The 288358-nt window shown below is 35.6% G+C and overlaps 10 protein-coding genes and 1 long non-coding RNA gene across 15 annotated transcripts in view; 3 read left to right on the forward strand and 8 right to left on the reverse strand.

The window, feature by feature from the left end:
• The window catches only part of MKP-4 (MAPK Phosphatase 4), a 23271-nt gene extending 21652 nt beyond the window's left edge, over positions 1-1619 (reverse strand). Inside the window, exons 1-2 of the mRNA XM_071598373.1 lie at positions 1492-1619; positions 1251-1409 (exon numbers count right to left, since the gene is read on the reverse strand). Coding sequence (XP_071454474.1) covers positions 1251-1377 — 127 coding nt within the window. The 5' untranslated portion in view covers positions 1378-1409; positions 1492-1619. The remainder of the gene's footprint in view (positions 1-1250; positions 1410-1491) is intronic.
• Positions 1620-4661: 3042 nt separating this feature from the next.
• LOC139699976 (glycine N-acyltransferase-like) lies at positions 4662-24207 on the reverse strand. The gene is made up of 5 exons (XM_071598385.1): positions 24115-24207; positions 10474-10643; positions 8668-8781; positions 7943-8184; positions 4662-6100 (listed from the first exon to the last, which is right to left on the reverse strand). The coding sequence occupies exons 2-5, from the start codon at positions 10585-10587 to the stop codon at positions 5713-5715; spliced, it is 858 nt and encodes a 285-aa protein (XP_071454486.1). The 5' UTR covers positions 10588-10643; positions 24115-24207; the 3' UTR covers positions 4662-5712.
• Positions 24208-36783: 12576 nt separating this feature from the next.
• Positions 36784-44120, reverse strand: LOC139699982 (uncharacterized). The gene is made up of 3 exons (XR_011703649.1): positions 43961-44120; positions 39984-40177; positions 36784-36866 (listed from the first exon to the last, which is right to left on the reverse strand). It is a non-coding gene; the product is annotated as an uncharacterized lncRNA (long non-coding RNA).
• Positions 44121-49164: 5044 nt separating this feature from the next.
• Positions 49165-73043, reverse strand: LOC139696633 (nose resistant to fluoxetine protein 6-like). The gene is made up of 7 exons (XM_071595445.1): positions 72968-73043; positions 68443-68616; positions 60488-60747; positions 55864-56072; positions 49854-49951; positions 49557-49750; positions 49165-49278 (listed from the first exon to the last, which is right to left on the reverse strand). The coding sequence occupies exons 1-7, from the start codon at positions 73041-73043 to the stop codon at positions 49165-49167; spliced, it is 1125 nt and encodes a 374-aa protein (XP_071451546.1).
• Positions 73044-73719: 676 nt separating this feature from the next.
• ecd (ecdysoneless cell cycle regulator) lies at positions 73720-127786 on the reverse strand. Its single transcript, XM_071595458.1, has 13 exons — positions 127531-127786; positions 127122-127239; positions 98329-98416; positions 94845-95005; positions 93439-93580; positions 92223-92402; positions 90447-90593; positions 89267-89477; positions 88736-88907; positions 82866-82996; positions 80307-80408; positions 78237-78361; positions 73720-76416 (listed from the first exon to the last, which is right to left on the reverse strand). The coding sequence occupies exons 1-13, from the start codon at positions 127784-127786 to the stop codon at positions 76180-76182; spliced, it is 2070 nt and encodes a 689-aa protein (XP_071451559.1). The 3' UTR covers positions 73720-76179.
• LOC139687870 (NFU1 iron-sulfur cluster scaffold homolog, mitochondrial-like) lies at positions 100204-102273 on the forward strand. Its single transcript, XM_071585207.1, has 7 exons — positions 100204-100329; positions 100420-100606; positions 100678-100812; positions 100910-101021; positions 101333-101436; positions 101533-101649; positions 102030-102273. The coding sequence occupies exons 1-7, from the start codon at positions 100244-100246 to the stop codon at positions 102126-102128; spliced, it is 840 nt and encodes a 279-aa protein (XP_071441308.1). The 5' UTR covers positions 100204-100243; the 3' UTR covers positions 102129-102273.
• A 70-nt stretch (positions 127787-127856) lies between the features above and the next one.
• oxt (Xylosyltransferase oxt) lies at positions 127857-160692 on the forward strand. Its single transcript, XM_071585219.1, has 19 exons — positions 127857-128201; positions 128361-128492; positions 131168-131292; positions 132628-132830; positions 132992-133148; positions 135798-135940; positions 136685-136902; positions 140122-140387; positions 140605-140745; positions 141630-141810; positions 142868-143044; positions 147210-147315; positions 149313-149542; positions 152516-152665; positions 153703-154017; positions 155350-155510; positions 156910-157095; positions 157282-157467; positions 159759-160692. The coding sequence occupies exons 1-19, from the start codon at positions 128016-128018 to the stop codon at positions 159763-159765; spliced, it is 3270 nt and encodes a 1089-aa protein (XP_071441320.1). The 5' UTR covers positions 127857-128015; the 3' UTR covers positions 159766-160692.
• Positions 160693-164113: 3421 nt separating this feature from the next.
• On the reverse strand, positions 164114-165672 carry Xrcc2 (X-ray repair cross complementing 2). The gene is made up of 2 exons (XM_071598407.1): positions 164856-165672; positions 164114-164613 (listed from the first exon to the last, which is right to left on the reverse strand). The coding sequence occupies exons 1-2, from the start codon at positions 165534-165536 to the stop codon at positions 164389-164391; spliced, it is 906 nt and encodes a 301-aa protein (XP_071454508.1). The 5' UTR covers positions 165537-165672; the 3' UTR covers positions 164114-164388.
• Positions 165673-170851: 5179 nt separating this feature from the next.
• On the reverse strand, positions 170852-197126 carry LOC139699995 (sec1 family domain-containing protein 2-like). Of its 3 annotated transcripts, none has more exons than XM_071598435.1 (11): positions 196710-197126; positions 193362-193625; positions 193032-193193; positions 188530-188700; positions 187013-187221; positions 185490-185778; positions 182463-182615; positions 179683-179869; positions 176950-177028; positions 173561-173734; positions 170852-171358 (listed from the first exon to the last, which is right to left on the reverse strand). In XM_071598435.1, the coding sequence occupies exons 1-11, from the start codon at positions 196884-196886 to the stop codon at positions 171127-171129; spliced, it is 2097 nt and encodes a 698-aa protein (XP_071454536.1). In that variant the 5' UTR covers positions 196887-197126; the 3' UTR covers positions 170852-171126. The 3 variants fall into 3 exon arrangements, with proteins under 3 accessions (XP_071454536.1, XP_071454528.1, XP_071454521.1); XM_071598427.1 differs by having other exon boundaries at positions 188530-188703; XM_071598420.1 differs by having other exon boundaries at positions 188530-188715.
• A 13887-nt stretch (positions 197127-211013) lies between these two features.
• LOC139687891 (FK506-binding protein 15-like) lies at positions 211014-287282 on the reverse strand. Of its 2 annotated transcripts, XM_071585235.1 has the most exons (14): positions 287131-287282; positions 286493-286735; positions 282801-282945; positions 278157-278255; positions 261512-261736; positions 259992-260192; positions 259213-259366; positions 254987-255339; positions 246426-246635; positions 236746-236922; positions 234970-235218; positions 230589-230726; positions 229764-230150; positions 211014-217281 (listed from the first exon to the last, which is right to left on the reverse strand). In XM_071585235.1, exons 1-14 carry the CDS (start codon positions 287190-287192, stop codon positions 217201-217203), a joined length of 2724 nt encoding a protein of 907 aa, XP_071441336.1. In that variant the 5' UTR covers positions 287193-287282; the 3' UTR covers positions 211014-217200. The 2 variants fall into 2 exon arrangements, with proteins under 2 accessions (XP_071441336.1, XP_071441329.1); XM_071585228.1 differs by lacking the exons at positions 278157-278255; positions 282801-282945; positions 286493-286735; positions 287131-287282 and adding an exon at positions 271245-272630.
• Positions 287283-287465: 183 nt separating this feature from the next.
• The window catches only part of Ctr1A (Copper transporter 1A), a 42312-nt gene continuing 41419 nt past the window's right edge, over positions 287466-288358 (forward strand). For both annotated transcript variants that reach the window (XM_071585324.1, XM_071585332.1), the window contains exon 1: positions 287466-287698. The gene's annotated coding sequence lies outside the window, so the exon portion shown is untranslated. The remainder of the gene's footprint in view (positions 287699-288358) is intronic.

Genomic DNA, 288358 nt, shown 5'->3' on the forward strand with positions numbered 1-288358 from the left:
GAGACAAAATTGGCATTTTAGATGGAATCAAGGGACATAGAAAATATGCTGAGCATGAGAGAGAATGAGTTAAGCATCCTATACACCTTGCAAGTTGTATTTGTAAAGGAGATATTAGGTCAACATCCTTACACTTCAACTCATATTGAGTCAAAAACAAGGTTAACACATCAAAAAATTGTTATACTTTACAGTTGCATTTTTTGGGTAGAAAATTGTGTATAATGTGTACCATTCAGAAAATTAAAGTGCAATGGCCAGGAAAAGTAAACAGATAATTTTGAATTCAAATTTCTTGTTTCTTTAGGTGCCAAGGTATGTAAGCAGTTATAGAGCACAAACCAAAATTCCTAAATATGGGGACAAAGCATAATTTTCTACTACACAGAACTGATAGTGGTTGACAGCTGTAGCTCGACATAAGGTTTATTCTTTTCAAATGACAGATCAAAATCTAATAATAGCAAAGAATTAGATAATCTAGGAAAAATGGGAACAACAGCAATATATCAAGAAGAATACCAAGGGGGAGTGATTGGGGTAGGGTGGTGCTTCCTTAGTAATGTCACTTTACGTCTGGAAGAAGTTTACTTTAAATCAGTGTCCACAGTTGATTATTTCAGATATTTACCACGTCCCGATCTTTTGTTTCACATGATCAAATTCTATCCTCGAACACATTTATGGTACAGACATGTACATCATCCTTTAGGGAGCCAGATGTCAGAATGAAGAACAAATATTAAATCACTAAAAAAAAGATGCTAAACGGTACACTTGAGACTAGAAACGCCATAAACTGCTACACACATTGCCAGACTCAAATGGCACTTCAGCACCTTCAAATGTCCTTTGAAGATATATACAAAATAGTGACAACCCTTCTTCCAAGGAAAATTCAACTGTGTTCTGCACTAATGTTTTTAAACAGCTCATATATGAAAGATAATTGGACCTATATAAAATCACTGGCTATGCAAATAATTATGGTCACCATATTTCTTACAGGGTGTGTCATGGCATTTGAGTTTCTAATGTCTTATGCTTCAGTAGATTTCTAAAGTTAAGGTTTGACTAGATTCACCCACTCTGCCTTTCGTTTTAACTAGATTTAGTTTTTTTCATGAGTTAATAAACCTTTGACGGTGAATTCTCCTATATCATACTACAAAGATAGGGTATAATCATTACGAATAAACTAGGATATAAAAATGTTACCTCAGCTGTCAATTACGACTATGATTACTCACCTAATAATAAACCAGGTTCAATTAAGTCCAAGTTCGTAGGTCCAGCATCAAAATCCTCGCGTTCCAAGTTCACGGGTTTCCTTTTCTTTTTTGAAGATCCCCTTTCCTTCTTTTTTGCTTGATCCATCTCATCTGCCCGTCACATAACTATTCTACTAACTATTGTAATTTAAGCGTTTGAAGTCAAAATAAATTCAAAAAGCATTACACCTTTATATGCTACGATGACATTTGAACTAACCAGAGTCGTAGTTGCATTTCTTAAGCTGTGACAGTGAATCACTTTAACACAAAAATTTAAAGTGAATTCATCTTTTACGTTATCCTTCCCTTCCGAACATAATTAATCAACATTTAAACACCAAAGGATAAAATTCACGGCAGGGCTAACAAAAACTCTGTTATGAAATTCTTTTATCGATCCAGTTTAGCGCGTTCTTGCGAATTTCACTTCTCTTTTCTTTAGCTTTCGGCTCAATTTTCAAAGATGCGAGAGAAGTATAGCGGCATACCTTGCAGAATTTCCAGCAATTTTAAATGTCTTTCTTCCGATTTCTTTCTCCCCTATACCGTATATAATAAAGAAGTTACTCTAGCATTGCAAAGATTCAACTTGCTGTATTTTAAAGAGGTCTAAATGTAACTTTTTCAACTATAGCGTTTTTGTAAACTCCCGTTTAAAGAATATTTTTTGTAACTAAAAGCATTTCTTTGGTGTCCTAATGACTAGTGTATCCGTTTGGTACGTTCATTAGGAATATTTAATATCAAATCATCGCGAAATTGAATGGATGGTTTATTCAAAGGACTGCGCGAAGCGGAGCAACTTAGAGGTGTGAAACACGCACCGAAGGCAATAGTTCAAGTATAAATAGCTTATGCTGTTCTGAAATACTTTGCAATTCAATAATGGTCAGAAAAACTGGATCATGTTTGAAAAAAATTGAATTGCGAACATGGAACAGCGGTATATAGCACATGGAAAGAAATTTACATTTGAGCAAAAGTGTTCAAATACATAGCTCGCTGTAAAAATGAAACGATCCATTAGCATTTAGTTTCTATATTGGAACGTTGGTTACTGCAATAAACCATTTTTTAAACCGAACAGCAATTGTGTCTCATCCGAGTTTGTTTTGCTGCCGAAAATAGTATATCAAAGTCTATCAACTTCATTGAATCCCCTGATGTATATATGTGAAGAAAGTATTGATGCAATGATGTAATCTCAATGATTATATACTCTATATGATACAGAGGTTCTGATTTGGATACACAAATCCTTGCCAGAAAGTTATAAAAATTAAGCACAGAGAAAAACCAACTGTCCAAAAAACAATGCCAGCTACGGAATTGTCAAACTTTGGTTCTCAAGAGACATTAACTTTGGCCAGGGAAAAGCCGGCGACAAAACCAAAGAGTCTCTGCTGAAGAACAAAAAAATATCCATCATACAGTAGATATAAATACCTGGTATTTGTTTCAAAATTTAAAAAATGTTTTTGTCGCTATTACCATATGAAAATGATCCCCAAAAACCTGTGTGCTACAAATCACAACCATTTACCATGATACAAAATTGCATGGGAGATTCTAAATGGGAATGTATTTTTAAATACAGATGCATTTACTTTAAGAGTCACCATAAATATTTCTTTTCGAGTTTTTCGGATGGTAAAAGGTGCTTCTCATCATAGAGGTTACTATTACCCATAGAAATTTGCTGTATTGAAAGAATGGCACAAGTAGTTAAAGGGGATAAAGTGAGTAGTCCTTTGTTAATACCAATGTTGGAGGGAAGACAATTTGTACAAGGCTTAGTTTTTTCATATATTTTTACTAACACCGGTCATATATATGGATGACAGAATTTTGTTGGTAAAACCATACCTTCAATTAATTCAAGTCTAGCACATAGAGAAATGTTATTGTAGAGTTCAGTGGACCATATTTGAATTTGGTCTTTGATTGCTTATTAAAGAATCAGAATTAGCATTGGGTTAGCTTTTTGAGTTATGCCTTTTAATATATTAAATATCAACAAAGAAGAGAATGATCTCATCCCATGGATGAGACTTGATCAGAAATAAAAAAGAGATGAGAAAAACATGTACTTTTGATAAAGTAAGGAAAATTTGTCATCTTTCCTCATTGAAAATCATGAAACCTTGCTCCTCCACAGGGTGGCTTTTGAACATATAAGATAAGATGTAATTTTAATTTGCTACATATACATTAAATCTACGAGTATAGAAGGGGTTCCAGTTTAATTGCTTGGGTATTCATTATTTATTCAAATTTATTGAATTGATCCACTTATTCTATGAGAGAGTTCATAATTTAAGAAGGAAAAGAAGAATTAAATAAAGAAACAAAAAATACCTGGGCAATGTGTTTTTTACTGTTATCTTTCATGGACATGCAATGTAAATGTCCAGCATTAGATCATTATTCTGGCTATATGTCCAGAATTGGACCATTTTTAAAATAAAGATATTGCAAATTTCATAACACAATGTCCATAATACATAAAATATGGTTTTATCCTAAAAAAATCTCTGTTACTCCTGAAAGTAGGGAACCTAGAGGACAACTGTAGCTGTTCCATTGCATATACATTGTCAGGTAATCTGTGTATCCATTGTCGGTGGATATACCTTGTATATTCAATGGATGAAGTTTTGCTCGTAGGAAAGCAACATTAATTTTTAAATTTTAGCTCACTGGCTGAAAATGAGGTAATGAGGAAGAATAATGTTTGGTTATGAATTTGGAGTCAATCAAAATGGTTTGCAGGGAAATGGGAGGGTTTAAATTAAATATTTTTTTTTTAAATTCCATTATAAACTTCAGCAGTCAGAATTATCCACAACATTGGAACCATTTGATGTAGGCAGGAGAGTGATTACCATTTTACAGTTCCTGTTAAGAATACTCCATTTTTCATAGGGCTTATTAGAGGCAATGGCCACTCCAACTCTTAAAAGTATGCTTAACCTCATACAAAGTAAGGTTAATTCTGATATACTCCAAGTTGCTCTACAAGAGTTTTCAAAACTGTTTTTCAGGTACTTATAAGTAGTTGTCATGGCCTACTTTGACCCAACATTATTTGCCTCAGAAACTAAATATGCTACAATCAATAAATATGATGTGTGATCCTAGTTAATAAAATCATATGCAGGACTAGAGATTAGTCTATGGTAATTAGAATATAAAAAGTTTTCATTTAGAGAGCACTGAATATACCAATTTACTCGTTGCATGGTAGTAGCTGCCTTCATTGAAGCCAAACCTTCTCCATAGGAATTTTTTGAAGAGTGCACAAGTGCCTCAGAATTGAATAGGTAATTATTGTTAATATAATAAAGTATGTACTTACTAGAAATCATGAAATTTATTCATCAAGTATAAAAAATGTAATATTTACAACCTTTGCACATTGATTTATTTATATGTAATAAGGCTTTCTGTATTACAATCTCTGCAATTAATAGCCATTTAGACTTGTCATTAAATAAAAATGGTAAACTGCTAGTTAATAGTATTCAGTTGTTGAATAAACTCAACCTTAGGTGGCACAGAAAGAGGAAGTGACCCCCAGACCCTGTTCATGTGTGGATCCCTTACGTCATTAATGAACTTTCAGCATGAGGAGATGAGTTTGCTAATATTTGCCAATGTCAATATTTGGTTTAATTACTGTGGTAGTCTCAAGTACAATGGCTCACTTGGAATCAACATTCTTCTGGCATAATACAAAAGAATACCAATTAAAATCTGGAGAATGATATTTTAGTACATATGTGAAAAGTAAATAAGCTTCCTGATTTCAGACTGTGGATGACAGTTTTTCAAAGTTAATCTTATGCAATCATACAAGCTCATAGTATTCTATATATTCAAAGCTCATAAATTTCATGTTATATAGTGAATTGAACAAGTAAAACTATTATCTAGGGATGCAGTAAGTACTCCGGGAAGAAGAAACTTATTTAAAAACTTAATGACAACTTCCTGAAAGAAGGTCTGATGGAAAATGGCTCAAGTTTTGCATTGAAATAATCACAATCTTACTAAACATGTAAGTGGAATTTTAATGTACTCATTAAATATGCCACTCAATGATGCACAATGAATGTATACCTGTCTCTTAAGACTATGGAAAAGATTGATTGCTTTGATTCATTTCTGAGTGAAATTGTGTTAATCATGGGGTGATTTGCGTAGTTTAATTAAGGATGCTTTGTAAAGTGGTAAATACCCAACAAGGGGAAATACCAATAATTGCAGCAACTTTTTGTGTTGGGCTCTTTGCCCACAGATGGCAATAGCTAAGGTGTATCTGTTTGTTTGGCACTGCTGTCCCTGGTGACTTATGGGTTATCAGCCACTACCCAGTGAACTACTTTCCAGCTATGAAGATCACAGTGAAAAAGAATGGGTTAACTAAAAGCAATTTTTATTCCATCCTCATGAACTCAACTTCCTCCAATTGTTTAAATCCCATGTTCACAAAAAGCGATTGTGCAGCATGATTATCTGGACGAGCACTTAAATAAGAATTAATTCCTTTATTTCCAAGAGATTTGACTAATTGTTGAACGACTATTGAACCATAGCCTTTCATTCGATATTCTTCAATTGTATGAAGCATTCCAACCCCATAAAAAGTATTCATTACCCAAGACACTAATTTGGAGTCCTTTGTGAAAATTCCAACAGTATCGAAGATATTAATCATCTGGGTCACAATATTAATTGTGTCTTCTTTAGCATATGGCCAGTGGTAGACCACTGTTGCTGCATGACTTGGTTCCAGTTTAGATAGGTACATGTCTTCTGGACATCTGTAAATTACAAAACAGGCATCTTTACATAAATTAAAAAACTGTCAAAAGAAAACTATGCACTAAATATGACTAAGTACTGAAATATGATAAACTAAGGCCAAAAAGCAACCTGATTTTGAACAGCAAGAAAGCTTGTTTCAAGCAATTTCACTTTAAAATGTCCGCCTCCACCTACATTTCTGATCAAAGCCCATAATGAAACTATTCAGCATTGCCCTTAAAGTGAATTCTTGGACCTACACCTTAATGAGGATCTTGACTGGTCCCTTCTTGAGAGCAAAATTATTAGTAAAATGTGAAATGGCATTTATATTGTAAGAAAATTTGCCCCAATCATTTCCACTGAAATCATAAAAATTGTCTTCTATGTAATGATTCACTTTAACCATGGGATATATGGGATAATTTTCTGGGTAAACTCAGGTGTTGCCATTGAAACATTCTCTTTTCAAAAAAATTAGTGAAGACCATGATGAAAGTATCCATCAGATCACCTGGGATACCAATATTAAAATCCTTTGTGTACTCCCTCAACTTTGTATATATATTTTAGTGTTGCATTTTTGGAAAAAATAATCCTCCTTTGTCCCCAAGCTATTCAACTATGGATACATTAGCACTACACTCATTAGAAGTAATATTCATATTAACCACAACAGTTTGACTACTGCTAAGAATGGGCTAATCCTATTGCTACGTAATTCTACTTCCCCCATCTATAAGAAGTTACCTCAAGAGTTTAAGTTGATTTAATCTCCATTGCTTTTAAGTATAAATGAAAATCCTGGTCAAGTCAAATGATTTTTATACTCTGAAATTGTTGCATTGTTATACACACTTAGCGGATGACTCCGTTAAAAGTTATTGTCACAGCTTCTCCCTCATACTCTTGGAATTTACAAATGAAAAAACTATGGCAGAAAAAGTCGTTATAACCTAAATAAATTTTTTCAGACAAATTTTAGGCACCATACATACATGTTGTACATGCCTTAGTTGTTTTTTATTAGTTGTGAATGTGTACAGGGTGCGGCATTAAAATCCGGACAAGCACTTCTCCGAAGTATTATACTTAGCTACAATATCGCAAACAGTTGATCTGGGGGACCAGAAGAAGTGAACAATTTCAAAATATAATGCCCAGCGTGAACACTTTCGATAATAGAGGCTGTTCATTTGTACTCTGCACTTGTGCGTAAAATCTCGGTCATTTTGAGGTTATGACTGTTTACAAGATGCCTATAGCCTTCAAGAACGCCAATCGCGACCTCCAGTAGAACTATGATATGGCAGGAAATTCAAATTGAAATTTTTCTGGATTCAAGCACCGCACCCTGTATACCAAACAATAATGCAACAATTTCAGAGTGTAAAAATCATTCGCCTTGACTGGGATTCAAACCCAAATTCCTCAATATCGAGTGGAGTGCTTTAGCCAGTTAAGCTATCGAGGCATCCTCTGTGGTGCGTCATGCACGACTACCAATGCCTGTGACATTGTATGTACGTTATTTCGTCACAACATCTTGTTACTTCAAAAGCCCTAAAATTTCAGAGTTTAAGAGGACGCCTCAATAAATTGAACCATAGCTTAACTGGCTAAAGAACTCGGCCGGACATCGAGGGATCTGGGTTCGAATCCCAGTCAAGGTGAATGATTTTTACACTCTGAAATTGTTGCATTGAAATGCACATTAGCGGATGACTCCGTTAAAAGTTTCTGTTGCAGCATTTCCCGCAGTTTCTTTGGAATTTACCAAACGATAACTTCCATGCAACATGTTCTGACCAGCTGAGTATTAAATTATCATTATTAAATAGCTAGAAAAATTTACTCACTGAACATCAATTTGTTTTGCAGTCTCTGCTGGTAGCCAAAATGAGTTAAAATTATTCTTTTTAATCTTCTTGCAAGACACAATCATTGCTTCAGTGATGGATTGGCAAAGTTGCTTTGGTATACAGCTGAGTAATACTGGACCTTCATGCCAATTAATAATACTGTCTCCACACAGAGCAGATGCTATATCTGGGTCAGGGCCATTTAAAGAATATACTGTAACTATTTTCTCTTCATTGATCTGGAAAGATTATTGCTATATGTACTAACTATATGTAAGAAAGAGTTGTTATTTGGGCGAATTGGTGACATAGTACTAAAATGTTCTCTAAAAAATCCAAAACCTTAAGAACAACAATCATGGGAATCAGAGAAGATTAAATAATGAAATATAATTATAATTGATTTATGTTTCTAGAAAAAAAACAATATTAGAATTCTTGTCCTTTTATCTTGTTATAATGTTCAAAATGTGCCCCCAAAAATATAAATGAAGGTACTGATAAGAGGAGAAAATCATTGAGAAGGAAAACAAGAAACTAACCAAAGGACTGTATTGAGCACATAAAAAAAATTTGTTGTAACTATAAAAAATTTAAATAAATGTCAGGCTGTAAGGATAAGTGTATTTTGCAGTGTGTGTGTATTTATAAGTAAATAATTAGAACTGAACTGAATATTTTATATTAGTTGTCGCATAAATTAATGAATAACATGTACAAACCTTTAATATTGCAATTATTGACTCCACACCATTACTTAATTTACGTAACACTGTGGTTCTTACTTCAGGATTATGTGACTGCCACAAAAAACTGGACTTGATGAAATTATGTATCTATAAAATGAAAATGTTCATGCGATTATGATGTGAAAAAAAATTTTTTAAAAGGACTTTTTTCCAGAAAAACTTTACCTAATTTAAAATACAGATATATCTTTATTGTTACATAAATACATTACATCTAAACCTAATAAAAAATATATTCCATATAAATCATAAACATATTTATCAACCCTATCAGTTTAATAGGTGATGGTGGAGTTCACTCATCACCAAGCCCAATGGCAAATTAGATTTAACATACTGATAGCATTGACCATTTAGAAAATTTTATTTACAGTTCAGTAAATAACGGACTCCTTAACACGTTTTTGTATGAAAAAACTTTATCTGCAGAACTGAGCAGGAGGTTATACAAGAGAAGATAAGTTTCTTGATTAACATTCACTTAATGAAAAAACATTATAATTTTTACATTAAATATTACTGATTTTTACCACCATCATATTTTATATCCTAGTGCTATTATTCAGAGATATATATTTTGTTTTAGAGTTCACTGTTTCATAATTTTTAAAAATATTTTGTAAACTTATTACTTTTCATTTAAACTATTTTTCTCTTCTTTAATCTGAAGGAATTTTATCAAGCTGCTCCATAAAATATTCCATTAATTTAGGAAATGACTTTTAGGCATCAGTACAGAATTTTACCATGGTACAGCACACTGCTGATGACCAGATCAAATGCACTGTGGGTAGCATAATATCAGTTTGATTTGCCTCCTTGATATATTAACCTTGGCTATGCTACTGAAGCAAACATTAACAAAACACATGGTTATAGGAGTAAAAGGAGAGGATACCAGGATGGAAAATCGAATAGAAAAAATGCTAATCAATGCAAGTGTGTACAAGTTTCAACTAGCAAAAATGGAAAGGAAAACAAGGTTATATTGAAGAAAGTACACAAGAGGGAAAACATGATATTAATACTGCATCGAATCCAGAGGCACATATGTTTTTCACAGAAAACAAACAAAGATATATAGACAACAGCTGTGGAAAGAGCAATGGATTTCTGAATTACTTACTCACATAATCCACAAACAATACAATCAATACACAATCAAATGTTGAATGATTTCTCCCACTGAAAATAGTTTATTGGGGAAGATGCTTTGGTTTGACATAATTAGATTATGTTATAAATGAGGAATGAGATGATGATCCACAGCATGGTAAATAATCATAGACGAAAAAAATGAAAAACAAGTAAAATGATATGGCTATCTCCCTGAATGCAGGAAGACAAAATACCACTGAAGGTTTGGAACTGGCTGCCCTCAGATAGGAAAAAGAGGATAGAAGAAAGGAGAGGACAGAAAGATTGAAATAGAAATGTCTAGAAGAGAACTACTTCCTAGAAATTTGAATGAGAAGGAAACAGTGTTTAGGTAGCAAGATGCATCAAATCTTATGCTAAAAATACTCATTTCTAAATATTAGTAACCACGTTTTCTTTCTCCTATCTCATCAAACATATGCTCTATATTCAGTGCCTAAATGACTATTCCTTTTTAAACACTTCATGCTACTAAAAATATATTGAAAAATTTAGATGTTATAAATGAACCATTTGAAAGGGATAATCATTGATTAATTTGACAGGAGCAAAATAAAATTAATGCACATTAAAATTTTAATGGTAAATATCCTGAAAAGTCATACCAATGTATGCTTATACCTGTAAAGATGCTGGCCAGCTATTTGATAGGATTTTGAGAACTGATTCAACTTCTTCATGTTGAATTGAAGACCATCTTTCATTGATGATGGATTCCTTCCTTGATTCAGCCATGCTTTGTGGTTCTGCTAACGCACTATAAATAGGTTTAAAATGACTATGTAGCAGACCTGAAATTAATTGAATTTGGTATAAACCATTAAATTGACAGTAACAAACTGAGATATTGCAATATTCACAATTTGGAATGAGAATTTATGCATGGGAATGTGTCAATTAGGAGACAGTATGTCAAGAAACAGTATATTTGAACAATTATAAACAAAATGTCTGTGATAAAATCCATACAAATTAACAATATCATGCACTTGACTTGAGTACAGTATTTTACATTAAGATTCCATCCAAATCACAGAGTTAAAAAAAAATTCAAAAACTAATAAAAGAAAGAAACAAAGGATATAATTTGAAAATAGCATATGGTCCCTTGGAGGACCTATCAAAGATAATAAAAAGTTTATAAACTTAATATTTGCATCAGTAGTCTTTGTACTGCAAATGATATTACCATTATTGATAGGCTTACATTTAATAGTTTATTACCAGCCTAAACGTATTCTCAGCATTAGAGAAGTCAACATCTTCCTAAGAAGCAACAATTTTAAAGTTTAAAAATCATTTTGGGCAGGATTGCAGTCAAGCCAAATGATTTTTTTCACTTTGAAATTGTTACCTCGTACTGTGAATTAACAAATGACTCCATTGAAAATTTCTATTGCCACATCTCGCACAATTTCTTTGAATGATTCCTCCAATGAGTTTGCTGCATGCTGAATTTTATATATTAGATGAAGTACACATGTTACATTGCCGAGTAAAGCTATAAATGTGAGAATTTCATACTCTGAAATTTAATACATGTAAGCATATTCATTCAATAATACCAAGACAATTCAGTCGCCACTAATAATATTACATTAATATAAATATCTGCAGACAAATCATGAAAATGGAGAATTAGAACATAAAAGTCATGCCTTAGTTTTGCTATTTAAATAAGTTAAGTAGTTTCCATATGTTTGCAGCATATCTTAAAAACTTACTTTGGATCTATTGAGTGTCGTTGCAAGTTATATGCGCAATATGCAACCAGGCTGATGAGCAGTAACCAAGTTTAGACCTCACAAAACTATGATCCAGAAGTTTAATAGAATTATAATTGGTAAAATACTTTGCAACCATGGAAGAAAATCTTGGGTTAACCATGTTAAACAAAATTTAACAGAAGAACTATTAAATGAAAGATGATATAAAAAATATAAAATTCTCCTACCTAATAGTCATCAAATCATTGGATTACAAAATATCTCTTCCAGGCACATGGATGGAAAATATTGAAAATACCATTAAGATAAATCAAGGAAGGCTGATAAAAACTGCCATCCAGGAGTAGATTACAATAAGAATTATTAGATGCTTTGATTCTTTCATAATCATTACAACACGAAACAAATTTTGAGTATCTTGACAACAACAAACCCAGAACCTCAAAATTTGTCAATCCTAGAACATTAGTTTAACATCAGGTACTAACATAATTTAGACAAGCAACCATCCATTCCACAAACATCAAATGGAGGAAGGTCTTAAATAGCTGCAGGCACATAGTGCAATATGAGCAGTGGCTGTTACAACCAGCCACACTAATTGTAATAACATCACTTGTCCAAAATGTCCCAACAGCAATAAATAGTTCACTACAAATTGTTGCCATCTGCAAACTTGCTATAAAATGCATTGTACGTATACTGCACACATTTGTATATTCCAATACTCTTTTCTAATGTTTATCATATTTTTTCTGCCATTATATTGTGAATTTATTTAGATTTGGCAACATCATGAAACTGTCAAGAATTACAATAATTTCAAGAGTAGCTAATTTATGGTTAACTTCTCTTAAAAAATGCACCCTTGCTTTGTTTTGATATTTCACTATAATAAATTTGGTGCTAACACTTTTTCTGTGGAAAAGTGATTTATTTAGTTAATCATAATAATTACTGCCTAAAGGCCTACCACTAGAATGGCTTAATGATTATTCATCTTTCAAGACAAATCTTGGAAACCATAATTCTGGTAATTGTGGCCCTTTTGACTACATAAAAATTTGTCACACCTTTTGTGCATATACTTACATTCCTTGCAAAAACAAAGTGCAGTAGAGGCTTTAGAGTTTTATAAGGCCAGTCTCATATTGGGGGTTTTTGGAATATATTTCAGAACAGTTTATCATCCTAAAAGATAATTTACAAACTAATTACACGAAACTATGTTAATATAAAATGAACGTTCCTACGGTCGTGAAGCAATGAAAAACAATATAGCTAAGACCGTAAACTTGATTGGCACTAGGTTTGTAAAGGGGAAGGTGGTAAAAACACAAAGTTACAAATAAGAGGAAAATCATACACAAATAAGCAAAATTAATAAAAAATTAAACTAACAACCACTCGGTCACTAGGGTGTGTTAAGGAATAACAGTCACTCCCGTGAATTGCATTCATGCACACACTCAGGCTTTGCAAGGAAATCTCCTATGCTAGGGACACATACTCACATAGGAATAAAAAACAATACGAATCAAAAAGAAAAAAGCCCAAATTCATGTTCGCGCTCACTCGGGTGAGTTTGACTTTTGTGAATTGCACTCACTCACTCGTTCAGGGTTTACAAGGATTCCTCATATGCCAGTGACCCACCAATCAAACAGATGACTGCGAAATTATAAAACAGAAGTACAAACGTTTTCGCTCATTTACTCAATCACTCGCATGCGTTCAAAAACAGGGAACTCTGCGATTCTCAAGTACTCACTCGTTCAGGGTTTAAAAAGATGCCAGGGACATGTCTATCACTTAAAAACAAATAAAACAGATGGGCACAAGTTCTCACTTGTTCCCTCGATCACTCAGGTATGTTCAGAAACAGGGACCTTTGCCAATCACTCGTACTCACAGTCACAGGGTTTACAAGGATTTCTCCTATGGCATTGACCCATCAAGCACCAAATAAAAGAAAGGTCTTATGTAAATGCACAATCACTCAATCACTCGGGTGTAATAGACCTTTGTGAATCGCACACACTCACTCATTCAAGGTTTGCAAGGATTCCTCCAATGCCAGGGAACCGTAAATCACCCAGAAATATAAAACAAAGCAGATAGGACTTAAGTACACCCGTAAAAACTTTGTTTTCACTCCCCCCCCCTTCCCCCTTTATAAATCTAGGGACAATCAAGTTTACAGTCTGGGCTATTTCGTTTTTCACTCAAAACTATGAAAAAGCAGATCTAGTGTGGCGAAATGTCATTAGCAAGAGGGTATCAAACTGTAGTCCCCCACCTCACTACCATCTCATCCTTCGCCTACCATCACGTTTCAATCCTCCTTCCCTATCAAATATTTCCTTTGTGAACATATGTGATTATATCATCTAACTTATTGTATATCCTGTCGATTTCTTCCTACTTCTGTTTGCTGGGTGGCATGTAGACATGAGCAATTATCAAGATTGTTGGTTAAGCTTTTACTTCTACTAATGATATTCTACCACTCACCTCTCTATCTTTGCCAAACTTCTTCTTACCTTTTTGTTCAGTAATAATGCTATGCCTTCGGAGGATCTTTTCCACTTCGCGACGTATTACTCTATAACTATCACTTCACTAATTTCCGCTATCCTTCCATCTCACCTCATACACCCCCAAAACTATATTTCTTCTAGCCATGCCTCATTTTATATTCTCTAATTTCCCCGGTCCTCAGCATCGTCTTAACATTGAAAGTCCCTATTCTAACCTATTAGCTCCTCTTTTGTGTTTTCTGCGATACTACTTCCGCGTTGAAAGGATTTCGTGAAATGACGACCGAGGAAGCCTCGCCTCTCCTGCTGTCTGGCAAGACACATGGCCGATTTGGTCGAGTCCCGTAGTTGCCAGGGCACATTATCCAAATAGCGCCCATCATAACGGCGTTGGGATTAAAAATTGAGGCGGTTTCCCTTAATATCGTTTTTAGCATGACCTCATCCCCTAAATGGCCGCCCCACGGGGGCGACTGACGCCTTGGCAGTATAATGAACAGGCTGCGTGCAGACTATCTTTCGTCTAGCCCCTGCCCTTCGACTTATGTGACCCTAACAGCAGCCATTATCATTACTCCCGCTAGCACAGGTAGAGGGGTCATCGGAACACAAAAGCTCTTCCGCCACGGGAAGGTTGTAGTCCATGGGGAGGGATAACAATATTTTCAATCATTATTATTAAACTGAACTCTCCTTCTTCTACGGAAACGAAATATCCATTTTAATGAGTAAAGCTTTTTAGGGATACATTTTTACTGTAAAAAATTAGATTTACTGCTTCGAGCATAGAGTTCGTATTTGTTATTGAAATCAAAAATGGGAAAATCATTTTTAATTCAGAGTCAGATCTAAACATATACTTAAATACGAAAGACCAAGGTTAAGTTAATACGCTGTTAATTATCATACTGATGCACACCAATTCGAATTTCAAGGAAGCGCGACTGAGACATGACTACCGCCTGGATCGTCATTGCTTAGGAGCACGTATCTCCTGAGGAAGAGATAAGTGAAGTCAAACTCCGACGAAGGGAAGGCGTTCGACTATTTCTGCTTTCCTAAATTCGCCAACGGAGAAGATACGTAGAGGGGAAAACAGAGGGAGGGGACTCACACATGTCTTTGGAAGAAGCGAAAAACGACTGGAGGAGACTGTCTTTCGAGAGGGAGCTCAAGTAAGCCAGTCTGTCGGAGTTGTTGCCCAGTTATCACATTCATGGAAACGAGTCCCATCCATCCAGAATAACGAGAGGGTTAGCGGCCTGGGGTCTTCTAACAGCACCGCCGAAGAGCCGCCCTTGCTTCCATGCCCCACCGCTCAGTGGGAAATATCAGCGTTCATCTTATAACCCCTCGTTTGGCCCACATCTTCCCGCCGTGAAAGAAAAAGGCGATGCCGTATAAGAAACGCGTCAGACAAGGATCCGCCGTCCTGGGCATCTTGAATTACTGCAAAGTGATAGTAAAATGAGCTCTAGGGAGTCCAAACGTGTGACCTTTGACTACCATTATAACGAGGACTATTGAATCACTGTTGATCATACGAGCTGGTGCAAACTAATAAAAAAACTAAGGTTTAACATCCTCCTATTTCTTTAAAGACGGTTACGCATTTTATCTGTTTCTGAAATTTCATTTTAAAATTTGAAACCATCGTTGTTACAAAATCTTTGGCTACGGAGAACTCAGAAACCGACAAATCTAGTGCTACTTAACCATGACCTCTTGTTTTGAAAATCTAAATCATGAAAAGTGCATCAAAATGAAGACGGAGGAAAGGAATATTTGGCCTTCTCACATGCGTATGCTAAATAACCTGTATTTGGATTCAATTTTTCAAACCTTATAGAAAGGAAGGAGAGAGAGTAAACGGTGACATAGCATTATCTTGGAACTTGTCTAGCGATCTGATCGTACCAGGTGAAATGTGTATACACGTACTACATCCTGAAATAAACGTTAAAATCCTCTCGGATTAAATAGGTGCCTTGCCTAAGAATTTTTAAGGATAGTAAATGTTTTCTGGACTCCCTAACGGTATTGAGAAAAAACTCTCGCGAGTAACAAATATATTGATACCCTTCCTAAATAAACTAATTACATTCTACTGCTCTGCTACTATCCATTCGCAGATTGAGCGACACGATTAGTCTGCTTACATCCAGAAAGTTATGAAATTATATCTCGTTACAGTGCTTCATTCGTATCAGGTTATCACAGCGGGATGATAACCAAAAGACAAACGTGATTGGAAATATAGTGCCTTCTTTGAATGCATAAGGTATTTCTGAGGAAAAATGATCGGTTTTTTTATTACTGATAATTTCTCTGCATGAATTAATTTTTTCAGTTACAACTTTTAACGTGGATTAATTCTCTATCTGTTCAGGGTCGCACCCAAAAGTGGTAGGACTGATTTTTTTACAAGAATTTTATTGACGATATACTTACATCGACTTAATAATCTTCAAAGTATGCTCCTTGAGCTGCCACACATTAAGTATAACGTTGTTCCCATTCCCCGTACGCCCGCTGGAAATATTCTTTGGGGATGCCGTTGATGAACCTCGTTGAAGCCTCTTGAAAGGGCTTTATCGAGTCAAAACGTCATCCCTTGAGCTGTCTTTTCGTCAGGGGAAGAAGAAGAAGTCCAGTGGTGCCAGATCGGGAGAATAGGGCGGGTGCGGCAACGCTGTATTTGGCCAGGAGCTGTCTGACGACGAGCGCGCCATGGCAGAATTTTCGGCACCATCTTGGCGCACACCTTGCGCATGGCCAAATCCTGTGAAATAATGCGTTGGACGTTGGATGCAGGCAGACCCAACTGGTCTGCAATTTCTTCACTGGTTAAGCGTCGGTCTGTGTTCAGCAGTGTCCTCACTCTGTCCACATTCGTGTCGGTTCTTGCCGTCGACGGCCGTCCGGAGCAATGGTCGTCTTCAACGAGCTCCCTACCCTCTTTAAACAACTTGTGCCTCTCAAATACTGTGGAACGGCTTAAGGCAGTGTCCCCATAAGCCTGCTTGATCATATCGAGGGGCTCAGTGGCCGTCTTCCCGAGTTTCGCACAAAACTTCACGGAAGAACGTTGCTCTAAATTCAGATTCATTTTGTTTTTCGACGCGGACAAAAAACTTGCTTCACTAAAAACGGTGTCCACACTCAACGACAGCCCGCAGGCGACTGAGGTTGGTGTCGGTCTGTTGCTAAGAGCCCCCTCCACCTTACCCTCCCAGGCAGACCCCCCTCCACCGCTCCGTTCGCGCCAGAGATAATCAGTCCTACCACTTTTGGGTGCGACCCTGTATTCATCTTCGAAATAATGAATTTCTAGGTAAAACAAACTCACTTCATCCTTTACATTTTATTATTTACTCTCTCCACCATTCGTCATCGGAAGATTGAATTTCAATTTCCATTACTAATTGATATCGTCTGGCAACATGAACGTCTCAAAAGATTGCCAGAGCCAATTCTAAATGTCTTGATGAAACTCTCGAAATTTCCAGAGACATCTCGATATTATCAATTAGCTACTGATTTGGGTTTCCAACCTTTTCCAGAAGAAAAAGGAGGGGAGGGGAGGGAGATATGGTGACGAGGGGAGGCAAAGACGACGAGATGAAAATCCAAGGATGGTTCAAGGGGTCATTGAAACTTGCCAAAGTGACCGCAATGAAAGTAACATTCACTCATCCACATCTGAGGGGGGAGGAAATATACCCTCATTCCTTTATTGCGAAATTGGACCCAAACGTACTATTGATGGTCGTCCGGACAACCGATTAATGAAAAATTTTCTCAAAAGTAAAACATGCTCTATGCTCACCCGACAAACGATTAATTGACTTACAACTGCAAGCTCATCACTTCCCTTGAAAACTCCGACTTCTGCCGACACACGGATTCTGTGGAAGACAGCTGTGCTTGGTTTTCGCATCTACTCATGTGATGCAAAAGAGATACCAGTAAAACCATTTGCATCCAGGCTTTATGAACTAACTGAAGTGAAGGACATGTGCAAGGGGCATCTGTTATCGATCAATGAAAATACAAAAAATCTGCCGAGGGCTGGCGTTCCTGACAAATGAGCGATATGTACGCGATAACGCAGTTAGCTATCTAAGTTATCTCTGGGCCTCGTAATTCATTCCCGATCTCCATTGTCTCATCCCCCTTCCACGTCACGAGCCAACCCAAGGCGATTCTGCCTCTGATACACCGTGACCACCTCGATACTCAGTGTATTTTTTGAATATCGAGGGGGTTATGGGTTCTCCACTTCACACGACGATCCTATGAAGCGTTCCTCGCCTCTTGATGCTTGCATAATCGAATTACGAAAAAACTTATTACGAATTTGTGACGAAAAAGTTCGTGACTTTTGCACCACCATGATAATGCACCTGCTCATATTGTTCACGCCTTGTTCGTGAATTTTTGACCAAAATCAGCACTGTAATTATGTCCTGGCCTCCATATTCGCCATACATGACCCCATGCGACTTTTTCCTGTTCACAAAAATAAAAGGAACCTTAAAGGGTCGTCGCTTTATATGCATAGATGAGGTTTAAACGCATCACTGAGGAAGCTAGAAGATCGAGATCCAGAAGTCATTCGAGGATTGGGAAAAGCGCTGGCATAAGTGTATAGCATCAATCAAGCGGCTATTTCAAAGGGAATATGGACAAATAATATTATTTCCAAATAACTCAAATTCCCGTTATTCATCGAACACTCCTCGTATGATGCTTCAAAAAATAATAAAGCATTCTTTTAACCCGTTTTATTATCTAATAATAAGTTTCTTCGGATTGAGGTTAGCATTTCTTGATAACTATTATTAGGTAATCTACCGGTTAATGTAGATTTTGAATGGACACAACTACCAAATAAATAGTTGATGACTTTTAACAAAACACAATCCAGCAACCTACTCTACATCAAGTCCCTCTTCATCTCTGAGTACTTTCTTCCTCCCTTCATTCCGTCTAACATCCCTATCCTGTTCCTTCCCTTTCCTCTTTTGCCCAAAATTCTCCCCTCTATCACAGTCTTCAACATCCCACTGCCGGTCAACACCCCCTTCATCCACTTTTCCTGCCTCCATAGGATTGCTCCCAAAAAACCCCTCTCTTCGCCCACCACACCAAGTACTTCCTCATTTGTTTTCTTCTCGGCCCATTTCACCTTCTCCATTCTTCTCCACACCCACATTTCAAAAGCCTCCAGTCTACGTCTATCCTCCTGCTTCAATGACCACGTTTCCGCGCCGTACATAGCTACGCTCCATATCAAAGTTTTTACGAGTCTTTTCTTAACATCCTTACTCAACGTCCCTGTCATCAACTCCCTCCTCCTTATGAAATCCTCTTTGCCTGGCGCAATTCTTCTCCTTACGTCCCTACTACTTTGACCGTGTTGGTCCAAAACGCTTCCGAGATACGTAAACAGTGTTACCTGCTCTAGTTTTTGCCCTCCTATTTTAATGTTTAGCTTAGCCCTTTTCTTTCTAGAAAATCGCATAACCTTTGTTTTATTAATATTGATTCTCATCCCATACCTGTCGCACTGAATTTCCAATTCACTCAGCAATGCTTGCAACCCCTTGGCTGACTGACAAACTAAAGTCTGGTCATCCGCGAACCTAACTGATTTTACGAATTCCCCGCCCACTTTCATTCCTACCTCCAGTTCTTCCCATGCCTCTTTAATCATTCCCTCTACATAAAGGTTGAACAGCAACGGTGATAATGGGCAACCCTGCCTAACACCTCTTCCTAGCACTGCCCATCCGGACTCTCCGCTCTCCACTCGCACCTGAGCAGTCAGACACGTACAGGTTGCGGATTAATCTCCTTTCCATCAAATCTATTCCTATTTTCTGCAATAAACTCGTCAGTTTTTCCCAATTCGCGCTATCAAACTCCTTTTTTAAATCTTTGAAACAGGCAAAAACGTCCTGATTGTATTCTATATTCCTCTCGATTAGTGATCTTATTACTGCAATGGCATTCCGTGTGCCTCTCCCCTTCCCAAACCCAAACTGATCATTTCCCAAGTAATCATTTGCCCTACTCTCTATCCTTTTGTTCATGATCCTTAGAACAACTTTAGCTGCGTGGGGCATCAAACTCACCTCCTCACATGATGTAGTCGTCACATGATGTAGTCGTCACATGATGTAGCCTTTACCTTTTTCGGAATAGGAACAAACACTAATTTCACAAAGACTTCCGGCCAGATTCCTGTCTCATAGATACCACGAATCAGTCCATATAGAATCTTCCTCCCACATTTTCCTAAACTTTTTAGTAGTTCCGCAGGAATGCTGTCTACCGCCTTTTCATCTCCCTTAATGCCATTTCTATCTCATCGTCGACTATGCCTGAGCCTAAGCTATCTTCCTCTACGTCATGTTCCTTTTCTATGTCTAACCTTGTTGGCCTAAGTGCTTTACCATACAGTTCTATATATTCCTTCCATCTCTCTTGGATCTTTCCTGCGTCAAATATTATCTTACCCGAATTATCTCTAACTGTTAGCAGATATCTTGCTTTCTTACTTCCCGATAAAGATTTAAGTTTGCTGTACAGCGCACCAATTTCACCCTTCCTCTGCAGACTTTACATATCCTCGCACTGCGTCTTCTACCACCCTTCTTTTGCTTTATTTGTTGCCCGCCTCAATTAATTGTTTAACTCTTTGTACTTCATTTTGCCTAACTCTGTGTTTACATTCTTCCATTTTCTCCTCTCATCCATCTTGGTAATCATATCATCCGTGATCCATGGTTTCCTAGTCCTTTTCGCGTTAACGGTTACAATAGTGTCTTTTGCGGCTTTAGATAACCCTTTCTTGATTATTTCCCATTTTTCTTCGATAGTACTCAACTCTTGACCCTCAGCCATAATTTTCTCTACAGCCTGCTGATACTCCTTCCTAGTCACTCCATTCAATGCTTCGACATTCCATTTTCTAACTCGCCGCCCCTGCCTTATCTTTTTGAAGAGGAGTCTACAATTCATAATAACTAAATTGTGGTCAGAGTCCACATCCGCTCCCGGGAAGCTGTGCGAATTTATCACACTATTCCTAAACCTGTGTCTAACCAGAATATAACATAGCTGATACCTTTCTGAGTCACCTGGCATTTCCCATGTATACCTGCGCCTTTTGTGGTGTCTAAACTAGGGGTTGGAGATGACTAACCCCTGTCTCCTGCAGAACTCAACTGCTTTCTCCCCGCGGTCATTCCTCGTGCCTAAACCGTAGTCCCCCACCTCATCACCATCTCTTCCTTCGCCTACCGTCGCATTCCAATCCCCCATCACTATCAAATGTTTCCCTGCAGGAACACACGCGACCATGTCCTCTAAGTGATCGTATATCCTATCGAATTCTTTCTCCTCATGTCTGCTCGGTGGCATGTATATCTGAACAATGACCAAGGTCTGATTTTATGTCTACCAGTAATATTCTATCCGTAGCTCTTCTATGTTTACTACGCTTCTTCCTACCTCTGTATTTAATATTATGGCAACCTCTCGTTGGTTCTCGTCTCCGCCACTGTATATATTACCCCAGTAATCCCCACTATCCTTCCATCTCACCTCGCATGAAACTAAAATATCTACATTTCCTATTGAAATCTCTCACTAAATATTTTCTAATTTTCCTGTCGTGAACATTGTCCTGACATTCCAAGTTCCTATTTTAACTAAATGTGTCTTCTTCTGCGTCTTCTGTCTTGCTGCTGTCAGTTTTCCTTTGCAAAGGTTTTGTGAGATGACGAACGCGGAAGCCTTGCTTCTCCCGCTGTCGGGCAAGACACACTGGACGATGATTGGGCCGAGTCCCTTATTTGCCAGGACTCTATACTGTCCATCGTTATATCCTTGGGGATGATAATTGAGGTGGTTTCCCGTTGCCTTCCTCAATAGTGTTTTCAATGTGACACCATCACTCAATGGCCGCCTCACTGGGGTCAGACCCCAGTCAGTTCCTCGGTGAGGCGGCGGTCTTTGCAGCCGCCTTACTGAGGAACAGACGCTGCGTGGACTACCTTTGGTCTGGCTCCTAATCTTCGACTTATGCGGCATGGGTCCTACCAAGAGCAATTATCATTGCTGCCGCCAGCACAACAGCTCTAGGGGTCATTGGAATGCACACGCCCTTCCACCACGTCAAGGTTGTAGTCCATGGAGGGATATAAAAATCATAGACACAGTAATCCACCCGAAGGTCGGTTTGGTAGGTGATGATAGAGTTCACAGAGTACTAAGCCCGACGGCGTGTGAAATTCACACATGAGGTTTGGGCCAGTTCCTTTCCTTCTGCCGGTTATGGTTTCCCAGGAAGATCTGGTTCCCGAAAAATCACATAGGTTGGGTGGATCTGCAAGTGCCCAGAGACTAGCCCGGGAATCGAACCCGGTACCCTCCGGTCATTAGTCCAACGCACTACCCCCTGGAATACCACGACCCACGGAGGGATATATATAGGAAATAAAAAAACCATAGACATAGTAATCAACCCAAAGGTCGGTTTGGTAGGTGATGGTAGAGTTCACCCAGTACTAAGCCCCATAGGGCGTGTGAAATTCGCACATCAGGGTAGGGGGGCCAGTGCCTTTCCTCGTGCCGGTTATGGTCCCACAGGAAGATCTGGCACCCAAAAAATTGCGGGGCAAGGGTGGACTGGCAAGTACCCAGAGAGGCTTGCCCGGGAATGAACCCGGGCCCTCCGATTAGGAGTCCAACGCTCTACCCCTGGACTACCGCGACCAAAATATGAGATAGAGAAGAATAAATAAAAATAAATAGTTATCATTTGAAGAAATCTGCCACTAATTTTTACTCGCCTACCCCTCCATCGTTTTTTACATTGAAAACACACGAGTTGGATGATTTATTTCATTTTTCAAACACTCTTTAGAAATGCAATTTTCCGTTTTAATCATTTTGACCCTTGCTGTGAATGATTGGCATAACCCGAAAGAGTCGATTTACGTTGCCAAGATATTGGAAAGAGAGAATATGCCTATTGTTCTATTTAGCGCCGAATAGAAGTTATGCGATAACTTAAACTATTTTTCAGCGCTTTGTCCCCACTGTAAACCCTCGTGCAAAGAAAGCTCGGTTGGCGTGCCGGAAGAGTTGTGATTGGGATTGGGAATATGGTGGCATTTTTTTAGTTTAGATAATTACTCTTTTTTCGATGCACCCCGAATTTCAACCTCCTGCTCTTTCTTGAGAGGGACAATAGTAATGCGATTCGAAAGCCAATTCGAAAGAGGGGAATAAAAATCAGAGTGATGGAAAAATCCTCGTGGAGAAGAAATCTGCGAAATTACAAGAAATGAAGTATGTCGATCAATTGAATATGTAGACGAGATGGAAGGGGCGCACAAATTGGAAGAGTCACTACGTCACTACATCAGTCGGTGAATCATTATTGTTGTCATAAGGTGAAACTGTTGGTCATCTGAAGCAGCGATCCAAGGTGATCTACGTATTATATCTATAATTTCAATCACTGCTCCCAGGATTGATTTCCCACATTTCAGAAGTTGTCACAAATGAAAAGTTTATCGATATTCCGAAATAGTCAATCTACTGACCGCAATTCCTGTTAGTTTCTAATACCAGCAAAAAACTTTATGCGGGATTGGATATTTATACATAGGCTGGGCTTCCTCAATCGCCAAGTTCCCCGAACTGCCTCCATTAGAAGATGGAAACAATTCAAGTTGCGCTTTCACAGCTTTCGGTGAATTCGGGTACGTTTGACTCTTTTGGCAGTTCCATGTCCACATCCTGTCCCACAAAATCTAAACTTCCATTGGTTCCTCTTTAATCAAATCAGTGCCCCCAAAGATCTCAAAATCAATACCTCTCGTCATCCATTTTTGTTGTGAAGGTATCACTGTTAGCAGAAAATAACACTACGCTGGCGCTTACAAGATATAGGCGTCTGATAAGGTAGTACTTACTGAAGGTCTCTGTTTAATGATCACGTTGATTATACCGCGAAAACTGGCTGAACACTGATCCGAGGGAGTTAGAGCTTTCAATAGTGTTTATACTTCAACATGTCTCCAAGGCAAATGTGCTACAGAGCGCGAGGGACAAGAGAAGGCGAATCGGCCAGCCCACTCTCTTTTGTAACTGAATCAAATGCAGAAAGATGGCAGTGAGCAATGAGAGCTACATACGTTCACCCTTGAGTTCTTTGGCTGTTCTCATTCCCGACCTACTTCTTTAAACAGTGCCACGAGTGCGATGGATAAAAAGAGAAATCCTCACACTACGAATATAACACGTAACCATTACATAATATCGCAACATTGAATTGTTGGAGCTACTCCAGCGATTGGAGTCTAGGTTGAACTAATGGCAAAGATAACCCCGAAAGGTGCTATGCCATTGGACAGAACTTAACGAAGGAAATGTATGGCCGCCAACGAACATTTAGCAAAGACAGTAACTTCCATAATCTTAATTTATATAGAGAATTTGGGTGACTCATTATAATATTTCAGTTCGTCTCAGTTTAACTCGGTAGTGTAATTGTCCGAGAAATAGGAAAGTTAACGAAGCTTCAGTAACGGCTAGCTTCATCTATCTGAAAGTTTGCTAGAAGACGGTAAACACAATCAATACCTACGAGTACCGTGCTACATAAGGGCTGTATTTGAATGCAAATGGTCCTTTCTTTCATAGAATGACAAAATATGGGCCACAGATAACCAACTCCTTACGAGGTCGTTCCGTTCAAATGTGAATGCCGTGAAGACATTTTCGCCAACACGTATATTCAAATAGATGCCTAGGCTAATTCAAGGAATTATCACAACAGTAAGAAAGAATTTAAGATAGCTTAAAACCTCGAAAAATCATATATGAACATGTGTAAAGCTGAAGCGCTTGTAATATTCAGCTACTGTAGACTGAGTAAATATTCAGGAATGGAAAATATAACTTACGCAAAGATTTAAAGCTTTCCTCTTGCTACGGTAACTTCTTGCCTTATCACGTCACTCCCCGTCAGCCGATGCGCCAGTAACTGAGATGGTGAGAGCGACTACGGCAGATAGAAACTGAGGAATAATGAATAACACCTTGAGCTGGGTTCATATAAGCGGCGGCGACGGTTCCACCAATCACAGGAAGAGAAGTAATCTGACGCGCACACTGCCGTGGGACTGGTTGGCCCCTCAATGGGCTCGGCCACCCATCACGGTCGTGGGCATGAGCTACACGTAGGTAAAATAAACAGCTCATGTGATAGTGTTCACACACCCGATGGTGATTCCACGCCAGTTGTGTTGATGCGGACAGATGCCCATCGTCGAGTTCGCATGCAGCCACTCTTCGCCGCGCCCTTCAATGCAGTCTCTCTTCGGAAACATTCAATAAAACTTACATCTTCAAACTGGCTAAAATGTATTTAAGAAAAGAATTCGCCTTATTAATTGCATTAAATATCGGATGAACGTGAAAGGCAACATCAATGAGCACGCAGTGTAATATGAGGCCGAACAAATATATGGTGCTAACAAACTTCTGCTGTAGTTACAGGTATGTACCGTTAAAATGACCGAATTTCAAATTATCTTCAAAAGAACACCATAAAATACAGAAATTATGAGCTGAGTGGTGATGACATTCACGGAAAATGTACAAGACAGTGAATACAAGTATAGTGACGGACGTTGAGATGGCATAAAATACTAAAATACATAAAAAAAAGGTCACTCAAGATTTTGCCTTTCTCAATATTTTGGTGACACAACCACCATTTTCAATGTAAGAATGAAGACTAAGTGCACGGGTTTAAATAAATAGGCACAAGGGGAGGGATAGAGCAGGGGAGTGGGCTGCGAACAGCAGGAGAGAGAATGAATGGAAAGTGAGAGGGTCACCACTAGTGGGCAAGATTCAAGCCTGGCTCCAAGCATGCTCCCAGGAGTCAAATAATAATGTAGCCTCCACAATTTGTAAGTGCTGTATCTCTCAAAAACCTCAAATGAAACAAAATGCTGGCAAGACATATAAAAATGTAATGTATGTACCTCAACGACCATCAGATCTAGCACGATCAACTTTTAATCTGAACTCCATTTTTACTTCTTAGGATCTAAATGCAACAACTAGTGGACCATCGTAACATTATCATTTGTCCGGAAGGCAAAATAATTAGCCTAACATCAAACTTTCTCCCTCTCTCCCCCTCTCTGTCTCTCTATGGTGACCGCAAGAAGGGTAACCAGAGTCAAACTAAATCCTTCATGCCATACTGTTAACATCCCTTTTTCTTTGCTCTCCAGTATCATTTTACTAATATCCTCCTTATCTGTTGGCCTCCAACTCTGCTATGACAGCTTGTGCACTTTTCTCCACATGGTCTCTTTTTTACTCTTGATTCACAAATTAGACATTTGTGAGTCCAGAATCTGAATTTGGGCACTGTCCTTCTCCTCTAGCACTACTTAACACACTTGCACATTTCTCCACATTCTCCAAGCATTTCAAATGGTCATGGTTTCAAAATTGTCCTCTTCATATTTCTTCATTCTCACTATCATGACCCTTTTGGACTTCAATGCACTTTCAACTTCAGTAGAATGCAATCGACTGAGTTTAGTTACAATCTGTAAAAGAGTAAAACTCTAACAAAATAATGTTGTCCCACATTTAAAAAATATTACAAGATCAGTAGAAAAAAATATTTTATCTAAGTTAATATTTTGGTATCAATCAGAGCTTCCCAAGGTGCACAGGCAACTAACTACCAGTTGATAGATTTTCCATATATCCGTTCAATATGGATGCCTGCCTTTCCACAAAATTAATAGTAGAAGTAATGCACAATATTCATTCTCTCATCCAAAGGATTGCCAAATTGTAGTATGCCATCTCTAATGTGCATAAGGAATTGCAAACAAACTTTGCAAAGTAAACCAACAAAGTCTCATTCAAAAAGCAGTAGGACTTATTTTCTCTCAGATAGATGGACGGACGGGCAGCAGTTTGCGAAATCTCCATTTGTGACCTCATTACGCTCTGTCATGAACCAGTTTTTGGAATAGCACTATACCATCAAATTTTGCTTGAAACTGAGCAAATCCAGGAAAGAGACTCATTACATGCTCAAGGAAACTTATGGCAATAATGCTATTGGTAGATCCGGTGTTTTTGATGGGCACAAGTTCTGGCCACCCCCAGTGGAGGTGGGGTAATGTCCTTGCCTGCCAACCCAAGGTCGTGGGTTCGATTCTCGCATAGGTGGATTTTCCTCCCCCTAGGGCTTGGGTGTATGTAATTGTCTTCAATATAATGTTGAAAGGATAGGTGGAAGAAGAAACTATAATTCTCAATGTCGCCCAATTAAGTCGAGAAATAAATAAAATAAAGTTGCTTCGGGATGGTAGAGAAGGTGTTGAAGACGCCGAATGTTGAGGTTGCCCTTCAACCTGAAAAGGTGATGAAAATCTTGCAAGACTGAAGGCTTTCTTGGACAGGAATTGCAAATTAAGTGTTCGCATAGTTTCTGATGAACTTGGCATTCCTTAGAGCGATGAGCGTTGACTTGTGACAGAAAACATGGGCATGAGATTGGTGTGTCTGAAGTTGGTGCCGCAAGTGCTCTCTGAGTTACACACTACCTGCCCTGGCACAAAGTGGTCAACTGCCCCAACTACCCTAGAGCCCTGACAGTGCCTCAACAGACTTCTTCCTCTTACCCTGCCTCAAATGTGTGCTGAAAGGACGTCACCACGGCTCAGTGAAAGCAGCACAACAGGCTGTGATGAGGGAGCCTCGCAGCATTTCAGTTGCCACCTTCCAGAAGGTAACGAGGTATGGAAAACCCACTGGCAGCAGTGTATGGATGCACAATGGTGATACTTCGGAGACTTTTGAGTGAATGTGTCAAGTAGTAGTAGTTTTAGGGGAGGGGACCGACAGCTGAGGTCATTTGTGCCGTTAGGGATGGACAGGAAAGGATGAAGGCATTAGCCTCCTCTTAACGAAAGGCACCAAGGGGTCCGCAGCTTAACATCCCATCTGACTGATGGCATACGCACTGAAAGTGCCCTCCTTAAGGCACCTGAGGTAGGATTGGGATACCACGCGCTGCCAGGATTCGAACCCAGGCCCTCTCATTCAACTCAGACTCCAAGTATAATTTTATCTTTATAGAAACATAATGGAATTCTGAAGTACTCTGTGAGATTTAAAGGGTATCCAAACCATTTTTTTATCTACATGCCATGTGGTATACATGTGAATGTATCATTCCATTATGAAAAACTGATGAATTATACATGGATTACAAGTATATTCCATAATGTGTGTTGTCTCAGACATAAATAATCTGGAAGCTAATTGTAGCAGAAGCTCCCCCAAAATGCTAAGTCATAATACGGTTTACGTATACTCGCTCAAGGATTCTAATGTCAAATGGATTATACAGAGACAGCCATACTGTGATGTACATTAAACATTCAATTGTGTATTCTGTCTCTCTTGATAGAGAGAGAGAGACTGTTCACTGGTGGGCTTTTATGCATTGTATCCATGCCTGCTTCTTACTTTTGTCCTCAAAGGGTTGATATTGAACACATTTTGTGAGAATGAAATTCCAGTACAACATTATGTTCTCTAAAGGTTTTGGAAACAATTTTGTCACATATAATCTATTTTGTTTTACAGAGACACTGGTAATAAACTACTAAAGATAGTATTACTCCTTTCTCATAATAATGTTATTTTATTTGAAATTGAATGATGCAAATATCAATGGCATACATGGTAGAGAAACAAATAAGTGAAGATAAAGTTCAAAAACTCAACATGAAGGCAAAAATTATATCTGGTCCAAGGTACATCAAAGATGGTAATTAGTCATAGTTCTTGTCTGCTTGGGGTATAGCATGTGACAGATTATGATGGGAGCTCTGCTTTTTACTCCCTTAAAAACTTCGATTCAAAGGATATTTTTCAGAAAATATGAATGCACAATTAGTTTTAGGTATAGATTAGGATCTGTCAAATAAAAGTGTTTTCATTTGTAGATTCAAATTCCTGGCAAACGGCAATAATGCAAGCTACTATGATGTGTACATAATGAAATAGTTAACATGATTCCAAAATGGAACTTTTATTAATGAAAAATTGTTCATTCCTCTGTTGACGTCATTCACTTTTTAATGCAGATTCCACAGAATTATCTGAAATATAAAATACCTACCATGATTGCAGTCTGTTTTTCCAAAATACATATGGTATTATATTCAAGAAACATTTCAAATGAAATATTTAACAACAAGAATAATATTTGATTAATTCAAAATAATATTTTGAGTAGACTTTACGTTTCATCTTGAATCCGCTCCAAATCAATTCCGACAGATTTCTGAATGGTTGTTCAATTATCAGGTAAATGAAGATTCCCAACAAATAGGTAAAGATGACATCTAGAATTGAATTGGAAACCTGTACAGGAGACCAAATAGATGAAGATGTAATATTAGTATCCAGACTTATTGGTTGAGTATATTTAAATAAAATGCTTATTTATACAAAATTCAGGTTGTATGTACAGTCACGTGAAAACTGGAGCAGTACCACTCTTTCTAAAAATGATTTAACACTCAAATAGTTGGTATTCCATGATGACCAGGAATAATAATTATATTCAATCTTCCTATCAGCTTAAAGCCATCATATGCTTTAAAAACATAGGTTTCACTGGTGAATTCAGAGGGTGTGGTATATAGTAAATAGATTTTCTCATTTTGGAGGCAACAACCAAATATAATGCAAACATATTCAACTCTAATCTTACATCAGCTAGTCAGAGACACACCTGTGAAGGTGCAGTCGGAACTAAGTGTAATTTGTTTGCCACAAAACTTTAACCTTCCCCATCAAATAAAGGTCAGGGCATGGCATGTGGATTGAGAGATAGTTGGGGCTAATACTTTGTGGACAGTTGACTCTACAGTGCAGCAAAATTAGTCGACAATAAAAATCTATTCTGGCGAAATGCAAAGATATATTCAATTCTACCTTGGCCTAAATATTTATCATTATTTTCAAGAAGCCTATGTCACATTCTGAAACATGCACCTTAGTAGCAATTTTGATCCGCAACATGTGATGAAATATATATGAAATGCCTCATAGATCAGTTAGAGTGATAGTTAAAGGATGAAGTAATTCAGATGAAAATACAAATGTTATATACATAATATGATGGCAGATTTTAGAGCTAAAATTCTTAGGATCAAACAACAAGTCTCCTTCCTTTAAAATTAGATCCATGGCTCATAGGGCAGTGATGGTTGCAGTAATTTGATTACCTACTGCTGAGAAAATCTGTATAAAAATGCAGGAAAGCCTGAACAAGCCCATTACAGTCAAGTAGAACAGCATATGTGACTAACACCAAGATTTATTTCTCTAATTTTTGTATTTGGTAGTGTACCATTTACGGTAGGTTTTGGATTGACAAAAACTAAACACCCCTATGGTTCTAAGCCTCGAGTAACAACACACCCTGACACTCCACCATGTAGTGAATCCTACATCAATTCTATATGCAGTAAAAATTGGGTTTAGGGGATTTAAAATGGTTAAATATTCCACTGACAGTGAAATACAAGGCATGCTAACAAAGAGGGAACTATGTTCTTGGAAAGTTTAACTTTATTGAAGAGCTATTTGAGAAGAGAATGCATACAAATATTTAGATATACAGTAATTATAGTAGGAGGAATAGACACTTGAAAACTCGTATTTTCATTTAGTTTAATTTAACTCTGATGTTTGTGTATCTAGTACGTTATTATGTAATTTTTTAAGATACAAATAAGCCTAAGCTTTATTTTACATTTAGTTTAACATAACTCAGTTGAGAGTCAAGTACATAATTATTCAAGATAAAAATTCTAAGCCTACTTCTGATCGTGAAAGACTTTGTGTGATAAAAGTTGAAAATTAGTTACTTTTGTTATGTGTTTAAAATAAAACCATTGAATCTGTCTTGGCAGCTAAATCTATAAAATGTACACTAATTTCACTTACATAATATGAAAAGCTGAGGTAAATTGGCTGCTGTTCCAACAACAAAAACCAGACATTAATGACAAGATTTGCCATCAGAGAGGAATAAGTAAACTTTCCAAGGATAATAAAGTACTTATTTCCCAAAAAATTATGAAGGAACCCTGAAAAAATGATCATTGCTATTAAAATAAATATTTTTTGGACATTCAATGTAATACATATTTTTGTGAATTAAAATGTAATAAATAGCATATTTCATTTGTTGGTATGTTGCTATTCAACTTTTGCCACTGTGAACATAATAACTCTATTTGGATTTGTTTTTAAATGGCCAAATCATAACAATTACATGCCAGCCATGCTCAAGGCAATGCATGCATGGATGTGGCTGATATGGCATATACCTTTGATTTTCATGGTATTGATTCCTCTACCACCATTCATTCATCACATGACATGATGAATACTGTAAATTTTATTGAGTAGTTAAAGTAACAGTGTGAGGTTTCATTTATGAAAATAAGTACCTTCAAATGAGTACAGTACATTATGGTATTTCTAATGACATTTAGAATGGCTTTTTATCTTCTGTAATTAAATTCAAGACATAGAGAAATTAAAAATGAAAATTTCAAAAAAACATTTTGCTGGGATAATCATTGACGTGGCCATAAATACCAGAATGAAAGGTCAATTGTTAAAAATCAAGTACTCAAGAAGTGGTCTTTGACAAAATATGTTGGCACTTCTGAGGCATGACCTCAGAAGAGTAACTACATGTATACCTCCCTCCTCCAAATATTGATGACCTGGGACGCAAAGATAAATTAGCTGCCCAAAAACATGTACTGGAGTCACTGTCTGTCAAGCATAGAGGATTACTGGAAAAACTACACAAAGACAGAGAAAATTCTCTTTTCATAGATTATCATTGATAATAGATTAAACCAGATTCTTTTGTAATTAGCCTGTTTCATTAACTTGATCAACATATTATTTATTTCTCTTGGTGATTGTAGTAGCTTCTTCCATAAATCAACCATAAAGCCCAAGACTATACTCACAAATGTAAAAATGATGTTTTGAATCTTGACTCTTACATGATGAAACTTTAATAGACATTATTGGATACAAGAAACAAGCAAACTACATCCGTGACTTACAGGAAAATTTGCCAGCAAATAAAAACCCCTTAATGGATCATGAAACTGTCATTTTGTCTCGAGCCTTATAAAGTTTTTTAAAATTGGATTTTGGTTTTAATTTTCCTCTTTATATTTAGAGTTTAATTTTCTAATTCTGATACTTTATTTCAAATAATGCGAAAAATATGGCCATTGGCATTTTAGAGCAAGGAGGGCATTTTCAGAGTTCCAGCAGTGCATGAATAGCTCTAGGTAAATGAATAAGAATCAATTGAGTCTCAAGGAAGGATAAATAAATATCTTGCAAAGGTTTGTTTAATAAAATTATGAATGCCCTAAGGCAATATTTCTGAAATATACATTGATGTTGCTAAACTGCATTTTCTCAGCCTTTTAGATTCAATGAAATTTTCAACAATTTGAAGTAACTTTTCATGAATCAACACAATTATGCTTAAGAGAAATCTTTGGTGCCCTTTTTGACATAATGCAATAAGAAGTAAATTTTTCTGTCTTCTTTGACCTGGCCATGAAGAGAAGTATTTTGCTTGAATCAACTAATATCCTGAGAGGTTGTGTAACATTTTCTTCACAATTAATAAACTTGCAAAATTACTTCTGCCCATTCACATTGCATTCTTTTGCAAAGCATTCTCATTTATATAGCAACTAAGAAATCATTTCCGTCAACACTTTGGGATAGCAAGGTTATCTTCACTGGCATAACTGAGCTATGAAAATTAAATGCAGTATAAACTTCATGCCCCACTGAAATATGGGGGTGACATGATTGATATTTACATTAAAAGGGAGCAGAGAATTAAGCTGTCTCAAACAGAATAAAAACCTATTTAAGAAGTTCTTATAATTTTCTAAAATACTTTATATAATCTTGATTTATTTTACTTTAAATATGGAGATATTTTATAAACAACATGTTTTATTATGTCAAATTGCTAACATAGGCTGAGTTATTAATTTGATATGCGCTATGCAAGGCTTGAGGATTCCTCAAGTTGAAAGGGGGAATAAAACAAAGGTTGAGCATCTTTTTTTCTTCGTCATGCTATGCCACTATGCACATAACTACGATGTATACAACATATAAATGCATAACAATGGTATAATTATACTACAAGCATTACATTTCAAAAAGTTGAAATGCACCTACAATGTATTTTAATTATTTCTAAATTAAAATATTAAACCTGCAATAATTTTTCAATCATCAAAAATTGGTTGAATTGAATTATTTTGTGCTGCTAATTTTTATTTGGAACAAAAAAAATAGTGGAGCTCACCTTCAGCTTGTGTCGAAATATTGAGGATTAAAATACTAACACCTACTCCCCATAAAAACCTATTAGTACTGGCAAATATTGCAGATTCGAGTAGGCTGTAGGAATATTCTTTGTTGTGAAATAATGTAGAATAGTAAAGAGGACCAAAGCAGCATATAAAGCTGAATATCAATGATGAATGAGATAAAATCTGAAAAAAGAATCACAATAAATTATTATCATGAGCAGTGATGGAGTAACACTAAAAATTGTATTTGTTCCACCCCAATTTCCCCACTGTAAATTTGTACTTAATCACTATACAGTTATTTACATCCTCAAATGGTACAATCTGTATTTCCTCTCTTTGATGCATTTTCAAGGGCAGAAAAAGCAAACCCACTATATTTCTCTATTCTGAAGGTCAATCCAAACTGAATCACTTGAATACTATCAACCCTGTACTTGATGGACTCTTAGCCAATCAAAAATTAGCTCTAATCTGATTTTCAAATCATAAAAATCCACTTTTACCCTCCATGCAGCTAAAAATATTCTCAGACCAAGCTCCCTTTGAAACCACTTCCAGTTTTCATCCTTGGCCAATATAGAGCATTGCTCAAACCCCCAATGAGAGAATTCCCCAAAGTGTACTCAACAGGAAGCCCATGAGAGTCATACTAATTGGCCGTTGACCGACAGCTGAGAGCAAAGAAGACCATGAGGAAAAGATAAACATGCATGCATGTCTTTCATGCTACATCCCCTCTCTCAGCTCTCAGGCTACCTTCTCTCAAGCCAGACCTCACAACTGCCATCAAAGAGACACCGCCTGGCACAGAGGAGTGGGACAGAGTTTTTAACAAGATGCATACAAACCACCAGCTGTTGATGAAAGACTTGACCCAAACATTACTGTCCAAAATCTGTTAGGCTAAAGTTCCCTTCAAACTTCCCTTGTTTACAACCCCATGGCATTTAATGCCCAGTACGTAGATCACAATAAAAACGATGAATTTTATAGGAATTTCATGATTGCCCTGGCAATAATATCATTATTGTTCTTTTGTGATATTTTATTTTATTTATTTATTTTATTTATTTAGTAAAAAATTGTGCACATACAGCAGGATTGCCAATTTACAGTGACACATATGACAGGAACATATAAGGACACAAACATACAAACATCAACAAGACTATACTATTGAGGGAGGTGTGAGAGATGTGTCAGAGAAAGGTTTATAAATGTGTTGGCTGGGAGTAAGAGGGGGTCAATACTTTCGGGAAGGGAATTCAGTAAAGCGGGGAGACGGAAGAAAAGGGACCGTTTGGTGAGGGACAATCTGGGAACGGGTTGGTGGAATAAAGAGTGATCGCGGGTAACTCGGGGGGGAACTCTGAAATTGATAAGGGAAATTAGTTCAGGACAGTCGTTAATGGAGTTAAGGGTGTTATGCATGAGTTTTAAATCGGATTTTAGACGTAGAGAGGAGAGATTACAAATCGAGAGCGAGGAAAGAAGTGATTCAGTGGGCGAGTCCCGAAGATGGGGGACTCTGTACTTGACAATTTTACTGAAAAAATTAGTTATCGTGTTAAGGGTATTAAGGTTAGATAGGGCAGACATTGACCATATAGGGGAGCAGTAGGTAATTAATGGTAAGATAATGGTTGAGAAATATGCGGTTAGAGATTGTGCATCTTTTATTTCTGTGTAGCGGTAAAGTAGACCTAGAAGAGACATGGCTTTGCATTTAACTGCTTTGATATGACCTGAGAAATTTAGTTTGCGATCAGTTAATACACCAAGATCCTTGACAGAAGCAACAGGATTCAGAGGAACTGAATTAATTGTATAGTTAAAGGTAAGAGGAGATTTTTTTAGGGAGAGAACTAGAGTATTGCATTTATTTGAGTTTAAATTTAGCATCCATGTGCTGCACCATTCTGAAATTTTATTTAAAGCTTCCTGAAGGTGGTAGCAATCCGTGGGGGAATTAATTTCCTTAAAAATTTTGCAGTCGTCGGCATATAGTAACGTGTGGGCTAGGGAGGTCGGGACTAGGGAAGCTAAGTCATCAATGTACAGATTAAAAAGATATGGTCCGAGAATACTACCTTGAGGAACTCCAGATGTCACAGAGGACCAAGGAGATGAGGCGCCAGATAGTATTACTCGCTGATTTCTATTCGAAAGAAAGCTGGTCAGTAATTTGAGAAAGTTTCCATGAACGTTAAAACGCTGACTGAGTTTATTAATGAGGAGGTTATGATTGAGGGAGTCGAAGGCTTTTGAGAAATCCAAGAAGATGGCATCTAATTGAGTCTTACTTGTTATCGCACTAACAGCGTGGTGTTGAAAAAGTGCTAAATTGGTCAAGCATGACCTGCCTGGAAGGAAACCATGTTGGTTGCTAGACAGAAAAGGGGAAGTAAAATAATAAAGTCTGTTGAGAATAATCCTCTCGCAAACAGAAGAAAGAATAGGTAGTAAAGAGATAGGGCGATAGTTAGATATTTCATTTTTAATTCCAGTTTTAAGAATAGGGATAACATTAGCGGATTTCCATTGGGGGGGGAAAGTACTGAGGGAAAAGCAGCGATTTAATAAGAGGCTTAAGGGAAGAGAGAGGGAGGAAGCGCAGTTGCGTACAAATATAGGACTTATGCCATCAGGGCCAGGGGAGCGACGGAGGGGGATCTTACAAAGGAATTTAAAAACCTCCCGGGAATCGGTTTGGGAATATCAAGTACAAATAAATGATGAGGCAATGAACTAACTAATGAAATGAATTTTATGCATGGTATTATCTTTTTAATAATATTACTGTTATTTGCCTTAATGCTAATTAAGCATGTGACAAATGCAACCTGGGAGTGGGAGGAGATGGCATTATTAACTTATTAATATTATTTCTACTCAGGAAATAATATGAAGAGAAATCATGCTCGTAATTCAATGTGCCTGTATTAGCAAAATAATATGCTCATATCAATGGCAATTCATTATGAATACTATTTAATCTTAACTTCCAAAATAGCAATGTGAAACACAAAATGGAGAATTTAAAGTGCTGGCAACTACCAAATGTTAAAATTACCTTTGAAAACTTGTATTTCTTTAATTTCATCTGGTAGTAGAGAAATCCAGCAACAAGTCCAACAATATAGGCTCCTGCTCTGCAATATGTTGGCCAGTACAAGATTTCTGCATGTGCCCTTACTAATGGATGAATATTCTTGCTGCAAAAGTTCAATAAACTGTATGAAACTCTAAATTGTCTTTAGTTTAAAATAGATTCCAAAAATTACCTATAGCATCATCAATTTAATTCATGAATACACATGTGAATATGATTTTTCACTTGTAAAGCCATATTTATGGTACAATGAGTTCTCTTGCTTCTTGAAAGAGTATAACCCCTATTTTATGTGAACTAAAACATTAATGGCATTCCAGCTGATTGGGATGATGCACCTTATGGCATGATGTTGTCTAGTCTGCCTTTTCAATGGCTGCGATTGCTGTCATTGAAAAAATCATGCCCCAGATCAAAATCCAAAATGATGACTCAGTGGTGTATTAGCTACTGAGAGCCAGTCATCTGTCCACATAGTGGAAGAGGTCACCATGGTCTTCCTACAGGATTTGGACTTTGAAGGCATGTTCCAGAAACCCGTTGAACCAAAATCAACAGTTTAAAGAATTTTCTATATGACTTAGAGACCAAATTAACTTCTAAAAATAGACACAATCTGTTTCGTACATAAAACGTCATGAATGCAAATCTACAGTAAGGTCATGGTTGCCTTGACACAGGAACATTTTATTTTATCTCTTAAGTTTGGTGGGCCGTACAAATTAGTAATGGTAATTATATTATGTTTATTACAAGAAAGGCTAAATTCCAATGAATAACAAAATAAACATACAAGTTAAAGAATCACCATCAAAAAAGTTGAAAAAATAATGCATTAGTATCTTTATAAATTCTTATTTGAGTGTACACAACAACAGGTCCAATACTTAAACTGTGTGAAAGTATCAGAATACATGACAACCACTGAGTTCATACTATAGCAAGAGGACATAACCCTAAGTGTGGGAGTATGCATTTCGGGAGTGATTTTAACTTGAGAGAGTACTTTTGTATGACCTCATTGTACAGCAGCGTATTATCATATTTTCCAGTCCCTTAAATTTTACTTTTTATGATGATTTTATAAGATTTAGTTAAATATTTTAAATTGTGATTTAATTGCACAGTAAACTGTGAACAAATAAATGCATTTCCATTATACAGAAAATTTAAGGAACCAGGATATTTCAGAAACTACTTGCACGTGAGATATATTTACTGGACCAACCTTCTTACACTAAAACTGGTGAATAAAAAACTGACCAGAATACCCTCTCATTATTCTACTCTCATATAAACTCATGATGAAAGTTGATATGAGATTCAGCTACTGATATGGTTTGAAATGAGGACTGCTTGTGTTAAAATATTTACTCTCCTTTTATCAACTTGATTTCATCAATTTGATTTCATCAATTATTTCTTTTAATGTAATTGTGAGAAGTGAGTCCCTTAAATGTTTAAATTTTATATTTTATTTGACATTATTAATATAATTATACTTTTTTACAATTCACATTTTTCAAAGAATTATTTTTTCAATTGTAACCCCGAATTAAAGTTGTCACAAAGGAGATATGACAGGTTATTTCTATAACAGCAAGAAACACTGTAGCAGGATGGGGAAATGTCATTTTAGTTTTGATTGATTGAATCTGCTGCATGTATTCTTCCTAATTGCTTTATCTCACAAATGTTTTTATAGGATGTACCAAGGACCACAGTGGATACACAGTAAGTTGATATGAGCCATGAATAATTATTTACCTAAATAAAGTGTACACAAATATTGCATATTATATATAATCTGCTTCTAGGTAATTCTTTTCCTGCAATAACAGTAGATTGGTTTTTTGGCTATAATGATTTGTAATCTCAGGTGAAAAATTATATCTAAAATAATTATCTCCATGGATTGTGTTCGATTGACATTAATTAAGTACATCAGTAGCATTAGAATGATGCAAGGAGAATCAGTAATAGTAGTAATTAGAGCAGGTGGTTAACAGCTAAGGTCATTAACACCTGTGGGGATGAGAAGGAAATCTGGTGGAGAGAGGGTTTTCTGGGAGTGGGGGGAAGAAGGGTGGAGAGAAACCCAGCATCAGCATCAGCATTGCCCTGCTCTTGATCAAAGGAGCCAAGGGGTCAAATAGCTCAACATTCAATCAGGTGGACCACGTTCTCCACTTGCAGTACTCTCCATATGGCGAATAAGTAGGGATCTGGTTACCTCTGAAAACTACCTCCATCATTAGGATTTGAAACCAAGCCTTCAGATTGTGAAGCCAGTGCAACAGACAATACACTAATCCAATCCCCCATCATTTAATGAGTGTATATAAATTGCATTATGAAAAATTACTATCAGTGTTGTTTAATTAAAGTTAAAAATCTACCAATTAAATTTTGGTTTCACATAATATTTTGTGCAAGAAAGTCTTGTACAATAGTTTTTGTTTTGTATAATTGAGTAATGATATTTTTGTGTTAATCAAAATGGTACCACATGGAAACATTACAGAGAGATACATTTGCACATCAGCTGTTAGTTAGGAATTGGCACTTTTGCAGATGCTTCACATGCAAGATTTTTTTCAACATCTCTGGTGGATTATCTGCCCCCATTACCCATTTAACCCTCCCTCCTGGCTTTTCAAACTATTTCCTGCATATCAAACCACCAGATTTTACACGATATTGACAACTTAGGTAGGGATTCTAGAGTCATGACCTCAGGGTTAGCCAGAAAATTGACAAATTGGGTAGGTAAGTATTATACACCAGGCTATGTCATTTATCTTAACAATATATATTCCAAATCGAAGTCATTTAGTTGTCCAAATAGTATGCGTTACAAATAAGAAAATCACTGAGCTGAATTAACACAAATGATAAGAAGTCAAAAGTACACATACATCATGATGCCCTTTCATTCCCTTAGACTGAAAGTGTTTGCAAAGCCAGTGGGTGGGTAGATTTAGTACTCCCAAAATTCATACTTCTGGTGCCAAGGATTAATTCCCAATCCAATATGCTATCTGATATCAACACTCACTTAAAGTGTCAAGAGAATGTCAAACCAGAGGAACTAAGAATTCATATAACTGCTTGACTCCAAATTGATCATTCAATGAATTTTAATGAAAACTTTTAATTCTACCTGAAATACAACTGAGTTAATATCTGGGATAAACTAATACAAATTTTGTTTACTTACTCGATTATTGCTAGCAGAACTGGATGAACTCCAGTATTTAAGGACACTGCAAATGGTACTGCAATTGACACAAAAGCTAACACTGCAAATATGTATTTAGCCAGTGAAGGATACTTAACCACCAGGAGAATCACAGGAATTGAGATAATGTACAGTTGCATGTCTGCACCCAAGTACCAAGCATTGACTAAACACTTCATAGAAGAGAAGAAAAATAAATGAGTTTGTTCCTCTGCAATCAAAATGAACACTTAATATATAAAAGATAAGAGAGATATTAAGCAATACTAATGTCAAATTTTATAAACTGTAAGATTGACATTTAAACGCAATAGTTCATGTAGAATATGGCTGCGTAGATTTTCGCGGCGGTGGCTTGAAGAATTCTGCATGTCCGGGTTTTCACCGCGTTGTTGTTTGAAGCCGACAACTTCGGCGAAACTGTTGTCGGCTTCAAACAACAACGCGGTGAAAACCCGGACATGCAGAATTCTTCAGTTCATGTAGAAATTAAAATACCTCACTTCTTAACCATGAGACACTTGCTTTTATGCAACCCTAAGTTTTATTTATAAACCTAAGTGGTTTTATTTGAGGAAGGGTGGATCTCAGCACATAGGGCCTGAAAGCCAGTCAATTTCAAATCAGAGGATATTTTTCATCATCAAGAGGAAGCTATGTATCCACCTTCTCACACATAAAATCTTGTACTTGCATCCCAATGCATACTCAGTATTAGGTAGTGGTGGTCTAACAATCAAGGCAGGATTTTAATAGAAAGAGGGAGTAATCACTCTGGCACCTGACCTAACTGAACATTATTTATCTTCATGTTTTTTGAGGTAGATTTTAGATGAGCACAGACTGGACACCACTACTTTTCTAAGCCTCTCCCAACAATACACAACCGATCAACTTACTCTATAAAAAACCCCTCTTCAATTCTGCCCTCTATTATGCATTATAGTCTTCTGTTTAAGGTATGTTTTGGATGGATATTAAAATTTCTACATTTCTTAGCTTCACCTAAGAGGACACAACCCAACACTCTGCACTCAGTTATACTTGTAGTATTCTTCAATTCTGCATACTTTCTACCTCTATTCATCCTGTTCAAAATGCCCATTATTTTCCCCCTATACCTCACCTGCATAACGCTCTACCCTCTATCATAGTCTTCAACATTCCATCTGCAAGTAAAATGCTCTGCATTTACCTTTCATGCCTCCTTTGGATTTTCTATCTAACCCTATTCATTCCATCCAACATGACTATTCTTTTTCTTACCTCTAAAGAATTTTTCAACATTCCATCACCAATCAAAATGCTCTACATTTACCCTCCAGTTTTCTATGGATTTCTTCCAACAATCAGCACCCACCATTTCCAGTATTTCTTTTTTGTTTTCCTTTCCATACATTTTACTTCCTCCATACATTTCCACACTAATATCTCAAAAGCCTCCTGTCTATGTCTATCATTTTGCTTCCATGACTAAATTTCTGTGCAGTACAAAACCACATTCCATTTAAAGTTTAACAAATATTTTCTTATCATTCTTAATTCAACCTCTCTGTCATCAACTCCCTTCTTGTGAAAAAAATCTCCTTTGCCTACGCAATTCTTTTTCTAATGCCCCTGCTACGTTGACCATGTCAGTCAAAAAAACTTCCAAGAGAGGTCAACCGCTCTCTTTGCTCTAGTTTTTGCCCTCCAATTTCAATGTTTAATTTCTAATTCCCTAAAAAGCTCATAACCTTTATTTTGGGTATATTAGCTCTTTCTATATCGATCAAACTCATTTCTTACTCACAAATGACTGTAACCCCTAGGCAGATCAGCAAACTAAAGCTTGGTCAACCACTAATATAACATTTAATGAAGTCACAATCAACTTTCATTGCATTCTCCTCTTCTCATACCGCCTTTACTATTTCCTCCACAAATACTTGAAAATGATGGGTAATAAAGGACACAGCTGTCATGCCCCTTTTCCACACACAGCCCATCCAAACTCTCCAGTCACCACAGGCAACAAAGCAGTCTGAGACATCTCTGAACAGTAGTTGATCAGTCAGCTATCCCTCCAGTCAATTCCTCTCTTCTATTATGCATTTATTTAATTATAGCCCATTTACTCTATGTCATGTCTTCTAAAAATCCATTCAATAGAAAAATACATCCTGATTGTATTCTATGTCCCTCTCTATTAAAGACCTGATTATTGCTTATCCTATATGCTATTCTATTACACAGGGATCGTGGATTCAATTCCCACCTAGGGGGAATGGGAGTTTCCCCCACCTAGGGCTTGGATGTTTGGAATTGTCTTCAATGTTGTGCTTAGGGGTTAGGTGGAAGAAGGGACTATATAGTCCCAATCTTGCCCCAATTAAAGACGTTCAATAAATAATTATTGTTATGGCATCACACATACCTCTCCTCCTCCAGAACCAAAAATGATCATTCCCTTAGCAGTCATTTGCCCTCCTCTCCTTTTTTGACTAATGATTCTAAGTTCCACGATAACTGAAAGTGTTGTTAAACTTATTGTTCTATAGTTCTCACATGTCTGCTCTCTCTTTTTTTGGGATGGAGAGTAATACTGATCTGACCCAAATTTCCAGCTAAATTACTCCTTCATACATGCTATAAATCAGCCCATGAAAACTCTTCCTTCCATGTAATCCATGTGGATGCCATATATTCTGACAAATTGATTCGATTTCATTTCCCCTAAGGCATTTCCTATCTTGGATTCAAGGATTCCTGGATGCAAGCTATCCTCATCGATGTCATATTCTCTTTCTATGTCCAAGATTGCTGGTCATATAGAGCCTCTAAGCATTACTTCCACCTCTTTTGCATCTGTCCTGAGTCAATTGATAATTTTCCACCATATCTTTGATAAAGTGCACAGATTTTTCCTTCTTACTTCCTGATAGTGTTTGCACTTTACTTTACAGGGCACCTATTTCACTGGTCCTCTATAAACACCCCATATTTCTGAACTGTATCTTCCACAATGCCTATCTTAACCTATTTGTTTTCCACCTCAGTCTATCATTTATCTCTTAGTACTACCTTCTGCCTGATTCTGTATTTACATTCTTCCATTTCCTTCTCCTATCTATTTCCCTAATCATCTCATTCATAATGTTTCCTTTTTCTTTTCTGATTAACTGCACCTCAAGTTTCATTTACAGCTTTGGATATCCCCTGTTGATATGGCTCCATTTTTCTTATACTGTACCTTTCTCCATGTCCTCATTCATAAACTTTTCCTGGCCTCCTGGTACTTAGTTTTCATCCTGGTTAATGCTTCTGCATGACATTTCTTAATCCATATTCCTTGTATTATCCTCGTGAATCTGATGTTACACTTCATTATTGCATTCTTAATTATGACTTCAAACCATGTCTGTCCACTAGAAACTGCAAATTAATTACCTTGTTATTGAATCTGAGCCAAACCATATGCATGGTCTAATAGATATCTATCTCTGTGTATCCCTAGGCATTTTGCATGAGTAGTTACATCTATTGTGGAATTCAAATCAATTGTTTGCTAAGGTTTAATATTTGAGGTAGCTTCTTATTCCCTTCCTCAAGTGTTCTTATTGGACAGCAGCACCTAAATGGCTTCCTCATAGGGGTCAGGTGCCTTTGCATCACACTGAGGGATATACCATGCAGACTAATGGATACTCATTTTGATACCCTATGTGATATTGATGGGATGGCCAAAATAGTTATATGCATGCATAAGCAATTTTTAATCAAATGACTGCCACATTCACAACAAGCTGTTTAACTTTAAAATACCAGTTTATATAAATCTGAATGATAAATAGGCAGTGTTAGTGGCTTCCCAGGTGGCTGCCCTATTTAAGGCAATAATACTGACACTATCCCATGACATGTTACATAATCATGACATAATTGACAGATATTACTTCTAATTCCACTAAACTCACCATATCATCCACACCTTCAAAGTTACTAAAATAGAGTATATTAGGAATCCAATTTTCACTGCATGGCCGTTGTACAAGGTGCCTAGCATACAGCCACAGAGGATGGTTCTTCATGCAATCTATCATGACAATTTCAGTCACAATAGCAAATATAGCAACAGGTGTCAACCTATAAAATATTCAACATAAGAACTCAAATTTAAATTTTTGAAAAATTAATAAAAGAAATAAAATAAGATTACCAAAAATTATATTTCTTAAAATTGAAGGAAATTGAAAGTTTTTTTCTGAAAGAAAGCAAAGGACTTCCAAACACTGAACGCAGAGTTTACTAATAGTACATAGAGACAGCTAGTAAAGTCATTCTGGACACTGGCTACATGCCACCTGAGAATGAGTCTAATGACATCACTGCATTTGGAACTAATAGATGTGCTTCGGGTTGAATAATATTAGCATGAGGAACATAAGGAACAAGGAAGACAAAAGTAGCATGCATGTGGATCATAATAGCAAGATTATTGGTTTAGGTTCTTGTATACGCATCAGGAAAAGATATAGTAAATGCATATAATGTGTCTGTGTCTATAGCATGTAGTTCTTAATACAGATGTTTAAAAATTGTAACTTGTTCCCATCTATAAGTTTGTGGAAAAGAATGACCATAACAATTAAACTAATTAATTCATTAATTATACTATTAACATTTTTGAAAGAGGCCATTTAGTAAATATGGGGCAAAATTTTCAGACACAAGCAGGAATGTGAAAACAATAGTGCCTATGTATGTGAGAATATGGCAATTGGGAGTTGTGAGATGGCATTTCCTTTTAGGATTTTACACTGAGATAAAATCAACTGGCAGCCGTGAGCCTTGGTCTGAAACTCACCTAAAAGACTGAACTTTCGTTTTCTAATTATCACCCACCATTGAAATTGTGGAAAAAGTTCATTTCAACATGATTCCACAACTCATTTTGGTAAAATGATGAATTTGAAGAACCTTATCTCTAATATTTATGAGGGGGTATCATAAACTTTTAATTATTACTAAAAATTAATTGAGATAGAAATGTGATTTTTATTTGTTATTCTTAAACTTCTCTATGTAGTCACCATCCAGAGTTTTCTCCCAGAAATATTTCCCCTAGTGTTTCTTGACCTTTCATTGTAGAACTCTGCATATTGTGTAGAAAGCCATTGTTCCACCCCTTGACTGATGTCATTTATGCTGTCAAATCAAGGACCCTGAAATGGTTTTTTGAGATCTCGCAATGAGAAAGAGACACTTGGGGTGTGATTAGGAGAATAGGATGGATGTGGTAAAATTTCAAAGCCAGATATATTTGATTTCAGTTCATGACTCATTTGCTTCTGAAAAAGAGTCAATATTCATAAAACCCAGCGTGCTGACACCTTTGACATGTGCAGTCCTTCTTGAATAATTTTTCATACCCTGCCATGGCTAAGTTCAGTTTCATTCATGATCGTTTGGATGGTTGTTCTTTGGTCTGATAGGATAAAGTCCACTTTCTTCACTGTGGCAGCATCTTCCATGAATGATGGTCTTCCACTTCTTGGAGTGTTTTGAGTGGGAGAGGAGGCCAGTTTGGAAATTCCTTTCCCACCTCACAACTATGTCATATGACGAGCTGTCATTTCCATAAACAGCCATTATTTTCATCATGGATTTTCCAGGCACTGTAACCTTTCAAATGAAGGAACTCAATCATATGGCGAGCCACTACTTTCTCTATACCGCGAGATACTCCAATCTATAGCTTCCTCAAACAAAAAAATTAACATCGATAGCAGCAATTCATAACATTATGTACATAGGTATCACTTTAAATGCAGAATAAATTTCATTCAGATGTCTCAGTTCTTAGTAATAATTACTTAAAAACGATACCCTCATGATTATTACTTAATAACATATCATGGGTGAAGTTTGCCAATTTTTGCCACAAGCAACTCATTGATTTCTCAATCAATATATTCCACGGTTATCAACCCAAAGGTGATTTCAATAGGGAAGGTAGAGCTATCTCACCTAGTACGAAGCCCACTGGAGGGTGAAATTCACATCTCAGGGTAGAAGGCCAGTCCCTTTCCATGTACCACATATGGTTTCACAGAAAGATCTGGTATTCAACACATCACATAGCCTGAGTGAAGCTGAGGGTGCCCAGAGGCATCCCCAGGAATGAAACTAAGGTCCCGCATTAGTGACCCAGTGCTCTATGCTCCTACTATTTACTATTATTATTCCTGTTCTTTATTACTTTGATAAAAATCCCATAAGATAATAATTTTAAAATGATGTGATTTTTCAATCATGAAGTGAATAGCAAGATTATTTGCAAAGCATATAGCAAAACAAATTCGCCATATTGTCAACCATCTTAAGGCAAGAACTTACTCTACTAGGATTTCCAGCCAAACTATCTTGCAGACAGTTTATCCCAAAATACCATTAAAAAAATTATTTAAAAAACCAATTTAATTTTTTTTTCAAGGACAAATTGGAAGTCATACAAAGTTGATGTTGGATTCAAAATTTCATTTCAGCTGCATACTTAGCTAATATAACTAATATTCAAATTGATACTATTAATAATACGTATTCCAATTCCCACATGACATAATTTATTTTATCCCAGAAAATGAAAAGCTCTTTGACCACCATATCATTACACAGTTAACCTTTTAAAATTCCAGCGAATGGAAACTATTTCCAGACATGCATATAGTATGTATTTTACAACATTATTCTCACCTCATATAGCGCTTGAACATATGCTTCAGAAAAGAAAATTTCCCTTGCTGCCTTAGCATACTATACATGTGAAGGAAGGCACTGATGGCAAAGAATGTATCCACAGCCATTTCACCACTTCTGAGAAACATAATGCTAAGTTTGTTCCTATTCTGCAAGTAGAAAGTGACAGAATACAAACATATTCCTTAAAATTAAAATATTTCTCACTTTAAGTGATTGTGAGCTAAGCAAAAAATTTGACTGGATTGAACATTCAGCCCCAAGAGTAAGCTCTGGCAATGCATCATGCTCCAGCCTCAAGAGGATACTAGATTAATCCCTTTCCCAATTATTAGGAAGAGTTGTGAACATGTTTCATTGCTGTTCTGATGGATTTTTTTTATTCAACAATGAACCCCTGTGAGAGTTAACAAGGCTGCTAAAGTTCTCAAATTGACCATCCTTCCCTAAGTCCAAGGAGCAACAGCTCTTGATAACAATTCTAAAAGATTTTCACCACGATTTTTATGATGTCACGATTAAAATTCACATTTTACCAGTGGGTATATGAATATTTTTAAAATGAACTGCAGGCTATCATTAAAGTGGAATAAAAATCTCATTTAAATATTTCCTACTTCTGTGTTCATCAGATTCCTTCTTATTTTTTTCCTGGCAAGATCTATGAAATTAAGGTTAGCAAAAGATGGATTTTGAGTGATTTAAAAGGCATCTGCTGGACTGATTTCAAAAATTTCTACACTTTTCTCCTTGATCAAAGGGATTTTTACGAAATCAATATGCAAAAAATGGCATTTTAAATTAATTTAAGAGAGACTTCAAGTTTATTTTCAAAATATTTCTGTTTAAAAAACTAATTTCATACACACCCAGTGGACAACAGAAAAAAAACTATAAACCTTCATCACGCTGACATGTCCCAGTAATGCCTTTATCTTTTCCCCTCCTTCCTTTCTTTTGGTACATTTATTTAATTCAGCTTCTAGATCATCTCTTCACAACAGCCAGCAGCAGTCTGATATCATGCTGACATTCTATCTTCCGTGATACCACTGTAATAATTCCTTTATGTCCAGGTAGGATCATTCTTCATCTTCTTCCGCACTGTTTGCCACAAGATTCTCAAAAAAAAATAAATAAACCTTTAAATTCACTGAATAACCCAGTTCTTTGAACTTTTTATCATATTTCCCATCATTTCTTAGTAGTAGTGATTCAAGGTAAATTAATTTTCAGGTGCATCAACAACTGAGGTTGTGGATCTGATATCTGAATCACTATTCCTTTATGGTTGGAATCATTACACATCCCCGAGAACTCTTTCACCACTTTGAAGGTATCCCATGGGTTTATTCCAACATATTTGTCATATTATTTTCAACATCTTTGTCCTTCATGAGTTTCCAAAAGCCTGGCCAACAAAAATGGCTTTATTCAACTTAGCCTCTGATAATCTCGAAACATTGCTCACAGGTACTTGAAACATTCTTCATCCTTTAGTAAAGCTTTCAAAAACTGTTCCAGAGTTCTGATCAGACTTTAAGAGGAGGTAGGAGGACAATATTTGGTTTAACCAACTTCCTCAAATGACATTTTTATCAACTGTGTTTTCAGGTAGTCCTTCTATTCCATTGCTTTTTAATCCAAGTTTGAGCCTTTTTTCCATTGCCATGTTCACATTTAAAGCATGGATGTTTTGAGTATCCTGCCTGTTGCCCAAGCAGCATGGACAGTATTTCAAGATCATCACATTTCATCCAACTCCAATCCTAGCAGTTGAGCTTGATGAGAAATAAGGCTATATTTTAATTGTTAAAAGAGTTAAGAAATACTTCACTCATTTCCATCCTTTATACATCTACACAGCAGGCACACACACCACCTTCATAGCAATGCCAAAGATTCAAAGTACAATGATATATGAACATATGTTTTTGAAGGAATCAGTGAAGCAGTAAGTAAAATCTAGGTATTCTGCGAAATTGACATAATGGGGAAAAATATTTTAAGCCAACTTTCATGTTTTCCAAATTGAATAGTTCTCATGGTAATGGTAATCGAAAAAATGTTTTGATTTTTTTTTAAATTCACTCAAAGCGAAAAACGAACATTACATTTTGAACAGTTCAGGTTGCCACAGCAACAATTTTTTAGATGGTAACTTCAAAAATTGTTTAACATACACTATCTTATATGATTTACTCATAAAAAAAGAATATAAATAAGGTCAAATAAGTAATATTTACATAAAAAATTGCCAATATATATGAAACTTCAAAGAAAAGTCAATAAAAATCAGTTCCTCATTTCCAAGATACTGTGGGATTTTATGTAAAATCTGGGCCCAGAAACATAAATTTGAGGTTCTTACTGCATTGATTCAAATGAAGATCTGAGTGTGGACGGAAAACATTATGTAAATTCAAGTGTTCACACTACTCCAGGCAGCAGCTCCTTCAAGTTCCTCCAAATGCACAAGCTTTCCGAGCAAGTTACTTATGAAAGACAACTGTTGGCCAATTATTAACACTCTAACCTGTATAATGCATTCCCAAATAAATTGGGATAAATAATCTGATGTTTCACACACATGTGTCATTGCCACAGTTTGCATTACTTTTCTCGTTCCTCTTCACAAACTTGTGTACAGGGTCTCATTGTTATTACATTCATTTTACCACAATGTAAAAGTTGTTCCACTGCATTGATATATTTTAAATTGAAAATAATTATGTTAGTTAGAAATTTGAAATATCATAAGTCTTTTAGCAAAATAGATTTATTTTCATGCATGCCATATATGATTTATCTTACCAATATCATGAAGTCAGGATTTATTAAATATGTGAAATTAGTTAACAACATCCGGTGGAATGCCATAATAAATATGGCCGAGATGACACGTAACCCATAGAGAACTCTCATGCCATCAGACTTTGAGGGCTCATGTACCAGTTCATCATAGTTTTTTTTCAATGAAAAACTGAGGAAAGTATTTGCAAGAAGCCCTTAAAAATAAAAAAAATCAGTCATTTAAATAAAAGGGACATTTTTCAATCATTAATTACTTGTGCATAATTTTCAATTCCCAAAGATAATTTGGTGGCTTACCTGGTCTCTTGCATCCACTAGTAGTACCATTTTGCTGGATATACCAATCATATATTGTGCTTGCCATGCAGATGAAGCAGAGGCAAGCAATGATGAAGCTGTTGGATAATGGAGTATGTTCAAGTACACTGATATTATTAGTGTTATGATTCGCAAGATGACATTATTTTATTATAGTAGGTAAAATAAAATATTTATATAATTCAAATCAAACTATAAAAATGTGCAAACTACACCTTGAACAAATCGGGATCATTCCTTGCCATTAACATTTTAATAGTTCAAGGATATGAGTCAACAAAATCAATAACATGAGTATGGTCTAGGAAGATGCTGTGGATGAATAATCCTACCATCAAATTCTCCATCATTGTAACTTATCAACCCAAGGATTGGCTTGTACCAGCTTTTCGAGATATATTGTGATATTCCTACCGTTTCATTCTTTTATACTTCTGACATCTTCCATCACTGGTTCTCATGATTTAACCTTGGCATTCCTATGTAATTCTTCACCTCTATGCCTCTCAGGTGTATACATGCTTTCATATGCCTCATTTTTGTGTCTCGTGACACTCACTTCCCTGTTCAAATATATTAGCCACAATAAAAGTCATTCATAGACTACATATTAGTACAGAAACAAAAATAGAGAAGAATACTGTTCATGAAAGAAAACCCAAGTGTGTTCCTAGGTAGAGATAATAGGCTACTGGTTAGCCATTTCAGATTTAACAAATTGAAAGTATTGAGAATTCATGGGAGAAGAAGTTGTGGGAATTGAAAAGAAAGAGTTTGCAGAGCACCTCTATAGGATAAAAGGGAACTATTATTTTCACCAAAAGGCGGGTCCTGTTGGCTGAGAGGGGTACTTGGGCTACATCTTAATTTTAGACATCTAGGATGCCTTCCATGAAGATGCCAGGGGTTCATGATGACATCTGAACTATTTTCCCTAGACAGAATAACTCCCTCAAGCATTTCTCTTGTAATGGAGCCACCCCCTAGAAATTCCCCACTCTCAATTATGTGGGGATCAGGATGGTGTGGTGGCTAATATCCTTGCTTCCCACCCAGAGGGCCCTGGTTCGAATCCCTGTTGCAGCAGATATTTTTCATTGGTATCCCGATCCCTACTTGAGGTGCTTTGTGGAGGGCACTTTGAGTGAGAACACTGTCCATCTGATGGGATGTTAAGCCCCAGACTATCTGGCACCTTTCATTAAGAGTAGACTAATGCCAAAGCTGGGTTTCTCCCCACCCTTCATCCTTTCATGTCCATCCCTAATGGCACAAATTACCTCAGCTGTCCGTCACCTCCCCTAAAACTCAACTCAACTACTCAATATTATGTATTATTAGCAAACATTTTCCCACTTCACCAGGTATATTCTGTTCTGAAGAAGCAGTTGGGCACTCATTAGCTTCACTGTGCACTGGGGTTGAGTCAGGGAGGCACTGGTCAAGTCAATTTCAAATGAAAGGGGAGGCACCAAATACATGCTTATTTAAAGGGAGCAATCTGGAAGGGAATAAAGAGTATAATTAATGGTTTCTGGCGTAACTTTATGGAACCGATTCATTATAAATAAATGAAAGGACTAACTTTGTAGTTCCACACGAAAACGATTTATTCACACGACCCAGGTTTCGAAGTAAAACTTCATCATCAGGTGAGCTCTCTACATTTGCAGCCCTTCTTATATATACAGCCAGGGCGGGGGTGGGGTGGAGATAATCAGGAAGGTTTGGGAGGGGTAAAGTCAGGATTGGTTTGCGTGCCGGAGGGGAGGGCAGTTTGGCGTCCCCTCCGCGATGTTGGTGGAATGTGGAGCGGGAGGGAGAAGTCTACATTGTAGAGCTCTCGTGAGTCAGCGGATTAGAGAGGGTTAGATGAAGGGGAGGGGGGGGTGTCATCAGCCACCGTGAGGATTGGGACTTTAAGGAGGGGAGAGTGGGAGGCATACAGAAATTCGTTAACAATATTTTCATTTAAACAAACACTATTTAAAATTTCTAAATGTTCTAAGGCGTCTAATCTATACCTTTGCTTTCAACATGTAAAATTTCGAAATCAAAATCACTTTTATGGTTATTATCAATCAAATGCTTTGCGAATTGAGAGTTCATCTTTTTATTTCTTGCACATGCTTGATGCTCCTTCACTCGTTCTTGGAATTTCCTCCCTGTCTGTCCGATGTATATTGCCCCGCAATCGCACTTTAGCTTATATACTCCACTCTTTCCTTATATGGGATTCTGTCCTTTGTGTGGGAGAGCAGGCCCCTGAGGCTTGATTTGTTATAATGGGCTATCTTAATTCTACATTTTGGAAGTTTCTGACATACTTTTTGTGAAAAATCGTCTAAATAAAGGATTCTGCGCCACTTGGCTGCGGGGTCCTGTGGCGGTTCAGTACTGTAAATATCTTTCAATGCCATTTTATTAAGTTTTTTGCGGTATAGTTTCTCTACTAGCTCCTCATCGTAGCCGTTGTTTCTTGCAATCAATTTAATCGTGTTAAGTTCTTTTTTGACGTTGTTTTGCGACATTGGGACGTTCACCAACCGGTGTATCATTGAATGGAAGGCGGAGAATTTTTGCGAGAAGCAATGTCTTGACTTGAAATGGATAACTTGATCTGTGTATGAGTTTTTCCGAAAGATAGAGAAATCAAGCCGGTTGTTTAATTTTGAAATTTTTAAATCAAGAAAATTCAGTGTATTATTTTCTTCTACTTCACAGGTGAATTTTAGGTTTTCGTTCAAAGAATTTAAATGTGTAAGAAATAGCTGAATTTGCCTTTTGGAGCCTCTCCACACACAAAACACATCGTCCACATATCGATACCAACACAACACATTATTTGTTAGTTCGTTACACGAGGAGAACAAGTTCTTTTCGAAATGGTTCATGTAAATGTCGGCCAGAATCGGTGATAGAGGGCAACCCATAGCTAGGCCATTGGGCTGTTTGAAATATTTTCCGTTGAATTTAAAATAATTTTGCGAAGCACATGTCTGTAGCAGTTGGATTAGTTCACAGATAACTGGGTAAGGCACAGAATTCTGGATAAGTTTGGTTTCTGCAATGTCTATAGCTTCTTTAGGCGGCACACTGGTGAAGAGGTTGGATACATCGAAGGACACTAGGAAGCACTTGTTGGGGATAGTCACTTTGGAAACACGGTTGATGAAGTCAATGTAATTACGCACACCGTATTTTGCTTCAAATTTTGAATGCTCTCTAAATATGTCGTTTACTCTTCTCGCTAACAGGTGGTTGGGGGCTGTTACGTTAGAAATCACGGGTCTAATCGGAAATCCCGGTTTGTGAATCTTGGGTAACCCAAAGAACCGGGGTGCTGAAGGATTCATTTGGGTTAGCTTTTCTACATCATGCCACTTAAATAATATTGAACATGATTTTAACGAATTTTTGCACTCTTGTTGAAACTTGGTGGTTGGGTCTGATTTCAGTTCTTGAATCTTGTGCTCTTCGATAAATGTATTGCATTTCTCAAAATAATCGTCCTTTTTCATTATCACCACCGCGTTGCCTTTATCTGCTTTTTGAATAATCAGCTTTTCTAATTTAAGGCTGCTCTTGATAGAATTAACTGCGTCAAACTCCGGAAATTGTCTTTTAGTTTTAAAAACTTTTTGTAGTTGACCTCTCATTTCCTGAGCGACAATATGTTTTACCCCTATATTTTCTCTTTGGAGGGCTATTTCGCAGTCTACGGCAAAGTTTTTTACGTCCTTCATCGAGACTGGAATTTTTGGAACGTACTTTAACCCTTTTTCAAGCAAGCTTATTTCATTGGCTTAAAATTGTGCTCTGATAGGTTGATGACTTTTTGTCCAAAGTGATTATTTGCACCGACAGGTGATCCAGACGATTTATCATTAGAAACGGATTTGCTATCCTCCATGAGGGTCACTAATTTCCGATCAATGGTGGTTCTTTTTTCAAAGGCAATTTCACTACTCTCTCCCTCCCGCTCCACATTCCACCAACATCGCGGAGGGGACGCCAAACTGCCCTCCCCTCCGGCACGCAAACCAATCCTGACTTTACCCCTCCCAAACCTTCCTGATTATCTCCACCCCACCCCCGCCCTGGCTGTATATATAAGAAGGGCTGCAAATGTAGAGAGCTCACCTGATGATGAAGTTTTACTTCGAAACCTGGGTCGTGTGAATAAATCGTTTTCGTGTGGAACTACAAAGTTAGTCCTTTCATTTATTTATAGGGAATAAAGAGGATAGAGAGGGCCAGGGAGAGTGGAAGGGAGGGAGGCCATTTCCCACTCTTTCACCCACAGGCAAGTGAGATCGTTTACACCCAATTACATATTGCTCAGAAAAGTGTGCTCTTTTCAATGAACAGCTATGCAGACTTGGGCCCACCCAAGAAAAAATGAGTCAATGTGAATATCATTTGACTTAGATGTAGCGCTCAAATTAATACTCTGCCCAGCTTTTATTTACCCATCCACATGATAATTAGTGGGCTCTTGAAATAGTTCAATGAGCTAAATGGAATCAAATTCAATTTTATAAGTTGATGAAGACTCTCCTTATACCTGCATATTTTTATATTTTCGCCGCATCTTTTATTTATCGTAAAACCTTTCTTTCTCATCAATGAGTCATAAATAGAAATTTTCAGAGACCGATGTTTCAAATTAACTTCTCGCAGACATACATTCATGTTACTTGAAGAGAGTGATGCCTCCAATGAAGATGATAAAATTATCAATTGTTATTCTGCCCTGTAAACTGATCTCATCAGGCAAGGGAATCGGTGAAAAATCTGGAGAACTAAGTTTGCTAATATTCTTCCCATTTTGCAGGAGGCGAAAAATATCTGACAATGGAAGAAGCCCCTAAATCCATTTCAAGCCCATGGCAATATTTTCTCTCTATTTAAAAGCAGTCATTCATACCTCTGAGAGTAGAATAAACTAATGAGTACTACTCCTAGTTTTTTCAGAGACAAGAGGATGAATCCTCTTTACTGAATCTGACTTCCTTGAAGTGCGTACAATTCTGCCCAACAGTATTCAAATGGGACATGAAATCTGAGAATAGCTGAAAGACTACTGGCCATGATTAGAACAGTTGTTCTCTAATTTCTGTTGCAATGCTATCATGTGCATTAGATTCCTCCATTTACTTTGATTTTTACATTTCACAATTAATGAGAATGAGCCAATCAGGGGTCATGACAAACAATTATGACAGTCTTTGGAAGATGAGAACTTCCTTGACAAATGAGAACTTTGCCAGATTTTACAGATTTCATAAATACCTAGCTCTCTATATATGAAATAATCATGCTCCTCAAAGTAAAATCATTTTTTAAATAGTACATTCCAAATAAGTACGAGATTAGAAGTAAAATCTACCAACTGTGCAAATCAGCTGGCTACAGGAAAAAGGTAGACAAAATGCAATTAAAGGAATAGCAACCGCATAAGCAAATATTAACAATTTGATGAGAAGAGTAAAAGGAAAAGGGTATCATGGATGATTTTTTCCTCACCTGAGCTACATACATATATAAGGCCAACAAAGAGCAAAATATAAAGCTACAAAATGGCAGAATGACTTCATAAATCAACCCTTCAAAAAGACAGAACAATGTGGGATAAATAAGTTAATAGCCATATTATATTATTTGTGTTTCCCTGTGGTATATTATTTTAGAAAATGTTTTTCAAGGATAGATGAACTTTCAGTTTCAACAAATGTCTAAAGTGGTAATTTTAAATGCTCTGACAATTCCTAAGACAAGAGTAAAAATATGGAAACCCACATCTATGTCAATGGTGAGATTCAATCCAGGGAAATTTGAGTCAACAGGTGAATTCTTATCAAAAGAAGCCAATTGAGTCGGTAAATACTTTGCTTTGAATTTGCATTTGCTCAAGCCAGAAAAATACATTTGTTTTCAAGTCCCCTTAAGCCATGGGCAAAGTCATGCATAACATATTTAAACTTACAAGAAAATATCTCCATGCATAGATCTTGTTTCCTTCTGCTGAGTTGAACAGTCTATGTCCTTTATAGTTGCAGATATAAGCAAATTTTTCCTGGTATTTAAATCAGCAAGCACTTTGTTCATAGCTATCCTAAGATCAATGTGACAGCAAGTAGATGGAATGCATAGTGCCCAAAAAATTTTCTGCTGATCCATCCACAAATGATTCCCCTATAAAATGACAAGGGATATGTATTATAATGCAGAATTTTCAAAGTTTAAAATCATTCACCTTGCACACGACTAAAAAGGGATATTTACCTATGTGGTAAAAAAATTTAATTAGCTAAAAGCACATCAATGAAATGAAATTCATGTTGCAACAGAAATATGAATTACATGAATATGGTTAAAACTAAAAATCTATGTAAAAATACATAAGGTTCAGATAAAGTCAGAAAGATATAATCAGACACAACTGATTAAAAATGTACAGGTATATTTTTTTAAATGAGTTCACTAAGCATCGTTTTTTCATTACCAAATTTCCTGTGCATTCTTAATTCTCCATGTATGAATGTTAAATTCAGCTGGCTTTGGTGGCAGCGGAGTACCATCCTCACCTGCCAACTCAGAGGTCGTGGGTTTGATTCCTGCCTACGTGGGTTTTCCTCCATCTAGGTTTGGATGTTTGTCTACATAATATGTCTTCTACCACCTAACCCCTACATAATAGTCTTCAACGTATTATGTAGGGGTTAGGTGGTAGAAGGGACTATAAAGTCTCAATCTCGCCCCAATAAAGTCATTAAATAAATTCATTAATTAAAAATGGCATGTCAGTGGTGGATCATAGGCATCAACAAACATTAACTCATTGGTCTGCAAATTTTATAAAGTTAATATATGTGTGTATGAAATCACAGTTCAGGAATCCTAGTATGATTTGTGGACAAACGAATTGCCCATACAAAATATACTTTGAAGCACATTCCTGAGATACTCATATACGAGTAGGAACCCTTTCTGTCATCCTCTTTCAGGGTAGGCACAGCCAAAAAAGCCTTGTTTTAAGTTTCAAAAGGGGACTCTCATTCACCAATTTCCTCTTTATTGCCCTATCCTAGCACATTTCTTTCACCCTTTTCATCACATTCATTCATGCTCATCTGTTCCTAAAACGTATCATATTTCTTACCTCAAGAATATTTTTGACCCCATACATTCATGGCTTTCTTGGGCTACCCCTTCCTCTCAAACCACTTAATATTTTCTCATTATCTATTCAGTGACTGTACTCTCATCCTCATTCTTACAACATGACCAAACCAGCATAGCTTCTGTCATACATGTCTCTTATTAGTGTATCCAATTCATATCTTTCAGGACTGACTAAGTCTTCAACATATCTCTCATATTTCCACTACAAACACTCCTCAATCACCCCATGCCCACTGCATATGGTTAACATTTATACATGTCCTGAAACACCCAAGTGTCACTTCCATTGAGAGATATGGGGAGAACCAAACTTTTATACAGTACCATTTTTTTATGCCCTAAGCCAACTTTCATGTTTTTATTATAGTCACCACATCCTATGAATAACCTATCTGCTGGCATATTCAGGTCTTTTAATGTTTTCATCTATTCAATCTGTCACAAATATTCAGCCAAAATATGCAAAATCATTAACTTATTCTATAATTTTCCGTTTAGATTCACTATGCAGTTATCCTTCACATTCTCTCTAGCAACCAAAATTATCTTCAATTTTTATGCATTTAAACTCAGTTTAATAAATTGAGAATTTAATTATCTAATTTTAATAGTCTAAATTTCATCTCAATACTGTTACTTCATTGAAGCCTAAAACGCACCCATTATCCTTAAACGCGTTTGATTCAAGCACCCACCTCTTACACACCCATCAACAATCTGAATACTCATGGTGGCATTACATTACATTCTTGTTTCATCCTCTGCTTCATTCCAAACCAGTTTTCAAAGGTTTCATTCAATTTTACACATCATATATTGATTTTATAGCATTAGAATCTGCTTATACCCAGCTTATTCCCTCTAACCCCAAAGTGACTTTCTTCTATTTCCTCTTTCACATGGCCTCTTCTAACTCGACAAATGCACAATAGACTTTCATTCACACATCAATGCATATCTTAATGATTTGTGGAAGAGTATACAGATAACCTAAAAAACCACTTTCAGGCATAACACCACAATACACTGCCCAGATTTGTATATTGTTGCCTTCCATACATTTACTAATTACTCTTAACTAGAGGAGAGTATCCATTGTTGCACCACAAGACAAAGAAAGAATGTGCATATAATACAGCATTCCACTTCTTTGTTTCAAAGAGAACCCCTTCATACTGGCATAATATTTTACAATCATTAACCAGGAGGCATGAAAGATAGCAACTCATATCAGATGTTTAAATGTTTTTTGATAAAGAGTTGTTTTTAATGACTTAAATGAGTATTTTTTGTCAAGGATGCTTAGTCATGACAAGCTGTAACCATTTATTTGTTATTATAGCCATGTATGTATACATTTTTTTGTTTTATTATATGGCATATCTTATATTTTGCCATAATAAAATAATAAGGTGAAATAATAAATAAATGAATAAGGGGAATGACAGGAAAAAGGTTTCCTGCTGTCTCTGTCTCAGTATGCCATCAGGCTTCAGGACATAGGAGTACAACTTTGGAGACCACTTCATAATGTTCCGGAGGCATAACTGAGATGGCCAAAAAAATGTGGAGGAGGTAACCTGGTTTGGGGTAGTTCTAAGTTATGAAGGATCTCATGGAAGACGCTGGGCCAACCCCAGATTAGGTTTTTGGATGAGAATGTCCCAAAGAAATAATATCCCTTTGCTGAGTGTCTTTTTCTCAATTATTAAGTGATTCCCAGAGTTTTACATGATTTCCAGGGAATATTTCAGTTTTCCATGGAATTCCACAATGTTACTGAAATGATTTTAGTTCTCTTTTGGAGAATATTAAATAAAAATTCTTCAGTGAAAATTATATCCGAAAAAAGTAAGACTAAGGTTCACTTATGATCAGCATCTCTCTACTGTGGATAAAATAATGTCCTATAAGTTACCTCCAGTAGTAATCGAGAAAAGTAAAAATCCACAATGATTTCAATTCACTATGCAAAAACGCTGCCCTATAGACTGCATGAGTAATTTCATTGCAAGGATAACTGGAAAGAATTCATTGCTGGCTAAGCATGATTTTACCAAGGCCTAAACTGAGGGTGATTTGGTTGAAGTATTTCAATGTTTATGGTTGCATTAAGGGTAGGGTGGTCAAAAGCTGAGGAGAAACAGGATACAAGAAGTTTGCTGATCACTAGGCCAATGAGAGTACTGGATTGGGTGAACAACGGAGTAGGTTCACCGTTGATAACATTTAAGTGAAAGGACCAAACCACATTTGTATAATTTTAACAATGTGATTACTGATTACAATTGGTTTAAAGAATGCAGGTTTTATTCATAAGCCTAATTACTGCAATCAACCTGGAAGTTGGTTTAAAAGGTGTGGTGAGAGCACACATAATACTAACAACAAGACCAATGGAAATTCACATTCTTTTGTGGCCCCTTCCTCAATTACCTAATGCTTTCCCCTCAATCACATTCTTCAACATCCCATCACTTATAAATACTCTATCCTCACCTTTCCTGCCTCATTTGATTTCTCCCAAACAACCCTCATCCTCCCCCACCATCCCTAGTACTTCATTTGTTTCCCTTTTCCCCATTTTACTTTTTCCATCCTTCTCCACGCCCACATCTCAAGTAAACAACTCTAACAACCTACTGTCAAACTCTGCTTCAACAACCATGTTTCCATTCCTAATTACATTTAAAAGTTTTTTCTTAAGATCCTTACGCAACGTCCTTGTTGTCAATTCCTTCCTCCTGGTAAAAGTTTCTTTGCCTAAGGGACCATCTTGTTGCAAAACAATTCCAAGATAAGTAAACTGTTATAAGTACCAGCTCTTAAGTTTTACTCTCCAATGTTAACATTTAACCTAACCCTCCACCTTCTTGAAAAACTCATAATCTTAGTCATTAATTCTCATCCCATACCAATAAAACTGATTTTCTCAAAAATGATTGTAATCCCTTGGTTGACTGGCTAACTAGAGCTTAATCACCAATAAATCTAATTGATTTTATGGTTTCCCCACCAACTTTCACTCCTGTCTCCAACATTTCCCATACCTACCTTATCATTACCTCCACTTATACATGGATAAGAAACTGTGATAGTGGTCATATCACCACCTCAAACCCCTGCCTAGCACTTCCCATCCCAACTCTTGATATATAATATCAGATCTGCACATGTCTCAGCAGTCTGAGACATGCACAGATTTTAGATAAGTTCACTATCCAACCAATCTAATCCTATTTTCTGCAATCCACTCATTATTTCTACCTAATTTACTCTTTTGAACACCTTAAAATCCATGAAACAAACAAATACATCCTGCTTGTTCCCTATGTTCAATTCTATTGGTGAGTCTAGTGAGTCCATTATATTGAACTGTGAAATAGTGATCTCTAAAAATTATTTTTATCCTGATAAAACATTACCATTATTGTCAGCTGCGATGAGTTCTGGAATTTCTGCTTCTGGTCTTCATTGGAGGAACATTTATCACAAGCACTACGGGGCTTTGCTTCATTGGTGGATTCTCCTTCATATATTTCCAAAGGTACAACACAGTACTGCCCTTGGAAAGTAACGGCTTTCTTAGAAGTCCTTTCTACATCAGTGCAATCATAGTAGTTTCCAGCATGATGTGAAACACTTGTGATAATGCCTCTTGGGAATTTTCCTCCAGAGTCATACACTGTAAATTTTTTGAATAGCAAATAAGTAAAAATAAAATATCATCATGGCATGAAATTTATTATGGAAGCTTGTCAATGCAGTGATTATTCCTGGATGGTCAATAACTTTCCAATGATCAATAACCATGTCATATTCAACTATATATAATAATGGCAAGATATGTTAAAAGATAGGTAGAGTCCTCCGTGTTAACCTGGTCAATGATGCTACATGAAGATGGAATTAAAAGTGAACAGGACGATAGGTTGAAAGGTAAACTAAGCTATTCATCATAGACAGTGACTGGTTTTGGTTTGGACAAGTCCAAAATTAGAATGCTGCCCATCGAGGGGAGTATATTTCATTGCCACATCAGCAAATCTAAACATGCCAATTCAGGCCGAGAGGCAACCTCCCCAGCTCTACCCTTCTCTCACACTTTCCACTCTGAAAGCTGCTGGCACATGCCACCCCTCTCAGTATGGTGTATGTTACTTCGAACCTATATTGGTTCGAATCTAAGATGCCTGTGAATGCAAGACACACCCAATTTTTAACACCCTAAAACCAAAAAAAGGTAACAGCCAATTCTAACATGCAGCATAGTTTGAGTTTAAAGGGGCATATTTGGGCAAAGGGGCATTGGTAAAGACCTGGCGTGGGTCAGCGAGAATTGTACACCATGAAGTTCAAAAGGCTAGTTATATTGTTCATGGAAGAAAATAGGACCAGAAGAGTAGCTGCAAGATTTGGTGTGAATGAGGGTAGTTTAAGACTATGGTGTCAGAAAAAGACCTCTATTTTTGCATGCAAGTCTTCGCAAAAGAAGTTCACTGGGCCAAAAAAATGGAAGATTCCCTGAAGTAGACGTAGCAGTGTTGGAATTTTTCGACGAGGCAGAAAGGCAGGCTTTTTTTAAGCTATGACCTAAAGCGAAAGGAAGCCAACAACAAAGCAAGATCTTTGGGCATCCCTCGCACACAATATCAGGCCAGTCGAGGATGGGCAGAACGATTCATGCGACGAACAGGGCCAGAATTGCAGTGGCAAAGATCGATTTGTCAGTAGCTTCTGGCAGACTTCAAACACAAATTGGTGTCTTACCAAAAACATGCATTTGATCTTCGAAAGGAAGGGAATTTCATGCTGGGGCAGATGGCTAATGCAGACGAGACTGTAATTTACTGAGATATGTCACCAAATTACATGCTTGAGAGAAAAGGGGCCAAAAATGTTCTTCTGAAGACAGCAGGGTATGAAAAACTACAAGTGATGGTGATGTTGGCTGCTACATCTGATAGTCGCAAGTTGCCACCATTTCTTATCTTAAAAAGAAAAACAATCCCGAAAGGAAAGGTGTTCCCAAAAGATGTCATCTTTCAGGCTCAAGAAAAACACTGGATGACGGAGGAATTTTAATTATTGATTGGTTAAACACCATGTGAGGTCGCAGACCAGGAACCTGCTTGAATCAGCCCTCTGTGCTTGAACTGGACTTTTTCTGGGGCCATCTTACCAATACCGTGCAAGATAAAATTAGAAAGATGAAGTCAGAACTTGTATCCATTCCTGTGGTAATTACATCACATGACATAAGTGATGCAAGTAAATACCACCACAATTTAAACACCCTATCAGGAGTAAATAATCAGTATGTGAAACAATATTTTCCTGTGAAATTCATATAAATAATAATTACTCACACAGAAAAGTAATATCTATTTACATTTATAAAATATAAATGCAAACATTTTGATTTTCACTACACCCTCAAATATCCAAAGATAAGTTTTTTTTTAATTGTGATATTCAAAGGTGGTCAATGTGAAACATAAAATACTATATGAATATCTAAGTTTGATAAGATTGCCTAGATGGCTATGAGCCTTATTGTTGAGGCAAATTATTGCCGTGATAGCCAAGTATTCTACCAATGAGATAGTATTCAAGATGACCACTGTTAGTACTATTGATATGAGCATGCTAATCTCCTCAGTGTGTCCATTGAGTTTCAAACCAAAACACCCAGGAATAAAAATAATTTATATCTAACTTATCCATCTAGATTCTCAAACTTAATGTCAAACAGTGCTAAGAACTGAAAAATAATAACTCTTTTGCTTCAAACATTTACGGCAAAGAGTGATAGTCAGAGAGAGAGTAAAATTTTCTTTACAGGGACATGGGCATACTGGGAAAGAATGTGGATATGATTTTGCATGAAAGTAGAAACCATATATAAGAGAAAATGATCTGGGAAGCAGTGCAAGCAGCTGGCCATTAAGGTCTTGGTTTCAAGCCTGGACAAAAACCAATGAGAATCAATCCTGAAGTAGATACTATGCACACACAACTTTCAGCCCAAAATAATGAGTTTGTAACTTTTAGCTTTAATGATAAGTATAAGAAAGCAAATGAGCTATCGATATTTCCAGAAAAATCTCCAAATATTGGATGAAGAGGATCACAAAATTAGTATGTACTAAAATGTATAGTGCTCATTATTTTGGGATTTTAAGATCAACTGGAAAAAATTCTTCACATCCATGAAAAAATGAATCAAACAGCAGTTTCTATTTGAAAGAGCTGAAGAAGACTTTGAAAGTGAAGAAGAATTATTGGAGCATAGTTTCAACACATGATAACAACAATCTTTAGCTTAAGCAGGATTGTTGTTCAAGAAAAAGCAATATCATTTACATTAAGTTCTGGCATTGAGGTCTTTCAATTCTCTTTATCTTCAATTGGCTTTAGTGATTCCTTAAATACCAAGGAACTCTCCCCAAAAAAATTTGGGTGGAATTAAATAGATTGTCATAAATGTAAATAAAAGTCCAGCTGATTTAAAACTTCTCCAGGAAATGTAAATTCCAGTGATATTTTCCAGATGGACCAAACTGGTATATTTATGACCCCTCACCAAACTTAATGAGCTAAATGGGAAAGAAATACCAAATGGGTGATTGCGGCAAGCAGGGTTCCTCAGCTTTAATTCAGATGGGAGCAGTAACTGATCAAAGCTTCAAGAGTGGGTGATCAGGAAATCTATTAGCCCTCAAGTGTTTTGGAGCATTGCTAATGATGAATGAATGACCACAACTTAAATCCACTGGTGTTGAGAAATGTTGAGGTTTGGTTCATTTTATCATTAACAAACAGTCGTTTGCACCAATTAGACCAAGGGATCATCACCCTGATGAAGACAGCTGATTGGATCAGATTAGTATGACCTTCAGTCCAAGAGGTGGAAGAGAATGACACCTTTAAGCTAGTGTCCTAGAAGCTGAAGGGAAAGACTCGGAAGTTTATTTCAAAGAAGGATATTAAAATTGCCTTAAGGAACTCAGGGCCCTTTCAAAAGATCAGCCTGCAAAGGGCAAGGAGTTTCCAGTGAAGAGGAGGCTTGAGGTTTCGCAAACTCTTATGCCAAAGGGGTTAAAGGAGGCACAGATCTTTTGAATTTTCATTGGTAATCAAGTAGCCATTCAAGTAGTCTTTACAATTCTCATTACAGTAATAGTTAATGAAATAGTTTTTGCAGAAGTCATATATGATCACAGTTAATGACCTCAAGCATTGGACTTTGGTCAAACATTAGTCATAAATATATGTAATGGGTCGCATTTCTTTTCAATGTATTAAGGGTGTGCATCCTATGAATTAGCAGAAGAATATTTTAAGTTCTTTAAAACCCACTGTCTTTTAAAGTTACCATAATATGTCAAATCTTAATATGTCAAATCTTAATATCTGTGCCCATAAAATAAATGTAGATAACTGCTATAATAATTCCTATAGATTTATCACAAGTATTGTTAGTAATTGAGTGGATGGAGATGATAATATGAATGAACAAGGAAAAAAAATTGAAATATAAACTATAAATGTACTCGTATGAAAATAACACATGCATAAGCACATAAGTGTGCAAACATTTGATATTAATCTTGATTAAAGGATGGATTCGAATAAATTAAGAAAATGAATGCAGTGAATAAATCCCATCAAAAAAATGAAAAAGATTCATGGGGCAAATTAAAATAAAGTCAGGGCGAACTTCTCAATAGAAACTTTTACCGCAGGGAAATTTGATTTCCGTTAAAGGAAATTAAACACCTGTAGCAATAATAATAATTTGAAACATTCCCAGTGGGGAGCTGAGGGAAACTCTCTGCATATTTGAATAAAGGGTGGTTCCTACAAAGAGCTTATTTCTGCAGTTGAATGAATCTATTAATTAGCGTAAACAGCAGATAAATACAATGATTAACAAGAGGGTGGAAGACTTGCTTGACATCCTGTAGTTACGAGGGTCATCCGGAAAGTAGTACCCGTTCGTGCCGCATGAAGTGCTGACGACGCGAGTAGCCGCTGGACGAGGTCAGATAGCTTCAGTGGCTTGTCTGCCTTCTCTGAGCCAAGTTGCGTGACGCTAGCATTGCCTGTGTTGTTTCTGTGATTGTTTACAATGTTTAAAAAAATTGAGAACGCCGCCAGTTGTGAAGTGAGGGCAGTGATTAAATTCCTCAATGCAAGAAACGTTCGCCCATGTGATATTCATCGCCAATTAAAGGAGGTGTATGGAGACAATGTAATGGACGAGTCGTCTGTTCGGCGGTGGTGTCGCAACTTCAACATGGGGAGGGGGAACACACACAACGATGAGCGTTCGGAGAGACCGTCTGTCATTACAGACCAACTGGTGAGCTCAGTTGACGAATTCGTGAGGAACGATCGGCGCGTCACAATTGATGACATCTGTGAGCATTTTCCCAATGTTTCTCGAACAATTGTTCATGAAATTGTTAAACACCATCTGCATTATGCAAAAATTTGTGCAAGATGGGTCCCTCGCGTATCTCAATGAGCTGGCGGCGAAGGACTATGCAGCAGGAATACAGAAACTTGTCACACGTTATGACAAATGCCTTAATTTGCTTGGAGATTATGTTGAGAAGTAGTTTAAAGTATCCTCTTTCAAATAAAATTTTTTATGTTTGTTAATATTTACTTTTGTGTCTTTATTTCACGAACGGGTACTACTTTCCGGATGACCCTCGTATATGCAGGTCAAGGCATATTTCCAATTGAATCATTTACTATGGTCAACCATGGCAGTATAAACATTCACATTAAATCTGTGAAAACTGATGAAATAATCATTGAGTTTGAAAAAGAGGCTATTTGGATGAAAATTTTTGAAAGTCATCCTGTGATGCAATTTAAGTATTTGATGGTCCCATTTTTAGTAGCATACATAAATAAGGTGTCTGATGTATTTTTATAACTTTTTGTGAAACCAAGTGAATTCATCATTGAATTTTTTATACCATAAACATGTAATAGCAAGTTAGAAAACATTAAATCATGCATGGATAAAGGAAGTATACATATGCTGTATGAGTTGAGATGGAGAGAATTCAATGATTGCTGGAGTTGAACTTAAAATTAAACCACTTAGCTTTCCCACATTTTTATGTGGAAAAGCTAAGTGGTTTAATTTTAAGTACAATATGAAGAATGACGCGACGCCAGAAACTGTTTTATTTATTGATTACTGGAGTAGTTAACAGCAATTCATAGTGGAGTCAATTTGGTGGATAAGGTTAGCAAATATTGAGATGTTGAGTACAAGAAGTTCATTGATATAGGTAAAGAGAACCAATTTAGTGGTTATCCACATGTACATGCTTATGTGTAGTTAGGACAGGGAAGAAAAGACTGTCTTATGAACAATTGGAAAATTTGAAGATATAATTTACCATATGGATACCTGGAAGGAAACAATTGATAGTAAATGGGTACCAGGAATATAGCAGTTTACAGAGGGAGAAACAGTCAGGAAGGAGGGATATGAGGTTACAGTTTAGGAAAGATCATGAAAAATGAGAAGTGCATTTTTGAAAAAGAAAGTTTCATATTAACAAATATCTGGTTTGAACACCAAAATGAGCATAGGCACAATAGGAAAATGCAGGAATAAGCTAGGGTGAACCAGCTAGATTACAAGTTTAGACATTAAGAAAAAAATGATCAACTTATACAGCTTTCCAGGGGCAGATTGAGACAATAAGTTAATTGCAATGAAACGCAGTTTAATTTTGAAAATGATTACAAGTTGTAGAGAATTGCGAAATTGGAATATTGAAGCTTTGTCAGCAGTAAAAAGAAAGGAAATACTCAGAAAAATGTTTTAAACATTGAGAAACATAAAGACTAAAAGAATGAAAAGGCAGGGATCATTATAAAGATGACTTGTAGGATGGAAGGGAGGAAAAAATGGAAAAATGTTTTAAAAAAGAGCTTAATAGTAAATTTGGTTGAGAAACCAATAGGGGTTGAGGAGATGTGTTGTAAATAGCAGTATGCAGAGAAATTCCAGGGATAGGGGAAGTAGTAGTTCTATTTATGCAAATGAAGAGAGGAAAATCGTCAGGATGTAAAAAAGAAAAAAAATTATAAAAATCATTAGAATTAAGTTAGGAAAGTTGAATGGAGTGGGAAGAGATTCAGGGTAGGCATAAAGAATGCCTTGAAAAACCATATTGTAAAGAGGTTAGGCAAGCCAGCTTAGAAATAAGCAATTTATAGCAGATGAGGATATCTTTGGTCTATGAGTAATAGACAGATGAAAAAATGGATATAGTAAATGCATCCAAACAATCCCATAGAAATCAACTAAGAGTTTAGGGAAAATGGAAGAAAGAGATAATTTCAACAACTACTTGGCATTTATGATGCACAAATTTGGCTGGAGGGCTTTATTATATTAATTTTGATCCCTATCCCAAAAATGAAAAGATGCAGCAGTGTCCTACTGGGTTTTAATTCACATGCAGCAAAATTATTTTTGAGAATCATTAGTATAAGGTTACATAATGTCGAAAACAACTATCAATGTAGTGATCAAGTTGAGTTTATAAAGAAGGGGGAACACTTTATACATTGTTACACTGCAGCAACGAGAAAGTTAATAGGAATGAAAACAGAATCAGGATGTCTTTGAGGGCAACAAAGCAGACCAGAGAGAGCTAATGGCAGTACAAATATTGGAATGGACTGAAGGGATAGGCAGCCTCTTTAACATCTGTAAATGAACCAGATGGAACAGGAACAGTTAGCAAAGAGAGAAATAATATGGGGATATGGTGGACAGGGTCACCAATTATTGTCAGAGCGTTTTAACTGACATCTACATAAGATGATAAGAGTTTCATGAAACGGGGACTTGAGTTGAGAATTATGGAGGGCAGCAACGAAATTATGAGTTGGGTTTGAAGATGATCAAGCCATGGCAAGACTATTACAGGATGACAGCTATGGTTGAGTGCTTTATAAGACTAATACAAGAAGTATGGAGTAAGAATTACTACAAAAAGAGCAATGGGATTCCTAAAAATTAGGATGGCTAAGTTAAACATTTCAGCAAAATATCTAGATATATTAAAATAATCATCCAGATGAGAAAAAAACTAGAGCAAGTGGTACAGTTCATGTACTTAGGCAGTAGTTTGGAGTAAAATTGGTTCTGTAATGAGAAGTATATCGACCAAATTAGTCTTGAAAGAATGTGAAATTGTGACAGGTATAATAAGTAAATATAGCATTATTAAATATTTTAATATGAAGCAGAGCATTGTATCAATCCAAAAAAGGAAGTCTTAAGAAGTGAACACCAACAAAAGAGAAATATATAATTTATAAAGTCCCTTACTCTTAACAGCCCAAGGGACAGATTGGCGAAGACTGATCAGGACATCATGAGCATGTTGTCTGCAAATAGAGCTGCTCTCCTTCTCGAGTTGAAAAAGAACTGTTTCATACATGTCCGGAGGAGTTCCATTGCTGCTTTCTTCCAATGATATCTGTACACCAATCAGAAAATACACTATGGGAATGAAAATGTTCATGTCAACTTATTCAAGTACTTATGATTTAAGGGCCACTTTTCCGAGTTACAAACGGCTGTCTACTAAATTAACAACCTATATATGATGACAAAATTTACAAATCATTAAGTTGAGCAATTAGCTACATTAGAGACATTTTTCATTGGCCTCGAGGGTTGAGGAAGAAAAGTTTCAACACATGAGCACAATAAATCGTTGTGGAGAAATGGCATGTAAGACCTGCTATTAAACAAAAAGTTCAAGGAGGCAGTGAAATGATATTCAATTCATGAAGAAATCAGGACGACCATTTCACGTTAAGCTACATGAATAATTCATCAAGTCGGAGAACAAATACAAACAAAAACAAGTGGTCGACAAAAAATATACAATAGCAACCGCAGCAGTGGAGAGATTCGCGTAGTCATGGATTATTAATGAAAGACTTTTATTTTTTAACTTGGAAGCAGATAATTTCTCTTACGGTACCATTCAATATGTTCGCGATGATCGCCCAGTACCGGCAAATATAAATCTTCCTTAACTAACACGGGAAGGAAACAAAGGAAAAGCAAGGCAGGGATGACATGATGAAGTTTAATTGATACGCATTATCTGCATTACCTTTGTACATTATTTACAACACGGGAATTTGAGGGGAAAGATTTTTATCATTTGGAAAATTTTAAAAATATTTAGCACGTTTGCTCTATCTGAGGCTAACTACATCTTACATGCGCTATTTTCAAATAATCTAAGAATTGTTATTCTGAGGCTCTAAAAGGTATGCAGGTATGTTGAATTTATTTGCCTTTTAATAATGGTCAAAACGCTTAGAATCAAGGAAAAGCACGCCATTGAGGCTTCCGATGCTATCGATTTCTTTGTCCATGATGTTGAGAACAAAGTGCTTATCACTTCACTATGGACACAATTATGCGAACGATATGAACTGATTTATATATTTCTTTGGACACACTTCTGAAATCCATATTGAATACCACGCAGTATTCATTCAAGCAACAGTTGTTCATGTTATGTGAACTTTAATTTCTGGGAATCAGGCAAGGACAGGAAACAGCGGTTCGGTGGCCCTATCGGTGTTCTTTCTGAGAACCATAATTCGTGGAGAATGCGAAATCATGTTTCAGTTAGTAGTGATGATTGTGCCCCTAATATTAGTGTCACGATCTCCCCAAATCAAGATGCCGCGTGTGCGCCCGTAAAGGCGGTCATACGAATTCGTAGACGTAGTCAAACGGTAATAAGGTGTATCCCAATGTTCTGTTTTAGGTGATAATCGCTTTAGTAAATTAAGATGTGTATCCATTCAGTTCCTTTCATTTACATACAATTTCTAAGGAGTAAATACCAGCTTGAGCTGCTATTGAATGACCTTGGAGTTGAAGTGTTTGTTCTTGCTAAATATTGTTCATTTGCCGACGAAATGTCTACTTGTGCCTTAGAAGGTTTCCATTTGGTTCCCCATCATTACCGGCAGCAGTTCAAATGTAGTGGCGATTCATGGAATTGCCGACCTGAGATTAATACGATTCGTTTAACTATTGATTGTTCAGTCGGGAAGCTTTGTGGGTGCTCGGCTGCTTAATTGAAAATAAGTCACCAAACTTTTTCTGTTTCATCCATCAACCGGCCTCCTTGAGGAAATTTTGATGATTTTTTGCCGGTGTTAAACTATGCTATTATATATTCATTATTCAGACGTGCAGATGGCAAAATAATGCTCTGGGATTTGAACATTAATGTCTTGGAAGACTTCCTAATTGAAGTTTGATTTTCTTAACTTGCTCATCCCTTCTGGGATCCCTGGTCTACATGTTGTCAATGTGGATCCCATTGGAGCAACCCCTAATTGTCAGTCTTTTTTGGATTAATTTTTCTCTGACCTACCAATCTTAAACCTATTGTGCAAGACCATCAATACTGGCCTATCAATTTGGTTCGAATATATCTATTAGTTTAGGAAATTTCACCTTTAAATCTTCCTAGCCCTAACTTACATACTAAGAGAATTTTTTGTAGTGATTCACCGTCGGAATTCTCAATGACCTTGGCACAATAATAATGGGATGATACCTTGATACAAAATTCAATAACTTTTATGTTTCTGCAATGTACTTCAATTCTGTTTTTCCAGTTAGAAAGGTCAAGCAAAGAAATTCAGGTAATAAATTTAAGAGTATTTGCCTGAGCTCATAAAAATGTACAAACATATCTGTGAACCCCACTTTCAGTGTAAATGTCATGATCCACATCTATTTAAAAGCCCTATTTTGTGATACTATGAAGTCTAACATAGAAAATTATATTGAGCTCTAATAATCTAATTAAATCAACATGAAATATTCTATGCTTAACCAGAACCTTTCATCAGCAATTCAACCCAGCTCCAATAAATTTTAGTGGCACCAGTAGGAAGGAACCTGTAAGAATTGCAAACATGTTTAATACTCATTTCTTTATAAATATAAAATTCCCTCAAATAAACCCTTACCTAATGCTACCCTAAACCACATACTTAATTCTATGTTCCTCTTCCCAACCAATCCTTTTGAGATAATGAAAACTTCCAATTCTTTTGAAAAAAAATTTCTGAAGGGCTTGATAGCACCCATATGCCTGTGTTAAAAACGACATTTCATTTCATTGCATGACCCTTGGCTGGTATAGTCTTTTTCTCCCGGTCATTTCTCATTTCCTCTAAAATGTTCTATAATGTGATCTCATTTCATAAAAAGGCTCTTATAAGATTGCTGGTAACCATAGAACAATACCTTTGTAACAGTATGTTCAAAATTAACCGGAAAACTTATTCCACATTTATTTGAATCATTAGCCGACGAATATGGTTTTAAGACTGGAAAATCTACTTATTCAGCATCCTTTGAACAGATAATCTTATTCCTCATGGCCTAAATGAAAAACTTCTTACTGCTGAAATACTGTCTTAGAATTGAACAAGGTACTTGATCTCACTGATCATGATATTTAATAATAAATGTCAAAGCTCTTAGTATCTCCAGTGTACCGTGAAAATGGACCTTGTCCTAAACGAGTTACTCTAGAGTAAATTTAAAGGTATCCACAATCCCAATTCTATTATTCTGTATATATGAATTAACCCTTTCACTGCTGTGAATGTACCCTTTCACCCTGTCTGTGGTGCGCTATCATACTTTGACATTTTATAAAAATTATGCTAGACAAAATAAATTTAAAAAATTTTTGCATTAAATACACAAAGAATCTAGATTCTTTACATTATGTTATAATATCTGGAGTAATAAATGTTACAGAGACACAATACCCCCCATTTTTTGCTCCTGTGAGTAGAATTCCAGCAAGTAAACCGCAGCTAAAGGGTTGATTATCATGATGAAACTGAAAAATGCAGTTTTTTAAACAAATGATTAAAAGTCAGCGAGTAACTCAGAGTCAGTCAGAGGTAGCATGTTGGCCACTGGATGAGACACCTTTGCAGTTGCCTCACTGAGGAACATATGCTGCATGGACTACCTTTCATCTGACTCGAACCTTTTGACCTATCTCAAGAGTGACCCTTTCATCTGACTTGAACCCCTGACTTGACTTATCTGTCAAGAATGACCCTATAAGGAATAATTGTCATTGCTTCCACCAGCACAGCTCTAGGAGTATTCAGAACATACAAGTCCTTCCACCATGTCAAGGTGATTGTCCACAGGGAGGGATTTTGTGAATGTATGGTGAAATAACATTCTAGCTGAAGACACTGGGAGAGTTCAATTTTACTTATAATATAATAACACTGGAGTTTAATATTCAAATAAAACCTTCAACATGTGTTATCTACGAAGATAATAAAAATAATTTAATTAGGTTAATTTGTTAATATGATCAGAATAATATTTTTTGGGTTGATTCATTCTAATATGCAGTTTTAGGAAATAATCACCAACATGCATGGAGATCTAAAAATAGTAACAATAAATGACTATATTTTTTATTGATTAATACCAAAAACAATCACCTCTACACTATTAACACTAGAATCACCAGAAAGAATTTTGACCATTTTTGAAATAATAATAATGTTTAAGTAGTCCTTTCTCTCCTAATGCTAACTCATGAACATATATCATATTTTAACCTTTAATAAATTCTATTCTAATCCATGCCTAATTTTCTTCTCGTTTCATTAGTTTTAAAAATATGTAATTACAGACACACCTAATAGCCTTGTGAGAGGTCATTTTCACAAGTCATAAAATCTCATCAATCAATCAAATTAACAATTCTTTTTTTTCTCTCTCTTTTTTCCATGGCCCCTCCAAACCACTCTTGGCTTGCCATCAGCTATGTCCCAGGAGCCAGTCAATGGAGTTGACACAACACCAAGCATGCCCAAGGCTGGAATTAAACCCATAACACTTGGGTTTGCAGGTGAGCACAATGTCCACTCAACCCAACTACTCAGCTGGCTAAAAGTTCACCCATAAATTTAAAAATTCAAGCCAATTTTTCATACACTTTACACAGATTAAAAGGTTGTAGACATGAATGTGAAAATACAGAGAGCTATTGAGATCCAACTTGAACCTGTAGACTAGTTTATAGCTTCTCCCGCCAAAAGAATGTGTTAACTAGTTCTTTGAATCATTGAAGAACTTTGAAACCACAACTAATTCTCACCTCTGCATCAATTTAACTTAAGACAAAATAGGGACTAATTTATATCTATGTACAGAGGGTGCATTTATTGTACCCAGAACAAATTTTGTTCTGATTTCCAGTATAGAAAATTCCCAACATTTTCTGTTCTCTTTCCGTGTCAACATGCAAGTTTGCTTACTTTTCATTACAGTCTTCTAACTCATGTATATTTTTTTCACCTAACAAAATTTAGGAATAATCTTAACATTCAAGTGTTTTTTCATCCACTTCTTTCATATTCAGTATTGTAGGCCCCCCAGGATATCTGGCAAGTGATGTAAGTGAAACATCTACCAAATTAATTCTTTGAATGATAAGTAATTAGCATGGTTTAAAATCTTATATTTACAAAGGAACTATCAGGATTCTACACAATAAGAACACGGATGTGACTTTATTCAATTGCGAGAAAATTTTATTTAAATGAATAACACTGTTTGTTACAGTCTGAAAATTAGCTGGCAGAGCATCAAAAGATAAACTTTTAAAACAAAAAGGTACAAGAATATAATAATTGAGAACATTTACAGCAATTTCTGACTAAATTTCATCACTACAAATTCCAAATCAACAGAGATAAATGGTTGAGCATTTTTTGTTAAGCAGTCTCGAAAATTCAACTTCACCTCTCTGGACCCTGTTGTGATTACGTTCCAAGGGTTAACAATGCCACAAAGTCTCACGCCTTTTCTTCTGCTTACAAAATGGATGGAACACATTGCTTTGCCCATTGGGACATTAACTGCTACAGAAGCAGCAAGTTTTTAAATGTCTCCACATAAATGCCCCAATATAGAAGCAAGGATATGTTTATATTACATATTCTCTTCACATTAAAATAATATGACAGCTCTATTAAAATTTGTTTTATTTTAAAACCATTGCAGGTTTTGACATTTTTACACACAAGCAACCAAAAAGCTACTTTTCCTTTGCATTCTTTGACATTAAACTGGCATGGCGTTGAATGCAAGCAGGTAGTAGAGTTGAATGCTTAAATCAAATGGAATTAAATTAATGGAGATCACATAATGATAAACATTCATCACAGATCAATATGTCGCATCCATGATGCTATAGCTAATGTACTATTTAAAGTTAGCATTATTGCAAATTCAAATAAAAACTGATACAACTAAATTCATTTTCTGAGGCTATCATAATCAATATTATAAATTGAGCAATGAAAATCAGTTTGCATAAATTGTACTCAGTAAGCCACCTCATCACACTGAATAACACATGCGTGGTGGGCATTAGAGGCGAGGCAAATGGGAAATTAAGTCAATGCAAATCACTGGAAACCAAAAATTCTTGGTGCCCTAACTGCAGATGGACTATTCTAAGATGAAGGAATCTTGCAGCAGATTTTTGCCTACAGGACTCTAGGATCAACAGCCACAATTAGAACAACACTAAATTAGGATATCAACATATCTCTGCCACCATAATGGTAATTGGGAGACATCAAGAGATTTTTGGTCAACATTTAGTAAGTTCCTTTCCTCATCTTGAGTTGTTACAAATAACAATTAAAGTTGATAAAATGGCCTAAGGTTATATATAAAAGACAACTAATCAAATAATCCATCTTTTCTGCCACCCCAATTTACACTAGCTAATTTCATTAAAGTGGCAGGCATTTCTGTAATTTGCTATAATAAGATATCTTATCAATGGGACCTGGCAGTAGACACAAACAAGTCAGCTTGTTATTATAGTTTTGTGCTTGTTATGATAAGCTGTCATAGGAGAAAAGGCCATTAAGGAAATGTACCAATAGATAGATAAAAAATGGTGAAAGTATTGGCCACATTCATGAATGAATACATTTAAAAATTCACAAATAAGTTTGTTTGTAGAGCAAAACATAATCTTAATGTTTGAAAATACCATTAAGTTTATATGAAATCATGTAGCAGCACCTACTCCTAAATTAATACACACATTAATTCAGAAATGCATAGTTATGTTTCCCTTCTCCAATCACTTGCAATTAAAACTATAAAAGAGAGAACTTTCCAACAGAGATATTTCAGTGAAATTTTTCACATCTTAATTTCCACCAATTATGTGATTAGCTATATGAGACCCACAGGAAAATATATTTAATAAAACAAATATGTCATGCTATAAAAATCACCTCAAAAACATTAAATTTGATACAAACATTTAGAAGATACACACTAATGATGTATTCCAAGGGGAAATTATGCTACTTAACAAATATATAATGTATGATACTTGTCGTATTTTGCATATCTCACAGCCTTTTTATGATAATATTAGGCTAATTAGATAAATGTATAAAGAAATAATGAAATAATTATAAATGGCTCTAATAGATTTCACAGCATACCAAGCAATATATTAATGAATAATTCAAATCAATCCCAAAAAGCTTCACGATTATAAGACAATGCTAATCATAAATAAGAGAACTTTATATATAAATATATAGCAGCTGGGAAAATATATTTTGCTTTAAGTTCATAGTCATGCCATAAATTATAGGCTGCAATAGACATTGCACTTTAATTTTGGAGTTGACAAGATGAGAAATTATACAAAATACCATTGCTTTACCTTCCAAGGTAAATTTCACTGATGGTATTCTAAAAACTCACACAACTTTTACTCAAGGGATATTTTTTTTCTCATCAAACAACTACAGCACCAACAACCATTTGCTTACTGAGACCAGGTTTTCTGGAAGGAATTTTGGTGAAAATTTCAAAAATGAAATTTACTGCAATGGGTTCCTAAGCCCTCTTTCTAACAATAAAAAGTGGCTTTTTGTTGCAAATACATGCCTGTGAATCTAATTATGATGCATACACTTTTGTCCTTCACTGCTGTTCCCTTTCAATTTCTTTCAAGTTTGGCCTCACTCCCAGAGGTCCAAGGAGGGCAGTGGCAGGGCCAGGCCTACCTCCTTGAATGCGTATTGATTCTAGCACTCCATGCAGCGCAGAAACGTCAACATCCACCGGGTGGAAGTCCTCTACATCCTCAAAGTCATCATCAGCTTCCTTCAAAGGATTTCCATTCACCTCCTCCTTGCTAGAATTGCCCTCTTTTACACCCTGAGGGAATGCAACAATGAAATTTTACACTAGGATGTCACAGATGGATATGAATTTGAATAATATTAAATAATGGGAAAGAAGGACAGGGGGAAATAATACACCAAATCATCATCCTGTTCCTTGCTTTACACTGTTTCACGTCAGATTTGTTCTCTTTACAGTTATTTATTGGAGTTTCATGCAATAAGAAAGTGCATGGACCTTCATACACAAAGTTTTTCCATTGACCCATCATACAGCATTGGTTAGATTGTCTTTTTTAAATACTTTAATAACATGTAATTAATTAGATTTATAGTGTTTGTACAAAAATCTTGCTGGTGACAAAAAAATGCCTTTTTTTTCATTGACTTTTTCACTGACTTTAAATTAATTAGGATACACGTACATATGGTTAGAAATTAAACGTAGTGGAAATTTACCAGGAATTCTTAAAATGCCATGGGATGAGCTACTTTCCCCGAGGACTTTAATTTATCATGTAATAATTCAGCAATTGAATGAATATCATTATCATCATATTCATCTGGATGAACTCTGTTATTAGTCTCCATTTTTGGATGAAGAGGATTCCAATCCCATGTTGGCAGATTGGCTTTCGGTCCAGAACTTTCTAAGCACAGATGCCTTTACTACATTGGAATCAAACATTGATAGCAACTTCTTTAATTCATTTCAATTCAAATAAAGGGCTCTAACATTTTGCCTCCGCATAGCATATATGCCTTTCAATTGATGTGAAATAATATGCATGTAAAGTTTCTGCAGAAGAGTTGTCCCTTCTAAAAGTCACATACAAGTAATAACATTAACTTTGAATACTTCTCAATCAATCCTCCCATGTATTTATGGTGGGTGCCCCCTTATCGCTTTGGGGTCAACTGCTTGGATCCTGGCAAAATAGTCCATTAGTACAGTGGAACATCGTAAACTGACCATAATTTGTTCCGTGATCTTTCTCATAAAGCAAAACACTCATTTAGTGAAATAATTTTTCCCTTATGCTCTTATTTTTAATGTAAAATATGATAATGCAGTCCATGCCCAAAAAAAAACTATGCATAAGGTTTATTGCAAGAAAATTACACATGCATTGTTTAGGAATGCGAATCATCATCTTTTCTTCTATTGCTGAATAAACCAACGCGGTATAGAAACTCAATTTTTAAGACAAAAAAGAATCAAAATCACTAGTTTGTTATTTATGATACATTACTAATTCTTTTTTCACAGGAAAACTGCCAGGAGACACTTTTTTGCTGACTGCTCAAAATTTTGTGAAAATGCGACTCGGCATTATAATTAAATGAATTTCTAGCCCCACCCTCATTAGGGCAATGCTTCATACCCATGGTGAAAAGTTTCCCATCACCTCCACATTTTATTTAGCCTGCTCTTCTGGCCTTTGCACTCTGGTGCTTTGTCTGCTGGGTTACCATCGTCAGGGTTGTTGATTTTCAACAGCAAATGTTTATAGATATTTTCATAAATCAATTGGAACCAACCTTCACAAAACCTATTTAGTACTGACAAAGAGGTTTATCATTGATTAAAACTAGCAACATGATCACTCGTAAACTTTCTGCCATATTTCACATGTTTTAAACAGATTTATTTAAATACAGGTACACCGCACTGCATACGAAGAGAAGCTCTTGAATTAATCTTTCCAGAAGCTCTCATGCATATTGACTATAATATTTCTCGTTCGACTTAGTTTCCCATAAATATTAATCATATAACTAAGGGCGATTTATAAATACTAAATAAGTTTAATCCATTGAAAATCAAGAAAAATTAATGATTTCCACACTTACACTCTTTGCTAGTTTTTTTTTCCTGGGAGGAGCTTTGATAAAGCTCTCAGCCAAAGTGGTATCCATTAGTTCCTTGTCCATTTGCTCCATGTATTCCTGAATTTTATTCTTATGCCCTCCATTTTCTAAAAGAGAGAAAACAGCACTTTTAATCTAGAAACTATCTAAAAAATGATGGGTGAATTTTTAACTTTCAGGCGTTAAAACTCAAGTACATACAGGCTTTCTTTAACCCATTCATTGTGAGTATACTTTCTAGGTATTCTAATCAAGTACTTTTCAACAAATGATGTCATTTAGAAAATTGCTGATATATGATGCCAATTATCTAAAAAAAGAACATCACTCATATTGCAAACAAGTTATTTCCATAATTAATAAAAGAAATCTATAAGCAGATCGACATGCACACAAATGAAAACCCATATTCCCTGGAGCATCAAATTATCTCCTGTTTCCCATTTTGCAAAATACATGTACATTTTACGGTACCTATCACATGCACATGTTACTTTTGGACTTCATAAAGTAGAATAAAAACTAAAAATTTATCGATTACAAGATATTCTCATTGCACCACATTCCAACTTTGCATGTTTTCCATTACATGTGGGTCTGTAGAATGGAATTTTAACTTGGAAATGAAATTATCCTAGGTCCTACTCAATAGGTGACAACCTTCAAGTAATGGAAGGGCTCCCACATTTTGATGAACCCTAGAACTAGTCAGGTAGGGGCAATGATTATTGCTCCTGACAAGGTCCCCAATGCCACAAGGGTCATAGGGGAGATATCAGATGAAAGGTAGTCCATGCTGCATCTGTCATTAAGTTAGGTGACTGCAAAGACATCTTACTTCAGTGGGGTAGCCATTTGAGTGAATAAACCATGTTAAAAACACTATTGAGGAAGCCAAAGGGAAACAACCTGAATTATTTTACCTAAGGCAAAAATATGAATAGCAATAAATGCATAATGAATCCAGGCAACTATAGGACTGGGCCCATAGGGCTAGGAAACCCAGAGGGTATTAGGAAATCTGGCTTTGGAACTGTACAATGAAATTAGCATAGCTAAACACATTTCAATTATATCTTTCCTATACGTTTTTGACCCTACTAATTACTAGGCAATAATTTTAAACCTCTACTCACTCACCAACCCAGCATAATATTTCTATTTATATAGATGCCAATTCAGAAATTAGAAAAAGTTCATAAAAACTATGCCTATGACATTTATTTCTACAACTATAAGATATAAATATAAGAACCAGCATTGAACCTTATATTATCAGCTGTGATACTACAGAAGAATGCTGAAGGTAAAACATATAGAATGAAACAGTAATGAAGAAATCTTTCAAAGACAATATAAAGAAATGATCTATGAAAGATACTGATACAAAAGAGAAAGCTATCATAGTCTGTCACATCCTAAGGCACAACTGTTTACCATGGATCACAAAGAAGAAGATATAGGAAGTAAAGAATATTGGAAACCTATGAAGTTTGCATTATCACACCACAGCAAGAAATGAGAAAAAGGGGGAGGGAGTAAAAGCACACTTGTGTCATATCCACCACCACAGCAAAGAGTGACTTCATGACTTTCACAGAGTTCTATTGTGACACTTTTTCTCCATGAATTAATACTCCAGCTCTGCTAAGTTACATATATGTAATCCTCTCTAAAGCATATATTCATTCACATTGTAGCACAGTGTGACAATTTTCACTTATTCTGTCAGGTACTTATGTAGTTATCATTGGATCCTCTAATCTATTGCCGAAACTCATCGCCATGTTTTCAATTGACGTAACAGATACCTTTAATGAATTTGATTCATTTCATTATATCTTCTGTACTAAAATTATTTAATAAAAGCATTTCCAGCCTCAAGTCTAATCTTAAAAATTAGATCTCAAAAGTGTAAATCTTTAAACATGGCAGCATGAAAAAACATTCACAGCAGAGCAAATTCAATGCAAAAATGGAAAAGGGAAAATTGTAATGTAATAAGCACATTCCTTATGCTAAGACAGCAAAATATTGGTCAAGTCTACTTACTTTTGCCTCTAGAAAGTCCAACACCCTCATCTTCATACGAACTCATTCCAGATTCTGAGTTGGAAGACTCCAAATCCCAATTATCTTCAGGAATAACAAGATCTGAAATACATTCAATGTAAATTTTTAATGAGCAAAACTACATTACAGTAACAACATTCATTACTTTTAGCAGTGAATTAATATTAAAATTCCTTTTTCATGAAGACTAACATATGAGAGCGGTTTAACTGAACTTTAGGGGGTTTGCAACTATTTAACACTTTGAGTGTGGACAGCACATGCATGAGTATCCCTGAGTAAGATGATGCCACGCAAGAATCAAAAATATGACCAATGGAATCATATGTGGTAAAGATTACATCCTTTGGTGTAGTGAGGGCTGAATCCATAGAAGGGAAAAAGAAAGTTAAGACTATTAAACAGAGCTTGCGAACATGTGCGCCAATCATATATCCTAATATGGTCCTCTTCAAGTTATCTGTCCGCTGACTGATGACTTAAAATAGATTTCCAAGGAAAAAAATGGATGTAACATATAGAAAATTAAGTTAGATCAAGCACATGCAGTGAAACCTGTCTCAACTTGGCAATCACTTTATAAAACTTACATCAGTAATTATAAAAATCAATATTAAAAAACTGTTAAACTATGTCCCGAGAATGTTCAATGATGCTTAAAGCCCTTTAAAATTATCTCCCAGTTTCAGTTTGTGAGTTTATAGCACAACAGCACATTCTTTGCACCACTCTATTTAATTGTTCACTGGTTCAGTAATGTTCACTAACTTGAGCAAATTGGAGATACTCTTAAGCCTTCTTTTATGGGCAACTTATTATTTCTTAGCTAACATGCTAATTTTGTATGCTTATTGAGGAACATTTTATACATACTTCACCATCTATTGCTGAATGTATTGTAGGGTGGGTAAAAAAAATTCACCTTAGGTTTTCGGCTAAATCATAAAATTCTATCGCAAATATAATGTTTTCCATCTTTCCAATGCCAGAGAAGTTTTGATTAATTTTTCAAATAGCCCCCTGCCCCTTGCCTACAATAGCATATGACAATGACCAAAAATATACCATTTCTTAGGTCATAAAGAGGAGGCAAACATTTTTCCTTGATGCAAATGTTCTTGTGAAGTTGCATCAATCCTTCCAGGCCACAGTACCAGACCCATCACATATGCATGCCTGATTTTGGAAACTAAGAAAAAAGTAGTTCAGGTCAAAGCTTTTAAATGGAAGTGAAGTTAAGGCCAGAGAAATTTTGAAACTCTCAGCCCAATTTTTCAGCAAATCATGAAACCAGTGGCACCCCTAAAGTATTAGCAGTTCTCATCTTGTTTACTCAATAAACATAGCAGAACTCACCACAAGAGATGGCTGCTAAAGGAGTTCCACCCATTCCATATCTTCATGCCCATTTTTGGGGAATGTCATTGTTATTTTGCTGAGCATTATATTGTGATTTCAACCCAATGTTCCATCTAACCTGGTCTGGTCTTTAAATTCAGGATTTTACCCAACCATCTCAACTTCTTTGGCCAAAAATGTTTTAAGATGCCAATGTTATCCACTCATTTTCGCAGTCCATGAATGGTAGGAAGAATAATGGAATATCAAATGCTTTCCAATCCTCCAGCATAAGATTCAACATTTCTGCTGTGATGTCCCTAGTAAGATGCAGTCTGTTCACATGTTGATTATCCAAATCAATTAAATTTAAATAATCGTGAGCCTTCGGGGTTTGATAGTGGCATCTTGACTTTACCCTCTGTGGTTCACCTAGCTCTTTATAGCTTCAATTATTGTATCCATTGTAAAAGCAAGGCAATATCTTCTTTCATCCCTTAGCAGAGCTAAAAGAATATTTCCTGGGTAGGTGAAATAAGCATTCCTTTGAATCACCTCATGAATCCACAAGTTCATGTTTGATTTTTGATACCTTGGTGATCCTATCATCTCTGCCTAGTATCTGGAGCACTCTGTGCAAAAGACTTAATTTTAAGCCACATCAGCGGGTTAAACTGTCACGTTGACTAGAACTAGAATACTAAATTGCCTGAAGGATATATTCGAGGTATACAGATTAGAAATGTAATTTTCTGCTTTTATCCACCTTGATTGCACTTGTTACCCTGGGCTTTGCACATTCAGACTTTCAGAATACACTCAGGACAAATGGGTGACAAGATAAATCAACCAGTTACAAAGCCAATTGGAACCTTTATGGTGTGCAGTGTGAAACATGAGTATCGGTTGAGATATCTCCAAAGAAAGCATCTGAAATCACACACACGTCCTTGTACTATTAACTTTCTCAATTAGAAGCATCATTTACCTTAAGCGTTTTTACAACATTAAAATAAAATGATTACTTTTTTTGTATTGGTACATTATTTTTTTTATCAGAAATACACCTCCACATTCGGTGGAGCCACTAGTATGCAGTATTTCCTTCCAATAAAAGGCAATCTACCCAGCCAACATCACATCTGATGCACCAAGATGCAAAATATATTGAGTTGGCAAAATAAAAACTTGCAATCTTACCCACTATGTCCTTCACCGCACAAGAGAAAAGGTCAGCATCAAAGTCTACTTTATTGGCAGAAGTTGAGTTTTCAGTCACTGATACTCCGGGCTCGTTGGCAGTTTCTTCTCCAGTCCCATCCTCATTCCACCTGAAACATATTTAATAATATATTAAAAATACATATCATTTTTGCTAACACTAGAATTACTGAAGCAGTCAATAGGATGGGTTTCAATTTTTGTTCACTGCTACTGTTTGAATTGGTCTTGTACATAATTCATGTTTGAGGTTATTATTATTTTATACCATTTTAATATTCTACCCAAAATGATTTTTACCTTTTTTGTTTGCGAACATTTTTCAATTTCTATTACCAAAGTCATCACTTTGTAGTTCCATAGGCTTAAAAGAATAGAGTAAATATATACAATGAAAATCATAAGTATGTATTATCCTTATTAAAAGTGATCAAGAGAAAAACAAGGATTACGCATGACCCCACAAGTAAGTTTGCCAAGGATGATGGACCAATAGCAGATCCATGGAAATGAAGAAGTGCACATATTTAATAATTAAGATTATCTACATCCTTTTTAGCTCAAGTACACATTTAAAAGCAACAATCCATGAGGTATCCTGGATTGAATTTCTTGAAAACCAAACAGAAGTGATACCTAATCTATCACCAATCAATTCTGTCCAGAATAATAATAATAATATAATAATAATATTTTTATTCATCCAAGTGACACAGTGCATAGTAGCTCTAGCAAGTGTATAGGACATGTCATGGTTTACAAAAAATAGAAAGTATTACAAGAAACAAGTGTTACAAGGATAAAAGGAAGGAATGAACATTTATGAATTAGGTCTCAGGTATTCTTTGATGCTGTAAAAACACTTATCAGAGAGGTATTCTCGGACCATTTTCTTGAATACTGGTTCACGCTCTTCTTTTTTAATACATATAGGTAGGTTATTATATAATTTTATACACATTGACTTAGGACCATTTGCAGCCATGGTTAAGTTTGTTGATTTTACATGCAGGTTGTTGCATTGTCTTGTATTGTACAGGTGAATGCTATTGTTCGTTTCAAAATCTGCACTATAATTTTTAACAAGCATTATAGATTGATAGATATATACACAGGGAGCAGTTAACAATTTTAACTTTCTAAAGAGAGGTCGACAGTGTGCATAATAGTTTTCATTGCACATAATTCTCACCATCTTTTTCTGTATCTTTAGAACACTGAGAAGGTGAGAGGGCAGTCCCCACAATACAATTCCATAAGAAATTCTTGAATGAAATGATCCATAGTACAACATAATCAACACATTTTGACTTACAGTGTGTCTTATTATGGAGAGTAAGTAGTACACAGAATTTAACTTTTTAATTAAGTTCAAAACGTGGAAATTCCATTTGAGGTTACAGTCTACATGAAGTCCTAGGAACTTAAAATTACTTACAAAATTTAAATTACTACCATATGTTGAAAAAGAGTTATCAATTGTGCTGTGCAGAGATGAGAAGACCACTGCATGAGTTTTTTCAACATTGAGAACCAGATTATTACATTTGCACCATGTAGACATAGTTTTCGTCAGAAGATCACCAGCCACAGCCAGATCCCATAAATTTTTACTGGGTGTCATTGCACTCACATCGTCAGCATAAATAACACATTTTTTAGAACCATTTAACTGCAGCTGCCCAGGAAGATCATTAATAAAAATTAGAAAAAGTATAGGTCCAAGCACTGACCCCTGTGGTACCCCTCTGTTGACCTCCAGGGAGGTGGAGAGGTAAATTTCTCCATCATTTTTGTAGGCCACCCTTTGTTGCCGATTTGCAAGATAGGACTTTAGCCAGCTCAGTGCTACTCCCCTGATGCCCAATAGCTCACATTTTGATATCAACTTACTGTGGTCTACAGTATCAAATGCTTTGCTCAGATCATAGAAAATTCCCAAAACCTTACATTTAGAGTCAATCTCTTGAATTATATAATTGATAGCTTCAAAAAGAGCAAGATTAGTTGACTTTCCCTTGCGGAAGCCAAACTGGTTGTCTGATAGCACATTTTGGCTTTCAAGATAATCAACCAGTCTTTTGCAGAAAACACACTCGAGAATTTTACCAAATTGTGAAATGATAGATATTGGTCTATAGTTTTTTAAATCGTTTCGGTCCCCTTTGTTCTTATAAATTGGTAAAACCTTAGCCATTTTAAGGGAATTCGGGTAAATGCCCTCAGCCAAGGACTGGTTCACCAGCATTAGCAGTGGTGCTAGAATGAGATCTCCACAGTCTTTTAATAACTTTCCAGTCACACCATCAATGTCAGCAGAGTGTTTTTTCCCTATCTTATTGAGATAATAGCATAATTCACTCACATCACAGGGTTTAAGATACATTGATGTATAAGTTGCATTATTGATTGACATGGGCCCTGAAGGCACAGGATGTGGGGAATTAGGTAGAGACAAAAAAGCTTTATTAAAAGCATTGGATATTTTACCTGGTTCCGTGATTAAGTTGCCAATGTTATAATTTACCTGGAGAGGCAAAACCATGGAATTTAAGTTGCTGTTGCTTTTTATGATTTCCCATGCTACTTTTGAGAAATTAGAGGCATTCCTAATCCGCCTATCATTATACTCCTTTTTTGCCTGCTTTATTAAATACCTGAACTCTCTTTTTTGCTGGGAGTAAAGCTGGTATGTTGTGCTGTCACTAGAAGATTCAATCTGTAAGTACATAGTTTTCAATTTTTTTGACATACTGCGGATTTCGGGCGTAAGGCAGCTTTTCTTATTACCTCTCCTAATTTTAACTGGCTCGTAAGGAAAAGCAAGGTTTAGGTAATGTATGAAGTAACTGTAGAAGACTTCGAAATTTTCATTAACATTGGCCAACTGAAATGACCCCACCCAGTTGTGCTGGTTAAGCAACACCCGAAAATAGTTAACATTCGACTCACTGAAGTACCTCTGGTATTTAAAGGCCCTGGATGATGATGATGAAGCATTTTTACACAAATAAAAAGTAGACAAAATCACGGAGTGATCTGACACTGCAGGATCAAATACTTTGGTTTCAGTACTGCTTTCAGGATAATCTGTGAAGACATTGTCTAACAGAGTTTTACTCTTTGCTGTTATCCTGGTAGGGGAACTTACTAGTGGTTTCATGTTATATGTGTCAAAAACTTGCAATAGTTGTCTTTGATCTTTACCATCAACCATCAGGTTGCAATTGAGGTCCCCAGTAAGTATAATTGAGGGTCTGGACGAATGATTAGTTATATTATACAATAAATTCTCGAGTTTTTTGAGAAATGACACATAGCAAGCCAGGGGAGACCTACAAATAACCAGGACAACCAAAGCATGGTCAGCCATTGTAAGCCTTACAGCCGAGCATTCAAACGTTAATTCATCATTGAGTTTACTTATGTTACGTGAAATAGAATTAAAAACTAGGCTATCTTTGACAAAAATAACAACACCACCATGTTGATGATTTTGACGGCAGAAAGCGTCACCAATTACATAACCTGGGATTGATACAGTCACGTCTTTTAGCCAATGTTCACAGATACAGATTATGTCAGGTTTTTCACTTGTAGTCACAGCTTCAAGACCCACAAGTTTGTTACTTAAGCACTGAATATTTAGCACTAAGATTTTTAACTCAGATCCACTTTTACATGAAACAGGTCGGTCTTTCGTCACGGTTAACCTTTTGGTGGGTTCGCCGAATATACAGTGGATCCACGCACAACAAACGTTTTAATTAGCCAATAGCACCAGAACCTTTCTCATAAAACAGAACACTCATTAAAAGAAACAATTTTTTCCATATAAATTATATATAACACAATAAAGTGTTCCAGATTGAAAAAATAATTATGTACAAGGGTTATTCCAAGAAAATTATACATAAATTGTTTATGATATGATACATCATCTCTCCTTCTGTCGCAGAATGAACCAACCTGCATTGCAAAGACACAAAAGAGTGAAAATAATTAGTTTAGTATTGTAAATACAGTCCCAATTCTGTTTTACAAGAAAGCCGTGTAGATACATTTGTTTTTGGCACTTAAAATTTTTCTGAAATGCAACACAGCATTATCATTAAATAACTTTTCAGCATGCATAGTCACTGCCTTATTAGGGTGATGCTTCTCAATATACAATGAAAGTTTCAAATCACCTACAAATCACATTTAGGCTACCCTTCTGGACCTGATAATTCTTGAAAGCTCATGGCGTTTCCAAATCGTAACTAAGCAAGGGTGTAATTTTCAAATCACAACTTGAATTGGCAGAAAATAGCAGTGTGAGATGGTCTATCATTGGCTTGTGGCTGAGCAATGCATTCTCCTCAGCTGTTATATACAGATAGGCTCGCTTTGGCATCTCTCTCTAGAAGAGACCCATCTACTCACAATTAATAACCTGCCATTGCAGACAACCCCCAGAATCTATGAGTTTCAAGAAGCCATTGATGAAATTCTATGCTGGCTTTGTGCTAGGGCTTGCTGCTTCACCATGCCTCAAATGCTGTGGATGCCGATTCTTCTCTTAAACTTCTCAAACCACCCACGGCTTTCCTTATATACTTCTTTGGCCATTGATGATTCTGATGTCTTCTTTGCATGGCCAGCAAAATCACTTTTGCCTTTTCACTATTGATGTCCTTGTTCATAGTGATGCCTTGCAAGTGCTTTTCACTTATTCATATGAGAAGCAACCTTTCAACATCCTCGAGAATATCTAACTGTTGTGTAAATATTTTAGTAACGCCCTTTGAAACATCTTTCTCCTTAATATTGTCTTTGTCCTTGAGGATACCGCAAATCATCAATGTTGACCAATTGTTTGCACGTGCCAGATCAGCCATGCTCACACTTCGTTCTCGCTTTTCAATGATTTTATTTTTCATTTCTACAGTTATTATTATTCTTTTATGGCTATCTTCTTCTTGCTTTTTCTTCAGGGACATGTTTTATGATAGGCACAAAATGTTACTTAACGAAAAAAATCACTCATAATATTTCTGAGCACAAGTTTGGAAAAATGTGCCACCACTAGCGACACTAAGGTACTAGTAGAACTACCTATAGCAGCAAGCACGAAATCAATCCTGAGATCACCCTTTCCTCATCATTTTTTTATGAGAAAAGGTACTTGTTAAGTGAGTCATTTAAAAAACAATATTTTTCTCATTATGAGTTCATTTGAATAACTAGCAATGAGAGGTGATTTTTAAGCAAGATTCCACTGTATACATAATATAGATAATTGCTCAGCCATAGAAAAAGACATTCTGTTATGTACCAAATTATTGCCAGCAGACGAGTAGGGTTAGTAGATTAAATGAAAAACTCAAGGGTTCATTATTAATGTTAACTCAGAGGGTTTCCTTGGTGATAGCAAAACATAACTGATGATGCCTCAAGGGGATTAATGATTGCCCTTAGGTGATACCACTCATGATGATAGTTCCTAGGTGTGACAATCTCTATCGCAATAGCTGATGGTCATTCGTGCCATTAGGGATAGGTGGGTAAATTGATAGCGGTAGAATATTCAGGAAATGGGGAAAGAGTGAAGAGAAACCTAGTATCAGCATTAGCCTACTCTTAACAAAAGGCACCAAAGGGTCCGAAGTTTTACATCCCATCCGATGGATTTACTATTTTATTAAGTCTTAGTAAAATTATGCAAACAATGAGCTCTATTTAAGGGTTAAATAGAAGAAGGGCCCTTATGGTCTCAATTTTGACCAAATAAAGATGTTTACTATTTATTTCAAACTGTATGATAACCAAAATGAATTCCTCCAACCATGAAAAAGAAAAGTTTATACCTTGGAAACTCAGCCCCTTCAAGCCCCGAAACATGGTTCAGAAATTTCTGCATACGGGCTGCCACTGTGGATGCATCTGCATCACCTCCGACAGTCACACTCTTGGGCACACCATAGCGCTCATCCAGCATGGAATCCAATTCTTCCACTGTCACCTCGAGCCAAGAATCATCTGAAATTAAGCGAAAAAAATTAAAAGTGTTCATTACATATGGTTTATATTCCTATGATGCTATTTAACTAAATACCACTTACACAAGTAAATTATAATGCACACAAATATAATTGGGTAAAAAAGGTTAAATAGGTTCAAAGCCTTTCGCGTAAGAATTGAATGAATAAATGAATGAATGAAAGCTCAATTGCATGATTGTTTTCCTTAACATATAATTCCTATTAACCTTATTCATCATGATATCAACAGAAACACAAATATGTAAATAAAAAGCAGCAAGGAGCGGTTGTATATAATTTAATGCTCATAAAATTGCTTAAGATAAAATAACATTGATAAATAGTAAAAGGGCTTACCATCAGGTGGAGACAACGATGATTCTTCTTTTTTCATGATATCCTCATCAATATCCAGGCTCTTAAGGAGTGATAATATATCAGCTCCAGTAGGTGGCTGCCCATGTTGATTAGAAACATTACTTTTGTTTCTGTCACCTATTACCAATGAGAAATACTGCTGAGCCTCCTTCAGTTTGAGGTTGTATTCTTTTGAACCTTGAAGTAAACCCTGCAAAAAAGATGCAAGAAGATTACACCAGCAACATGTGGACATCACCAAGGGTCAGCCCACCAACAACTGGCCCTGTGGCACAGCAACCAGTACCCATGGTGCCTAAGGGTTGCTGACCACAGTAGAAGGGAATTTAGAGAGACATATTGACTAGCAAAGGTAATAAAAGAAGAGTATAACCTGTGAAGCCATGAACAAGAGGTGCACAAAATAGGTTCCCCATGCACTTTTTGAATATACATATATATTTTGTGAAAGTTTACTGCAAGATTTTCATTACTTTTTGAGGTTCAATGGCATGCTGAACGTTCAACATCTTCTTCACCCTCTCGAAACAACTTGAGCGACTCAAAAACACACGATCTACCCATGGCATTATCACTTTAATAAAGCCCTTATATGGAATGGTCATCAGCCAAATGTTGGGACGACTAGGTTTTTGTTTCACAATTATAACCGCAGGCCCATGACTCATCTCCAGTTTTAACTATTTTTTTTGAAAACCTGGGTCATCATTTGTGGCTTGGAGTAAGTCCCCAGCAATGGCAGCACAAATTTCTTGACATTAATGAGATAAAAGAAAATGCAACAAGGCAGCTGATAACCATTTTGAAAAAGGGTTTTGCCAATTGTTTTGAAAAATGAAAGAGACACCGATAAGTGTTATAAGTCCAAAGGGGAATACTTGGATGGGGACTAAGGCCTTATTGTTCTAGGTAGGCCATTTTTCTCAAAATATTGCACGGCTGGATCCTTTCTAGGCAGACCTTGTATTATTTGAAAACATTTTCAATACGTAGGATCCAGCCGTTACCCTGATGTGTGAATTTCACATGCCGTCGGGCTTAGTACTGGGTGAACTTTGCAATCACCTACCAAACCAACCTTCGGGTTGATTACTGTTTTTATGGTATCAGATGAGAAGAAAGTAATAAAAATTTCAAAGAAATAATATAAATATCTCACCTCAAAATAACCATTTTTATCTAAACTACTAAGGTACATTTTCCATTTAGGTTCTAACACTGCACCATCCACTGGAGAAGTAGGCTCTGAAACACATGGAGAGGGCAGTGACTTTGCTTGTGCCACGAGGATTTCAAACCCACATGCCTGAAAACATAAAATATGCTTAGTTATTAAACAAACACAGTGGATTAGGATAATTACAGGTATTCATTGAGTAATACATATGTATAACACTCAGGATTGATTGACTTAGATCAATAAAACAGTTTCTGGCATCACGAGGTGGAAATTCTTCATATTGAACTTAAAACTAAACCACTTGGCTTAATTCCACAATTTATTTATTTTATTTATTTATTTATTTATTCAGTATAAGTCCGAAAACAGCGCATTCTGGCCTTTACATCGAACTATTAACAATGATAACAATGGTCACATTTACAAACACCCAAGCCCTAGATGGAGGGAAACTCACCTAGGCGGGAATCGAACCCGCGACCCTTGGAATGGCAGACGAGGACGTTACCCTGCCGCCACCGGGGTCGGCAATTCTATGTGGAAAAGCCAAATGGTTTAACTTTTAAGTTCAATTGACTTAGATCATTAAGGCACATGATATAATATTTACCACAGATGTCATACTAAGGTTGAAGCAAATTATGACTTTATCAGGTTCCTTTGGTTCCAAGTGATTATGGATATAGTGGGTATGAGTCATAAAACAGAATTACTGGTTTGAAAAACCAACAGAGTGACAGCAAATGTATTTACTGTATTTTCCTGACCCATAAGATGCACTTTAAGAAAATTTAAAAAAATGATAATGGTGTCTCATTTTCACAAAATTTTAAGCCTGCGCAACAATAAATGTCTCGAGACAGTTTTATGGAGAAAAAGGATTAGGAATGTATCACAAATAATTAACTATTTATTTTGATTCTTTATGGTTTTCTACAAATTGAATACACATTCCAAGTTGGTTCATTCCATGATAGAAGAAAAGATGATGATGATTCAGATTATGATCCTTCACGATCCTAAACATTGTACATACATACAATTTTCTTTGAATTAACCTAGTACATATTTTATATTTTTGGGCATGAAATGCATTATCATAATTCACATTAATTTATATGGTAAAAATTGTTTCACCCAACAAGCGTTGAACTTTACAAGGAAGACTCCGGAGTGAATTATGCTCACTGTATGAGGTTCCACTGCACTCAAGTTAATTCAAAGTTTTGCATGGACTTTATAATATCAAACAATGGTACATCATTCACATCCACAACTGTTTTGATACTTTTAATGATGCTATAATGCATCATTATTATTTTTATTAAACCTACTTGTTGAGCATCATTACTAAAAAAATGTCAACTTAAGGGAAAGAAATTATAGCTCTGAGAAATATATTGATTGCATGCATTCCAATCTCTGCCTCTGCCCCATGGTAGACTTCTTTGAAAAATGAGGAACACTTAGCAGAATCAACAAGGACCAAATAAGATAGGTTCACAAGAATTTCATAGGTTTAATTCTTTTCATTCCAAATATCACAGTTTGAAATACTTGGGATTTTCTTCATTGCCTCATGATTTCCTTGGGTAGAGTCCTATGACTGCCACAGGTTCAACTAACGAGAGAGTGCCGGATGTTCACGTAAAGAGAACTGCTTAAAATCAATGCCATACAACTAACTATCAGATACTCAGCCAAAATACTATTAAAGACATTCAAGTTGTACTCCATAAAAATATTTATTCCTACCAGCTTAATTCCTAACACATGCTTTGGTCGATCTGGATGCATGGGGGGAGGTAGACTCCAACCAGTCCGCCTGTCAGGTGTGAACTGTTGATGCATCAGCATGGCATACTGACACCGTGTTAATGCTATCCGCCGCATCACACAATTCTCAGGAGGAAAGTATCGCATTGCTCGACATGCCTGCAAATAATAAAAGCAAGATCATAATTATATACCTAGTATAAAAAATTGCTTACCAATTAAGCAACCAGTGGTAATATTTAAAAAAACTTTAAGAGTTTTGAGAGCACTAGAAAACATTGCGAGATAATTTGTTATGAACAGAGAGACAGAGATTATGCAACATTAAAATACTTCAGTTTCCCAAAATACAGACAGAAACACACATTTAATTCATTCTATGCCATAATCATGTATTCATGATGTGTAGCGCATACATGGCCACACAAGTATTCCATATAACCCATGAATCCTTTTTGATTTACTACTCAACATTTTTGTCTTTCTCAACCAATAATTTTATGCCTAGTTACTCAAGAATTCTACAGGAGTTTCATTATAACAATTAGATAACCTTGATGGTTGCATTTTCAGATATATGAGCCTTCACTGTAATTTTTACCTAAAATTAGATGATAGGGACTTACAGAATAGATTCTTTGTCAACCTAGGACAACTGGAAATCATCATCAGCTGGAAGTTATTAAGATTCTATTTCCATAATTTGAATGAATACAACTGGGATTTATGCCATGCTTCTGCTTGAAGATTGACCAGCTATTGATTGCACAATATTTTAGTTTATATTCATGAAGTACTGTTTTTAAGAATTCAACCACATCAATCCCAGTTCATCTACATTCAAGCAAGGATTCAAACAGGAAAGTTAATTACTGGACAATAATGAATGCTAACTATAATCTTGAAAATAGAGCTAAAAACAATGTAAAATATTTTTTTCAAAAATACAAAAGAACGAAAATTACTGAACACTACACACAACTAATTTAAACAGGCATGAATAATACTTTGTGTTTATATTAAATCAGTCAGGTTGCCAATTAATTCAAGCAATGATAGCATTTTTCTTTAGTTAAAGGGTTACCTATAACTGTCTCAGAATGCATAAATTCAAGTACAAAGACAGCAATACCTAAAAAGACAGATACACAATATTTCATAACATGCTATAATCCCATCAGGATGATAAGTTTACCTTCATGTCTATTGGATCTCTTTGACAAAATGCAAGAACTGCTGGAGCTATTAATGAAGAGTTTTCATTCAGCAAGGCAGCCACACCTATTGGGACATAGGCATGGCAATGGTGCAGGCTTTGTAAAACCTTTTCTGGATACCTATAACAAATGGAAAAACTTTCAATTAGCCATGGACGTTTATATAATGCCAATATATTTTCAATATGAGGGCTCAAGTATTCATAAATTTTTATTGTTATCACACATTGTATGACATTTCATATAATAATATACAGTTAGCTTAATTTGCAATGCATATGCGGTACAAGTTTCTTTGAATTGGCTCCATTCTTGCATCAGTAGCAGCTATGGAAATTTGAAACATGTTCAACTCATCTAATCCTGCTTCTAATGATGAAAAATGCTTTCCACATAGGCATTTCTTTGCAATGGGGAACAAAAAAATACATCGAAAGCTACTACGCCCAGACTACAGGGGGATGTGGAATACACTTCTCACTGATTTTTATGAGATAATCACAATTTCACTGTTGGCTTCATGAAACTCAATATGTATAAGCATGTCTCATGTGTAATGTATCTGTTACCAACATAGAGAAGGGAAGTAATGAAATCTTCAATATTTCTGATAGTACTCTCAACATTATTTGACTATCTCATCCGATAATGGTAGCAGCGGTGTAAATGCTTACTGCCATAAGAGCACAGACTCAAGCTCCCAAATCATACTTCCCTTGTATTTGATTGTCTTCCCTCTTTAAAAATTTTAAACCATTTTCTAGCCATACAGTAGAGAGAATAACACAACATCCATTAGCTTCCTACAATATTACATAGGTATCAGCAGATTATTTGCTCAGCTACAAGCAAAATTTCAGTGCCAGAGTATATTTCCAAGGAGGACAGAGCATTTTTCAACTAGCAATGGCTGCCGCTCATGAAAAACTGTAATTTAATCAAATTCATCAAATTATACCACATATGTATTACACATTAAGCTAATCTATATAACATAGTACTAACCTTTTGCAAAAGATATTATACCATAACATTATCGATTTATATTTGCTCACTACTTTTTTTATTAAGTCTAAGATAATAGTAAGCCCCAAAGCATTATCGCCTAGTCTGAAAAATAGTACACCAACGGCCACGGGTCATAGGCATTTCAAATGGTCAACTCCAAACAAAATTCATTTGAAAAAATGGCCTCCCCTTGAGGTCTGAAAGCAATTGAGTCTATTCATCAAATACAGCGTTACAAAATAAGCAGTTATTGCAAACATATACTTAATGTCCAGATTATATTTTTTTTAAATCATGAGTTATAAATATAATAGGAAGCAGATACCAACATAAAACAATTGGTAATGATATAACTTTTAACAATAGATAAACTGACCCCTTAATCATTTTGTTGACTGCTGCCTGTACAGGGTCAGAGGCCTTGGTGTATCTAGGGTTCCTGCGGACACAGGAAATTCCCTCTGGAACTTGCAAACTTCCTTCCCTTCCTCCTAGATCTTTCCCCACAAGATGTAAAGCACCATCATATAAAAACACCTATAGACAGAAATTCAATGAATTAGTAAATGACTATCAATAGTTCATCAATCCTTACCCAATTTAACTAATCTATTATCTAATCAAACTTTGAATTACTCTGCCCACCCTGGAATTTAATTATTTACTTTATAACCAATTTTCTAATCAAGGAACATTCTTCAAAATTGATTCCGGGTAAGAAAGGTTGTTTGGTGGTCCGCAATTTATATCCTTAATATTATATATATTTAATTATTACTGCTATAAAAAATACCATTTATTATTATATTTCTTTAAAAAATAATTTTTCTGATAGTGAAATAGAACACCTAAATAAGAAATGTAGAGGGAGGGTTGTACAACAATAAATATGCTAATTTCATAATATGCTTTCATGAAGTAATTTACTATTTTTAATTGCAAAAAACATTAATAGCATACCATGATGCTGAGGTCAGAGAAAGGAGGAAAATATCAAGCAAGAGATAGAGAGAGAAAATATAAACATGTTAGGCCTCAAATATAGAACAATAACTTTGATTTCACATGCAGCAAAAGTGGTATTTAGGAGCATGAATACAAGGATGAAAAGGAGAGCTAATGATACTTCAGGGGAAGAACACTTTGGGATCAGGAAGGGAAGGTACATGTGGCATCATAGTAGTGATGAGATTACCAATAGAAAAGAGCATTGAGTACAATCAGGGTTTATTTATTTTGTATAATTCAAGAGGAGGTTCAAAAGAGTGCATTGGATAGAATTAATGCGTGCGTGACAGATAATTGGAATTGACTGGTGGGATAGGTAACTTATCCTTAACCTATACTTGTGTCAAACTACTCAGATGTGAGTGGAGGATGGTAAGTCTGGGTGGGGAGCACTAGGAAGAGGAGTAAGACCGTGATGATGTCTACTACAACTCGTGCTTTTCAACTAATATGAAAAGGAAATTGTAAATATGGCATGGGAGGAACTGGGGATAAGAATGTAAATCAGTGGGGAATTCATAAAATTGGTTGGGTATGAGGATGATCAAGCTTTAGTTAAGACAATCAGCCAAGGAATTAAGTGCATTATAAAATCATTGTAATAAATGGGATAAGAATTAAAGTAAGCAAAACAGAGGTTTTGAGGTTTTTAAAAAAGAGAAATGCTAAGTTAAAGATTAAAATAGGAGAGAAAAAGTTAGAGCTAAAGGTGGAGCAGTTTACCATTCTTAGAAGTGTCTTGGCCCTAGATGATCACATTAGTAGGTATATAAGTAAAAGCATTGTGTCAGTAAAAATGGCTCCACCAGAAGGAGGGAATATATTACAAGGACACTAAATAAGGAGGTTAAGAAAAGACAAGAAAACTTTGGTATGGTTTGCAAAAGGCAAGAAAACTTATGTGGGGCATGGTTTTGTACGACTCAAAAGTTTGTAGTTGAAGTATGATGATAGGCACAGGGGACATTCTAGGAGTCTTAATCTTTTACCATCAAAGAACTACAGTAAATAGCAACAAAAAAATTAATAACTAATAACATTTTTAAATATTTTAGGAATTCCCTTTTTAAGTGCTCATAACTGATTGTCAGATTTCACTGAAAGGGAGTGTGGTTCTCAGATTAACAGCTCAAACTTGATTTTTCAGTACGTACTTTTTTATGCATTCTTTGGTAAAGACAATCATTTGATTATATCCTTTGTTTCATTCAACAGAAATCTCATAAGTAACAAACTCCATGGCCCAAATAAATGGTTGCCAGACGAATGCCAGGATGAAACAGGAAGGACTACCATTGTTTTCATGTTGGGAGCATACTTTACCAATTATCTTCATGGCATGGGCCAAGCAAACCTTTGAAAATTAAGGTTCTAACTTTTCTGCATTAAACAGCACTAATAAAAAATACCAAAATCATGTTCCTCGCCACTACCTGGGTGATTCAACATAAAATAGCACACAAACCTGATGTCATTTAAAAATCTGTCTTGGGCCAGTTACCTGTAGAGACATGGTAAACCCTCCAAAAATATCCTTGGTAAGTGAGGATAATAGAAATGACAATGATATTGGTGGCAGGGAGACAAATATGAGGAAATATAATAGAGAGAGATAAGGAAGAGGGAGAGATGGAGGGGAAAGAGAAGAAAATATGGGGGTGAGAAAGTAGAGGAAGACTTCGAGACTGGAAACTGATTTAACTTAAGGAATACCATAGGGAAATCATACCAACAAAGTTAATGGAGGTTCCCAAACACCACACAAATAATCTCGAATCAAAAAAATTAAAGGTTAGGTAGTGATAAACTTTTTGAGAGGCTAAACCGCACATACTGCATCTTAGTTGTTCCCTGCTAAATGTCCCATGCCCTCAAACAGCTTGGACAATACCTACAGCCCCCTAATAAATTTGAAAATAATTAAAGCCAACCCACTAATCAAAACTCAACAAACTATAATTGACACTTACTTACTCACAGCCAATAGTTCACACCCTCTTTGTTTCAACAAACTAATCAAGAGTGTTTCCCCTTATGAAAGATTACACAACCACCATTGAAATTCATCAATTTAAAACTAAATAATAGTTGATACCAAATACAATTGATTACACTAACAATTTCAGTACATACATTAAATGGGAAACAGTTACACTTGAAAAATCATATAATCCTGCACCGAAGTATATTTTTCATGAATACAAGATTCTTCTTGAGAACAGGAAGGAAACGATGACAGGTGCTTAAGTGAAGCCATGAAGATAATATAAATGAAAACTTTGATATGGGGGGAGTTTTGTATGGCTCTTGAAAAGAGGTAATAGAATAAGTGCAGCTCAGAAGCTTTTGAGCAATGGCTATGGAGAAAAAAAAGGGTGAAGAGAGGGGACAAATAAAGCCGTACTCTATGCACGGTATGGAGTCTCCAGCATGAAATTGGAAAGATTTGACAACGCAAAAACTTTTCAATTTCCATTGCCATATTTTCTATTTGACCATGGTTTTCTTATAAAGCAACATTAAACATGTTGAGGAGCAATATCGTCAACATTTTATGACTTTCTAAGAGACAACAGAATGTTGAAGACTGGTAAAGAGGAAAGATATCTGATCTATCTACCAGTGTTTAATTGAGGAAGAGGGAGGGCAACATTATGAAAGTTGGGACAGCATGGAAGGAGGTAGAAGTACATATTACAAAATGGTTCATTATAAAATTGGGTGTTTCAGTATTTAGTGTCATGTTAGGTAGTGCTTACAGGTGAAGTGCCACTGACTGTACTGCCCCCAGTCATTTTAAAAGTAGACAATCGATAATAATCAAATAATAATGCAATGAAATTAGTACATACCCGTCCACTGCAAGTGTTTGGTTCTGCCCACTGAGGTAGATGATTAGCAGCCTCAATCAATAAGAACTCACCATCTTCATCAATAGTTCTGTAAAAAAAAGAAATGTGATTGAATGGACAATAATTATATGACAACTTTGGTTAAAAAAGGAGAAAACCTTATTTGGCATAATTTAAGATACAGAGACTCCTGAAGACAATGAAAAGTATACAAAATAACCAGGAAGGAATAATCTTATGAATTAATAATAATGTATACATTTTAATAATTAGATCATATATCTTCAAATAAAATCACAATAATCAAACCAAAGTTTGATTTGAAAGGTGAGGGTAAAGGGGCCAGGTCCTTTCCCTCGGCCACCTGTGATTTCTCAGAAAATCTGGTACCCAAAAAACACACAGCTTGAGTAAAGCTCATAAGGATGCCCTTAAGTGATGCCTTGATTTGAACCCAGGCCCTTTGATCTATAACTAAGCTCTATACCCAATGGATTGCCACATCCCCCCATTTTCCAATAGATAAACTTTTTTTGATGAAATTAGGTAATAATAAGCCCACAGTAAAGGTTAAGAGTGTTTACATATGTCATTAAAACATGTTTATTTGCATTTTGTTATTTTCTTTCAGTTATGAATTTTGATTGAACCCCAATGGAATTATAACCTTATCGTTCAGGTGAACACAATTAAATTATTTTAAATAGATGAGGTTAAGAAAATGTATCACTATTTCTGGCATTAAATCGCTTATTTTAATTGCAAGTCGTTGCAAATGTTTTAAAATTTCCATAGAGAATAATAATTGACAATGAAACTTTTTTTATCTGTGGTAGCACAGTTACGTCTTAAACTTTGTTGGGATTCTTTTTTTCGTAATTTTAAAACTATGTCAGGAAAAAGGATTGAAAAATGGATACATTGAAAGGAGATGAAAAGGAATTAAAAAATATATATCAGTTCATTGGGGCATCGACTTGTTAATGAAAACTTCTTCGTAAATAGGATACTTTCGACACGTCTTAATGATTCCCAACGACCAGCAAATTAGGATGCTTGTGCTAAGCAGCAAAGCCCCATTGAATGATCATTTGAACTCACAAAACCCTCAACGTCTTAACCGCTATACTGAGTTTCCAATAATTCATCAAGCATTTGGTCCAGATTTACTTAGGCTCATTCCTTATGGCGTGCCGATACAATTCCAGAAAACACACTTGTGTAAATCACAGGTAATATGTAAACATTTTTTAATTAAGTTTTTGGCGGTTTCAGTAAATGAACAAATTAAGAAATTTTCCAATAGTAATTTTCGGGTAGTCAATTTCTAGAAACTTTACAATAACTGCTTTAAGTCCTCAACGCTGTAATAAGTTTCAAGAAAATGCATTTAGGATCTTGTTTAGAATTTAAAGCAGCCGCTACCACTTTAGTTATGAGAGTACATACGGCAGGAACAATTACGATATTATATTTACGAAGTGCGACGATAATACATACTACATTTGGATTTTTAAAATCTGGGAATAATATCCTCGCGAAATCTACATCGATAGAATTATCATGAACGCCCAATAATACCCGTAAGACAAGCATATGCATGTTGTCGCCCTTCATAATACTTTATTGACATCTTATCCATTTTATATGCAAAATATGACTTGGATACTTTTTAAACTTGGAAATTTTCATGCACACAATTCTCATGCACAATTTTGTTTGTCCATAGTACATCTCTTGAGAAAGCTTTCCGTATTTTTATAACCTATAGTCATGTTTTTTATCTAAAGAATAGGAAAGAACCTTATCATTATCATTTAAAATGAATCGGCAAAATTCTCATACAGAGAAACAGAAGAAGATCAATAATCGCAGTGGCGTACTACCGTAATACGACGCTGTTCGACAACCGAAAATGTGGAATAACACTTACCTGAAATGTTTAAGTTTCGTCAGAACCTCAAGATCAATAAATAATTGTCAACAAATGTGCCGCAAAAGGCAAGATACCTTAATTACTGTGCTAACTAATAAATCTACAATTATCCTTGCTGCTCTACAAACGTAATCAAATAATTTTTCGGTTCGCAGGTATTTTCACGAAGAAACGGTTTCAAATAAAAACCGTTGGCCTATAGTGTCCTCAGGGGAAAGGCCCTTCAAATATATTGGGAGCAGAAAAGCATTAGACCCACTAGCACTCCAAAAACGATTTATGTTTATACAAACACAGGATACACCAAATCCGAACAGTTTGAAATTCATACCTGGAGTTAAAGTGAGTATTGTAAGGGGTAATTCTCGGTGCCGATGACGAAACTAACTCAATGCAATTTTCTGTTTAACAAGGTGTTGGAAAATGGCCAAACGATGGACTTCCCTAGTGTCAGGGACGCCGCAAATTCTCCTTTGGCAAAAGTTCTATTCCGAATCGATGGGGTAAAATCAGTATTTTTTGGTCCTGACTTCATTACGGTATCAAAAGTAAGCGCCTCCGTGATATTTGGAACATTATAGTTTTTATTTAACCAATTCCGTGAATAATTGATACATTCGATCAAAGCCTTGATTAAAATTTTAGAATGAAGATGATGAATGGAAGCTTTTAAAACCAGAAATATTCGCCACAATAATGGATTTTTTTGCCAGCGGTCTCCCAGTTTTGAAGGAAGTGGCACCATCGTCTGACACTGGTGAGATTTGTTTTCATTGTTGTCGTCATAGTGGGTAGTCGAAAACATTTACGATGCAAATTGGTTGACAATCCTTATGAACTTTAATGGCATACTTTATTAATTTTATTGATGTACATGAATGTCAACTAATATTTTTTAATGGATCGCCAATAAATTTTATTTAAATAATTCAATATTTTCCATTTGTAAGAAAATCATTTCAACAGAATATTTGTGAATAAAAACGGAATTAGACAAAATAATTATCTGGCAAATCCATAAACCAATATGCTTCAAATAAAAACCAACATTTAATCCATACTTTACAGTAATATCCGAGGATGACAGTGAAATTGTGCAAATGATTAAAGAATTGTTAGATACTAGGATTCGACCAACAGTTCAAGAAGATGGAGGTGATATTTATTTTGTGGTAAATGTGTAATTTATTTACGTGACATTTTTCATTTGAATTTATAACATTTAATTTTGAACATATATTAAAAGCATGCATACTGTTTACATACAGGGGTTTGAAGATGGTATAGTGAAGTTAAAAATGCAAGGTTCTTGTACAAGTTGCCCAAGCTCTACTGTCACCCTTAAAAATGGTGTTCAAAATATGCTCCAATTTTATGTCCCTGAGGTAAGATGTATGCATTTATTTTTACTGCTTAAAATGAAGTCACTTCGATACATTCATACCAAGTTACTTCTATAGATACAAAGAGTTTCATTAATATTTTCTAGAACTATTTAATTATTATTTATCTTTTAACTTACTCCACGTTGAATTGACTAAATATTTAGCGGCATAATTTGGTATATTTAATTAATATATTATAGTGTATATTTAATCAGCGACGTATGAAAATAGCAGTTTTCATTTAAACTAATACAGCCATGGAGAATCTTATGTAATGGTTGTTCTTCTAAAGTATAATTTTCTACAACACTCCTGTCAAAGAAACAGCCCTGACTGGAAGTGTTGATTTTGTCTGACATAATTTAATTATTTTTTCATAGGTTATAGCGGTGGAACAAGTAGAAGATGAAGGAGATGAAATTGCCAAACAAGAGTTCGAAAAGCTTGAAGATAAAATAAAATTGAAACCAAAGACCTAATTAAGGTGCAAATACATGGACTGATTTCTATTTGTGTGATATAATAGGGTTAAAGATATTAACATTTGTCAGCTTATATATTGTAAATTATACAAGAGAATGTTAAATATGAGATAAATGTTCAATGATAAGTATAAAAACAATAAAAATTTAAATTAACAAAGGTTTAATCAACAGTAGAATCTTTTATCCACTCCCTTTGTTGCTCAATGAATTTTTCAGCATAGAATTACATTAATTGATCTACCTTTTGAAACTAATTGAGCATTTACTTAGTGACATTTTTCCATCTCCTACACAAAAGAGAACAATGCAATTCCACAAATTAATTTTTGTATTAAGCCCATATGGCAGCATTTATAGTTTAATTTTTTACTTTAATGGTGTAAACTGGTAAACTGTCCAAAATAGTATGCAATCAGATGTATTAAATTACTTAGTCATCAATATCAATCAAATTGATTGAAAATGAGTGTAACAAAAACAAAATGTGTTAAAATGGGGTCTAAATTATCATTCAAACATTGTCAAATGAATTCCTGAAATTATTGTTAATCTGTTGAATGAGTTGCTAGCTTTTCACACCTAGGAGTGGCCCTAGGTGAATTTTTAAAATGACAGCATACTGAGAGTGTAACAAAAGTATAAGACCAACTTTTACTTCATTCAGAATAAATATCCCTTACATTTCATAAGGTTCAAATATAAAGGTAGTTAGCATAACGAGTTTTCCATGTAGTAATAGGTAATCCTTTATGAGTAAACATCAGTAGTCTAAGAAGAGATCTGTGGTATAGATGCCTCTCTGTTGTGCCTGTCTAATGATTTGTGAAGATGGGAAAAATTGATACAGGAATAGAGATTAAATACTTTGTAAAGAAAGGTAGGAACGCAAAGGAAATTCATGCCGACTTTCAGAACACTCGGGGGACTCTGCTTCTTCATATGCAACTTTTGCCAAGAGGACAAACAAGCTTAAGTTTAGTCGGGACAAGGTAGATGATAATCCATGTAGTGCACGGCCAAAATGTGCCAATACCCCAGGAATTATAGCAATAGCGCATAAAATGGTCCGGTGAAGCTGTACAGATGTCATCTGACTGGGCATATCACATTTAAGCAGTTGAATTGGATACAAAAAATTATCAGCTAGATGGATGTTGCGACTCTTGACGCAGGATCACAAACGCATCGGAATGGAAATTTGCAGACAATCTTTCACCCATTTTAAGAGCAACTAACAAGATTTTCTGCACCAGTTTCTGACTACAGATGAAACTTGGGTCCACTACTGTACTCCAGAGACAAAACAGTAGTCAAAGCAGTAGAAACATGTTGATTCACCACCACCAAAGAAAGCAAAGGCAATACGGTTGGTCGGTAAGGTGATGCATCAGTTTTCTGGGATCCAAAAGGTATTCTGCTGATAGATTACCTTCCTACTGGACAATACTATGCTAACCTCCTGGATCAACAACAGCAAAAGATACAGGAAAAAAAGGCCAGGTTTGGCAGGAAGAAAGTCATCTTTCATCAAGACAATGCACATCCACACTTGTGTTGTAGTCATGACAAAAATACATGAACTAAGATACAAATTGTTCCCATACTCGCCTTATTCACCTGATTTGGCTTTATCAGATTTTCACCTCTTCCCTAAGCTCAAAATTTTCCTTGGTGGACGGAGATTCTCTTCAAACAAAGAACTAACAGCCGAAGTAGATGGGTATTTTGTAGGCCTGAAGGAATCTAATTTTCAAGATTGGATCAAGACAATGGAACATCACTGGACCAAGTGTATTAGTGTAGAGGGAGACTACATTGAAATAAAACATTATCACTGATTTAAGTTGCTTATTTCTATTTGATTCCATGAACTTGTCAAATTACCCTCGCATAATGCCTTAATTCATTCCAGATTAAGTTATAGGATATTTACAGGGGCGGAACTTATCTTAGTTCACTAAAAATTGCCATTTTCTGAGAAAAAAGACCAATCTTAAAAAATTATTTTTTGAAAGCTCCTTCTCTCATTACCTTCAACTAGGACTACATCCGCTATGGCATTTCTTTTTTCATTAAGTGCAATGTCATTTCTATACACAAAGTGATAATGCAGAGTTATTTCCCAACTGACCTTCTATTTTAACCCATTATATGACCTATATAGCCTTACCCAAGCCTAACCTGGCATTGTTTAAAAAATGAAACCCGTATGGGACCTAAGGCATACATTTACTAACAGATTATTGTCTCAATACGTAATCCATGAAAATATTAATAAAAAATGAACAAACTTGGCTTTTCATTCAATAAGGAGAATTATTCTAGCTGTACAGAATTATTACTTCTTGCTTACTGGAATCACGTTAAATATATCAGTATTAAAATTTGTGCTGAATTGTTGTGTTTTACCTGGTAATGTTTGGATGTTGGCCTTAATGCAAGTATAAAATCAAGGCTAACTAGAGGTACCACTGACAGCTGAGAGAATATATTTATACTACTGGAGCAATAAAACATATTACGAGGGTCATCCGGAAAGTAGTACCCGTTCGTGAAATAAAGACACAAAAGTAAATATTAACAAACATAAAAAATTTTATTTGAAAGAGGATACTTTAAACTACTTCTCAACATAATCTCCAAGCAAATTAAGGCATTTGTCATAACGTGTGACAAGTTTCTGTATTCCTGCTGCATAGTCCTTCGCCGCCAGCTCATTGAGATACGCGAGGGACCCATCTTGCACAAATTTTTGCATAATGCAGATGGTGTTTAACAATTTCATGAACAATTGTTCGAGAAACATTGGGAAAATGCTCACAGATGTCATCAATTGTGACGCGCCGATCGTTCCTCACGAATTCGTCAACTGAGCTCACCAGTTGGTCTGTAATGACAGACGGTCTCTCCGAACGCTCATCGTCGTGTGTGTTCCCCCTCCCCATGTTGAAGTTGCGACACCACCGCCGAACAGACGACTCGTCCATTACATTGTCTCCATACACCTCCTTTAATTGGCGATGAATATCACATGGGCGAACGTTTCTTGCATTGAGGAATTTAATCACTGCCCTCACTTCACAACTGGCGGCGTTCTCAATTTTTTTAAACATTGTAAACAATCACAGAAACAACACAGGCAATGCTAGCGTCACGCAACTTGGCTCAGAGAAGGCAGACAAGCCACTGAAGCTATCTGACCTCGTCCAGCGGCTACTCGCGTCGTCAGCACTTCATGCGGCACGAACGGGTACTACTTTCCGGATGACCCTCGTATTACCCTATGGTGGATAACTAATACAGTGAAATAATAGTGGTGGAGGATACAGTACAAGGCTTACAAAGGAAGGATGAAATGGGTGTGCTTTACAGAAATAAGAAAGGTCTACCAGGAAGTTAGAAGGAAAATCCATGCACAATATTAAAGACTTGACAGGAAAATTAATGATGGGACCAGAAAAGATTTGAGAGAGGTGAAAAGAATACTTAGGGGATTGACATGGTGAGGATATCAGGCCAGCAAGTTTAGATTTGGAAATAAAATATGACATAGATGGGGATAGCTTTGGACCAGGCAGGCATGATTGCAAGAAAGAATAGGCATTTAAGAATTTAAATCATATAATACTATAGCGATAAATGGCAATCCTACCAAACTACTTAATGGTTGAAGAAGGTGGAAAAATTTTTTTATTGAATTATTTATGAGGGAGGGAATTTGCCATAAGATTTTTTATATCCTTATTAGTTCCCGGCCCAAAAAAGAGAAAGGCAACTACATGTGAGGACTATGGAACACTACGTCTGATTTGAACACACTGAGCTAAACTGATAATTAGTATCACCAACAAAATAATAGAGAGGGGAGCTAATAATTATTTGGAGGATGATCAGTTTGGTTTCAGGAATGGGAGAGGTATGTGCAATACAATATTAGTAATGAGATCACTCATAGAAAGAAACACAAAATACAATCAGGATCTATTAGCTTCTTTCATAGATTTCAAGAAGGCTTTTGATAGATTAATATTTATAATCAGTAATAATATTTATATGCTCGGTAATTATAATAATAATAATGTACAATCAAATTGAGTTGTTCACAATTGAGGTACATTTTTTTCCAATTGACGGTCTTCTTTGGATTACAACAACTGTGAGTTTGAAACAGAAAATTTGAAAAGTATAGGCATACTTTGTTAAATTCCCTGCATGGGATATCTTTACCATAGTGTCTCAATGCTCCAGTCTATCATCATTTTTATGGGATGCAGTCTATAGAAGATGGGAATAGATTGGAGGGATAGGCAATTTATTCTTAACCTATACTTTTGAAAACTGCTGAGGCAAGTGTGGGGGATGGAAATTCCAGATGACCAGGGTTGGGAAGAAGGGTTTAGAATATCACGTAAGACTTTCTACATCCCTGTGGAATAAATGGTTACAGAGGCATGGGTGGGAAAGGAGGTAGGAATTTAAGATGAAAGAGAATTCAAAAAATCAGTTAAGTTTGTGAATGATAAAGCTTACTCATTCCACCAACACAGCCATTGCTGAGCACATTAGAAAATCAGTGTGGTAGTTACGGGTGGAGAATCAATATAAGCAAAACAAATTTAATAAGTTTTCAAGAGAAATGAAAGCTAATTGTTATAACAGATGGAAAAACACTAGAACAGGAGCAATGGTAGAAGTAACTCAGAAGTGGTGTGGACCAAGATGGTCACAGTAACAGTGAAATATGATAAAAACGGAAAAAAAAGATGCAATAATCAATAATTCCACTAAGCAAAGATGAAATACACAATATGGAGGGCAATGATAACAAGGACGTTCAAGAGGAACGTTAAGAAAAGACAGGTTAAGATTTTGGTATGGAAGGCTGTTTTTTATGGCTTGGAAATTTATTCTTTAAAACAATATGATAGACATACACAGATTGGAAGCTTCTGAGATATAGGTGTGGAGAAGAATGGTAAAGATCAAATGAAGAGATAGGAAGACACAGAAGTACTCGGAATGGTGGTGGAGGAGAGCTTGTTTTTGGTTGAAATCCAAAGAAGGCAGGGAATACGGATGCAGAGAATTTTGACTGGCAATAGAATACTGAAGACTATGATAGAGGGGAAGGTAGAAGACAAGGCAGTCCCTGAGATCAAATTCTGGTCAAGGTGAACAATTTATTCACTTTGAAATTGTTGCATTGCAATGAATGTGTTGATGTTACTGCCTCCTTCAGTTTCTTTGAATTAGAGGAAGTTTTTGTCATAAAGAGTATACATGGAGTTTTTCTTCTTTTTTCAATAACTTTTATTTTTATGCAATTTGTACTGCTGTCAATTTGTACATCCTAAGTTTATATTCAAAGCATTGGTTTAACACATAATAAATTCTTATATACATCTTGCATATTTATTATATTATTTTGCCTTAATATCAATTTTGTCATTTTTATGCAAATTTTTGTACATGGTGAATACAAACGAAGTTGCAAGAGCATGGTTAGGAAAGGGGGCACTAAATGTACATTGGCATCAAGGGGCCAACAAAAATTACTAAGCCGGATTTGAACATGAATATGGAGACTCAAGGCCAAAGAGATTTCAGAAACATGATCAAATTGTTATCCAACCACTAGATAAGGGCAACATCGAAGTGTTGTTTACACACATGAATATAAGTGCAAGGTAATACCCCATATGAACGAAGGAATTGCGGACAGACTTTGGATATTGATAAGTCGGATCAGAAAATTCATCAAAGGGTCCTCTATCCTGTCAGATGTACTACAGGGTGGCATGAAATTGGCAATACCGCTGAGGCTACTCTATGGTTACTCACTGACCCACTAGCACCAAATGTTAGCACCACTGGTGGTCCCAGGCTAACCAAGTACCTTGCATGAATGCTCCTCACTTTTGCCACATCATACATTTTTGGTTTAAATTATGCACCAAATGAAAAAGTTCACTGATGAGGGTTTGTCAAAAAATGTCAGGGACCTATGGAATCCCACCTGCCAAATGAATACTTTCCATAGGATGGAAGATACTTTGGAAAATGGAGGGATCGTCCTTGAGATATGTTTCTGCCCATACAGGCTAGCCTTTTCATAGAATACTGAGCGGAAAACACTCAACCACTCTATTATGAAACAACCATTATTTTGGCTTAGATACTGGGATGATTCATTTGTCATTTGGCCATACAGAAGAATCGAGCTAATTGCGTTCCTTTTACACCTGATTTCAATAAACTTCGCTTAGAGATTGAGTAATATATTCTGGCTGCCTTTCTGGGATATTTGATCAGGAGGGCAGGTGATAGTCCAGAACTTGCAGACTACAGAAAAAGAGGTACGCCATTTGAACTTCTACCAGCATGGTTCTTATCAACAATAAGACTCACAGAAAGCTTGAATGGTTACAACATTAACTCGTAGCGCGATCGCCGTTTATATTATTCTTATATCCCTACTAATGTGATCATCTCGGTCCAAGACACTTCTAAGAATGGTAAACTGATCTACCTGGTCTAGCTTTTGCCCTCCTATTTGAACCCTTTCTCAAAAACCTCAATACTATTGTTTTGCTGACAATGATTATCAACCCATTATAATCACATTAACTTTACAATGCACTCAGCAATGGTTATCAACATCTTAAATTCTTGCCTACGCCACTCTCCTAACCCGTACATGTCCCTGTGATCATTGGGAGTGATAGATCATTATCTTAAGGCTAGGACTTGTCGTGGCAAGCCAATCAACTCCCTCAATCCATTGCCAACCTTTTCAAACCAGCATTCAGTTCAGTACCGATCACTATTTGGATATAGGGCTCCATCCTTTCCTAACTTTCATCCCGAAGATATATATGTCCAACAAATTAGGTTTTAGAAGGTTATCATGCCTAGTTATTTCTCGGATCAGTTTTGCCTTCCTTATTCCAATTGTCTGACTAATATTTGTTCTTGTCTCACCCACGTCCTTAAAAACGTATAATTAGTTCTCTTGCATTCCAACTGGTTCCAGGTATTTGACCCAAAATCCGAATTGCAGCTTTAGAAGTTCAAGTTTCACAGGGTCCAAGGTCTTGCATTCATACAAGTATGTCAATACAATCCACGTAAATTATTTGGCCATGTTTGGTTTTGACGTGAATTCTTTTTCGTTGTGACAATAAAATGCCTACTGGTTATTCGGTTCCTCCCAATCCGAAATGCCAGCTTCGGTAATGCTATTTGTTTTCTATCATCCATGAGACTACTTTTGTGATGATTCCGTCTCCTAAATAACAGAATAATTTGAATCCATCTATATTTCCGCATCTTCACGTCCGTTTTCACTACATTTTCATTTCTATTACCATGTTTTAACTTTCCGTGGGCTAATATTCCACTTGAACTTACAAAGGTCAAGTAGCTAAGAGCAAGTGCTAATGGCAGTCTCATATTTTTTCTAAGTCATTGCCATCAGTTGGCTCCTCCTCCGTTTATTTTGATTGCCTTAGCATCCTCTTTATTTCAGATTTGGTTTTCTAAAACTATTATTAATATGCAAGGCGATAGAGCATACCCTTGCGCTTTCTCTCATTTCTGCACCTCTCTTTCGGCCGTTCATAATTACCGCAGTATTTTGTAAGCTTAGTGAGATTAGAGATGAGATTAACGCGCCTTTAATAAATGTAATTAAATATCTTGGGAACTGGTATCGTGGTTTTCCTACCCAAAGCTCTAATCCATGACAAATCCAACAACCAGGAGGAATTATCGGTAACTGTGCACATACGTGGTTCGCTCAATATTTTTTAGAAAATCCAAGAGATGGGGATCGCAGTATCTTAAAAGGTTTGCTTTTAGTAAGCTTCATATAGCATTAGCCTGCCGTTCAAGTTTCAGTTATCTCCATCAAGTGGTTTCATTTTCATAGTTGGTTGAAGCGACAAACTTTTATTTATTTGAAAAATGAAAAAAAAAGAGCGTATGGCGATTAAAATCTTCTATTAAAAAGACTAAACACCGAAAGAGATAAAAGCCGGCCGTATTCTCTGCTCCTGTGTTTTTGACTGTTTACAATTGGGTAACTGAGTTTGAACGCGGTGGTACATCCAAAAATGATGAATATCGTTCGGGACGTCCAGTGGTAGTGACTTCCTCTGAAATGATTGACAAAATCCACGATATGGTTTTGAGTGATCGCCGAATTACAGTATTTTCAATTTTGCACAAAACATTGGGTGAGAAAAAAAACTCGGCAAGATGGGTTCCGCGTTTGCTCTCAGTGGAGAATAAACACAATCGTGTGGTCGATTCGGAGGCTGGTTGGGCACTTTTCCGTTGCAATCCTTACGAATTTCTGCGTCGATACGTCACTGTGGACGAAATATTCATACACCACTACACTACGGGGACAAAGGAACAGTCGTAACAGTGGGTTTCTAAATGCGATCTGGCTCCGAAGAAGTCAAAGACGGCGAAATCGGCCAATAAGGTGATGGCCATGGTTTTTTGGGATGCACGCATCTATGTATATCGATTTCTTGCAGCAAGAAGAAACGGTACATGGAGAGTATAATGCGTCATTATTACACCGGTTGAGCGAAGAAATATAGCAAAAACATCCAAATTTGGCAAAGAAAAAATTCTCTTCCTTCAAGACAATGCAAGGGTACACCTGTAGAGTTTCGTAGAACGAGGATGTCATCGCCAACACAGATGCCTATTTTGAGGACCTTCCAAAATCCTATTTTTTGGATGGCATAAAAATATTGGAGAGCCGCTGGGAAAAGTGTATCGAGATAGAAGGAGATTATGCTGTAAAATAAAAAAATCTACCCATTAAATGCTCCTTATTTTTTCCTGAGGACTAATTGAACGAATTAGGTTTCGAGATAATAATACTTTTACAATATTTATCATACTTTTCCTTGGTAATAGTAATGTTTTAGACAATTTAAAAGTATACCCTTGGGTACTAATAACGTGGTATTGGTAACCAGTTTTCCTGTTCCATATGAAACCCTTAGCTTGTTTGGTTCTCATAAAAACGAGAACTTTTTTACGAAACTTTATCAACACGCGTAGAAGCATTCATTTGGCTTCCTCATCCAAAAAGGATTTTTTGAGGAAATGAAACAAGATTTTATTTAAAATGGGAATTTTCCATTATGTAACACACGTTCACGGTAGGCTCTTCCACCACAAAACGGATAGGATTTTAACCCCTCGCAACCGCTTAATGAAGACGGCTGGGAGGGAGACTAATGAAGCCCTCCTTCGTGGAATGAGTCATTCGTGACACTCCCATCGCTCGCTCTCCCGCTGTTCTCCCGCCGTCTCGAAGAGAATGAAAGAGTTGTATCAGTTTGTGTGTGTGTGCGTGTGTAGTGAGTGGGCCTGCTACTGCAAAGCAGAAGGGGTCTCGAACACGAGAGGGGAAGGGGAACGGACTAACTCGAAAAATAATGGATCGATGCATGGAGTGCGGCGGAGGCAGGAAAGAGGCCCCACGTCGGATGGGTGTGGGCGGAAGTAGCGTCGAATATGCATGCACCCTCGCCCGCTGTGGTCGCTGTCGAATTTGAATTGACGATTCCTCGACGAATTCGATACGTGGAAAAAAAAGAGGCTTCAACACTTTTAAAGTAGCAGAGCTAACTACAGGGAGAAGTGAACTTTCATGAGGTACATCGCGAGAGTCACACGCAGAGGAAAACTTGTGTATTAGTTTCTGCCAATGATAGCTGAAAGAATACATATATAATTATGAACGCTTTAGAATTCCTGTTACCACGGCTTCCGTAAATTGAAGAAAAGTTTAAGGAAATAAGAATCAGTAGTGCGCGATAAAAAATATAAGGTTATAGCCATTTTTAATAATAACATTTCTGGTCCCGTATCTCACAGTCGAAGATGAACGCCATAAATTGTGCATGAAGTATTTTTTTACGCAAGGAAATGAACGTCTGATTGGTGTCATTTATTATGTAAGTGACAGTAAGATGAGTGCCCATGTTACTGCCGCCCATGCTCATGATACTGTACCCATGTCTCGCTCCGCTGTGTCCTTCATTTCACAACGTGAAATATTCACCCCAAACATGACTGGCATCGATTGGATTTCCAGACTATACGTTTCCAAATGTTGCAGATTCAACAGGGATTAGTTTACCCCGTAAAAATCAGTTTTCATTCCGAAAATAAATGTATTTTCAAGACAATTTATTGATATCAACCCCCAAGTAAGTAAAACATTAACTTCATTGACTAAAAGAAAATATCCACACTTCACAACTAAACTTCATGTACATGATCCATCCCTTCTTTGAACACTTGACGCCAATTATAATGAATTTTCCCAATGAGAGAGGATGTATATACATGTATATAATTCATTCGTACATGAAACTAATTCAGGGACCAATCAGCCAAAGATGGGGAGCAGTGATATTTGTGAGGTCGGTGGCTCTTTCCAGAGAGGTACACTACCACACAAAAAAAGACCTTTCATTGTTTTGGCGTCATTGCCATTTCATTGTTCAGGAATAATTTTTTTTAATATGTGGAAATGTAACAATTATAAGACATCTGCTAGAAACTCGGACGTAAGAGATGTAAGTACGAGTCTCGTACAATAAGAGGACGAAGAAAAATACGAGAGATGGGAGAGCATTCAAAAATGTCTCCAATTATCACGCAAAAATATTTTGCTCAATTGAGGACGGTACGCGAGTAATGGAGTAGATAAACTGTTACCCAATCAAATAGAAAAAACGACAACCAGGAAAATATTTTCTATAACAGCAATAAAAAGTGCTAATATTTTGATTAAGCGCCGCTTGAAACCCAACCCATCGACTACGACCTTGACGAGGAAGGGCTCGCTCGTTCGGCAGACGCTTAGAGGTTGGCCAGATATTTTACGAGACCATTAGTCAAAAATCACCAAATATTTTAGCTCAGAAGTAAAAAAAAGTTTCCAACATTTTTAATATTGCGACCACGGGGGGGGGGGGGATTAAATGTCAAATGAAATATTAAAAGAAAATTATCAATATGAAAGACCAATTAGGGAGGCTTGTTTCTTCTTGTAAATCAAAGAAATAGAAGTGCAATCTGGAGCTGATCCACATGTTTGACGAATGTGAATTATGAACATGTCCGAGCTAAATGAGAACTTTAAAAAAATATAATTTATCGGTAAACTGTTACTGCGAAATTCTATGGTATCGAACTATTTCTTCTGCAAGAGTTGAACTTTTAAAAATCATCAGTTCGTTCTTTCGAATTCAGGGTTCATTATTATTTTAGGTATTCTACCGATTAAGGTAAGTTTTGGATGGGCACAGCCTATACAATCGCGCAAAAATGTATTCCCTTGCCTCTCCTTACAAAAACACAACCTAATTTCAAACACTACTTTAAGTCCTTCAATTCCGTATTCCTTTGTCCTCCATTCATCCATCCAACAAGCCTATCCTATTCCTTCCCCTTCCTTGCGGGCCTAACGCTCTCCTCTATCAGTCTGCAACATCTCATTGCCAATCAAAATGCTCTGCATCCATCCTTCCCGCCTCCTTTGGATTTCTACCAACAATCCTCACTCCTCCTAAACTGCTATTAGCACTTCCTCGTTTGCTTTCCTTTCTGCCTATTTAACCTTTCCCGTCGTTCTCCGCAACCAGATTTCAATTACCTCCAATCTGCCTGCATGTCATCTTGCTTCAATGGCCTTTCCGCACCGTACGAAGTCACGCTCCATATTAAAGTTAAGGCGAGTTGTTCCTTAACTTCCTTACTCAACGTTCCTGTCATCAATTCCCTCCACCTTGCAAAAGCTTCTTTGCCTAACGTAATTCTTCCTATGTCCCTACTACTGGGTTCATTGCGGTCCAGAATGCTTTCGATATAAGAAAACGGTACCACCGGCTCTATTTTATGAACTCCTGATTTAATATTTAACATAGCCTTCCTATTTCTAGAAAACCGCATGCCTTTGTTTTTTACATGTATTTTCATCCCATACCTATCGCACTGACTTTCCAACGCGCCCAGCAACGTTTGCGAAACATCAGCTGGACGGCAAAATATGTAAAGCTTCATCAACCGTAAACTTCACTTTATGAATTCCCCACCAATTTTCATTCCCACCCCCGGTTTTTCCCGTGCCTCTTTTACCATTTCCTCCACATGTACATTGCCAAGCACATGTGATAATGGATACCCTGTCTTACTCCTCTCCCTAACACATTCTATCCAGACTCTCTATCCGCCATCGCACTGAGCAGTCTTTGAGACGTGTGCAGGTTGTGGATTAGTCTCCTATCACTCCAACCTACTCCTATTTTCTGCAATACATTGATTGATTCTACCAAATCCACACTACGAAACTCTTTCTCAAAATCTACGAGACAGAAAAATACATAGTGATTGCATTCTGCAATACATTGATTGATTCTACCAAATCCACACTACGAAACTCTTTCTCAAAATCTACGCGACAGAAAAATACATAGTGATTGCATTCTATGTTCCTCTCTATTAGTGACCCCATTACTGCTATGGCATCATGCTTGCCTCTCCCCTTCCTGAACAACAGCTGATCATCCTCTTAATAATCTCATCCGTAATCCACGGTTTCCTTGCCCTCCTCCTGTGCATTGTTCCTACAGCTTCGTTTGCGACTTTTGATATCTCTTTGTGATATGCTCGCATTTTTCCTGCATAATACCCAGCTCCCTTTAATCACTCATGATAACTATCTATAGCCTGTTGATACTCTCTTTCCAATCCAGTAAATGCTCCTACGTCCCATTTCCTTAACTGCATTCCCTGTTTTATCCTTTTGAATCGAACGCTACCCTTCATTACTACTAAATTGTGATCCGAGCCCACAACCGCTTCCGGGAAACTGCGAATTTATCAAGCTGTTCCTATATCTGAGCTAAACCATCATGTAGCCTGATATCTTCCTCAATCCCCGGGTATTTTCCGTGCCTACCTACGCCTTTTGTGTTGTCTAAACCACTGTTGGTGATCAACCCCTGTCTCCTGAAGAATATTGCTTTCTGATAGAATATTATCAGTAGAAATAAAAGTGGAACCAACGAATTTGGTCACCCGAGCTGTGCGATTTTTCCGGTACCTGGGAAACCATAGGCAGCACAGGGAAATTATATGTGCCCCCCTACCCTGATGTGAGAATTTCACACGCCGTTAAGCATAGTATTGGGTGAACTCTACCGACACCTACCAAATTGACCTTCGGGTAGATTACTGCATGAACAATTAATAGGGTGCTTGCAATGTGCAAGTAGGATTAAATAAAACGAAATAAATATGTTAGAGAGAATTACATGCATAAGAAATAAAATCAACCCTTTTATTTAATGCTCGATCTATTCATCCCCCGATAGGTAACTATACTTTTAACTTTAATTACCCCAAAGGTTATTCAGTCCTGCAGTATAATGAAGTAATATGCTGCCTAATTATATGAAAACCGATCTGAAATTGTAAAAGTTAATCAGTTAAAATGACACATTTCCGGGGAATGACGAAATCATTAGAAAGGATTGTGCCGAGTTGATGAGGGACTTTTGATATACAATTTCGATGCATCATAGTCATCAGGGTCTTAAGATTGAACGAAAGAATTTTATCATTGTCTCATACCTTGGCTTCGAGACAAAATACTATCAATATATCTCATTCCTTTTGGGAAATTAATTTCTTTTATTTCACAACCACGCCTTTTTGTAATGAAAACACACGCATTATATAAAAACATTAAATGGTACTGAAGGAGTGCCGCATACATCGAAAATATTATTATTATTATTAGGTAATCTACCGGTTAAGGTAGGTTTTTGGATGGACACAGCTACTAAATAAATATTTAGTGATTCCAAACAAAACAAAAAATCCAGTATCCTACTCTACATTAGACCCCTCTTCATCTCTGAGTACTTCCTTCCTCCCTTCATCCCGTCCAACATCCCTATCCTGCTCCTTCCCTTTCCTCGTTTGCCTAACATTCTCCCCTCTATCACAGTCTTCAACATCCAACTGCCGGTCAATACCCCCTTCATCCACTTTTCCTGTCTCCATAGGATTTCTCTCAACAAACCCCTATCTTCGCCAACCATACCAAGTACTTCCTCATTTGTTTTCTTCTCGGTCCATTTCACCTTCTCCACTCTTCTCCACACCCACATTTCAAAGGCCTCCAATCTACGTCTATCCTACTGCTTAAATGACCACGTTTCCGCACCGTACATAGCTACGCTCCATATCAAAGTTTTTACGAGTCTTTTCTTAATATCCTTACTCAACGTCCCTGTCATAAACTCCCTCCTCCTTGTGAAAGCCTCTTCGCCTAGCGCAATTCTTCTCCTTACGTCCCTGCTACTTGGACCGTGTTGGTCCCAAACACTTCCGAGATACGTAAACTGTTCTACCTGCTCTAGTTTTTGCCCTCCTATTTTAATGTTCAGCTTAGCCTTTTTCTTTCTAAATATATTCAAGTGAAATTCAACAAACTTCCAGGAAATATCAATCGCATTTAATTGAACACTTAACATATGAAAACTATTTTGAGTTCAAAGCAAGGAATTCAAAATCTCGTGGAGACTGAAACATACAATATTCATTTTAAGTAATTTTAAGTTCCCCTTTCCCACTTATTAACGGAATAATGAGTTGCCGGTAGCATGTGAACAAAATCATCAAATATGTCACCTTTAAAATGGATGTATTCAAATTTTGGCCGAGATACGCCAAAAGATGAGCAGAACATGAAATTGAAATTTTCTATCCATGCATTTTTGCTCAAGTCACAAGGCGATAGGGCAAATATTTCAAATTTTAATAATGAGTGGAATAAATCGATCTCCACGCAGAATTTTCGTTTTTCCCATTTACTTGTAATTATCTATAAAAACCATAATCGCTCCTGAACTCAAACCCAGCTCAGTTTCTTGAGGTTTTCGAATTTTGTCCACGGCTAACCGATGTACAGAAACGTACCTTGGAAAGTTAGTCTCTAGCTACAATACAAAGGCCCAGGAATTTGAGACAACCAGTCAGCCAGTAAGTGGATGAAATGATATATAGTATGGCGAATAAATGGCCAACGAATGCAAAAATCGGCTGAAAATGACGGCACGATCATGTCTCTTAGGTTGGTGAAATTTCAGTCTCACGAACCACAGAACTAAATAGACGCAGAATGAGGTACTTGCCCGGCAGTAAAAATAAACTATTCATGGTTGTCGCATTGGCACACACTTCGCAGGATTTGTCTCGAGAGCGTTTTTTCCTACGAACATTTCGAAACGAACGCCATTAGGGCTGGGTGATTTACCCAGACTTCGAGTCAGTCGTATAATATAGATTTTTCCCTCCGCCTTTGATCTACCGGCTTTTCTTTAGTTATACCTCAAATTTCGATTTTTTTCAGCTTCTCAGACTTAAGATGCCTCATAATACGGAGCAGAGAAAATTCAAATGAAGAAAGAAGCCGATACCTATTTCCTTATATTATAGTTTCAATGTTAAATAATATCACTACAAATTATGTCATACAAATAAATGTAGAACAGTGATACTATCAAGAGTAAATACACCCAGGTTTGCAGGGTCCTTCCTCTAGTGGCAGTACCTCCGGCCCTCGCCGGTCGTGCTAGCGACGAAATCGCTGTACCGTCATAATGGTTAATCCGACAAAATGAAACTTGCTATTGTGTTAAGTGGGATGAATGTAAAATTATGTTTATTCAATTATATATTTGCCTTTCTCCCTTAATTGCACAATTATGAGAAATTTTCAGCATTATATTTACATAGGTTCGTACTACTATTATGACTAGGGCGGTATACCAGTATGTCGCCACGTTCGCCGACCAATCAGAATACTCACATTTTATCTAATCGAGAAATCTATTCTCTACATTTGGAGACCTCTTTAGGTCAAAAAGGAACTAAAATTGCATGAATAGCATATTCTTCAAAGTGTGTGTGCACATTTTCGCCCCGTATGCACATTGTCCCGACGGGACTTCGGGTCCTGAAAAACGGGGACGCCGGAACATGCCCGGGACTTTTGATATTTAGTTCAGGGTGTCAAGTAAAATGTCTGAGCGAAAATTCCGATTTTTCATCTTTTTTTCGTAATGCAGAAATCTAAAATTCCTGATCTATACACAGGCTTCCTTGTTTCTTCCTCTCTTTCCCGAAACTCTCATGGCATTTCACTCGCATTGACGTTAACAAATATTCATGAGGTGGGAGTCGTATCCGCGGCCAGCGAGTTTGCAGTCGACCGCATTATCCACATGAACGGATATTTCTGGCGATTAAAATTATCACTCCAGCAGGGCTTTCTCGAAACTTGTATGGCCGGGCCATACGGGTAAATCGGCCTTACACTGGGCCTCGGAGCAATCATATGGCCTCTATCGATTCCGAGTTGGTGGTGGGCCTTAACTTAGGATTGAATGTTTCGCCCAGAGGCCGTAAAGCGTATCGCCTGCAAGAAGTGGGGGGGGGGTCAAGAGTAGGACTTTAGGAAAAAAAAACAAGGTACGGGAGCTTAAATTAGGACAATGAGCCCTTATCCTTCATATTTATGGCAGCATAAGGCACTTTCTGGAGCGACTTACGTTGAGAGACACTCGAAATCCTTTTGAAGTGGATGAACATGTTCATGAGGCAATTTGAAGCGTCTTAACCCGCTTCTTCATACCTGTAGGAAGCTTTGGACTTTCCGTTGAAGAGAAAACTATCTCTCACTAATAGCACTAAAACATGGTCGAGTTTCACGGACAAAATTTCAATTCATCTTAATATTAGCAACTGTCCCATGCAGTCACGCCTACGAAATTTCCTTTCTTCCTTAGTGCCCTTTTCTATTTATTTTTTGTTGGCGAATAGATATAGGAAATCTTTATGTCTTAAAAGAGCCAATATGGAACAGTATTCATATATACAAGTTGCACACACACGAGCACGTATGTAGGAAGAAAAACGCTTAAGCTTGAAGTTAATCTTGAAATAAATACGCGAACACAAGATAATAATATGGGCTTTTGCCGAAGTAAATTACGTGGAAAAAGTCTTATCGCCCTAGTTTAAGCTTCACTTCCAATGGATAACCGAATGCCTAGAACGAGAAATAACGACGATTTATCGCGTGGGTTCCTCGACTTTTCTACCGGCTGATAATTTTGACATTCGACATTTGCCTCGAAGAGAACCTGCAACTCTCGCCACCGATTCTCTTCTACTATATCCCTGCTAGCGGCCCCTGAAATCATCCGTTGGCTTATTCTTAATGCTCATATACAAAATTCGTCGGCAATTTGATCTGACAACTGACCACTCTGGCCGACAGACGGCCCATTGCGCCGAGTCCCATAGTTGCTAGGACTCATTTTCACTATGGTGCCCACCCTTAAAATCTAGGGATAACTAAATGAGACGGTTTCCTGTTGCTTTCCTCACTACTGTTATGGACGTGAACGCCATCATACAATGACCGCCCCACTAGATGAAGACGCCTTTGGAGCAGCCTCACCAAGGATCAGCAGCTGCGCCAACTACCCTTCGTTTACTCCTAACCTTCGGCCTATGTGTGACCCTACTAGGACCGAATGTCATTGCTCCCGATAGGCACAGTTTTAGGGGCCATCAGAACGCACAAGCACTTACTTTGCGGTTTTCGATATCCTTTTCTTGATATCCTTCCATTTTTCCCGTCTAGTATCCAGCTCCCTTTTCTCACTCATGATCATTTCCAACAGCCCGGATAATCCTTCCTTTTCGATCCGGTTAATGTTTCCACATTCCATTTCTTAACCCGCCCGCTCGGCTCAATCTTTTTAAATCGGACGCTGCACATCATAATTACTCACTTGTGATCCGAGTCCGCATCCGCTCGAGGGAAACTGCGAATTTATCACGATTCCGCGCCTAACCAGAATATAATCTAACGGAGACCTTTCTCAATTACTTGGAATTTTTCATGAATACCTATGCCTTTGGTGGCGTCCAAACCAAGTGTTGGTGATTATTAACCCCTGTGTTTTGCAGAATTCAATTGTTTTTTTCCTAGGGTCATTCTTCGTACCTAAACCGTAATCCCCCACCTCATCACCATCATCTCTTCCTTCGCCTACAGCCTTATTCCTATCCCCCATCCCCCACCAATTTCAAATGCTTTATACTCGTGTATATATGCATATATATATATATATATATATATATATATATATATATATATACACACGAGGGTCATCCGGAAAGTAGTACCCGTTCGTGCCGCATGAAGTGCTGACGACGCGAGTAGCCGCTGGACGAGGTCAGATAGCTTCAGTGGCTTGTCTGCCTTCTCTGAGCCAAGTTGCGTGACGCTAGCATTGCCTGTGTTGTTTCTGTGATTGTTTACAATGTTTAAAAAAATTGAGAACGCCGCCAGTTGTGAAGTGAGGGCAGTGATTAAATTCCTCAATGCAAGAAACGTTCGCCCATGTGATATTCATCGCCAATTAAAGGAGGTGTATGGAGACAATGTAATGGACGAGTCGTCTGTTCGGCGGTGGTGTCGCAACTTCAACATGGGGAGGGGGAACACACACGACGATGAGCGTTCGGAGAGACCGTCTGTCATTACAGACCAACTGGTGAGCTCAGTTGACGAATTCGTGAGGAACGATCGGCGCGTCACAATTGATGACATCTGTGAGCATTTTCCCAATGTTTCTCGAACAATTGTTCATGAAATTGTTAAACACCATCTGCATTATGCAAAAATTTGTGCAAGATGGGTCCCTCGCGTATCTCAATGAGCTGGCGGCGAAGGACTATGCAGCAGGAATACAGAAACTTGTCACACGTTATGACAAATGCCTTAATTTGCTTGGAGATTATGTTGAGAAGTAGTTTAAAGTATCCTCTTTCAAATAAAATTTTTTATGTTTGTTAATATTTACTTTTGTGTCTTTATTTCACGAACGGGTACTACTTTCCGGATGACCCTCGTGTGTATATATATATATATATATATGTTTTAAAAAGATAAGGCAGGGGCGGCGAGTTAGAAAATGGAATGTAGAAGCATTAAATGGGTTGAAAAGAAAGGAATACAAACAGGCGGTAGAGAAAATCATGGAGGATGGTAAAGAGCTAAGTACTATTGAAGAAAAATGGGAATGTATCAAAAAAGGGTTGTCTAAAGCGGCAAAAGACACTATTGGAACCGTTAACGCTAAAAGGACTCGTAAACCATGGATCACGGATGAGATGATTACAAAAATGGATGAGCGGCGAAAATGGAAGAATATAAGTACAGAATTAGGCAAAATGAAGTACAAAGAATTGAACAATAAATTGAGGCGGGCAACAAATAAAGCAAAGGAAGCATGGTGGAAGACGCAGTGCGAGAATATGGAAAGTCTGCAGAGGAAGGGGGAAATCGGTGCGCTTTACAGCATAGTTAAATCTTTATCGGGAAGTAAGAAAGGGAGATCAACGATAGCAGTTAGAGATAAGGCCCGTAAGGTAATAGTTGACGCAGAAAAGATCCAAGAGAGATGGAAGGAATATGTAGAAGAACTGTATAGTAAAGAGCTTAGACCAACAAAGTTAGACATTGAAAAGGAACATGACGTAGAGGAAGATAGCTTAGGTCCAGGCATACTAGACAATGAGATAGAAAGGGCATTAAGGGAGATGAAACTAAATAAGGCCGTGGGGGTAGATAACATTCCCGTGGAACTTTTGAAATGCTTGGGAAAATGTGGGAGGAAGAGGCTATATGGGCTGATCCGTAGTATTTATGAGGAGGGAATCTGGCCGGAAGACTTTGTGAGATCAGTTTTAGTTCCTATTCCGAAAAAGGTAAAGGCCACGTCATGTGAGGACTATAGGACAATTAGTTTGATATCCCACGCAGCTAAGGTTGTTCTCAGGATCATAAACAAAAGGATAGAGAGTAGGGCAAATGATTACTTAGGGGATGATCAGTTTGGGTTTAGGAAGGGGAGAGGTACGCGTGATGCCATTGCAGTAATGAGATTATTAATCGAGAGGAATATAGAACACAACCAGGAGGTATTTGCCTGTTTCGTAGATTTCGAAAAAGCATTTGATAGAGTGAATTGGGAAAAACTAAAGAGTATATTGCAGAAAATAGGAATAGATTGAAGGGAAAGGAGGCTAATCCGCAACCTGTACTTGTCTCAGACTGCTCAGGTGCGGGTGGGAAACGGGGAGTCAGGATGGGCAGTGTTAGGAAGGGGTGTAAGGCAGGGTTGCCCATTATCACCGTTGCTGTTCAACCTGTACGCAGAAGAAATGATCAAAGAGGCATGGGAAGAACTCGAGGTAGGAATGAAAGTGGGCGGGGAATTCGTAAAATCAGTTAGGTTTGCTGATGACCAAGCTTTAGTTTGTCAGTCAGCCAAGGGGCTGCAAGCATTGCTTAGTGAATTGGAAATTCAGTGCGACAGGTATGGGATGAGAATCAATATTAATAAAACAAAGGTTATGCGATTTTCTAGAAAGAAAAAGGCCAAGCTTAACATTAAAATAGGAGGGCAAAAGCTAGAGCAGGTAGAACAGTTTACGTATCTCGGTAGTGTTTTGGACCAACACGGTCAAAGTAGTAGGGACGTAAGGAGAAGAATTGCGCTAGGCAAAGAGGCTTTCACAAGGAGGAGGGAGTTGATGACGGGGACTCTGAGTAAGGATGTTAAGAAAAGACTCGTAAAAACTTTGATATGGAGCGTAGCTATGTACGGAGCGGAAACGTGGTCATTGAAGCAGGAGGATAGACGTAGATTGGAGGCTTTTGAAATGTGGGTGTGGAGAAGAATGGAGAAGGTGAAATGGACAGAGAAGAAAACAAATGAGGAAGTACTTGGTATGGTGGGCGAAGAGAGGGGTTTGTTGGGAGCAATCCTATGGAGGCAGGAAAAGTGGATGAAGGGGGTGTTGACCGGCAGTGGGATGTTGAAGACTGTGATAGAGGGTAGAATGTTGGGCAAAAGAGGAAAGGGAAGGAACAGGATAGGGTTGTTGGACGGGATGAAGGGAGGAAGGAAGTACTCAGAGATGAAGAGGGACCTGATATAGAGTAGGATGATTGATTTTGTGTTTTGTTAGGAGTAATAAAATATTTGTTTGGTAGTTGTGTCAGTCCAAAAACCTACCTTAACCAGTAGATTACTTAAAAAAAATATATATATATATATTAGTACTGGGTGAACTCTACCATCACCTACCAAGCCAACCTTCAAGTTGAAATATATACACACACACACACACACACATATATATATATATATATATATATATATATATATATATATATATATACATATATATATATATATGTGTGTGTGTGTGTGTAAACCATAAACGCAGTCATCAACTTGAAGGTCGGCTTGGTAGGTGATGGTAGAGTTCACCCAGTACTAAACCCGACGGCGTGTGAATATTCACACATCAGGGTAGGGGGGGCAGTTTCTTTCCCTGTGCCGGTTATGGTTTCCCAGGAAGATCTGGTACCCGAAAAATCACAGCTTGGGTAGAGCTGCTGGTGCCCAGAGTGCCTTGCCCGGGAATCGAACCCGGGCGCCTCCGGTCAGCAGTCCAACGATCTACCCCCTGGACTACCGCGACTCACATATATTTTATTTATATAATTATATACTATATATATAACTATATATAATATTAGATATAATTTTAGCATATATATATAATATGTATATTATATTTATATGTATGAATTATATATACACGTATATATACATATATATAAAATAGTAACAGGATAATCACGGCGAGGCTGAAGGCACTACCACAATTTCACAAGATTCTCTTCACCCTGACGAGACCAAGATATGACTGCACTTATTCAATTGTTCCCGGCTCAACTTTGTGGAAATCCATTTTAATTAAATGAAGAATACAATGTAGAGGAAGACAGTGGAAAGATAAAATGCATTCTTCATTTAATTAATATGATTCCACTTATTAATTATCAAAGTCATCGGTAATCGCTGATATCCGCGAGTTCGGACTTCGGAGGCGATCCCAATCCTTCTCCCTGCGGTGTCCCCGCAACTGAAGCCGTAAAAGAAACTGCGGGATGAAGTAACAAGTAAAATGAGATTTGAGGCGATTTAAATGCGGTTAGACAAGAGAATGATGACAGTAAAAAGTAAATACAGAATACAAATGACGGACTTCCAGGAGTGGGTGGAGAGGGTTTTTTTTCGAGTATCTCCCTACAGAAGCGGAGATAGTTAAGATAGAGTTAATCAGGAGGAAGTGATGGAAGACAAAAACGCAATGAACTATGGAGAATGAAGAGAGAGGTCGGAGCGGGTGAACTTCGAGAGATTTTAGAAAAGCAATTATCAAATTGATAATCCTATATATTTATTGATCGACACTTTGGCGAGGATGAGATTAATAGTCCCACCTAACCCTTACATTACAGACATTACGTTGAAGACAATTATATACAACCAAACCCAAGATGGAGGAAAATCAACCTAGGCGGGAATCGAACCCGCGACCTCTGGGTGAGTAGGCAAGGACGTCACATCGCCGCCACCGAGGCCGGCAAATCCAAGATAATCGAAAATTTTCACAAACGAGTGGAATGAAGATGCCAAATTCAACGCTTCTATCACATTCCTCGAAATCAATGGACATTTGCCGAACTAAGGGTCAACGCCCTCGCTCGCTAATTAAGAGGGCGTAAGTTTGATTTCCACAAAGGGGAGTTCCTTCCGCCTAGTACTTGGGGTTGATGATTGTCCTTGCGGTAATTGACTGTTTAATATTCCAATGTATAGGCCAACGTGGCTGTCTTCGGATTAATTGTGAAATGAAAGACAAAAATCTCTCATAGAAACAAGTGTGGATCCAGGGTCAACTTACCATATCCCAACCACGCGTTGAACGGGTCGTGGAGTGAGAAAACAATGAAGTCGGCATTATTTTCCAATTGAAAGCTAACAGCTTCATTAAAATTGAAATTTATTCATGCTGTTCATGCGTTCTCGGCAATTTAAACAAGTTTTAGAACCGAATAATATAAATAACATGAAAGACATCTTCGGGAGGGAGCCTTCACCAACCCCTCCCCACTGGATTGGCGACTAAATCAACCACTACACCAGCAGCGCTCTTACTGGGTTTAAGATGGGCAAGTAGGACAGTGAGGAAGGAATAGGGGAGAAACGAAGTAGGAGATGGGATCGTAGTCGCTCAAGCCATCTCAGAAACTCAGGCGGCAACAGGTCACGGAGAATTGTGTCCGTGAATGGATAGCGTGGCCTGCAATACAACCCGTCGAGCTAATGGGGGATGACTACGTCGGGTAGGGAAAAAGGCAACACTTGAAATCTTCACCCCCCCTTGCGAGTGGAATATTTATAGGGCACGAAACCTATGAGAAACCTCTTGCTTTCGTGTTGCGATTCCAAAACGGCGCGCTTCTTGCCATCATATATAAAACTCGTCCCTCGACTTCCATCCCCAAGAAATTGGCCTCGCAAGGCCTATGATGCCAGCTTGTGACGGCGTTGGCGATCATTACCCCTGGTGAACGAGGAAACTGGCAACGAAGACGCAAACACTTAAAGATACCATGAGAATCGGAATAATAACAGCAAATGAGATGCGCAGAAAATATTTTCCAAATGAAGTCGTCACATTCTTTGAAGTAAGTGATATGTTAAATTGGTTTCACACGATAAAAATGTGTAACTTTAGGCCGATTGGTCTTCTGTGAGCATCCACTACCCAACGACGTCTGACCAAATGGCTGCAAATTTGCTTTTTCATTTCAAACAAAGCGACGACGAAGAATTCTTCTCGCCAGCTAAAACCCTCAGAAAAGGCTTGATTAAATTGTCTGAAGGTCAAACTTGGGGCATCTTGCCTTAGTTCACCTTCATTAACCCCCAAATTCCTCTGCAGTAAAACGGAGGAAGAGCTATCCCACTTAAATGGATAAATGAGCATTTCCTCACGAGGATGGGGAGCCCCGTCGATTACCTATTTATTTTTTTACACCCATTACATTAAATAAGGCTGAATCTAGGCTTGGTAACTACTTTAATCTTGTAGTCATGTGGAGAGCAAGCGTATATACCATACATTTTCACATCTTATGTATTTTATAGCGATGGGTGGGTGTCCTTTATCGAATTCACAGAAATTGCAGGGGATGCCGCGAAAATAACTTATAACGGAGTCATCCGTTAGTATGCATTAAAATGCAGACATTTCAGGGCGTAAAAATCTGATTTTACACTTAAATCTGAAATTTTACACTTTCAAATTTCTACATTATAGTTTCTCATAGTATTCATTTACAATTAACAGCTCAAGGGTATGTAAAATTTGGATAAGAACGAGAAAAGTAGTATCATGTCGATAGCCAGAACTTCTCAGGTACTACATTAACAGGATGAAAAAAAGTACTTTACAGGAAACATTTACGTAATTACAGAGAGGAACATGCATAAACATTCATTAACATCCTTCCAGAATAACCGCACAATTATCAAGCAGAATAAGACTTGGGTAAAGAAAATTAATTATTACTTAAGTACTATTCCTTCCAGAATATTAAAGCTCACAATTAAGCAATGGAAACTAAACGGCTCTGTTAATTACATATGCTTCCCATGCAAATTATGTTCCCAAAAATATATTGAACTGAATCAATTGAATTAAATTCCCGCCAAATGTCTCGGCGCTCGGCAGAGAGATCCATCATTATGTGGTCAATATAGTCAGTATTTTCCTATAGATTACCTGAAACAAATACCAGTGCATAATTCCCAATGAAAACTAGCTCCGCCAGTAAAAGAATGTGACCGAAAAAGGGACAACTATTACCAAGGTTTGATCGAGGATTACAGATATTCTTAACAAAATAAAAAGAATAAAATGGCACATTACCTTATTACAAGTCCTTTGAATTCCTTCGATAGTTGTATCAAAAGGAAAACAATAAACCATTCGTCTTCAATGTTGTCTCCATAATGAGACACTCCATACAAATGAGGAGGTAGATGCTCTGAAGCCAAAAGAATTTTCATCAAATTGATACGGAATAAAATCATTAATCACTCATACCAATCGAATTACTATAGTTCGGAGGAAAAACCACTTCATAAACATTTGGTGCTATTTCAGAACTGAGAATAATTCATTCACAAAAAAGACTATCTGACCCTGAGAATTACAAAACTAGTTTACATGAAAGACGGTACCTCCAGAGAGAATTATTGGGAGCCCTACACAAAATAAATCCGATGTAGCAGTATGAAATGGTACAAATAATATGAATGACCACGCGATTTCGTACCTGATATTCCAACATCGTCGTACTCTCGATATTTTGAAGTTTGCGCAAAAGAATACCGGGGAACGACATTAAAAGAATCCTTGTGCCATATATAACCATGGGCATATTTAGCGACAGTCGCGCTAACTTGAACTAACAATGACTCCAAGTTTGTCTTGATTTCATCTTCAGATTTTTCCTTGCACAGATCATCGTCAGGAAATAAGAAATATTCGATGAAATCCTCTTCCCTCGCGTCCTTTGTCACACTCGCCATTGTTACGAACATCTGAGGATCAAAATGGCATGCGCTCAGTCAGTCGATTCTTTCTTTTCTTATTGCTGTAATACCTCATGAAATGGTTAGTGGTGAGGGGATAGAAATATTTATGTAGTACTAATTTCACTGACTTCTCTTTAACTAATGGAATATCATAGGATTACTTAAACAGCTATATAAGCATATAGGTATCAAAACTGACAATCGCTATGACATCGCCCTAAATATGGCTGCATCGAGGACACTTGACAGTAGGTGGATTCGTAGGTATCGTGTATTTTTTCTATTAGGTAGCATTATATTAGGTTTCCAAGTCTTCCTCGCGTTCAAATTTTTCCCCATCGATGCGGGTGATGATGAACGAGCTCAAGAACACCGGGATGTGTCTGGGAGAGGCAAAATAAACATAGAGGTTTGTGGTTTATTCTCTGCCACATCATAACATGCATTATTATAAGAGAATTATGCATGTGTGCTGTATGAAACAGATTCGGGAGGGCTGAGGTTTTCACTATCGTGACTTCGAGTAATGCTTGTTTTTAATTTAATCCATTTTTGGTTGTATTCCTAGGTGCTCAATGAAATTGTTAATAACGCCGGTGGGGTATCAGCAAGGCGATTCAAAGAAAGTTACCTTGTGGATGATGAAGATGGACCTGCAAATAGCAATCCAGATAATGGAGGACCGCTGCGCAAAATTAAGGTATTCTGCCAGAAATGATCAAGTAAGATTTTGAAAATCAAGCTAATTTTGTAACAAAATATTACACGTTTTAATATTTTCGTTTGAAATGAGGAAACCACTGTTTGGCATTGAATTCTGTAAATAGGTTTTTCATATGCTTTCAGATAGTGGAAGTTGTAAAATAAAACCTGAGTTATAAAGTCATGCTTAAGGATATTTTAAGAGTATATTCAAGTTTCATGGGAGAAATTACTTCTTTCTTATGCTATGAATTCACTAAAGTCTCATATTTAGACGGAGATCTTTGAAGACTGTTTTGCACTTCGAGCTTGAAATATTACTCAATTGATATTATTTTTAAATTAGTGAATATAATTATTTACTAAGCTTGGGTAAGTGGGCAGTATAAAAGTTCCCTCCTTCATTGATATAAATTTCATTTTTTGTTATTTAATTTGTGCCGCGATTTAAAACAATAGCAGACGTTTTATTAGATATGCATTCCCAGCTCATTTCACAGTTCTGCTGACCTTAAATTTGTATAAATAACATAGGAGGGATTGCAAGGGAACAAATTTTCTTTGATTCTTAGTAAAGATTGAGGGACGATAATATAGGTGAATGATCTGCAAAGATCAGTTGTATGAGATCCCTGTGATCTGAATATAAGTGGCTGTTTTTGTAAACATAATACTGGAATTTGGTCAGATTAACATTTTTTGTAAAGGGAATTGGATTCAGTATTCAATATGGAAAGATTAAGGCTCTGAATTTCCGAAACATTACACCAGGCCAAACCTACATTTAAGGACTTGGGCAAAAGTTAATTTATTTTTAAAAATTCCCTTGAAATAAACCAACTCACAATCCTAAGCAAACTACTGACTGGATACTAGTTTCACTGAGTATCAATAATTCTGAACACATGTGCTGCTGTGATGGGTTCTAAGTAACCAAAAGTATATTTTTAGGTAAATTATTAAATAATGGGGTATGAAATATTGTTTAAATTAATAATTAGTCAATAATTATAGGATAAAGAAACTAATTTTAAAAATTGATTATTGAATTTATAGCCATAGTTTGTTGCTGGAAAATTTGTTAAATCATATTTTATGAAAAATATCGAAAGAGACAACATGTCACATGTAAATTTGATGTTATTATTTATAATTTTGTCTAATATTAAAATCCTAGTATATTTCCAAGTACAGCATGATGCATGTTTAAATGGATGAGCCATACTTTACTTCAATGATTACAAATGATTTTCTTGTAAATAAAACATCACACAATCGTGTATTACCTTCATTTCCATGCATAGACAACAGGTAGTGAATATAATTTCTGGGCCATGAACATCTGGAGTTAGTGTCTCAATATTTATCAAAATGTACGAATTTCCTTTCATCTCAAAAGAAATCCCTAGGTTGCCTCTTTGGTATATAGGTCTTGAAAAGACCATCTTTTTATTATCAGAATGCTTTCTTTCACTTGTGAAACAGTCCTAAGAGTAGTAGGAGGCCGATCAGACTTTTATCTTATGCTGTCAACATTGGTGCAAGCAATTTGAAAATCCACATGATCTTCATTGTACAAATCATTATAGTTTGTGCCTCATTTATTCATAGAAGACATCATCAGGTTTATAGTAAAAATTTAAAATAATACATCAGAATATTATAATTACTGGTCGTAAACTGGTCGTAAAATAAAATTTTATCAAGTGGAAAAGTACCATGATCAGTTATTCATTGTTTATTTTCAATTTCAATCCTTAGGTTTGTTCTTCTTCATTGTAATTTTGGTTTTGTATGTGCTCCCAGCCCAGAACATGGGCATTGGTGATTGATCTATGGGGGCCTCTATCTGCAAACTTGATAGAAATAAATACCTCACCATCCACTTTTATTCCTAGCTCAAACCCTTTCCTCGTTAACATTTATTCACGATGTATCTATTGAATTTTATTATTATTTATGAAGTTTAAATTTCTTATGGAAGGCCATTTATTGATAATCAGAGATTGGTATCAAACTACTTAGGGTACGTAAATAGGTGACTGGTGCACACTGCTTCCTAACATTCGATAAGATATGTGGAGAGATATTTTTTATAACCAGAGTATATTAAATACCAGCCTAGTCATTAGAGAGGAAATAATCATTAATACTAATGAAGTCTCTATTTCTGGAATGATATATGAAGGCATATCACGTTATACGTGTCGTAAAAAAGCCATCAAATTAATTTTGCATAGAATAAGTGACAGGTGAAAAAAATGTGTGTCACGATCCATTATCGTCTTAAGATCATCCTGTGTTCTATAATTGATTGTATTTGTAAAAAATTAAATCTAAAATTGCCCCTTGTATGTATTATATATTGTCAGCTGAAACAGATTTGAGAAAAGAAAATAGCTCTTTCACCTCTCAAGTTTATGGAAAAGGGAATTTCTAATTATGAAGTCACTTCACACAGACCCAGTTCCAAAAATTATGTAACTTATGGTCACCAAATATTACAGCGTGAGAAAAGAGAGCAGTTCCTCAGTGGAAGTGGGTGAAATATTTCTTAACACCTGAATTAGTAGAATGATGAGCATAACCTTCGATGGCTCATACTCGCAATGTTGTTCTTAACATAAAGTTCTTATTTTATTATGATATTAACATGTATAATTTTAATTATAGGTTCCTCCGGATAAGCTTGAAGAGGATGGTATTCCCCAAGGCAGCATGAAGCAAGGCAATGCAATAGCTCCCGTTAAAGGGCAAGCTATTCTAGCCACACAGCGTGCTCAGTCCTCACCTAATAAGTAAGAAAACCATATTCATTGTGTTTATCCTACAATGTTAATGCCAATGTAGTACCTTAAATTGAGACTATAATATACAAATAGGTGGGTCACAGCAGTCCAGGGGTAGAGAATTGGACTACTGACCAGAGGGCCCGGGGTCGATTCAGGCCATGCCTCTCTGGGCACCCTCGGGTCCATCGAAGCTTTATTTATTTATTACTGATTTATATGAAGAGGAGGTTAGCACCAATCTCTTAAGAAAAAGATTTTGGAATAGGACCATTAACCTTTCGGTGGATAACTAGCTTGTCTGTGCTGATAATGATTCTTAGTATTGTTTACTTTATGGAAACATCTTTCTGCATGTACATTTTAAGGATATTGAGGGAAACACTGAAACAGTCACTTTTCTGGAGAAACCTGCTGATGTACCCACAAACATGAGAATTTTCCAGTGGAAAACTCATTCGCTTTAACAAGGATGTTTTTTGTTCTGTGAAATTATAACATTTGGGTGCTGATTGGCAGGTGGTTCCTTTTAAGTTACTGATTTGGCATTTCTCACAATTTATTTGACTTTGTCAAAAGCAGTTATCCATGTGTTTAGCTGTTGACCTCAACCTTATGAGCTGTGGTGCATTGCACATGACTATGATTACTTTGTCACCTATTAGTCACAGCAAATCATCAGCATATCTTGGTCCTTAAAAGCCCTTTCTTGAAGAAATTTACTGTACTAGAGGTTGCTTCGATAATTGAACTAATTACAGCACTTGGCTGGAAATCAGAGGAATTCAGGTTCAAATCACAATCAAGGTGAATTGTTTTTGCACTGAAATTTTTGCTGCTTATAAAATCTTATAGCTTATTTGCTGCTTGATTAATAATCTAGCAACTATGTTATTTAATTATATATGCTTAAGTTAGTTCAATGGGGTACCATTTAAGATGCTATATTATTTGAGACTTACATATATCCCAATCCCTTAAACCTCTTCTTTACGGAAATAGTGTCTCCTGCTTCCTGCATTGTTACTGTCCACTTATAAGACTCAAATTTTTCTGTGTCATGAAGTGGAGAACTTTGTAATGGATTATTTAGGCTGCAATTAGGGTTCCTTTCAGTCAAGAGCCTATAGAGTAAAATAAAAATTTTTGTCAATTAATTTTTCAAGTTTTAATTCTGTGATAATATTAGCCCCTCATCCGTAAGAACATGATCTCCCCTAATCTCACATTGTATGGGACAAGAAATTTGTTTTTTTGTGTCAACTCGGCACGCATGATGTTAAATAATTAGTGACTTAGTTGTTACCCCCTTAATCTCATGTTGTCCATATAATTATTTTTCAGAACTGGGACAGGATTAGTGGTTACACTGCGTCTGGAAGAGTTAGATTTTACTCCTGAATGTGAAATAGTGGGGCGTGAAGCAGTTTCTGCCATTCATCGTGCCCGTACTCAAAGCTGTAAAAAGCTTCTTGCTGATGTTGCATGCCGAAGTCATGCAGGCACATTATATCCTACAAAATTACCGCATCTTTGTCCTGCTCCAGGTAATTAATAATATGATGTATGTGCCCAGTACTTGCTCCAAACAAAGAAATGGATTCCCTCTGAAGTATTTTAAACACTTGATTGCAGGTTTCAATTAATAAGGAATTCAAAGATAAGTACTTTATGTATATATGTTTATATAATAAAAATCTATTTTCAGGCCTTGAGGGTGGACGTTCCCTGGGCTGTTTCCAAGATGAAAAGACATTTCGCTTATTATCTGGCTACTATGCTAATCTCAAAGCCACAAACTCTCCAGCCCATTGCATCAATTTGTGCCTTCAGTCTGGCTTCCCATACGCTGGAGTCCAGTACTCGTAAGTGTGCTGAAAGTATATGTTACGGAATCTAAAATTATATTGGTCATAATTTCCCGAATATAATATTTTTCCTCCTGAACAATAGCTCAAATCACCCTGCATCTACAGTGTCAAATTGTGGTTGTGGCAGGTTTTAGACTTTAAAAAGAACCTATTTCCTGTTTGAAAAAGAATTGGCTCAAGATAATAAGTAATCAAATATGTAATATGTAACTGTGAGTGATATGTTTAGATGCCCTTGTTTAGAATGGTTGTGTGAGAGAAAAGATGGAACTAAATAGTTCATTAGGTTTTGTCGGTGTCATGTGAATTTGAAAAATGTTAACTTGAATTTTGCCAAATGATTTTTCATTTATAACAATTCATGCTGTTTATTTGATAGGTTCAATTGAATGGATTCCTTTTGGTACCATTTGTACCCAGAAATTTTCTTTTCTACTGTCACATTAACTAGAGTAAAACCCCTTATTAACAACTTTCTGGGGATCCTTGAAAAAAGTATTTGGTGGGAAAGAGCAAATTTTGGGAGAAGAAAATATGCCACTCTTACTTAATATTAAGAATCAGTCGAAAAGGGGGGATCAAGATGGTGCGGGGGCTAACGTACTGGCTTCCCACCCTGAGGGCGCGGGTTCAAATCCCGGCAGTGTTGAATATTTTTCAGAGGTACCTCGATCCCTACTTGAGGTGCTTTGTGGAGGGAACTTGAGTACGTCAGTGAGTACGCCATCCGTCGAATGGGACGTTAAACTGCAGACCCCTTGGCACCTTTTGTAAAGAGTAGGCTAATGCCGACGCCGGGTTTCTCTCCACCCTTCATCCTTTCCTGTCCATCCCCTATGGCACAAATGACCTTAGCTGTCGGTCGCCTCCCCTAAAAACTACTACTACTACTCAGTCAAAAAGGGAAAACCTAAATGGAGCATACACTATTATTCATTCCTCTACCAAATCCTCCATGGCAAATATCTTTTTCTGCGTGTGTTTTCTGTGAGTACATTTTTATATAGCGTAGCAAGTCCACTACACTTATTTCACAGAATATGGGATTTTGAACTATGGCACTGTACCAACGTGATACTGCGTGGTACGAGTCCAACTTTAAAATTCTTCCAAGAAAAGAATATTCAAGGCAATTGGCTTAAAATTCAAGAAAGCAAATTTTAATTGGTTTTTAAGGATAATATTCAAGATTAATTAAGATGATGATAAAACAAAGTTGCAAGTATTCTTAATGCCATGGACATGTGAAATATTTGTAATATGCGAAATATTTATCAAAGTGAAAATATTTGTAAAATCCAGCAGAAAGACGTAAATAGGAGACAAGATGAAAGTTTTAATTGAAATATTGTACATACAGCATATACTTACATTGGTTTACATAATAGGAAAATATGATCAGATCCAAAAAATTGTGTTAATAATAGGAAAATGTACATTCTGATTAGGGATTTTACTGTTATTCTTTCTGTCTGATACCAATGTCTATGTCATATATGCTGGATGATATTAATTCTTTATATTTATATTGATATGTAAAAGATAAAACTTTCAGTTTCCCTCTGAAATAAAGTTGCAACCCATATGAAATAAAGGAGCACAGTATGATAAACTCATTCTAAAATGTTAAATATCTGCATTAACTACTTCTATGTAAGTGAGCAGAAAGATGTTTCTGAGAGCTGTTCTATTAAAATTCCTCATAAATTAGTTGGAATAATAATATAAATAATTTACTGGGGTAGATATAGACAGTATAATTTTGGAATAGTAAGCTCGTGTAACATTGTCAATTGGCTGAGATTGTAAATTTGGAAGGTGGGTATTCTTTGTAGCTGCATAGCACAGAGAGGATGACATTGGATACTTAAAGAGGAACTATAAATGTCTTTATGGAGACTGTATTTAAAAAGGAGCCCATTGCTGTATTGCTATGAAGTGTAAATTCACCCCTGGAAATGCATTTATCTTTGTTTGCTTGAAATCTCATCATCTCCCATTCTTAACAATTAACTTATCTTAGCTGTTATTAATTATAGATTTTAAAGGTCCTCTATAAAAATACCCTGAACACACAGGGTTGAGTTGGTAGGAACTCCTGTTCTTTGAAACTAATGATTATGTACATTTAACTTAACCAAATATGTTATATAGTTTAGAATGCTCTGTAAAACTTTTAAAACTTCTGTAAAGATTTTCTTAGCGAGTCATCTTCTATCATTCAACTAAAAGACTCACACCGGTAGTCAAGGGAAAGTAATTTTCCCAAAGCTAAATGATATGTTTCCCCTTTTAAATAAAAATTTATGGGCCACTTATCAAATTGTATTTTGTTACCCTTGAAATCAGGGGGTTTGACGTTTGAAATATTTACCAAACCTTTTAATTACATTGATAATAAAATAATTTTGATTTACATTTCTCTTCCGCATTCTCTCTTTTTTTGGGACCAGCCAGGGGTCATATTTGGAGGGGCTTTACTGTTTATAATTTACATACACATGGTGCAAAGATTTATAGTCATGTTGACAACTATTTAGGATCATGTTATAGCATTCTTCCCCCTGTATAAATGGCCATTGACGAGTTCTCCTCCTTGTGAAAAACTTCCCTTGAAATGTATTTACTTGACATCATTTCCAGGAGTGAGTGCTTTTGTGGCAGTGATGAGCCTCCTTCGCCAGCTCGCCTGCCTGATTCATCATGCAACATGAAATGCCCTGCTGATCCTAAACTGGCATGTGGTGGATTCTTTACTATCAATGTATATCAGACTGGCATTGCAAGTGAGTTATGTGATTGTTTCGGGGTTAAATTTTAGAGACCAGTTAATCAATTTCAAAGGATGTAATCATTATAAAGCCAAAATTGTTAAAAAATGAAATTTGTGTTATAAATTCATTTTTGTAACCATTTGAGGAGTTATTGGTACGTTTCTTTAGAAAACCACTAGACAAGATTTTCTTGAATGCGTATAATAGTGTAGTATAATGTTGTTATTGGTCATAATGATTAAGATCTTCATGGACAAAGGTGTGTACCATTTCCTTTAAGTTCCCAGGTTAAGATCCTTCCTTTGACTTGACAAATATGTGGTGCATACCTCAGACATAATTAAGTATTTCAGTAAAACCCCAAAATGCACATTTGAGCAAATGATAAGACAAGGATCCTTTAATTTAGTGTATTTCACCAGATACTATATTTCTTAATATTGATGAAGCCCTATTTGTATTTTCCCATCGTGAGTTCACTGAGCATGTATATACTTAACACACTTAATGTTACAAACAATTGCACATTTATTAATATTTTAATAATAAAATGCACCTTGACTGCATAGCTCAAATGGGCATTTGAAATGAGCAATAAGAAGCAATACAGATCAAGTAATTGCAAATCTGCTCATATTGTTCCTCTGAGTTACTCCATGAATTCTCATTATTGATAACTTGTCAGCTCTCAATCTTTGATTCTATTATTGATCTATTATTGTTCTAGCATGCCTTAAAAATTTTAATCTGTTTCAGAATTTGTGCCGCAAACACCACGGGAAGCACCAGTGCCCACTCCTCCTCACCTCCCTGATGGTGTGACTGCACCGCATACCATAGGAAAGACAGGAGAGGAAGCCCCTGTGCGCATTGCATTCCTTCTCACCCTAAACGGCAGGGCCCTAAGACAAGTTCGTCGGCTGCTCAAGGCTCTATTCCATACTCGACATTTCTTCTTCATTCATGTTGATGCAGTGAGTTTCTTTGTTTAACTTAACAGTACTGCCAAATGACTGCTCTTTCTTGGACTTTGTTTTATTTTTATCTTATCCAAAAATGAAATGACCTGGTGTCCATTTTCTTTTTCTGTAAAAATAATCCTTCACTCTAATCCTACTGCTATAATAATATATGAATCTGAAAATTCATTTGTTTGGAGACACATCACGGCAGGATGGTAGGGAGTGAGAGCTTCTATTTTTTTAATAAATAAAAATAAAAAGGGTTAGATAGAAGAAATTAGCATATGCTACGTCCAATTTCAATATACTTTTTTGGAAATTTTTCAGATAAAAAAATCCAATTTTAAGAAATCCTTTTCAGATGGCCGCGCATGTTTATCTCAGAATTAAGATGTAAATTCATTCACTTCAACAAGGAGGGACAATGGAACTACCATGTACTTTATCTAGCTATAATTTATTTTAAAATGTACAATTTATTGATTTAAGTCGACAGGTGAATAGATGCTATGAAATATCCAATTTATAAATTCCATAGTCTTGAATTATCACTTTAAATTGAATCATTTTTTTGGAAAACTGCTGCTTCATAATCTTCATGGTCTCAAAATTATTTCTTTGAGAGGTAACTTTGAAAGGGAATTAGTTGATTTTTGTGAACTCCGTGTTATTTATGCCTGGTAAAACCTATCTAAATGATTATACATCAGACATGAAAAATTAATTATTGGATATAGTTTACGTACAATATAGTTTAGTCAAACAATTATAAAAGTATAGATCATGCTAACTACTGGTCCATGCACTATGATGTATAATTTGGAGCTTAGAATTCTAAGAGTCGTGAGAACACACAAACCCTTCCACCACATCAAGCTTTTAGTCCATATGTAGGGGTATATCACTATTTGGGTAATTGATATTTCAGTCACATATTCTTCATTTATTTTTTTATTATTAATGATCATAAGATATCTGGCAGTGGGTCAAATCCAAAATAATATTCTTAGTCTCATGTGAAAGTAAGTCTTGCTATGCATGGAGTTATTTGGTCTGCACCTGAAAGGATACAATTTACGGTGACTAATGATGTTGTATGACACTAAGAGCATCTTCAGAAATATTGAAAATTTCTTTGAGTGCCAAGTACACATTGGTGTAGGCATCGTAAAACATGGAAAATTGTTGGGAGAAATCCAAAGGATGTAGGAGAGATGGCATGGGATGTCAAAGGAGGCAAGAAGAGAATAAGGATGTTGGATGGAATGGAAGGAGGAAGGAAGTATGCAGAGTTGAGGTTTTATTGCAGTGCCTTTGTGTTTTGCTGGGAGGGCCTAAGAAATGTATCAGCATTCAGTCAGTGTCCATCCAGAACCTACCCTAAAGATAAGACTCCATAATAATAATTTAGAGGGAGAGTCATGGGTATTAAAGGAAACAACAAAACTGCAACAATGAAAATAAATATGACAGCATAAGTATTTAGGCAAAGGCATGGTATTGTCAGTAACCATTCACAATTGTTGTCATGAGGAGGACGCTTTATAATTAGCCTTCTTTAGAGTTAATGCGAGTAGTTTGGCAGCTGTGCCTCCCACACACTCTCCCCTCTGGTCCCTTGGGTATCCCCTTCCATCATATACAAAGAGGAGTGGGCAGGAGGAATTACGCAGCTGATCCACAAAAAGAGCAAGAAGTGAGTTGAGGGGAAAGTAGAACTTGGGAGTCATTATGGTGTTTGTGAACTTGTCACTACGGCATTCAAGGTCTTTGGGAAACTTTGAGCCAAACAAGTCACAACAGAAGGTGAAGAATTCCAGTTTGGATACAGGTATTCAGGAGCAAGCACGTAACTCTTTTTATTGAGCATTGATATAATGGAAATGGACAATAAATGTATGCATCGACTCTTCATAGACTTCAAGGAGGCATATGTTAGTGTTGAAAGAAAGAGACTCTTAAATGTTTTAAAGGAGTTGGTAATAATGAGAAAAGTACTAGGATTGACTAGGGGGTGGTACTCAAGAACGAAATAAGTAAAAATTGAAGAAATATCAAAGGAGTTCAAATTGAAAGAAGTTAATAGCAAGTTGAGGTCATATTAACTTTTTCAAGATCAAAAACTTTTTAAGACCATGACAACTCATTTTCAATCTATCCCTGGAAAAAGTCATGATAAAAATTGGTTATGCACCCTAAAAGAGTTGGGCATAATAACATGTTAGTGCTTGGCATACATCTTATCATACAAAATGCAAAAGCATTAGAGCAGGAATATTATAACTCATAAAGAGAATTGGGCCTTTAAGAAAACTTAAAGAGGACCTAATGCATGTGGATGATGAGAAAATATATAAAAAATAAAGTTCAGACTAGAAAAATAGGAAGTAAAATTCTTGAAAACAGTAAAGGAATTAATTACTTGGGATCCCTGATGGATAAAGTGTGAGGTAATAATGATTAAGACACCCTTAAGTAGTCCTACTCCTTAATGTTCTATTAAGTGGGATGCCTTTTTTAGATGACTATTGCAGTTAAGACTTCTTAGCCCCCATCACAGCAGAATGTATTCTTGTTACAGGTCTGATCTGCAGACTGATATTCTGAGGGCATGTCGTACTCTACACACTGAAACTTGCACTTTTGGTCCCAGATAGAATGGCTAAAAAGTTGAAGTAAAGTGTGCTACTTGCATGAATATTGTAATATTTGTATAAGAAAAGTATTGATAGACACAATTTTGTTTTATATGAGTATAAATAACCTATGTTCAACTGGATTTTAATTATGCATTCAACCTGGATATCATAATTATTAGATGGAAAATAATATTGATTCTGAATTGATTGATACAGAATCCTGTAGAATGGATGTAGGATTACCGTTTTATTCTTAACTAATTGAGAAGTGGAATATGTTACAATATCCTGCATCAATGTCATTGCTTTTTGTTGGTAGTACAGTTAGTTATTTATGAGTCGGAGTATTTGGACATTTTAGTGATAAATTTCTCTTTTGTAAACTTGGGAAAAAATTGTCATCTGGAAAAATTGAAATTTTAAACCCAGACTGGTAAGGGTGGAGAAAATAGCAAATCCACGACTGTATCAACACTGCTTGAAAAATTGTGTGAACTAGAAATAATTAGTATGGGGAATGTTCTTGGATGTATAAGTATTGAAATATTAAATGAATAATGAGCAATTATCTCTCGCTTTTTTATTGCTGCAGAGACAGGATTATCTCTTCCGAGAGCTGCTGCCTTTGGAGAGGATGAAACTGCTTGAGCATCCTTGGGGAAATATCACAAATTCAAGCAATACATATGGAAGCCCAAATCCTTTCAGTAACATTCGCCTATCTCGCAAGCGGTTCTCCACAATTTGGGGAGGTGCTTCCCTTCTGCGAACACTCCTAGAATCCATGAGACAGCTATTGGTCTCTCCATGGCCATGGGACTATGTTGTCAACCTCAGTGAATCAGATTTCCCTGTAAAGTGAGTTGTCATGTATTAAAGTATGCATTATATATCTTTCCTTGTTTCCTTCATTCATTCATACTCTAAGTAAGGTACCTAGTGTTTTATCTATTCTAGAGTAATATTGGAAGAGAATTTTTTTAAATTGTTGTTAAAATTTGTTTTTATGCTAAGTGTTTCAGTTGTTTTTAATCTTATTGTATGCTGCAATTACTGGAGCTCTCTCAAATTTCAGGACTGACGCTCAACTTGTAAGTTTTCTGACTGCTAACAGAGGAAAAAGTTTTGTTAAGTCCCACGGAAGAGATGCACAGCGCTTTGTGCAAAAACAAGGACTTGATAAAACATTTGTTGAATGTGATCTGCACATGTGGAGGCAAGTAACTTTCATGTGCTTGACAGTACAACTGCTCATTTGGTTTTCAGCATGAATGAATTCAATTCAGTCGTTAGATATTGGTAATTTTTGTGAAATTCTTGTCAGCCTGCCTTTATAAATAAGTGGGGATGAAGCTGTCCTACAATAAGTTTTGTTGGCATTTGTTAATATCTCTTAAATATTTTCAAATTACATGCAAATACCATATGCTAATGCGTACCTAAGATTGTTCTTGAAATTCAACAATTAAAAAATAAGGCACAATGGAAACTAGTTTTCATTAATTGTAGGGTGCTAATCTAAACATTTACCAATGTTTGGGTTAGTTTTCATACCCAGATTTTGTTTTGGCTGAATTACATCGTGACATATTAATGACACTTGAAGCTTCTTTAACAGAAATTTATATCATTCCGTACCTGAAAAATATGTATAAACACTGCTCATTTTAAAATGCTGAAGTCTAGCAGGAGAAGGAAAAAATGCTCATGTTTTTTAGCATTGAAACTATTCACAAGTGGAAAGTCTTATGGCTATTAAGGCAAGGTAGAAGTTATTAACCCTGATGTCATATAATGAGAAGTATTCCATGACTCATTAAGTCATTTTACACACAAACATGAATTTAATTATGTGTCACATCCTGAATGGAATGATGGCAGTTTAAGGAACATCTTGTAACCCTAATCAAAGAAGGTCACTGCCCATGAATGAACACCAAGTAGTAATCAATTAATCTGCACCCCAACCTCTAAAATGAAAGTCATAGAGTTTATCTCTCCAGTGGCCTTGGGTATTATAAAATGATTCCTTGTTTTTATGTGAAATTTAATCTTTCTTGAGGTATCTTTAATTTCTTTTCTTTCCCAAATGCCTAACAGGGCTGGTGAAAGGCAGCTTCCAGAGGGTATAGCTGTGGATGGTGGCTCTGATTGGGTTGCATTGGCGCGGCCATTTGTGGAATATGTTGCTTCTGGAGGAGATGATCCAAACTCCCCCCTTGGTGATACACTTGTGCATGGCTTGAAGGCATTATTCCGCCACACATTGCTTCCTGCAGAGGTTAGTACCCTGTACAATCCTAAAATGATGCTACTTTCTTATTTATTTATTCGGAAGTAGACAGCATATGTAAATTTTAAGTATATAATTTCATGTGATGGAAATAAACTGGTTGTCATCAACAAATCAAACATAAAATCATTTAGGCCACAGGCACAATACAAGGTACAGTGTAATCAATTTTACATGAAAACTTAGGTGAGAAAAAAATCTCATGAAGATACAGGTGCTGTATTTGCTCTCAATGGAGAATCAATGCAAGCATGTGGTCAATTAAACAAGGGAGCAGTCCGAATAGTGTGTTTCTAAAGGTGATCCAGCTCCGAAGAAGGCCATGATGATGAAATCTGCCAATAAGGTGATGGCCATGGTTTTTGGGGATTCATGCAGAATCATTTATATTGTATACTTACAAAGGGACAAGCAATAACTAGAGAGTATTATGCATCGCTATTGCACCAGGTGGGTGAAGAAATCAAGAAAAATACTTTCTCATTTGACGAAGAGAAAAGTTCTCTTCCTTCAAGACAGTGAACGGGTGCACACCAGTGCAGTTTCATAGTGTAAATTGTGGAATTGAAGTTCAGATCATTACAACATCCATGGTATTCAACAAATGTGGTCCCCAGTGAAAAAGTTTCCAAACTGAAAAGAAATGGCTCGACAGAAAACAATTTACGTCAAAAAAGGTCATCATCACCAACACAGATAATTTGATAGTTAACACATTTATTTTGGAGTTTTTCTTGAGATTCCTACTTAAGCCCTGCCTTCAACTATCACACCAACCTTCGGGTTGATAACTGGTTTTTTGATGGAGCCTCTGCTGTAGTTTGCACTAAATCTGAAATGCATCCAAATTCACTGAAGGGCAGTGTAACCATTTATTTAACCTTGAATCTCACCCAATTCAAATGTTTTTCCATGCATATTGCTATATGTCAGTGTTTTAAATCTCAGTATTTTATTTACTGCAGTTTTTATTTTGTGAATTAACAGTTATTTCTTCCCTTATTCCAAATTTTTTAGCAACAGTAATATATTTGATCTTTTTCAGTCATTTTTTCACACTGCTTTGAGAAACTCAAAACACTGTGGTATGTATGTAGACAACAATCTTCATGTTACCAATTGGAGGAGACGGCTGGGCTGCCGGTGCCAGTACCGACACGTTGTTGATTGGTGTGGATGTTCACCAAATGATTTTAGAATGGATGACTGGCCAAGGCTGCAGGTAAAAAATATCATGTCAGATTTATATAATATATATACCATAAGTTTTCATGCGCAATAGCAGGATTTTTTCCAGTGAATTGAATATTAAAAGATTATTGATGAATGAGTACATGCCATATTTCCTGGGGCATTATATGCGCCAGTGTATAAGATTCACTTATTCTCAGATTTTTCAGGTTAGATTTAACAAAAAATACTTGGATCATACAGAAAAGGATCAAAGTATTTTGAAGTTAACACTTATTGTGAAGAAATAATAGTTTAAAAATTTTCAGCTATATCATTATGTGGTCATTGTAAAAGATGGGGCCATTGCATGATAGAATATGATTACAAGTTAGGGGAAAATTTTAAAAGTAGAGTTAAAGATGGTTATATACATTCTTATTTTTTTAAATATTCATGCTTGAAAAAATCATAGCATCACAATACTATGTATCACAAATTTTAAAATGTGATTTCACTTTTTAAGTCTTGTTTGGGAACTTTTGAAGTGTGTTTCAGCTGAGTAAGAGCCTGAAGTTTTTCTGGGAAGTCTTTTGCCCCTGTATTGTCATACAGGCTACCTCCCAGCAGTCCCAGTAAAATTTTAGCTAGCTATCAAATTAGAAAATCATTTCTTTCAAGGATTTATGCCACTGGTGAAAGCATTTTGCCTTCATATAATTTTTGTCTCCATGCTAGTTATCTTTGGCTTTAATATCTTCAAATACTGAAAAAGTGAAACTTCCATCCCTCTTTCACTAAAATTCTCTAATAAATCTAGTTAAAATATTGGTATCTGCGAGTCTTGTACACATTGAATAAATGTGAAATCAAATTATTGTACAATATCAGTACGTATACAAGTGTTCATAACAGTATTTTGATCCCGAAGAAATACTTAGTTTTTGGTTACTGACTAAATATTATTGTATTATTAAAAGAAATTTATTATTTTTTAATGTTATTCAGTGCAAAGTGACAGCCTATATACTTGCTAAGTTACCATATTTTTATTTTTATGCAAGTGATAATCATAAATATTTATTAGATATTTGTTTTTACCTACAGTAAGTTATTATTGGTATTCTACTTGTAAAGGCAGATTTTGGGTGAGCACAGCTAATGCAATGGTACGCCAATACCTTGCCTTTCCTAATAAAACATAACCTGGCATCCAACACTACAATAAACTGTCCTTCAATTCCACCTACCCCCTTTGTTCTGTCCTATTTCTACCTCTTCTTCATTTGCCGAACCTAAAAGAAGTGCTGTAGAAAATTTCAGTTGCAAAAATTCTGCATTAAATATACTCAATATATTACATGGTCATTTCACTACCCTGTATCATACTACTAATTTCATCCAGAATTGTGTTTTAGGCTACCCTCAACCACCTCTCACCTGATTTTCTTACCGATAATCCACAAGAGTACTATTGTCCGGTGTTCATGTATTCTGAAAAGGTGGTATTATTTTTCTTTTCTCTAAAGTAAGCTCGAAACTCTGACTTAATTATATTAGTGATAGTAGTTTGGCAGAGGAAGTCTTCAAGTGAGAGTGATGATGTTCACTGCTCACCAATATGCTGAATTAAAATTTAATTTTAAAAATATCTTCTTCCTTTAAATGATCTCTAATAGAATAAATCATTTTTAATTTCACTCATTTAAAGTATAACTGTGTTGTTAAAAGTCACTACCTAACACAATTGTGGACTGCTCACTCATGTGACACAGAAATTTAGATGCATTTGAACATAATGACCATTGACTTGCTAATCACATTTTGAAGTACAGATTGTGATTCCATGACTCTTCCCCACTGACTATCTATTGTAATGCCCTATTGCACAATTTATCTCATTATGCAATGACGGTTGACTCTGATGTAAGGTACAAGTACGAGGGTCATCCGGAAAGTAGTACCCGTTCGTGCCGCATGAAGTGCTGACGACGCGAGGAGCCGCTGGACGAGGTCAGATAGCTTCAGTGGCTTGTCTGCCTTCTCTGAGCCAAGTTGCGTGACGCTAGCATTGCCTGTGTTGTTTCTGTGATTGTTTACAATGTTTAAAAAAATTGAGAACGCCGCCAGTTGTGAAGTGAGGGCAGTGATTAAATTCCTCAATGCAAGAAACGTTCGCCCATGTGATATTCATCGCCAATTAAAGGAGGTGTATGGAGACAATGTAATGGACGAGTCGTCTGTTCGGCGGTGGTGTCGCAACTTCAACATGGGGAGGGGGAACACACACGACGATGAGCGTTCGGAGAGACCGTCTGTCATTACAGACCAACTGGTGAGCTCAGTTGACGAATTCGTGAGGAACGATCGGCGCGTCACAATTGATGACATCTGTGAGCATTTTCCCAATGTTTCTCGAACAATTGTTCATGAAATTGTTAAACACCATCTGCATTATGCAAAAATTTGTGCAAGATGGGTCCCTCGCGTATCTCAATGAGCTGGCGGCGAAGGACTATGCAGCAGGAATACAGAAACTTGTCACACGTTATGACAAATGCCTTAATTTGCTTGGAGATTATGTTGAGAAGTAGTTTAAAGTATCCTCTTTCAAATAAAATTTTTTATGTTTGTTAATATTTACTTTTGTGTCTTTATTTCACGAACGGGTACTACTTTCCGGATGACCCTCGTATAATGCTAAATAGCAAACCATTTATGAGCCCTATTCATGTATGGTTTGCTATTTGTGTACACACTTCTGATAAAGTGTAATCTTTACATTATGCAGAGTAAGATGTGACAACAACCTAAGCAATACAATGTAAATAAGGCATTCAAGCAAGAAATATTGTGCTGTAATGGATTTGGACAGAAATAAACCATAGATATTGATCATTTTTCATACATGTGCATACCTGCAATAAGGTTTAATCAATAAATTATGTATACCATTCTGTATTAATTAATCTTAAGATTGTTTTCATTGACTGAGGTTAAATCTCACTTGAAATTTAAGCCTTTGGCTTGTGAAATGTCCACCTTTTTAGCTGTAAGTCAGTTCCTTTTCCTCTAGCACATCAGCAATAGCAATTTTGTCCCAGAAATACTACATATTCTCACTTAACGATTAAAAATGGATGCTCTCAAGCTAATCAAGATTCAAAGGCACTTGGCAGACCCCAATACAATACTTTGTATTGAGCAATTATATACTCATCCCTCCCCCTCCTTTCTGAGAAACTGAACTTGAGGGTAAATAAATCCAACATACTCATTTGTCCCTACTCCATGACCAGACCCAATGCTACGTCATTACCATGGCACCACTGTTTTTCAGTTATGTTTTCTTTTTCCCTTACGTGAATAAACCTCGATCAGTGACTCTCATTTCAAAAAAATTCCCCAACCCAGCTTCCACTTTACACTCTTCCTGCTACATAGTCACCCCTTTCCTTGAGGGTAAACAAATCCTACAGTTCTACATACCCAACTGCCCGTAACCCTCACCCCTGCCATACTCCAGACCAGACCCCGTGCTCAGTCATAAGCAAGGCACCATCGCCTCTCCTTCCCTCAACCGAAAAACCCACAGACTTTGAAGTCCTGAAAAACCTGACCCCTCTCACCAACAACTCCCCCCCCCCCCCTCTACCTCTACTCTGTCCTTTTGGTTTATATTCAAAAGCTCTAAGTGTAACTTGTACCTGATGATGCTGAAAGTCAGCAAAATGCATTGCACCATAAAATAAAGTCTGGAAAATTGCAAATTCATTTCATATGGGCGTCGAACAATTCGATGAAGTGAAGCCTGAAAGTTTTAATTATGTCAATCAAGGAGAAATGGCATACACCCTCCTCCTTCCCACTAATAAATAGTTTTCTAGTCTTGATATTTTACAATTTAATTTTCTTAATTTTCTCTCTGCCAACGCTTTTAAGATTGTCTTTGGCTGTCATGATGAAGTATTATAGAGAGTTAAAAGACAATATAATTGAAAATCATACTCTATCCTTGAATGTTTTTACCTTTAGGGGACTATTTTTGGAAGTTTTTTGCATGGAGGTTTCACTGTTTATGTCTATATTGTTATTAATATTCTACTTTAGGCACCAATTTAAAGGGATGATCATGGTTGAAATTATTTTTATATGACTGAAAATGCATTAGGTACTGTATGACTCATAATTTACTTTCAACAACAAATTTAACCTAGGGTACTGAGGATAAGCAACTATATTTTGCCAGGAAATTTGAGCCCATAGTAAGTCAAGCCATCATTGATCGAGTGGAGACATGGCTTTATGGACCACATCCTTCGGGTAAGTGTATTTTGTGGATAATTACCTTAGATATTAATTGCTCATCTTCTCATATTTTTATTTCGACTTTAAAAAATATCTAGTGTCATGATTGCAATGTCAGTATTTTTGTGTAATTTGATACTTGTTTAAGGATATATGAAGTCTTCCTACATGGTACTGAATTTTGCTAGGCTCCCTAATATTCTCATCATTTAGTATTCTAGTGTGAAATTGCCTGGTGCAATACAGTGATTTAACATTATTATTATTTCATTTCGCTTGGGTCAGTCAGCTGGCTTAACTGTTGGAAAACACCTTTTATGCTTAAGTCCAAGGGAGACTGCTTAAAAATTAAGATCAGAATGTACTCTGAACATATGAAGTCATGTTTATCCCTGAATTATTGGAATTACTATAATAGTAGAATCATTGGTTGTGCAGCAATCACATATGATGGATGAATGTGTTTATACAAGGGTGATTCAAAAAGTAAGGTCTCCTATTTTTTTTCATGAAAAATCAAATTTATTCTCAACTTTGCGTACATCGTTGGAAAGGTTGAGCATTTAGCTATTTTCTACACAGTCGCCTTGACGATCAATCACTTTTTGCCGCTCCCGCCGCGTCGCAAAACCAACTGATGACTGCATCTCTAGTATAAATTCATCGCCATTTAGTGGAAGTGTACGGTGAGAAGTGTATGGACATAAAAAATGTGTGGAAGTGGTGCAGAGAGTTTTTTGATGGCCAGGAAAACGTCTACGATGAGCAGCGGTCGAGGTGGCCGATTTTGCCGGAATCAACTGTGGCACAAATTAATGAGATGGTGCGAAATAACCGGAGAATTACCCTTCATGAGATAAAGGAAGGCCTTAGTGAAGAGAGTGGCTACTTCTCCTTGCAGAATATTGTGTGGAAGGTCCTCATTTACAACAAGGTATCTCACCAAAGGACTGTGTTTGCATCATGACAATGCACATCCACACCAACATGCATGTGTCGCATCAAATGACCACCCTACTAAATGAATTCGGCTGGGATATCATCAACCACCCTCCTTACAGCCTGGATGTTGCCCCTAGTGACTACCACATGCTTTCCACTCTCAAAAAACACCTTGGGAGGACAGAAATCCAAGTCAGACGAGAAAGTGCAAGAAGCAGTCATCAGTTGGCTTCGTGATGCGGCGGGAGAAAGGTACGACGCTGGTATTAAAAAGCTGGTTAAAAGGATGCAAAAAGTGATTGATCGTCAGGGCGACTATGTGGAAAAATAGCTGAATGCTCAACCTTCCGTACGATATACAGAATAAATTTGATTTTTCATGAAAAAAAATAGGAGACCTTACTTTCCAAATCACCCTTGTACTAAAGTTCTGTGTAAATCATGTCTTTTTGTCTGATCTCAAAAGTTTAAGCATACTAGTACTTCTGATTAATGTGATACTGTTTCAAAGGTGTTGAAGTTTCTGCCCTCAGATCCGAAGTAGTAGAAACAGTTCACTCTGATACACTCTTTCAATCAGAATGTTTCTCCTTCTCTCGTAGGATATGAGGACCTTCTCAATTAAGGCAATGGTTGCTGGCAATTATATAGCACCATTTTTATGGAGATAATCCCTATGTTGGAATGAACAACTACAAAATATTCAAAAAGAAAAACTTTTTCATCCTAGCTTTTGGGGGAGCGATAAAATTGGTGAAAAAAATGAGAACTCTCATGAAGAGATGTTACCCAGAACTCAGTTTTCCATGCATGAAGACAAGCAGCAATGTCTCAGAAAATAAATTACATGAATGAAGACTCATCGCAGTAGAACATATGTTGGTTGAATTTCTATTTGAAAAAAAGGAGACCTCATCTTTTTTGTGATTATGTTCTTGCCTGAAATCTTATATAAATCACCAAAAAGTGAAACATAAAGACAAAAAAGAGGAGGCTATAAAGATAAGGTCCCCCTCTTAATCACTCGTTATGTTTCAAAATTGCATTGACTTTAATTTTTTCTTCCCTAGATATTGTGAGTATTGATAGTTACTGGCAGAACATATTCCATCATGCTGACCTCTCCCCAGCTGCTGATGACACCATTCTTACTGTGGCACATTCAGCTGCTCGTTTAGGAGCCGACACTATATTTGCTAATAGCTCAGGAAATGCAAAGAAGTTAGAAGTTGGTCAATGTAAATTAACACCCACCAAAATCTTAGAAGTAACTTCATATCATCATGATGACAATTATCAGGTTAGTAATTTATGGCCAGGGGCCTAAATTTTACCTTAAATATATTATACCTTGCTGAAGGTATGTAATGTTATTTTGTCTGTGTTTGTGGTATCTCACCTCTTTTTTTTTGGTGACTGATTATGATTTGGTTTACTTTTTAATAACCTAATGTCTGCTATAAAAGAAAGTATTGCACTAATTGTAAAAAGTAAATTTTAAGAACTCAGTGGAAATATGCATATATACACTTAAAAGTTCTCATGAACTTGCATGGAAAATATTCTCAATGAAGGCTAAATCCTTCTTCCTGGAGTTTCAATCCCATAGGTTGCTTTGTGACAACAATTTCTCCTTCAGGACTGGGGTAGTCTGCAAAGCAACCATAACAACATATAGTACCAAAAGAAAGATGATGGCTTCATCAAATAGAATAGAATCCATCCCAAACAGTCCTGAATGTTTCTGTTATCTGATTTGGTTCATATAACATGAGATCTCATAAACTATTTACCAAACCTGCTCAGCTTTTATTATTAGAAATTTTATTAAAAGATTAATTTTATTAATTTTAATTTTATTAAAAGATATTATTAGATTGAAATATTTTCTAAATTAATTCAGTGATAAATATTTTGCTTTATTGCACCTTTTATCATACAAACAGGTTTTCACAAAACAGGAATACCTTAGTGAAAACTTTTTTAATTAATATTTTCTATAAAATATCATATTGAGAGGTGAGGATAAGTTGACAGAGTTAAAATATTCAAATATTTTTGTTTCAGGCAACATTTGAAGTCTACAAATCAGTTAACTCAAATTTAACTGTTAAAGAAAGATCCTCAGTATGAATATAAAAGTTGATATTGGAGTTAAATAGTAAGCAAATCCTTGCAGTGGATGACCGTTGAAATTGGAGTGATTGAGCAATAATTTCAGAGGAATAAATTCAATTTTTAAAAAATATGCCCAAATGATTCAAAGAAAAATCTAATCAAATTTCCAGTTCCTTACCTCAAGATAACCAAACAATTGCTAACACATACAGCTCCAATCCTGGATTGCTACTCAGCCAGTAAAATAATAATGAAGTGCCATGTCAATGAAATTGGGGATCATGAGGCCTAAATATCACATCCACAGGGGCTGCTCAATATTACATATGCAAAAAAATGGAATCTTAAATTAAGCCATCACAGCATTCAATTGGTTTTCTGCAATACCTATAATTTTGTGTGACCTGGGTGTCATAGTGATGCAATATCATCAACATATCAGGTTGAACAAAATTAAGATAGCATTTTGGAGAACCAAGTGAGTGTTGTGCATATTTAACATAAGGCAATTCTACTGAGTGATGCATGAAGCCTTAATGGTAATGTAATAACTTTTGAAGATTTTCAAATTGCATCCATATTTTCCACAGGTTTACATATTCATAATTTTGGGCCCAAGTCCTTTTGATAACCAACCACTGTTATCAACCTGAAAGTTGATTTGATTGTTGAGGATGGACAACTTTTAAGTTACTTATTGTCAACAAATATCAGCAGCAATAGAGGGCATCTGTTGTAGGTGTAAATCAGGAGCATATTAGCAATAGCTTATAAATTGAGAGTTAAATAATTCTAATAACTCACCAGGATCTAACAAAGTAAATGCGTTCATGGAATAGCGGCTGAACTGTGGACCCCATTTTCCAAAACTTGAAGTGCCTGTTGTCATTACAAAATGAGGTGATGAATTTTAGCACGCTCCCCTAACATAGACATCATTAAGTATAAACTTTATAACCTGAATCTTCCCTCCATGGAGAATGGCTTGATATTACAGAACTCCACCAGAAGCAAATTTTAAAATTGAACTAGCAGCAATTCAAGTGCTAACAATACTATCCACCTTTTGCAAGAGTGGTGTGATCGTAATTTTCTTCATATTAATAAGGAAAAAACAAATTTAATATACTTTGTAAATAAAAATAAGCCTCTAACAGATATTTCAGTGTCTTTTGACAATGTGATTATTCCAAGGAGTGATAATGCCTCCTTCCTGGGTGTTACCCTGGATAGTAGATTAAACTGGGATAGCCATATTTCTAGTTTACGCCGAAAACTCTATTCAGCGTGCTATTTGGTACGTTCTATCAGGCAAACTGTAAATAATGAAGTGCTTATGTCTATCTATTATGGTGAGTTTTATGCCCACGTAATTTTTAGTATTCTTTTTTGGGGCCCATTACCCTGTGCTCATGTTGTATTTAAAATCCAAAAGAGAATACTAAGACTAATGTGCAATGCACCCCTCAGAGCTCCATGTCGCCCCCTTTTCAAAAAACTTTGTATTCTCCCTCTTCCCTGTGTGTATATGCTAAGTGCTATTGTTTATGCTAAACGCCATATCTCATTATATACCACTAACAATAGTATTCACAATCATTACACCAGGACCTGCAGTCATCTACATGTGAACTTCATCAGAACTTGCAAGTCTACTTTTTCCCCCCATAACATGGGACTCTTATTATATAATAACCTTCCTCTGGTTATCAAGAGCATAGAAAAAATGTCCACCTTTAAATTCAAAGTGAGGGACATTTTCATGCTACACTTATTCTACACTATTGATGAGTTTCTGAATATGTAACAATGTATTGTATTTTATGTTAAGATCTTTGACATGCCGTATATCTTGGAACATGAATGTACCCAGATCCTCAGGCAAATAAATAAATAAATAAAAATGACAATTCATGAGACACTATAAAATGCTCCAAAATCACCTAAACGAAGTATACAAAATCTCTTAGTCTACTATGTTAATAATGCACATGCCTTGTTAAAAGTTGGTCAATAATGATGAATGTGAAAGATAATGTATCTGGATTTGATGTATTTTGAATCCAAATTATGGTATGGTAATATGATTATTGCTTCCATTTCATGTACATTATTACCAGCAGTCATTTCATCCATATTTTCTATTTATTTTTAGGGTTCACTTATATTGTATGAGGCTTCCATTCCTGATGGTTCTAAGGTAGTCATAGAAACATGGATAGTACCACAGCATCATGTTTCCTTTTATCCCAAGTCAAGTGCTGATGGGAAAGGAGATCCAAATCAACTTGCATCTAAGTTTAAGGTATACGTGAATTATTGATGATTGACATTTTTTTATGCTTACTAAGAAGAAATTTCGCCACCCTAGATGTAATGGAATAAAGTCATTATCTGCAGCAATTGAGAAAAATATTATACTCCTGTAACTTTATTGGAAATTGTCTTAATCCTCAGGTAAAAATAATTTTCATTCAGTGAAAACTCATTATAACAAGACTTGTTCTATTGACATGTCATTCTGATTAAGTTAAGTATGGCCATTAGGGTATCCTAAATACTTATCATGTATTTAAGACACTGTTTCAGGAATTACTTAGTGGAAGTCTTTCATACTAGCGTGAATGAGGAAGATTAATTTTGCATATTCCATTAGAATTATTATTTTGCATGACCATGGTTTCATTACAAGGCAACATCATCCCAAAAAAAAAAGAAACTTGTTGAATCTGCATATTTAGTCATACCTCATGTATGCCTGGCATAGATCTGGTTTTAAACGTAATTAATCAATATTAACCTAGATGGCAAATGAGTAAAAGTATTCCCTTTGGTGAAACACAGTAGAAAAACTGTGATTTTCTTTCTGTTATTCGAATCACTACAAAATGTTCACAGATTTCAGGCACACTGGTAGGTACTAATTCTATAATTTAAGAATGGCAACCTTCACCACTTATTTATTGAAATTGAGCTATTGCAGTGGTACCAATGATGGCAATTGGAAATGCCCCTCTGCTTTGTTATTAAATTCACTGCTTCTTGATCTAGCTAAAATCTTGCTTTTTATAGAATTGGCACACGTTTCCAAATTTCATAATTTCACACACATTGTCACAATTTAGAAACTGTGAACCTCTTAATATGGGATATAATGAGTATTATATGCCTATAGTATAAAATGTGTATTATCAATAAGTCCTATAGTAATGAGTTTTTACTCCATTTCTTCTTCTTGTTGCTTTATGTAATTTATGGCAGTTCATCTTAACTTTTCAATTATTAAGATCTCATCCAGTGCTTCTAATAGGAATGACATGTGAATTCTTTTTGGGTTTGCAGATGTTATGGATAAGTTCCGATTTTGACCAAAAGGAACAGATGTCTCGAAACCATATTGGTGCACTAGGGCCTTTTTCAGAACCTGCATTGGCTTACCAATTAGTTGGCAAAACCACAAAACCCGGCCGACCTGTCCAACATCACAATGTGACATTTGCATGGTTTGATTCTGCTGGTCAGTTGGCCGAACTCTCTCAAGTGTCGCTGGAAGAGGGTGGTCTCAGCAATACACCAGCCGCCCACTCCCCATCCTCTTCTCCCCCATCTTCGTCATACTCCTCACCAGCTGCATCTTCTGGCTCCCTTGCTGGAATGGTATGACATTTTCTCTAATGGTGTGCTAGTTGTTTTACTTAAGTTTGTGTATGCAAACAGTAACGATGACCGATGACTTTCCCTTGATTTCCTGCAATGTGTTATCATTGTACCCAGCCCGTTAATTTGTGATGAAAGTGGAATATATAAGAATGCTCTTGAAAAATAATTCTATTTGAATTAAATAATTTACTATTTAAATTATTTTATAGCATCAATGGTAATACAATATATTTTATAGATATATAAAGAAATTTTGTTGAAAATGTTGTATAAAAACATTTTGCTCCTTCAGATCATGAGATTTTCCTAATTTTTCTCTGGTATGATCATTTATTTTTCAAAAATGCTCATTAGAAATTCGTATTCATTAACCTGATATGCACGTTTGTCAATTGTCCTCAAAAGCAAAAGTCAGGTTTCTACAAGTGGAGGACCAAATGTTTCCAGTAAAAATGAATATTTATATGTATTTTATTTACAGCAAAATTTATTGTTATACATTAAAGCCTCCCATTATCAAATTTCAAGGGGCCCAAGTTTTCTTGTGTTCATTAATGGTAGTTTATTCATTGCATAGAGGTGAAAAATATTCAACACCGCCAGGATTTGAACACGGGCCCTCAGGGTGGGAAGCCAGTACGTTAGCCCCCACACCATCTCAATCCCCATATGTATACCCTGAACATGATTCATTGCTTTTGTAATATTATTGTTAGGAGATAGGAAAAATACAAAAATCATGAAGAACATGGAACTTTAATTCTAGTTACTGATAAATTAGTAAATCACTGCTTAAGAGTAGGAGTCGTGTAATGGATCAGGTTTACCAATGCAAAAATGTCTCTTAACAACTAAACAATAACTTCTAAAACTTTTCAATTAGATGGTATTTGACTCAACTTAATGGAACTTCATGATGAATTGTGAAAAACAAAACTTTGTTACTCCTAAACTCTGAAATTTCAGAGTTTAAGAGGATGCCTTGATAGCTTAACTGGCTAAAGCACTCAGCCAGACTTCGAGGGATCCGGGTTTGAATCCCAGTCAAGGCAAAGCTTTTTACACTCTGAAATTGTTGTATTGAAATGCGTATTAGTGGATGACTCCATTTAAAGTGACTGTTACGGCATCTCCCGCAGTATCTTGGAATTAGTTGGCATCATCATGAGGATGATGTAAAAGTAAGCTGTCCAACAAAATCAATTGTTTTAAATAAAAATCGGGGGAGCTTGCAAATTTTAATTTTTCACAATTCTAAATTATATCTGGTAGAATTTTAATTACATTAGTGTTTGCACTTTCTATAGAATATCAATCATTTTCTTCCAGATGGGAGTGGTGAAACCTTCATTACGCCAGCCAATTCGTCCAGGTATATGGAGAGTGCTTATGATAGAGGATGGTGCATCTGAACCTACAGCCATGCTGAAATTTCTGATCACCCCTTTACAATTTGTATCTGGCGTTGGAGTTTCACAACAACAGGCTGGGTAAATTTCACACATAATTGTGTGTGTATACTTATTTAAAATGAATCTGTTACCTATTATAGATATGTTTTGATTTAAATAAAAAAGGGGGATCGAGATGGTGCGGGGGCTAACGTACTGGCTTCCCACCCTGAGGGCGCGGGTTCAAATCCCGGCGGTGTTGAATATTTTTCAGAGGTATCTCGATCCCTACTTGAGGTGCTTTGTGGAGGGCACTTTGAGTGAGTACGCCGTCCGTCGGATGGGACGTTAAACTGCGGACCCCTTGGCGCCTTTCGTAAAGAGCAGGCTAATGCCGACGCCGGGTTTCTCTCCACCCTTCATCCTTTCCTGTCCATCCCCTATGGCGCAAATGACCTTAGCTGTCGGTCGCCTCCCCTTAAAACTACTACTACTACTTAAATAAAAAAATCAGTTCAAAGTGTACTTGCCCATATATCCCCATTAACCACCTTAAGGAAGTATGTTCCCATTGCATGAAGAAAGTTAATGATTTGTATTACATGCTAAAGTATTAAAGTATTACACAAGGGTAATTTGAAAATTTTTCTCAGAATCGAGTAGAAATAAATGACCTACTTTTATGGGCTTCCTTGTCAAACCTGGCCTTTTTTTGTGTATCATTATCAGTAGTTGGGCCAAGAGGTTAGCATAGTCTGTCAGCCAAATACTTTTCGCATCCCAGAAAGCTGAAGCGTATCCTTTCTGGCCAACCATATTGCTTTTGCTTTCTTTGGTGGTGGTGAATCAACATGTTTCCACTGTTTTTAGTGCTGTTTTGTCTCTGGGGTGTAATTGTGGGCCCAAGTTTCTTCTGTGGTCATAAACCAGTGCAGAAAATCTTGTTGGTTGCTCCTAAAATGGGTCAAACAATGTTTGGAAATTTTCATTCTAATGCATTTGTGATCCTGCGTCAAGAGTTGTCACCCATCTAGCAGATAATTTTCTCAAATTCAATTTCACTGTTAAAAGAAGTTTCACTGTCTTCAATTTTTAATTAATGAATCTTTTTCAGCCTGATTTGATGTGCTAGAATTTCAACTGATTTACTTTGAAATTGACAAATAAGGAAGCTTTGCTCTCTCCTAGAAATCGTGCAATTATTGATGCTTGATTTGCCGCCTGTCATTTATTCAAAAAGCTTTCCAATTCCTCATTTTCCGATCATACATCCAGTCGGGCAATCCTGAAAGTGACTGCCATTGGTCAAATTAAACTACATCACTATCTGTAAAAATATTTTAAATTGATTAAAAGTTAGTCAAATATATCAACTCCAATTCCATTTGTTTAATCAGAATGCACCAGTGCTGCTTCAAATTGCATTGTGCAGAGTAGGTATGGTTCACTTAGCTGGAAGCAAGAAGCATCTAATTTTGTGATTGGATCTTTCATTCAGGTTTCTACATAATGGCCCAGGACAGGGCTATGAAGCATTTCCTGCTGACTTCGAACGATTTGCTTCTTGGACTGCACCTGGCGAGTCAGAAAAAGAAGGTGGTGGGGCCAGACTTCGGCGTTCCATAGTCAACTCCCGTCGATTTGGGCATGACCTTCATGGTTGGATTGACTCATTGACATCAAAGTGAGCCTTCTCCCTTCTGATGATTAATATTGCTGGGACATTGCAGTTCTAGTTTTGGCCCTGGAACTCTCCCAATTCAGTCCATTTTCTTCTTGAAAGAAGTGTCACTAATCTAGCTCTGTGATGGCAATGACAAAATTCATTTCAGTATTTTCAAGATAATAAAATTCTCATTTTTTTATCCAGGTTCTATTCAATACATGAATCATGTCTGGCAGCTGGTTTTAAAGTTTCCTTATCTGCTGATGTTGATGCTCAATGCAAGGGTATTAAACTCCTGAAATCCTGTACTTCCACCAAATGGAGTTCCCTCTACCCTGATCCTAAGTCTGAAATTCGTGGTGTACACTTCACCTCAGGTCGAATGAACAGGTAAGAAGACAGTTCAAAGTATGCCTTTCATTCCTGCTTGTCAAGATTCTCATTCTTTTGTTCTACATGCATATTTGTTTTCTTAACGTATACAGGACACACCCATTTGACAGTGTTTGTTAAAATACTTCCTAAAAATTATTGAATAAGAAATTGCAAGTGTGTCTGTGATATGATTACAAAGTTATTAAACAATATTACAATTAAAAACTCTTCCTATATCAATATATTCTAGAAATAATCACCTAAGATCTTGTATATGACAAGAACAAATGTATATCTCATTCAGGTATGCAATGATTTGCAGATCATTCATATGATCAATGGCATTATAATTCCTAAAATTCACTTTATGATATGAAATGTAGGTAACCTCCCAAAAGTGAGGGGACCATTATATAATCTTTTTGAACATTTCTGGATAGTTAACACGCACGTTTGTGTGACAATCAATGCCATTACTTTCCACTTCTGTTGCAAGTTGTAGAAAAATGTATCTAATCCAGGCATAAGCATAAAAAGGAATTTAAACAGAGTATATGTTCAAAATGTGTAAACTCCTTACTAGTTCTCCACATGAAAACTCATTTTTATAGTATGTTCTTGAATTAATGACATATTTGACTTATTCAATGGTGAACTGTCTGTAACCTGTTGAGGTGAGTCCAAGAGATGGATAGTGGAATGGGCAGTGTTAGGAGGAGTAAGATGCAGATGCCCATTATCACATATGCTTTTCAATGTATGTATACATGAAAGAAATGGAAAAAGTGTTGTGGAAAGAACTGAAGATGGGAATGGAAGCGAGTGGGGAATTCATAAAATCAGGCTCGCGGATGATCAAGCTTTAGTTAGCCAGTCAGTCAACAGGTTACAAACATTGATGGGCACAGTAGTTAATCAGGGTGATAAGTACAGGATGAGAATCAATGTACATTAAACTAAGGTTATGAGGTATTTTAGAAAGAGTAAGGCTGAGTCAAATAGAAGAAGAATAATAGAAGTTAATAAACAAAAGCAAGTGGAAGGAATACCTATCTCAAAAATGTTCTGCACCAAATTGGTCAAAGTAGCAGGAACATAAGAAAAATTGCATTAAGCAAGAAGCTTTCCCAAGGAGAAGGGAAATGATTGCAGGGATGTTGTGTAAGGATGTTAAGAAAAGACTTTTTAAAACTTACATAAGGTGCATTCGTATGTACTGTTTGGAAACTTGGTCAATAAAAAAAATGTGGGTGTGGATAAAGCTGGGAAAGATGAAATGGACCGAAAGGAAAATGAATGAGGAAGCTCCAGGCGCAAGCATGCTGGGAGAAATTCAAAGGAGGCAGAGAAATTGATTAGCAGCGGGATGTTGATAGATGGGAGAGAGCGTTCGGCGAGCAAGGTAGGGTGAGCAAAAGGAATATGGGACCTCTCAGACAGTGGTGGCTACATGTCTCCCCAGTTCCACTTCTCTGTTACTAGCCAGTTGTGTAAGGATCAGGAGTCCTGGGTTTTAGAGCGAGCTGTGAATTTTCCCAGCAGACTAAATTTCTTTGCTTCCGGTGAACTCATTCAACTGGTTATGAAGCTTGTATTTCCATATGTACCTGTTTTGAATTAACTTATCCCTTTATGTAGGAATAACCATCCAAAGCAAATTTAGCATACGAATTATAGTCCCCAAGGCCAGGCCACGTTGCCGTGTCTGACATTGTTTTCTTAAAAAACTTGTTTCTGTCATACGTATTTGCATTAGCATCTTTCAAGAAAATAAAGTGAGGGGTTATCAAAATAGAGACTAATAAATATATTATGTTACTCACATGTATTATTTTGAATTTGTTACTAATGAGTAGAATAGTCACGTATATTTCACTTTAATATTGAGGTTATCTAATCAAGCTTCTTCTTCAGCATAGTCTTCCTCACAAAGTCAACTTAAAATGATAGGCATTATTTTTATACAATCATATTAAGTCGGAAGATGCAATAGAAGTTGAGAGCACCAATTCCATTCATGTGATTAAGATCACGTAAGACCATTAGATAAAAGAGGTAGAGGAGGTATTTGTTCAACAATTGGTACAGATGGCTGCACAATTACCCACATTATGGATATTCTGGATAAAAGTTGGTTTAGTGTATAGATTTTCTAAAAATAAATGCTGAGGCTTGATGTTTTACAACATCATTATTCTGAAACAAAAGCTCTGTTTTCTACCTCTTGGAGCTATTCATATTCCATTCCAAGTTGTTATGGGTTAAGACTAATTTGGGTGTAACTGCACTTTCATTCTGTTCCTCAGGTGGTGACCCAAGCATTGGAGATCTTGTGCAGTGTTGCTGCTGGTCTTGGCCCAAAAACAAGCTATCTGTGATGTGCCTGGTTCCTAGCGCAATCATACCATCTTGATGTTGTTTCCTCTGGACATGGCCCATTGAAAGGGTTTTGTTGTTTCCCATTTTGTAATTTTCCATGTTAAAATGGAGCAGATTGGCCAACCTGCTCTGCCATTACATCACCGACGGCCACCCCATTGTGATATTCTCCAGAAGGTGCTCCTAACCAATATAATATTTGATATACCCGTTTGTCATTTGTTCTTGTTGCTGTATATAAATAGTAGGTCAAAAGACCAAAAATGTTTTATTGTGAATAATGTTTAAAATAAGCAAAGAATTTTGCACCATCTCATTTTTGCTATGTGAAAATTAAGAAAGTGAGTTGAAATTTGTTGCCCATGCATCAAGGACCCATGTGATATATACAAATATATATTTTTAAGGGATTGGAGATACATGCTCATATGAAGACAAATGGGTAATAGTGAGAGCTTATTTTCACTTTTGGTGTGTTTTAAATGTATTGTGTTTGTGCACTTTTATTATTGTTTTGTTGAGAGGTTATGTACACGATTGAGATGTTTATTTTTACAGGTGTGCAACAGTGCCATAACAAATGATGGAATAAGCAGGTATACTCATTTTATATGTTATGTGTGAAGTATTTTTTTTATCTTTAAACTGTTTTTTCGGTAACAGGATCATTGTCATTGTGCACATGTTTTTATTCCAAGTCAAGGGACATAATCTTGAAAATCACATCTAGGGTAATTTTGAAGCTGTTATACACTTGCATCCTTTTTTAGGAGAAAGACAAAGTTTGTGATGGTAAAAATATGAACTGTTAAAGTTTATGAAAAATGCCTTTTGAACAAAAATAAACTTTTACACTGTTATTTTGCTAATTTGTGGTTTCATTTCCATATCCCTAGCCTCACAAAACATTTTTACCTCAGCTGGTAATTGAATGTACATTTTCCCCCTTGAGCTTAACCTCTCCAGATCTACAATCTCTAGCAACAGAAGGAATGAGATCCCTTATAATTAAAAGATATCAAGGACGAATGTGAAGAAGAATTTCAGAGTGTTAAGCAAATTCAAGTAGAAAAGATAAAAAAAAAAGAAAATTTAGATGAGAATCATTAAAGAAACTAGCATCAGAATTTTCAACATATGTAGAAGTCATATTCAAGAAATCACTTGTAGATCGCAAAGGTCTCAGTGATTGGAAAATGGCTAATTTAACACCTATATGTAAAAATGGGGTCAAGGAGGAACAGCAATTACAGACCTATTTCCCTTGCATCCATATCATCAAGGTCATGAAATATCGTTGTTAGTTCAATGCTGAGGCACCTCAAGAGTCATTGATGTGACGCACCATAAAACCAGAATCAAAAGGCTAAATCCTATGAGACACAGCTTGCACTTTATTTTACGATTTCTTATGTTTGGGAGAGAGCAATGTTTCAGCAGACATGGATTTTATAAATTTGGAAAAAGCTTTCGACAAAGTGACTCATAGTTAAATACTCACAAAGCTAGAAGCATATGGAATACAGAAAATAAACTAAGCTGGATTGAAGACTTTTTGAATCGTCAGTTACAAAGAGTAGCCATAGATTTAGCTCTAATGCAGTAGAAGTCACTTCAGGTGTTCACCATGGAAGTGTTAACAGACCTTTTATTTCTCCTTTATATTAATGACAATAACTCCAAGGTCGATTATAAAATGTTCATTTGCCGAAGATGCAGTGATCTACAATCCATTACAAATTTAAAAGATATACAAAATCCTGAGGATAAAATAGCTTAAGCTGATAACCATAATGCAACACTTGGCACAACCTTAGCAATTAGTATTAAAAGTAAAATAGTGCAGTGATGAATTTATGGAATAAGAGCAGTTCCCCTCTCAACACACAGCATCTGAAATACTGAAATGGAAAGCCACCTCTATGTCAACTCAATTAAATACTTCAGTGTTACCCTCATTCATGACCTCCCCTGGGTGAAATATATTAAAGGAATACATGGAAAAGCTAAAAAATGAATAGAGGGACCTTCGAAGTTAGAATGATAATGCATTACGTTTATGGAGTGTCTTACCATTGGCTATAGAAATTTGCCTAACTTTACATTTATAGTCAATTGCTCACATGTCTTCATTCCAGCAGGTGGACCAATGAACCCTTGTTATGTTGTTGTCAAATTTTTGAAAACATGACCTAAAAACTAAGAGGAATAGAAAAGTTGTTTTCAATTAAATCTAAACTTCATAAGTAACTGTGCAAACATCAATTCTGTACTGTGGCTGAATTCATTTTTCTCTCTGCTGATAAATAATTTTATTCTTATGTATGCTGTTACTGCTCCTGTTTATTGTTTTCTTTTTTATTTGCGACTATCATTTGTATTCACACTGCAATTGCATTTGTAATTGCGTCTGTCTGAAATATTTGCAATCAATGAGATGCATTCCATACATGTCCTTTAGGAACCAATAAACATCAATCAATCAATATGCTGTATCTTAGCATAGAATTTTACTCCAAAGAAATGTAATTGTCTTACTTTTATTTCTATGCTAACAAAAGAAATGTAAAACGAACTATTGCATGGTTTCCTCAAGTCTGGATATTTTGCTGCTATGGACATTAACAAAATATTGAAATTTATGTATTCCGGCTAGTTATTTAGTAGTATTATAAATAAATGCTGAATGGTATATAATGCACCCTGATATAAATAAGCATTCGGGCATCGTCCTTTTTTTCTTAAGTTGCACCAATGCATACTTGTAGAATTCAGTATCAAAAATAGACTTCAGCCTCGCAAAATTATGTGAATAACGGTTGACCTTTGTGTTACATCCCACTGCAACATGCATTAGTGCTCTAATGATTCTAAATTTTTTCTAAAGTCTTCTGGAAGAATAAGGAATAAATTTATTCTTCAGAAGCTAACATTTTCGTAGTTGCACCCCAGCCACTTGTTTTTCAAAGTTTTTATTTAACCAATATGGCTTAGACTTTCTTTTTCGTTTAAAAGCCATCTGCGGGTATTTATATGCTTGCAAGTAAATATATGCATAGTGGGCCGAAAGACCACATCCCATTTTTGACAAAGACAATTGCATTCCATGACCAAAGGACAAGCATTGTCCATATTTTCTATAATTTATAATGCTTCTAGCTCCAAGAATTGTGCAGAGAATATGGATAATTGCCATAAAATATATTTTTCAGAGGAATCAGTTTAAGTAAAACAATACACATCCATCCATCAACAATATACATTGCACCAGAGCACCTTTGCCACATCAACAACATGTATTCCATTCAATTTTTCATAAGAGCCTCCTTTTCTAGCATTAATAGCTATTACAAATACAAAAATGACAAAAAAACAGTAATGATTAACTTATATGTATTGTTTAACTAATATTTCATTTATGCCATAAAAATTAATGGAGAAGTGACAATTTTTTTATTAAGTACATGTCACATAAATCACATGCAACAAATTTAATGTGCTTTCAAAAGTCTCCGTGATTTTAATATTGAAAAATTATACAAAATACCCATATATGTACAAAAGGTACAATCTTCAATTTTATAGTTTTCAATATTAGACTTTAGTGTTTCAGTCCAATGCAAAATTAGTTATATCATGCTAGAATGTCACTTAGACTTGCTTAATCCAAAGCATCCTCTGAGCAAAATCTCATAGGGATAGGTTCAAAGTAGCAAAATTCCAAAATGAAAATCCACATTTCATTTGTGCCATTCAATGTAAATTAACACCATGGAATCCAGTTATTCAACCTCATTACAGAATACAAGAAAAGATAACGGTGATGAAAGAGACACCATGATATATTATTATTCCCCATTATTAAAAACTGAAGCATACTCTTAGCATTGAAATGCAAATTAGCGGATGACTCCGTTAAAAGTTACGGTTGCGGCATCTCCCGTAGTTTCTTTGGAATTTAACAATAGGTAATTATTTAGTATATTTCTGATGGCCAATTTTACACACACCGGTAATCCTGATGCTGACCAAGAGAACCAAATAAATAAAATCATCAGAAATTTATGCAAACATCACAAAAAATGCAAGCCATGAAAACATTAGAGAATTGTACCATTTGATGTCTGTATCAATATTCAAAACGAAAAAGGAATTCAGTTTTCACAATTCACACAGCATTTTCATCCAAACTACCAAGGAGAAAATTAGGAGATCAGATTGCCCCTATTTGAATGACAGATAAACAGAAATTTTAAATAATTTAATAATGAAAACACCTGGGGAAAGGTACATATATTTAATGTATTCGATGGTTTCTGGCTCAACTTCATTTAACGTACATATATTTATCTCAAATTATAGAAAGGGAATTCATTATTGTGGGTCGAAAACAGCAGCAATAGGAAAGACACAAAAGGAATATTCTTCAACCATTAAGACCTGTTGCTCAAAAGGTCTCTACCAAGACACCATTCTATCTGCCCTCTTGAGTTTACATCCCTTTCAACATTATTGACAATCACAGATCTCTTGAACAGAAGAGTTAGTAAAACAAAGTCAGTTGCCACCTCTTACAGGATGCATTACTCCCTCAGGTGAAATGAAATATCTACATTCATAGGACGTTGCTGGAGTGTTCACATAAGCCTTGTATTGTACAGGTGACATAATGTCACCATGGGAAAATATCCTCTCGTCTTCATTTTCAAGGCGAGCGAGTTGAATACTATATTTACACAGCCCCTCTGAACTAGAACTACTATTTTTCAAATTTCCAGGATGCTGAAAGCAACAAGAAAATCGAAAACGACAAATGAGGATAAATTAGTTACTTCAGAGGACGATAACGAGAATACCTTACTGACTAACAAATAAATATTACATGATAAAATTTTCAAAGCCATACATTATTAACTTTCACTAGAACATTTCATTTAACTACGTAAATAAATATATCACTCTTATGTGCGCTAGCATCCAACCTCCACGCATAAAAAAAAACAGAAAAAATGTTATGAACTCACCTTGGAGTGAAAATACCTCGGACGAGTATAAATCGTGAGAACATCATTTCCTTTGACACATTTTTGTAGCGTTGATACAACAGACTTCAAATAATTATCCATTCTCTTACTCATGGCATTATTTCCACAAACATCCTGCCAATAGAATGAAGATGCACTATCTAAAACTAAAAGGGCAACTGAACGATTATCAATCAAATGCTTTTCCAAAGAATGAAAAGTGGCATAGAGTTGGGCACTATCATAGCAATTTAAGGTTAACAGCTTCTTTAGGGAGTTTTCCAGGTGTTTCTCAATTGCATGCGATATTTTAACATCGCTGGAATCCATACCACGATCAGAGAAACAAGTTTTCAATCGTTGTTCTAAGATTTGCACCAATTTTGATATTTGAAAATGATGATCAGTATTGATCAAAATAGCACTTGCACCAATTCCACCGACATGAATATCAACTTCTGTTTTCACCATTTTGGGCAATATGCACTGAGCAATTAACTGAGTAATGAAAAGTGTTTTACCAACTGAGCCATCACCACTGATTTCCAAAGTATCTCCGTTATCAGGACAACTTGACGAGTCTCGAAAGAATAATCCATCGTCAATTCCTTTAATTTTGGGGCGTGAACCAGAACGCGCCAAAAGTTGTATGCCAGTCTCCGCTTTACATTCATAGTTCATTCTAACGCAATGGATCGCTGCTTTCCTCCTTAATAAAAATGTAGGCTGTTTGTTTATTTAAGAAGTAACACTCCATTAAGCATTAAGGAAAAAAGAGCACATGACATTACAACACTGTTAACACGGTTCAACCTAATACATTCAAAAATGGTACTCGCGGTAGCGGCGGCTTTTCGATTGTTCCGCTTGCAGCGACTTCGACCTATATCTACTATCGATAATGCGATAGTAGGCTGCAACAAATTTGAAACACTCAAGCAGGAAAATCCTCATTCTTTCCAAACCTGAGCCTAAATCTTTGGATATAGATGATGATCTCCTAATACTTTTAGAAATACCGAATTGTGAATATCCAGCCGTCCAACGTTACCATTAATTTAGGTTTGTTATGAGGTAGTTTCACCGCATGAAATTTCAATTTTCATTGGTTATCATGAGGATATCAAGGAAGATATAGGATTATCCTATCATTAAATTTTCCCTGATTCTTGTATCGGAAGTACTACCACTGATGCATATAATGGTAAAATTCATTGCAGGATTATTGGGAACACATCAACAGCATTGAGTGAAATCCCCACAGGTATTCCACAGTGTCGGTGATACCATGGCTTCCGATGTTTCGATAACCAACTCCATCATCATCCTCAGGGACAATGACCGAGTCGGTTTTCGAAACGTCGGCAGCCATGGAGAGACTAACTCAGCGGAAGTCGCAAGAGGATTTCACTCAACAGATACTTCTGGAAGCACAAGATTTTTCAACTTCAGCAATATATATTTACAGTACTGAAATCATGCAAAGTAATGTATCACTATCATAGCATCTGTAACATTGTTATTCTTTTTTTTTCTAGGGAAGGCAACCAACCGCTTAGGTCATTTGCACCATTGGGGATGGATTGGAAAGGATGAAGGGTGGAGAGAAACCCAGCGTCAGCATTAGCATACTCTTGTCAAAAGGCACCAAGGGGTCCCTTCTGACAGATTTCGTACTCACTCATAGTGCTCTCTATGAAGCACCTCAAGTAGGGATCGGGATGCCACTGAAACTTATCTGCCGCCTCTGGAATTCAAACCCAGGACCTCTCGGTAGGAAGCCTGTACGTTCGCCATGGCACCATCTCAATCCCCTTTTTATTCAGTTTAGTTTCTCTGGATAATGGCATTCTGCTACTAAAGGCCGCAGCCATTTTATTTCAAGGTGCAGCTTCTTATATATTTCCAATTACTCGGACCCATAAATTGGCATACTTTATCTTTTCACGATTGTGTCATGCCAATAATTATGGTGGGTGACTGTTGGATATATTTTGATTACTTATAATAATTGTAGTATATACTTTCAAGTATATTATTACAGGTAACTAAGATAATTTTTGTATTTTCTTACTTTTTCCAAGATTATATTGCTTAGTATTGTAATTAAATATGTTCTTCTTTATCCATTGATTTTGGGATATGTTTTTGGATAGCAGACTGGACATCCAGCTGGATAGTGTCATTAAATAGTTTATATTTTTTGCATAGTCTTTTGTATTCTTACTTCTTAATTTTACCTAAAATATTGAAACAACTGTTTGAATAATAATTTGCATAATAACAACTTCATTCCCAAATAAAAGTTTACAGAGTAATAAATATCAGGTGTGGTTAAATAACGACTAGAACAACAAATAGATGATATTGCACAGAAAGAGATTCTTTCCCGTTCATAAATAGGTTTTTATCACCAACTCCTACCTCACGTAAACTCCATTTTGTGGCAGTAAGTATGCTCTCTCTGGCATATAATAATATATGCTTAAAGATATAGGTCATATACTTAGGCAACAACTTTGCCTGAAACGTGTCCCATCTTTCTTATCTAAATTTCAAACCAAACTAATAATTTTCTCTTGCATTCCCAATTTAAATTGAATTACAGAGTTGACCTCTAAAATGAGCTACTGTGAGATGAAAGAATACTAAGACTCTATTATGTGAATTCTTTTGCTAATTCATTATATGTTTTGATTGACATTATGTAAAAGCATATATCAATTGCCTCACTATGAATATGAAGGTACATAGTTTGAAAAGACTGCTAAGTCAGACACATGGCACCACTGGTTAATATTGAAGTTATTTTCAATTAGTAGCAATACTTGAAGGAAATGATGCTAAGTGTCAGTCAAATCCATCTCATCTCTGTTTAGCATTCATTTGAATTGAGTGATTTCCAAATAATGGAAAGAGAACGTCATGTTGCTCAAGCATTATTTTATGAAAGAAAAATCACTGCAGGAGACTATAAATAGAAACTGGATCAACACAGTTAAACTGTACCTTTAATTAGAATGGTTTATAAGTGGTCTAAAATTTTCATAATGACTATATGAGCGCAAGGAATGTTGAACTTTCTGGATGCCCTCTTGAAGTCACTATTCCTGAAATCACTGATAAATTTCTAGAATTGGTGAAAGATGATACAAGAGTGAAGGTGCCTGAGATAGCTAATGCTAAAGGCATTTCAAATGATGGGTAAATAACATTATGAATCCACATTTGGACAAAATACAGCTCTCTGCATGAAGGGTACCACAACTTCTAACAGTTGACCAAAAACAAAATTATGGGACAAGTTCCAAGGCCAGTTTGCATCTGTTTAAGCAAAATCTGCAGGATTGAAACAAAGGAATATTCCAAGCAATTGGTAGCCAGCTGAGAGTTTGCATCAAAGAAAGCAAAGACAGTTCCTTTAGCTGGGAAGGTTATGGTGACTGTTTTTCATGATCCACAAAAAAAATCTTCATTGACTACAAATATGGCAACTGGTCAATTATTATATGTGCACGCTATGTATTGTAATAAAATATTTGAAAATTGAAGGACAAGAATAACAACCCTGATCAGCTCACATAAAAAATCTCTTCTCCATCACAACTACTCACTATTTCACTATTTTGCTGTTTTGGTCAAAAATTGATGGAATTATGATTCTAACTAGTTCCCCATCTATTCTATTCTCCAAATTTGGCTCTCTCTAACTTCTGTTCTTCAATATGAACAAATGGCAGGCAAGGAGGTTTTATTCAAATGAGAAAATGATTGAGGAAACAAATGCCTATTTTGCAGAGTTGGAATCTTTTGACAGAGATCAACAAACTGGAGCGGCATTGAATGAAATGTATAAGCCCAAAAGAAAACTATTTTGAATATGGTTATTCCAGAAAAATAAATAAGCTTCCTTGTTTTCACAGACTTTTCAAAGCAGCCTCGGTTGCAAATGTTTTCACGTTCATTTCTTCACAGAATTAAACACATTTGCAAATGTTTAAAATTAGCCTATTATTGAAAATAAAATTATTGTTAATACTCATCTTGAAAAGTGTTTGCTGAACAAAAATTAATTAATGAATAGTATGGTATTTATATCTATTTAATTTTAGGGGTAGGATCAACCCCAGCCGTACTCTTAATAGTGAGAGTAGTACTCTCATTATTAAGAGTATGGCTGGGGTTGGTTGATCCTTCCCTTAGTATTCATACTTCCATAGTTAAAGTTCATTTTAATTCTATTTCATTTGTTTTGGTACATATAACTAATTTGCTCTCAAAATTAATAAATTTTTCACTCATCTCTCGTGAGTATTAAAAATGGCTGTCTTCAATTTTTCATGGAAAGTGAAGCCGTAACACAGAACTGAACCCAATGTTAATCAAAACAAGTACAATTTCAAATGGTTAAATAATGTAAGATGTGATTTGCATACACACAACTAAATAGCCAGGCCTGAATGTGAATAAATTCCTTTTTTATTCTATAACTTTTTCTTGAAACCTTGAAATCTGTACTACTCTCCCATAGAGAGTGACATTAGAATTTAATTCCTTTTAGCTCTGGCATTAATACATTAACACTGACATGGTTTATCTACAGAATCAAAACATATTTCACAAGTTGAAATAAGTAGTTCCACTCTTGGAGTGGAAGTACAGGCTTTGAAATTATATTCGCTCTGGAGTGAAACTAAATTTGGATTTGTCTCAGAACCCTGTTAAAAATCTGCGAGCTAGGCACATGTTTTTGCTTACACATCACCGCCAAAAAAGAGGAGGTGCATCTTATAAAAGTCCAAGTCCCTTTCTTCCTTATCTCTCCACCCTTCTTCAAATTTTGTCATTGATCAGTCTACCTCTTCTATTCTAGCCAGGCCATGAAGAACAGCATGAGTGCAGAGAGAGCAGTGCTTGGTTTGCTAGCTGTTCAAAGTTATCAGACAACAGTTAGTGCTAATGCCCATTCACTAATATGCCATGTTTACTTCCTGCTCACATGCTTTACTATGGATATATTAACATATCAACTTTGCACTGTAGTCATTTATGTATATCTCCCTAGGTTTATGAAATGAATAGGTGCGAGACATTGCACGATTTTACGGCAAAAGAAAAGTAAAGTGATCAGTAATGCTACAGATACAAGTCTTGGCTGCCTTATGAAAATTCAATGCACCAGAATCTTAATGAAGAAACTGGATGAAAAATAGGGTAGAATTTGTCTCCACTAATCAGGGTATAAAAGGATAAAGGGAAAATGTCAGTTATTCCATCATTGACCTAAAATAGCCATGTACATTAGTAATAGACAAAAATTTGGTAATACAGAGTCAATTAAAATAGTTGAGTTGAAATTGGCTGGACTGGAACATTGATTCCACTCATCATTGATCATTTTTTATGCCAATACATAAGATATTTGCGAGAACATTTGAATATTTGCTGCCTCAGATGTTAAAATGATTGCTATTAATTCCATAAGAAGTTATACTTCTACCAAATTACAAGTATTTCAGATTTTTCCCTTCATTTCATGGCTTAAAAGTGGGGTGCATATCTTACATGGATGTGCATGGCACATAAATAGATGTATATGGTAAATAATTGGATCATTTATCCTTGCATTTTTGTTTATAAGGCTTACTCATTGAAAAACTCATTTCCCCACTTCTGTACAACAGTTCAGAGGCAGAAGTGATTGAAACAACTGTGCACACTGGCTAGAAGGCCAATGTTTCCAATTGTTTTTAGTTTTTTCCATAGTGCTGCTTTTAAAAACCAGAGAGGGTTTGGACTATCTATATCTGATTATAAATCAGAAGGATAATTGCCTCCGGTCAAAAAATAAAATGTAATAATATTGAGGTGAATCACTTCTTCATTTTAATAACTGTTAAACAGGGCTAACTAAACCTGGGTAAAACTGTTAAATCAATAAGAGAAACCCTTAATTAATAAATATTTCATTTAGAATAAATCCAGAAGTTCTTCTCATTAACATGAATATTACATATGTACTGGCTGTCATAAAATCTTTCATAAAAGCAAAACAATTTCAATTTCATGAAAATAAATAAAAACAATTAATTTACAAATGTATCATAAAATGTGCATTTTTAAATCTTGGAAAACTGTACATGAGGATAAGTATTTTTTTACATTCCATTATGTTTTTAAATTCATACTGCCACCTACTTAATTCCCTAAAAACATTTTATAGATTAATTTGTGTTTCATACCACAAAAATATAAATTTCTTGTAAACATTTCATTGCCAGTTTGCTGCTAGCAATGACTTGACAACGTCATCAGGAGAAAGAATTTGTGTTCCCCCAACAATCACAGTCTTGGGTGCTGCAGCCAAAGCAGTCTTGTCTTTAACAGACCACAAAGTCTCTCTTATCAATCTCACCTCCTCACCAGTAATGCCGCCAATTACAAACACTATCACCAATTTTGCTTCCCCAGGTGGATTTGGCCATGCAGCACTCATTAAATGTCTGAAAAACCAATATGTTTATACATTACATTAAAATTTACTATTCTCATTAAGAAAATGTCAAATAAATTATCATTAGTTTATCATAACAGTTATTAATGAACACTTATGTCATATATTTCATAATAATGAATGCATATTAGTCATTTTATTTATAAAAACCATTTGCATATGCACAATAACATGAGGAAAGGGTATGTGGCAAGGGATTTTATCATCAGGGTCATCAAAATGGAGAGGAAGGCAAACACAAAGGGAAGATTAGTATTAATTTTATACTGCTTCTCTCTCTTGGTCTTATGACCATTGATTGTGAATGGAAACATGGATCGTCAGACATATCTGCTCTAATTTCATCACAAATGTGCAACCTGACAATATATCGTGTGACTTGCATTATTTCCCATACATATTAATGAAATATCTGATGTTTTTGCAGTAAATTAAATCTAGCACTCGTGTCTTCAAATCTCCATGAGCTTCCATTCCTAGCAATACAGTGATAATGTTTTACACGTTGTGTCACAGCATGGCAGCTTATAAAAAACCAGGCAGATTTCTTAGGTACCATTTTATTTCGAGCAGTTCAAACATACCAAAATCTAGAAATTCTTGAATTCCATCCACATAACTACTCAATAGTGACCATCATATTTATCTTGGGAATGATAATTGAGGTGGTTTCCCGTGGATAGTTGCTAAGTACTTGGAGATGAAGAGGGACCTGATATAGAGTAGGATGCTGGATTTTGTGTTTTGTTAGGAGTCACAAAATGTTTTATTAAATAGCTGTGTCCATCCAAAAACCTACCTTAACCGGTAGATTACCTAATAATAATAACTACTCAATCGTTACCAGATCAAAAAAAAAAGGCAGAGAGTGAAGGAAATTTTCCTTCACAGCCTGAATCAGATTCTGAAAACAAGGCCAATCATTATAAGTAAAGGATATTTGTTTTACATCAGTTGATCCTCTGTGGTAGAATTAAAGGAGTGAAGAAGTAATACAGAATAACCATTAAAAAGCGGCAGACATAAATGTTAAGGAAGGCAGTCTGATTGCACATCTGGATAAATGCAGAATTTGAATTAGTTAGTTTAGAATAATATATTGAAAATGGAATTTTGAATAATGATTGGAAAGTTTGAAAGAAATGATTGTTGAATGCAAAGAAAGTTATTACCAAATTCATTTATTTACAGAATTTATTGGGGTGACATTGAGACTTCATAGTCCCTTCTACCACCTAATCCTTATACATTTTATTGAAGAGAAGTACAAACATCCCTGCCCTAACTGGAAGAAAGCCCAACAAGCCAGGAATTAAACCCACGACCTAAGAGTTGGCAGGCTAGAACATTAACTGGGGCTAGCAATTGTGTCAACCAGCAACTGAAACTGTCTGGTCGGAAGAATTAAATATGATGCCTGATGAAATGGTAGAGTGAAAGTTTCTGAGCCTTAAAAAAAAGGCAGGGAGTGAGAGAAGGTAATTTTCCTTCACAGCCTGAATCAAGGCTTTTTTGGACATTGCCTACCCTGGAAGGGAGTGGAGTCAGAAATAAGCAAACGTACTGTACACCATTCCTGAGGCACTGTAAAACAAGATCTGAGGAAATATTTTGATAGAACGAGAGGAGTTCAGGAGTTTTTTCATTTTATAAGTTGGCAGATTAGCTTAAACACATAATGGATGTCTCACAGGAAATTTGCATTCTAATTCATAATGAATCATAGCTTACACATGGCAGATGTGCTTTAGTTTTGTAATTCATGCAAAATTTGTGTGAAAACATGAATTAAATATTTAAAACTATTTCTTGCATTAGTGCTCCTTTCCTTAGAGAAAAGGCTGAAAATACATTTTTATTCAATTTTAATACCTCCAGTCACATTTTGTGTTTTTGGATTTACCAGCCATTTGATTATCTAGCCAAGGAGTCCACCATTGAATTAATTCGGCAAATGAATATTTAAAAAAAATAATCAAAATTTCAATCATGGAATGGATTTTGTATTAATTGGAGCTATTTTTCAAATACATTTCCTCTCAGATTACCATTCTAATAATGTGCTTTACCACCATAGCAGCATTATACATTTCCTATTTATCATTCTAAGTAAATTTAATAGAATAATGTCGGCTTGTCAGCAAAATTCCATGGCTACAGATAGCAATCACAAAAGATAATGAATCCTCACCCAAAGCTGGAACGCAGGAGACCAGTAATGCCAGCAGAATGCCCAACTCCAGTAGTCATGCACACAAGATCAGGCACAGGAGTAAGTGAGGGATTCAGTACATCCACCATTAGCTGGGCCAGGAAAGGTCGAAGTGTCACTGTCCGCTGTGAGTACTCTTGACTGTACAGTGTCCTGAGAGGAAGTTCAAGGAATACATGAGTTTCACGCCAAGTTAATATTCAGATTCAGTTCAAAGATTGGATCATCTGCATCCTGCAGTTAGGATCAACAGTGAATAAAAAGGGAAGGTAAAGAGAGAGAGAGAGAGTTGGTAGTGCTGTTGGTAAAATTATCCCTATTATAATTCCTTAGGGCATTGCAATTAATGGTGCTACCACCTTCCAGTTCCTAGTGCCTTCCACTCTAGGTACATTTACTGACATACATAAAAGATGCACCACATTCCCAAAAATATCAGACTAAAGAGTAATTAGTAATTTGAAATTGAGGGCATTTTTCATCAATTATTCAAAAGGAATACTCGAAAATTAATGAATATTATGGCATGAATTTCCTTGACTTTCTTAATTCTATCCTTCAATAACTCCTTGGAAAATCCAGGAGATGGCACTTGATGTGTAGGAAAAGGTTTGCTTATTGTAAGCCTCATCTCTCACTAGACTGCTGTTTGAGTTTCAGATGTATCTATCACATGGTTTCATTTTCATATTCAATTAAAGCAACAAATCTTTGTTTATCATATTTCCCAGCCCATTAGAGACCCTTTATTCACTCCAAAATCACCCTGCGTCTTATATATGTAGCGCTTTTAGTTACATCTCACATGTGGTGCTGCTGACAAACTTATACACTCATAATTTATGGTGAGAGCAAACTTTGGAGAGACATAAGAATTTGGATTTAGATGACTCTGACATTTTGATGCAGAGGAAAAAGCCATGAGTTATAGAGCAAAGAGAAAATGATGATACAGTAAATGATTAGACTGATATAATTCCGCCCCCGGAGTTCAACGAAATCTCTGAAGGCTATGACAATTGGAGTGCTAATGCCTTTAGTTACGCAGAAATACTGGGTCTCAAGTATCCACCACCATCACTGACTGCAGGTCCCATAGCTTCTTCACTTTATTTTCACCCCGGTGCCATGGAATCTGTTTACATGAAACCAATAGGTATTATACACAGTTCCTAGCTGCAAATGAGACATTATCCTCACGCTTAACTGAGGCAGTGGAGAATTCATCTCATTATTCCAGCGGCAGAATCTCAATAGGATTCATTGCTATTATACAGAAAATTGCATTGTTTGTAGCGAAAAACATGGTCAGAAGTAAAAAATGTCCCATAAGTGCTTACAGGGTAAAAAAGGTGTGCACGGCATTTGTTTGGTTCACTTTATGGGCTAAATGAACAGCCCAACGATAATGAAAAAGCCCTAATATTACATACAGGTAAACTGTACGATCAGACTAAGTAAGACTATGCAGAGGCTGACAAAAAGTTACACCATTCGCTAGCTTTTCCTTATATACTCGTATTTATTCTTTTTTCCATATTTCTTTTTCGTCATTCCTTCAAAGCAACAATAGCAGTTTTTCCATAAAATGTTTAAAAACTATTTTACTATTGTTGAAAAGTAAAAATAATATGGGGAAAATATATTTTTCAAATTTATAACTTAGAAAAAAATACATAAATTTTTCAAAAGATACAAAACAATAGTATTATTATTAAGTGATTCATTTATACTCAATTAATTAAATTCAATTAAAAAACCCTTCTATCGATATCTAAAACAATAACTTCAGAATAATGTTTTTTCTAAGACGATACATTTGACTAAAAATACTTCCCACATTCCTCGCTAGTACCGCTCGCATAAGTTAGCAATATAAAGGTTTATTATCACTGAAAATTCCTAGGTTAATGACGCTCAAGAAAACAATTTCGCTTGCTCCTAACATAGATATACCACCCCTCACGCCGCGACAGAGTATGATGGGTGCATACAGTCAAGGATACAGGGCACGATTTACAATTCGTTTTTTGAATTTTCAAAGAGCATAAAATAGAGAGCCGCAAGTTGAAAATTTAGAGGAAGTGGTTTACATCGCCAACAGGATTTCCAGTTGAGTACCCATAATTGAGCAAGAAACGGTTACTTTCTTCCAGAGATGGCAAATTTTGTAGGCATCAAAATGCAGAATTCATATTGTGAATATTTGCACCAATGAGACATCCCATAACATATAGCATCGCTACAGGGGGTAACGAGATTTTTGAAATAGCATGAGTTAGAAGGCTCTCGTATTATGAGCTATCCACAAAATATTATGTCCACAGAAACACATTTTGCATTAACAAAATTAAAATTCCAAACATACTGGAGAGTGAAATAATGTAAAATCAAAGATTCATGAAGGAAAACGAGTTAGTCAGGAGGGAATTATGCCCCCAACTCACTCGGTTTGACAACAATTGGGATTTGCAGTATCAATTGAAATAGTTGAGACTGGATACGCACCAAAACTTTAGCACTTTCAAGAAAATTGTTTGTAACTACAGATTTTTTAAATTACGTCAACAAAAATTCATTTTAATTTCTTTCATTTGGGTAAATTTTGAAGCCTTTCTACTTATTCTCCCAATTCCAATGCTTAAAAGCAGGGTGTGCATCATGAGTGAGCATGATAAGTGAACACATGCAATAGGAGCATGGTGTAATTAATGCAGGCAGAGAATCCAATTTTATTCTGTTAACCATTTATCATATATTTCAAGAATAATGCCATTCAGATGCAGATTTCTAGTGTTTTTTACCCTAATGAATTTGGTCACCATAAAAAACCCATCACTGGTGCCATCTCACTCTACTTAATAGGGCAGATGACAAATCTATTCCACCATGCATGAACTGAGTGTTCTAAAATAATTTTCAATTGAGAATAAACTGAAAGAGAAGATGATTTCAAGAGTATTCCTTCACTTTACATGCCAGAGGTGCAAAGACATGAATAGATCCAAGTCATGTTACCATCAATTATTTAATGGTTCTTATCTCTCAACATTTAAATGAAAAAGGTACAGAGAATAATGTTGAGACCTCATCATTTTTAGGATTATGTTCTAGTCTGTGTGTAACCTAGTCAATGGATGCACCTCTCGTGAATTCCACTATATTTAATGATGGATAAGTTGCAGTACCAATCCTTTGAAACTCTAACATGCACATGCATGAAGAGCGAAAGATTTTCTGTGAATTTTTAGAACAAACATAAGTTTTACTCAGATATATCCAGGTTTGAAGGGTTATCCATGGGCTCAATGTTATCCTAAAAATAACAGGCCTTGCCGTTTTAATGAAGTAATAACCTGAGTGTTTACCTGTACTTCCTCAGGTTTTCCCTGGCTTTTGATACATATTCGAGAACTCTAAAAATGTGAGAAACATCCACTGAGGCATCTGAAACAAACAAAAATGGAAAATGTATCAGTAACCATGCCCTGAGTTGCCCAACCCTGGCCTAGAGCGATATATGAGGAATAGATTTGCTATTCAATATTATTTGTCAATGGAAAACATGGCAAGATTAAAAATAATATATAACTTCAAGGATTAACATAAAGGCATCATTTTGTGATGGAAATGGTGACTTATAAAGAGATCAGTTTGATAAATCAATACAGGAAAGAAATATTACAATAGATTGTCAGCTAGTGGAACAATTAAGAGGTAATGAGAAGTTGAAATGATTAAGAAGAAGGTAATATAAGTTACATTTGCAATAAGTTACATAAATGCAAGCATTGAAAATCCTATGGACCATGCTTATTCTTAATATCATAGGTAATAGAGAATAAATTGATCTCATGGTGGTAAAAAAGGTAACACATGAATCAGGGGAAGTTCCTAAAGTGAGGCCATAGCTTTCCCAACTTGGAGAGAGAAAAGGATACATTTGATCAATCATAAAATTCTGGTGAATAGTATTAATGGAATTCCTGAACCAACAAATTTGTAGAGCTGATACAAGAACCTTTACAATTCACCTAGGCGGAGAATCGACCAGTAATGGTAGACTAGAGAAAACAAGTTACTCATGCCACCTAAAAAATACAAAGATATAACATTTACACCAACGTGAGCTTATAATTGTTCAAACAATCAATTGTATATTAAATCCAACTAGATGTGATTGCGTGGGTTGCGGGGCACATGAAGAGGGTGAATAACAAATATTCATTTATAGGAGCACTCCATGGGTTTGACAATGGTGTTTGACTCAAGAGTACAACTTTAATTATTATTACAGCCAGTGGCTTTATCATGGGTTCTCATCTCAATATACTCACTCAATAATGCGAAGCATCTTATTTCACATGATACAATTAACTATGTTATAGCTGCACTCTTGCTTGAAAATTTCATGCCTCATAGGATATTCCCCATTGTGGTTTTCACTAAGTTTAGACTAGTAAACAATTTTGGAAATATATAGTGTATATATGTAAACAATTATGCCTCACATATTTTATGCTTTGGTAAAATGCAAAAAATTTTTATATTAATGCCATGCTGGGGATTTCACCTCACTAAGTCAATGGCTTATACCAGGGATGGTTGCATAACTTAACTGTTTTACTTGGACCAGATCGAAGTGGATTCAATCAATGGAGCTTAGTCCTTCACAGAGAATCAATAGCTGGTGTAGAACTTATTCCAAACCCTACAGATCTGAGTTCAGTCCTTGAAGTGGAATAAAGAACTCTCAGGGGATCAAAGCAAGGAGTTGCTCCAGAATGTTATGGGCAAGGGCCTGGCCACATTGGCACACTGGTTCCGGTTTAATCACCCAAGTTAGTCAATATTGGGCCTGGAAGCAGGGAGGATGGGTGACCTCCATACCTTTACCGTGGTAATCTTGTTCCCTTCTGAGTGTATCAGGCAAGTTAAATATGAGTTGGCACAATGGACTATGGGGTCGAAGTGTCAGGGGTCCTGGTCAAAGCCCCCCCTTTCCCACACCAACAATCAATCACTGCTTTTGAATGGTTTTGGTCCAAGATACAAACCAAATCCACAAGAGCCACTAGGACAGCTCCAAGGACTGGTTTTCCTTAGCTTAGTTTTTAAGAAGTCACAAAGTATGTTAAACACATTATCAACTTCAAATAGTTTTAGGATCAACCTCATTGGACATACTGAAGAGATTATTACAGCAACAGCCCTTACAATGGATATCTCAATTACTCTCTCACTGATGGAAAACTCAGCTATAACAACAATGGAGATCTTCATTGACTTGACAATTAAAGTCTGAGTTGTCTAAATGATTGATATGCTACTGACAACGATGGAACATCATGCTAACACAACAAAATAAGAGTTTTTTTGTAATAATTACACATCTTTTTAGAAATGCATTCTTTCAACAATGTGCTTCATAAATCTATTCCTACAAGGTGTGTCTGGAAAGTAATGCAATTACATATAACTTCAATCATATCAGTATTTGAGAATATGACAAAGCAGAGTCCCTGATGATAGACTTGCTGAATCATTTTGTAGTTGTTAGCAAGAATTTTATTGAGTTTCACACATCTTGAATATATTCCATTGTTCCAGGGTTAACTCCAACGCATATTGTGACACATGCACTACCAGGTTCATGGAGGCAGTGATCATGAGCTTGCATTGGACTGAACTAAGCAGCACTGAGAAGCCTCGAGTCCTCCCACCTACCCCAACCAGTAAAAGCATACTGGGACCAATATGAGTACAGGGAAAAAAATAATTTCATTACTTTACAGACACCTTGTATGATTGAAGATATTCATTCACTCTATCAATTTAACGATTTCAGTTTTCAGAAAAAAATGTTTGCTTCACTGAGTAAGATTGAATAATTAAAGTGTTCAGAGTTACAAATATTTTTCTGTTGCTAATTGTGCTCATATTTTATCATCATTATCTACTGCTGTACACCACTACTATCACATCATTCAGCTCTTAGTCTCTCTGTGATAAAATGAGCATGACTGGAATAAGTATTATAATGAAGTTTCTAATTCACCAAAAGTTTTCATCCACACACTGAAAACATCAATAGCACTAACCATTAACAGAAAATTCTCCACCGAGTTCTTCTTCATTAAAATCTTCTTCTAAGGCTGTTTGAACAGAATTCTTCAAGGAGCTATAATCCACAGTCGCCAGCGGTAGAGCAAACAAATGCACTAGGAGTGCCAAAAGTGCATTCATGGTAAAACCTCGGTCATGGCGACTGCATATCATCATCTCCACCTAAGGGGTGAAATGGTGTAATGGTCAAGGTGCCATGTCTTCCACTCGCAACACATTGACAGTACAGACCTGCATAAATTATTTAGGAAAAATGCAAAACTATTCACATATAATACAGCATATTGAAATGAAATAAGTAACTATTTAATTCCATACACACTTTACTTATAACACGACCTCGATTTCAATGTTGGATGTCATCATGAGCTGGTCCTCACAGAAGCCAACTCTGCACATATACCTTCAGGGCAGGGGAGGGGGGATGGTCCGAGTGGGAGGAAAAGGAGGTTGGAGGGGTAAAAAGGTTAAAATATAGATGGGAAGGAAAGGGAAGTATAGCTTCCGGTATCAATCGCTGGCTGTTAATGAGGAATTTGTTTGGGAGGGGGATAACCCCTTTCTGGGAGCACTGGATGTGAAAAGGGCATTAGCGGGGGATACAAAATTACAGTAGCAAGTTCATCCTTGTAACAGACACATTTTAAAATTTCTAATTGCTCCAATTCATTGAGTCTATGGCCTTTATTTTCAAAATGGAGAATTCCAGTCTCAAAGTCACTTTTGTGGTCACGTTCGATAAGGTGCTTCCCTTTCCCTCCATCTACATTTTGAAACTTTTCCCCCTCTACCCTCCCTTCCTCTCCCACTGTGACCACCTCCCCTCCCAAACTTTAAAGGTATGCATACAAAGTTGGCTTCTGTGAGGACCACCTGATGATGACATCCAACGTTGAAATCTAGGTTGTGTATTAAATAAAGTGTGTGTGAATGACAAAGTTACTTATTTTGTTTCAATATGTTGTGTAAATTCCATGATGTTACACCGGAGAAAATTTCCAAATAATAAAGCGGTTAAACCCTAGGGAGTTATTTACAGTATTTAATACCACCCACAAGTTTTGTAATAAGACTCCATATAAAAATCTACGGCCACCTGATTCGATTTTACAAGTGATTACAGTTCACTTCCATCAGGACTATTTATAATGTTGCCCCAGCTTCTTTAAACCCTCAGCATAGAAGTTTGCCACCTGCGGTTTTAACCGTTGGTGCAAGGTAGTCATCTCCATTTTTTTGATAGCAGTCCAAAAATGCTCATCCACTCAACATTCTTTGCTCTTTGTGTTGGTCAGTAACATTAAGTATTACTAACATGGCCATTATCTCATTGCCATTTCAACTTGAAGATGCCAGCTGTTATCTTGGCGAAACTGTTGTTGGAAGAAAGTAACATACGCAGTGAAAACCACAAACATGCAGCCTTCACAATTTGAAGTAATTTCTATTTCCAAAACTTTAATTAAAGGAATAGATGCAATAAACCCTCTCTCCTCAACTTCAAGAAAATACCAGCCATAATCATTGAGACATCAACAGAAGGCTCAATGTGAGCACCCCACAGTCACAATAAACATAAGTCAATCAACCAAAAAACCAGGTATAATAGAAACATATACAGTGGAACCTTACTTAATAATATCTGGCATCACAAATACCAGAAAAAGCCAAAGCACGTGTGCACTTAAAAAGCAAATTTTCATTGATACTAATACCATTTCCGTACAAGGCTGAGAACTTTTCATATTGCCCTAATAGAGGCTGCAGCTGGGTGAAGTTACAGTCAATTTTTTAACATTTTAAGTCTTGTAATATTTAGATTATATTTTCAGTTAATTTTATTATCCATTTATTCATGCATAATTTACTAAACATTCAGTAATTACGACCGGAGCTATACACAAATCTTCATCAAATCAAAAGCAGTTATTATTTTTTTGGGCTACCCTACCACAAAACTCATTGCAATGAATATTTTACTAATGCTCATACTAGATATCAACTAAATCATTAATTGTAATGACCTGAAACAAGTACATGTGCCCCAACAAATAAAAATTTCTAAAACTCGAAGCATCTTTCTATTCCCAAGAAATTCCAACTTACTGAAGGTTGGTGATTGTACAACAAAAGATTACTGAATGATACACGTTTTTCATTTTAAACATACAATACTCCATGCTTTCCCAGAGATTTTGTGATGCACCACGACTGGCAAAGTTTGGAAAATATTGATAGGGCATTCAAATTAGTAACTGCCTAGTCCAAATGGATTTCAATTTCTTCTACTTCTGCTCAAGTTATGAAACTCAAAACAAAATTTGCTTGGTATGAGGTAGAAAACTAGAACTATAAGCTATAACTGCAAAAAATTGATTTATCTTAAAGTGCTTAATACATTTTTTACACTTTCAAAATATTCTATCCACTCTAATTTCTAAAATTGTATTCGATTACATTTTTAATTTGAATTTGCTCACTTGATTACAAAATTTTTGCTATGGTGATTTAGAGTGATAGAGCCAAAACATCAAAACATTCTTCAAGAATCTTGAAAAAATAAACAAAGGCCAAACTGTAAAGTATGTGGAAATTTATAAGTAAATATAATTAGGGAAAATCTTGGGCAATTTCTAAAAGATTCATTTATATTAATTAAAATATACAAGAAACTAGTTTTTTTAGTTTAATAATTGGATAATTGAATAATTACAGAAAGAGCAACATTTACAATGTATTGAAAAGGTATACAAACCTGATTAAGGATTTCCTTTGTTTTTTCAACAGCAGATGGTGATTTTCCATCTTCTAATGATAGATTTTGTAGAAGAACCTTCTCTGCACCAGACATATAGTCAAACATCTGAGATATAGGATGTGCCAAGGCCTGGGACACACAAAGACTATGCTGAAAAAGTGAACCCAAACAAATTATAGATACTGACAACATGGACATTTACCAAAAGTGGCCCGTGAAATATTATGGCAAGGAAGCACAGCAATTACAAAAGACACTTTACCGATACAACACAATCATTGTTTTGAGGCAAAGCACATTATAATAATAAATTACAATGTGGAATTGCTGTTTCCTTACCCTTCAGCATCAGTATTTCAATCTGATGATTGGTTCACGGCAGCCCTCCATTCTTTGTTATTTAATGTTAGTTCCCTCACATCATTACTCTTCTATTTTACATTTACTAATTTTTTCTCCTACACCTATGGCACATTAATACAGTGAAACATGTCTCTGGCATGATTAATTCAGTTCTTAACATCCTCAGCAGCAATCACAAGGCTGTATATTTGAGTTTTACCACAGACAGAAATTTTGTATTGTCGTGTAACAATGTTGTGTACCATGCTATTACACACTCAAATCACTACCAGTGGCACTGTTGTCACATACATAATTTTTCAATTAGGTAGAGACAATGGCGATGAACTTGATAGGGTATGGATTACTTTTGAGAAATAAAAGGTGAAAAAGTGCATTGCAATATAACCATAATGTAATAGTGAAGATGAATGCAGAAAATAAGTTGGATGGAGAGGAAGACAACAGCTAATATTTCAAAAAGGGCGGGTGAAGAGAGGAAGTGGCTGTTGGGGAAATCTGAAAAGGGGAGAAAAAGTGGATGGAGGTAATATTAAGAAGTAGTAGTATTCAGAAGGCCATGATAGAATGGAGAGTGTCCTGTCGTCCAGGTGGAGAAAAGAAGAATTTTCAACAGAAAGAAGGCTGGCAGAAGTTATGTAGACGCGCAGAAAATAACTTGGGATAAAGGCAAAATAAGTTCTTGTACAACTAAGAAGTAAATATTCACCAGGAACTGTCTGAAACTTAACTTAAATACAAAGAACTGTGGGAGATGCTGTGACAATAACTTTTAATGGAATCAACAGCTAATATGCATTAAAATGCAGAAATTTCAAATTGCAAAAATGATTCCCCTTGACCAGGATCCTGGTCAATACAAATGATTTTTACACTTTGACATTTCTGGACTCTTCTGACATTTAGATTTGAAGTTTAATAGCTAGAACACCTTAAATGAATGTATCCCACAGTTGGGTCTTGGTTCCATGAACCTTCAGAAAACCCAATAAGAAAAAAGTAGATAAATATCAATTAATAATATAAAGTATTGGTCTATATTCATAACATTAACAAGTGATAAGGGGTGTTTTCTTGCTCCTTTAAAGCCCCCAAAAGTTTGGAGTGCAAGAGGATGCCTCAGCAGCTTAAGTGGCTAAAGCACTAGGCCGGACATCAAGGGATCTGGGTTTGAATCCCTGTCAAGGCGAACGATTTTTACCCTCTGAAATTGTTGCATTGTAGTGATAAGGAATTTCAATTATAATAGTTTTCACTTGCATCTCTTCCACCAGCAAAATTCTCCACATTCACTCAAATTTTGGACTTGTTTAAATAATATAAAGACTTTGGCAACAACCAAATCAAAGTTATAAACCTCAAGTTTGGTTATACAGGTGAATGCAGGGCTCACCTAGTACTAAGTCCAATACCATGAGTAATTCACACAATAACAGGACAGAGGGGACAGTTCCTTTCCCTGTGACCCATGTGGTTTCCCAGGAAAATCTGGTATCAAATAAGCACTCAGCTTCGGTTAAACTTAGGGTGCTCAGAGGTGCCATCCAGAATCATACCCAGGCCCTCTAGTAAAATGTCCAATGCTCTACCCACTGGACTACCATGTCCCCAAATTGGAAAGCATATGTAATATAAATTCCACACTTCCAATGTAAATTTTGCTCATACCTAACTGCCTAAATCTCATGTCTCCCAAGCACAACCTTTATACACAACTTTTTATCATTAGAGTAATACTGCAACAATCTCCTCTCTCACCAGCAAAAATAATTGCCTCGCTTTGGCTAAAAGAAGTATCTTTACCAATTGCCTCATTGTAATCTAAAGGTACTAATACATTCATAAACACAAGAATCAATTTTTCAATCTTAAGAATTTCCATTTAAATTTTGTTGATTTAACTAGGAGTTATAACAGTCATTACACTTATGAATTTATTATTTAGGGTATTATTACGTGAAAATCTGACTAGCAGAAACACCTTGATTCAATAGATTACAATAGGCAATTATGTAGGCTAGCAGAATTGAGCACATGATGCCATTACAAACTGAAAACTTAGATGAATTATTGTGTGATATCAATCAGTGACAAGATGCATGTATTTTTCATTTAACATAGGTTTCAGTGAGATACATATTGAAGTGTGGTATTTTAAAATACCAGGTATTTATTCCATGAATATCTGCTCTTATCTGAATATCATGAATCATCTTATTAGGTCAATAAGTAGGTGCTTCAATGAAAATAATTGGTTGATTCATTGTTTTAATTATTTTTTGATTGAGAATTACTTAATATTTTATCTATGACTTGGTTTAATGGAAAAATCCTGCTTTGCACACCACTAGTAGTTAGTGAACAGTGCATCTCCTGTTTTATTGGAATGCACACCACTAATGGTCTTCGCTTTGTTAGCGGTGAATGTCTTCTCTGTTTCACTAGAAAATAGAATTCAATTGCAATAAATTTAAACAAAAAACCTTTCATGTGTTATGATGTGGTAACCACTATCTAGCAGTTGTGATTCTATTAAAGAACTAATTGAGTAAATTAGAGCAAAGGCTATTTAAGAGACACTATCAAATGAACAAGCAATTTTACTTATAAATACTATTTAACAGTATAAGTATCTTTCCAAATGAATCAAGACATAATCACCTGTAGTAGTGTACCATAACTTTGCACTGCATTTGGATGACCAGCAAATTCTTCAATTAATGCTTCGATAACCTTTGGTGTGATCCTCTCTGCTTTTGGGGGAGTAGATCGGACTTTTGAACTAATGGCAGCTGACACTATTTGCCTGTGAAGACCTAAAATAATCTCTTTTTGTCGCCTACCACTAGCTAACAAATCCAGGAGTTCTCCCTGACCACCAGTCTTTTCTCCAGGAACAGAAACAGTTGCAAGGCACCCCAAAGGGTATCCCACAACATTCACACCAGACCTATAAAAAATAAGCCTCATTACACAACCTACCTACGACTAAGCTAATTACAGATTTCAAATTAAGGAAACAAACTATTGTAAAAGTAAAATAAAAATCAATGTCTATAATCAGCCAAGGAACATGCATGCAGCTTTTTGGCCTGCCACAACCAATCTAGAGAGGGTAATGAGCTGGCTGAATTAGTATGGTAAGTAGTTGTACACCTTCTAGCCTGCAGGTTATACACTCAAGATACATACTGCAGTGTATGCTACTGCTCTGTACCTGGGAAATCTGATGAAAAACTATGCCTGAGTGAGAGATTGAGGTCACAGGGCCACTAAAAATCACTGGAAAAAGTAAAATTTTCTGTGCCGCTGGAAGATTACTATACAACTACATACTCATATAATTTAATATTTTTGATAAATATTCATAGGTATCATTCATTTCCGCTTTGATCACCATGTAAAAGTAAGGGTTGTGTTTCCCGTGTTGAACATTGCCATGAAAATTAATACAAATATTGTTTTTTTTTATATTTTCTGTGATAGATAGATTTATTTGCCATAGAACAATACATAATTGTATGGGCTTTGTTAAGATTCAATTACATTTATAGGTGCATTAACATACATACAAATTCAAAGGACTAATAATGTACATGAAATATATGAGTATTAAAGATTTTAAAAACAGAATTCCCTACATTGGCTCTTTCTATGTACTCTCGGACGCTATGAAACACATTATTTAAAAAAGAAATTTTTCAACATTTTTTTGAATTTATTTTCTTGGGGAGTATTCATTTTTACTCTTCAGGAGGTCGATTAAACAGCAGCCTTCCTGAAACTTCTGCGGTTTTTTGTAGTACTGCTACTCTGCAATGGCCATTATGAAGATTATCCTTACACCTGGTGTCATACTTGTGAACATATTTCTGACCAGTGAAAGGGTTTTGGTGCAGGCATACAAAATCACATTATACATATAGATGCAGGGAATGGTCATGATTTTGTGACATTGAGGTACTCCCTGCAGGATTTGCTTGCATTTAGTTTAAATATAACCCTTAATGCCCGTGAAAACCAAGAAACCTAAAAAGTTACCAAAAATGTAAGCAGTAAAATTTTAATGTTACTTTTCAGTTTCAATGATGTTAACACCAAAATGAATCACACTGATATTACAGTCAATGAGTTAATGACTTCTCTTCATGCACTGCTTACTTCAAAAAGATGAGATATCTTACTTTTTTGGATGCCGTAGTGCAGTCATATCCACAGCAACATCAGTGGTGTGGCCCGGAAGATGTGGGAGGGCAGCCATTATGCGGTCCAAGAGAGCCGAAGAACCATGTGAACACGGTGTGGCAAGATCAAGTGTCCGATCAACCAAAATTAATGATGCATCCAATGAAACGTCCCCACTTTGAACAGTTAAATTAGACCAGGATTCAGCCTGAAGATTTGAAAAAGAAATTTTATTTATCCATTAAATTAAAATATATGCAATGCAAAATTTTTTTTGATAAAATACCCAATTAAAATTTATTTCCTCAGTTACCAAATAAATATTTCGGCTAATAACTACCAAACAAATGAAAAAATCCTGTTAAATGTACAATCTATCCATAGATTTGAGTCCACTTCAATGCTTGGGAGGGCTTGTTTCACACTGAACTAAAGAGGTGAAGGGGGGAGAGGGGATTTGGTAGAGAGGGAGAAGTAAAAGGGTTCAAGGCAAAGAATTTTAATGGAATGGCACATAATACCATGCACAAAAACATACATCACATTTAAATGCACAAAATTGACCTGTCACTCAAAGGCCTAAGTGCATTTTATGCCTAAATCGACAAAAAATGACAATTATCACACTTATTTGAAAATAAAAGAAGGCATTCAACCATGTATAACATACAACTAAGTAAACTAATCAAAAGCTCACTATTCACACTTTCAAGTGATCCCCTCTTCAATCTCTCCACTAAGAATACTACTACTACGGCTTTTAGAAAAATTTCCTAAAATGAAGTTTCTTTGTCTGCCGAATATACATTTTCCTATATCTTGGGGGCACAAAATTTCCCACGTATAACCTGTTTTGAACTAAGAAAGGTGGAGAATATTCACATGCAATGTTTCATAAGAAATGAGTCAATTATCATTGGTTGAATTAAAAAGGAATGGGATTTAATCAAATTTATTATGGTTACAAGTATTGTTATTTTCATTAAAAACGGTTAAATTTTCTGTAATATTTCCTGTACATCCAAATTTTTTAAATACGTAATAATGGTTCAACAAATATAATCTACAGGTATGGGCAAGAGAATGTATTTTTAAAAATCAATAATGGTTTAAGAGTTCAATTGATAACATCACCATCATAATGCCCCTGAAGTTATACTAATGAAAACATGGACATTATTATCACTTCCTTTAATTAAATACTGAATTACATTTCTTTTTCGACACAGATACATTGGTTTCTTTTTCTTCTCAGATTTGGACAGTTTAAAATGCTTAATTCTCTCTCTTTCCATTTCAATGATAATGCATCAGTTACCAATTATTCTGAGAGTTCTACAATATCAATATTGGATATAAAATACAGTAAGATGTGGAAAAAACCTCAACTATTGCAATATAAACATGGCACAACAATGAATGCTTTCCTTTATCACAAGCAACAAAGCACAAAACAACAATAAAAATACCTTATATACTATGCTATCTAGTTATGATATGTACGAACAGCACTTACCTTTCTTCTAGATATTTCTCCAGCAATTAAGTTGCTAAAGTGTCCAAGAGAATAAACTTCTGTCCTTCCACTTATTTTGTTGAGCAAACAATGGAGGGAATCAGCAAGGTGAACAAGGGAGAGGCGAATATCTTTTGTCAGTGATACATCATCCAAAATGGCATGAGGCTGCTTCTTATGTGGTTCCTAAAATATGAATCACCAATTCAATTCAAGAGCATACAGATATTATTCTGTTGATTAGCATGCATTATATTTTTTAGTCCCTTGACCTTTACACTCAGTTCTCCTTAAATATGTAAAACTCACTGCATTTGTATCAATGGATCCAGTAAAACTATAACACTTCTTACAATTCGGTCAAAACAATGACAGGCTCAAAAAAGAGATGTCCTTAAAGCCACTCCCATATTTTAGTGCACTCCAAGAGTACACTTTTCATTTGGACAGAAATTTACTCATCTAGCTGACACAGTTTGATTCCTTATGGCATCAGCTTCATATGCATAGTCATTCTCATAATAGAGAATGACAAAAAATTGGCACATGGCGAGATAATAAGAGCACCTAAGGAAGATGGAAATAAAACACTCAATAGAACATTATCATAAATTTTATTGAATGACAATAGTCATTTTTCATCTGCAAATGGAGCTAAATGAAATGATAAGCAAGTGTATAATTATACATGCAATGAGCATGTAGAATTTTTTAAATATGCCGTGATGATTGAATAAAAGCACTGGTAAAAATGTTTACATAATTAGTTAAATTTAAACCTTCATTATTCACTTGATCTAACAGTTACTTGAAGAAAATGATTAACAAGTACAAAACCATGCTAAGAACAAAAAATAACGACCAGAAGACAAAATGCCAATATAAATATATAACTAGCACAGTAAAATCAATGAGCAATGGAAGACTTAGGAACTTGGAATAATTAGCAGCGGCAGCAATGTACACATTGAGACAATTCCCCTCACCCAGTTTCCCCGAGCAGGGATGCCAATCTAGAGGCAATGGAAGCACCCATGGCAACTTGATCAGGGGGTTAAAAGACAGCTATCTAAGAGTTACTAATGAAAGAGAAGGAAATTTCTACCACAATTACTTCTATATCCCATGGGTTTGAGTTGATAATGTCAATTATTACATTTTGAGAAACTTTGCATGATTGGGCATATCCTATTATCATCAACTGTACTATATTTCATAATTGTAATGTTAATAACAACCATAGAAATAAGCAACACTGGCAAGCCCACAGTTGAGAATAGTGACCATGGTGGCTGGCATAAAGCTAATTTAAAGAAGGTGAAATGATACTCAAGTGTCAGCTTGGCAAAAATAAGGGGTGCATGTTTTTATGGAATATGATCTTTCAAGTTTATACTGCTACTAAAAAGAAACAAATATTATGGAAAAACAAAATAATCCCTCCACTATTTGGCTTGAATACTAAGTTTATGCACCAAAAAATAATTGAAATGATTACAGCTCTTTTATTTAAGTTGATGGAATTCAACCAACGATGATTATACAGAAATGAAACAGTGAAAGGGATAGTAGGCCAAAGGAAAATTTCTGAAAGAGGAGATGCATTCATAGCAAAAATCCTGAACCTTCAATTTAGTCATCATCACATCACAATATACCCCAACAAAGCACAGTTTTATAGAAATTCGAGACAAATATGAGAGAGAAAATTAAAGAAAACATTTGCAGCTTTAGAAAAAGTGAAGATTGTGGAGAAATGGATACAGATCAATGCTGTGTTTCCTACAAAAGGCCTGAAAAGATAGGGAAGAAGTAACAAATTAGGTGCAAAACATTACAAAAAAGAATGAGCTCTTGGAGAATAACTCACAGGGCATTCAAGGAGCGATAATGGCAGGTTTAGTGGAATTCACACAAATAAGAGGGTAAGATGGGAAAGTATCAATAAAATAGTCTGCTCAATGCTAATACACCATTGTTGCGCTAGCATAAAATGATGGTGGGCCAATATGTTCGCTTGATGTGTTGTATTGATCTATTAAACTTAATGAAACCTTTAAACTATAACTGCTATCTTTCATTTTATCTATCAACTATTTACGCAAAGGTTTTAAAGACAAATAATAATCACCATTACTTTTCCAAAAATTAAACATTCCTATACATTGGACTGGTAATTTTTAGGCATACTGCTAAAGTAGATTTCTACTAAATTTACGCGTAAAGAAAAGGGTTGATTCATATATTGAAAGTCTCATACATAGTACATACCCAGAAAAATTTCCAAGAGAGCACAAGGAAAGAAACGAAACATTGAAAAACACTGACAACAGCTTTATCTTCTGTGCTATTATTCTGAAGTCCCATTACAGTAATTTAGTTCATCAATTATTGAGCAATCATATAAAAGGTTATTGGCATGAAAGGATAGAGACATATCAAAATCTTATTAGATTCAACTTTTAATGCATAGCAAACAGCATGCATAGGTACCTGTATTTTCACATACAAATTCATTAGACCAAACACATGTTTTTCAACGCATGTGAATATTTGTTAAAAAATTCCATGCATTAATTTTTACTTGTAGTGTACTTTATTGCACTAATACACCGTCCATAGCATCACTGGCTTTGTTCCACAACTACCACTTGTTGGCTCCTTTCCCATTTTTCTCTCAGGCCGCATTCTGTTCTTGTCACTTATCTGACTTCATCAGATAACAAAAGACCTAGATCAGCGTATTTGCTTGTTCAATAGTATATGTCTGAAGGCTTTATGAATGTGGTCACAAGCATCGGGGACACCTCATGAACAACTTTGGAAAAACAAGTTTGATATGGTGGCATATCAAACTTTTTTGTTTTTGTGAATGACTGTGTGAAGGTTTACTGAAGTCAATCCCTAGAATTGGGAACGTTTCCTTGTGAGCCAGCAAAACCAAAAACGTAATGCAAAGTAAAGCCAATAACTAGAGCTTAGTTGAAATGTTCTGCTTTATTTTCCTTTCCATCAAGCCAAGGTTTAAATATGAAGTAATTTTTATGGAATTTAGTTAAACTTAGCTAAACTAAAAGTTGATTTTTTATTTGATACTTGTCTAATGTTTATTTTAAAATTTAATTATTTTAAGAATCCTAAGAAAAACAACAGCAGATGCTGCAATTATAACTTTTAACAGATTAATCCACCCAATACACATTGTGCAACAATTTCAGAGCGTAAAAATCATTGGCCTTCACCAAGATTTCAAAGTGTAGGAGGACGCCTTGGTAGATTAACTGGCTAAAGCACTTGGTAGGACATCGAGGGATACCGGTGAATGATTTCTACCCTTTGAAATTGTTGCATTATAATTTTTAAAAGTTAACAAACTACTCAATGTTAATATGCAAGTTTAAAAAATTATATCACTCCTTAACTTAAGCACTATCATAATTATAGTTTGACTATGAGTCTAAAGGTATGCTAAATAGCATCTTACATGGATTTTACTGCAATTGATTTTCTGGAGGTTAACCCAAGGAAACATTAAAACTAATAAGAAATAAATCTTAAGGTAATATTTTATACCAATGCATAATTCTATCACCTTATTTTTCCTGTGTATCATATCTTTGATCATGTATTGTGCAGGAGTAGAATTGTGGATATATATTGACATTATGGGGGTAGGGAAATACCAGATTTATATCCAGTACATTTATCTAAATGTATTGGCATAGCCTGTGGCATTTTCCAATAACTGAGTTTCATGTATTTTTTAATTGCAAAATTTAAATATTCAGCACTAAATAAAGCTACAAAATTATTTTAAAGGCTAAGCTAAACAAATTACACAATCCAATCTGGTATATAAACATTTATTTCCTTACTAGCTCTAGCATTCCATAAAACTGTTGTAGCGCTACTTCCCCGACCTGTATGAATCAACATGGTTCTTGATCTACATAGGATTGTTTCTTAAGTCAGATGATGACCTGTGACATCAATTTTTTATTTCCATGATTGCTGTTTATGGAGTAGCGCAATACTTAATACAAATAGTTTCTAGCTAAGTCCAGGCTCTTCTTACTCTACAGGTATATCACCAGAAATATACATGAGTAGGTTTCATTTTTTAGCCCTTCGGCTACTCTGGAAAGGACTACATAAAGTTTACACAGTAAAAAATTGTGTATTTTAGATGTAATTAAATTATGTTCATGATTTTTAAAGAGTGGCATTTATAAAATGCCTTAACTGCCTCTGCCTATTTCTGTATTTCATCTAAAGCATATATGATCTTAATGTATGTAACACCTCTAATTTTTAAGGGAAAATTAATGAAAAACTACAACAAATGAAATTAAAATACAATGACATTTCTCAATATTGGTTGCAGGCATTCAGGTATGAAAATTCCCGAATGATTCATTTTGTATGAAATTAACATTTCTACCACATTGAATAAGAATACATTATATATCAAAAACTAGAACCAAATTGCTTTGAATACTCACTTTCTTCCCTGGGTGAGGCTTGCCAGATTTATATGATTTAGAACTCTCAAACTGGAAAGTTGGAAACAAACCCACAAATGGAGGTGTCAAAAGTATATGATTCTTCTCTCCTCCAAAATTTATGGCAAACAATGGCAAAAATATAACCTTGGCCTCCACCACCTGAATGATGCAAAATATAATTGTTTATTTCTTTTAAACTGCAATAAAAGAACAAATGCACAAATCGTCATCTGTGAGGAATTACAAATTCCACAACTGGATATGATAATCTGGAATAATGTGGCCAACAGACAATCATAATGTTAGAAGTAGGGTAAGCTCTTTTACCTTTTCCGGGTCTCTATTCTCTGCCATCATCAAATCTCTCATTTCCGCTTCTATAGTATAAAACGGGTCCTGCGGCAGGGGTGCTGAATTACCTTCATCTAAGAGTGAATAAGCCATTGCATGAACTTTTTTTCCTCCTCCAGTTACAGCAACACATGACGAAAAATTGCTTGCTTTTATCACAGCATCCATTGTGGTCCGGGCTCTACCCACAAGAGGCGAGCAAGTGAGGAAGACAGCTTTTGTTTGATTGGGCAATCCAGACTTTAAAAGAAGTTTCACATGAGACACTCAAAAAAAATTAATAGCATTTGAAATCCTACATACACCACATCACACTTTTCACATTCATCAGCTATGAAGCGAAGTAGAATTCAGCGAGAACATTGCATAATTATGTGTTTCTTGGTAGTAGTAGTAGTATTTAGGGGAGGCGACCGACTGCTGAGGTCATTTGCACCATAGGGGATGGACAGGAAAGGATGAAGGGTGGAGAGAAAACTGGCGTCGGCAGTAGCCTACTCTTTACGAAAGGCGGCAAGGGGTCCGCAGCTTAACATCCCATCCGACGGATGGCATACTCACTCAAAGTGCCCTCCACAAAGCACCTCAAGAAGGGATCGAGATACCTCTGAAAAATATTCAACACTGCCGGGATTTGAACCCAGGCCCTCAGGGTGGGAAGCCAGTATGTTAGCCCCTGCACCATCTCGATCCCCCTTATGTGTTTCTTGAAATAATGTTTTAGCATAAGTTCATAAAAATGTAAATATCACGACTTAAATAACAGGAAACACTTTGAGTGACATAATTTTAAAAAATGATTTAAAAGAGCAGTTGGTCAACCATTTCGAGGCAAATATTGTTGAGAGGGCAAGTAATGGCAGTTATTGGTTGACAAGTGTAGTTTTGATAAGGCAAATCAAGGATGAACATGTCTATTTTTGTGAACACTTGATTACAATGAAAAACCCTCCATAAATTGATCAAGATCCTTTGAGGTTTACTATACTAATGATCTAGCAACAGTTCATCCTTTCACAGTCCATTCTAATAACTTAGGGGATACCTTGTACAAAAGTTCTGTTTTCATTTATGAGTGCTTAACACACAATATTATAACTGTTTACTGATACAAGAGAAAACTGACTTTGTTCCTGATGAGTGAAGTTTTATTGACTGTAGGAAAGATTTATTTTCAGGTATATCTTCAGGGCAGTATAAAAAAAAGAACTTTGTTAATCTGTGTTAGCACAGAAATGACTTTGGAGTAGATGTAGAGTGGGGCAAGCACATTATGAATTATACCACAACTCATGAAAAATTAGGGCATGATGGTTTGGGAAGGGCTATCAAACACCTTCCGGTTTAGGTGAGTCTTTACAGAATAGAATATTATACCTGTACAGGTTTTTAAGTGAAATAGGATGATCATCAGAGAAATTTAGTTTTATTATTGCACAATTCAAGAACATCCTCAGGGAGAGATCTTTTCAATCAGTCTTTCCAGGAAGAATGACCATTATGAGAAGTTCCATGCGGTAAAACTGAAGCAGCCACTAAGTTCAATTCAATCACTTAAAGAGTGTAACTCTTTAAGTGATTGGAAGTTCAACCTATGTGATGGGCAAAACTATATAATAATAATTTATTCACCTAGTTGTTCTACAGACCTAGCACCTGCCAATATAGAAAATTGCAGAGAAATATAAAATGTAAAAGACCAACCAAAAACTACTGCTAGAAGGTGGTGTATCTATGCATTGACAGAGAATTTTTAAATTACTCTGGTATTTTCTGGAAGTAATACCTAATTTTCTTGGATTATTTACATGAATTATGTTAACATCATATCATAATACCAACAAAAGCTCCCTGTAGGAGCCACACTTGATGGTAAGGTCAAAGGTGAGGAGTAAAGCTAACAGTAACCCAGAATGCATGGTCTGCCTCATAATGAGCAGCCATAAAACGAAGTCTGATCAGAATGGACAGTTTAATTAAGCAGGGGATCTTTCTGCCCGGGCTGAAAGCAACAGGAAAATACCACACTGGGAAAATTTGAACAAGGAAAAAGGAAGGACAAAGGACAAGGACAATTTGACTTTTTTAAAGAAAAATATCTGGTAGTGAGTAACACCTTGTTTGAGACCCATTAAAGGAGGAGATATCCATGGGTATCACAAATAAAGGAATTGAGGCACCAAATTGATTTTATTCTAATACAACACAGGTACAGAAATAGTATGAAAATAGTAAAAAGTCGTCCAGAAGTAAATATCAATTCTGACCATAATTAGCAATAACAGAGTTAAGCATAAGGTAGAAAAGGACATGAAAAGGAAGTAAACAAGAGAAATTGGCATGAAATTAGTGGAAATAGGAAGTAAAAAGAATAAAGGTCTTTAAAATATGGATTTAAAGGAAGGCTATGGTCGGTATTAGATCTGAAGATAGAGGTGCTATGAAGAATGCGGGAAGAGGGGCAATTGGCAGAGAAAATCAAGAAAAGAACGATGAAGTGGTTAGTACATTTTATGAGGAATTAGAAGACTTTCTGAAGACTGTTAGAGGGAATGGTACATAAGAAGAGAGGGCGAGGGATACAGAGATATACGATGTTGGACATGGTTACGATTGGAAGAAAGTATGAAGAAACCAAGAAACTGGCTCAGGACAGACAGACATGGGGGTCAACCATAAATGCATCTGCCACGCGGCTAAACAGCCCAAGATAAGACTAACCTCAAACATCAATGTCGGTATGTGATATTTTTTTACATATTTATCGATTATTTGGCAAATAATCATTACAGGGAATTATTTTCGGAGCATTCCATGAAAAATGAACTGTTACTTAGCCACAATAGTTTTCCCTAGTATTACTACCGACTATGGTTTCGACACATGACAGTTCCATAGTCGACAAACTATATATATTTCTCCGTATCGGGCCCCACAGAGCTGGTGTTGAATAACAAGATGTTTTGCCAAGTATGGGATCCAAAAATGCTTCACTAGGCGATAAAAAAGTAACTTCAATGTAATAATGCCTGACTGGATCATGGCTCCAGCTTTGTTGCTGATCAGACATCGCTCGTGCGGCCGCCGATTAAAACTTTGTTCACTAAAATGCGTGGTGAAAAACATACCGAAGCTAAACAATCAAACTAGTGTTCACTTAAAGAAACTTCAGGGGCGTCAAGTACCGGTCTTACCTATCTCTCAGATAATCAAATATTCTATGTAGTAACTCTTGCCACACATTACAGCAATTACCGCAACTTAGTAACATACAGCCGCTCAGTACACGATCACAAAGTAATTTAATAGGACGATTGAAATTACCTCCAAAGGAGAAAATTCTTTTACGGCAACAGCTCCTGCATTGATGAGCTTCATCACTCCACCGTTCCAATGTAAACATTCTGCAGCATTGTCGTCTATGAATACAGCTGAATTTTTCACTTGTGGCAGAATAACGTCCCACAAATCATCATTTAACTTTTGCACATCCACTGACATTTTAAAATGATAGAGCAAAGGGAACTTAATGGCACTAATTATTAAGCCTCGACGGCAGACTTTCAATTGCCATTGAAGAAAACCACTTACTCTAGTAGATGACTGGCATTTTTTATCATAAAATCTCTAAACTAGCAACATGACAGTCGGTGTCACAAAAAACTTGGTGCAACCAGCTGGCTACAGCAGCCTATTCCGCTAGTTCCGTTCCCGGCTACCGGAAGTTTATTTCCGTATATCAAGCCGCCAATAGCTATGGGGTACGGATTTCTGTATTCTCCAATCAGATCACCACAATCTTCGGAACCGTACTCGTTATAAAATGCATACATAGGGCACAAAATCAGAGCGCGAAATTGAATGTTCTAGTTAATGACTCGTTTATGGCGAAAGTATGCCGATTATCTAGTTAAATCCCAATATAGTTTTGTCTGCAGAACACACATGTTAGTAGACGTGGTCTTTGCGTGTTTTATCTTCCTTTTAACTAGATTAATTCTATTAATATCCTGGCTCCTTTAAATGTTAATATAACACATTTTTTCACCGTAGACATCCATGAAATAGCTTTGGATATCACTTTTCAAAGGCTTTTTAATTCTAATGATTAACAAATCTGAATCTCCTGTAGCGCAGAGCCAACACCTTATATCTAACTTTCGCAGTTATGGAGCTGCACACATTTTCTGAGACATCCAAAAATCCAGATCATTGCAGAACTGGGGTGTTTTCTTTACAACATAGAGAATGCTGCGGCAAAGGCGAACACCTCGACATTATTGAGAGAAAAATAAAGTACCCAACGACTCGAGGAAACGGATCTCAGGACATTGCCTTCCCATGATTCCTGCAAACCTTTTTTATTAGATATGGAATCATGACTGTATTTAGTTTATATATCTTTAAGGCTCTAGTGAAAGTTAATCTAAAAACTTACCAATTAAGATCTAACATCCATAACTACTCCAAAAGAGGTAAATCAAATCTAAATACTACTTATTGTAGATTGTCATCAACTTACAAAACATTTCATGACATGAGCATACGACTGTATAACTATCTGCCTACTCAGTTGAAATCAGACTGTACCTAGAGTTTCAAGAATAGGGTATATATGTGGTTACTTGCTTACCCAATTTACTCATTGAATGAATTCTTTTGTGAGAATCTTCATCACATTTAAGAGCTTATGTTTATATATTAAATTATATATATATATATACATACATACATATATATATATATATATATATATATATATATATATATATATACATATATATATATATAATGGGCTGACACAATATAGCACAAATAGAATAGAATAGCAACATTTAAAAGGACACTCATACGGATAATTGTTCAAGCTTTCGGCCCTCTCAGAGGCCTTCTTCAAGAGAGACTTGAAGAAGGCCTCTGAGAGGGCCGAAAGCTCGAACAATTATCCGTGTGAGTGTCCTTTTAAATGTTGCTATTCTATTCTATTTGTGCTATATTGTGTCAGCCCATTATTGTGCCGCTCGTGTGAGTTTTTCCGTACAATCGATATATATATATATATATAAATATATATATAAATATATATATATATGTATATGGAAGAACTGTATAGTAAAGAACTTAGACCAATAAAGTTAGAGTTAGAAAAGGAACAAGACGTAGAGGAAGATAGCTTAGGTCCAGGCATAATCGACGATGAGATAGAAAGGGCATTAAGGGAGATGAAACTAAATAAGGCCGTGGGGGTAGATAGCATTTCTGCTGAACTATTAAAATGTTTAGGAAAATGTGGGAGGAAGAGGCTTTATGGGCTCATTCGCAGTATCTATGAGGAAGGAATCTGGCCGGAAGACTTTGTGAGATCAGTTTTAGTTCCTATTCCAAAAAAGGTAAAGGCTACATCATGTGAGGACTACAGGACAATAAGTTTGATATCCCACGCAGCTAAAGTTGTTCTCCGGATAATAAACGAAAGGATAGAGAGTGGGGCAAATGATTACTTAGGGGATGATCAGTTTGGGTTTAGGAAGGGGAGAGGTACGCGTGACGCCATTGCAGTAATGAGATTATTAATCGAGAGGAATATAGAACACAACCAGGAGGTATTTGCCTGTTTAGTAGATTTCAAAAAAGCATTTGATAGAGTGAATTGGGAAAAACTAATGAGTATATTGAAGAAAATAGGAATAGATTGGAGGGAAAGGAGGCTAATCCACAACCTGTACATGTCTCAGACTGCTCTAGTGCGAGTGGGGAATGGGGAGACCGGATGGGCAGTGTTAGGAAGAGGTGTAAGGCAGGGTTGCCCATTATCACCGTTGCTGTTCAACCTGTATGCAGTATGGAAATGATTAAAGAGGCATGGGAAGAACTGGAGGTAGGAATGAAAGTGGGCGGGGAATTCGTAAAATCAGTTAGGTTTGCTGATGACCAAGCTTTAGTTTGTCAGCCAGCCAAGGGGCTGCAAGCATTGCTGAGTGAATTGGAAATTCAGTGCGACAGGTATGGGATGAGAATCAATATTAATAAAACAAAGGTTTAGCGATTTTCTAGAAAGAAAAAGGCCAAGCTTAACATTAAAATAGGAGGGCAAAAACTAGAGCAGGTAGAACAGTTTACGTATCTCGGAAGTGTTTGGGACCAACACGGTCCAAGTAGCAGGGACGTAAGGAGAAGAATTGCACTAGGCGAAGAGGCTTTTACAAGGAGGAGGGAGTTGATGAGAGGGACGTTGAGTAAGGATATTAAGAAAAGACTCATAAAAACTTTGATATGGAGCGTAGCTATGTACGGCGCAGGAATGTGGTCATTGAAGCAGGAAGATAGACATAGACTGGAGGCTTTTGAAATGTGGGTGTGGAGAAGAATGGAGAAGGTGAGATGGACAGAGAAGAAAACAAATGAGGAGGTGCTAGGTATGGTGGGCGAAGAGAGGGGGTTGTTGGGAGAAATCTTATGGAGGCAGGAAAAGTGGATGAAGGGGGTATTGACCGGCAGTGGGATGTTGAAGACTGTAATAGAGGGGAGAATGTTAGGCAAACGAGGAAAGGGAAAAAACAGGATAGGGATGTTGGACGGGATGAAGGGAGGCAGAAAGTACTCAGAGATGAAGAGGGACCTGATACAGAGTAGGATCCTGGATTTTCTGTTTTGTTAGGAGTCACAAAATGTTTTATTTGGTAGCTTTGTCCATCCAAAAACCTACCTTAACCGGTAGATTACCTAATAATAATATTTATATTGACGACAATTAATATGGTTGTATCATTTTTCAAAATGAATAAAGTATTATTATTAAATTAAAAACCTGAGAAGAGTGTAAGAAGTATCACAATAAACTTCAAATACTTTGCTGTTCATAAAATTCCTTAATCCACTGACTATTTCACCATTAAAGATCAAACTGAGCTCATTTTTAATGCAAATTCATTTTTACTTAGGGCTACAGTTGGTGCCTTTGTGTCCCATTGATTACACACTGAAATCCCAGAGCTTTTGGGTATTATTTGGCTCATTTCAGTTTAGAACTAAAGATAAGTTGATCTAGTGATTCTTTATTTTCACAGAATACTGGATCTCTTCCTTCCCTACCCTTGTCCCCTTTAGTGAAAATTAAATGATTGAGCCAATGGAATGTTTCCCAAAACCTCTTTGCAATTTTTAGTACATTGGAATTGTCAATTTGCATCTAATGTCCGAAAGAGATCTGACTTTTGTGACTAAGTCAGGATCCAAAACTTTTGATGAACGGAATAGCATCCACAGATGAACCCAATCAGCTGTCTCCTCCTCAATGTTTTCCCCGAAGACTGTTCTCTTCATGAAATCTTTAAAGGCCTTAAGGACAAATTGAGTAGCTTCAGGTGTGATGTGGTGGAAGTCGAACAATGAATAACTGATCATAGCACTTTTCCACTTGATTATCAAGTGGAAAAGTACTACGATCAGTTATTCATTTTTGAAAGGCCTTCTTTGCCCTTTCATTTAATTTTCAACATCCTTTGGTAGAACCAAATTTCCTTTATGTCCAACCCCATTCCTCTGCTGTTTAATTGAACATATCTCACACCTTAAGGAAGGTACACTTTAAATTAGATCTTGAAAGACCATGTGGAAATTTCTGAACAATGCACAAAGCCATTCCTTCTGTTAGGATTAAAAGTGAACTGCCACTAACCGCCGTGATCCTGAAGCCTTACCAGCTAGTATTTCTTTTGACTGGAATCAACTTCCATTTATTTATTAGAAAAGCATTTACAGACTTAGCTTCATATTACAATGTTTTTAAAGATGGTTCAAGTAATTTTCAATCCTTCATCATACAGGCTAGTACCCTTAAGGTAGCACCCATATGCTAACTGAGCATACGTTGCACAGCTATACCTTTTAAAAAAAGTATTTAGTACCTCTGCATATTTTACTGTAGGCAGTGTTTATCAAATACCTAAATCTGCACTTTACAGGCATCATCCAAGTGCAATGTTTTCCAACATAGAAAAGCCAATGCTGATCATCTTTGTGTAGCCCCTGAAAATTTTAAGCAAAGAATTTGAAAACTATTGTCCTAAGAAATCATTTATAGATGCTGCCTGGTGAAGTATTCACTTACTGACATAAACATGGGGAAAAAGGTGTAAAAGGAAATTAAGTACAGAATGAAATGCAATGTGATTTCAATTTGACATAAATTGATGAATGGACATTAACTTGAGGACAAACAAATGTGTATTACACCAAGCTATTGCTAAATATCTTGGCTATAATTTTTGTCTAATTCTGGCATTCAGAATCGTCACATTTTGTGTCAAGAGCAGGTAAGCTCACTTTTGTGCCAGAGCTTTCAACAGGAAAATATCCACTTTCTCATATCAGGAGCACATACTAATGTCACTCACCTCCAAAGCTATCTCAGACCAATACATATCTGCCTCCGGTTGAAACAGCCATTAATAATATCATTCTATCTATGCTTAAACCTGATCTTTGAGGAACAGAAACTTGCTCCACAGGGGCACCAATTCTGCCTGCAAGGAAAAACACGCCCATGTGTCGATGTAGATGATGAACACTTACCTATCTAAAATTCTTTTGTCGTTATTGGGAAGGTCATTATAGTGAAAATTAAAATTGCATACAATAAAAACAGATAATAATAATTTTTTTGAAAACAATTCACCTTAACTTTAATATTATTCACAAAGGATGTCCTCAAAAATATTTGATGAACATAATGAGCAACAAATAATTTATGAAGTAGGTACTACATTAAGGTGAACTTTACAATTTCAATTTATACATATGTCTTACATATTGCAACTGGAAATGTACATTTTTTTATTCAACCTACTCAACAAGTAATGTAGTTTTTCAGTAGATGAAATACTTTCAAAACAATTCTCATGGACCATAATGACTGTCCTTTTAAAGATTAGTCATGGTTTTCTCAAAGGTGAAGAAGGGCTCATTAAGTTTAACACTATGATACTCTTGATATTATATTAACAAGACTATATATCAGCTAAATGATTATTTAGAATATTCAGTGCATAAGTTGTAAATGATACAATAAATACAAAGGCAAAGTACTTTAACATGGAATGTTAACACAGGAACTTAATAAACAATTAAACAAAGTGTGAAATAACATAGGTGATCCATACAATGATATATGTATGTACTAGCAAACATTTTTGAAGTAAGCAAATTGGAAAAAGAATGACAATTATTCATTAAACATCTTCACAACCATATACTCAAGTGAAAATAAATTTTTGAAATCTATTACAATCTTCATTAATAAATGTTCATACTCCATGCACTCTTTGTACTGCACAATATTTATTTGATGTAAATGTGATGTATGCAAAGTTATTTTTAACAAGCATTAAATCAAAAATTTGTCACAGCATTTTTAAATAGCCACCCATTTAGATTCATAGGAAAAATACTCAAAACTTGTATTTGTTTACATGGTAAACAAATTATTCACAGAGTTCCATTTTCAATTCACCAATTTTTACAATGGACCACATATTGCTCTCATAACATTTACTAATATACAGTTGATCTATATAATGAATCACAATAAATTTTAATGCACACCTTCACTAGTGCTGGCAGTGAAAGGGATGTTTTAGTATAAATGCATGACTTCCCAGAAATGAACTTAAATTTCCATTGACAGATGACTGATAGAATATGGAATACTCTTCAGGCATTGTCTAGAATGAAGGACAGTGCACATGATAATTGAGTATGTTAAACTGAACACTTTTCCCAACAACACTTTGTTATTCTAAAGTATAATTTTATAACTAATCCATTTTAGTTAGGATCATCCAGGGAATGAAGTACCATGATTCATCACCATCATTTTATATATACAATTGAATTTCAGTCCCTAGTCTGAGATTTAGCAAAATATAACTTATTATTTTATATGCCGAATATGTTACCAGATTGAAGTGTCAAAGCATAAAAATAGGGAGGCATAACAATCCTTTTCAAATAGAAAGTCTCATACAGAGACGTTGAACATGTAAAAGTTCAAGTAACAAAAGAGTTTGAAACCACCAAAACCAAACTTCTTCTATCAGATAGATATACAGATGTAGGAATAATAGGTTGAAGGAGTCACATTTTGAAGAATAAAATGCTGCAACTGATTAAAAGAACTCAATTCTGTCTGACATCTTCTCTAGGATTTGGATACTTACTTTTATTTTCTAGTTAATATATAAGAAGTTTTATAAACCTTTGCTAATTTTAATTCCATTCCCATTTATTACAGGCGGTTCACTATGATTATGAAGAAAAAATACATTTTGGAGGGAAGAATGAAATTATGTCAAGTGCTGGTAAATGTGTACCTTCCTATACTAAGCCACCTGTTTATATGTTTAACATTTGATAGATGTATATCACTTAGGTTCAACAGAAAACACATTTTATGGTATTACAAAGCTGCCATTGAGTGGTTTCATTAGGTGATGTCAACTGTGTGCCAAAATATTTAGGTTTCTGCAATTTCTAGATGTACAATTATTTTGCTAAGATTTTCAATTTTGGAAAAGAAAAAGATAAGCAAGGATTTTAAACTTGATTATAGTTCTTCAATAAATAATTAGTTCAACTCAAGCAGAAAAAACTCACAATTCATATGATCAGGAATGTAATCAGGAAATAATATAATCAGGAAAAGAGTTTAACACAATAAAATAAATGGTAACTTGGCTTTGCCAATATTTTATTTCATCATTTAGTCATCTCTGAAAAAGGAAAATTCCTACAACTCTCAGTTGAGTTTAGACTGTATGCAATATCTTTAATAATGAACAAATTCTCAAGTTGGCCACTTGAAGTGAATTTTGATAATGCATTACAGTAAGATATCCACAATATGTAACAGCAGCACATATTAGGTACTATTTAATGATTTAGAATCATATCAATTATTAATAATGAAATAGACAAGTATATTTTCTTTAAGTAAAGAGAGCTCTTCTTCAAAATGCATATCATTGTTCTATCTTGGGGATGAGAAATGACTTGCAAGATAGGATGAGGACTAAAGACCCAACCTTTTTATCTTGTTCATGAATCAAAATGAAAGTAACCTATTCAGCATCTTATTTAAACTCAGAAGTAACATTAAAATTTTATGCAAAAGATCTATAGCATATTTTATTCCCTGAATTTCCTAGAAGGATACAAAGGAAAATGACACTAATATTTTGTCCCATTTCTAGAAAATCTCTAAAACAAGTATGGTAAAATCCTGTTCTACAATAGATTACAATTTATGAGATAAACAACATCCTTTTCAAAGTATAAAAACAACTCATATTTATCTAGTATTAACAAATCAATCTTTCTCAAACATATATTTTAAGGACTTGTTACATAAGGTAAATAAATTCCCTGACAAAGAATTGTGCAACCCAATGCTATTATGCAAGATCAGACAGATGCCGATGTACACTTCAGGCTTTCACAATATTTCATATATGGGCACACCTCGCTTTACAACAGGGTTTGGTTCCTCAGAAACATTTTAATAAGTGAGTGATTGATCATTTCCTAATTTAATTTATTGTTATAGTAAAATGATCATTCCTAAAAAATTGCACTACCTGAATATAAAGTTTTAACATATTTTAATATTACTTAAGAGCATAAATGATGGTTTGATAATAGTTATGAAATCAAATTGGCGAGAAATAAATTCATTCACTCCACTGTTTACCACAGGAAACCTTTTTGTTAATTCCCAAGGACATTGTTACCTCGTATGGTTTGTGATATAACACAGTTTTGCATATGGGATATAGAACAAATTTTTCATGACGAAAAGCAGATAATACTACAGCATAAACTGAAAGTACATTAAAATTTAACATGCTGTCTTGTTTATATCATTATTCATCATAGATTTAAGTTGGTTTGTTGAAATAATAATGAGGACTGAAGGCTTTATGCTGTTTAACATGGGTGAGATTGCACTGTCACAATGTGCATAGCTTTTTTATCTAAAGGGGATGCTTACAACTCCCACTTACTATCCATTGGTAGGTTCCCCATAGTGAACAGGGGCAAATAGAAGCAAGAATTTTTGTCACAAGGTTTCCGTCATATGATGCACGTCTCATCACTACAGCTTCACGGGAACAAAAATACATTTTCCTATGAAGGAGTCATGTTCAAATACGAAAAAATGAAATACCTATTGATGCATATGTATTATGTACTCATGCCAACATATTTTCAATGTGAAACTTGTTATAAAGCAACTAAAAATCCTATGTTTTTGCGAGATACATTTATCTATGCATACCAGTTAAATAACTGTTCCAATTCTATTAACAATAATGCTTCAACTTATCCATAAAAATTGCTGAAGACCACGGAAATAACTATCTAAGGATTGTTTTACTATCGTAGGTGATTTTGAAAGGGGTGCAATGTTCATCCAGAAAATGGAAATGAGCCAGTGTAATGGACATGTCGTGCAATGCTTGAGGTCCTTCAACACATTGCTTTCATGCATAGCATTGTTTTTATCTCACCAGTTTAACTATGACACCAATGAAAGAAAGCAAAGATGCAAGATTCTGAACTAATACTCATTCTGAGTTACCACGCTCACCTGAATGCTTTAAATGAAAATTTAATACTGATGTGGAATCCTTGAATTAAACATATAACTACACTTATGAAAACACCAAGCCATGTGAAGTATAATTCACTCCTTTTTTTAAAAGAGGATTTTACTTGGTAACATTGAGAGAAAATGTTTACTCCATTGAAAAAGTTGGGCGGCAAGAAAATAAAGAGCGAGCTCTAATATTCATGTGGATTTCTCTTATCCTGATCTCATTTTTTCCATCAATGAATTTTAATGGTTCCAAAATCATTAATGTGCTACCAACTTATAAGAGAAACAACCACAATCCTATAATAAATTATGAAGAATGAATATCAGCCTAGAGCTTCACTGTACAAACTATTTTTGTATATTATTAGTAAATATTATTATAACTTTCTCACAGTAATTTTTTTTATTTTATCATCACGGTGATTCCTAATCATCAATTCATCAGTCAAACACCATTGCTTAAAAATATGCCAAAGCCGATAAAAACAATTAGGTAGGTGTGAATTTATGCACTTGATTAAGAAATACTATGTATTTTCTTCTCCGAATACTACTAATTATCATCATTAATCTAATTAATATATGGCTGATTTAATATGATTAGTTAATATTATTAAAACAGAAGTTTGCGGTGATTGTTGGGGCTCTTAAAAGTCATCTCACCTTATTGCCAACAATTTCTATGTTAATTAACAGAATATTAATTTCATGCCAACACGGAAAAATAGAAGAAAAGGAGTTTGTGAAAAATCCACACCTTATTCACAAACATTCTGCTCCAACTTACTATGCTGGAAATTTAATTAACACAATAAATCCATATTTTTTAAATATCATATAACAATAGAAAAATCACTATATACCATGCTTGGTAATTTTGCTTTTTAGATGCGCCTGAGGAAACTACAAACTCCAATAATTTTATGAGGTAGGCCCCTAATAATCATTAATAACAACTTGGTGTCCTATAAATTGAGCTCCAGTCAACAGACTAACATTCAACAATTTTAAACTACTTGTTTCATGAATGAAACATGATCTTACACAATATACACTCCAGACAATGTCAAACTCCTCAACAATCAATAAGCATAACACCTGCACGCTATGTATATTGATATAACAACTTAACAATGGAAATGTCTATGAATAATATATAATTACCCGAATCAGGTTTTTCTTCAATGTATGTATATTCTCAACAGAGGTTTTTCATTCATCCACTGTTGATTTCAAGAGGCCATGTAATATTATTACCAGTAAATATATTTCACTCAAAAGAATATACTTCTAGGCTGAACCTAGAAGATACACCATTGATTAAAATGATTCACAAATGGAGCATATAGTTAGAATTTCTGATTATCCCGCTAAAACTACTGCCTCAAGAGTATTATTTCATCACTAAATCTAATTAATCCTGGAAAGAATAAATTTTCAATATTTCCTCACATCATATATTCCACAATGAATTAGAAAGAAATAGTTATTAGTTTGTGAATTGATATCCACTTGAGAATTCAAGTGGTCGAGTGTACTCTCATTATCATCATGGACGTTGGCAATATTTGTAAAAATTATACTTGAAAGAAATCTATACAACCAGCTTTGTTAAGCCTAACTGTGAAACTAATATTTTATAAAAAATCAAAACTTGGGTCTTCAGACCTCACATCAAAATAACTCGTCACTAATATGTAAGTACATATGCACGTATTTTATGATACCATATTATTCTTTGGAATTTTTGTTTAACATGCATATTTCAATTATTGCTTTAATAGTGCCCTATTACTCCACCCACAAATACCCGATCACATCTTAGTTTGTGCATATTTACTCTCAATTATCTCAAGTGCCAATATGCATAGCGATCAAAAGAGGAAATTAAAACACAAGGAGGAATGTAATTTCAGCCAAGCATTAATATGAAGTGTTTTTTCTGCAGTCCCGTCAAAATTTTAGCTTACAAAAATGGCATCATGGATGAAAATTAACTTGCTGACAAAATTAAGAATTCATGATACGTATAAGTACCTGTAAGCCATAAGATATCCATAAGTCTTCCTTTGAAAAGTAAAAATATGTAAAATTTGAAGTATACCTTAAGTTTAGGTGGTGGCTATTTATCGGGTAAAGATTGATCAAGCTTGAGCAATGCAGCAACTTTGTCCATGCATACTCAAGAGGGTCTTATTAGTAATTTCAGGCCAGAGCACACATTAAGTTAAAAGTCAGCAGTATGTAAAACATCTATGTCTAAGAAATTTAAAGACAGAAATCATTAAACTTTATACCCATAATAAAGATGTTTGTTCACTGAAATTTTATTTCATTTTCAATTATGATCAAGCATTATGCATGTAACTTCAATACATGCCCAAATATAATAAATAATAATTATGGTGATGGAATTAATAGTCACTATCAGGGTCAACAGTCACATTTTAATGTTAAATTAAAGCCTTTTATGTTCCCAGTTTAGTTTTCCATTTTAGTGTAAGCTTCCATCAGATCAAGTGAGGTCTCCTATTGAACCTAGTCATTCTTTTGGTAGCTTCTACTTCTCTAATCAACATGTATAGAATTGAACAAAAATGAAAGTATAAAAGACCACCAAAAAGTTTGTTTTCAATACTATGGCCAACTGATTAAAATTCTGAGGAGAAAAGATAAGATTGTACTATAAATCATTGCTTCACTAATTTTAAATGAATTATCCATCAAGATATAGACCAATGAAAAGAGAAAAAAAAGAATTAATCTGTGTGAGGAAATGAATAAATTGGACTACACGTACAGTAATCAACCTGAAGGTCGGTTTGGTAGGTGATGGTAGAGCTCATCCAGGACTAAGCCTTATACAGCGGGCAAAATTCACACATCAGGGTAAGGGGGCCAGTTCCTTTCCCAGCGTCGGTTATGGTTTCCCAGGAAGATATGGTACCCAAAAAATCACATAGCTTGAGTGAAGCTGCAGAAGCCTAGAGAGGCCTGCCAGGGAATTGAACCCGGGCCCTCCGATCAGTGGTCTGTTGCTTTACCCCTGGACTACCACGACCCCTTTACTGGATTAGTGAAGATTAAAAATGTGGAAACCTGTCAAATTAATGTCCATCTAGAAGTTAAATGCTTGGTATTACACTACCTCTGAATAACAAAAATATTATTATTGCTAGCAAGCTCAATGCGAAGATACTATTTAAGAGAATGGTCACAAAGGAAAACTCAACAAAATCATGAGGAGAAAATGGAGACAAAGTATCTCTCTATTTGGCATTCAACATAGATGTAATAGTGGATGTGAAATGAAGATATAACTACAAAACTAAGGCAATGCTAATTTATATAATGTATTAAAACTACAATGAACACTTTACTAATCTATGCAAGTAGAATTCTTAATTACCTTAGAGATGTAGATTCAAAATAGGGAGGACAATATAAAATCTACTCATTTTGCTGTAGAAATAGCCACATTTCTTGCTTAATAGGGACCAACCTTCAGTTGTAAAATCTTAAGTGGAGGCAAAGCACACTTAAGTGACTGAGGCTAATGTTATTACGGTAAGTGAAATGATGGAAGACAATGTATTGCCTATCAGCAAAGTTGTTAAATTATCAATAAAACTAGTATCTAAAGTGTAAAGAGACTAATAAGAATAACCAAAAATAAGAATAAATAAAAAATAATAAACAAAAATCTAAGAATCTAAAATTAAAATAATTTTAATTTTGTTTATTGCTGAACTTGATTGTCAATGCACTCAGTGGCATTATAGAAAATGTAAGAAAAAGAATTGAGGGATGAATTTAGACGAATGGAGTAAACTTCTGATAGGAATTTTTAATAAGGTTTATAACCATACATACAATTTGTTCATACTGCAGTTGAAATATTAAAATTCACATAGGAAAATAAATTAGTTGGCCACCAACAAATTCAACAACTCATGACAAGTATTTCAATTTGACAGGTAAGCTTTTTTGAGTTCTGGTTTAAGAAGTGAGGTTCATATGAAGTGGTGAAACTTATTCAATATATAATGAATGTAATTTGTTCCAGTGAAATAAATTGATAAATTTTTAAACTAAATTGAAACTTTAAATTGAAAACTTATTAGTTAATTTCAATGAGAGCAAAAGTACTTCAATTCCTCCCACTAATTTTAGAAACTTCATTTTTAATTTTTCCAACGCATGAGGCCAATCTTTCGCCACTTCATGATTTCCTTCTAAAGTGAGAAAGAGCATTAGGAGAAAGGAACATTGAAGATCATCAATATATCTTTGTGCGTTTCATAGATTTTGATAATGCATTCGACTGCTTAGATTGGGCAGTTAAATTGTTGCAGGATATGGGAGTGGACTGGAAGAATAGGAGATTTATTTCAAACTTGTACATGTATCAGGTGGCAAAAGTAAGGAAAGCAGAGAGAGAATCGGGAGAGACAGTAGAGTACCATATGCAGGGGAGTGTGAGAGAAGGTTGCCTGTTATTACCCGCACTTTTCAACATACAAACATGCTGAATATATGTTAGGGGTGACATGGGAAGGGCTTGAGCTGGAAATGAAAGTGAGAAGTAAGATAATTGAGAAATCTGCAGATCATCAATCAACAGTCAGAAAGTCAAGGATTGCAGCTACTATTCAGTGATTTACAAGAATAATTGCAAGAGTTATGGGATGCGGATTAATACAAGAAAACAAAAGTAATGAGATTATATTGAATTAGGACAGTTAATGTATTTTTCATTAATGTTCATGAATGAAGCAACTGCAAGAAGAAAATTGGTGATGGGTAAACTGAGTAATGATTTAAAGAAAAGATCTGCAACTACTAACCTGGTGAAGTGATTATGGACATATATATATATATATATATATATATATATATATATATATATATATATATATATATATATATATATATATATATTTATTTATATATTATATACATATGACCTGGTCTTTGAGGCAAGAGGATGAAAGTAGATTGGAGAATTTTAAGATATGGGTGTGGCAGAGACCGGATAAAATAAGTTGAAGAACGGAAGACAAATAATAAAATTTTAAATAGGGTGGGTGAAGAGAGAAAGCAACCGTGGGAAATCAGAGAAGGCAGAGAAAGTGAATTTAGGACATATTGAAAGGCGTTAGAATGCTTGGAAAGGTGTGAGATAACATCATTTCAACATTTTGTTTTGTGATGCTGTTAACTATTGGAAATTAAATCAAGATAATATAATTGAGAAAGTAGTAGTGGTCTAAAATAAAAACCATGCATTTAGGTAAAATGAAGGCTAGTCTGATATTATCAGGTGAGACCAATATTCCACAGCAATACCCAATTTGAAATTTTTGGCAAAACTTGTAACTATCCATAAATATTATGAAAATGGAAGTATCCATCTGAGGTTAAAATCTCATTCTAACCATATATTCTGATGACTTAAATCAAAAGTGTATTTTAATTATGCATGGCATGATATAATTGAAATATACAACGTTGGATAGCAAAGCTTTGTGGAACTACTTCATGATGCATAGGAAAGAAAAACACTCTGCTATTCCACACAAATACAAACTGACTCCGACCAATTTTGATACTGTATTGAACCCGGAAGGTGAATTTATATTTATGAATATATATGGACTAGCACAATCGAAATAACAATATAAAGCTATGAATATTTGTAGCAGCCACAGCAAAGAACTCATCACTATGAGTATGTGCGGATAACCTCCAGTTTTAAATACCAATCCACACACCCACCTATATAAACAATTAACTTTGCCGGGTTACAGAAGATGTGGAGAATTACCCCTTACTCATGAATATGCTCCTGAAGTACATGCATGATTGGACATGAATTTTTATAGCTCCAAGTAATGAATGAAATACTGGAATGTATCCCATAGCTTTACTTTCAATACCACTGTTTCTTTGATTGGTTAAGATTTTATCTTTTCTGCGCTCAATATTTATGTTAGCATGACCAACACATTGTCCTACAGAGAGATCGTATTCCATCAAAATCAATCATGAAATGATGTATCTTTAATCCAGTTTGCAGAAGACTTTCCAGCACCGTTCCCATGCAAAGTCATCAGCATTTTGTCATACTCCTCTCCATTCTCATATCCATGTGATGGGGATCGACCTAATTCTAGGCGTATGCAGAAGTTTTCTTGTTGTAGGGTTGTTGGGAGAAAGATTATTAACGCCCACAGAAGATTAAACAATGAAAAGTGTTTAAGAAGTCAAGTACCCAAGCCCCTTCAGACACACCAACTGAAAAATTCCAAGGAGGGTGGCAACTAGGGCATGTGTCACCATGAACAAACAAGGGATCCAGTGCACTCCCCCTTGGTGCCTCCCTCCTGCTTCCTCTCACGCTGCCCCCATGTGTTGTCGCATTTCAAGAATCTGATTCAAATACATGTGCAGCATACTCACATACAATGTAACCATTTACACAATGGAGGAAGCAATCACATTAATCGTTGAAACAAGTGAAATTAATTACTACTGCTTTTCTTAAGTGCATGCTATATCCAAAGGTCACAAAAATGAACTCAGGTCAAACAAAATGGCAAAAAATCTTTACAAATCAATTATCTACAGCTCTCCAATGCTACAAAATTGCCTTGACATATAATTACGAATAGGAGCAATCATATCTAATTAATGACATCAACTATGCTCCTTCTACATAGATTAATTTCACAAGTTCTTGGATTGAAAGAGCATTCATTCATTCTTTTTATCTGAAAATTTTAATGCAGGAATGCTCATGAAATGCTTGTATAAATGGTCTCCTGCCTTTGGTAATTTGTTCACAAGAGCTGTTATCACTTGATAAGAATTAAATAGACATGAATCTCTCGGGTAAAAATGTGTGCAAGTAAATTATTTTTTTGCATTTCTACCACTGAGAATAATTGTATCAATGAACAATACAGAAGTCAAGAGAAACATTTCTTTCCAAAACCTCAACAAAAAATGAAGTGGCTAATAAGATACTGTAAAATAAAAACACTTTGATTGGGGTTGACACATGCATAGTTGAAATGATCTAATGAGAATGATTGTATAGGCAGACATCTAGACCTTCCATCACCAACAACATTAGTCTTTTACCTGAATAGAACTGTGTAGATTTGATGAGAACATATTTTAATTATTTCAATAATTGAGCATGTTCAAGACTAATTTACTGGCACATACTACTTAGACCTTAGCACTTTTATACCAATGCCTATACTTCCCCTAACAATTCTAGATCTTTTACTATTACATATCAGAAGTATCTGATTGATTTGCGTCTCATATTCATGTTTTTTTTAAGGACTATAATCAAGATAGAAAGGAATGCACTTAACTTATGTGCAAAGTTAATAACTTTAACAGGTATTAATCTAGATTAACCATAGGCACCCAAAATGATGCAGCACCCAACAGGCCCAATTAAATCGAGGTTTCATTTTACTGCTATACCAAGTTTAAAATTAGGCAATTCTTTTAAACCTGGGCAGGAATATTACAAATTTCAAGAAGAGACATTCTCTTATTTAAAAACTATCAGCAATGAACTAGTGAATGGGCATCGAAAACTTTCCTTCTTAGCTTTAAATGATAATTTGAAAATTTAATTAGTGGTTACCCATGTGCTGACTCCAAATACTCTTTTTCATTATATTATAAATATCATATACAAATGTACATTTTAAAAATCAAAAACCTATTCCATTGATAGGCGCAACATATTATAATGGAAATTAAGTACATTGCATTCATAGTAAAGCTGTATCAGAGGTTATGCTCTATATCGTTGTTTCAAAAGTGAAATTATGGTTACTACAGTTCTGAATTCAATTTAAGGGACTTTCACAGGAACATATTTCAATTTTTCCCAATGAAAAATTACAGATAGGGCTACTTATTACTCAGAGAGTAACTGTGACATTCAAATGCTATAATTATTAGGCTACTGCCTCTCCCATGAAGTCATGCTTAGCAGTTATAAAAGTATATTTTAAATGCACATTTACGGTAACAAAGCTTTTTAACTACCTACCATTTTTAATCATCACATGTTGTATTTTTTCAAGTAATTTATTCAAAGATATCATGATTTGAAAGTATTTATGCTAATTTCTCTGTCTTTCCAGACTTCTTAGGGAAAATATTTCATTTCTTAATGCATCAAGATTTTCCACTATTCTGTGCAGGTAGCAACCCGATTAAATCATTGTCGAGTGGCCTACACATAAACACTCCCAATCTCTTCCACTCTTTTGGAAGTTATTAATAAGGGGTGCTTGACTTCAATCTTATAGCATATCAGCACAAATATTATCACTATTGAAAATGAAAAATTTTTCCAACAGAGAAATGCCTTTTTCATCCACACAAACCATTCAGAGCATACATACACAGAGTTCTTATCTACTGGTGATAGAAAAAATTCAGTATTGATAACCCAATAGATAGACAGAATAAACAATTTGCCACAGACTCTGCAGATAATACATCACAGAGTTTAAAAAAATAAACAGCAACAATGTATAAATCAATATACATATGTTATGGCAATCAATCATTATGCTTGATAAACAAGTTCTCAATAAGTAAGTCATAAAATTCAACATGCATATAGGACATGCTCATTAATTACCATGACCATCAAATACTTCAAAACAAAACCAATTTTTATTAGCCTTAAGATAGGGTGAGGCTCAGGCACCAAAAAGGTTTTCTACTGTATGCCATATCCTTGAATAAACACACAACTCTAGAGATGAGAAAAAGAAGCCTAACACCCTTCCCAAACACTCAAGATGTTCTGTGGTTCCAAAGAAATAAACCCTTCAACTTGGATTTTACCTACACTTCACTTTGTAAGAGAAAAAAATTAAAGGTGGTTTAAGTTATCCATTAACTTAATAAAAAACCATCAATTAAAGAGACTATAACATTCAAATTCAACAATCTGAAGTTTGGTATGACTGGTTACTTCACATAAAAGAAGCCAAAGTGAAATAGAGCAGTCCACGACGATACATGTTAGGGGAAGACATATGAATGAACCCAAAACTGCCCCAAAGATCTGCAAGACTGTTGAGCAATCACAGGATTAGAATATGAAGGGTACTCTATTTAACTACCTTTGAAGAAATTTTCTCAGCTTGCATGGCAAAGAAAAATTGTTTTATGCATATCTGAAGAGCCTAATGAGTTTTAAAATTCACTGAGGCAGCATTTTCAAGCCCTTTAACAGATTTCCAGTGTTCCCAGATCTATTGCTTTCAACTCTTTAATCTCTCCATAGAAGAGCAGCAATCACTCCGCTAAGAAATTAAAATAAATATAATTTAATTTCAAGAATTTTGTTTATGATAAAATAATACATTTAAGGATTTATAATTATGTTTTAATATTTTCAAGGTATTTTTGGTGTATTTTCCAAGATTAATTCACCGGATATTTTTTCATCAATGGCTCACCTATAATGTATACCCCATGGGTTATAGGAACAATACATTTTATGCATCAAGTATTTTCTGCAAGTATCAAATGGATTTAAGTTTAGGGATGTCAAAATGAATTTATTTTCCTTAGAGAACCTTATGAAAAAGGTTTCATGATGAAATGGAGTTTAATCAACTCATTTATACATGAAAGGACTGAGGGAGTAAGAAACCAAAAAGCAAACCAACAACTTGAATCACAGCCACAGATTTAAAATAAAAAGAAGAGTCCCTACCCATCTCACAAACACCCGCACTTTAGGTACCTATTTGACTTGGCAGTCATGTTTCTTCAACAGTCTCTGTTATAAACTCTGATATGAAAACTCAGTTCATAATTTAGGTGCTGGGGGGAATAAATAGGGGAGGCAGGAGAGGCCAGGACTGCAACTCTAAAATCTCACTGATTGCTCCGCATGTCATATAACTTAACCACATTAACATAATTTAGGTGCTGGGGGGAATGAATAGGGGAGGCAGGAGAGGCCAGGACTGCAACTCTAAAATCTCACTGATTGCTCCGCATGTCATATAACTTAACCACATTAACCATCATTATTCACTATGTGGCATGAAACTCCTTTATCATGACAAGGCATGAGAAAACTGCTCAATGACTAGTAATGAAGAGATAAATCGGAATTAGAAAGAAGAGATTTTTTTATAAAGGGAGATAATAGCAAATTAATCTTGACAGTTCTTCAGGATTGATATATATGTATATGTATATATATATGCCTCACTATATGAATAGATGTATTTAATATTATAAGTTCAACCATTATGCATTTTCTGAGTTACATCAACATTTTCGGGTACCTAATAAATAATTTACAGACATGGTATAAGAAAAAGACCAAAGATATTCAGGAAGCACTTGTATAAAGTAAATACTCAAAAATTAAATAACAGAGAGGAAGAAGTAATCCTAAGAAGATAAATAACTTCTATCCCTATGAAATAACAAATTACATTATCTTTTTGAAGTGCAATAGAAGTTCCGTGTACTTTGAGAAGTTTGGTTATTGGAACATATTCCAGTCCGAGTACTATAAAAAATGTAATTACTTAATTCTCCATCTATATCAATGAAATAACAAGGCCTAATATGGTACAAGTTGCTTATCACAGGAATTCAATGGCTGAAGAAGAGTTTTCATTAACTCATATATCATTAGAGTATATTTAAAGTACAAAAGTCACGAGTGACTTTAGACTATCTTTTTAGATAAATGCTTCATTGAGGAATGTTGTACATCAACTGAAAACTGATAAGGTTCTACAATGAAAAAATCAGTTTTTTCTAAAATGGAGGATTTTCGAAAAGCATAGTTCAATCCAATTATCATCAATTAATAAATTAATTGATTATACTTTTTTTTACCTAATCCTCACTAAGTCCTCCATAATGATCACAGATGTTTGTGTATTTACAGAAATAGGATACATGCAAATGTGAATGTAAATAAAGATAAATAATACACATTCCCACAGTTATGGCATGTTTTCCTCCCTTGAAACTTCTGCTTTTTTGTAGAGGTTAACAGCCGACAGGAACAGAGGAAAATTTGCTTGTAGAAATTATGTCTTTGATAAAATAACAGTTCTCCCATTTGGATAGAAATTAAGGAAACCACTCTTCCCCAGGTTCACTCAATTCTCCAACATCAAAAATTGGTGGAGATGGTGGCTCTGGATTGATTACCTAAAATATTCAAGAACAAATTTCAGAACTTAAATTAATATTAATTATAATTAACTCAATTATTTTATTGACAAAGCAGTCTGTCTAAGTTTATTTGCCTAATGAGTGTTAATATGTGCACAACAAAATTTCTCATGATATGCAGAAAAAAATGAAAAAGTAGTATCCTTCTCTTTGGCCTTGCTTAAAAATGGCATTGTTTTTTTACAGTGAAAAATATGGATACAAATGGCTTCTGGCTGGTCAAATTAAATTAAAGTGATCCTAATATCTCGATTAAAAGCAATCAACAGTATTTAACATAACTTATTATTAGTCATACAGGTATCACTATGACACACCAAAATTTACCTTAAAATAATGATTTTATTCCTAATTACCACTGAATTAAACAGGTGCATTCATTGTTGCTTAATGGCTTATCTCAAAAAGTAACCCTGAATCACACTCGAAAGATAATTACGGATGAACCTAGTAAGCCTTGGACAGGTTGAAGCAGTTTCAAGCAGCTTCAATTTAGGAAATTTTAAGAATAATAGCTTAACACATTAAAACTGATCTTGAAGAATTAAAAAAATGCCTATTGAGGAGGAGTCATAGACGTTTAACTTCAGTGCATCATTAGGTAGCAAAGAATTCTCAAGATATAAGCACATGGTGGAGTTGAACTCCGCGTTGCCAAATTTCTGGATACTTATATAATAGTCAATTAAAATACATGTTTTTAAAAGAACCAATAAAAATAAAAGTAAAACTGATGCCAGGAAAAATGTATCACTCCAATATTTTACCAATGAGTTTCAGTGGTCAGGTTGAAACCTGAATCAAATGATCCTTTGACTTCTAGAAAATCTATGACTTACTTATCTTTTCTACAAGTTTGGAGTCTAGAAGTTAAAAATTATAGCTAGGTATAAAGTATAAATGTATAATGAAAAATATTCAAGTTGCCATATCAAGTATCAAGTGACTAATAAACAATTACTTCTGCTATACTCATACATGTACAGTGGGTGAAATTTTTCCTCAGCATGGAATCCAAATAGATAGTCGAGCATACCCGGAGCCTATTTGCAAAATTCACTGCACTACTTTCAGTTATACACATTATTTTTTAAGTAACTACAAACCAAATGTATTCAAAGGGGAAGGATTAAGACTTTAGGATGACCAAGCTTTATCACAAAGTTTCTTATGGTGTCAGGAAGACCCATGGTAACATATAAACAGATTAAGACTTTAGGATGACCAAGCTTTATCACAAAGTTTCTTATGATGTCAGGAAGACCCATGGGAACATAAGAATCACAATATGAAAGTGGTGTATTTAAAAATCTTATTTACATGTTTTACAAGCTAAATAATCCACACGATTATGATGAAAATGAATACACATACACACCACCAGATCATTTATGCAAGCAGATGCAACATATGTGAATTGACAGTAGTCTTCACACCTCAATATTCTAGTTCTTATTGAGGAATAGAGGTTCAGATTATCTATAGATAGTGAAACAACTTGCTATAGTTCATCATGCTACGTGTTTTCCACCACAAAAAATGCAGATGATCTATTGAAGTTTCCAAACCATCAAGGTTATAACAGGACACACCTTTACATCCAACGGCCTCACACTACTGAAGCCAACAAAAATCTTCAATTTAGCTACACAACAATGTTTATATACATGTACCCACCCAGAAAAATCATGAATGGCAAAACTGGTATAATAAACAGCAAATTATTCAAAAATAAAAAAATTCAAACTAACTCACAGAAAAAGCCTATACAATGACCAGGTTCAATCATGCCAAATTCACCCTCCCCCTCCTTCCACATGCCACTGAGATTCATTTTCCCTCCCCAAAAACCCACTCACAACATCCCTCTCTTATCCAAAGGGCTCACTTGGCCAAGACCCATGCTCTCCATCGATAATCATCTTATGCCTTACGATTTCCTCAGAAAGTGCGCTTTTAGGATAATTGATTTCATCAGTTAGGAAGATAACAAAATACTTCTTACCAGTGTTTGCTAAAATACTTAAAATATCACATCACTCATTACCTCTGCATATCATATCATATATATGGATGAGCAAAGCAGAACTTCTTCCAAAGGAGAGAAACCTGGATCAACACTAAATTATTCTCAATTTAGAAGTAATTCAATAACTGAATATGAAATTTTGTTATGAGGCACATTCTATAGTAGCTAGTAGTAGATAATCGCTATCAATTGGTAAAGAAATTGGAAAATGCTATTATTGAAGTATATGGTTTGCAAAAAAGACACAGTTCTATAATCAATAAACTTTTAATTTAATATTTAATGATTTAGGGATCTAATATAAACAAAGACAGTTCCAGATTTCTAGTTTTCTTAGATTTCTAGCTCCAGATTTCAGTACGTACTTTCATAGGGCCACAGACATTACTTCACCATCTGTACTTTTCATGGCTATTTTCATTATGCTTCCTTGTACTTATAACAAGATTTCATAGTAGTAGTAATGTTTATGGGAGGCAACCGACAGCTGAGGTCATTTGCGCCATAAGGGATGGATGGAAAAGGAAGGGTGGAGAGAAACCCGGCATCGGCATTAGCCTACTCATGCCCAAAGGCTCCAAGGGGTCTGCAGTTTTCCCATCTGACGGATGTCATACTCACTCAAAGTGCTCTCCACAAAGCACCTCAAGTAGGGATCAGGATACCTCTGATAAATATTTGTTGTCTTGAGGATCTGAACCTGGACCCCCTTGGTAGGAAGCCTGTACGTTAGCCACTGCACCATCCCCATCCCCATAAGATTTCATAGACATGGCATATTGTTTGAAGGGAGAAGAGCTGAACTTCACTGTTTGTCTAAGGGTAGTGTGCATATTATTAAAATAAATACTGTTTATGATGTCATATTTCAAGATGTGTCTGGAGGTTTCAGATCTGAAAATCTAACACAGCCCCTTAGACAGTCATTAAAAGAAGATTAAGCATAATTTTTGCACGAATATGATGAAGTTATCATATTTTCCCAAATAAAAACATGTAAATTTTCAAAAAGATTACAATTCAAATAAATAATAAAAGTAATAAAGAAAAGTTAGCAACAATTTTGCAACAATTTTGCACTAGATAAGTTTAATAGTATGACCGGGCTCGATTATCGGGGGAGTAAACAAGTATTTGACACCTACAGAAAGCCCTCATAATCAGACCAGATCAAAATAAATTAGTCTGGAAGCTTGCCTTTCTAATTGCACTCTATTTTATACAAATCTGTTACAGTTATTTCATCTCATAAATCCATGAGAAAAAGAAGAAACAATAATTCCTATACTTCATTAATTCTAATACGCAGAACTTCTTTATTCTAATACATAGTACTTCATGTAGAGTATGTTGTATTATATATACGTATGTATATATGTATAAATATACGATAGGATAGGTAGATCACTCGACTCCAAGAAATTTGTCACCTGAATCGCAATTAAATGAATTTAGCGCATTTATTATCTCTCCAGGCATATCACTGAGTTCACTCTCACAAGTTAACTCTTCCTCATTTTCTGGGACTGACGTTGAAAACCTAAAGCTTTTTCAAATCCACTTTATACACAAGTCCCTCTGACACCATGCCAACCATCGAGGATCCACAGGCTTATTTCTTCATAAGTCACTCTTTTAATCCTTCCCGATTCTTTCATACCAGACTTATCCCAGCTAGAACGTAACTTTGATTTAAAAGATGGATAAATCCTTGCAGCCTCGCGATTTCCTTTTTCCTTTGTGAAATTGATGACTTCTAGCTTAAACATTGCTGTATATGATTTTCTTCTCCATGGGTGATTTTCTAGAGAAAGTTCTAAATTACAGAAGCTTAACTCAATTCAGGTTTGAAACAAGCACCATGTAGAACACAGAACAGTGCACTTGACAACATAGTACTTGGGGAGTGATATATTAGCCTATGAGACATCAAAGGGACTGTAGCTCTCAGCCAGGGATGCTCATTTCTGATTGACTGGTTCCTTCCATCCCTCAGGACTTCAGGACTTCGAGAGTCTCTGTGTCCCTCGCTCCAACATCACTCAAAAATATAAACTGAACAATGTACAGGAACACATCATCAGGAAACCCACACCTTCAATAAGGAGGCATTTCTTGAAGAGTTTGGAAGATGTTACATATTTTAATGAAACTCTCATCCCGACTTGATATTACATTCAATGCACCCTTCCCCATCATTGGCACCATTATCGTTGCCTCCAGTCTCCCTCCGTCATGTGGGACCAAAAAGAAACCACTTACATCTAAGTACACTTTACCCTTCCCCATCCAATGGCACGTGGGAGATGTCACCCTCAACTTTTCACAATTCTATATCCTATTTCAAGTTCACAGTGATAATGCTATCATCCTCTTTGTAGGTCCTTTAAGAATTCAAAGCAGAGTTATTCTTTGATTCCATTAACTCCAACGTAGCAGCACAGTTACCAAGGGTTTCAACAATACTTGTTTATATTTAAAAGGAAAAAGTGTTAATCGAAATGAGTTCTAGAGCAGCTCTTTTATCAAGCAATTTTAGATACTGGCACAGCCAATAAAAGTTTCATATTTAAAATGGAATCACCTTCTTATTATCTTCCTAGATGGCTTGAAGGCAATCCATGGCATGAGGACATGACTATATTGTCAGGATGAGAAATTCTTAGACCCCATTAATAATGGCACATGCATTAAAAAATAAGTGAGAAAGTTTACACGGGCGGTGAAGTGCATGGGCTGTTCAATAAGTCCTTAGAAAATCAAAGAGATGATATCTGCAGCGTCAAAAAAGGGTAAGCCACATCTCTCACTAGACTAATATTAAAGTTTCTGCTATATCCATCACATGGTTTCATTTTCATATTCCATTGAACTAATAAATTTTTGTTTATATTTAAAAAAATGAAAAATGAGTTTTTTTGAAATTATCAAATGCTTACATTTAAAAAGCTTAACGCCAAAAGAAATCAAAGACGAGTGGGATGAAGTTCATGGCACATTTACTCAGGTGTTTGCGACGATTTACAGTATTGATGGTTTTGGTGGATTTCCATCACAATCCTCACGAGAGTCTGACTGACTAACTAACGATACATAATCGTGGCTGAAACATGGATACACTACTACACTCCAGAGGTAAGGAACAGTGGAAACAGTGGGTTTCTAAAGGTGATCCAACTCGGAAGAAGGTAAGACGGTGAAATTGACTGACAAAGTGAGGGCCCCGTTTTTTGCAATGCACGCAGAATTATCTACATAGATTACTTGCAAGAAGGACGCATGATAAATGGAGAGTATTATGCATCGTTATTGCACCAGTTGAGGGAATAAATCAAGAAAACCTATCATTTGGCAAAGAAGAAATTCGACAATTCACAGGTGCACACTACAATATCCACTGTATCCACCAGATTTGGCCACCAGTGACTTTTTTTCAATTTTTTTATTTGAAAAAATGGCTCAGCTGAAAATAATTCACATTGAATGATGAGGTCAACACGGATGTCAGGACCTTCTGAAATCCTACTTTTTGGTTGACTTAAAGAGGCTGGAGAAATCTGGGAAAATTGCACCAAGAAAAAATCTACCCAAAATAATTTCTTTTCTATTTTTCCATTAGGACTTATTGAAAGACCCACATAAAATTTCAGAGTGACTTCACCAAGCACATACTGCTTCATTCATGCATAGCAAATGTATGTAACATATTTTGTGAGAAAAACTAAAGCCTTTGCATGTGAGCAGAAACACCGAAAGCTAATAGGCATTACATACAATCCTGCAAATCTGTAAAGTTAAGAGAGATAGGAAGGCTAAATATACAGCATGATAATTATTACAACAGAGAGTAAGATGCGTTTGATACACTATTACATGAAACAAATAGGTACAGGCTGCACTAACCCATTGAAATATTGCTTAATTGCCTGAATGATGGCACTAATTTCAAACATCAGTTTCTCGCCAGCTTCTGGATGGGCCAGATAAAATGCTCTCACAAGTGGGATTCAAGACTTGGGTTGTACGGCCCCCACCCCTTTCCTATAACAGCAGACATCAATATGCAATATTAAGAAAAGTAATACCGCTAATTTGGCATGATGACATTTTCTTGTTTTGAGATCGAGCTTCATTTGTTCAGAAAAAGCTAATTGAAAAACACCACTTGAAACACTGTTAAGAAAACTTCTACACTTATAATTGAACAAGCTCTTTGATGTAAATGATGTGCTTATGCCTTCTTTGGAACTAGCGGAAAATATGCAATAACATGACAGGTCAAGTTGGAGGGAAAATAATTCAGATTCAGGGCATCAAGAATTTTAAGCTGATTATTCATTTTTTGACTGTAACTCATTGGGAAGATTATGTGGTAACGTTTGGTAACAACAACATTTCTCCAATTACAATTTATGGCTTCAGACCAAAGTAATAATTTGGATCTTGCATTTAGCACCTTAACCTGAAGACATCTCTTAAATTCCTCAATTATTTGGTACCAGTGGTATACAAATGCAAATTGCCATCTCCCATCTAGGGTTCTTATTCCATTGTCATCAATTCTTGATGATCAGTTTCCTGAACCCATACGATGGCAATCAATACTTTTAATTTGATCATAAGATCTTATTTCCATGAAGGAATCTGAACCAATCAGTGACCTGTTCACCCATTTTAGGAATGTTCCTTCTAAAACTGCTCTACTGCACCTATGCCAGGAACTATGAATACAGTTATTTCACCTAGGATGGTCGTCCTACTATATTTTTGGTTTTTGCCAAGGTCTGGATGCACGATGGTCTTAAGCAAACAAGCTTTGGTTTCACAACCAAAAGGAACGTTGGAGAGCCCTATTCACATTTATACCTGACAAATTTTAAATCCTCAGCCATAGTTCAGACTTTTTCCCAAATTTTGAAGAAATTTATTAATCCCAAACTTTTCCTGATTTTACCAAGAGAGCGGTAGCAACACTGTTCAAGCAATAATCAGAAAACCCTCTACTTGGACAATTCATTTGCCTAACAAATTTCATTAGTTATGTACACAGTTGAAGGCAACCAATGAAAATTAGATCATATGTGAGGTCAAAGGGTACATTTATGGAGTTAAAAATTTTCTTAAAAATGAAAGTTTATGTTATCAATGGACCTGGTGCTGCCCTTGTGAGACCCTAGACTCCAAGAAATGGATGGGTATCACAATATTTAATTAACTATCAAATTCTGCACATTGAACCATCATCTCAGCATTCAAAACCAAACTGTATTATAGTCTATTAAACATGCCTTTTTACTTGATCAATAATAATTCATTCAATAATAACGACTTCCTTGAGCCTGACATTAGTAATAAGTTATTTCAATGAAATGTATATAAATATGTACATAATTTACTCTGTTTTGTGCTTTTAATATTATTGACAATTTCTATTGTGGTACATAAGCGACTGATGGGGAAAAATTGCTCCGTATTCTGCTGTAAATTGCATTACATTAGGAATCATTTTGGGAAGGTTAAAAAGAAAGAACATGTATTCATACATCTACATAAAAAGAATAGTATGGGAGTGACTTCATTTAATAATTAACCTAGGAAATTTATGAATTTCAATATTCCCTAATAACAACTTGCAAAACTGCACCATTTGAAATAGAGTAAAACATTTGTAGTACCTTTAGGTAAGTCAGTAAAATATCCCATTGTATGAGAATTACTGCACCAGAAGTACTACTAAATCCATCAGTGAAATTACATTCAAATGAAACATACCATAGAATAACTTAGGAAGAGACAAAGAAACTAATGAAATTAGCAACACAACTCCTAAAACTTTTCAGGAAAATAGCCACTGCAACTGCTACTGGAAGACCGTTCAAACTCTGAAAACTTGGCAGGGTAGTGCAAGAATGTTGACTAGCCAAAGAGTCCTCTCAGTATTCTCACTTCATTGAAAGATATACATGGTTTACCCATGGCATTTATGCCATTACAAAGGCTTTAATAGAATGAAAGAAACACGAATTTCTTATGAAAAAGAAAAATTATGTTTCCTTCAAAGATTGTAATAGTTGTTCACTGTGAACCAGCAAACAATTATGTATAAAATTATAACAACAAGGAAAAATAAATTCCATTTATATTTATAAAACAAATTAATAAATTAATATAAACTCATACACCTCATACTTCAAATTGAAATGTAATGAAATAATTGACTTTGTAATTCCACACACTTTATTTAAAAAACACACGACCCAGGTTTCGACGTTGAACGTCATCATCAGGTGGTCCTCATAGAAGCACGCTGGCTATATATACCTTCTGATCATAGGAGGGGGGGGTTGGTCAGAGAGGGAGGTCGGAGGGGTAAAAAGGTTACAATGTAGCTGGGAAGAAAAGAGAATTACATTTTTGATTTAGAAGAGTGGTAGGTCTAGGAGTGGGGAGTGGGAGGGATACAAAATTTCGTTGGCAAGATCATCTTTCCAACGGACACATTTCAAAATTTCTAACTGCTCCAAAGCATCGAGCCTTTGACCTTTTTCTTCAAAATGAATAATTTTTGTCACAAAGTCACTTTTGTGATCACTTTCGATGAGGTGTTTTGCAAAGAGGGATGTTATGTTCTTATTTTTTACACATGTTTGGTGTTCTTTAATCCTTTCTTTAAATTTCCGTCCTGTTTGTCCAATATACTTTGTGCTACAATCCGAGCACTTTAACTCATACACTCCACTCCTCTCGTTTTCGGGGACTTTGTCTTTAGTGTCAGAGATCTTATTTTTTTAAATAAAGTGTGTGGAATTACAAAGTCAATTATTTCATTACATTTCAATATGTTATGCAAATTCCACAAAGTTACGCCTGAGACAACAAATCTCATACTTCAAGGTCCTAATCTCCAAACTTTGCTAATTATGCAGGGAATCATTAATTTGATTGAAAAAATATTTACAAGCCTTTTCTTTCACTGGTTTACAATCCTAATATCTCTGCAGAAAGATAATTAATTAATGTAATGGGATGCATAGGGTTTGATTCCAATCCAGTGAAAATGATTGTGATGCAATTTTTCTGCTTTGGTGGGTATTTAAAAATAAACATATGGCGAAATGAATGTCAACAAAAAGGACACAAAATGGCATGAAGAAATCTACAAAAATGAATTATGTATCTTTGTTTCAAAGTAAAATCAGAGCATATCAATGGTGATTTCTTGTCCTGCAGTGACAAAACATAACAAACTGATATGCATAGGACACAACAAGTACAAGATAGAATGTGTTTAGGAGAGAAGCAATTGACAAATTGTAATGATGTACATGGATTACAGTTATAAGGAATTTTAATATATGTCTACGTCCTATATTTGGCCTATATTCTGAATGGGAATGATAGCATTTTTATATTCCAAACAATGATGTATTATATGAGGGTAGGCTGAAAACTGATTCACACATACTTGCAGACCCCAAACAAAATGACCTTCAGAAGCACTCCAAGTGGCTTGTGGAAGTAACATCCCCCTCAACACGAAGGCACAGGTTTGAGGTCCTTTCATTCATTTAGTGTATTTCGAGAAGCGAATGTATGGAGACGTGTTCTAGTGCTATGTCAACGCAAGTTAAAATGTGTGCTGTTATCGAATTTTTAACCCTGAAAAATTGATTCCTACTGAGATTCATTGTCATTTAAGGGCTATTTATGGTGCCAATACTGTTGATAGGTCTCCTGTATATCAATGGGTAGTAAAATTGTGTGGTTGCGAGCAAGAAAAAGTTTAAAAGACAACCATCCGCAAAAAAATTTCTTTTGACTGTGTTTTGGGATGGTCACCAAGTTTATTTGACCGATTTTCTGGAATGAGGGGCAACAGTAAATTTTTCTCAGTATTTACAGACTCTTTAACACCTCTGATATTGAGTTTGTCATTTTTAAGGCAGTCTGGTACCAATAATCTTGCAACATGGCCATTCTCGTCCACACACCTCGCACGCCACTGGAGAGGCTCTGTGAAACCTGACATTTGAAACAATTCCACACCCTGCTGCTTGCCCCAATCTTGCACCTTACAATTTTTACTTTTTTCCTCAACTCAAGAGACACCTCAAGGGTAATTACACCTCAGATGATGAGGTGAAGGCAGCTGTCAAGTTTTGGAGTCGAGAGAAGTCGGAAGAGTTTTTCAGTGACGGAATGAAAAAACTTGTTACAAGATGGGAGAAATGTGTTAGCCTTAACTGCGACTATGTTAAAAAATAAATATATGATTTTGAAACTTAGAATTGTACTTTTTGCCTGATCTTGCTATTTGTTTTTGTTCGTGGACTACAAGAATGTGTGCATTAGTTTTCAGCCTACACTTGCAGTTAAAATTTACAAGGCAGAAGTAAAATTCACTTAGCCTATGATCCTATATAAATCACTAAAGAATGAAACATGAATTTTCAGAAGAAGAATCTAGTTGCAAATGATACTATGTAAAAGAGTGAGGCACATGAACTATGGCTGTAAACAATAAGGTTTACCTGTATTTCAAATCTTTATATTTCAATGCCATTTTTTTATCTTTTCAACTAAAAAATAACGATGTTTAACCATTTGTTATCTTGGTAGCTCTTTTTGAGGATAAAGGATTTAGAACAAGATAAAAACAAAACTTCATATGGACATCAGCAGTTTCAACTGATGATATATTCTCTCATTGCCACACAAAAACAAACGTTGACTGGTGAAGCTGACAGGCAAAATATATGTTAACTTTTCCACATTATTTATAAAATAAACACTATCAAAATATAAACTAGTCCATAAGCATTTAATATTACACATAATAATAAGGGAACAACACATGCATTTTGTAGGAAACAGGAATGAATGAAACGTTTCATTGAATAAGACATGCCAAACTGTATGTAAATATACCCAAGTTGACAGGTGACTGAGCTTTTAACAGGCTCATAAAATGTTTTTATATGATACAAGGTTTGTATAAAAAGTGTTGGGAACAATTTGTTCCTGAAGTGACTGTATGCCGCAGCACGCTCGCATCTAGCAGGCTCGGTGGTTGGGGGTCTGACCATCAACATGCTTGATATGCCTAACACCTGTGTGCGTTTGTTCAGGCTTGGTTGTGTTTTTAGTGGATCCCTGTTGAGTGACTCAGTGCAAGCACAAAATTCAGTGAACTATTGAACAGTAGTATCCATCAAATTTTGTTTTGGACTGAGGAAATCAGGTATGGAGACTTAGGGCATGATTTGTCAAGTATTGAAGGATGAAAGCATGTCACAAACTGCAGTTTTTAAGCAGCACAAGCTCTTCGAAGTGTGGAGGGCGAGCCCTGCACTGGGCGGCTGTCGATGTCAAGAACTGATGACAACATGCAACATATGCAAGAAGTGCGGAATTCAGACCATCGATTAAGTATTCACACGATTACAGATTGCATTGGCATTCATAAGATACAGTGCACATCATTATCATTGAAAATTTGGGGATGCAAAAGATCTGCGCTAAACTCATTGCAGGTCTTGATGAATGACCAAGAGCAGGGTCGCGTGTATGCTTGCAAAAACCTGTAACGCGTTGAAGAAGACCCCGAATTTTTGGCCAGTCATGACTTGGCACTAGCAGACTATTTCCTTTCCCAAATTGTATTCCTCCATAAAAGGACATCACCATGGGACCCTAAATACCTTCTAAGAAGCTTGCACGTGTGTTCTTGAGGACCTTCCAGAATCTGCATACCAGGGAGCCTTCAAGTCGTTGAAAAGCAACTGGTAAAATTGCGTCAACACTCAAGAGATGTACATTGAAGAATTTTGAGACTTTCCTGATACTTTTTATACAAACCATATATTATACATCTAATTCATCCTCACTTAAACATGCACAATTTTTGTCACAGATCATGAAAAGAAGTCACACAAATTTAAAATTCCCTTAAGGCATTAAGGGATAATCATCACAGATATTTTGCTGACAGCTGTCAATTTATGGTATGAAAATCTTAAATAAAGATCATTTTACTTAACTTGCACTGTACTCTTTCTCCCTGCTTATCTTAACAGAATGAGATACTTCTCCAAACCACAAAAATTAAAACAATGGTCCCTTGCTCCATGGCAAAAAAAAAATTTTTTTTCTGAAACTATTTCAATTTAGAGTACCTTATGGGTTCATGCATCTCATATTGAAAGGAAGTAGGACATGGCAATTGACCCTGAGAACATTTCTCAAGCACCACAGATATAAAAGTTACAATAAAGATGGATGATTTCAAAAGTGGAAAAGTCCTGAATCATTTATTTCCAAATGAAATATGCATACTAAATAACTTAAAATATTTTCCATACCCTACTTCCTCAGGACTTCATTTATACATGCATCAAATCAAGACAGAATGCAGATCTAAACAACTAACCCGTTCCAAGGATCCCTCCCTAGAAGATACTCTAGATCGGGGTTCATCTTTTATCCTAGGATGACTTGACTCTCGTGCTGATGACTTCAATTCCAGATGGGGTCCTTCTTCGTCCACATGCTTCGAGGTTTCCTTGTATCCTGAGGAGCCATTCCCTACATTCTTCTCAGAGTCACCAGAGTGTGCCCCAGAACAACTTGCATCCACATCAATCTTTGGAGAGCTCCCCTTCCTCAACAGCACTTTCCGTCCATCTGGTTTGGCCTTGATTTCAGGTTTATTAGTTTTCCTTCGAATGGTATGAACCTCTTTAAGTGTACCTCCTATGTGCTGATCAGGCTCCTCCTTGTCCTCTGTATTTGAGCTAAGAAACTTCAATGTCACCTCCTGCAATGAGTTTAAATTGCACACATTACATTAAAAAAACTCAGTTAACAAGTGAATACTTATTCATTTTGAAAGGCTAACCATATCTTAAGTTTCAGGTGAACACTGCATTGCAATTAAAGTAGCATTTTCACTAAATGTTGAGATATATGCATAGCAGTCCTGTTTTACAATCAATGTGGTGCACAGTCACAGGTACAAGTCCAATAAGTTGACAAGAGGATGGCATTGAACAGTATTCACAACTAAGTTTCTCAACACTATGAATTTGTATTTGATAAATTTGCTATTCAAATTAATTACCATATTGTGGAGAGAGAGTCTCAAGCCAAGAGTCTCAAAATCTGAAATGCAACACTCAAGCATGCAATTAAATTGAACACTCAGGTAAATAAGTCACTAGTAAAACCTGATATGCCTAGTGATAAGTTAACTTACCCTAATTGTGGCTGCTAGAGTCTTTCTCACAACCAAACCTTCATAAGCCACTCCATTGGAGAACTCAGGCTGCAGATGACCATAAACAGAGTTCATTGCACTCTTCACAGCCTCAGAGATTTCTGAACACCTATTATTCTGTAATTGAATTTTTCAAGAATCATTAAAAAGAGTAAATTCAAAAACATATAATATAGGGGGATGCAGTGGTCCAGGGGGTAGGACATTGACTACTAACTGGAGGGTCTGAGCTTCATTCCCAGGCATACCTATGGGCACACTCAGCTTTATACAAGCCGTGTTATTTTTCACATCTTTCTGGAAAACCACCGGCAGAACAGGGAAAGTAATTGCCCCCCCTCCCCTTATCCTGATCTCTGGATCTCACACCCTTCACAACAAGTTTTACAAGAGGAGGAAAAGGTCGATGTACAGCATTTTTCCTCGAAACTTAGTAGTTATGAAAACGAGATAGCCGAGACCATAAACTTGACTGGCACTAAGTTTGTAAAGGGGGGAGGAAAAAACTAAGTCACAAGTAAGGGGAAAGATAGAGAACACACACTAGGTAACTTGGGTGTGCTAGGTAACAGTGACCCATGTGTACCTCAATCACACACAAAAAAAGCAAAATTAATGAAAAATAAAACAAACTTACAACCACTCAATCCCTAGGGTGTGTTAAGGAATTACAGTGTCCTCTTGATGTGTATTCACAGCCTGTTTGATCAGTGTTGATAAAAGAAGCAGTGTCAAATTGAGAGATTAATTTATACCCCTGCTCTTGAAAAGCTATGACAGAGTAAGTAAATTCTCCTGCAACCACACTCTCACACTGTGGGAAATATATGTGGTTATATGCAGCTATGGTATGGTGGGCGAAGAGAGGGGTATGTTGGGAGAAATCCTATGGTGGCAGAAAAATGGATGAAGGGCGAATTGACTGGCCCTGGGATGATTAAAACTGTAATAGAGGGGAGAATGCTAGGCAAACGAGGAAAGGGCAGGAACAGGATAGGGATGTTGGATGGGATGAAGGGAGGAAGGACGTACTCAGAGATGAAGAGGGACCTGATGTAGAGTAGGATGCTGGATTTTGTGTTTTGTTAGGAGTCATAAAATATTTATTTGGTGGTTGTGCCCATCCAAAACCTACCTTAACTGGTAGATTACCTTATAATAATAATAATAATATGCAGCTAACAAATGTTATCAATTATGTTTGAATCTTTTCACCCAAGACGAAGATGCCACAGATTTGAAGTAATCAAAGAGAAGAGGAAATGCTGCTCTCAGAACCCACTGTTGAAGCATTCTCATCATCACATATTCACTGTTTAACCAACATTCCAAAAAGCATTTGTAGGACCATTTGTCAGTTTTTAAAAACTCTTCTCTGTGTGTATCTCCAGCTAGGACTTCCTACGCTCATTTTTTTATGAAGCCCATCTTCACAATTCTGTGTGTCACTCTGGTTGGAAGCAAATCCAAGTCCGATTTGGAAGCAGCCTAGCAACTGTCACGGCTTTAATTTTGATTTCTCAAAGTATGGCCACACTTGATTAGAAGATATCTCCATTGAGAGAACTTGCCCAATGGAAAGGTATGGCCACACTTGATTAGAAGATATCTCCATTGAGAGAACTTGCCCAATGGAATTGATCTTCTTCATCTTTAAACATATCCATTTCAGGAAAACAAATGAAGGAGTAACAGGTATGTTGGGCGAATAGAGGGAAAAGATGGCAGAAATCCAGAGAAGGCAGGAAAGATGGATACAGAGTATTTGATTGGCAATTGCATGTTGAAGAGCCTGATATCAGGAAAAATGTTAAATAAGCAAAGAAGGGGTAGAAATAGGATACCAGGTTGGACAGAATGAAAGAGGTGTGAAGAATCGAAGGATTAATTGAAGAGTTATGTCTTGTTGGGAGAGGCAAGGAAATGTATTATATACTATTGTATAGTCTGTGTCCATGTGAAACCTACCTTACCTGATGGATTACCTATAATAATAATAATTAGCAAACATAGATAATTAGTAATTATGCTCCAGATGACTACAAACATGACATAATATTTGTCATCTTGAAAATGGATTTAAAAAGAGTATTTAATAGCTAAAAATTATAAGTTCCATTCTTCATATTATTAGATTAGTACAGTCTCAATCCATTCCAAGATGTGATGCATTAACTCTCACCAATAACACATGATATTCATGGTTTCACACTAGTGTGTTCACAGAGGTTAATCACCACAAATCTTAATGGGCACCCACAGCTTCATACATCTTCAATGGTTTTTCAGGTACCAGAACTTCCTGGGAAATTATAGGTGGCACAAGGTAAGAATCTGGTCTCCCTACCTATATATCTGAATTTCACATGCCATTGGGCTTAGTGTTGGGTGAACTCTACCACCACCTATCAAACTAACCTGCAGGTTGACATCTGTGTGGTTTTATTTATTATTGTACCATGGATAATCTTGCTAAGTTATAAATATGTATAATAAATTACCATGCATACGAGGGCGGTTCAATAAGTACCCGTGTTTGACGACAAAGGGCATTCCTGAGGGAAGTTCATGTTATCATCGTGTGCTCCCATCTATCAAACAACGGAGAAACAAATTTCAGACTGATTTAAAGGTTAGTTTGGATTTGGCAGCCATTCAAGTAAGACGTGTTTTGTGATTTTTGCTAAGATGGAAAAAGAGCAGTATTGTTCGGTAATTCGCTTTTTGTTTTTAGATGGGAAGAAATTCGAGGAGATAAAAGCAAAGTTGGATGCTGTTTATGGTGAAACTTCGCCATCTATGACCACAGTTAGATATTGGTTCCACGAATGTAAACCTGGGCGAACACCTGTTTTTGATGAGGAGCAACCAGGATGCCCGGCAGACGTGGTTATTGAGGAAATCATTCAAAAAGTCCACGCCATGATCCTCGCTGATCGACGAACAAAAGTGCATGAAGTAGCAGAGGCCGTGGGTGTGTCGACCGGAACGGCAATTAATATTTTACATGATAAGTTGGTGATGAAAAAATTGTCAGCCCGGTGGGTGCCGAGATTGCTGTTTCACCACGATAACGCACACATTCATCCGAAGTTGTCGCCGCTGAACTGCATGAACTACGTTATGAATTGCTACCACACCCCCCGTATTCACCCAATCTGGCTCCCGTGACTCTTTCTTACTCCCTAACATGAAGAAATGGCTTGCGGGAAAAAAATTTAGCTCAAATGAGGAAGTTATCGCCGAGACAGAGGCGTATTTTGGAGAGTTCAACAAATCCTAATTTTTGGAGGGGGTTAAAAAAAATGGCCGGAAAGTTGGGAGAAGTGTATCTTTCTAAAAGGGTACTATGTTGGAAAAAAAAATCTTTTTGAAAAAATGGTTTCTTCATTTCTAACACGGGTACTTATTGAACCGCCCTTGTATTAAAAGAGGAAAGGGTGTTTCTTTATATTTAAATATTGATGGATCAGAACAAAGTTGAATACATGCAGCACACACTATTGGTAATTTCTGAAGCCACCAAAGTTATTGTTTTGCTTCAGAAGCCATTTGCTTGTTGGTGAATGCAGATTTCAACCTCTGCAAAAATTAATTATCCTAAAAGTTACAAAGTGCATTCATGCTTGAATAATTAATGTTGGTATCAACATATCCATGTTGATATCTATACCCAGTTGATATCAACATATCCATGATAAATGCATCAAACCTTTTAGCGGACAATCTTTGTTAAAGCATTAGTTTCATTAATAGTGTGGCCACTCACTTTGTGGATTTCTATTCCAGTTTTCTCCTAATTCCCCTGACAAATATGGCATCCTTTTTTCCAAAAATTTTAAGCAATTTTTCAGGATATTTCTAGTATCATAACAAAAAGAAACATTACACTCATTGGAAATGTCTGGTTCCCATATTACGTTCCACATTTGCATATCAAACTGACTTTTTCAAAAAAAATTGTCTCTTCCCAATTTCATTTAGACCAAAGGCCCAACCAGACAAACACAGCAAGTCATTGGCTAGAGGTTAGGCATCACAACTGAGAACAGTTAACAATTCAATCCAAGACTTAATGTTAAGACTTTAATTATTTTTTTTGAAGCTTTGATTTTTAACTAGGTTAATATATATTTAAAAATTTCCAATGGCCTGTTGTGCAGTATTTTGAATAATTTTTCTTGAACTAAGTTACCTACTATCTAAATTGGTTGACACAACAACTATAAAATTATAAAACTTTCATAAAAATGTAAACGAGCTTAAGAACTAATACACCCATATGGGATTCACTTCATAGAAGTACCATGCTCAAACACTAAATTTCCTCCAAAAAAGCTTCAAGTATTATACAACCAACCTGCATAGTCAATAATTTTGATGACATATCTTCTAGCTCCTTTTTCAAGGATGTGTTCTCTCTTTCCAACATTTTACACCTGTCTTCAACAGCAACAACTCTTGAAGTTAATTTTGATTTTGCCTCAGTCATTTCTTTTTCAAATTTTTCCTCTTTGTCCTTCCACTCAGCTCGGTCCTTTTCAAATGCAGCCCGCAAATCACCCGAGTGCTGTTCCTGAGGCTGCTGTTGCTGTGGACTTCGATCAAGCTGAAAAAGTTAGAAGTTTACTGAGGAAATATGCATGATCTGACTTTGCAAGCACAATGTCATTGCAGTTAAAACTGAATGAATGGGAAGCATGCTTATTTTTTAAATTACCAATTGAAAAATAAATTCATCAAAGCTTTACAATCTCAGCATGTACAATGTCTATGAATCCATCCTTCCATTAATGGTCTTCATGTAGGTATAGGATTCTTCAGGAAAAGAAATAAATACAGGATACAAACATAATAAAAACAAAAAAATATAAAAGAAACTTGTTTGTGTAGATAGTTACACTTCCTGTTTTCTCATCCGAAATTCATCAACAATATAACATAGCTTCTCTCAGCAAGAAATTTTTCACTTTGCTCGTATGTATGGATTCTGTAGCTGATACAGATTTTGACAGGGGGAGATAAAACTTTTGATCCCATTGCTTAAATGTTGTTGCACAAGATCTTTGTCCTTAGGCGAGTGACATGAATGTTATTACCACTTCTTGTACCCTATATATGTAGATATCCCTATGAAGCAGATTAAGATTATTTTTTATGAGACTAACAATATGATACATATGTAATCAGATAGAACTCTATTATTCAGGTCAATTTTTCCAGCTTAAGTCTACATAAGACACTCCCAGAATACTTTTTTAAATTAAAAATACTTTTGGTAACTGGCTCACTGCATAGCCCCAGAAAACATTGCCAGAGGAAATTTCAAGTGTAGAAGTTGAAATAATAAAATTATTTTTAATCTTCTAATGAAACTGCATTAATAAGAAATTTAATTTATACACAGTCATGTTTATCTTTCTGCATTATTCAGCAACATTGATTTACCAGCTACCATTACAATGAAGGTGCACCCTCATAAATTTGACCATGGACATAAAATCAGTTGGAATGTTCTTTAGAAATAATATGCATTTGTTCAGCACGCTGGACTGGTTGAACAATCTTCAAAATAGTTTTCAGATGTCTCATCCAGATCAAATATTTTCCAGTAACTGGCAAGTCTAACAAAATGAGAGAACTCAAGGATTTTTCCAAAATAATGAACTTGGTGTGATCATCAAATCACATGGATTTTACTTAATTCTCAGTGCTGAGTGCAGATAGTCATTTACATAAAGCAAGAGGAGAATCAGCCCCAGGATTGATCCTTGGGGTATACCAGTTGATACTGTGAAGGGATGAGCGATGTATTTTTCATTACTTAGAAAGATTGCAACTCTCAACCATGTCAAATGCTTGTTTGCTGTCCAGAGATTCTGAAATAAAAGTCATGACTTAGGAGAGTATGTTTTCTGTGCATCTACCTTTACAATATCCAAATTCGTAGTTAATTATTGATATTTACTCAAGTGGGAAAATAATCTGTTGAAAGTAAGAATTTATTGACTGTAAATTAAATACCTGCATTAAACTTCATTAAAACCATTAATTAAATAAAACTTTATCAAAAATTAATTAGTTCAATTTTTCTACTAAAAGATTATGTAAATATCTACTTTCAATTATTTCATACCTTTCCCATGATTGCATCCACTTTGTCCGTTAGACGACCCATTGCCATTCTCAGCTCTGCATTTTGGGTTCTAGTTTCCGATAAGAAGACAGAAAGGTGTGGATCTTGGAAGGCAGGTTGATTTGGAATAGCAGCAGGTCCAGTCAATGCCAAAGTGTGCGAGGGGTATGGGTATTGCTAATCAGAATAGTCAAAAGTAGAGTTATTAATTTGATTGAAGGTATCACAGCAAAAATATACTAAGCAGAAATTAAATGGGTGTCATATCCCTTCCAATTAAGTAAAATATGAACCCTATAATTACTTAAATTGATTAATTATAGGCACTTGGAAATTAAATATTTTAAAAATCAATTTGAGGACAAAAAAGAGAAAATTGTAAATTACATATTTAAGTATGCAAATAAATATTAAACTATCAACTAAATTAATAGAACAACACAATTATTGTTTAAAATTAAGCATAAACACAACAGTATTTACCCGGCATTTGCAAACCCTGACCATAACAGAATTGCCTAAAAACTCCATCAGAGTTCCTACAAATTTTGCAGCACTCACACAAACGTTTTCAATACCATCTCAAAAAATTATGCAAGAAAAAAATTAATACTTCACAATTATTGGCAAGTAAAATGAATACATTAAAGAAAAATTATTACAATTATTACAGGCTCATCATTTGAAGTTATTACTCTTTCCTAATTAGAATAAGAAATGTAATAGCCATTAAACGAAAGATAACTGTAGCTATGATTTGATCTTTCCCACATTTTTTGCCATATTGTCTCCACCTGAAGTATCCAACACCTTTTTGAATAAATTGTTGACGCATGGAAAAATAGAGCAGTTTCTTTTTATGTGCACATTCTCAATTATAATACTCTAAAGGTAAATACCCAACACATTTATTTTAGCAAGACTGTTGACAATTGTTTTTATGAAAAGGTAAATGATCACATTCAAATCATGTTAATTCAAAAGAATCATTAGCATGCTGCTCAATCATTAAAGTGATAATTTTAGTTGTTGACATCAACATATCCTGTGGACCTCTGCTAATTTTCTTCCAAAGTTGCACTTGCTTACCTGTATCATGAAAGAACTCACAATCTTTTTATGGCATATTAAATTTTGGCTCAAATAGTGAAAATGCCTCCTAATTTATCTACTTGTTCCTTTACTTAATTGAATGGCGGCAGAGTTATTTTTGTGAATGATAAACAGTACTGATGAACTCCCAAAATGCGTACTACTCATTATCTTCCAGCTTACAACTTTAGCCTTGGCATTATGTTAACACATGCAATTTAATACAAATATTAAGCTGATAAAAAGGGACTGGAGATTTTCAATTTTACATAACCTATCGAATTAAAAAAAAAAGAAATATTTCTGTGGTCTCATAATATACTGCTAACTTGATGCCAGCATGCTATTAAAGGTTATTGAGTTTAATTTCTCCTCATCAGGCTCATTACTTCAATACTGAACATCTGTTTGCAGTTGGAGCTCAATTAGAATAACTGTGCTCACAATAGGAAGAAACTGTCTCATCAAGCTCTGAATTAACCAGGCCATTAAGAAAAAAGATCATCTGAACAGAAGATTATAACAATAACACAATGCTACTTTCCTATTATATAAAATTATATAAATTTTTAAGTAATAAGAGGAAAGCCATATGATCAGTTGTTTCATAGATCTTGATACCTTGGATACCAGAAAATTGAGCCCTTGAAATTATGTTTTAACCTAATGTTACTTAATTATTTGATCTATTTTTTAAATAGTCAAATTTGGCATGCAAATATTGAGACCTGACAATTTTGTAAATCACTGCTTCCAGGCAATGGATTTTTTAATGATATATTAAATGTACACCACAATAATTAAACAATTAAAACAACAACATCAACCAAATTAACACTTTTGGACAAAATGCATATATGTCCATCAAAATCCACTTACCCACATATTAAAGGCTGACAACCCAATTTTTTTCTGGGATGATATATTCACATACCCTCACACACTAAAGGAATTATGGTCTATATTATTCTCCATTTTACCCTAAGTAAAAAAATAAATTATTGTGTACAGAGTACTCTATTAGATATCAATAATTTGTCACTATTTAGCCCCTGGTGGTATGTGGTAGAAATTGAGGCACTAAAATACCTGAGGATATTTTGTGTAATTACATATTTCAATAAAATGTAAGAAATGCATGTCACAAAACGACACTATCCCTTACATGGGATTAGACCCTAGACACATTGGTTGGCAGACTGGTAAGTTCCCTACAGAATTAATACATGAAAAAAATTATCAAAGTAATTTAAAATTATTGGCAGTTACTCTGTATTTACTTTCAGAATACATATTTAGGCAAAGAGATAAACATTTTTTATGCTTGGAGACATTTACAGCATTAAGATACTGCCATATATGCCAAGCATAATCAAGTCACAGAAATTATATATTATTAAACATGATGAAAAGTAGTAATGGTGTCCCAAATATTTTAGCTTCTCTTGGATCCGCAGCTTTGTTTTTGTTATCATGGCTATTAGAATCCCAAGGCACTTTTATAGAGCTATTAAGGAAATAAATAATGAAAATTCACTCATAAATTAAATATTAGAATACATTAATGCATATCATAACATTAGAAGACAATGTGGTGAAATTTCATCTCAAGCCATTGAAATGCACAATTATTAATCCAGAAGACATGCTTTGGCATATAACACTTTATCCCATAATGATAAAAGATCCAATATTTTCAGAATACTCATTGAGCATGCATGTTCAACATACAGTAAAACCCCTATGTAGAGAACATACAGATAGCATTTCATCCTGACTGGCAAACTGTAGGAAATGGCATTAATACTAGTTTACATGCTAACATAATATCAAGCTAACACCATAACACCTAAATAAAATAAAATTCTGGACACTTAAATGTGTCTTAAAGACTCAATATTTGGTACATAGATTGTTATCATTTAATACAATTTTAAGAACTGAATCAGTTGTAGATTCTGTGGACTTCCACGGGTGGAACTCAAATCAGGAGTGGTTTAGCAGATTTTGACAGCCTAAATGCTCCAGAATTTAAATACAAGCAATGATTCAATTATTTTTGCAATCATTAATATAATGGTGATGGGCCTATAGCTGTTGGTAAATATCATTGATATCACCTTTTTTAAGCACTGGAATTACCTTGGAAAATTTTCATAAGTCCAGGAAGTCTCTGGAAGGAAAACACGCATTAATTATAAAGAAAAGAGGATGGGTAGGTGGACAATTAACTTGATTGCTTCATTTGAGTGGCTAATGCTGTCCAGACTAGTGGATTTTTTTTTCATTTTACTACACTGATTATGTCTCTAGTTGTGACCCAGTATCAGCGAAGTCTAACAGGAGTGAAAGGTCTTTTTGAGTTTTATCTTTGCATTACAGGTTGGAACTGTGATACTTAATAACAGTGGTGTCCACAGAATCAATGAAGTAGAAGTCAAAGGTTTCTTAATCAATAGAACTATATAGGTGCATATTGAAAACAGTATATCATTATACATTAATGTTGACTTAATCATTACACGTTTCCCTAAACTTGATAGTTTTAGCAATTACATTTTTTGGGAAGCTCTAACATACGAGGTCATGTCACCGTCTAAACTCATTGAAGCTAAACATAATTAACTGAGACAGCAATGCCAAATACAGAATTTGTACCACTAACTTTAAAATTAATCATTGCAGGCTTTGAACCTGTAACTTTAAAATTAATCATTAAATCATTTACCTTCATGCCTAAACAGGCCAGATTAGAATGCTTGTACTGAGCTGCGCTGAAGTCTTTTGATTTCCTTGTATTGACACAATATGTAGGGCAATCAGTTACAAAAAACCAAACAGAAATGAGAGTATCAATGTATAGACAAAGTTCAGGCAAGCAAAATATTTGTTCTCAAACTGTTAAGTGCTAAGTTCCTCTTGCTCATATCTTCACAACACTATGAACTGTAAGTCACTACAGGGGTATGTGTTGTCTATCACAAATATACATGAAAAATTAAACAATCCACACTATGCAGGTTTTTATTCTGACCCACATTTCATAAAAATAAAACCTTTTAAATTTATTAACATAACATTAGTATTGTTAAAATATAGTCAGAAAAATAATCACATGTAATTACCTCAATTGCAGACTAATTTGGGGGAATGGGAATATTTATGCAATTTTTCATTGAATATAGCTATGTATTATGTTTACAAAATTAACACAAGTAAAGGATATTTTCCATAAACCTAAGCCATGTCAGCAGGTATGAAATACTACGTGCAGTCTTCATGAAAGAAAAAAGTTCTGAACATAGATGTTTTACTGTACATGCATATACCAGTTTTTAAAACCAGCTAAGCTTGATAATATTATGCAACAGAAGATATTAGCGAAATTTATAATTTCTCAGAGGCAGCTTACAGCAAAAATGTACAGACTACAAACACTTGATAACAACCATGCATATTAGTGATTTTATTATAAAACATTTTCCCCTAATTTCTACCAAATAGAGAAAATATAAATTTAGCTATTTACAGCGGTAATAGAAGACTTAAAACTAGCAAATTTACATTTTTCTATTTCAGAAGAATGTAAAGTTAATGGTGTACTACCTCAGTTAATTAGAGTATTATACAATTAATCATCATTCATGAATTTTCTTTACCACCATTTGGCCATTTATGATGATGGATACAAAATACCACATTAAGAGGGCAGTCATGCCCCTGTGACAGAAGAAGTATCTTTAAAATTATGCTAAAACCTTTCAATTAATTAGGATTAATAATGTGGAGTCATTTCTTCACCAATGAATCATACATCATTCCATATCCATCCAAGCATCTGTTTAAGAAATGCAACAAATCATAATTCACATAGAATTTTGACATGGGGCTAAAATTTCTTGAAGCTGAAATTCTTGGGGTAAAATTTTTTTGATAAATACCTTATTAAGAAAATGAATCAAAAGACAAAATAATAAGCATTAAGACCTCTGTAGTTACAATTGAGACTTCAGGTTTATGGTTGAAAAATTACTCTGCTAATTACTAAAAACCAATGTATTGGAGATTCATAATTAAAACATCAAGAAAATTCGCCTCTCAAAATCAAGCAGAATTTAAAAAACTGAAATAAAAATAAAATAGGCCCTTCATTGAACAGTTTAAACAACAATAATAGTTTCAGAAGTAATTGAGTGGAGAGCATTTTTCCTTTCAAAAGGCTTCATGGCTCCATTTTAGTTAGAGGTATAGAAACAGAAAAATTTGGTCATTTCAAGAAAAAGCACTGGGCCAACTATATTTGAGTACCACAAAACTATATTTGATGGTAAAAGTTGACTAAAATATACCCATGATGGGAGGTCCAAAGTTTCCTCACCAGCTATTGTACAGCTGAATAAATTTCAATCCTATTTCAGTTGTTCATGTGTTTTTGTTTACAACAATGCACCTTTTACATAATTATTACAGCAATAAAGTCTCTTCCTTTGCTCTTGAATTTCTCCCCAACTGTTTCCCTCCTCACCAGGACAATGGGCACTCATATGTGCTTTCAGAAATTCATCGCCAAAAAACTACTTTCCCTTAGTCTTCCTTCAGAAAAAGAACAGATGAAAGTCATTGGGCAGCAGGCCTGAGTGCGAATGATAAAACTAAAACTACAGGATGCCATTAGAGACAATAGGTTTGAGGGTCCTGTGGGTCAGTACCTTGCCAAGTTGCACCGCTTTGCTTTTTTACAAAACCTTCATTTTTTTCCTTGATTGCAATTCTCAAATATCTCAGTATGGCCACATGGGATTCTTAGACAATGTTTAAAACCTTCCCCTTGTATTCAAGGAAATCCTTACCCAAATCATTTCTGAGCTTGGGCTACTTAGGATATTTTTGGCTCCGATGATGTTCGCATTTCAACTGTTCCTTGAATTTGGAGTCATAATTATGATTCAATGTTTTAATTCCAGTAATATTCTACTTAAAATATCCATTAAGTCACTGCTGTTCAGGCTCATACACCATTCTCTCGAACAAAAGTAGAAAAATTTCCCATACTAAAATATCCATTTAGTATCAGAAGCAGAGTAGCTACTGTACTGCCACATTGGAAGAGACTAGTTTCATTTTCAATCTTCAATCTATCATCACCAATATGTTCATTCCCTTTACACTGACAATTGCAGCTCCTTTCTCCAGATGACCTAAATGAGGGTCAATTTTCACAGTTTGCTCCCTGTCTAACTTGAAAAACTTAGATATTTTCTCTTTAGAGTCATTAGCGATCATCAGAATTTCCTTAAATGCTGTAACTATCTGATAATAAATTTAGAATGGACATCATATTTTTGCAGAGAAAAATAGAAAGTGATACCAGTGCCTAATGTTTTTCCTCCTACTCCTACACTATAACCAATACACTTCCATTAATTACTAATCATCCACTCACTCAGTAAAGAATGTAGGTTCCACTAGTGTTGAGAAGTCCACTGTCACTAACAATACAAGCATCATAGGTCTCCCTTCATAAGGAATTGACTGCATATGCAGCCAATGGCCATCTTGCCAGTGGTGCACTGTCTACAGTCCAAATTTTCATTTAGAAAACCAGTATGTAAAAATCATATAAGAAATACCCTTTTGTTTTTTCCAAATACAAAGCTTTCTTCAGAAGATCTACCCAGATATAATTCATGTACAGGGTGAGATTTAAATTAGGATTATAATCTTTAAGCTAAATATACTAATGGTTTTCATAAATAAATGTTAAAATGATTCTTAACAAGTGCATTGTACAACAACTTAAGTCACTTAAGTTTAAACTTAAGATACCCATTTAAATTACATTCAAAGTTTCGGAGTTAGGTAAAGTGGAATCTCATGTTAGTGCTTCCAGTAATAATAATTCCCTGATATCCTAATGGATATGCTTCATGCATACAAAATCATGATTTTCCATAAAAAATAGCCGAAGATATTTGTCCCTGAAAACACAACAAGGATTTCATTGCAGTGAAAGCAGTAAATCCAATTAATAAATTAAAACTCCAATAGCCATAATAAGTTAGCAATACTCGTCCGCAATTAAAACAAAAATAGTTGCAATGGTTTCAGGGAAAAGAAATTCCACAACATTGACAAACCGCAACCTCTCAACCAAAACACCCTTCAGCAGTTGTTTGCGGGAATGTTACTTCCTTGCCAGGGATCAACTACAGACCCAAAAACTCAAACCCAATTGAGATCATTGAGAGAGTTCAAAGTACTCTGTTGAGGATACCTGGGTTTATGAACAGATATACACTATCCTAGACTGTTAACGGGAATAAACTCCACACCAGGAACAACCCCAGAGCTGACAAGCTCACAAGCACTCAGAAAAACAATCACTCACACATTCAAAAAGGGCCTTACTACTGGCAGAATATTACTCAAATGGAGCGAAATTAGCAAAAAACAGGGAAAGACATGAGTGTGTGTCGGATATGCATATTTCGGCTACAATGTAGTCCTCCTCAGTGAACTGAAGGAAAAAAGGACTCACAACACAAGGTTATAAGTGAATCAGGGACAGACCCTATCAATAAATACCCTTGGTGAAAGAGGGGGGAATTAGGAAAAAAAAATTGGAGGAACCAAAAAAATAAATTTTGTTTTCATGGTGGGATGAGTGTTGCTAACTTATTACGCCTAAAGGAGTTTTCACTTAATTTTATTAATTTACGAGGCCGTAGGGCTCAATTTATTTTATTTAAAGTAAATCCAATATTTTATTGAAATAAATTTATATTTTTCCACACTTCAACATTACTGCAAACCCAAAAAGTGACTCAGTAACTTCACAGATAATATTGTGAATAGATAACCACTCACAGATTAAAATCAACCATTATTGACGAAGGATCGTTTAAATCAATCCTTTGTCAATAGCTCTAATCATCTTTTTTTGGTCATTTTTTTTTCTCATCCTCATCATTTTTTTATTATTCATTTCTGTTCACCACCATTCTAAAATTCAGATGACATGCTCCCAGGGGTAATGATTTTTCAAATGTGAATAATATAAGCCGATGCTCATTAAAGCTACTTACATGTAATGAAATGGCATACTATTAGATGTTCTGGGTGACCAGGGTTCACAAAACCAGCAAACAAATGGGAAAAGGTAAAATACCTAAACTAAAACCAGCATACCCCCTTTTCTGGAAATGACTGAGGGAAGGAAAATTAAAAATATTAAGTAGGTTGTACTTGCCATAAGACAAATAAGAATTTGCTTAAAAGTATGAATTGCATGGGCAAAGGGGTGAACTTCCATAAAAACAAAAGAAAGGACAGATGGAAAAATTCAAGAGGACTGAGTTGCTGGAACAACTGTGTCACTTGAAAATATATCTATGCATTCATATAATTTTGTAAACAATTGTTTACAGCAATTCACACAGTAAAGTGGGGTTTGATGGCATTCTTAAAATTATCAACCAGTAGGTTTGGTTAAGTTTAGCCTTAAGGAATGTGAAATCCACATACCTGGGTAGGGAGCCAGTTCTTTTTCCTTTGCTACCATTTCCCATTAAGTTCCAGTAACACACTGCATTCTACAAACCATGTTCCATTCCACAAACACTGTTTGTGTTTTGAATGAAATATATTTTGCAATTTTTAAGCCATTAAACTCAAGAATGCATTTGACCATATATTATGGAAGTTACTAGCCAATGGAGCATCTCTTATGATCAACTGACGTAAGAAATTATGCAAGAGCACTGCAACGGCTCGGCAAATGAATCCATCACCTGTGTCAAATAGTTTAACACCTTAAACCCACTATCCTTGGCCCACTTATCATGCTAACTAGTAGGCACTATGAGCCTTCTCATTTGCTGTTTAACAAGTCACTCTTGTAAACAATTAGGCAAGTGCCCTGAAGGGTCCGGTCATTATAAGAAAGTAAAAAGTATGCACGAAAAATCCTATTTATGTTTCATGAAACAGAACTACTTCATGAAATCTAACGGGCAGATCTTCATGAAATATAACAACTATCACTGTGACTGGAAATACTCACAAGGGATTCCACTAAACCTTGCACACAAGGAAAAATATAATACCTATTCATAATTAGACCCCAATATCAACATCTTATGTCAAACTATGCATAAGGGGCAGGGCTATAGTTCACAATCATTGCACTAGTCTAATACATTTATTATTTTGAGAAATTTACAATAAATTAGCACAATACCTTGCAGTATCCATCATGAATGACGAAACTCAATTTAATGTCAGGGGATACTTAAAAAGCCTGTAGCTGAGCCAATTATCATGAAAAATCTATAGTCAATGGCTTTATTCATTAGGATATACTTAGGAAGAACTTATAAAATTAAGGTGCTCCTTCTGAAAAAATAAGGCAATAAATAGTCTGTATCCAAGTGGGTATGTTTATAAATACAAAAGGAAAGTTAGTGATAGCCATCAAAACCAAGTCATTCCCTGAAAAGTTCCACAATGAGCAGAGAATTGCTTGGAAATCCTTAAAGCTTTCTGGTAGACCGCTATGTCTGAACTGAAATAAACAACTATGCTGCTACCTGATGCTGTTGTGGATGTCCAAGCAAAGTGGACTCTGGCCTTGAGGGAAGGGAATATGATGATGCCGAGGGTACGTTGGAGTACTGAGGGGGTGAGTGCCAGTAGACAGATGACTGGTAGGGTTGTTGAACCTGAGGAACTCCAATGGGGCGAGGCTGAAGCCTAGGGGGTGGAGGCCGACTCCCAGAACTAATGGGCATGGGTTCCACCTGTTACAAATATTCATTCAAAAATGTTTACACCTATGAGGGAAAAGGATAATGTAAGTGGATTTATCTAAAATGAAAACTCAAATGACAAAAATTTACAAAAATAACCAGTTGACTGAACTCAACAAAAAGCTACAATCAAAGATATTGCTGATTCACTAAATTAGTCACATACTACATTCTAAAAGACAAATGTGTAATCACCGCAGCATTAAAAACTGAAAAAAGCTACTCTAGACAGAGGAAATAGCAAATTTTCATGATCTTATTTAGCTAGATGTTAGAAAAACCATTTATTTTATGTCTAATAGCTAAAGTTAATTATGATTCTTTAGAATCTGATTAAAACTATATTTTATATGGAAAAAAGTAATCTAGGCATAAGGTTTGTATAAGAAGTAACGGTAACAATTTTTTCCTTACTGCATGTGCAAATCACGTAAGCATGTGCATGATTGTAGATCATATTAGGATTGAAAAGATGACAGTGCACACCATTATCACTGAAAATTTGGCAATGCAAAAGATCTCCACTAGACTTGTCCTGAAGGTCTTGACAGACGACCAAGGGCTGAGTCGAGTGTCTGCTTGCAACGACCCTCCGCAATGGCATCGTGATGATTTCCCAACACTCTTACAGTCCTGACTTGGCACCAGCAGACTAATTTCTATTCCCAAAACTGAAATCCTCCCTCAAAGGACACCACTATGGGACCTTAAGTGCTTTCACACATGCCCTTAAGGACCTTTCAGAATCCCCCTCCCTGGGAGCCTTCAAGTTGTAGAAAAGCCACTGACCAAGTATATGCTCAAGGGAAGTACTTCGAAGAATTATGAGGCATTGTAGCAATATCTGAAATATTTCTATTTTTCCAAAAAAATTCCCATTACTTTTTATACAAACCATGTATGTTTTTCGACAACTGTGGCACAAGGTAAGAGACATAGAATCACCAAAATCAAGTAAAAGCAGTCATCTTCTAAAAATTATAAAAACTTAATGCTTTTCATTGGTTACTGGAAAAAGGTCAAACTAAGCAGTTGAAGGAGATATTCCCTCATATAGGAGTAAAGCCATCAGATTCCACTTCATGAGGTGGTCAAAATACTCTAATATTCTATACTCTAATTCCCTACAACATGAGTCCCAATGTGCTCTTCTTTTACCTGATAATATCATTTTATACCTGAAATTGTTTGTAAAATACCTTGAATTATTGGTTGACCAAGTTCCAATATAATAGTAACAACAATATTTGCCCATATTATATGCTGAGACAGAAGCTTACCAATCTGGTTAAATACTGGCCAACAACATTTAGTTACCCATTAATTACACCAAAGTAAGCACTCATCAACTCAATACTTCTTCTTTTAGCTGGTAAAAACCTCAACTCATAATTGCAATGTTTTTTGGTGTTGTTTTCCGGGATTGCAATTCCATAAGCTGTATTGTACTCTGACCATTAATAAGTGCTAATAAATGATACTTTGAAAGATACACAACATTGGAAAATAAAAATGAATATTTTATCTAGGTACAGATAATAGTCGACATATCATAATGTATAGATATCCATAAAATTATCAAGACACTAGTCAACAATGCTTGAACACACAGGGAGTTTCACGAAAACACTTCTATAGCCTTAAGTAGGATCTACATATATTAAAAAAAAGTTTGTTCTGGGATGCGTCACTACATCACCATCAAACAAATCAAAGAAAGCACTAATCCCACTTTAACCTGACAATGTGATGCAAATTGAGGCTTATATTTGAAACCATACAATTAAAAGCAGAGGATTCAAAACAACACCACTTAGTAGTTTTGAATGACATGTTCCTCTTTATGGTAGATGCAATAGCATTTAGCCAGTTTCAATAATTTCTCAATTCATCATTGGAAGTAATTAGCATAAAATAATGGGGATAGATGAATATTTTTATCATGAGCCAAAGCTCAAGTCTCACAATCATCATCTACCAGTAACCAAAGCTATTGAGACAACTGATTGCTTGCCAAACTTGCTCAAAAACAACAGGCAAATGCCATATGCAGTTAAGGGTTTCAAGGATTAAAGATTATTTTTGAGATACCTGATTTATCCACTTGATTCATTTCAGATTCAAACAAATCAAATAGTCTACCAGACTTACACCTAGTGATGGTAATACACTAACTAGCCTTATGGTATATTGCAAGAAACTGTGGGAGATGCTGCAACAGTAACTTTTAACGGAGCCATCTGATAATATGCATTTCAATGCAACAATGTCAGAGAGTAAAAATCATTTGCCTTGACCAGGATTTCATCACAACATCTTTTTCCTTTAAAGACCGCAAAATTTCAGAGTTTAAGAGGACACCTTGACATCTTAACTGGCTAAAGCAATTGGCTGGACAATGAGGGATCTGGTCAAGGCAATCCTGCTCAAGGCATATGATTTTTACACTCTGAAATTGTTGTATTGAAACCTAATGGTAGTTAAAGAGTGCCACCACAGGCCAAAAAATAAGTGAACCAGCACAAAGGAAATGAGGATTATCAGTATGAAAGGAATTTATATTTTTAAACTATGACTTTGCCACCTACACATTAGTACAATTAGGACACCATGAAAAATAAATTGTACAAAAAGCTTTTTTCTTCAAAAAGATTTTTTTTTAATTCCATCCTTGGCTTAGAATATATATTTTACAGAAATTTTGAGAGGGCAGTACATTATATTTACCCATTAGATTTTTCTCTTCAAGAGCAAAAATAAGGCGAGCATTAGAAATTAACAGTGATTATTATTTTATTTAGGCCTATTCATGTCTACTTTGAGTTTTTGGTACCTCTCTGTAAGGCAAAATGAAGGAATAATCTCAAAATCTCCTCTTAACCCCTTTAATTGGGAGGACGTCTTTGGATGTGAAGATGCTGTAACAGGGAGAGTGTCTATATATGTGCCATATGAAATGATTTTTCCCAGCTAGGGGAATGCCTACATAGACACAGTGCTTTTGGATCTATGGAATGCATGCTTCTACCATCTAGCATAATTTTTTTGAACTCAACGGTGTCAACAGTAGATGCATGGGAATTCTTTTCTTTTGCGAAAATTTTATGGTGTTTTCAAAACAAAGGGACCCCTTGCAGTACTTTTTCTTTCACTTATCCTCAGTTTTCTAAGGGAAGTGGGTTTAGTTTGGTGTACATTCTTGGTGAATTACAGTGTTTTGTTGGTGTTTCTTTTCAGTTCTTTGAAGCAAATAGTTGCGGATATACTGTGAACATTTGAATTTTCTTTGAATTCCTATCTTCTTTTGAGTGGAAATTAGGTTCTAGTAGCGCTCCTTGTGTTTTTTGCTATATCATTCTGAGTTTTGTTTCTTTTGTGCAGAAGATAGAAGTGCGTTAACCATTACTAGGTATTCCTATCTTGTGATACCCAGGTTTTGAATTCTTGCGAACAATCTACCCCTGGATGTGCTCTTCACTCTCTGCAGCTGTCATTGCACTTTCTATTACTATGTACTTATGGTGCTTTGGAAACTTCCCGTTAGATCTATTAAGTACTTTCTATCAATTACAGATAAATGTTAATAATTGGCAATTCTACGGAATTCGATACAATAATGCCACATACGCCTTCACTAGGCTTCCCATGGGTCACTCCCTATTCCCTGCCATCCTGCAACGCTGGGCTAAGGATTGTGCAACATTTATTACGTGTAAATTTAATGTTACAATAATTTGTTATTTGGACAACTGGATTACATACTCCAAAGAGCGATGCTGCGCTTATTCCATAACTTCATACCTAGAAACAGAATTCGGAATTCAAATCAATATGAACAAGTCCATCCTAATTACCACTCACACATTTAAATATCTCGGAGTTTTAATAGATACAACCAAGTTGTACCTTCAATTAACCCCGGCATCATGAAAAAGGGTTTACTCAGTGATTCCTCTAGTGCCATGATTACAAGTGGTGGACATACCCAAAGTGGCAGGCTTCCTCGCCTGGGTGTGCTGGATTCTACGCCTCCTTAGTTTCTCACATTTATCAGAGACAAAACAACTGGTGGAATCACCTCCAAGAAAGTGAGATCTTCAACCAGGAGGTGTCACTCCCAAGGGCATCACAGAAGATTGATGTGCATACGGATGCTACACCACATCAAGGAGCAGTTTATATCGTACAGTGGCAACTTCCCCTGTCTTTCCCCATCCCAGCGACCAGCTCCATTAACGCAAGCGAGTGCTAGGCTGCCCTAAAAGGGCTTCAAATGACTTTGGACCTACTAAATCATATGTGTATTACAAATGTATGTGTTAACATGTATGTCGACAACTCGCCAGCGCTCCACTCCTTTAAGCTAGGCCAGGGTCATATTTGTTTTAAATGAAACCTTAATTCAATTGTACATGGACACTTTGATAAAGGAAAATCAGTCACACTCAGGGACCTAGTCACTGATACCTACCACTGCTAATCTCTCTGATAAGCCCTCTCTGGCCATACCCCCAACCTGAATTATATGTACACGTCACCATATTTTCGGCTTGGCATATATATCAGGGTGGAGGCCACGGCTCGGGAGTCAGCTTTTCGGTACAGATCAGTCGTTTGAGCACCAGGGATCAGTAGCCAGCAGCAGATCTATCTAAAAGCTGATTTATACCACGAAATCAGCATTTCATGTTCCATTTGTTTAAGAAAAGACAACAAATATAAAATATTCCTTTGAAAAAAGGTTCAACTTCAAGAGTAACATCATTGTGAGTACCTAGTTAAATATATAAGCGCCCTAATTACTCTTGAATAGCTGAAATACGATAATTAAAAATTTTCAATTAAATACTTTACTAAACTAGTCAATACTCTACCTAAGTGGAAATACATGTCTTATTATCGACTGACTGAATCTAACAGAGCTAATCAGCCTTCCATTGCTCTAAAATAACCGTTTCAAGTAAAGTAAAAGCCAAATAGACTAAGCCATACACATGTGAGGCTCACCTGGATAAATATGAAGAATATGATCCCTACCTCAGAATATAAAAATTGTCAAGCATAAGCCAAAAATGGGCCATTGATTAAATAAAATAAATTAAAAGTTTATATAAAAACAAAATGATAGAAAAATCCATAGACTTACTCATAAAATTACACAGCAGCACCTGGATATATATGTATAAAAAGGAGAAATAAGATTCTTCTGCAATGAATACAGCCTTGGTGTGTCATGCTTCTGCTTTACCTATACGAAGATCAATAGGACATAGTCCACATAATAAACACCTTCACACAAGATCAAAATATTCATATTTCTTTGAGTAAAAATATAACTATCTCATTAAACTAAGGAAAAGATCTGTTGGTATATAAGCCTTTCAAGAAAAAAGTCAATAGTTTAATGGCAATTATGTGGAATCCACTACCCTCAAATTACAAAATATATTTTAACAAAAAAGCTTGAAATGCAGGCAACTTGTCTTTATGAATGGGTTCCTAAACACTATTTAAATGGTTAACTGATAACAACTTTTGGTAGTACCCCACAAGCTTAATGAATTTTTTAGATTCATTCTTTATGAGCGTCAACATTTTCATTGCTACTCTGGAGTAATGATAAGGCAGTATTTTCATTTTTGAGGAACATACGTCCCCTGAAGACTATTTTAAGGCTTGGATTCCAAGTTCAAACTGATAATATAGCATTATTTCCAGAAATGGATAAAATATTAATGTTTATACTAGAGTTAGTTTGAGTGCATTTTAAAAAATGAATGGATGAATAATTTTTGAGAGTTACCTAATCTAGTTTGACATCATAATTTAAGATGCATTTTGACTGAAACAGCTATCACTTAAAAAAACTGCTGTCCTAGAATAGATTAAATTTCTCTAAATATCATTAAGGGGATTTAAGGCAAAAAGTTTATGGTGTAATTATATTAATAATTTCCATTGTCAGATTTACAAATCAACAACTTAAAATTCATCATTTTGCAACAAACAACTAATTCTCCCAAAAGGTGTTCCATATATTGGCATTGGCTGAGTTTTCCATCAATTACAGCTGAACATTACATTTATAAGCTATGCATGAGATCAGATTCACAAAGACATCACTGTCAATTGGAATGCAATATTTTCTAAGGGTAAACATCATTCTCATTTACCTGGATTTGAACCCAAATCCCACAATATCCGGCCAGGTGCTTTAAACAATTTAGCTATAGAGATATCCTAGCATACACTGAAATTTTTATTCCCTACTCCCACTCCCAACTCCCACATTTTCTTTGAATTCAATGGCAATTAGTTTTACATTCAAATTTAATGCTTATATTTTTTTTGACAATTTCATTCCAACTCAATGCAATAATAATATAAAAACAGTGAGCCTTTAATTTGGTGTGATGAGTGAGATGAGGACATGAAAATACCACCTTAAATCAAAGTAGTTTTCTCACTAAGGATTGAAAACCTGTTGCAAATGAGCATTTTTTTCAAAATTGAAATGAATGCTCAAAGAAGAATTCTAAACTTCACAAAGAAAATATAACACCAACGCAGATCTATGTAAAATAATATTACTCTACTTTTAAACTGGCAAGCATTTCATGACGTAAATGCGACTACGAGTAAAATTGTCTGATATAAGCAGTCACATGCACACAAGACCAAATGAGGACACATCAAAGATAAGAATAAAAATTGTTTTCTTAGCATTTTATGTCAACTAGAAAATAAAACTAAGGCATAACGATATATGAAATCCATAACAATTCAACTAGCAACATCAAAGAATCACAGAAAGCCTAATTAATGGTAATAGCTGACTCCAACTCATCATACAGGATCATAGTCCCATTTGCTGTCTCGTTTTGTTTATGTTTAATTTCTCAGCTTAATTAATGGTGTATCATGCTAAATGCAATCAATTCTGATAAAAACATACAAAAGTCACACATATTTCACATAATATTACATTTATAAAAAATATTTGTGCCTACCACTATAGGGGTAAATTAAACGACTTTAAGTTAAAAATACTAATGAAAACTTTTAATAAGATATTAATGAACTTCAAAATAAATGATTCCTTGAATTTGGAGCATGAGAATGGGCCAAATTGATGCCAATCAACCATCATCAACGGTAGATTGGCATCAACTTGGTCTATTCTCATTGCTACCATTGGCTTTTGATTTTTCTCAAAAGCTTAAAAATTCATTTATCCTTTAAAAAGTGTTGACACACTTTTTAAAGGATACACTTTTGACACACTTTTTAAAGGATTCATCACTCACACAGAAAGAGACTTCAAGAGAAGTGTCCTATGCACTTTATTATTTTATATCATCAAAATCAATACTCAGAAGAAAAAAATTTTTATCTATACCGAAAACCATATTTCATCCTGAAACAATCTGCAATTTCCATCGGTTAACTTGTTGATCAGTGGGCAGCTGAATCCCGAACATTGTTGAAATGGAGCCGGAAAATATTGATTGAATGCCATTATAGATTTTGCTTTGTAATATTTTTGGCCTAGTGATCATGGTTGGAAGTATTATCTTTCATAAAAAAGTAAGTTTTATTCAAAACTAAGTAAGTACATTTAAGCACAAAAAGTTGGTTACATCAATAATTAGTGGAAATAAGGTTTGTACCTAATGTGAAAATGGAAATAATGATGTAATTTGATGGCCCAAAATTTAGGACATCAAAATAATTTTTAAGCATTCTCTGACCTCTATATTGGCAATTCAATGCCATATTTTTCGTTCATTCAAAATTAGAGCCACAAAATTTTGTTGCACACTGTTACCTGAGATGAGATAATTTACTTTTAGTAAAATAGAAACAAAATGACTAGAATAGCAATATTTGAAATATTAATAAGTATTTCTAAAATCTTTCAAAATTGTACAGAATTTGTTGAAATAAAGGTAATAAATATATAATAGCAATTATCATAGCACAATTCAATCTTAAATTCAAGATTTTATGCATTTATTCATTCACAAAAACGTTCAAATCTACATAATTCATTATGTCTAAAATTTTTAACTTTATAATTCTATGTACTACTGTTTTCTAATGATATGGAAGAGTCCAGATTGAAAACTTGTAAGGAATTCAAAATATGACTAGCATGAAATGCTAGTGCTATGGGTTACTGATCTGATTAATGGAAATCTGTTTTTTTAAAAGAAAAGGACATTAGTCAGGTGTAGCCCTACACAGAGTTTTACATGAAGTAATGATTATAGGAGAGGTAAATTACTTCCACTTTAAAAACAGGACTTAAAAAGTATGCATTATTTTACAGAATGAGTTACCTCAATTGGAAGAATATAGCCTCCATCTTCCAGCTCAACCTCATCTTCAGCATGGGGGTCTTCTTCATTCACAGCGTTTCTTTCATCACCTCGGCCAGTGACCTTGCCTGTGCCATCATCACCTTCACTCGCTGCTCTCCGCCTGGCTTGAAGATCTGGGAGCATTAGGGTTGGCTGACCCATCCTGGCCATTCTGGAAAGGATGCTTGCCTTGTCAGCAGGTGTACGTGTATCTTTCAGTGTAGAACCTGCAGGTGGGGATCCTGAAGGTGTTGATGTGACAGCAGATGACATCGAACACCCAGCCATGTGGCCTTTCCTTGGCGTTCCTTCCTGCTCAGAAGTGGAACCAACTGAAATGCAAAATGTGATTCATGGACTAAGACTTCAAATACAAATCTTATTAATCTGCATTATTTAAAAGTTCTTGACATAATGTTCTTATAATCTAATTCTCTGTTACAGTTACTGGTTGGCAAGCTTACTTATGTACCTATACATCCATTTTGGGACTAGTATTGTTCCTTGTGTACATAAATGACTTTCCTTATTACCTTCGCTCAGTTAATGGTCTTCAAGTAAATTTTAGGCTAATGACATACATAATGATAATCTGGTGAATCCTTAGACAACTTAGTAAGTAAAAGTGAACAGCCTCTGCGGCTAATAACACTACGGTATGCAGCCAACATTGACATTAATGCAGAAAAATCACAAAAGATATATTTTTTATGCCTAAATCAAATTTTTGAGTGTATTATGTCAGATAACCAAAGTCTAAACAGGTTCAGCATGCAAAATTCCTGTGTTTATATTTAAATGCCTATTTCAGCAGGAAGATATACATTCATCATTTAGGCAATAACTTAGAGAGTACATTTTGCTTACTGTTCCGAGGTTAAAAGCAAACTGTTAATCAAGATTTGCCATTGGTAAACAAGAGTTCCATTAAACATACGAGATTCTTGAAATGAATTCCACACAATTAAAATTTATTATGATGGCTGTGATTTCAACATGATTAAGTTGAACTGTTTTCCATGGCAATTTGAAAAAGTATCAGTATCAACAATTAGAGTAAACAATGACATAATGAGAGCAAGTTTTATCCAGGTGGTGGTTATTACTGAAAGGAAAGACAAAATTAAATTGTGCAATATATCACAGGGAAAGGAGGTCCTTGGTATTTTTAAAAGTAGTCAACTGTTTAAGGTAGATTTTGAATGGACACGAACTAGCCACAACTACATTTCTAAGCCTTTCAACCTTAAAAGATGCAACCTGAAACCCTACACAACAATAAACATTTCAATTCAACAATAAACATTTCAATTCTGCACATTTCTGCTCTCTGCATTCCATTCAAGATGTCTTTTCCTTCCCCACAACTCTGAATACAATACAATATAATTACAAGGGCAACAGAATTTCATTGATCTTTTCAGAAAACAACAATATATAAGATGATATGATAGCACTACTGCATACATTTCTATTAGCAAGTCCTCCTGACCAAACAGTCAAACCAAAACCCAATGGCAGTAGGTTTAAGTAACCTTAATCCCTTTGTGTAGAAGCAGCAAAAGCAAAATGTATATGTTCAAACAACAGAATGAAAACATAAATCATGGCACGTTTAAGTATTTCAAGATCAGTCTTTCAAAGCACTTTTCAAATAACCTAACTCATTTACATGCCCAGTGACTGATCTGGTGAAGCACCTTAGGTATGAAGGATAAATCACAGGGCTACAACATACTATCTACCCCAATGAATGTGATGTACTTCATCAAACATGCCCATTAGAAAATCATGCATAAACCCTTGACTGCCAGGATGTTGGTAGGATAGAAGAAGTCAGCCCCATTTCATACACCATTTCTCCTCCTGCTTGAGGATGAAATTTCCAGATCGTATGATCAAATACAAAGTGAGGCTCTATCCCTACTTTATGCAGCTAGCCTTGAGTGTCCTCAAATAAATGAAGCCTGAAATCAACTCTCCCAATCAAAATAAATACTCATAAATTAAATTTGTGCTTAAATGGTTGCTATAATTTTTTTTTTTTGCTTTTAGGGCTGCTATCCAATTTTTACATACCCCTCCCAACTGATACATAATTTACCATTCAGCACTTGAAAGAATTACATTTCCTGTATTTACAGTAGATGAGACAGGGATAAGTGTTGGAGGAAATCCAATAAAATTTGTTTAACCATCAAGTAGGTTTGCTTAAATTGAATCATGTCACAGATATTTCAATACCAAATGTGAGAATTCACTGAGATTTCTGCAAAAACATTATTTTTTAAAAGACATGCACACATGTAACAGACCATTTGCATTCTGGTTTCCAATTCTCAATTTTTTCCTGATTTCCCAAGCATTTTTTTCCTAGTTTTTTTTCCAATTTATATGATGAAGTAAACCTGTAATGAATTAAAGGCCCGCAAATCACATAGCAAATTTGGCCAAGACTCAGTCACTAGGTTAAGGTATGCCACGACCTCATCCCCAGAATGCCAAGGAGGGACACAGATGGTGAATGCTCCCAGTGATAGGAGGTACTTGATCCACTGCCTGAGCACTTATGTACTCGAGTCTAAGCTTGTACCTGACCATGGTGCGTTGAACAGGCACCTGTACACAGAAAAGTCATCAAAATTCGATTCATAATGGATACAGTAGTCACTGGGACAGCAACAATTTTTAATAGCAATAGCTTGCAGTAATATCATAAAAATATAGCTCAAACAGCTAAATTTTCCAAATCATGTTAACATGTTATTCAATTTAAGATCATATTAAGTAGACATTTGTTTTCATTGCTCACAGCTTTCTCATTACACATATTTCATGCCGTCAAGGTAGACTTGAGATATTCAGCTGAGTTTTTGTGGATATGGCTTGACTCAGGCTGGCTGTGATGTCAACAAGCTGACCTACTTATAATTCTCTAACCCAAATGCCAACAAATTCAAGTCAGATAGGCCTAGAAGCACTAAGTCTATGGGTCTTTGAAGCACCTTGTACATATTTTTGTTAAATTTGCCCTGGGTGAATATACCCGCTGATTTGCAGGCCTCTGCTCAGAATGATAGGTAGGTTACATATGTACACTGCAATGAAGAGATTGGGTTGGTCAGGAGTACAGGGAACATGAAATAGGTGTCTGCTCCTTTAGATACATAGCTGCTTCTCATTCATGAATTTTCTTTTGTGTGGTACTTGAATAAGAAATGCCCCACAATAAACATAATAGCTCTAACCTATAATCGGACAACATTATTCTCATTGAGAATTCCCAAATCTAATATCAAAATCCTAAATTATTTTCATAATATTAGGCCGTTTGTCAGGTTTTCTTTAGTTAAAAGAAATGCTCTGATTCCTGATTTTCATGATATCATAATTTTCCTATGTGGACACCTCAAAAAAGACTGTCCATAGCTAAATCAATTTATAAAGGTTAATTTCATCATAAGTGATGTTATAATTTACTTCATTCATTCTATGCTCTAAGAAAGTAAAATTCACATATTAGAGTGGTCTCAATTTCCCATTAAGATATGTTAACTGCAAAATGAGATGAGTGCAATGGGAGGGGTCCAGAGTTATTCCCATGTATTTGAACCCGGCTCCTCAATCAGGTGCCAAAATATTCTGGTACTGGGCCACCAAGCCTCATGACCACAACGGTAAATTTATGGGGTCTATTCAACCTTTGTACACTGACCTATATTATCCTCACTATATTCACCCTATTCTATGTTACTTCCATTTAAGATTTTTCCATGCTGCTACCTACTGATCTGTGGCTAACTTTCGGTCCATCCTCTGGGTCCATCCTCATGGGTTTTTTTATTTAATACGCATATCCTTGGAAACTTTTTACATGGAACACATAACTTGAGGATAGTGGCCAGTCATTCTGATGAAGCAATAATTCTGAGAGAAATACCAAGGCCAAAATTGCCAAATTAGCCAGTCTTGTACACTGCCTTAAGCTAAATCAAGAAGAGTAGGGATTAGAGGCATTAGTTATTGACCAACATATAATTGAAAAGTGGGAGATCCAAATCCTCATATAAATTTAGTCAAATGATTTTTTGTAGTGAATTCCTGCACATCTAGTGTAGTCTAATAGTCTGAACATTAGACAAGAGGAGAACAAACAACAATGAGTAAGGTCCCACCACCACAGATACTGTGGATTCTTAACTTACCCCTTGAATTGGCCATTATACTTCTTCCTGGTTTACATGGTTCTCCAACTGCTTGACCAAGTTTCACATCTTCATTCCCTATTCCTCTGCGAATTTGAAGAATCTCAACTTCATAAACAAGGCATGCCTCAGGAGAAAGTTTTACTTTCAACCCCTGTAACACCATAAAAATAATAAATTCTTAAAAATGGAAATCTCTGAAATAAAATAGTCATTACCTGACCTTATTTTAGCTCATTAGGTATTTTACTTTGCTAGAGGTCAAGCAAATCTAATCCAAAAAAATCTTAATTTCAGTCATATTCCACCAGTGTTATATAATACACTAGTGGCTATGCCCGGCTTCGCCACACCGATTACTCTGTACAGTTGTAACTGACGTTAATTTGTATTAATTTGTATAAGCAATTTTATATACTTAGGCAATTTTATATACTTGGGCAATTTCTTCATCATTGTTTCGTCCGCAGGCAGTGTGTGACATCATCAGGGGGTATTTTATTTAATATAGATCACTTAGCTCAGAATATGGAAGAAACATGTACCTCAAATTGCTAAGGGAGAGAACAGTTTTATTAAGATTCAGGGCTCTTGCATGCAATAATATCGCTAATGTTTATATTCCTAATTTTATTGCAATGCTGTGAAATATATTCCTTTTCAAAAACATCAAAATAACCTTATGAAATATATTTTCCCATTCAACCTTAACTTTTCAACGCTTTCCATTGCTATCTGTAAAAATATAAACCTAAGATTTCAAAGTATTTCAAAGCTACCTTCATCCTGCACACGGCATCAGGTGGAAGCACAATCATCCTACGAGTGCCAACAGTTGCCCCCCAAAGGGCTCCCTCCCACCACCTTCCGTCCTCCCCATCGACCAAATCAATATTGCACTCCTCCTCCTTCCACGATTTCCACCATTCCTTGACCTTTAAACAGAGTGGGTGGTCATCTTTTTCATTGCTGTCAACAACCTAAACAGAATGAAGAAAACGTAACACAACATTAATAACAAACAGGAAGTAAACATATATTTCACATCTGCCATCATAGTTAGCCTATAAAATAATAGCAATAATATGGATATTCTGAAGAAATGTAAATATCACAAATCTTGAAAGAGAAATTAAAATTCATTGAAGCATATTCCACAGGTAATAACATTAAATGTAAGAAGAACATATATTGCTGAAAAACAGAGACTTACTTAAGGAGCACTTGTTTTCCTTAATATTGGCCAGGGGAAGAATCAATGAATTCTACCAATAACAGAATTACAGAAGCAGTTTACTTTGAAATCTGGGCACTTATACATGAAATTTTGAAGATTCAATTCATCATTGTTTCTTAACAGTACACAAATTAAGGACCCTAGATCTCAGATGGCAGCAGCCTTTCTGCCTGCCTCTCAGAGCATGCACTTTGAATGCAATGAATATGGAGTATTTAGAGGATGAGGGGTTTTAAAGTTTGGTATTTAAGCAACAAATTTACATGAAAAATTATTTCACTTATAACAAAGCCTCAAATTATCCCCAAAATTTGCAGTTGGCTCCTTTATTCCTACTAAATTCTTAGTTTTCCAGACAACTTTCAAATTTTTTCCACATTTCCAGTTTCTAGTAGCTCCAATTTATTCCAGTTTTTCTAAGTAGCAAGGAACCCAGGTGCATTGTTCAGTAAATATGAATATCATGAAAAGCATAATCTTTCTAGGAATGGTTCTAAGTAAATAGATCAATCCATTTACTTGGAAATTCAGCAATTAATTAAGTGGGTACCCCACATAGTTTAGCTAAACCTTTCATACACCAACAATTCAATTTTTGAAACCATATTTTACTTTAAAACCAGACAACTTCTTCTGCTTAACAGCTAATAGCTAACACCAGAAACTCAATAAAGTTGATCACTAACTAAAGTGACACTTATCATGTCTTACATAGAAAGTGTACGATCATGAAGGTATTACGTGAATGAAAAGTTGACATTGATTAACATAATACAATACAGATAACTAATAATCAACATATGGTTAAACTAACTGGCCTCAAAACATCATATTTTGTGGTTATTGAATCGTATATCATTAGGCTTATATGGAGCAAGTTGTTACTTTACAAATTTCTATCTTTCCCAATGAAGCTCACATTTATGTCAGGTGATTTGAAGTTCACAGAAAGGCTTTCAAAATTTAATTGAAAATTAATAAACCATAGCACCTTAAATTTCCTTGGAGTAAGCCATAAATATTATTAATGTAAAACATCACAAAGAACAAATATTAACATACCTCACCATGAAGCACTGCATCATCTAGCACTCTTGCAATGTATCGCACCTCTACCAGGTCTCCAACTGTATCCACCCTGCGCAAACCTCCACCTTTGTTCTTAAGATCCTGGGTCATTGCAGAATTCCGGTTAGGTACAGCCTCAAAACCATCATCATCCTTGTCCTTCCCAGTACGCTTAGAAATCTGGCTTCTAATGCAGACATTAGCACGTGCTAGGCCGACCTGATGAAAAACCAAAATATATTAAGATACAGTGCCAGAACTGCAGGTGAAGTAGTAGTCATAGTTTTTGTGAAATTTTTGATGGAGAAAAAAGTAATTTCAGGAAACGATATTACTGAATGGGGTTTAGAAATAGGGCTTTTGCAGAAAAATATTAAGGAATACGTCATCTGCACATTCTTCTATCATTTACGCATAGAACAATCACTAAGTAATAAGTTTGGTAATTATTGGAAGCACAAAATTTTTTTTCCACAGCAATTTCAATGAATTAAAATCATACACCTTGACCAGATTTCAAACCTGGATCCCTTGATATTTCCAGCCAAGTGCTTCAGAAAACTAAAGAGGAGGTTGCTCAGCTAACTACAAATAATCAGAAACGTTAATGGTGATAAACTATTTTAATTATTTTAAAAGGTTTGTATAAACAGTATTGGTGACAATTTTTCCCTGACATGTGTGTGTGTGTATGGAGTGCTGAATTTAGACTGTCGATTAAGTGTGTGCATGAATACAGATCCTATTGCCATTGATAAGATGACAGTGCACACCACTATCACTGAAAATTTGGCGATGCAAAAGATCTGCTCTAAACTCCTCCCGAAGGTCTTGACAGATGACCAAGAGCTGAGTTGAGCGTCTGCTTGTGTAGACCTTCTCCAACAGCATCGTGACCATTCCCCGACACCCTTACAGTCCTGACTTGGCACCAGCAGACTATTTTCTATTCCATTAAGAGAAATCCTCCCTAAAAGGACACCACCATAGGACCCTACGTGCCTTCAAAGAAGCTCGCACATGTGCCCTTAAGAACACATGGAATCCACCTATCAGGGAGCCTTCAAGTCATGGAAAAGCTGCTGGCACAAGTGTGTTGCCCAAGGGTTGTACTTCGAAGAATGTCGAGGCATTGTTGCAATATCTGAAATAAACCTATTTTTCCAAAACTTTTTATACAAACCATGTATTTTGGTAGTCTCATATTTGGTATTTTTGGATGGACAGGGAATGAACACTAACAGATTTACACCTACATTTCTCAGACCTAACAAGGCAACTTGACATTCCGCACTAAATTAAACTGTTCCTAAATACTACATATATTTTATTTCCCTTTATTCTGTCTAACACGCCTATACTCTTCCCCATGCTAATTGGCTGGCCTATTTTCTCTTCAACAGTAAATCATCAATCAAAATACTCTGCATCCAAAATTCACACCTCTTTGGATTTTTTCAAACAATGCTCTTTCCTCCCCAAACATGCCTAGTGCCTCTTCTTTTGTTTTCCATTCTGTCTATTTCATTTTTTCCACAGTCACATCTCAAAGGCTTCCAATCTATGCCCACCATCTTGCTTTAACATCCATGCTTCCACACCATACAAAAACATGCACCATATTGAAGTTTTTTCTAGTCTTTTCTTGACATCCTTACTCAAAACATTCATGTCATCAATTTCCTCTTCCTTGTGAATACTTCTTAGCTAAATGCAAATCCACTTCCATGTTCCTAATACTTGGCCTTTCTCGGTCAAAAATACTTCCAAGATAAGTTAACTATACTAATTTCTTATTTTTTTAGCTCCCCAGAAACTATATGAATTAATTATGCTACTGCCAAATCTTTACCGAACCACATGGGCTAACTGATATCTCTCAGTCCCCTGGCATTTTTCATGCATTATTATGTTTAAAAAGGATTTGCTATGGCTAAATTCTGACTCCCACAAAATGCTACTGTTTCCCCATAACCATCCCTTATTCCTGCACCGAAGTCTCCTACCATAATCTCTTCCCTCCCTTCTCAACAGTGTTTTTCATACATATCATCAATGAAATGGCATTATATCAGTGCAGTCATCTTACCAATGAAACATATGATGTGCATACTATCTGGCTCATACCCTTCCATATATCTGGCATGGATGAACCTAATAGAAGCAATTATCATTTCTCCCAAGAGCACAGCTCTAGGGGTCATCAGAAGGTACTAGCCTTCCACCACACCAAGACTCTAGTTCATGGCAAAGGAAAATTTGCATCTAACCTAATAAATTTAATAATTATTTATCTCAAGCATGATTAATCACATTCTTGGCAGTGCAAATACATGCTATGTGTATGTTGAGAGTATTGTTCAAAATGTGAATATTTATCACTTCAGCTTTCAGTGGAAACTAATATCACCAAATTACTTTTAAACGTAGGCATGGAATTAAAATGTATTCAATTGTTTCCGGCTCAATTTTGTGGAAGTGCATGTTCATTAAATGAGGAAAAGAATGCATTTTTCGACAGTTCTTTACTTTTGTACTACTAGTTTCAATGCTTAGGCGTCATCATCAGGTACAAATTAATCAAGTTGCAGTCCATTTATATACCATTCATGTGGGGGAAAGGGATGGTGAGAGAGGGGGGGGGGAAAGAGGTAGGGTTGTGATCACCTTTCCTGATCTTTAACACCCATCTCCTCCTTCCCATCAATGCAGATCACAACCCCAACTCTTTCTCCTCCCTTCCCCCTTCTCTTTCCTTCCCCTTCTCTTTCTTCCACCTTCTATCACCAACCCATTCTCCCACATGAATGGTATATAAATTGACCGCAACTCGACTAATTTGTACCTGATGATGCCCAAGCGTTGAAACTAGTAGTACGAAAATAAGGAACTGTGGTAAAATACATTGTGTTCTTCATTTAATGGAATTAAAAGTTTAAGAAGAAGAGATACCCCTAGATTCTCTAAATATTAACTGAAGGAAATTATTAAATATATTGCTCATTCACTGACTACTGCTATATTCAAATGTCTCATGTTTGCTGTATATCCTCATTTCTTAAAGTGATAAATTTGGTATAGTAATAATCCTACATAAAAAACTTATAGAACTAAATTAATTTGTGTTTTCTAGCTCTCCCAAGTTCTCAAAAATATTTTTACTTCTTGACTGCATGCTTTTCAATAAATTACCCATGACAGCTATCAATATGGACACACAAAATTTCAAATACATAATATTTGTCATGTAATATGGGTGGTTTGTGACACAAGTTTTGTATTCCACACAGGAATACTATGACAGAGAAATATTTTCACCTTAATATATCATTTATTTAACATGCATATATATATACTGTTAGGTTATTACAATAGTTTCTCTATTTCTAAATTTGATGATGTTTATTATGCCACGTGGTCTGCTGACAAATAAATGATGATATGATATGAATAGCATTTGCAATTTAACATCAAATAAAATTATATTATTATAACATTATTACCCATAGCCATAGTCCCAAATTAGAGGACATTTAGATGACTAAGATGCCAAAATCAACATGTATTCTCATTATTATTAACAAAGAACTAATAAATTCTGATGAATTGGGAATATAAATAAGAAAAAAATTTATAAACAATGAACAAGGATCCAATCTGTGTTTTTTAACAAGATACATCTTTCTACAAACATGAGATGTAAACAAAAAAATGAATGAAAAAAGGAATTTATCAAAACATGAACTAATTACTTCTTAAGCTCAAATTAACCGTTTTGACCAAATAATTTTGTAGATTTGTATATCAAGTAGGCAATGACATGCTAGAGAGGGGATGATAAACTTTTACACGATGGTCAGCATGACCCAAATACTGAATTCCCTGACATTTCCAGGTTGGCACAAAAAAATCCCAAACATCATAAACCACCAAAAAATACAAACCACTAGAGCTTTTACTGTGCTCACTTTGCACTATTACGGTATCAGAAACTGATTTTTATATTTATAATGTAATTAATTCGTTTTCAAATGTTCCTGCTGTAGGGTTGCCTGACAGTGACCTGTTTTGTTCAGAGAATATTCAGAATGCTTAGTTTTTAGCTTTATTAAACCTCACTGAAGGAAATATATCTCCAACAATTAAAACCATTCCCTAAGGTAATCTTCATTTTCACATAGTTTAAACTAAGATAAAAAATAAAATTAAAGGGCTACAAAAATAATTTAATACTATAATTAAGGTAAGAGATATTAAAAAAATACTTCAACCATATAATTTGATTGCTATTTGGCATATACCATTTATAGGTCCCACTTGATCATTTTCTCTAAAAACGTAATTATTTTAAAGCTTTCATTAATCACAATGGAAAAAATTATAAGGAGGAATAAAAAATTTCCAGATTCCCTTCATAGTCCCCAACTTATCCCAGTCCCTGGCCACCTATATATATGACCACACAGTTAGCAGAGTTTTTTTAGTCTTAACATAATGATAGATTTTGAATGGACTTGATGATACACTTATATATAAGCACCGCCGAACAAGACATCTCACACTACAATAAACTTCACAAATTCTGACTGGCTTATTATCCCTCCTTCCATTCCATCCAACATGCCTATCCTTTTCCTTCCCCTATTTTACCTCTCTAATATTCTAATCACAATCAGTTTTCAAAAGTAGATCTCAAATCAAAATGCTCCGCACACAACATGCATGCCTCCTTTGGATTTCTCCCAACAACTCTCTATCCTTCACTACCATGCCTAGTACCTCCGCTTCATTTTTATATTCTACCTATTTCGCCTTTTCTGTCCTTTTCCACAAACACATCTTAAAAGCCTCCAATCTATGCCATCACTATCTTGCTTCGATTACATATCTCTGTTTTACCTCATCTTTTCTTGACATCTATGCCATCTATTCCCTCCTAGAGAAAGCTTCTTTGCAAAACGCAATTCCCCTCCCTGTGTCCCTGCTAATTTGACCATCTTCGTCGAAAATACATACAAGATTGGTACTGTTCCACAAGCTCTAGTTTTTGTACTCCTATTTTAACAATTAACTTAGCTTTCCTCTTTCTCAAAAACCACAAACTTTTTTTTGCACCATTCTCATCCCATACCAATCGCATTGATTTTTTAATGTGCTAAAGCAATTCTTATAGCCATGGTTACTGACTGGTGATATTGACCTGACGGGTAAAATATAACTTAATCATCTGTAAACCTGATTTCATGAATTCCCTACTAGCCTTTATTCCTATCTTGTTCTCCACATGCAACTTTGACCATTTCATCCACATATACTACGAAAAGCAAGAGTGAAAATGCATATCCCTCTCCTACTCCTCTTCCAAACACTACCCATGTCAACCTTCCATCTACCACATGCACGGTAGCAGTCTGAGTAGTAGAGGTTATGGACAAGTGATCTATCCTTCCAAGCTACAGCTTTCTTCTGCAATACACTCAAGTGAAGTCCACTCAATTTACTTTATTGAATGTCTTCCCCAAATCTGCGAAACAAGGATATCATGACCTTAGTCAGTTTGCCTTTCCAGTATTGATCTAATTTCTGCCATGGCATCATGTGTACCTCTTCCCTTCCTGAACCCAAACTGATCTTTCCCTAAGCAATCATTCGCCCTTTTTCTACTACCCCCTGGTACTCCTTCCTTTTTTATCTCCATTAATACTTCTAAATTCCATTTCCTCATCCATGTTCATTCCTTTGGAATCTGATGGCACACTTCATAAGTGCTAAATTATTATCTCAATCCATATTCTCACAGTAAATTGTAAGAACAAATGTTCCATGCATAACTCCATCTATTGTGGTATTTAAACAGTGTTTGTTATCATTGAATAGTACAATTAAGAAAGGCATTACAGCAAACTATTAGAAATACTTTGCATTTGTACCTTTTAACATGTTATCAGCTAGAATTTGTTGTATCAGGGGTAACTTTATGGAATTTGCATAACATATTGAAATGAAATAATTTACTTTGTAATTCCACACACAAAAGTATGTGGAATTACAAAGTGAATTATTTCATTTCAATTTGTTATCAGCTTATTTTCAATGGGTGAATCTCAGAAGGGATTGGGGCGGCATGGTAGCCTAGTGCATATTAAGTTCAGTTACTGACTGGATGATTCCAGATAACACCAAGGGACAATTCATGATAAAATACAACTGGGGCCATTCTCTGGAGTTTAAGTCAGATTTCCTCCCTAGCTGTATTCCATTCTTTAGTTCCCTTTAATCCTTGGTGAAAATTACCCACTTCTTGATTCCCCCTTTCTTCTGCCTCCAATAATTTTGTTTACAAAATGCTTTCTATTTTCAATTGTGTTTTACCTATCATTTTCCTTTCATTCTTAATATTCTTCCATGCTGGTGCATCTAATGCACCGCTGCATATAAAGAGAAGAGGTTGGCTAGATAGGCAAAATATTTCCATTAAATAATAAATGGGAGAGGAAGTGATGAAACTGAAGAAAGGGAAGAGGTAAACAAGCAGGATTCCATTTTTGTACCAGCATTTTTCAACTGAAGGTTACCAAGTTTTTATTTGCATCCAGTGAATGTTTACTCACAAACAAATGTTTAAAAACTTTCGATTTTCCCCATTTTATTAGTATGATTTGGGAAGCAACAACATTGTAACACTTTTATACTGTCTCCCTCAGGTTTTAGGGGATAACATTTTTTCGCTTCTGAATCTTATTCAATCCATTGTGCAATCACATCTAAGTATATTTAAAACTTAACATTTGAACTATTAAAACTTTTATCTTTTCAAGAGCCTAGCCAGGACACAGAGATCATCACCATTCACGCTATTTTTTATTTCAACACCTTCCCCAAAATGATTTCTGGGTATTTTATTAGTTTCTAGTATTTTGTCTACTATATCTCTAAAGTTCATGATATCTATCCTGAGGACTGTATGCATGTGTTTTGGTTGGAAGTACATTTCAGATCCCCCCTTAGGATAGCCTGTGTCTCTTCTTTTAGGTCATGGTTTTCTTCACCATGTATCACAGGTTATTCCAAAACTAAATTGATTTCTGAAAAACCCAAACATGATGGGTAGAATTGAATAATTAATCCCCTTTACATGGTGTTTAATATTTGAGATGGTATTTGGCAATATTTTGCCATTTTACTACTGACTAATACACACTTCTCCTGGTTTACTGATGCAACAGGCATTGCATATTTTCCAAATTCAAGTCTTTGCTAAATGTTGAGCCCATTCTCAAGGTATACTTGTAACCTTTTAGAACATATACACAAACTATTCACAAACACTTTCACTTTGCTAGAATTCACCTTCCTCTTCAATATGCAATACTTATTTTTCTTTTGGTGTTTCAAAAAATCACTTTGGATTTGAAGAGTGTCTCTTTTGCACATACATCAGTCAATTTCCTATTCAATTGATAGGATCACTTTCCTTCTTGCCCCCAAATTCATTTAAACTTTTACTTTAACTTAAACCTTTTATTAATCTCACCAGAGAAAACTAGATAAATGCTTAAAATTATGGTGCAATACAGACGGAAATCAATAAGGAATAAAAACAATTTTGTGGACAATAGAAACAAGCAATTTCCCTTAGTTATATAAGGCATAAACATTAGCAAGCATCTTTTGGAATAAACCATGGCAATTTCAATTTCAGGTCCACACATACTTTGAAATATAGCTGGTAAGGATAGAAACTTTTGAACAGCCATATTATCATTATTACAATGTAATTTGGCAATTAGCCAGGAGGCAGGGTACATTCAAACCAATCTATTGTTAGAAACAAGCCAGGTAAATAGCCAACTCAAAACATCAGAGATAGAAAAGAATTTAGCCCAGGACTTTCTTTTCTAGAAGCTCCTGCTGTTCAAAGGAAAATGTCTAAAAATATCTCCAGGTAATTTTTTCCAATCTCTAATACTCTTATTTAGGATGGAATGCTTACTTATGTCACTCCTTTGAGTGAGCCATTTTGGTTTATGTGTATGATTATCCCCTTCCCTTGTAACATCCAACTAGTGTTTCTTCTTTAATGCCTCCCCATGCCTCACTCCCGCACATACAATTCAAACATTTTCTCCAGCATTCCAATTGTTCTCATCTTCTCTAAGCTGTCCCATATAAAACCTAACTAATGGCAATATCCCAAATTATGCAAATATATACAAAGCCATTCTTTTTGCAATAGTAGCTTGGAAAAGTCTAAAAACCCCAAAACTAAAACTAGTGGCTAGACTAAAAATCAAGAGGTCTGGAAATCTCTGGAAAATAAATTTAAGGTGGTGATCAGTCAATGGATATGGCTGATGGGACAGGTTTAACTATCACCTAATGAAAAAACTTGTCTCCTTCATGAAAGGGAGATCTCATGGTGAGAATTCCTTGAGTAAGTAATATTTATTGAATAATGAAAATATGCTAATCATTTATAGGTAGAAAAATCTGCAAACCCTGACAGCCATTTTAGAGACAATAATGGCAAGCTGATTCACTGATTCTCAGGGGAAAAATAATTAAGGACCATAATCTATATTTTATTAAGGGGGTCAAAACCAATAACACAACAACAATAAGTCATTTGTATGAAATTTTCATGGTCCATTTATAGAGATGAAGATTTTCAGAGGAGTTGTCATCTTACTAAAATAACATTTCTTTTCCTCTAATGGAAACTTCACCAGGGTTGAAGAATGATCATACTTATTAAAGTCTTGTGTGTCCCCCAGCAGAGGGGAGGAAGCTGTAGTGTTCTACCTATCAAATAATGCAAATGACTCCAAAAACTGTGTTTCAACAAGAATATGGCATTTTCTTAGCCATTCCAAATTAATTAATCACATGGATGTGAGGAAAAAAAACTTAACCATACCAAGAAAAGTAATCACCAGAAGTAAACACAAGAGGCAATAAAGAATTGATATTCAATACTGTGTTACCAGACTATCAAGTTGAGAAAAAATAGTTATGGTGGCCTATTTCACTTAAATTGCCGATTTAGAAGAAATATTCAAATTGCCTAGCACTGTGACAATATGTCAAAAGAAAAAGATCTTCAATCAGTTCTTCCAGAGGGTATCAATAAAATATCAAAATCAATTTTTAAAATTTAAATAAGTATATAACATGTAAATTATTGTCACTCACCTTTCCTGACACAATTCTTAGTTTCCCAATTTATTCCATTGAAGGATAATATAATTTTGCTATTTCTTCAAATGACTGTTGTATTGATACATGATGAGGAAAATGCTATTACATTTTAACCATGTGAAATATCAACAATGAATGAAACACCTCATCACCTAGTAAAATATAGATTTCATTTACAGATGAATGGTACCTTAATAATATAGGACCTTTTATACAATGCTACTGGCTTAACCAACTTCTCTGAGGGTACAGAATTCGCAAGTACGACACTAAAATAACAGAGCTCCACTAGGAATGATTCTCTCATTTACAAATACGTTGTACCTAAATAAGGTACAAACTTGTACACCAACCGTTCATCTAACAATATTTTAACCAACTGTAACTGAACAAAATTATGAAGTGCAACTCTAAAATAACTTGACCATATTGGGGATGGTACATAGAATAACTTGGTTGGACATATTGCAATAGTTATTTTCCATCCATGACTATGAGCCTCAGAATTAAGTTAAAAATATAAAATTACCTCTGCAGCATCTTCATTTTCCTGTAATTGGTCTTGATCACCAGATTTTCGGCATTTCCCAATACTATAGCGATCTTTAAACCGTTTGAGCCAACCAGCACTACCTTCAAAATTTTGCTCACCATATCTTTGAGCAATTTCCCGGGCTTTCTCCTGTATTTGAAGACTATCGGGAGTATATCCTTCACTGTTTTTACTCCAATACCAACGCAAAACCGCCTCATCCACATTCTGATACTGACCCATTCTTATACGCTTGCGCTCCTTACCTACCATGTTTTCCGCACATCTCAATTTGTATCTATCCTTAAAAATAGTCGAAAGAGTCGACACAGCAATATGATACTTTTTAGCAATCTGAGTAAGCCTGCCACCATTATCCAGATCATTTAACATACCGATCTTTTGTTCAAGAGTGAATGTGTTCCTTTTTTTTAAAGGTGTGTTAGCTGGAGGAGTTGCATTGCCATCAAAAGATTCCGAAGGTATTGATAACGTTTCCTTGGGTATAACCATTCCGTAACGGGTGCCTCCCATATCCACTACGTCAGTTACCAACTCCTTGCCAGAAATAACTGATGACGACTTATTATTAAACAATGAACTTGTTTTCTCTGGTTTACCTTTCGGTTTAATCACCCCCGATACCGTTTTCTCAAGATCAATTACATCCGAAAATAAATCCTTCAAAGATACCGCTTCTGTAGGTTTCCCAGGTACCTTCACAGCAGGAAATTCGGTTTCATTTATATCTACAAGTACGCAAGGATGCGAATCAACTAATTCTGTTACAAAAGCACTTCCAGATGAAGATTTTAACCCAAACGTTCCCGAGCTTGATTTCGATTTTTTACCATGCCCATCATCCAACAAAACTCCACCGCTTTGTTCTTCAGTGGGGTTTTCAACTTCACATAACCTCCGCTTTAATTTCAATATATGGCTACAATCTTGCTTTCTTGGTACTGCTTTTTTGTCCGTGGACATTATACGCGCTTGATCGTTACCTTTCTGGTCATCAAGTGACGAATTAAAATTTTTGTTTCCTATCTTCCCGTCATCATTTCATCCATGATATTATATATTAGTTCGTAACATCTTAATTAAGACCGCTTTCCACATTAATTAAAACATTCTATTGTTTCCAGAAACCGGATGATAACAATAAACTAGGAAGCAATATAAAATTTGTTTTGTGCGTTAAATATTGTTGTCGTAGATATGTGTCACGTCCGAGGAATGGCTTTTTTAACTACTTAACTCATTACTACAACAGCTGCCTAACTTTTTAGGCCCTACCAACACTGAGAACACTTATTTGGAAAATAGTTAACTCATCAATGACAAATGTGAAGTAGTATTTTAACGATGAAAAACTTGTTTCACAACAAACTGCTTTATGATCATGTAGCACAAGACCATCTTTAGATGTGAATGCTTTGGATAACAAGTTGCACGAAAATACATGCACGATTGCAAATGTTAGGCTTCATTATAATAAAATGTTATCGCCAGGAATAACTCATTCTGCAATGACAATTTACTTCTTCGAAATATGGTCGCTGAATTCTACAAAGGAACATGGCGCCCTACGCATTTTCGTACACAGGGGCGGTATATTCAAATTGCAAAAACGGTATACGTTAATTTAAGGACATTCCTACTATATAAGTCACAGAGATTAGGAGACTCAAAAATCTACATGGGCATACTTGAAACGAATTTCACTAAGCCACACAAGAAGAATAAGAAAGTGTACAATTCATAATTTGCCCCAAAGCTTTGAATCAACTTAAATTAAAGCTGTTACAGGAGGATGGAAATGCACGCGGATATTATTGAAATAATTTTCTAATTTTTTTTAGCTAACATCATTAAGCTAGTGAAAGGAAATGAATGTGATGTTATCAAGAAAAAAACATAATTTAATTTTTCTCTGGGCTCTTGCAGGATTTCTTTTTGAAAGCATCATACTGAACTTATTTTCAACCTTCAGGATTACCAAAAACACATATAACACAATAGAGGATTTAAATAAACGTCAATGCTAGCAATTAATTTAAATAATCCAACGTAATATCTAACACTACTCTTCCAATGGTGCAGATTAAGGATTCAAATACTTCAGATCAATAAGTCTCTGTTACCAGTAATGAATATTGATGGCGAGTATCAGAACTAAGGACTAATTATTGATATGGAAATTGGCCAGGAATGGATTGAGACTTTCACTGAAATTGATCCACCGAATCTGTGGGGTGGGAAACGTTGTGAAAAATGAAGAATAAATAAACAATTATTATACATTAATTAATTATTAAATAAATATGGTGAAAATTACAGGAAATACCACAATAGTAATCTTAGCAAACCTGCCCACGGTGTGCGCATAAAAATGGGAAAATTTCACAGGGCAATAACCTGGTGTAAGTCAATCATTAGGAGATCTCATTTCTTTAAAATGCTGACAAAATAACATTTTTAGAGGATACAGCTGAACTGGCTAAAGCACTTAGCCAGGAATCCAGGACTTAGGGTCTGAATTCCATTCAAGAGGAATGATTTTACACTCAAATATTTGCACATGTTGATATTGGGATACTTAGGTATTATTTAATAATGTTTCCCAGTACTAAGTAGCAATACATTTTAAAAGTTAATCACAGCAGAAAATACAACACATGGCACAAAATTAGAGCCTTGATATTCAAACTTTAATGACAACTTCAATAATGTTCACACTAATTCAACATTCATAACATAAACTTGGCCTGAAAATGCACTAGAATGAGTGAAAGTGGTTTGAGGTGCTGCACTCCATATGACACTTTTTGCGGACAGGTGTGTCAGTTACATCAACATTACAAGTAGTTAGTAGCATTAGTTCATGAGGAACTGTAACTAAGGTAGATAGATATAAGGGATAAGAATTTCATTTCCAGAGAAGGTTAGGCAATGGTAGAAATTGAACCAAGCCATCTCCTATTTTAAAACAAAACTAAGATGAAATATTATTTTAGTGATTTGGCTGGGAAAAAATGAGGTTGACCAGTGGAATTTGTCCATGAAAGGCAGGTTAGTGGCCACCCACAAAGACAAAAAAAACTATTCATAGCAAGGGAAATGCTTACTGATCTCTTAATGAGAATAGCATGATATAATCTTATGGAATGCAATTTGAAGATGCCTACTAACAGAAGTACTCCTTTGATAGACCCAGAAACACTAGATATTCTAATCTCCCCACCCCGATCACTACACCAACAATAATTACCCTAAAAGGTTGCAATGCAAGGAATTATTTTTCAGCTCCTAATAAGTTTTTCTCCTATGCAGGCTGTCAAAGATATACCAATATTTTCCCTTCGCATATGCCACTCAATATTCTTTCTGGGCAGTTTTCAGGATTCTAGGGCCTCTCCTCCCTCATCTCCTCTAGTCCCAATTTTCCTGCCTTCTTTGAATTTCTCCCAACAACCCTCTCTCTTCCCTTACCAAGCAATTTAGCACTTCTTTCCATTCCTTTATTTTTTTTCTTTCTTCACACCCACATTTCAAATGCCTTCTCTCCATGCTTTTACTCTCACCTCTAAAACCAAAGCTTGGGAGTCATACAACATTTTGTCCCATTTCACAATTTTCCAAGAATTTTCTCTCTTTACATGAGGTCTCTGTCATCCAATTCCTTTCTCTTTGCACAAGTTTTTTCTCTGTGAAACCGCTCCGCTTTCACTGCAAAATTTCATCCAAAATAATTCCATACATAAGAATTGTTCTAACTGGCCTATTTATGGTGCCTCATTTTGATTTTTACTACAGCCCTAAGAAATCAATAATTTCTTGATAATCCTGTTACCTTAATTTCCTAACAATTTATCATTTCACACTTTCAACACTGATTCTATCATATGCTCAATAATGATATCAGTTCCTTAGCTGAATGGCAAGCTAATACCATATTTTATTTCTCTTAAACTTAATTGGTCCCACACTTAATTTCAATCCAACCTCCTCCCTTCCCTAGTGTCTCTCACCATTTCCTGGGTCAACAGTGAAATGCATTCGTGATGATGAAAAGCCTTGTTTTACTTTCACGCCTGCTGCTGCTCATACTGATTCAACATCTGAGAAGTTTACCTGGGCCATCTGAGCCACAAACAAGCTTCAGTTGAGTTGCCTATCCTTCCAATCCACACCCATCCACAACTCCTCTCAATTCACCAAAATTCATCAATTTTTTCCAATGCATGTATTCTACAGAATGCCTTTCGAAATCCACTGCGCAAAAAAATTAACTTCCTGTATTTCTTTCTACCCATGATATCAGTGCTGCAATAGTATTTTAACATATTTATTTACCCATTCTGCATCCAAACTGACCTTCCCCCAAGTCAATAGCTCTTTTTTCCATTCTATTTAGATAATCCTTACATCTACCTTTACTGCATGCAAAGTTGCATTTTTTGTTCTGTAGGCCATGCATACCACTAATCTTGCCTTTTTTGCAATAAATTAATAATGTTTTAATGATGCCTTCACAAAAAACTAAGAAATGTAATGAATGAGTCCTTAGAAACTCTGTCCATTACTTCCTAAATTTTTGAATATTTCGGCAGGATGTCATTTATACTCACTTTAGGGTTCATTTCAATAGTCTTTCCAACCTTAACATCAAAGAAGACAGAACAATCATTTTAGCAAGATCTTAGCAATCATCATGAAAATCACATCACAAAACACTGATTCTACCATATTCTAGATCTAAATTTAGTGGCCTAACATAATTACCATGAAGTTCTACCCATTTTTTTACCTTTGTCTAAATATCACTCACTGAATCTCCCTTTAATACATACATGATGACATTATAAACAATCAATAAATTATTTTGGAATCAATAGGGTCAGGTACCTAATGTCACATGAGACTCGGACACTGCTAAAGCTCAACACTTGAAAAGACAGACATTTTTGGAATGAAAACAATGAGATACTGGAGAACAGAAAAGAAAGTAATGAGATATGAAAGTTTAGAGCCAAGAAAAACAAATGGGTTGGGATGAAGGTCAATCATAAAGAAACAAAGGGTAGAGGACTGGATGGAAAAATGCATTAAGTGTTCAGTCTTAGGAATGAGAATGACCATGAAATGAAAGAAAAGAAGAGAGAAGTACAATTAAATGATCACTCTTTGTTCTGACAAACGCAGTATTGTTTTTATCACATTCCCCTACAAGTATATCCCATTGTCAATCAAAACCCACCAAATCCACCCTTCCTGCTTCCTTTAGATTTTTCAAAGCAATTCCCACTCTTCCCCCACCATATCTAGCACTTAATTTTTTTCCTTTCTATCCACTTCACCTTTTTCATTCTATACGTATTCAACTAATTAAAGTCTCTTGGACCGAGAGTTTTTTTCTGCTTGGAATTCACTCTTCTATCTTCTCCACTAGCCTTGCACTTGTCCTTAAATGTGTTTTCATCCCTTTTCCCTCAACCTATATCAGTATGTGTATAGATATTCATACATGGCATATCAAGCCTTTCTTCTCTTTCTGGTAAAGGTGAATCACTATTATCCTCTGAAATTAGGTATATATTGGCAGATGGCTCAGTTGAGGTTACTATTGTGGCTTTTCCTACAGATCTTTGAACCCTTCTTCGTATATATTTTGGAAGAATGGGTTGGTGTGATAGCCAGGGGTAGATCATTTTCCTAAAGACCAAAGCATTTACTGTTAAAGAAAACCGAGTGATGCCTTTGGAAATCCCTTTCTAAAATCCAAGTAGTACAATTTTCATCAAAAGAACTTCATGGGAAACCAAACAGTGGCACAAGGAAAAGAAGTAGCTGCAGTCTCCTATTAATGAGTCCATCCACATACCTAACAGCTTAGTACAAGGTGAGCTCTACCCATGAAAGCATCCAGTCGATTATTGCGGATTGGAGGAATATGATCCATAATGAATATAACAATTGTTGAAATCATCAGGCACTGAAGAATGAGTAAATTAGGATTTCAAGGACATAATATTAAAGCCAATGCCCCTTGGCATAATTCCGTAGTGAAAATGAATTGTAGGGATTTGATACGAATGACATGCACTGTTGGAAGATGTCTGGTGCAGTTAAACCAGGAGTTAAGTAATTTCAATGATTCCTAATAAGGCCATATTCTCCTCTTTTATGTGTACTTTGGACTTTTTCACTCCCTCGTAAATATAATGAGTATGAGCTAATGAACTATTAAATTTATTAAGTGAAAAAGTTGTAGCAATGTTCTCAAACTTAACAAACTATAATAATAGTAAAGAAGAACAAGAAAAATAAACTGGTAAAAACGGAAAAAGAGAATGAATGACAGGAGTGTCATAATTACTTAAAAAAGATTGGCAAGGAGGAAGCACACATTGCAAATTCCCAAAATAAGAGAATATTGATGAATATGTTAAAATAAATAATTAATTAAGCACATGTAGGAAAAAAACACTTCCAAGGAGCTTCCAAACTCTTTGTATACTGAGCCAAGGGAGTACCCAGTCTATGTGCAATATTTACTAACAATGTAAGGGAAAGAGGATAAGAAGGAAACCTTTCCAATCAATGATTAAAAGACTGCAGATCTGACATATATACCACATTATTGATTGAGAATAATGGGTTTTGAAATACTTAAGTGATTTTAATGTAGGCAAGTCCAACTATGCATCAATCTTAAAAGATTTCATGATGACATACAAATATGTTAAATAACTTAGAAAATACAAGCTTTTGATTTTTATGTAAAATGTTGAAATGAATTTCAACAGTAAAAATGTATACATAATAAAATAGTCATCAACATCAATTAATACTCCTATCATTTGAACTACTTCACCTACTTACAAAATTTGAATCAATATCTCATACCTCTCGAGCAAAATCCACTGCAGCTTCTGAAGAAAAAAACATAATTGACCAATTCTGCAGATCTTCATCATAAAATGTTGCATAATTATTTGCTTGGACCTGAAATATAGATGAAATTTAGCTGTAAAAACAACAAAAATAAGAGGGATTCAAAAAAAATTAATTTTACATGGTATAAAATACTTACACTGTAGGTAACTACAAATATAATTACAAAAAAATGGGCAGTTGCATTTTTTGTACCTGTTAGTCCTAGGAATAATTTTATTGCAGGTATGACTAGATTTTATAACCAATATCTATAACATATGTTTATTAATGAATGGCTGAAAGTACCAAGAACACAAAACAGCATTGCCAATTATAAGTATAAAAATTTAATGATAAGGTTCATAGGATTACAAAACAGGCTGCCCATCATCTGTGAAAAATTCAAGAAAGAAGAAAGGCATTTAAGAATATAATAAATTAATATACGAGTGGCATAAATTAGAGAGGGAAACTTAAGAAAATGCAAAACAAAGTTTTGCATAAAATGTATGCCTAGTGTACTTGAGAGGAATTTATCTTAAAAGAAAAATGTGTAGAAGAATATCTACAAAAGGAATGGGACACAAAATTGTTTTGCGTAGTTCACACATTGATAGATAATAGACCATTATCATTATTTCACTCAATCAATGTTTTCCCATAACCCTACATGTAAACATGAATTCTTGCGCCACCTTGAGTGCCCAGGTTCGAATCCTGGAGATGCAGATATTTTTCAGCATTATCCAGATCCTTGAGGTGACTTGTAATGAGCCCTTTGAGTGAGTACCCTGCCCATCGTATAAGACTTAAAGCTCTGGACCCATTGGTGCCTTTTGTCAACAGAAGGCTAATGCCAACGCCAGGTTTCTTTGCACTATTTCACCATTCCCATCCATCACTAGCGGTGCAAATGACCTAAGCTGTCCATTGCCTGCCCTAAAACTACTACTACTACAAATTCATGTTACTAAGCTTGAAAGGTATTATCCATTTTTCAGGTCTCGGAGATCTACTGTTAATATTTAAGTACAAATTTCTTCAGAGGTTACATTTTAATTCTGCTTATTTAGCAGACCTAGAATATTCTCAAATTAGACCACTGATAAATGGAATCAACACATTATAGGCTATTTATTGAATATCATTTGCAATGCTTGTACACAGTTTACTCTTCCAGTTCTTTGTATGTGAAAAGTTCTGAGCATATGTAAGCATTTGCCCCAAATGAAAGACCAAAAAGGTCCACTTCGTGAGTCAATTTCATAAAAAATGTGACTCTACAGTCTGCCAGAGTGAGAGGAGGCAAGGCTATCAAATGGCTGTTCTAAACGCAATAGTGGCATGATGGTTTCAATAGTTATTTATAAGGTCTTGTAAATTTCATAGATGATACCCACAAAAGAAGAGGAAAACGTTACAAATCAACTCTGGAAAAACTGAAACAACTTTTATTAAATACCATAAATAATTCATGATAAAATATTGCTACTACAAATTATGTAAAAATAATTAATAACAACTCAATTTAAAAGAAAATAGTGAGGCAATTATTAAAATGGCAGACAATTTCAATGCTTAATTTTGTTAGCAATATCAATGTATATTTATATCATGTATATTGTACATTTTATTTGTGAAAAATGCTATTATCAGCTAAAAATGAACAGGCATAATAGAATTTTACCTATCAATAAATTGTCTAGTTGTAGGTGCCATCATCTTGTAGGCTATGATTATATATCATTTGAGGGCAGAGAATCAATAAGTCTCCAAGTGCTTACAAGGAAAAAGAACATGGCTAAATGGAAGGAATTTTGAAAATTAATACCTGACATAAATGGTCAACAAGTTAATTCTTATTAAAAAGACAAAAGACTACCTTAAAGCACTTATTACAGAGAGCAGTCATCCAATGATGGGTTCAATGTCACAAAGTTTTAAAACCCAAACGTCACTTACATACTCTGAATTGATCTCAAGACTCCTTTACATCAATTTAAAGTCACTACTGAGCTTGGTTTTTTCTTGGCACTAGCCAATAGAAATAACTATTTAATGAAATTTTAGAGGTAAATGATGATATTGGATGGAATTCATGGGTTGTAACAGGCCCAGCCCTATTGAAAAACCCACAGCTCAGTCTTGGGAAATTATTATTAGACATTGAAGGGAATCCGAGGGCTTTTCAGAAGCAGGAGAGTACAACCCCACGAACTCCAAATAGAGGGGATCTGTAATCGTCACACAAAGATTTAAAAAATGCTGATGCAGAGAATTTTAATACAAAACAATTAGCAGGGATGAGAGCAGGTATGAAACAATGGTGAAACTGTAGAGGCAACATTGGGAGATGACAGGAATGGGCAGAGTGTGAGGACAGAAGAGGACACATATGAAGCCACAAGTCACAGCCATGAGCTCAACTATGTCAACGGTTTGCCACAGATTCCGGAGTAGTGGGATGGACCACAATGTCATACAAAGTTTGTATAAAAAGTATTGGGAACAATTTTTAATGACGTGACTGAACATTGCATAACGCTTGCACTGCACATGCTCAGTGGGGTAGGGTCTGACCTTCAACACGCGCCAAGTGCCTGCAAGCATTCATTCAGGCTAGAATGTGTTTTTAGTCGACCCCTGTTAAATGACTCGGTGCAAGCGCTAACTGCAGCGAATGATTAAACAGCCGTACGCCATCAAATTTAATGTTGGACTGGGGAAATTGGGTACGGAGATGTTGGGAAAGTGTTCAAGGATGAAAGCATGTCTCACAAACTGCTGTTTTTAAGCTGCACAAGCTCTTCAAAGATGGTTGAGAGAATGTGGAGGATGAGCCCCACTCTGGAAGGTCGTTGACGTCAAGAACCCATGACAACATGCAACATGTTCGTGACGTGCTGAATTGAGACTGTCGGTGAAGCGTGTGTATTATCACAGATCGTACTGGCATTGATAAGATGAGAGTGCACACCATTATCACTGAAAATTTGGTAATGTGAAAGAACTGTGCTAAACTTGCCACGAAGATCTTGATGGACGACCAAAAGCAGAGTAGTGTTCCTGCCTGCGATGACCTGCAACGACATCTTGACGATTCCCCAACCACCTTACAGTCCCAACTTGGCACCAGCACACTATTTTCTATTCCCAAAAGTGAAATCCTCCCTTAAAGGACACCACCATGAGACACTAAGTGCCATCAAAGAAGCTTGTACTGGCATTGAGGACCTTTAAGGACCTTCCATGATCTGCCCACCAAAGAGCCCTCGAATCATGGTAAAGCTGCTAGCAAAAGTATGCTGACACACTCAAGGAATGTACTTTGAAGAATTTTGAGGGATTGCAGCAATATCTGAAATAAATCTATTTTTCTGATACTTTTTACACAAACCTTGTACCAATTCCTAAGATCTGTGAATGGGTGAGAAAAATCTCCAATGAGCTCATAAAACAGTCTAAGCTAACAATCTTTATGTACAAGCAATAATAAACTGTTTATTTAAAATTGAGAGGGTACAATGTATTTCTAAATTTTAATTGCGTGACAAATGTATTGTTAAGAATACATTCAAAGAATAATTTAATTAGAAGAGAAATTCACTATTCCAAAAAAGGATTTAGTAATCATAAACTTTGGCTAACTGTCATCAGATAAGTCTTTATAGGTCTGCCTGAGCCAATGACACTTCTAAAATTAACGTTAAATTCCTTTTAGTTATGAAAAATAAACATAATTTGAAATTTATGAATTGACTTAGTTTCAATTTAGGCATCTAGTAAACTTTTGCATTGATGAGTGTAATAAAAAATGATATCATTGTCAGAGCAACCACATGAAATGGAGAGAAAGAAATAAATTGACTCTTAAAAGTGCTATGAACTTAGTGATTTATTTTCAAGAAGCTGCGGGAGATACTACAACAGTAACTTTCAACAGATTCATCCCCTAAGTGTGTATTACAATGCAACAATATATATACAATATAAGTTTTGGGGTGTAAAAGTATACCTCGGTAACTTAACTGGCTAAAGCACTAGGCCGGACATCAGGGGATCTGGATTTGAAACCCCCTTAAGGCGAATGATATTTATACTCTGACATTGTTGCACTGTTAGTGATTTAGTCATTGAGATTTCCATTTTATTACTTCTCAAGAAACAAGTAGATGCAAAGGCATTTAATATAGATTACAATGCATATAAGTTTCTAAAGATTCCACATTCATCAATACTCTATTGCCATTGACATCTCTTCGAATGTTTCTTTGATTTTTACAGTGCTTATTGGCTTAAATAGATAGTTTAACAAGAGCGCCAGCTACCACATTCAGGTTGAAAGTACATATTTTTCTACATGAAAACACTAGCTCTTATGCTGGAAAAACTTATCCAACCAACAAACAGCACAATAAAAACCTGGGAAGGCAGAGTTAACCAAATTTATGCCTAGGAAACCTTTAAATAAACATTAATGTCATCATTGACACTTGTCACAAACAAAATTGTGGAGTAGAAGCATGTATACATTGCTTGAACAAAGGCTACATCGTTGAATAAAAATTCAATTTAGTCATTATTACTTATGGCTTACAATATTCTGATACTTACTGTAAATTGGAATGAGGGAACTATCTTAACATCTGTTACCCGAAGTTTCTCTCTGTCATATAGTATTAAGTGGTAAATGCCTAGTCGGTGGCTCCCCTGGATTGCAACTCCAAGCATTCCTTTAGAAGTGTAACCTTCTTTTTCCCTGCGGAAAATTAAAAATACCATTTTACTAAATAAACAACAATAGTAGAATACATATGGACCTATGGTGAGGTTGAAAAATTCCCTGTGCATATCTAGCAGGTGGAGTCTAGAAACAGTAGGAATGATGAAAGGAAAATGAAATTGTGCCTACAATAGAAAGATCCAATCTTTTGCACATAAAATATGCACAACAACAGGTATTGAAATCAAGTTTCCTTTTATTTAAAATGTTGCATCAGAAAAGGAGGGATATGGGAGAAGGTGGAAAATGTGGCGCATTTTATATGATGATAGGAACAATCCCATATTTTGCTTGTGAAAACAAAGATGCCTCTTATAATGTAAAAATATGAGTACATCATCTTCAAGCTATTTCCAAGTAACTTTTTGATGGCTAAAAATCTACAATGAACATTACACCAAGACAGACAAAAATGACAGATAACATATGCACAGTTTCTTTCTTCACATATTTGCAGCAAATAAGGGCAAATTTTCATTCTTAAAATATATGCCAGGGGAAAGTTGTTTTTTGGGGCCCAAATCTAAAATTTTTGTAATATTTATGTTTACATGGCACAACACTAGTTTTAAAGTTTTTTTTCTAAATGGCGGTTTTCCAGTTTTGCAAATAAAGTCCACAGATTACAGGAGCATTATAAATTTTGTACGGAAAATATAAGCAAGTAAAAGAACTATGTGTTAGTGGTTTCTTTCAAAGGATGTCTACACATAACAGAACATCCACAGAAAGTCATTGAAGTGTAGTTTTAGAGTTCGCATTCGCCCAAGATCCAATATATAATTATGTTAATCTGAGAAACAGGAATGCTTCATAGGAGTCAAGTATGCACAGTCATGCCAAGTGTATCACTATTCCGAGAGTGCAATTTTGCTGCAGCACAAAATAGTCTTGCAGAAAGTTCTTTTCCACTGACAATATAGGCACTAAATTACGATACCATGAACTTTACACTCATTTTTACCAAAAAAGTAATATATCATAACAGGTGAACGCAAGGTGAATGAAACAATAAGTGACTGAATTCATAATATTTGAAAAAAGAAATGGTATGCAGTGTAGCAAGGATGCCATGTCACAATTCTGCTAAATTATGTTCAGGAAACCTGTAAGAGAAATGACTGTGAGGTTAAGGATAGGAGTGTAACTAATGTATTCCTGTTCTGCTGCTGGTCTTGTTGGCTGTGGGATTATGTCCTCGCCTGCTAATCCAAAGACCACAGGTTCAATTGCCACCAATGTATCCACTACCAAGGGGTTGGAAGTTTGTGATCTTCCTTGGTTTTTATAATGTTTGTGAAAATTATTGAATGCAAGAGAGGGGCAAATATAGCACTAATTTCACCATGAATAAGGATACCATTTACTTTTATTGCAACCTTTAGAAGGCATGCATTACTTCTGGCTATGAGCAGAACAGATACGCAAGGAGCCCTAGAATAGCTACTTTGGTAACATTGAAAATGAATTGATGGTAAACACATCCAAAACAACAGTGGCCACATTATATAAAGACAGTTGGAAAAATGATTGCATAGTGGGGGCAGATGGTGAAATAATAGAACAAGTGCATGAATTAACATACCTTGGCAGAATGTTTGAGTAAGAATTCAGAAGTGAAGAGATGAAAATGGGTGTAAATGTTCACTGAAAGGCCATCAATTGTGAGTGGAATATATCAGAAAATGAAGGTTTGTCATAGGCAGCAGAAATTGTAGTGCATAAAAGAGGAAAGAAGCCCTCTTGCTCATATTACTGCATGAAAGTAAAAACGTTTTGCCAGGATAACTTTCAATATTGATTAAATCTATCAGAAATGTAGTACTCAATAGGCGTTGGGTAAAAGGTAAAAGATGGTGAGCAATGAGCGGGCTATGAAAACCAAACGTTGATTGGATTCACTGGAACTAGATAAGTAAGAAAGGAGTGTGGAATGGTCACTTAGAGCAAAAGTATAATGGTCAGATCATGAAACAAACACACAAAATAAGAGAGATTGATTTGAAAATAAGGGGTAGTCTTGGAAAGTCATGGTTGCATGGAAGTTTTAGGAATGGTACAGAAATATAAAAAACAAATTACAAAATCCAGATCAGAGGTTAAAAGAGCATTAATGGAGTCATATGAAGGAATTTATGCATAGAATTAAGTCCCTGAAATAACTTAAAAGGAGGCCTTCTAGATCTTGCCTACCATGAAAGGGGACAGCATGCAGCATATGTATGTACGAGTAGAACACTGTGGTGTAAGCCTCTAATGGGCATAGCCATCACATCACTCACCTAGGCAGAAAAGATGCCATTTTCAAGGTGAAGCGGTTGCCATCAAAATGTCATGTGTGCTCATGATGGTAACCTGAAGTGCATGTGATTTCAAGAAACAATATGATAGTAAAGAAAAATAAATGATGATTTTTAAATTAGGTAAATAAATAAATGGGAGTAATTGAAGGTGCCATAAAATGAAAAATGGTTCATTCATGATGAACAGGTAATGACAAAATATGTATGTAAGCTCTATATTGCATAATCAGAATAAAATAGTCCCTTTCAAATGAAAAAAAGACATAAATTAGTACATTCTTATTTGAGTAAGCTAACTACAATACCCAAAAGAAAATTACAGCAATGGGCAGTTGGTCATCGCAATAACAAGAATAGTATAATAATAATAATTTTATTGGACATTAAACAAAATAGTTTTGCAATAGTCTTCGTCATAGAGATACATAAATAATGGGGGTAATATAAAGCATATAGAATCATATATATGTAGATATAAAAATACACGTGCATAGCAAGTCATTTCAGACATATGCAATTTCTCTTTCTTTATCTCTTGTAGACCAATGAACGATTTCTTTTATTTTCTGAGTGCTTCAGTATGCATAAAAATTTTTTATCCAGAGTGAAAAATATTTGTGCTCATTAAAGTCATTTACCACAGAATTAAACTAAGGTTTTATTCAATACTGATTTCAATGCTTACAATGCCATCATTAAATAATACAACACACTGAAACTGGAAGTGATCATAACAATGGAATACTGCATTCGTTTGTATATAAATATATGAACTTCAATTTGACTATAACCTATACTACGTTGGTCCACCAGTAATTTCAAAATCACAAACAATGAAACATAAAATAAAAACATCTATTTAGCCACTCAACGGCAATTTCCTTTCTGTCTATTAATATGACTATTTTGACCGTCTAATTATAAGGCCAGGAATACAGAGCATTGACCAAAGACTGTAAGAATATGGTGTCAATGGAAGTAACTCTAACAAATAACTGTGGCATTTTCAGAGCATTTCGATCGGATTGACATAAAACAAAAGAAAATTATGCTGAGTATCCGAAAACCGACCATTATATTACTAATAAGATTCATTATTTTTTAAAGGCAAGAGGCCACAGATAGAGAGCCCAAGGAGTTTTATTATTCCACTCTGTTTTTTAATTCAACAGGGACATTCTCAAATTAATTATTAACTCCCAAATGTTAAGTTCACTCACAGCTTATAGGTTGTCACAGGTTTGGCAGATATTAGGTCAAGTTTTGGTGAATTCTGATGCGACTGTTGGTAACTTTTCTTTTCGCTTGATCCTGTTCCACCTTTTCCACCAGTTTCATCCCCTGATTCATGCCCTTTCTTTCTTCGTAGCGTCCCAGGTTGTTTGGGAGCAGTATAAATTAGGGATGCATTTCCTCCAGATTCGGCGGGCCTCTCCAAACCAAAAAGTGACGCTAATTTTGAACTGTAGAGGAGCAAGTCATGTAAATATATTATCGATTGGGTAGATGGAATTTTCAGATAAACGATTGAAAAAAATGAAAAGAAATATTTTTGCAATTGAATTGTCCAGATTAGAACAATAATCCACTGATGTTAGAGATAAAGTTTAAGAAGAATTATATGTACAAATTGCTGCAGTATCAATATATTTAAGTGACTACTATATGTTATTGCTACGCGCAGTTAATGCGTAAAAGAATGCAATTTGCATGTCTCAGAGGAAAGCTGCTCGATTAAAATCACCGATTAGAGCATTTTTGGTCGAATAAATCAATAGCCGGCATTGAAAATACATAATACCACAATCTGTGGACAGCTACCGAAGAACTAATTTAACAATTATGAAAGAAATTATACCTTGATGATGGCACGAAGTCCATATCGTCGTCTTCTTCCCCTCCGCCTGGGAAAGGAAACATTTTATTTCTGTTCAGACATAAGCCACGCCTTTAAATTACTTAAGTTTGGTAGAAAGACATGAAGACAGGTGATTTACGCCCATTTTTACAACATTTGTCATCGATTAATCGCACTAATCGATTTAATGGTAAATCGATATAGGAATGCTTCGATTTAGTATACTCGCTGCTTTCCATCGAACAGGAGAGTCGACTTAGTCGAATCCATGGTCGAAAGTCGAAGGAGTCGAACTAACAGTGTGGTCGAGGTAACGTGACAAAATTTCAGTCGAATTGCTGGTAGCAGAAGGAGCGGAACTGTTCGGAGGTCATTTGTAGTCATTTGGCTGGAAAGATTCGAAACGGCTGTATGAGGTTGTGGAATACGTCGGATGTACGCTCCCGTAGTCCCCGCTAAGTGGTGTAACAGTGCAAAGAAGAAAGTTGGCTCAATTCACTGTGATCTGTCCTGAGGCCTTTGCATACCCGGAACCTCGACTCAATTTGGCCCAGTTTGTTATTTAGTGGTGAGTAGGATTACAACCGTATCATTTTTAAGCAGAAGAAGTCGAAAGCCTTCAGAAATTATTTCTTAATATTCGGCTGTCGTTTATATTTCATGCAAATTGCAGAATTAATGTTAAGTAATTTTGTGTGGCCACGGAATGCCAAATATTTTCCTCGGTCTTCCTATAATATATTTAAGTCATAGCTTCAAGAATGAATGGTTAGACGTTAGATAGTATTAATAAACGTATTTTCGAGGTGGATGAGGAAAAGCGTTTTCCTACTTTGGGGTACGGTGATCTAATAACCTTAATAACATAATCCCAGGGCTTGGTAGTATACCAGCAGCCAGTAGTATAGGATTAGTTACATCACAACATGATTTTTTGAAGTGAACATACCTGCGTGTGTAAGTCTGTTTAAGTCGAGTTGAGGATGGAAATTTGGAAGAATTTCGGGTATTTCGCAATACATTTCCAGCAATAATAGTATATCTATTGGCGGTGACCGACTGCCTCGGCGGTTTTTTGCCAGACGTGCTGTTCCTTGGGATTAGAGCGGGCTTTGGGGCATGGAGAATGGTATTGTTGAAACGGTATTCTTGAAGGTGGTGTACAGTTTAAAGGTCTTTGAGACATTAAAAGTAGGTACTAGCCTTGTAGTGCTTCCACTCAGTCAGT

The sequence above is a fragment of the Hetaerina americana genome, unplaced genomic scaffold, assembly GCF_022747635.1.
Source record: "Hetaerina americana unplaced genomic scaffold, ioHetAmer1.1.p SCAF_1, whole genome shotgun sequence".
In the NCBI taxonomy this organism is placed as follows: domain Eukaryota; kingdom Metazoa; phylum Arthropoda; class Insecta; order Odonata; family Calopterygidae; genus Hetaerina; species Hetaerina americana.

What these genes read in the sequence shown, in the direction of transcription:
- LOC139699995 (XM_071598420.1), bottom strand. Translation starts at nt 196,886, where the DNA reads ATGTCAGTGGATGTGCAAAAGTTAAATGATGATTTGTGGGACGTTATT. An exon ending in AGCCTCACCCAGGGAAGAAA is followed by an intron (nt 188,716 to 193,031) that starts GTGAGTATTCAA and finishes TTCATATTTTAG; the next exon opens with GAACCACATAAGAAGCAGCC. An exon ending in GTTATGGTACACTACTACAG is followed by an intron (nt 182,616 to 185,489) that starts GTGATTATGTCT and finishes TCACTTTTTCAG; the next exon opens with CATAGTCTTTGTGTGTCCCA.
- Xrcc2 (XM_071598407.1), bottom strand. Translation starts at nt 165,536, where the DNA reads ATGAACTATGAATGTAAAGCGGAGACTGGCATACAACTTTTGGCGCGT. An exon ending in CGAGGTATTTTCACTCCAAG is followed by an intron (nt 164,614 to 164,855) that starts GTGAGTTCATAA and finishes TGTTGCTTTCAG; the next exon opens with CATCCTGGAAATTTGAAAAA.
- LOC139699976 (XM_071598385.1), bottom strand. Translation starts at nt 10,587, where the DNA reads ATGGCTGAATCAAGGAAGGAATCCATCATCAATGAAAGATGGTCTTCA. An exon ending in CAATAATTGCAATATTAAAG is followed by an intron (nt 8,185 to 8,667) that starts GTTTGTACATGT and finishes TAATCTTTCCAG; the next exon opens with ATCAATGAAGAGAAAATAGT. An exon ending in GCAAAACAAATTGATGTTCA is followed by an intron (nt 6,101 to 7,942) that starts GTGAGTAAATTT and finishes TGTAATTTACAG; the next exon opens with ATGTCCAGAAGACATGTACC.
- LOC139687891 (XM_071585228.1), bottom strand. Translation starts at nt 272,231, where the DNA reads ATGTCCACGGACAAAAAAGCAGTACCAAGAAAGCAAGATTGTAGCCAT. An exon ending in ATGCCGTGTGCAGGATGAAG is followed by an intron (nt 259,367 to 259,991) that starts GTAGCTTTGAAA and finishes ATGGTGTTACAG; the next exon opens with GGGTTGAAAGTAAAACTTTC. An exon ending in TATAATGGCCAATTCAAGGG is followed by an intron (nt 255,340 to 259,212) that starts GTAAGTTAAGAA and finishes TTTGCATTTCAG; the next exon opens with TTGGTTCCACTTCTGAGCAG.
- LOC139696633 (XM_071595445.1), bottom strand. Translation starts at nt 73,043, where the DNA reads ATGGGTTTAATTCCAGCCTTGGGCATGCTTGGTGTTGTGTCAACTCCA. An exon ending in TGTCCCTTGGGCTGTTAAGA is followed by an intron (nt 60,748 to 68,442) that starts GTAAGGGACTTT and finishes AAAAATTTACAG; the next exon opens with TGTATGACTCTGGAGGAAAA. An exon ending in ATGCATGGAGATATTTTCTT is followed by an intron (nt 49,952 to 55,863) that starts GTAAGTTTAAAT and finishes ATTATCCAACAG; the next exon opens with CTTCATCATTGCTTGCCTCT.
- LOC139687870 (XM_071585207.1), top strand. Translation starts at nt 100,244, where the DNA reads ATGTGGAATAACACTTACCTGAAATGTTTAAGTTTCGTCAGAACCTCA. An exon ending in ACTTCATTACGGTATCAAAA is followed by an intron (nt 100,813 to 100,909) that starts GTAAGCGCCTCC and finishes TTAAAATTTTAG; the next exon opens with AATGAAGATGATGAATGGAA. An exon ending in GAGGTGATATTTATTTTGTG is followed by an intron (nt 101,437 to 101,532) that starts GTAAATGTGTAA and finishes GTTTACATACAG; the next exon opens with GGGTTTGAAGATGGTATAGT.
- oxt (XM_071585219.1), top strand. Translation starts at nt 128,016, where the DNA reads ATGGCTGCATCGAGGACACTTGACAGTAGGTGGATTCGTAGGTATCGT. An exon ending in GAGGCAAAATAAACATAGAG is followed by an intron (nt 128,202 to 128,360) that starts GTTTGTGGTTTA and finishes TTGTATTCCTAG; the next exon opens with GTGCTCAATGAAATTGTTAA. An exon ending in GAATCAGATTTCCCTGTAAA is followed by an intron (nt 140,388 to 140,604) that starts GTGAGTTGTCAT and finishes CTCAAATTTCAG; the next exon opens with GACTGACGCTCAACTTGTAA.
- ecd (XM_071595458.1), bottom strand. Translation starts at nt 127,786, where the DNA reads ATGGCGAGTGTGACAAAGGACGCGAGGGAAGAGGATTTCATCGAATAT. An exon ending in GAGATCCAATAGACATGAAG is followed by an intron (nt 92,403 to 93,438) that starts GTAAACTTATCA and finishes TATTATTTGCAG; the next exon opens with GCATGTCGAGCAATGCGATA. An exon ending in TGCGGTGAAGGACATAGTGG is followed by an intron (nt 80,409 to 82,865) that starts GTAAGATTGCAA and finishes AATGTATTTCAG; the next exon opens with ATCTTGTTATTCCTGAAGAT.